Here is a 269,245-nt window from a genome sequence, read left to right on the forward strand (position 1 = left end):
GTAAAACATTGAAAAAATATACTACTAAGTTGATTCCATGGTTTGCACTGTAGCTTCAACAGGAATGTGGTAGCTATGAGATATCATTACATTTAGTTGTTTATAGAAAACACATGTATGTATTCAAGGGGTAATACTTGAGATGAGAGTTACAAGGGGGCATGTTATACCACCCTCCATGGTCGGTATTTTGTTTCTTGTGTGTATCCTCATTGACATAGTCCCGATTTATGTATACGCTGATGTCTACGAGTTGAAAAGTATTATAGCCTAACACCTTAACGCAACATAGACTAACGTTAGGCCCTAGCTTAGGCTACTCTTTGTGCATGTAGAGTATGTAACTTAGGATAGGGATACCCAGTGCTTTATTGCCTATCTCTCTTTGGACAATCTAAGTGTCACTGACAGACAGCCAATTGCAGATTATCTTTTTTCAACTGCTAGCTTAACGTTAGTAACATCTCAGCCTAGTGTTTATAGTAATAACATAATAGTGGCCATCATCGTAGCCTATAATTATCAGCTTTTTAAGTAGTAATAGTAAATTTACTTTTGTGAAGGACACATCTCCTTTTTATACTCAAGGAAACAAATGTACACAATTGGATAGCACTAGTACAACATCTATTTCAGGTGAGAACGATCATTACAAGTTATATTGGCTGGTGAAGTGTTTACATATGAAAAAAAAAAATCTACGATTCTTAATATTAAAAGTATACAATGTAAATATATAGTGGATACCATTGAAAGATAAAGGTGTTCCCAGGACATATAAACCATATTGGCCCTTCCCAACATCCCCAACACCTCTCCTTGCAGCCTTGTAATTCTCAACAGCTTTTACATGACCTTTCGGTATTGTGATTCAGAGCATTTATAAATTCCCATCCCTATTTTCAACTTGCATCATCCAGTGTAGCAACATTCCAAATAACAAAAATTGGGAATCTTACACCAAAAGTCAAATATGGCACCTTAGAAATCTTCTGTTTGATTACTTGTGATACTCAAAGCCAAATCAAATGCTGAGTCAGGCTTAAAATGCCTTCTCACTGACCCCCTCCCCCTCCTTTCACTCACTCCACCAATCCCATTTGCAACCTTCAACTGCCATAATCCAAGCAACATTCCAAATTACAATTGGGAGATCTTTACACCAAAAGTCAAATATGGCGTCTCTGAAAATTCTTCTGCACCATAGGTACTAAGAATGCATTCTCCACATTTGATTACTTGTGATACTCAAAGCCAAATCAAATGCTGAGTCCTGCTTAAAATGCCTTCTCACTGACCCCCCTCCCCCCTCCTTTCACTCACTCTACCAATCCCATTTTTAACCTTCAACTCCCATAATCCAGGCAACATTCCAAATTACAATCGGGAAATCTTACACCAAAAGTCAAATATGGCACCTTAGAAAATCTTGTGAGCCATAGGTACTAAGAAAACAAAGTTTGTAATAAAAATGAATTTTTCTATCCCATAAACTCTACAAAAGTGTACAAATACTTGAAAGACAATAAACACTTATTTCCAAAAGTTACAGATTAGAAGTAGAAAATGTAACCAAATTGCACCATGTTATAAACAATCATTTATGACTTGATAAGAAATAACAGTTTTTATATCATTCCACACAAAATTTCATGTATTAGTCCATTTCATCAGTCCTGGAAAAAGGGAGTTACTGCCTTTAGAGCTGCCATAGGAAAAAGACACTGTAAGTGGATTGAGACTTAAAAATGAAACACATTTTACACTTGGCCTATGTGTACTATACATGCCATGCAGTTAAACGATGACACCAAGGGGGACGAATTCTAGTCCATACTCATTGTGATAAACCAACCACCCAAATAGTAAACAAAGGTACAAAACATAATGTTAAGAAAATACTCCCTGCCCCTTGTTATTAGTACTTGGGACGACAAAAGGTCTATAATAGCATGTACTAAGTAGTGATTTGGTAGATCCAGCACCTCCCTATCTCACCTGAGTCCCCTGTTTCCAAGCTCCTTATACAAAAAAAAAACACAATGGTAAAATGACACAATGGCTTGTAGTGTTTTATTGTCCTGCTAGGTCCCACTACCTGAAAATAATTAGAAACCTATCTGAGAATTAATATCTGTGTACTTATTAAATGGAGTTCCCCACCCCCATATCCATTACTCTGACAGCACCTGTAGTAGTCAATAAAAAATACTCTAGAAAACTGATCCAAATTCAATGACGAAGTAGGCACAGGTCAGAATTTCATTACACAAAAAAAAAGAAGGTCACATGTATTATGAATGACTTTGTGCATTAAGAACACTCTACATTATCTCATAGTGATACTTTAGGATAACCTCAGATCTGAATAAAAATCAATTTGTTTTTCCATTGGCTACTAACTATAAAGCATTTTGTAAATCTTCACTACAAATACCCACATACCAAATATTAAACAAAAAAAGCCATCATCATCATGGTGAAATAATGCAGTAAGATCAACATCTAGCCGTTTATGGTTAGTACTCTTTACAGTTATATTTGAACAGAAAAAAAATCTACTTTATTTTTGCTTTTGAAGCCTCTCGATTATATATAGTTGAATTCTGTCTTTCTTTAGACAACGCATGCTAGTAACTAGTTTGAATATTAAATTCATGACCAACTGGGTCTTACAATTCAAAACTGCAAACCTTTTCATTGTAAACTTAAACATCACATTGTCCAATGTTAGTAGTTGCTCACAAGAGCACTCGCATAGAAACAGGCTGTTATAAGTACAATTATCTCTGGCTAATCAAAAGTTTTGACCAGGGGAGCTACTCTGCCATGATGATAATGTTACAATATTAGAAAAAAAACATGATTCTTTCAGTAACCAATACGAAAATTCTGACACATTGCACACAGTTTCTTCCAACTGTTGACGAGTTGACAGAATTAAATGTTTTCAATATTTCAATGCTCCTCCCCCCCCCCCAAACAAATAATAATAAAAGTCCAAAAAAATGATATAAAAACTGAGAGGAAAAAAAAACAGTTGTAGGTAGGGTTCTAATGTTATATGTTAAACCTGTAAAATTGCAACAAACATTACTGGCGAAAAAGTACTTTACGGTAGATTCCTTTTGTTAGAGAAAAGTTTGATGTACAGCTTTTATACAACACGAATACACTTTATATTACGTTCTACCTTCAGGCAAGTATGCTGAGAAGGTTATACATTTCAGTTCAAGAATGGCATGGTATCTGACAAAGTTTCATACATTTTCTGGTAAAAATTTAATGGTTTTCTCATAAAGAATATTTCTAATAAGAGTTGAGTTCATGTTTCAAGAGCATCAGTATTGTCAGGAATATCTCGAGTTAAAAACATTGGCCAATTTTTTTCAAAATTTGTTCTGTTGGGATTTTGTCCATCTTTCCATAAACACTGAGGAGTACTACAAAAAATATATATATATTTTATGTCACACTGTAAATATGTATTCATTTCAATTATATTTAATGATTTGTGACAAAAAACTTCACAAGTTGAATAATTTGAACAGTTTGCACTAAACAGAGAGCACTAAAAAAAGAAAAACCACTTTTGGAAACTAAAATTATCAAGAAATTTGGAAACAGATTTTTTTACTGTTTTAGAAACCTTGATAAGTATTTCTCAAAAGGGCTGTGTCCATATCACAAGAAAGACCATTTTGAAAGATGAACAGTTGATATGAAACAAGAATAAGACACATTTGAAAGTTGCTAATGTATGAAGCATCTTAATTCATGAGACACATATACCTTGACAAGGCCAATCAATTACACAAACATTTGGAAATGCTAATACAGTAAACATAGTATCTCAGAAAGACGTAATTTCATCAGAGCCTCTTGGTCTTTATGCGTGTACTCGCTGCTTGGTGACATTTAAAGACAATAACTGAAGTGCATGACAGTCACAGTTCATCGATACAACGCTAAACCGACAGCAAATTAAAGATGATAATGTGATCATTATCTCACAGCGACATGCTAAGCAAACTTGGTGAATTGATAGTCAACAGCTAAAAGACGTACTGTATAGCAGTTCGCGTGCATAGAGGCATACCATTTATCTAGCATTATACAAGGAATTAAAATTCATAAACCTCAAAATTACTACTGTACACAACACTGTTCCCTGTACAAGTGTGCACTAGAATATACCTAAAGATCAGCACTGACAAAGTACATATCGCCACCAAATCTGGCGGCGATCAGGAAGATTGCCAGATGCCTAATGACATGGCATGCAGTTCCACCATGGAAGCATTAATTTTGGATTAAAATGATTCCCTCCTAAATTGCAAATTTATAGTTGCATTAAACCTTACTGTTTCTGTCACGCAGACTGTATGTCTGTCACAGAATTAGTATAATAGTGTCACATGATTTATATGGATCACTGTCTCTCCCATAATACATGCATTTATTCCTGTCACGTGACTGGTACAATTGTATCTGTAAGACAGTTTACATATATATATGTCACATGATTTAAAACGGATAGTATCCTGTCACATATTAGCTGATGAAATTGCATCATTTATTTTATTATTATTATGATATTTATATTATTATTTTGCAGTAATTTTCAATCTGTAACCTGCATAACTTTGTCTGCCATATGAATGATGGTCTTTGCCCTGTCACATGACCGATATTCTTTGCACGTGTCTCATGATTGATGTGACTGTATCCAATCACACAACAGGTAAGGTTACATTCCCCATTGGAATGGTTTTAATTGTACTGTAACATTGAGAACCTGTACACATAATGCGGCCAGTACCTATGGTGTGAAATATGCTATTTGTTTAAAAATCCACCCTGTATTTATTTAACTGTGCAGTTTATTTGATTTGTGCGAACGCCAAAAAATTTCACATGTTTAGTTAATATAAAACCCCCATGCTACTTACATACTTCTCATTGCATCCCAATTTAGCTAAAAGATGAGTAGATACATTTTTCAAAGTTTTAATATTTTAGAACAAAGAATGGACATTTTATGAAATACCAAGGTGAAAAGAAGAGTTAGTGCAGGGGGTGTGTTGTAAAACATACTCTGATATACAGTCTTAACAAATCACACATACTAAAGGTGTACTCATGCAGTTGCATAAAAGAAAGAAAGCAGAAGAAAAAACCCGCCCTAGGTTGCTTGTAGTCATGGTACATCAATGTAACCATATTTCTAACTGGCAGACCGTACAAATACTTTGCCTAAAGCCTTCTGCATGAGACACACACACACCAAAAAAAAAAACTTTTTTAAAGCTTAAAACAAAGCTTCATTGAATCATCTGCTTCAACTGTCTGCCCCATTGTCATTGTTAATCGTTTCCTTCTTCAACGTCTTCTTCTCTGTGATGCACGGAGCATTTTCACATTTTCTTACCTATGCCCACTGCCAGCACGATCACCATCACTCCCACGAGCACCACTGTGACATACACCCCGTACAGGATTAACTTGATGATTGGTTCCTGTCAGAAGAGAATAAGAATAACAGAGACTTCTAGGAAAAGCAGCAAGAATGTCAAAAAGCAAACAAACAAAACTGCAAAACTAAAGGACCAAATTGAGAAAAATTTAAAACCACTGTAATGGAAGACATTAACACAAGACATTGCTGTGCCCAGTCATCTGTGGACAAGTCTTTTTTACACTCTTGGTTGGGTAAGTCATGGCTGGGTCATCTTGTATGTATGTATGTATGTATTTAAGACCCTCCTGCGAGCAGGAACTCGTGAAGAAGCCTCATTGGCTTATCAAAGCTGCAAGCTGACCAAAGTCAGTCTCTTACATTCATATTTAACGTCCATGATTATGAATTGTTATTTGCCAACAACTCCATAACTAGACGACATACATTAATCTGGGAGTGACTCGAACCTTATGATTGAAAGGCACCGGCGTTAACCACTGTGCTAACACTCCTCTTCACATCCAAGTGAAATGGTGATCTTGTGCAGATGGGTCAATGTCAATCGTCTGTCAAAACGGAAGATCTGTCGATGAATGTCACTTGTCTTAATATTTTGAGCAAGTCACATACAAGTCACATACTGTAGGCTTTCAAATAGTTTAGCCCTTGGTAGGTGCAACTGCAACAGTGTCCTTCAAGTGGAGGACATAACTCAGTGAGGTCTTCAAACATTTAAGCTTTTAATAAGCCTTGTCAACATATCAAAGTCTATTACATGTTAGCCTTCAACATTCTAGGCTGTCAACATTAGCAGGCTTGCAGCTGAAGATGTTTGACATGTCGGCCATGAAAGCTGAAGCATTCATATTTTTAAGCCTTCAAGAATTAGGCTTTCAATGTTTGATACCTTTTTCGACCTGTCAATTTTCAAGGTATAAGTTTTCAAGATAACAACATTTTACGCATATAGGACTTTTACATTTAGATATTCAATAATCAGGTTTTTTTTTTCAACATCTAGACATCAGCATTTAGTCTTCTGTTTGTAGACATTTAACATTTTCAGCTCTCAACATGCTGTATTGTGTACATGGTGACCATGAAGGTGACACAGTTTATATTGTGGACCTTCCACGGTTAGGATCCAATGTGTTTCGCCTTTTCAAAATGTAAAACCTTCCGTATTGCAAAGAAACTGTAGGCAGTCCACATGTTTTCAATATGAAATTGCCTTTAACTTGAATTGCAATGTGTGACCCTTCAACATTGCAGGATTTCAAGTGTATACCTTGAAACATACATGTAGAGTTTCAACAAACAGAAAATCAGGAGAAAACTACATACTTTTCAATTCTAAAGAAAGATATTGTGACATTTGGTTTCAACATACAGAAATCAGAAGGACATGACATCCTATGAAATTCTAAAGGAAGAGAAATTTTGACATTTTTGCTTTTTTTTGTGAAAAAAGTTAATTGAACCATATATACTGACATTTGGAGGTTCTTGTTCAGCTAGGCCAGCAGTCGATGCAGAGGTAGCATTAGGACCAGCTTTATCTTCCATCGGAATTTCGGTGACGGCTAGAAGAGATCAAGATTGTTAGAAATACGATGACACGGGTGCCGTAATGAGTAGCTGATACCACTGGTACCTCAACAAGCACAAATATCACTGATTTGCTAACAGGTACTAAGTACTGCTATCCGATTAAGCAGCTACAACTTTAGTCGTAATGTTGATGAGTGGGTTACAACTGAATATCTATGAAAGTTACCTCAACTGAGTAGCTACAGTGATGTCTTATTGCCCCACAACAGCTAATCTTATTAGGAAATTTACACTAACACTACCATACTCTAAATAAGTGGTTGCATCTTCTACCTTGATATATGTGATTGCAAATGATAAGGTTTGTAATTAGACGAACAACATTTAACCTACACCTGGCACATTATATGATTGGCTACAACTGCTATCTTAAAAAGGCTTTCTGGTGACCAACAATGTCAAACTTTCATCGAAGAGAAAAATATTCCACACTGCTAGTTGAAAACCCCATCTCAGTATCGTTTCCCTCTAACTCGAGATATAGTTTGATTAAATATAACCTATTTTTGAGTGGCTAAACCTTCAACTTGAGGTTACATCTTATATTTTTTATTAGAGGGCCTCGTGGAAAATTAGCTAAATAGCTAAACGAGCTACCCTCTCAAAATAAAGTTTAAATAAAAATAAATAAAATAAAACTACTCCAGGAAGTTGGATCACAGTAAGACATCTGTCATCTGAGCCAATAGTCTTCAAAATTCCTGAATTAGACAATTATAATCTTGAAACTGATACTTTTGGAAAATTTTGTATAAGTAGCTGTCAAATGTTTCTGTATCTAGAAGTTCATCAAAATGACTCTTTTTTCTTTTCTTTTTGGAAATATTCTTTTCCTTACAATTCACAGTTTCAGCTGAATTGCCCTGAAGGCATCATCCATAACAACAACAAAATTTGAGTTGATTCAAATCTTTGCGATACAAAAATGTTATAATGATGTGGTTTTTGCTAAGGTATCAGAACATTTTCAGCAATTTTGGCAAGCAATCGACTTCAGTCACCAGATCCTTTAAATAGCTGCTATATTTGATAACTTAGTAAGTGGCTACAAGTAATATGTGATTAATGAGTCCTTGCAAAAGAGTTCAAGACTCACACACGAGTATAAAGGTACTCACCTTTTTTCTGGAGTAAATCAATTACTGTCAGAAGGACCCAGACAGCTAAATGAAAGAACACCAGGGCTATCGCGATGGGAAAGACGAACTGCGGCACCGACTGTAGCAACACACCTCCTTCCTGGCCAGGACGATTAGAAGTACCCAACAAAATCGTCACACCTGTGAAATAGTTCAAAACATTAAAGGTTTGATGGGTGATAATGAGCATCTATTACATTCGTAGGGATTTGACATAATAATAATAATGTCATGCAACTGAGAAAGAATCGAAATACCAAATACTCATATAGATCTACAGTATCAAATCCAGAAAGCAATCGTATAACTCAACCAACAGACTAATTATCATATATCACGTTAAAGCTTCTATGGAGATTCTACATTAAAGGTTGCCAGTATTGAAGCATGCTTGAAACTGCCAGAACTTTTACAAATTCATTCATCTAAATGATCATCCCATCTGAGTGACCCACCCCAAGATGATCTGGGGGAATGAATTATCAGATGTTTCCCAGGGAGATACAATGATCTAGAAGAGAAAAGTCAAAAGAGTTCAAGCATGACCGAAGGTGACCATTTTTATTACATTGCCAAAGCAGAATCTATGCCATGGTGACGGCGTGTGTTGTGCGTATTTGGTCCGTAAACATGATTATTCACATATTATACAACACCTAAATATATTCCGGCCGTTTGATTGGTCAATTGCTCGTCGGTTGCATGCAAAAATCTGCTCTATTGCACTCTATGAAATAGAACCATGGGTTATACTTTTTTGATAGCACTTTTTTCAATGGTAAGAGAGCAGAGAAACCTGTCTGTTCAAAACAATCTGTTGCATGAGTGCATTTTACATCCAATTATATCCAAATTTGAAGGTGTTGTATAAAACAAATAATGAACGGTTTCCATTCGTGCAATAGTGCAAATATTTCATTCGTTGAAAGATGTAATTTGTTCCATTCAACTCAGCTGCGCCTCGTTGAATGGAACATCCATCTTTCAACTCATGAAATATTTGCACTATTGCACTCATAGCCATTCATTATTTGTATAGTAAATGATGGTTCAACTTCATATTTGTTATGCGAGTCCACTGGTACATGAGTAAAGAAACCTGTCCTTTATTTGTTGACGAGTCAGTGGTCATTTAAGAGAACGGATGTTAACGTCTGAAGAGTTTTGTGTACATGATTATTCCAAAAGTTTAAGTTGGAATTAGTTTCATATTTTTGTAGGTTGATCCACATAGTACAGGAACCTTTCTGTCCATGATGGTCAAAATTTTAATGATCTTGGGTTTGGACTAATCACTTATTTTGTTGGCACTCTGGTTGGTCTTTCTAATATATTTGGGGACAATGCAGCATGGCCGTTACATTCAGTAGTTTTTGAAAGACTGGTAAAACATAATCATACCTCCAAGGAGAAGAGCTGACATACCAACACCCCAGTGACACCAGTTAAACAGATTTCTCCTGAAAAAAAATGGGAAAAAGAAAGAGACAATGTTATGCAACCGTCTTAAAACACTTTGAAAGTGCTGTAGACTTGGAAGCACTGTTCACATTAGTGTCAGGCAATTGGGGGATTCCCGCAACTTATCTAGATAGTCCCGCAAAAATATTTTCTCTTTTGGGAATTTCCCGCAACAATTCCTGGTACTTCCCGCAACTTGCACTTTTGTACAAGTTTACAAAACTAGCCGATAATAAGGTTGAAGAGGTCACAATGGCCAACCTTGAATACAGCCTTATATTTCCCATATTGATCAAAAGGTGTGAGAAAACATACAGTACCCCTGTGGCGACTCACCAAGGTTCTCCTGGGTGTGGCCTAAACAGAGCCATGATGACATTGATTGGTCCAAGTGCCATTACAATGGTTCCGAGTATGGCATGCATGAACCTAATCGTACCTTCCTGTTGAAACATCACAAAAAATTGTATGTGAAACGTGTTCTGTAATTATTCACAAGATCTTAATGATTTACAGACAACAAACCCAAACCCACAAATTTTGCTCTTAACCACATGTGAGCAAACAATTTTCTGCAGTCTGGGAGATTTTTAGAAACCCTTTAGACCTGCAGGCCATGTTAGCAGGGTCAACAACAAAAATATGTATAGACCTTATTTGGGGAGTTTGAATACAGGGGCTAATGGTGACAGGAATTTTTTGTAACTAAATTAACAGATGGACAATAAATACTTATTTCCCATTTAAAGTCATTTAATGTGGCAAGCTACATCCTTAATTTATCGAGGCACTTGGGTTGAGTACAAAGTTCCACTGTGGCCCAACAAGACCAATTTCATGCCCATCTCTGCTCTAGACATTCAGCATTATAGAACGTCGGTAGAATATATATGCAAATGTTGTGAGCACTGAGTAAACATCTCTTACTCAGAAGTACTGTAGACTAATGGTTGCATCACCTGCAAGGCACCAAAATTTTCATGGAGATGAGAAAAATCCAGATTACGAATAAATTAACGACAATACACAAATCCTGGCCATGAAATGTGGATTGAGCTTTATACGCACAAGGTGCACTATTTAGCATCTTCAAATTTGATTTTGAAATAAAAGAACACATAGTGTTATCAATTATTACACTATATTACATTTAGTTTTTATAGCACTCACCTCTGGTTTGATATAACCTCCGACATGAATAATAATGACAATGTAAGCTATCACGGCAAGTGTAACCACAGAAACCATGCAGAACCGGTGGACCTGCCATAAGAGAATGGATAAAATCTGGTCATTATTTTCAGTGTCCATCGTATGAAAGACTAACTATCATCCAAATGAATAAAAGTGAAGAAATCGAAATAACGAGAAGAAAATGAATAAAAGTGAAGAAATCGGAAAAAAAACGTGAAGAAAATGAATAAAGTGAAGGAATCAAACAAAATGAATAAAAGTGAAGAAATAGAAAAAAACGTGATTTTTTTTTTATGGGGGGCTAACCACAATTCTCCACCAATTTTACAGTTGTAGAATTTGGAAGAAAACAATATATACTCTTTATAGCTACGGTGAGAAACAAAAATCATATATTACCCCTTCCAAGACCAGGGATGCATTCAAGCTAAAACCACTTTGTACATAACAAAGGCGGAGCATCGATCCCGGAAGCATCTACCTCCAACTTCTGCGTTAACTACATACATATTGACCTAAATGCATGTTTAATGATTATGACACATAAAGATAATATAAATTAAATTTGCACAGGAACAGCCAGCATTGATTCCAAGCTGACATCACCTAACGAGGAAAGGAAGGACCAAAATTATTGGAATTTCGTAATTTTGATTTCCCCAAAACTTCCAAACAAAGATGCTTGGTAGGTCACAAAATCTGATTATAAGGCAAAAGTCAAACAAATGAACAACACCTATGCAAAATTGAGTTTTTGTTTTTTTGTTTACTTTTAGCTATAGAATTGCAACATTATATTACAGGGCATGTAAATGACAGACCGGCTCATTTTGACAGTTTCAAATTAGGTATCAATATCCTGGTGATTCAGGCCCTCTGATTCATTCTCAGACATCAAGGGAGATAATCAGCTATGGAAAGGTTCTTTTGTCCAAGTGATGATAAAATTATTCTGAAACTATGAGTTATATTTATTAATCTCTAGAATATTTGGGGTGCAATTCTGATCACCTTTGAGGGGTATGTGCACTACATGCTTGAGTAAAATGCCAGTGGATCCTATCAAAGTGAAAGAAGTGTTGTAAGTGAATAACTTCATCCAAAAAGATGGAAGATCAGCCCATAACTTACGGCAAACCAAGACGGCTTCCCACAGAGTTTACCTGGCAACGACTTCTTAAAGAACCTAGCTGTGGTAATGCCAATACTTGCAAAGCCCAGCCAAGCCAAGACCATAAAAATACCTAAACATGCAGAGGAAAAAAATTTAGTAAAAGCAACATATTACAGCAAAAGATACATGAATGTGAAACAAAATGCCTCCCTCCACCCAACCCATTTTACAGCATTTTATCAGGTTGCTACACACTTCCTCCCCCGGCCCACCATCTCTATTTTCACTACCTACGACACCAACGTACCACTACCTTTCTGCAAATTCAATTGCAGTTTATTCGGACCGGTTCTATAGACACCCTTCCTAGCAAATTTGAAGATGCTCTGCACCTTTTTGACATGATCAACTCTTAAGTAGTGAGTGGTTCAATTAGTTAGACAAGTTAGTTCTTACTTTGTGTTTAATTTGATACTAGCAATGTTTACATCCTTGCAAGGGACAAAAAACAATATAGTCTCCCAACTAGACAAGTTTGCATTCAAACTGGTAAAGTTCTGCCAGTGTGTCATGGGATCTAACAAAAAGGATTCTGATTGTTTCATCACCTTGTGCCCAAATGCCAAACCATAAACGTTTAATTTGATCAAGGTGGCAACTTATAATGCTTTTGGCTTGTCGGGGGGTCAATATTGCAACAATAATATCATACCTTGAAAATATAAAAACAAAAAATATTTAACTTTACTGGAACAAACCTATGCCATTTCCATACTGAAACCAAACATTGCTCTCCTGTCCAGTTCTTTATGTCCAATCATAAAATTTACAAAGTTCACTGTCAGTTGGCAGATTGTGTGAGTTTTTCTTTTGCTACTTACCTACCCCAAACTTGATTCGATACTTTTCTCTCATCATCGCACATATTGCAAAATATCAGACTCCCATCTTTCACTTCATGAAGAAAGAAAATCCTCTGTGGATTTTTGACTGACACCCTCCCCCCCCCCCCCCCTGCAACGGCATAGAAACAACGGTCATAAAGTGATCAACACCAACCACAAGCTGAATGGCTCAGTGAGTAGAGCACAGGATTGTAATCCTTATGTCACTGGTTCAACCACCATTGTGGTCAATATCCTCTTTCTTTCTTTCAAATTTGTAATGTTGTCCCTGATTTATTGATAAAAAAGGCCAGGATGTTATTAAAAGAATACTACCATGAAGCTTTTGTAGTGCACTGACAGAGGACCCAACACCTGCAGCAATGTTTTCTGTGAAGTCAGTCGGTCCTGAACCAACTTCACGTTCGGCATGCCTGGTGACATGACCTGTGAAGAAACATCAGGTCTGTCATAGCTTCAGAAACACATCAAATATTGGAACAAAAAGTAAACTATTTTTCTAAGAAAAGGCACCCCAAGATAGATAGCCATGGTCACAAAAGACCAAAGAACTTGAACCCATTCTCAACACCAGTCCCCTCTTCATTGAGCCTGTGATCATGAAACGATGCATTGCGATGTCTTAACTGCACGCTTTTTAGCATAATTAGCAAATTTAGAGCCAGGGGAGTAGTTCTCAGTATCAAAATTAAAATTCAGCGTTTCTGACGGACAGTTGCAGAAAGGTAGGAATTAGCTACCTGAAAGATGTGATGGCACAAGAGCAGTGTGAGTTAAGAGGTCAGGTATTAGAATCTGCAGTTCACCCCTCCCACACCATCATTTGGACATGTATGACATCATTACCAATTCTTCTTATATTTGCAAACAGAATGTTCAGAAATTAAATATCATTTTTCGGGGGAATTACCAAAGTGATTTTGAGAAAATAGATACCAATTTCTCTCACCACTGTATCACTTCCCCCTTGCCCCCCCCCCCAAAAAAAATATATAAACAACATTGATCAAAGCTTCTATAACGTTTTATGGAATTGCATTACCTCAAATTATATTTTCTTACTCTTTTCTTTATCTTTTGGGATTTCCCAAACAGCGTAATTACTTGAGATATACTTATTCATCATGATATTAATCTACTACATATTAAACACACACCTGTAGTTAATTCGACATTGGCCTTGTATCTTGTACAGTTAGTGTATACCTACCATCAGAAGTAAGAGATGCCCCCCAAGCAAGTAATGGTGTGTATTCATTTTCAGTTTGGAGATCGAAAAAGTCTGAATCGCCTGCTACACTCTGCTCTCTTTTAAAAGTGCAAGACAATACGCCATTTTCAAAGGTCACAGATTGGTCGGACACACCTTTCTGTCATGAAAGAGGAACACATAAACGACGGAATCGTCTTTACTTTGCTTCAACCCAACGATTTCAAACAGATTAGTTTTACAGGAAGATAAATGTATCTGGATGTGTTCAATTTGTTCCTCTGAAGTCTATAAAAGTCACACCAGGAAGGATGAAACCTGCTAATAACTAGCCAGATCATAACATGAAAATGAAATGTGTGGGACACAAAATGTTAAAAATGTTCCGTGTTTGTCTTACGTAATAACACATAAGAAGAAGCTATAGATGTGAGAATGAGTAAAGTGGGTACAAACAGTTGGACTGGTTACTAAGAGAGGACGGTGCCAAAATGTTACCAAGTGTTGATTAAGAAGGCACAGAATGGACTGGTCACCATGAAAGAACACAGCTACAGTATAAGGTTACCAAGAGTCAATAAAATGCTTTTGCAATGGAGGTGACATACTCCCTGATGCTGGTATGTGGGTGACCATATCTTGACTCTTCAGCATAAACTAATGGCATTATTGATGACCTCAAAGGCAACTACAATCTCACATTTTTTTTCAAATACTGGAACTACATTATTTTACAGGAGTGCAATAGGGAACCATATGTAAACCCTCAACCCTTGTGTCCCCCCCCCCTCCCCTCCCCAACAAAAAACTAATTTTTTTCAAATGCTACTTTGGTCACTCACCAGTTCTAGAGGAATGTTGGATCTGACATCATTTCTGGATCGGACGACAGCTCTATTTGAGGTGCAAGCATAGACTTCAGAATCATCCTGAAGAAGAAAGCAAAACACACTATTGAGCTGCTTACTATCCTATAAACACACTACTCCAGCAAGCAGTGTTGTAGACAAGACTTCAACAATCCAGATGAAATCCAGATGTACAATGGCGAGGAGCCAAGTAAACACACAGAAGTTGCACATACCCTAACATTGCCCACTAACTAGTTCTAGCATCAGACTTTGTGTTACACCTGTATAGTACAAACTTGTATTCACTCATAGGGTAGTACAATTGTCTAAATTTGTACTACTCATGGACTATTTTGTTAACTGTTCCACTCGTACTCTGCAAACATATACATATCATGTACTCGTACCGGTACCCACTCATGGATGAAGTTGTACTCTTACTTGTGCAATGTCTAGAGCCATTTTTTAGGAAGCCTTCCAGCCTAATTCTGGTTTACTGGCAATTACTGCCCCCCTCCATCATCCTGTCATACAACCATAAGTATCTTGGAAGTACCTGTTTAAATTTAAATATCCTATTCTTTATTCCATCATAGTATTGTGTGTGTGCACTGGCAGTCTTAAGACAGCGTCTAATTATTCCTTGCCTTGTATAGGGGAGGGGGTAGGGGGCTGCTTGTTAAAGCCTTGGTTATTCAGTACTTGTGTACCTCCTTGAAATTATGCACTTTCTGTACTCCAAATGTACTACTTTATATGGTGGCAAGACTGTAAATTAACTACTAAAATGGCTATGCACAATATGTATTAAAAATTGTATAATACTTACCATTCCCCCAGACTTTGAGAGACCAATTGCAATGTAACCATCAGCACCTGCAACGAGGTTGAATAAAATAAGTCCATCCTCTCCCAAACTCCAGGATGAAAATGCGGTACAGCTGTTTGCAGGGTCAGCAGTATCACACCCAGGGGGTATACTGAAGCATCCTTTACTCTCCCCGCACACGCCCTCGTCCTGTGTATAGCAAAAGAAATAAACCATTAATAAACACTAAGCAGAAAATGAACATGTAGCCAGCTAGTAAAGCTAGCCATGTAGGCAATTGTCAGTACTGGCAGTAGAGTAGAATATGGGATGCAGTATTAATTCAAGGAACTCGGTCTCTCCCCCAAAAATTGAAGAGAATTTAAAAAATTGATATGTTAAAGACTACTTGTATGTTGCTGAGTGTACATATAATATTTCATACATTGTAAACAATATTTTATTTTGTAAACAGTTTCTTTTCCCAAGTTCTGTCATGTAGATTATTTGTTCTGTTAGACCTGAGAAGTGTAAAACTGGCTTTCTCAAGGGCTCTGGACACCACTGAAACAAACCTCTCCCGCTTATTTTTTTTTATCCTTTTAATTCTGTTTTCCATTTAGTGCATGATTATCTGCATGATGCCAGGAGACATTACATTGCTCATTGGCACACTCCAACATGTAACTTTGAACACCAACAACTCTACTATGTGTGCCAAAAACACCTTTACATAAAAGGAACAATATGTTTGCAGACCTGAAGGTAATAACCAGAAAGTAAAATGCATTTAGGTTTCGATGACTTCATTACACTAGACTTAGACTGCTTGTTCACCAGAAATAGCTCTTTCTGTATAATATATAAATGTCATGAACCACTAGTTTGATGTATAATTACTACTATATGGTATGATAAAAACAGGTCAGTCTACTGTACGTGGCAATACACACCTCCACCTAAAACAGTAGGGGTCTTGTACTCAATGTGATTCATCCACACACAAAGTATGAGAAGTATCCAACATTCCTACAGTACTTTGAGATATATGTTTAAAGGTTTCCAGATTTTGACCTCTGGTGACCTCATGAATTTTGACCTACACCAACAACAGGATTCTTGTACTCAAAATGGCAAATCCATACACCATTGAGAAGTAGCCATGATTTCTACCATCAGATATCATGTTAAGAAGGTTTTCCAAGTTTGACTGCTGACAACCTTTGACCTCCACAAAACAACTGAGTTCTGTTCAATATAACGCATCCACATGATCAGTATGAGAAGTATCCATGCCTGCTATCTTGAAATATCCTGTTTACAAGGTTTGCAGTGTTTGACCACTGGAGACCTCAGATAACCTTTGTCCTCCACCAAAAACAATAAGGATCTTCTACTCACTATAATGCATCCACTTGCCAATTATGAAAAGTACCCATGCTTCCTAACTTGAGATATCATGTTTACAAGGTTGCACAGTTTGACCTCTGGTGAGCTCATGACTTTTGACCTCCACCAAAAAGAATAGGGTTCTTCTACTTGGTATGGGGCATCTACATGTGAAGTATGCAAAGTATCAATGATTCCTATCTTGAGATATCGTGTTTAAAAACTGGGCCTCACACACACATGCCTGCATGAGTTTCTCTTGTCATCAAAAACACAAGTTCACATTACAATGATCATTTCCATTGCCACTAAAGAGACATCACAACAGTTTCGACACCTGTCAAGATCAATAGCCGCCTACAGTCCTTTTGTATGGGAACTAGATCAAACCATGAAAACATTGGCCTTCAAGAAAAAGTTCCTCTCTACCACATCTACAGTACAGTAACCATCTTTTTATATAAAGTAATGTATGCTTTTCTAAAAGAATTATCAACAAGGCAGTTGACAAATTTGTTTTCAACCAACCAGAGTGGTTTGATGAAAACTTAAAAAATTACTCAGCGATCTTATAAATTTGGATCTTCTCAACATCTGAGGAAATATATACCATAGGTCTACAGTAGTTTGAAAAGACAAACCTTTGAATTTGTTCTTACCTGCACAAATTGAGATTGCACTACCGATGAATAAATTAAGCAGGTTGCCATGGCAACCATGACTGTGTGGCACAACATCTTCAAAGTCTTCCTTCTGTTATTACCTTTGTGGCAGATATGAAACAGCTTCAAATAGGTTTACTGAAAAGTTAATAATTGCGGTTAACTCGCACCAACGTTTCTGGATTGATACAGTATGACTGTAGGGTGGCCGATAGAATTAATGCAAGCCTGTCTGTCTGTCTGTCTGTCCAGCCACCAAACGGAAAAGGAATCTGCCAAAAAAAAAAACGTGGAAATGAAAATTATTCTGAACCACTGTGCAGACATACCATACTACATCACTAGGGCAACACTGGCTTAATCTATGTGCAAATGCCCATACATGTACTGTACGTAGTAAACATTTACACAATATACTGTAGAATTGCTCTCCTTGATAAACTGTACTTGGCGACCGCTTCATACATACTGTACTGTATTCATTTAGTGAAGAATACTTTCAAGTGTACATTTTGTGGTTTTTTTCTCACTTTTGTTAACCTTTAATTCACTAATGATGCCAATTGTAAAAAATGTACTTTTTGTTTTTTTCTCACTTTCACTTTCTCAAGTGATAACAATTATATTTACACTGGAAAATTAGTGGCAACAAAGTGAACAAACTGAAATTAAATTTAAAATTGAACCTTCATGCATATTTTCAATGGAAGCAGGTTAACAAAGGAAACGAGTAAATCAAGTAGCAAGCCACTGGCATATTGTAAACTCATCTTTCTCTATAATTAGTTGTTCATTAGAGAACTTTGTAATGTGGATTGATCTCACCACAAAATGTTTGTGAGAAAAAAAAAAAATATTCCCACATAAACTACCATTGATTGAGAGCTAGGGTTACACCAACAGAGCTGTATTGTATACATACAACAGCGTGTATAATATAACTATATAAATATATATAAAAGAGTCATTTTGTACATTATACACAGCAAACAAGTTTACATAGCACACCCACTTTTGAAACATGCCTGAGTCATTTCTTAGAATTGATCTGAACAAAGAAATTACAACTAGGCATCACAAAATATGAAAAAGTGTAAATAAAATGTTAACAGAACAAAGACAAGGACTGTTCCCATACTTTTCTGTACTATTAGTATTCCTGAAGAAAAGTTACAAGCCCAAAAAATAAACCAGGTAATAACGTAAAGGCTGAGAAAAATAAAGAAAAAACTGTATTACCTCTCACAGCAAGTACTGTACGCCTTGTTCACATTTGAGAATGCGGGGTTAACCTGACATTGGATGGGATCAGGATCAGGCCCCACAATCAGGATAATCCCTTTTGTTAAAGAGGGTATTTAAATAAAAAACAAACTGTTCTGAGTTCCTTTACACACGCTAATATAATACACTCACTATACACTAGTTCACCATAATGTTCCCGTGAAGGTTCACTTGAAAAGTTCACTTGAATGTTCACTTGAATTGGTTCACTTGAATTGGTTCACTTGATTGTTCACTTGAATATTCGCTTGATTAAAAATATATATAGTCCAACACTAACACTCAAAAACCCCACCAGTGATCCTGTAGAAAGAGGTGAAAACAAAGTCAACAAAGTCAACACTAACACCTTTCACTCAGGATCAGACACTACAAACAGGATAATCCCTTTCTGGAAGGATCCTGGTCATGCTAGAGTGATCACAATTGAAGTGTGAATGCTGATTTTTGCCAAGTCACCTCCACATACAGTAAACACAGACTGGCAGCGAGACTGAAGGCTCCCTTTTAAATAACTAACTTGATTTGTCAACAACCGTTGTGACCTTTCAGTGCTTGCATAATTCTCTTTCATGTTAACACTGAACCACACCCCATTCTCAAATGTGGACGCAATCCTGAGTCAGCTTCAAATATATCACCTCTTCAAGGGAAGGCAAGAACCTGATCTCCCTTAGATTCTCAAATGTGAACAATGCCTTGATCATGGAAATCTCCCAAATACTAGAGGACAAGATAACGTTTTTTTTGGCTCAATTTATTAATTAGAACCAAATGCCTACATACTTGATCTGCAGACCTTTACAACACTTCCATCATAGTACTTAGAGTGTAAATCTGTATTTCCCAACCTAACTTAATCTTATGAATTGGCGATGGTGTTTAAGAGGTTATCCATGCAATAATATACCACTTATATTTCTGTTCAATTGAGAATTCTGAAGTCAGAAATAATTCAAAAATGCAAATATACAGGTATGACTAGCTAGTGGCTTAAAGTAATATCTTAATACACAATAACTTAATTTATATCTTTCATGATTACTGTTTTTCTCTTCAAACCTCTTCCCAATTTCCCCCAATTTGATTATTTCATCTGCCTTGACTTGCGCATCTTCTATGTCCTCCTGATGTGATCCATCCTAAATTTCAATTTCGTCCAAGTATGCCTACAGTACTCTACAAATGTATCACAGCACTACAGGTAATGGCCATCCACACATACATGTACTGTACTGTCTATATACAGTACTGTGTATGTACAGTGCAGTATATATACAGCAAATACATACAGTAAATGTCTACTTACAATATTATGAAAAGTTACATCAATTCTGGAAAGCCATACAGTATGTGAGCATTAAATTAAAACAAAACTAGAAGATCAGTCGAGTGAAAACCAAAGCAAAAAGAAAGAACGACAATGAGAATCATCTCCATCTTGTGACGTAAATTAATTTCAAACATTTCTCTTACACACTGTGGTAATACTGTGGTATTAAGATAACCCACAGTATTGTTTGGTAGAGATTTTTTTTCTGTTCATTTGTTCTATATGCTGAGTAAAATCATGCTTAATATGTACATACAGTATGTTAGGGTACAGTAGAACAGCAGAGTTTTAAGTTTCAGTTTGAGCAGGCTGCGGACCATTCTGTCAATTAATCGATAAAGATTGGATATGCAGCCTCCTACATGTTGAAGTTCTGTAACATCCTCATGTGCAGTATATATACATACAGTATATTTTACACTCAATGACTCAGCAAACATAAATAGATTTTGGATTACATGTACTGTATGAATTATGAATAATTATGAATATGAGTTGGCCAGTTGTGTGTCATAATTATATGAGTTGCAATTATTGGGTACAAAACTGCAGCATTGCCAAACATAGGAATATACACAATATCCTGGTTTGAGTGGACATGTACAATTGCATACAACTTCTTATGCTGTTAACACTGCAAACTGTAAGGAAGCCCCCGTACAAGGTAAAGTATGGGGGGCTAATACTGTGACGTAGAGTAATAGTGCAGATGTTGTGAGGAGACAGGGAAGTGAAATTATTACTGGAAAAGTATGTAGTCAGTATCAGATTTCAAGGAAAAATCTTTTCAAACTTTCCAGACTTCATATGTTAAATAAATATATATTATATATATATATATATATATATATATAATTGAAATTGTAGTGAGTTGGAAAATTCAGAAAATGAAAAAACTTCCAGCCTCCACCAGGATTCGAACCCGGGCCTCTCCCTCTATATGGGGACACCCTAACAACTAGGCTATTGACCTGATTGTCCAGAAGTTCAAAACTGGTAAGGAAGGTTGTGATTCCACTGTAGGCGTGTGTCACCTGTATCGAACAATACTAGTTCTGTTTTGGTGACATATTTGCCTTACTCTAGAGATCAAACATGATGCTAACCAACTCGAAATCATTTGTGATTCCTAAAGCCCGGGTCACATCTGCGCGATTCAACACGCGATTCAACTCGCATACAATTGAAGGTTGAATCGCGTAGTTAGACACGAGTATCAACTTGTTGCGCAATAAAAGTTGCGCCGTCGATTTGGGTTGATTTGCAATAGAGCAATGTCCTAATCAGCGCAACTTCTCAGAAGCAACTTTTCTGGTTCGCGTGATTTTAGTTGCGAGTTGAATCGCGTGTTGAATCGCGCAGATTTGACCCGGGCTTAAAGCCGGATCTGGAAATAATACTTTGAACAGACTCTGCTATATCTACTTGTAACACAAGATGAACACTTACTGTACAGTTCATACAGTAACAGAGGCAAAGGACGTTGCACTGTAAATAAAACCAGCACAGTAGGAGTTAACACACTTCAGAGAAGCTACTTTTAATACCATTTTATAACCAGCACTCTGTGCTGTTTTGTGTCCAACAAGAATTTGAGCAATATACTATGGTTTTATTAGAGTGCTTACATGAAAAGCAACACTGATTGTGATTTGTCTGTGTGCAAGTACTGTAGTCAACTGCTAACACAATACCATCGGTTCCTGGCCTTCATATCAGGTGATCCCACCAATGGTATGTATGGTTGCAGCGGTGGGATGGTGATCATGAGTTTAAGGCATTTATGGGGGGGGGGGAATATTGCTGTTGCAGTTACATCAATTAAAGCTGTGTTGAATTCAGTGAAACATGATGCTAATAGTGCTGTACTCCGCTAAAAAAGAAAATGACAAGGTATCATAGCTGAAAACATATGAATCTATGATCTTTACATGTCCAGCAAAATCGCACCAGAAATGATTGAAAATTACAAACAGGTCACAAGAAATTAGTGGGATGCAAGCACGTCTGTATCTAAAGTGTCCCATAATAGTGTTACATACTTGTAACTCAGTTATATTCATGAAGCACTCATGCTGCTGTATATAGCATTATGCACAGTACTGTATGGGATATCCAGCATACTGTACAGTACTACTAGGACTCTGTGTGATTTATGGCACCAAGCTACTCAACAACCCGATGGCATGTATGCAATACCTTCATCACCATCTAATAGATCCAAGGTCTACTTTGCACATAAGAGAGCTCTGATTGTTGCAAATTTTTGTCTACTTTGGAAAAATAATTTGCATATTAATGAGTAATTTCCTGAAGTTTTGAACTATTGCACACTGTATTGTGCATCTTGAAATTTTGAAAACAGACACCTGCGAAACGAATGAAATTTGCTACGGAAGGATTACTACCAAAAGCGTGTAGTTTCTTCCTACTGTTCGTGGTAGATTCAGAAGGAGGTGTGAGTGGTCGGTGCCCAGGGAGCAAGGGCGCAGTGTTTAACATTTTTAATGGGTAGTTAGGTAGATGGGAAAGTTCAGATGTGGAGTGGGAGACAGGTAAGAGAGGAGCGAAGTAAATAACTACTGTACTGCATCCAAAACCTAACTCTGACAAATTTTCTATACATGTGCTCTCATTACCATGAATCTGAAGCTGTGTAACATGATACAGTAAGACCAGTCTGACCTCGACATCAATTAATAACAATGATAAACAGTTCTTATATAGGGCAACTTAAAATAAAGTCTCGTCTGCGCTGTACAAAAGAAAGTGAAAGATATGTACACAATATACAATAAGAGTAAACATAACAATTATAACAATGAATACAGGTGTGTCTTCAAAACAGTTTTGAAAATCTCCACAGACACGACATTCTTTATGTTGAGTGGGAGTTTATTCCAAAGGAGGGTTGAGGTGTACTGGAAAGATCGCTCGCCATAACATTTAGTTGACACAGGTACATAGAGAGCAATGATTGGGTGCTAGAGCGCAGACGGCGAGTTGGGGTATAACTTTGAACAAGTTCACCCAAGTATTGTGGCGCAATACCATGAATACATTTAAAGGTTAACAGGGGTACCTTGTAATAAATACGCAGTTTGACAGGTAGCCAATAAAGGTCATGAAGTATTTTTCACCGCACAAACTTGACAATCATACTACCACACTGTACTGTATGTCTCTGGATTTATTTATATCAATCTCTGTATATTTAATATCGCACAAAAGGACACACGATTCTCTAATAATTCATCTTTGTTTTATTAAATCTAGTAAATATTTATCTTGATAAAAGAAACTAACTGTAGGGCCTAGCTATGTGGTATTATTTACTAATATACAGTAACAATTTTTTTTTTTGTGTCCATAGTGATGAGTTATCCTTCATCAATATGCAGTTAAACATTGACAGCCAGTGACCTGAGACTTCATTTAAAGATGGACACCAAAAATAATTTTAACAATGGATGGCATACAGTATATTTATAGACATAACCCCTGGTCATATGATTGATTCTGAATATTTGCATGGTGCTGTAGAGCACTGCATATATATATTATAGTAAAATACAACATTACAACTGAAATTCACAATCAATGCAATAGTAACAAATTGGTTTACAGTGTAGTTTTAAGGCACTTAAACTGGTACAAAAGACGGTTATTCTTTCATTCACAGAATAGGTACCAGTACGTTATTCATTGTTATAAAGTGTACAGTGCCGGTTTCAAATAGGACATATTCTGGAAGTTATTTTTTTTAATTTTACCTAGAAATTGCTTAATAAATTGCTAACTTGCATTTCAATAGTACGTTCCACTCCAAGAACTTCAGTGGCACTTCCTTTATCCGCAATCAGGAGATTGTAAAACAAATTTGCATAAATATAATACACATGGATATGATAATAATACCATGCACACAGTACAGTGTGCATAAAATTTGTATTGCAACCACCATTTGAGATAAACAAAATTAATCAAACGCTATTCTGAAAAAAATATAGTGAAGGGAAATTTTGCTCATTGTGATCAATACAAGCATACTGTGCATTAAGTTTACGTTGATGGATTTTGGTAAATCCCCTACAGTATGTGCAGACAAGGCATTTTCTACTGTAATTGTAAGGTCGGCATGTTGTCTTGGGGTGCACTGTGGACATATTGAGTATGTAAAACTGTTAACTTAAAGATACTCAAGTATAGACCACGCTATAATTGCTAGAAGTTTTCATAAAGTACTTTCCTGGAGGTCTTTACTCTCAAACTTGTTCTCAGACATTTTTAAGGAACACACAAGATGACTGAATGTCCCAGTGAGGAAAATTTCCTCGAACAGTTTAAGAATTTTGACCAAAGGTGACCATATTTGAATATCTAGCATATTTGAGGCCCATACAGCAAAACTTTAACATGCCTTCAGATTTTATTAAGATGTTGACACTTGACCATGGCTTGACATGCTGACTATAGTTAGCACATGTTGAAATGAACCAAGAGCCATTGCTTACAATACGACTAACAGTACTTAGTTTAATCAGAGTAGGCAAGTTTTGCTTTGATATTCAAAATTTCCAACCGTTGATTCGGTTCAATGGGTTCATAACCGTAGTGGCGAGGAAGCTTGTTTTGAGGTCAGATGAGTCTCCACAGTAGTTTAGTGTGCAGTTCTTCTTCCTATATGAAAGGTGTTTTCTATGAGTTGCATTGAGAATTACATGTCATGCAACAGTGACACCTGCTTTGAAAGACCATATAGTTTATGGTTGGCAAACTATCATCCACTGAATAGATGTTCAAGGATTGTCCATGAGTCAGTTAAATTTCAGATATATGTGTTTTTCTTTAATTCATGGGTATTGTTTGTCACTCTACTGTAAATTATTGGCTATCATATTTGGGTAACTTGGTGTAATATTGGAGTTTTGTGCAGTTTTATAGTGTTAAGTATACAGTTAATACATGTATGCAGGGTGACAAGTGTGAAACTGGTGCATTGTAACTAGGTTGGTCTTAATAAGGGAATCTGAGGCATGGAAAGGGAAGGGAGGCAAGATTTTCACATGCTAATGTCTGTTTTAGTTTTGATTTATGTTGGTGTAATATATATATTATATAAGTCTGAATATTAATGCAGTATTTGTAGCTTGTTCTTAATTGGGGTTATTCATTAATATTACACATCTATTGTACTGTCTAAAGTTGAAAGAAATGATATGCCTGCCATACTGCATATGAGATATGATATACTGTATGCCTGCCATATATATGAGAAACTTCTAGAGAGTCAAATTGCGGTCACCCTTTCTTCATCTTCATTAGTAATCTAACGTATTTCGTTGAATCGAGACATGCATACTTAGTATTTACATTAAAGCCTCCTCAATGTCTGTAAAATGATTTTGGTGCACAAGTTAAAACTTTCCCAAACTGTGACGCTGGTACTGACATATCTACAGTTAAGTGTGCAGTGCAATAGTACTGTGTCATATATGATATCATAATATGTACAGGATCATATATTGTATTGTATATAGTATCATTATATATATATATATATATATATATACTGTATATACAGTATATATATATGTATATGTATATATGTATATGTATATATGTATATGTATATGATGTATATATATATATATGTATATATATATATATATATATATATATATAATTTGTATATACTGTATAATATGTATATATAATTTAATCACTGCATCCCTGACAGCAAACAGAATGAGACAAATTCAAATTATTCAAGATTCCTATTTGTTTGAAAATAATTTAATATATCAAAACCTCACAGAATAGTACTTTTGAAAATTGTTTTTAATATTAGAAACCTTTGCACGCTTACGCTACAAAATACATTGGTTAATACTGACCTTTCATAATATGTGGTTAACTTTTGCTAATTTTTTGGTTTCTTTTTTTTTCTTGTTATATATTTTGTAACAGGAATCATAGTATATACTTGGTAGTAGTCCTCTGTGACTGGTACAGTACTACACGGCTCACTAAACACACCCAAGTTCATTCAAGCAGAAACAAAATCAATACTATCATAAGTACAGTATGTATGTACACAGTTTTGTATTTAATGAATGATGCAAGGCATGATCACAGGGGAGATTTTACCATGACGCAGCCAATTTTCAAGAATATTATCAATATTTCTTCAGCAGATAATGAATAATGGAACAACCCAAAGTATGATTAATTCTTAAGCTGACAAAACGAGTACAAATTTTGAACGAACTCAATTTTCTCCCAGTACAGTTGGTCAGATACTAGTAGTATTGTATATTTCTCTCTCTTCCCCAGGGGGTCAAAGTTCCTGCCAAATTACAGTACAAATTGATTATAAAACTAACTTCATAATATTGCCTGTGAACAGACTGCTGTTTCATTGAAGTGCATATTATGATCCGTGATTAATCTGTTGGATTGTTTCCTGTTAGTGTAATGATCAGAGATGTGCTCACGCCAGGCTGCTGCGTCTGGCAGTTCTGAATGCCGCCCTACAAAAACAGTATTTTAAACATTTCTGCCCCACACTAGTTTTGATGATTAATTTAATTTAACAACTTTTATCATTACCAAAATATGGGAGGATTCTTGGCACAGAAGTTAGCTGCAGAATCTGAAAAAGAATTTGCACCATTTGACCCCTTAGCTTACTTGCAAAAAATTTCCAAAGAGGAGGGGGACACCCCACCCCTTAGAACCCTCCTCCGGGACGTGGATCACGCTACTGCACAAACCTGCCCGGCACTCAGATATTCCTAAGCACATCCCTGCATGCTAACAATGCCATGTGATATTCACGTAGTACTTTAATAGTTTCAATCACCCTCCCACACTTGCAGAGTAACCAGTAGGTTAAAACTGTGATGAGTATGAGAACAAACTAGAACTCGATCCCCTCGAAAGGGAAAAGAGAAGAGGTACAGTAAGAGAAATGTTGTTACAATTTTCATGGTCCCAAGCGTGAGCACGAGTATACATGTGCAGTACTACAGTAGGTTATGACTGTGTCGTACACTGAATCATTTATACTGCAGCACAGATTACAGGCATCTCAAAAGTAATTTCCAATTCCCAAATTGTTCTTTAATTTTGCTGTTAAATTAGACAGTCCAACAGACTCCCTACCAGTTTACTCACACATTTAATTAAAAGGTTCCTAAAGTGGCACTGCATCAGTGCACTTTGCAATATCAGCAATGAACAAATAGTTCCCACTTAGCACAAAACAGCTTAAATTTCCAACCTCACACACCTAAAAAATGAATTTTCTGTCTGCTTTTACTGAGAGCCTGCTACATTACTACAGCATATCAAACTGTAGGAAATTGGGATGAATTATTTATAATCCATTTTTTCAGACTTTTCAGACTTTTACACTGGCAACGTGTGACACTCAGGTTTTATTCAATTCTGATTCAAGTTACTGATTACAGGTCAACTTTAAAAATATTTCAAAAGTTTTCCTCGTATATACAGTATACATATGGTATGTTTACCTATCAAGCACTAAAAAGTAAAAAAAAAACCAAATGGTAATATATACTTATAAAATTAAAAATTGAATCAATTAATCCTATATACTATTTGAATTGCAACTTGACCTGTAGTCAAAAGACTGTAAATTGCATAGCTAACTAGTGCTACAGTGTACAGTGATTACTGTATGGGATTTCAGCATCAATTACTGACAAGAATGCCAAATATTATAATTATATATAATATATAATTATAATATTATAATTATAATTATATAATCCATAAAAGTAGCTGTATTTTACAGAAGTAGCACAGCTGGTGTACATAATCTGTTTAAACAAAGAAAAAATAGACACAGCAAGTGTGCTTTACTGAACAAAATCTGTTATTAAAACATCGGCTGCACATAATTCTTGTATAATTAAATGTTCATGTGTTCATTCCATGAGCATAATAATCTATTATGACTTCAATAGAGCCAAGTCTACTGTATACTTAACCTTCATTAACTACATCATGTACACAGTACATCGATCAGGGAGTTTGAGAGACACCGTGTCAACCAACCTCAAATATCCTCAAGAATACTAACTGTGTCATACCAAGTTACTTATACCAGTACTTCACGATTCTGTCAAGAGCCAGTACCAGCTTAATCAAATCAAGAGTGCAACTTATAAATTATTCAGTTGAAAAATGTTAACTGTAACCTGCTGGTCATATATTTTAAATCAGCTTTTAAAAGGTATATCAAATTCTTAAAATTTTTCTGAAATGCCGTTTGATACCAAAGTGAAATTATATTGTACAGTACAGTAGTTGATAAGCATACTGAAACTTAAAGTAGCCAACTTTTAATTTCATAGAAATTACGCAAAAGCACAGTTAGTCAATTTTTCAATTTCGCTTTCTTATTCGTGACTGCCTATGTAATCATCATAATAACATGTTAAATTAGTAAAAGTGTTAGCAATTGAATCAACTGAAAATTATACATTGCTCACAAGGAACTAGTTACACAACTCAACATTAATGGGACAGCATACATGCATGCCAGATATGCAACATGAACAAACTATATGCAAAGATTTTTAGTACTATACAGTCAACCATGGCAGGGAAAATTATTAAGGATTTTTTTCTGGTTGTCGCTAGGACAACAGGGTCTTACAGTTCATTTTGTTTGTCCAAAGAAGAAAAAACAGTAACCTATATGTACACCATAGGAGAGATGTGCTGATTGGTGGATAGTGCTCACGCAAGTTTTGGGGGTGATACCAATTTTATCAAATTACCTATCTGGGTGTATTTCGTTACAATGCAATCTGAATTTGATGGAATCATTTGGTCAACCGCCCCACAGCCTGATTCTACAGAGCTGATGCTTATTGTCCGAACAGAAAGTTGGTTTTCTCCGATGACCCTCATACTCATTAACAATTTGCAGGAGTTAGGCAGATCCCTAGTTTGCTTTTTACAACTCCTTTCAAAATGCTCTAGTTATTTGATCACTGGTTGGCAGGTTTAGTTTTCATTATTTCAGCAATCTTTTCCCATTTTGTTAGATCATGCAGACCGTATCAATGGCATGGTTAGCTTGGCAAAGTAGGATGGTCTGGTAAACTTGTGATTCAGAAGACAATGACTGCTATTTTAAAGGTCAAAGGAATGATGATCTCTTTGATTTTGCTCTGTCGTTTAATGTTCATCCTTCAACTACTGTATAGTGATTTCCATGATGCATCATCAGATTCCACCAAACTGACAAAGCCCTGGGCCAATGGTATATTTTGGCCTTGGCTAGGCTTACACTTGTTGTTAGGCCTGGCATGAAAAAATTCAAGGCAAGAAAGGACATCGCAAAATTTTGGTATGTGTTAACTTTTTCTTTTAGTAAATGGGTGAATTAATTTTTGAAAGTCATTCAGAATACAAAAAAAATGATGTTTTCTCCTTTCAATGCTACTGTTCAATACGTTCCAGTGCCATTCCGCCATAGGTTTATAGTATATACCGCCATACCATTCCGCCATAGGTTTCGATCCTTTCCGCCATGGCGGAAAGGCTCGAAACCTATGGCGGAAAGGTACATTTAAGGAATAGATTTTACACAGAATAGACTGAATAGACTGAATTGTAGTTTAGACAAGATTTGGGAATAGATACACAGTCAATAATGTACATGTTGATTGAAGAGTGTTAATTGTACGTTTGTAAGAGTCGATACACTGTCTTCAAATATATATATTATAGTTGGTTAAATAAATCAAATTACTTTAGGCTGGTTGTTAATTAAAAAGACTGATTCTGATTGTTGATCTATATAAATGATTTTCTGGATTTTGCTGGCCTAGGTAGTGTAAAGGAAAGCAAAATACAGTGCAAATAGGCCTACAGTGCCCCCACAATAATGTGCTCTTTCTGCCATACAAAAGTGCTTTACCATTATCTGAGTAACATCGCAGAATAGCACTTTTTCTATGGCGGAAAGATCTCATTTTCTATGGTGGAATGACACGGCCCCCATTTCTTAAGTGTTTGTGTCCAATGTAAAGAACTTAAGAAGTATCCCCATATTACTCTTTCTAGATCTTCTTTATCGTATTCAATAATACATTTAAATCAAATGATAGTATTTTAACTCGAAACTCAAAGTTCTCGTACATCACCTTAGTGCGTAACATTTTTGTATTGATTATTAATATTAGTATTACGTATTCCCTAGTATTAGTTTCACAGTAGAATAGGCATATATGCCTTGATTAACGTTAGAGTCACTCTGATGAAACTGTCAGTAGTACCAAAACAGTACAGATCTGTGTGCTGGTAGTGGTACCACTAATAAAACAACAACAAATAGTCTAACGTTTTGGCAAGGCCTTGCGAGAAGTAAAAAGATTTGAACATGCGTGAATCACAATCATGTAATGAACAAAACTATTTATAATATCTTAGTCTTACCATAAATGGGTAATTTGATACGATGTCTCTCAGATCACTGCGGAGAAGTAAGGTCGGAACTGCCTTGCAACTGATCATAACAAATTGAACTAAGTACGACTCGACTTATGTCCAAGTTTGAACCTAGCAGTCATTACAGTGGCAATTTCGAGTCGATCGACTTCCCCAGGATGTTACCGGTAACAATTAATGTTGTCATTTTTGTGTGGAAATACAGCTAAATGAATAAGCTAGATCGGAACTTTTGTGAAAACCATGGAGCTATGTTCTTTAGTTGTTAGCTCATAGATAAATTAATTATTGGTCAAACCATTGAGTTATAGCTCCATGGTCAAACAGGCGGCATAGCTAAATAAACATTAGACAACCGCTATTAATATGACATAGTTCAACATTTGTTATTCCTTGCATAATTTGCATTGGTCGCAAGAAATCTATGCGATCACGTTGGCATGGGTGTTTGACACAAAGTTTTAACCACATTATCGCATCAGTCCCAAGATGCATTAATATCTTACTTGGTACACATGTTACCAATATTAAGTAGATGATCCCTATTGAAAAGAGGTCAAAGGTTATATATGAGGTCAATAGGATTCTCATATAAAAAAAACATTGAATAGGGTAAACCTGGATGAAACTCATAGTTGGTATGTAGGTCACCCATATTGAGTAGATGAACATAAATCAGAGGTCAAAGGTCATCATTTGAAGTCAGGACGACTCAATTTCTGAAACCTTGTAATTGGGCTGACTAAAAAGGGGAACTTTTAGTTTGTATGTAGGTCACTCATATCAATTATTCCATGTAGCTTACTCACAGAATTGAAATATAATCTTGACAGGAAGGACGTTAACTGTTTTTTAAATCATCAGAATTTTAAATTTGAGACAGCAAGGAATTAGTTTCTTGTTATTCAGAGTAGATATATGGTCCAGACCGTAGCAATGTCATTCATGAATGAAAATTAGAAAAGAAACATGCTTGGCTCAGATATATGCCTTATCTTAATCAACATCTCCCCCCCCCCCCCAGGTATGCAAAGGATGGAGTCGTCAAATCAAGTTTCCTTGCAATCCAGCAGTTAGAGAGGGCAACTGCTGAAAATAGCTATGCTGAAATCCTTAATGCACTCCATGAGCAGTTGGGGATCAAAGAGGCAGATGTTTGGACCAAACTAATTGGGTTTGGCAGTGATGGAGCATCAGTCATAACTGGTAGGAAGAGCGGTGTAGGGGCACGCCTGAAGGAACATCAGCCCGTTGTACAGACGGTTCACTGCATAGCACACCGGCTGGAACTAGCCATTAAGAATTCAGCCAAGAAGGTCCCTATGTTCCAGAAATTGGATCAGCTGCTTCTGAGCCTCTTCCTTTTCTACCACAACAGCACTCTCAACTTGGGTCTGCTCAGGAAGACTGCAGAGGCACTGGGAGTAAAAAGGTTTATTCCAACTATAGGACAGGGGGTACGAGATGGATTGGCCACACTCCGACTGCCCTGAATAACTTGTTGTCTGGGTACCCTGCTATCATCCAATACTTGCTAGAGGTAATGTTCAGACTCTATATATTTTTGTTCAAGCAAATTAATAATTTTTCCCAAAATTAATACTTTCTCCCAAATGTTTGTTTTACTGTTATTTTTGATAAAAGTTATGTGATTTTAATAAAGATACTTTTACAGTTCTCCATGGTTATTGCTTCCAGATAAAGGACCTCAACAAAACCAGTGCTGACTCAAAGGGTAAGAGTGCAGGGTTCATAAAGCTCCTGCTGTCTAGGACCTTTCTGGAGTTTATACACTTCGTCGTAGACATCACCAGTATCCTCAGCATCCTGTCCCGCACATTCCAAAAGAGGGACACGAACATGTCATCTATTCCAAAACTGGTGGATGATAACATCCACTCGCTTGAGAAGTTGAAAACTCAGAGAGTATTAGCTTTCCTATTTTATTATTCATTAAAAGTCATTGAAGTAACTACTCATTCTCCTTTGTCTTACCGTGCCCTCATACAGTTCTATATTAAATATGCAAATAATTATATTGGCGGGGCTGGACATTAAAAGTATATTATATTACAAATACAGGGTTGTATAAACCTAATTTTTTTTGCGGTTAGTATGTATGTATTCACTACTCTTCTATCTTTCTGAATACTGTATTTTCAATTTTTAGTGCTTACTTTAAAGAAAAATATACATCCCTGTACAACTATATTATACTATTTTCAATATAGACATGGCCCTGCTCTACGAAAAGTCAGGCAGGCTGTTTCAACAGAAACCTTCCATGTGATGGACATAATCGGGGAACCACTGGAGGACACCATCGGCCAACAACTGATAGTCAGCTTGGTTGATTCTGTGAGAGAAAGGTTTGACACGGGAGACCAGTTGACAGTGAATGTAGCCAAAATTATAAATAATTTCAAGTCTTGGCCTATTGAAGCAGAGGAAGGTTAGTTCCTTAGGCGGATTTGTTTACCCACTCTCGATGTGAATATTATTAAGTACAATCACTCAAACTAAATTATAGTTATAAACTTATTCACTTATTTCTCATTTAATTCACTGAATTCACTTATTCTTCATGTAGATTTTGGAGATGTTGAGCTTGCTCAGCTGGTTGATTTCTATGGCACATTTCTGGAAGGAGCAGATTTAGATGCAAACCTGATTGAAGTGGAGTGGCAGAGCCGAAAGAATATATATACAAAGAGTAAGCTTATTTTCATGAATGATGTTGCCTAACATTACTTCAGCATAACCATATATAATAGAGGGAAAGGCATTTATTCTTCTACCTAATATATTAAATTCATTTCAGATTACATCATTAACTGTCTTTCATTTTCAGTTTCAATCCAGTGTGCAATGCTACATGGCCTCGGATGTGCACAAAGTATAAAGAAGATGCACCCAACTTCCTAATGCTGGTCGACCTTCTCCTCACCCATTCCTGCGCATTCTGTTGAGTGTGATCGTGGCTTCAGCCATATGAAAAGATTAAAGAATGACTGGCGAAACAAACTGAAGAATACAGCCCTGACCAGCATCTTGCGGATCATATTAGAAAGCCCCACCCAAGATGAGTTCAATCCAGACCAGGCCATAAATTACTGGAATAATGCCTCTCTAAAGTCAAGGCGTCCATTCCAGCCACCCTATGGTCCGAGAAGAGCCATTCCTGATGACAATGACCAACATGATGATAACCAAGATGGTGATGAGTCGGATATTGAAATAGAGGAATGAATGTGATTTGAAAACAGTACACGATAATAACATGGATATATGCTAAAACTAATAAAGCTTTGGTTGACCAAAATGTTTTGTTTTGTATTATTTGTGTTCATTTTAAATTTTGGTGGAAAATTTGAAAGGACTACCAAGTTTTTGAAAATCTTTGAAACTGGTAGTCCTTCGGACAACCTTCTCAAATTCCTGAAAATCCAACACTGTATATATATATATATATATATATATATATATATATATATATATATATATATATATATATATATATATATATATATATATATATATATATATATATATATATATATATATATATATATACATATATGAAGCTGTATGAGTAACATAGTCATCTAGTCGTGCATTCAGTTGCATATTAGTGTCTACGTCTCGGAAACTTCACTTTATATTAATACTCTCTAGTTCACTTGCTGTCATGCCGACAAGGTATGTGGGATGTATACCATATATTTCACTCTGTATGAGGTAATCAGGTTGACATTTGCTTAAGCTATTTCGTTATTGCTGTGTCACCCTTACTGATTATCTTTGTTGTGTTTAATCGCATATTTTCATACTTATTTTAGTTACTTATTAATTGTTTGATTACTGTAGGAGATCGTTGACCCTTGCACCTTGTTTAATTCGCGTTTAATTTGTTGGCAATGCATGGTGACCATATATATATACTTCGAGTTGGTTAGAATCACGTTTGACCTCTAGAGCAAGGCAAATATGTCACCAAAAAGCAAAACTGTTATTGTTCGATATTGGTGACAAACGTCTACAGTGGAATTACGACCTTTCTTACCGGTTTCTAACCTCTGGACATACAATCAGCGTCCATAGCCTAGTGGTTAGGGTGTCCGCATATAAAACGAGAGGTCCGGGTTCGAATCCCGGTGGAGGCTGGAAGTTTTTTCACTGTTGTAAATTTTCCAACTCATTACGTTTTCAATTATATATATTCAGTTGCCTTCGTCGTTTAACTCCATTTCATTAACAAAAGTAGGCCTATATATATATATAGCCATACACGAAAATGCGTAGTATGCCTATATATGACGATGACTATATATTTCAATCCAGACGAGAAGTTAATATGTTGATATAAATATATGAAATTACATTGCAAGGATTCCATTTTAGTTTTCAACTGATTAATACTTTGCTATACTTTGTACTTAGGAAAGTAGTGCGAAGGAACACTAGTTTATATACAGGTATCAGGGCGGATGCAGGATTTGTAATAGGAGGGTCTGACTGGTCCAGCTTGCCTGAACGTAAGACTATCTAAGCGGAGCGCCACTATCAGTTGGCGCGGAGCGTACCATAAAATTTTTTGCTTTACAAACCCCCCAGATGGCCGGAAACGGCACTTCCCGAGTATTCTATGCTGCATGTACCTAGCCTGAAAATATGGATCTCATGTCTGCAATTTTTCAATTGATGAGAAAAAAAAAACAATCTATGAAATATGGTAATACTTTTCAGATGAGTTGAGATGATAAAAAATCATAATGCCTTTAGCCCCCAATCCCCCTCCCGTTCCGTCACCACTGTTTGATGCAGGGCCGGATCCAGGACTCTGGAAGGGCAAGGGCGGCGGAACCGGGGGTCACAGGGGGCACGTGCCCCCCACTTTTCCTCAGGTTAAAAATGTGCCCTTTTTCTACATAAAAATTTCAAAATAAAAAAAAGAGTTTACAAAGCGAACCCCACGTCGAATGAAATATTTCGGGAAGTTTTAAATGTTAACTACCACAGGCGTAGAAGCCCAATTTATGGGGGGGGGGGGGGGGGCTGTAACGACTTGCCGGAAAAATATTACCAAAATTTTTCGCGCGCTACGCGCGCGTTCAACAGTTACTGTGCATCATATAGGCATGCGTTGGCTATTACATCGCGTGCCAATAACATACAATCATTTGCCGTGTTATAACCCTTCCAAATTGGTTAGAATTATTGGCAAAGTCGTTACAATAATAATGATCATAATAATATCACTTTAACCATTTAAAAAACATAGAAAATTATTTTTCTTTCAGTATTTTCACATATTTCATTTGCTTTCATGCATGTATCGATCGCGTGTGCAGGGACTTGGACTTTATAATGATTTCACCTCATTTTGTCTTTTTCCTTGTTTCCCAATTTGCAAATTAGATATTGCAGTGCTAGTATGCATTGTTTCCTTGAGGGGTGGGGGGTAGCGATGTGTATACGCAAATAAGATAATACAATAAGAGTTATAAAGGGTACTAAATATCAGGCTGCATCAGTCCAATCGAATTTCTGCAAAGTGCCCTTCGACGTTGGTGCCCCCCAGATTAAAAGTGCTTCCGCCGCCCTTGTGGAAGGGTGAGGGGTTTGGCCTCCAGTGATCCTAGGGTCTAAGGGGAGTGGGTTTCCCTCTATTCATTGTGAAATCTTTGGATATTTAAGTACAACAGGGAACCCCCTTCAATTTAGCCATGCATGCAAAGCACCTACAAAAACTCACTCGAAATGTATCTGCATCCGTACGAGTTAGCTTTTCGGTCTGAAAATTGATATTTTTAGGCATTTTTGGCACGTGTAGCACGCGTGCACACTATAGTTCATTTGACGGAAAAGACACACCTGGCTGACTTGTAAGGATAACCGCCTTCTGACGTCCTACATTTTTTTTTCCTACATAATTTTATTTTTTTTTCTTTCTCTCTTTTTTCTCTTTTTTTTCTTTCTCTCTTTTTTCTCTTTTTTTTTCTCTTTTTTTTTGGGCCAAGAGCAGGGGGTCAGGACCCCTGGATCCCCTCCCCTCTGGATCCGCGCCTGCCGTATCCTGTGCTTTCTTTCTTTTTCCATTTCTTTCTTACTTTCTTTCTTCATATGTCACATTCCTACTTTCTCCTTTTACATTCTCATTCTCATTTCTCCTTCTAGTTCTGGGGGTCCTTATACATCGGGACTCTTGAGCCCAAGACGACTGATCCGTTGGTTAATCGATTCCTGCTGTCAAGGAACTACGATATAACAATTTCTCAAGGTAATCATGGAATCCATGTGTTGGAAACAGAAAAGACGAGAGTAAGTATGTGTCAAGTATATGTTTTAGTCATAACAGGAACTTCTGGATAATAACGGATACACGCAAAATGCGTGCTAACATAATAAACGCATATAAGCTCATGGGGGCCTAACACGAGAGCGTGAGCGTATCATATATATGGCGTACATTAAACCTTAAATATATATATATATATATATATATACATATCCCGAGTGTTGTACGTGACATGTCATAGTTTATTCCATTTGTGCGCATGTGCAGCTATAGCCTTGTTATTTCTGATATATACCTACAGGTGTCCAGAATATATACGTGCATATAGATTATTGTCAGCGTTGATTCTTTCCTCCTTTTGTCGAAACAGTTTTTTTAAAAGCAGATTATTCTCGTTTAAGTTTCCTTGTTAATGCACACAAAAGGCACATTCCCTTTAAGGAATATTTAATTGCTAGATAAAACAAGAATAGAACAATGGTTACACTCAGAAACAGGAAACTAATTACATCGATAAGATAGTATTGAATAAAGGACATGTCATGACCAGGTGTGCGTAAATGTTCTGATCCATACTTCAGGACATGCTCTACCCAGAATGCAGCTGTCTCTCTGGGGGATTGCGGTCGATCTCGAAACATGGTTGACAGACGCTTCATGTTATCTCTGTACCTGTAACAGGAAAACGATGAATAGCAATATGTTTAGTATCTTAGTAAATTCAATCATTTATCAACCTTAATTATATCTTTATAGAAATTGGTGATATAGGGATCATAAATAGTGGTTAAGGGTGTCTGTATATAAAACGGGGGGCCCGGCCCGGGTTCGAATCCCGGTGGGAAGCTTGAAGTTTTCTCACTGTACTGTAGACTATCAGTAGTCCAATTTTGCCTCCGTATACATAAGGGGTAGACAACCCAAACCCCGATGGTTGTTGGCCCCCTCCTCCCTCCACCGTTTCATACCTTCTTTCGCCACATAGTTACAATGCCCCTCCCAACCCCTCCCTCACCCTCCTCCCCACAGCACAACACGATCGAATAAACAACCCAACAATAATCTTACTTGTCCCGCAATTACTAAGTAGCCGTCTTCTGGCGCAAGAATCGCTGTATGGAGTTGCATACTATATATTTGCGAACCCTGATTTAGTTTGATTTTGAAATTGTATGAGCGGGAATATTACGAAGACACCCTATACGGCAACTTGAATCAGTTTGTGGCACGACAGTTGTTGCCGTTGGTGACGGGGCAGGTGGTATGTATGGGCACCGACGGGAATTTTTCTATAGAGTACATACTTGTTATTTGTCAAGATTTCTTCGATTACTTGACTGACTCGTTCACTCGATAATTCTGATATCATTATCTTCAATCCAACTTCCTTTTCAAAGACATTTTGAGCGACGTCGAACTGATCTAGTAGGATCGGCATCACAATGATGGGCACACCGTGATAGATGGCTTCATAGAGACCGTTATTCCCGCCGTGGTATATGAACAGCTTTGTCTTGTTGTGACCTATAATTAAGATGGCAACAATTGTAAAATAACAAGCCATCAAAAAAATCATTTATTTGATTATTTCTAATATGCCATTGTTTTATTTATTCCAAAATATTGAAAGCTTTCTAGTATACTCTCTTTGCTTCTTAATCGAGGGGCGGATAGAGGTTTTAATAAAGGAGGGGTTAATTGTCCTAGTGTCTTCGAAGCCGACTCACCATGTAGGGGGTTCGGGAGCATTCATACCCCAGGTCTACATTCAAGCTTGTGCATATAACGACTCACCTGTGATGTTAAAAAGGGGTATATAAAGTTACGCAATGATAAGAGTATAGTGCACATTCGCCTGAGATGTTAACCATCGTCGAGGAAAGTCCTAACCTGTTGAAATGACCTTTTTGTGGCATTTTCTTTCTACAGTTAACACCGTTCTTTTAATGCTTGGATGTTGAAAAGGATGAAATAACTTACTAATGGTGTAGCAAATGGGTTAGGGGCGGAAGGGGGAGGGGGGGGGGTTATATATACCAAACATTAACCTCTTTTAGCTCAACATATAACATGCCATCATTGTTACATATATAGGTGTCATTTAAAGCTCATTACGGCGGGTATTGATGACGTGTCAGTTGAAAACCTTCCGATCTATGCTCTATAGAGGCTATGAAGTGACGAATTTAGTGTGTAAATCAATGGAGCAACTAATTGTAGCACGCCACCTACTGTACAGCATACAAGATTGATCAAAAGCAACCACATATATGGAACGCTAAAATGGTCACCAGTCATGATACATGCATCTTACATCTCAGTTTAAAGCATGTAAATATATATCTTTAAGAAATTTGTGAGAATTTTGGTCTTGTGTATTCACGCCAAAGGCATCACCGAATGGGTCTAAGTTTATTAATATTTTGAACTGAGACTTAAACTGAAGTGTCATGCATGTACAACTAGCATTTCACATCAGCAACACATGATAATTTTCGCGTTCCATACCGCGCGGAAAGTATACCTAGCAGGTCATTTTGTGGTAACCATGGTAACGTCTTCACGTTAGACGGCAAGTTTTTTGGCGGGGTTTTATTCTTCCACTGCCAGACGACCTTTTGCGGCAATTTGGCAAAAGCAGTTTGGTAGGCCATTATGATATGCTCTGGTAGATGAGTCGTGTAGCTCCCGAGAGAGAACACAATCACACCATGATCACATGACGATTGCATGAACTCTTCAAGATCCTGTGTATATAGAAGACAAAGCACAAAAAAAATAGTACAAATCATGCATTATTAGCCCACCATAACACATTCGATGAAGATTGACTCAGTCCTGTGATCAGGGCACAGGGCTTCTCTCATCACAATCTTGTGTTTTTTTTTGTTATAATATTAATAATTTTTCTTATATAGCTCTTTACATCAAAGAATGATCTCAAAAGCACTTTTCAAAATCGCATAAAATATTACAACTTAAAATATTTACAGCTTAAAAATATTACAGCCAAAAATAATGCATCCTAAAAATTACAAAAATAAATATCCTAACAATAAAAATCAGAAATTGTTCTCAACATACCGTTTACCCCACTGTTCCTTCCTTCCTTTGTAATGAACACTTTTCTTTTTGTTTTAACTGAGCCCATCAGTATATTGGTACAAATTATTTTGCGTGCTTAAATTGCTAAGAAGTTATCACAACGTACCTTTTGGAAGAGGTTATCCCTCCTAATAATAACTAGTATTTACAATAGACATTGAGGAGTTTTTTCATATTGAAGCAAAATGCTTCGTGGGTTCACGGCAGTATAAAATGCGTTTGCATTTGAAGGATGACTGACAATGATTACAATTCATAGCAGATTAAGGTGCAGTAATCGTGACCTTTAATATAATGATTTAAAGGATACCGATCACTACAAAAAAAAACTCAGAACCCCCCTCCCCCCCCCCACCACTATACCACACATACACCTCCTAGAAACAAGTACACATCCAAACTCTCACACAAACACCCAACAAATAAAGTGGCTTCACTGTGTTCAATTTTGTGGTACATCCATATTGTACTATAGTACTACTACTTACTATAGTACTAGTACTACTTAAGGAGTATATTAGCTCAGTGGTTAACACCGGTGCCTTTCAATCATAAGGTCCCGAGTTCGAGGCACTCCAAGATTAATGTATGTCGTCATGTTACAGAGTTGTTGACAATTGACAATTCATAATAATGGACGTTAAATATGAATGTAAGAGACTGACTGCGTTGAGCTTGCGGCTTTGATAAGCCAATGATGGCTTCTTCGTGAGTTGCTGTTTTCAGGAGGATCTAAAATACATACATACATACATACATACCCACATACATACATACATACATACATACACACATACATACATACATACATACATACATACATACATACATACATACATACATACATACATACATACATACATACATACATACATACATACATACATACATACATACATACATACATACATACATACATACATACATACATACATACATACATACATACATACATACATACATACATACATACATACATACATACATACATACATACATACATACATACATACACGCATACATACATACATACACGCATACATACATACATACACGCATACATACATACATACATACTGCAAATTTCAGTCTAATGATATAAAGCATTCACAAACCGGTATACCCAGCCGTGTAACACTGGTCAAGTTTAAAAAGTTTCTACAAAGGGGCTCGTTTAGGTATTTTACGGAAGAGAGGAAGGGGGAGATGGAGGGGAGCGCTTGAATCGGGAAGCGACCCTTCGCTGTTTATTACAGAGACGACGTACTATAGGCATATATTATGTAAGATCATCAGCAGCTAGAATATTATACCTTTACAAGTGGTTTACTTTGTGTAGCTGTTAGACCGGCTGCAAAAGTTTGCCTCGGATAAATCGGTACGACTTTATCGATAAGAGGATCTGCTGCAGTAATCACAAAATCGATTCCACTTAACCACTGTGAAGTGCTGATGCCGTGTGGACTAACAATGTAGTCATACGTCACATCAGAGTAACATTTAGTCCAAACGAAACTTAGTCCAACTAAAAGCAGATTTTGAACTCTCTGGAGAAAAGTCATCCTCGATGGCGTACCAAGCCCTGTTTCGGTTACAATAGCAGGGTTAATAGGGATGTCCATATACCTCAAAAAGTTTGGTATCAGGGTTGTTGGCATTAGGGCAACTCTTTTACTTCCTATATATACACTAAGAGCAGTCGCACAGGGCCAAATGGGGTCAAAGATAACCACCTCAAAATTTTCATTCGAGAGGGCTGCCAACGTTACCGGATGAAAGACTTTTTCACAGTAGGTCATTTCAGCTGCAGCGACGGCATTCAATAGTTTGCCTTCAAACAGAATGTTTCTACCCTCGAGAGCAACATTGAACAAGGTTCCCATGTAACTTTCAAGTTCAGGTCCGTATTCCGGGTACGTTGTAATAGGCATAAATGTAAACAGTTTGGAATGTACCGGGTGTTGTGCACGGTGCATATAATGATCAGCCAGAAGAAACGTGACCGTGTGGCCGCGTGCTACTAACTCTTCACCGAGGGAAGCGGCTGCGAGATAATGGCTACCGTCCCCTTTGCCATTGAAGAATATCACTTTAAACGACAAAGCGCCTTTAGGAAATATTAGAATAGTCGCCACGTATATCAGTACAGCTACATTCAGCCGCAGAGAAGCCGACATTTTTGATAACAAATTGGTCCGCAACAGAGCATGCAGGTTTAAGGAAGTGAAGTCGCACGATCACTTATACTGTGTACATATGCATATACATAATTATCTAAAGGCAACATGATAATTTTGTTGAAGTCGAAAGGTTGCTATCATATAAACAGTCAATATTTGGGTAGCTATATACTTGCACTATATGCATTGACTATGGAACGCCAAAACGGAAGTTATTCAGTAACTTTTTTGTGCAGCTTTTACTCCTTCTACGGTAGTAAATTTTGTGTCACATAATCATAAAAATAATTACAAGTCATTATGTGAGGTTCTTTTTACGCAGCATAATGACCAAGGCTTGAATTTTTATTGGGCAACTTGTCAGCTGTCACAGAAAGGTCGCCATTTTGGACAAAAATCATATTGTCTTTATTATGCGGTTTTTTACTGCCGCATGTATGACTTCACGAAATATCGTAGTCATATACGGCAGTATTTACAGTCACATAGTGACCAAGAAAGAACAACTCATTATGCGGCAAGATCTCAAATGTAAACAAGCTATATATATTGTACCATCGATTTGGTTTCAATGAAGTTTCTTAGTACCGTGACGCGTATATGATGCATTCACACTGACCTGATTAACTATATACGTAATATCCTGACCGTTAAGACAATGGTTATGATCTACGCAAGTTCACGTTAAACAAAAGTTTGGTGCTTGGCTTGCCTACCTATAGGAATGGTGAAAGTAAATGCTGTAGTTTAGAACATAATATACCTACGGTGTGCCTTTGCTAACTTTGTTTACCATGATAAATAAACAATTCACATATATGTATAGCCTACTGACAACATCAACAAAGTGACATTTGACATCAAAATTGGACATGTAAATTGTCACCATTTAGTTTCGAGAGTTCCCTGACTTACCCCCCCCCCCTCCCCCTCACTATAGATCTACCCAATCCCCTTTAGCACATACAAGATATTTTAAGGTCAATGATTAGAGAGTAATTCAAGAATTACTCTCTAATCATCGATCTTCACTGAACTTTACCTCTATAGGATCGATATGCTGTGTCGGGCCACGAAATTAAGTGTGAATGGGAGGGGGCTTCCATACTTGACAACTCTATAGGAGGGAATTCCTCACATTTGAAGCGTTACAGCAAACCACCTGACTGTGTCTATCTATACAGGCAGGAACTTTGATCTGTTGATATGAACTTTAAGCCTAGACGAAACAGCGGTACGATATGGAGATATTACAGGAAATTCTTTACGGCAGGTCTATCATTTGAAGGTCTCTATTAAGGGTACAGTGGCGGATCATGGCTTTCTCGAAAGGGAGGGGGTGGCGTGAGAAAAGTATGGGCATAAACCAAACTAGAAGTTAACAGGAAACCATCGGTAAACAGTTACAAAGCTAGGAATGCCCCATGCCAGAAGCGTGCTCAATTTTCTTCCTTCCACTATGTACCCAATTATTTTGAGCAAACTAATATTTGAAGCTAAAATAATTTGAGTGCAAACAATTCCAAAGAGGGGTCTGGGACCCTTACCAGGACCCCCTCTCTACGTTCATAGCGAGAGTATGTATGTAGACGGGGCCAAGTATAGGCAATATCGTATATCTACGGCTTCGGCTTACGAATTTTGCATCACATTATTTTCGAATAAATGTTACTATACCTTCAAAATTCTCTTCCATGTATTTCTGCGCACAGCTCCCTTATATGAAAGCAAGAACATTATAGGTGTTACACAGCACCGGAGACGATCAACCAATGAGATTGCGTTACTGCGTTGCTTTCATGATAACGGGGAGGGGGGTAGGTGGAAATTACGGTACCTGTGAGAGTGCAATATATACGGTACCTGTGAGAGTACATGCTGTACTGGTTGAATTGATATTCCGCCTACGGCGACATGACTCGGATACATAGGGATGGTTTTATCAATCAGAGAATCAGTGGCTGTAATCACAAAATCAACCTTCGGCAACGATGACGTAGAAGGCTTGATACCATATGGCTCCATCAATGATCGATAAGGCCATTCCAGTGAGGGACCTGTTATTAAGCCTAAAATTACGAAAACAAAATTGGCCGTCCTTTCGACAAAGTTCATTTTTGATGAAAACCCCAGACCCATGTCAGATGTGGTTGCAGGGTTGATAGGAATATTCAACTGTCTCAACATATGAGGCATTAACGATGTAGGAAGGAACACTATTCTCTTGTCACTGAGGTATTCACTGACTCCTGTCGCACATGGCCAGACTGGGTCAAATATCACCAAGTCAAAATGTTCATCTAAGAGAGAGGACAGAAGATCTGTCTGGTTAAATATCATCTCGCAGTAGCGCACATTCAAATCCATGACCTTTTCTAGAATATCATATTCGAATAAAAGGTTTCTACCCTCCAAAGCAGCTTGAAACCCTCTTCCATACACTCGTCACATTCTGTTCCAAATGAATCATACGTTTTGACCAACTTAAAGTTGAACAGCTTAGAGTGAACTGGGTGTTCCGTTCGATGTTTGTACACATCAGCCAGAAGGAAAGTGATGGAATGACCACGTGATGCAAGCTCTTCACCGAGAGCAGTCGCAGTGGTGTAATGGCTGCCTTCACCTTTGCTGTTGAAGAACAAGATTTTGGAAGACAGACTTGAATGAGAGCTAAACAGCACAATTACTAAAAGCTTCAAAAATGAAATGTTTACTACGAAACTTGAACATGGAACTTTGAAATTCGCCGCCATCACCACCGAAAGGCAGCGACTGATTCGACAACACCACTCCATGAAATGCGTCGGCTATACTGTGAACAGACCTCTACACCGCACTACATTGCGTGTGTAAGGCATATATTCACCAACTCGAAACAATGCTTAGCTACCTGTGTAACGAGCCTTGTAACGCAGAGCTATATATCAAATGTAAACAAGCTATAAATATTGTACCATGTATACGTAATATCCTGACCGTTAAGACAATAGTTATGATCTACGCAAGTTCACGCGTTAAAACAAAAGTTTGGTGCTTGGCTTGCCTACCTAGGAATGGTGAAAGTAAATGCTGTAGTTTAGAAACATACCGTTTAGTTGGAATTCTAATGAGCGAAATTAATCAGGAAAGTTACTATACAATTACAATAATGTAAGTCTTACATAGACCTACGTTACTTCGTTAAGTTGTTGTTATTGTAGTAACTTTCCTGAACTTACGCTAACAATTATTATCTTCACTCGCCATTTGGCGAGCGCGACTAAAAATCTACTCGCCAAAAATGCAAAATTCAATCGTCGCCATGATTGCTGTTCAAGTCTCAATACCTTTAGTATATAGTACAAAACTACAACATGAATACTTTATATCACTGGCGGATCCAGGGCCTTTGTTTGGGAGGGGCCAAAGTGGCATGAGAGTGATATGGGGGAGGGGTCTAAGGGGAGGGGAAAATTTTCTATTGCTGAATGCCCTCAGATGCAATTTGGTGCGATAAAAGTGTACAATGGTGATGTTAATTTACTTCTAAAAAAAATGTTTCCCAGGTGTAATTTTCTAAAATATTTATGAAACAAAGTTGGGATCATCTTTCTCAAGAAATTTTATTTCTCATAGGTTATAAATTTCTTACAACCAGCCTGTAACTGCAAAATGGTGTTAAACTGTAAATCCTCATGCTCATACATTTACATAACTCCCAACTCTTGAGAAGGCAAATGCTGGTCCATGCCACGAATCGCCGTCCTGGGGGAGGGGTATAAATGAATGAATTTTTTGGGAATCCTGTGATGCCTACATGTAAAATGGTGGCACTTAGAAAGGCTTTTGTCACCCAAAATTTTCTGAGAAATCTGCATTTTTTTGTGTGTAACATCAATAAATTGAATAGTAGGTGATAATTCATTCTTTCCCGTGGCATGAAAATGTTCGCTGCTCGCCCCAATGAAAAGAATTATAGGCTAATTTGAGGTTCAAATGATGCTGTAAAGGAGGTTTTATACTCTATTATGCTAAATGCTAAAGAAATGATGGTTGCTAAGTCAAAATTTGATGCAATTTTTTTTATGTATACTTGACAATTACAATGCGGTTTTTTCGGACGCTTGTGCGGGTCAGCGGGTTTGGGTGTTAGAATGCGGGTCTAATTCCCGCGAATTGCGGGTCAGTTGGGAGCTCTGCATTTAATTTTAAACCACAAAACGAAAAGGTTTAGACTAGTCTACCACTGCTATTCCTCTCGATTTATTTAATTCCAATCATATGATTTAGCGGATGTTCGGAAACACTTTTGGCTCACCTTTGGGGGGGGGGCCATTGCCCCCCTTGGCCCCCCCCTTGGATCCTCCAGTGCTTTATATACACTAAGGTTAGATAGATACAAGGCGCTACGTAATGCACATTTGGAAAAAATATCTCTGTGCAGGATGAAATGAACATTTTCCACCTAATGAAAGTGATGAACTGTACCTTATGTCGCAGAATCAGCAGGTATATTTAGTCTCAAATAATTCAAAAGTTCGAAATACCTACGAAGGCAGCTTGTCTTATGGAACACAGGTGCGTATCCAGGGGGGGCGTTGGGGGCGCGCGCCCCCCGGGTAAGAAAAAGAGAAGAGAAAAAAAGAGAAGAAAAAAGGAAAAAAGAGGGGAAAAAAGAGGAGGAGGAGAGGAAGGAAGGGAAAAGAAATAGAAGAAAGAGAGAAAAAGGAGAAAAAGAGGGAGTAAAAGAAAAACGCGAAGACACCGGGAAGAGAAAGAAGAACAGTGACATCATTACAGCGCTGAAGGGTAGCCAGTGACGGATCAATAATTTCGTAAAAGTGTGACTCACCCTACCCCTTACACCGACAACTCCATTTGTTGACGTTTCCATTTTCCTCTCTCACTAATGATCTAATATACTATATATGGTCTATCATAACGCGTGTGTAGAATTGTGCTATGAAACCAACTGTGGCTGGTCTCGAACTCGACCGTGTCGTCGGGGAACATGACGCATTTTGGGATGGGGGCGACCGCCCGCCCCCCCCCCCCCCCATTCAGCATTTTTTTAAAGGATATCGCTAAGAAATTTCAAAATAGAAAGTGCTTAGAGGCAACTTACAAGGCCTGGGAAGTGTCATTTCCAGCGATCTGGGAGACATTTTCGGCCAAAATTTGCTTGTACGCTTCGCGCCAACCTATGGTGGCGCTACGCTTAGATAATTTGCCTACAGGCTTCGCCCCTCCCTTGGCAAATTCCTCGCTACGCGCCTGTTCGAATTTGTAACGCAAACAGCAGATATCACATCATATCAGTGAGCATGAAAATGGCGTTCCAGGATGAAAAGCCTCAAAACTGTCCGACTTGCCTGAAAAAATAACCAAAATTTTTCGCGCGCGTTCAACGTGTTAATGTCAATATCATATAAGCAAGCATCGGTTATTACATCGCATGCCATCATGTACCGTACGGTCCGTTAAAATTGCGCAGTATACCGCGGGATGCTAATGTAAACAACGACATGTCTCATGTAGATGTATAAAAAGCATGGAGGTCCAATTATGTCAAAACTCTCTTTTACATTAGTAATGGCGAATTAGGGCCTGCACCCCCGCCGCGCAGTGGCGGAGCGTCCATATGGTCAGGGGGCGGATGCCCCCCTGACGGACTCAAATGGACTGCTGGCGCCTGTTTCAGCTCTTTACCACGTTTTACTTATTCTAGATTATTGACTTTTTTATTGCGCTCTCATCTACTTATTGACATTTGTCACATTTTGTTGGTGTAATTTGGCGATGACACCTTATTCTTCGTTTATCTGCAAATTAGCCAGGCCCGGAAAAGGTCATTTCCGGCGATCTAGGGAGTATCTTTACTCAAAAATTTTCTGTACGCTACGCGCCAACCAGTGGTGGCGCTCCGCTTAGATAGTGTCGAAAGCGCCCCTTCAGACCATTCTCGCCACTCCTGACCAATACCCCTAGCTCCGCCACTGCCGCCGCGTCTCCTACGCCTATGTGTGTAGTGTTCGGTTTCGGAAATATCTGCTATTTTTTCATTTCCTTCAACCAAGTTTTATAATAGCCGTTATAACAGGTTTTAATATTTGTACACCAATAAATTAACTGTGTCTGAATTTTCGAAAATTTCTGACCAACATTCTACATCACACTTCCCTCTACTCGTGCAATTTTGACCGGTCCGTTAGGGGTTGAAGGAAGTTTTTTCTATATTGGTTGTCCATAGATGAAATTTCGTACAACATTATGGGTATGTTTTGAAGTGAGTTTATTCACGAGAAATGTGAATTTTCAAATTCTGAACAAATATGGGGCTTGAAACCTTGAAAAGTGGGGCTGACGGGTATTGTGGGCCGCGACGTAGAATCACCTACAAAAGCAAAGACCCACAGGAGATGCGATCAGGTCGAACATGATGTGTGCCGGGTTGACAATATTCAAAAAGGTTAAGGATGGAAAAAAAAAACTATTAGGAAATACTTGGTTCTCAGGCAAAAAGTGTACATCTGGTTGGTCATTTCAAGCCCGAGAAGTGCCGTTTCCGGTGATCTGGGGGGTTTCAAAACAAGAAATTTTCTTGTACGCTGCGCGCCAACCGATGGTGGCGCTCCGCTTAGATAGTAATTCGCGCCCCCCGGGTTTGAAAATCCTGGATACGCGCCTGGAACATAAGGGCTCATGTAGTAGGCCTATACTATAGGCGGCATATATACTACTAGCTAGGTGCCAGTAAGCCTATATACAGTACCTCACTGCAACTTTGGGCCGCTACTCAATTTGCGACTTCGGAAAATTTGCCTAATTACTTTTTCGTGTCTTTTGGAACTGCAATGGTGCGCGAATATTTTCACTGTTTCTGCATTACTCTGCCTAATCAAAGCAATATTTTAGGCAATGAGAATCTAAGGTTGACAAAGCATCTATCTTCCACTCGTAACTTACGTCACGGGAAAATCTGATAACTCTCTGCATATATATTGTGACATGTTTGCAACGATAGTCTTGGTAATAGGGATTTGGCTGGTCCACCAGTCACTCATCAAGTTGTCTAGCGTAGTGCATTTGCTATTCACCAAAGCTAAAATTATACTCGCCAATGACGAGTTGGCGATCGTTATTGTCGAGTCCTGATTCCCACTATGTTGCTAAACAGTAGTGACTTTCACCTTTCCCATGTCGGCACACTGACCTCTATTCAGTGGGTCGGCAAGCCAAGCACCAAACTTTTTTATATATGAACATGCGTAGATCATAACCATCGTAGGCCACGCCTCTAAAACCTCAGAGCCGTCTATAGACAAACACGTTCTGAATGGCGCCGTTGCTACAAGTCACGCAAAGCCGTATATATATACGGCTCTGAAATGACATTGTTAACGAATTTAGCATGGTTGTTTCTACATATCAGGACGTTGTTAACGAATTTTACATGGTTGTATCTACAAATCGTGACGTTGTTAACGAATTTTACATGGTTTTTGCTACATATCAGGACAGCGGCGTAACGATGAGTCTGGGGACCCCTGGGTCCAGGGAAGGAAGGGCCCCCTGGCTGCTGCGGAGAATCAACCGATGTGCGCGCAGCGCACATCACGAGCGCGGAGCGCGAAGTCCCAAAGGCGTGGGTCCAGGGCCCGCCTTGGGGCCCTTGAAGCTCTGGGGTTCTACAAGCCCTCTGTTGCAATCTGAGCCGTATATGGAACATTTCGTGGTGATTTGATCGACTGAGATTTTGGGGAAAATCTGCGTTCATAGACACATTTTTGGTACGCCTTGTCTGTCATACTGGGAACATGAAAAAATGTGTTGCAAAGCTAGAATACATTAAGAGATTGAAAGGACAATAAGACCAAATGACCAATGTCCAATTCTCCTAACTCCTGTGGACAAATGGTATCCAAGTTCCCGAGAACTTGGAAAGGCTAGAGCTTGAATTTACTGAGCCTGGCCTTCTTGTCAGCAAACATATCGATTAGTCCATCTATATCAAGTGACCATGCCTCCTCGCTCTCGATGGAAAGGATAGCCAGCGAATCCAGCCGATCTTGAGAAATGGTTGAAGGTAGGTAAGTCTTGATTAGCTGGCTGAGATTAGATAGCTGAGGAAAGCATCAGTCAAAGGGGTTCAAAATATGCCAAATTTGTGTCATTTGGCCAGTTATCGGCCAATGTCATGTGGCAACCCTGACCGAGAGCGAATTCATTGAAATTAGAGGTGCTACTTCGCTATAATATGTACCAGCGTAGCCTATCAAGTTCCAGTGTGTACCTCAGGCGCTTGAGTCAGTCGTGCGGAAAGAAGGATACGAGATTTGCAGTTGCAGGGGCATATGATTTATGACGAACGTATTCACGCACAGAAAAATATGTCCATTGTCTCGTTTATAGTTTCTTTTCCAACGAAAACGTGCCGTTTCAAAAAAAAAAAGGAAAAAAGGGGTACCCCTCTTCTAAGTTCTGTACATCAGTGCAGCGGGGGCCCCCTTTGGTCGGGGTCCCCTGGGTTTGCCCCGTCCGAGCCCATAAGCGTTACGCCGCTGTATCAGGACGTTGTTAACGAACTTTACATGGTTGTATCTACAAATCTTGACGTTGTTAACGAATTTTACATGGTTGTTGCTACATATCAGGACGTTGTTAACGAACTTTACATGGTTGTATCTACAAATCTTGACGTTGTTAACGAATTTTACTTGGTTATTGCTAAAAATCTTGACGTTAACGAATTTTACATGGTTGTTGCTACATATCAGGACGTTGTTAACGAACTTTACATGGTTGTTGCTACATATCAGGACGTTGTTAACGAACTTTACATGGTTGTTGCTACAAATCTTGACGTTGTTAACGAATTTTACATGGAGTTGTTGCTACATATCAGGATGTTGTTAACGAATTTTACATGGTTATTGCTAAAAATCTTGACGTTAACGAATTTTACATGGTTGTTGCTACATATCAGGACGTTGTTAACGAACTTTACATGGTTGTTGCTACATATCAGGACGTTGTTAACGAACTTTACATGGTTGTTGCTACAAATCTTGACGTTGTTAACGAATTTTACATGGTTGTTGCTACAAATCTTGACGTTAACGAATTTTACATGGTTGTTGCTACATATCAGGACGTTGTTAACGAATTTTACATGGTTGTTGCTACAAATCTTGACGTTGTTAACGAATTTTACATGGAGTTATTGCTACAAATCTTGACGTTGTTAACGAATTTAGCATGGTTGTTGCTACATATCAGGACGTTGTTAACGAATTTTACATGGTTGTATCTACAAATCTTGACGTTGTTAACAATTTATACATGGCTGTTGCTAAAAATCTGGACGTTAACGAATTTAGCATTGTTCTTGCTACAAATGTGGACGTTTTTATCGAATTATACATGGTTATTGCTACAAATCAGGACTTTGTTAACTAATTTTTTCCTTTTCGCATTGCATAATTTTGGAGTTCCATATATCAAGTCCAGATTTTTAACGATGGCAAACTTCCAGTTGTATATGATCAAGTGAATTGGAAACTAAGTTGGTTGCGTGACGCCTGTCAGCCCCCCCCCCTCCCCCTCCCCAACCCATTAATTCCCCTTCGCTGGAAGGATATATATGTTATGGCTCGTAATAGAATGAATTACAGAAATGGACCGTCAACTATGGGGCGCGACCCAAACGTGGGTCGCGAAATATTTTCAGTGGGTCACAGGATTTTTTTTTATGTAGACGTCGGAAAATGTATCTACCGTTATCGAAGCTTGCCGACAGATTATTTTTCAGCATCTTATCCAAAATCAAAGCTATATATTCCCAGTATCGATTCCGAGCCTGGATGGGGCATGGTTGATAAATTCGGCATGGACAATTCTGGTCCGAGGGCCTAAAAGTTTGGGGCCAATCGATTACAGCAGAGGAGTACGCGGGCGGTTTGAGGGGGGGGGGGGTGGCAAAGGCAAAGCTTTTGACTAATAATTATACTATATTCATATAACCTTGAGAGAAACCATATTCCCAATGTGATAGTGACCGTCTGCGAGTTGATCAACAATAACAGCACAATAAATTTCGGTAACACTTCCAACGATTCTTCCTTATAATTTACCGCACGACCTGGAGACATATAATCCTAAAGTACGTCATTTTAGTTTACAAATATTACTATGGCTGTTTGAAGTTGATTAATTTTGGCAAGGTAAAATCCCTCGTTGATCTAGGGAATGGATTGTAGGTTATCTGTTATGTTGGTACTGTGCACGCATGGTTTCAAAGGGTTCACCTTACTACTATAATATTGTCGTTTATTCGTCCTTGTAATTAAGATTCTATACAACTGGAATCAGTGGCGTAGGAAGGTACTTTTGAGTGGGGGGTGGGGCTGAAGACTGATGGCCGGCCTGGGGAAGGGGTCTAAGGGGAGGGGGACACCCCTTTGGAATTTTTTTGCATTTCCAGGTGGCCTCAGATGCAATTTGGTGCAATATAGCACACTTCAACCCACCCACTCCAGTTTGTATATAATTTTGCATTTTCACCTGGCCTTAGATGCAATTTGGTGCTCCAAATGAGATTTTTTTCTCATTTGGAAATAAAAAAGGGTTTTTTTGACTTGCGAAGCGGGGGGGGGGCGGAATGATACTTCCGCCCCTCCATGTTTTTCACTGGGGGGCTAGCGCCCCCCCCCCCAGCCCCCCCCCCGGTTCCTACGCCCTTGACTGGAATGATTATACGTAACTGCACTTTAGGGTTAAGCGTTTCATTAAAAATGTGTTATTTTATTTGTTCTTCAATAATATTTTCTCGTTTTTTTCATGGGGGGGGGGGGGGTAGTGAGGTGGTAAACGACAAACGATAAAGCGCTTCATTTCAAAATCGATGTTTTTTGGTAGAATGCATGGAACACCGTACAGAAATAATTGTGCAGCAGTCAAAGAAAACATTCTGAAACCGACCAACGTGACGACCCACGCCTCTCTTTAATTATTCATTGATCCCGATGATGTATGTTAATCCTATTTAGGTTTCGGTCTGCAAAACGATATTAAAACTAGAACTATGTACTTAATAATTTTGTACGTTATGTATAAGACCAACAGAAGTATGCTAAGTAGTACGGTATATACATCTAGCATATTAAGTGCAATAAAGTTAAGATCGTGGACGGGTGATCTAAGATGATCCGCTCCAAATTTTAGAAGATGCTCCACAATGAAAGCTACTTTCTTCTGTGACGTCATGGGACGGTCATGGAACATTTCAGACAGCTTGTCAATATTCTTTTGAAATCTGGAAAGAAGAATAAAAAGAAAATCAATTCCAGTCGTGGAATATGAATTGCTTCATGGCAAAGAGGCATGGAACGCGGAAAGGGCAAACTCGGCGTTGTCTAAACTAAGTTTGTTGTTGTCTAAACTAAACTTGTTGCTGCTGTTGCTCAAACTCACGTTGATGTCTAAACTTCCGTTGTCAAAACTTACGTCGTTGTCTAAACTTTAGTCGGTTTCACTTAGCAACGAAATAAGTTTTCCTATTTCGCGTTCCATGAAGAGGCATGCACTGGTCGGTATTGAACGCACATCCCTTTAGTATAGAAGAATGTAATATGAGAATGTAATAAGGGCGTTTGCCAAACGCCACTTTAAAATGGCACCTCGGAAGCAAAACATGTATCTTAGGTCGGGAACAGATTTATTCGAAAAAAATTGTGTGACGTCACTTACATCAGTCATTTTACATTTCGTAGTACTTAGCGTAATACATTTGGTATATTTAACTTAAAATATAATAATATCCAGAACATATGGGAAATGCTGATATGGTCACACTGAATTTCTAACCTTGACCACACATTTTCCAGTATTTTTGAATAAGTACGATGTGAAAACCAGTGTGATGGTATTCTTATGTTTGTGTTTAAAATGAAACCGTGCGTGCTGATATTCAACTACAGGATAAAAGAACATAAAATATTGAATTGCTGTATACTACCAAAAGATGATTCTTATTGTTTCATTTTATAATCGGTTTCAGAAACAGGAAGGAGAGATATTTCTCGACTTACGAGGGTGTATCCAAGACTTCCCTGATGGATTCTAGGAGAGATTCGCTTGTAATAGTTATTGGATTAAGCCTTTTACCAATACCCCTCTCATGTACCCTTTGGGCTACATCTGACTGGTCACCGATTATTGGTAGTACCAACAGAGGGACTGCGTGGTAAATTGCTTCATACAGTCCATTGTTCCCTCCCTGGTAGATGAACAGTCTAGTCTTTTTATGACCTAAAATTAAGAACATATAAAAGATTAACAGAAATAATACCAGTGGACACGATAGATCAAAGATTATTATTACCGATCTGATATATTCTCATTCCCCATTCCCCGGGTAAATTGATATTGACCTGATGAAGGCGAAAGATCATCTAGTAGGCCTATCCTTTTGAAATATTCATCCTTTGTCTAAAATATAATGTATTCGAGATAGTAAGACTTTGAATTGACAGCATTTTTAGGCTAACAAACGTATAACCTTGAAGCAAACAGGCGTGATATCAAAGATACAGATTAAAAACAAACTCAATTGTTCTTAATTGTCTTCAAAATTTAATTCCAGTTTCTACATTTTTTTCCATCTTTTAAATTCACATTCCCTTATAAGGCAAAGCTCTATCCAAGACCCTATATCCAATCCAACGTAAAGCAATAGAGCAGAAATTAAAAAGCAAAACAGTTTAGTGTCAGTGTGCACACCTGTTTGTTTCGAGGGGTGGGGTGGCGAGGGAGGGGGGGGTAATGTCGGAAATGAAAGTTGTTCTCCGTATAGTTTATATTAAGAATGAAAGTTCTCATATATTTTTAGTAATATTTCACGACAATGTCATAAATATCAACCGCCACCCAACATCTACAACGATACCAAAATTCCAATCCTGTAACTTTGATTGAAAAGTGATAGAGGAAAATATCAATCTACCGACGCAAGAATAATTTATGAAGAATTCAATTTAGATATCATTCTCCCGTATTCCATATACAAGTTTAACCTACCCAAACCTGAAGAGAGAGCGGGTGGGGGGGGGGGTTGTCAGGAGAATAAAGCCCGGGGCCCGGGATCAACGAAGAAGCCATGGGAAATATGAGATTAAAAATAATGTATTCTCATTTATCTTATTTATCATAATATACTTAAAGGGGCAAAAGAAGATTTAAAAAGTGGGGCCCAGTGAGATAATCGTCCAAGGGGTCTTCCCTTGGCTCTCAATGCCCCCTCCATGAACCTACCTAACAAATCGTTTTGAGGTATCCATTTCATGGTTCGAATATTTTCCGGCAAGTTTACCGGTGGGTTGTCTCCTTTCCATTGCCAGATGACTTTTTGTTTCAGCTGTCCAAACGATTTGACGAACATAGCCTGCTTCTCCGGGGGTAAGTGAGTGACGTAACTACCTAAGGAGAAAACAATAACCCCGTGATCTCCAGACGACTGTACAAACGCCTCTAAATCCTGCAGTTAACAGAAAACACGTTTGAATGAGTAAGATATATGTGGGTGATCTTATACACATCGGGGTTTAAACAGCATGTTTACCGTAACAACCAAACTTACTGTGGTGGAAGCGAATGGCAATCGAAAACAGTAGGGCCTATACTAAAAAATATAACGTAAACGTAAGTTGCCAGCACACGGAACAATTACATCCGATTTCGAGAAGGATATAGATTGGTTTGCCTGTCACAATGTCAATCACTATTATGTTTGTCATTACCGGTTTCACTATTTTCATAGCCATGTCATTTAAGATGAAGATGCGCAACAAGGTACGTGGTTCTGCGGTGCCTGCTATAGGTCAACAATAAATGAACCCATTTTAGTCTCTACTAACCCTCATGAATGGGGTGGGGAATGTAGGTGACTATATATTTGTTATCCTGCACTAATACCTCGGAAACAGCAGTTACTATAGAGCATCAATAATGTAGTAGCTCAACTCTGATATAATGTGGTAACTCTCACGACAACCCTACATGACCTTTGACCTTCGTTTTGTTGACGATCTTCTCACACACTTAACTACGGTATATGTTCCAGCCTCACCAATTATTTTGGTAAGAAATCGACAAAGGGTATCCTTTTACTCACTTTTTGTCGGACGGACAGACAAACGGACAGACAGGCACATTGTCATGACAATATAGCTCAACAAGCTGAACTAAAAAGTAAAATTTTCATCATACCCGATCTAATGGCTTGGCTGGTTTCGTCGACATTCCCGGTGCTATAACCACGTTGGGCATGAGAGCCACTGGTATATCGATGATAGGGTCTGAATTGATAATCCAAAGACTCGTTTCTTCCATTATTTTCTTCACTCCTTTCTTCCTCTGTGCCTCTGGAACCCCACTCAAATCTTTGTACGGTGCATCGATGAAAAGGCTCACCAAGGCGTCATTCAGTAGGGACCAAGCTGTATTCTTCAACCTCTGTCCGAAAGACATGCGCACGGGCAATCCAGTACCTAACTCTGGAACGAAAGCAGGATTGGTTTCACCGCCAAACAGACGACAATGTGCAGCAAGGAAGGCCGTCGGCGACAGGGCCACGTGAGGAGCACCAATTATATCGGCAAGGATAGCCGAACATGGCCACATAGGGTCGTAGAAGGTGAGATCAAATTTAGCTGCCTGTAGACGGTTCATGATTTCTTCGTTTTCAAGCAGGTCACTACAATCCTGGTTGGTTTCATTGACTAGTCTATTCATGTTTGTCATCTGGTACATGAACAGACGATCATCGAATGCCGCCTGGGTCATTCCAGAAATTCTATTACGGACATTATCCAACGGTAGACTGTGCTTGAATACTTCAAAATTGAACAGCTTCGAGAAGATGGTGTCTTCTTTGTGATGACTATATGCATCGCTAATGAGGAAAGTTACTGAATGACTACTATGAATCAGTTCTCGGGCGATTTCTGCTGCAACCGTGAAATGGCTGCCCTCCCCTAGACCATTGAAAAAGAGTATATTCGCCGCGTCCGTGGTAGACAAAAGGGAAATAACTGCAACAACCAAGTAAAGAGACTTCATATTGAATTAATGTACAGTGGTTGTTCCGCGATTGTCACAGATGACTGGAGTTCTCTCACCTTCCTTCTTTAGAATGATCACCGTATAATAGAATAAAACCAGACGACCATGCATGCACGTGAAAGAAGAAATAAGGGTTGTCGAAGGGTGTTCCGGTACTGTTTATTCGCAGAGTTAATTCACGGCTCGTTCGGGTTCTATAACAACAACACAACAAACCAAAATGACCTACTGAATGGAAGTGTACAGGCAACAACCGATCGCACCGCATAGAGACCCTGGCAATCTTCTGTGTGCTGTCCGTCACCATTGAAAAATCAATATCTATAATATTTATATATAATAGTGTACCATTTAGCATAGCATGACCTCCGCATAGAAGTTGACAGTGTGTTTAAAGTTCATATTTGCGTATATTCGTCACTCCGTAGATAATGGCAGAGCAGAGCAGCACTATATATTAAAGGCAAGTGACCCCCCGTACATAGACCAATACGCGTTACTGTGTTTTGATGGGGGGGGGGCTGGTGTTGGTCAAGTTAATCATTGACCACATTGGACGTTCAAGCTGTATACCTCGATGTGTTAAGAGGTCCTTATTGAATTAACGAGAATCGAGAGTGTATAGTACAGTCAGACCAGTGAAACTGCTGTTAAGGTCTGTGGAGTCGCTATTTCAAAAGGAAAATATACCTCCAAGTGGTTAGAACACTTTGTTGCGTGTTAGTGAGATCTTTGCCATTGTCGTGTTGAAATTGTTGTAAGGCTGTTGTCAGATCAAATAAAAAAAAAATTATTTCACGCAAATCGTAAGTAGACTATAATGCTACTGATTTGTGTGATATTCAATAAACAAGTTTATCTGACAGATTGTTACGAGTTAGAAATTTTGAAGTAAACTTGCAAACTCCCCGAAATATCTGGGTGCCAGTGGCGTGTGCAAGTCAATGATCGGGGGAATATGCTTCAGTTGGGAGGGGGATGGCTGTGTTCAATCACGGGGAAATGGTTCAGTCGGTGGATTTTAAAAATATATATTACATTCAGCCGGAAAAGAATTAGACCTTGTGAATTTGTTCTTGTGAAATAAACATGACTGCTTCAGCTTAAGAAGCTAGATATGTCTTTCATTACTGCAGATAATTAAAATATATTTACTCAATGAAATTACTAAATTAGACATTGTTCGTGATATGAATTATTTAAAGCTTTCGTCTAGCCACTGCAGGTGACGTCAGCTCTCCCGAATTTGGCTTTATAGCAGTTGCTGGAAATAAGTACCCTTATATAATTCCTGGTAATTATATGCAAACTAGTCTTATCCAGACTGACTCGCCGGTTCAGCAAACTTTTTAGGTCCACGACTCTTGCCGTATCCATTAGGACTGAGCCACGTACGACCAACAGACTCCAACCCCTCAGAATCGTAATCAGAATGCATAATTGCTATAGCTTATTGGATTTCAGCCTTGATATTTTAAAAACAAATGTCAATCGATCTCCGACGCGTCGGCAAGCTCCGAAAACTGTACAAAAATGTTTCAAAATTTTAGATATATCTTGCGATCCACGGCAATTTTTTAGTTTGAGGACCTTCGGTCTGTGTTAATCATTACGCCTGGGATGAACTATGTTATTAGGTTGATGTTATTTGCTTCAAGCACAAAAAGCAGCCAGATGTGCAGTGAATCAATATACTCATACTCGATTCTGTACTGTAGTATATACAAATATATATATATATATATATATATATATATATATATATATATATATATATATATATATATATATATATATATATATATATATATATATATATATATATATATATATATATATATATATATATATATATATATATATATATATATATATATATATATATATATATATATATATATATATATATATATATATATATATATATATATATATATATATATATGTTTATTCCATCTCCCACAACTCAAATCTTCAATGCAGCTAAGTTATTTACATCTGAGTGTTCTTGATAGGTGAACGTGGTTTCACGTGGGTAATAACATCTGTTAATGTTTTTGAAAGCTGAATGGTTGCATATATATGCTTATATCTCTTGGTGGCGGTGATGGCCGAAATTAAGGTAGGTAAGTACATGCCACGGTGGATACAACAACTATTTGAAATGGTTTGCAAATAGTCAGGGTCTCGGATTATTTAAGAAATACTGTTTCTGCTTTCAAGATCTTAAGGTGTGTGTCATTCTTATTCATAAACCGGCCTGTTGTTGATTGAATCTTTCTGATCCTTTAACTGGACTGGAATCCATCATTCATTGTACGTGTCAGTACAATCCATATTTAATTCACTGTATATAGGCTACATAAGTACTCTTTATCTCCAGTTCTATTGTAAGGGTAATATTGTTTTTTGCTAAATCTTAGGTCATTTCCCCCTATAAATGCTTCCTCAAGAACACTTTTTTATCAAGACATTTAATATGGGTCTAGGTTTGTTTACTTTTTTCATAAGGTGACTTTTTTTTCTTGGTGTGTCTGTGTATGGAAAGTTTATGCTACAGTTAGGCTACTTAAGTTTGGGCTATCTAAGTTAATCTAGGGATTTTTGTTTCTAATAAGGGTATCTTCAATCATTATATGTATTTATCACCATTAAGCCAATAGGAATGAGTTGGTAAGTATAATCACGTACAAAACCAATTCTCGCACGATGCATAGAAAAACGAATCGAAAGCATTACTAAGGATTAACAGATTAAGAACAACATCCAACCTTAAAATTACTACCAAACGACCCTTATTTTGGCCCAATTTCCACCACGACACACGGTCACCATCACACCGTTACGGCCACCATGATAGCCTCACCGCCTTTAAATGTTCAAACACGCATATAGCTCCTCCCTGTAGATATATTAACGTTGATTGAGTATAAACATCACAGAGTATATACTGGTTTAATTGAACACTCCATATACGAGCTAGAAATAAAGTCATGCAAGGTTTGAATCAAAATCATTTTGTGAAAAAAAATGCTCTTGAAAACACTTGATTGGTATTCTCATGAAATCAGTTGGGTAGGATTATCCCCCCCCCCTGGCTCTTCCCCTCCGTCACCTTGCATATACCATCGGGTAGGAAAGTCAAGCCAGTTTATTTACACACAAAGCACATATAAACACAATTTAGGGAAATATATGTTATTAATGAGGATGGGTTTGTTTTTGTGGATTGGATTTTGGAGAGCATGAATGGAAGTACACGTGGTGCAAAACAAATATATAAATTGAGACAATTTGGCCACTTTAGGCCTCCGGGAGCAGCGAACGAAAATTGTTTACTACTGAGTGAAGAGGTTTGTTTACAAGTGACGAAAACAAGTACTTTAGGCTCTCATAGCACCAAATCTACACGGTCATGATTTGGAAATTGATGGTGCCATGAATTACAGATTTATACGTGCAATCAGAGAAATTGCAGGCTTGAGACCCATATTTTAGGGCTAGGTATTCGCAGCATAAAACAGCCGGGAACTGCCGTTTCCGGCCATCTGGGGGTTTTAAAAACCCCAAATTTTCTTGTACGCTCCGCGCAAACCGATGGTGGCGCTCCGCTAAAATAGTCTCCACACATTAGCCCTCCCCCCCCCCCAATAATTTTCCCGTCCCGCCGCACCTGTGTGGGTCAATAATAAAACTTGTTTTTGTTTATTTTAAATATAAATGTATTATACACCTTTGAACGTTCATAGGGTATATCTATTGCCCAAATATTAGCACAACCAAAGCCTATATCCACAGACGTACATTGCGTGACAAACTAGTTTATGAATACGAAACGTACCATAGAACGAAGGAACCAACAGCGGGTTTACATGTGTTTAATTCCTCGAACATCTGGGAAAAGTACATTAGTAATTTGCCACTTTCTGACACTATATATCTATTCACTCATTTAATAGACTATATATCCAGTTATACGTTGAGGAAAAACGGCATCAGCTGATCAGGAGATTATAAAGAAGGTTGGTGTTTTTAGAGATCACGTGGAAAAGAACATCATAATTGGTAAGATTAGTTGTTGAATCAGCCGTTCTATATATTATCTATTTAGAGCTGCTGAGGTAGACTGCCCAAGTATCAAAGTCATATTGCTCAAAATCATGTTATGCTTTTTGTGTCATGTAGTTATGATAGGGGAGAGGTTTTAATAAATAGAAATCATATAGGGCCATTTAGATTGGACATTTTGCACAGTTGTCATCCTTTAAATGACATTACCGTATTATGCGAAGAGTGATGGATTAGTTTTGATCTTAATGCTCACATTAGTTGCATTAATTGGATTACTTATGTAACATCGAACATCCAGAGGACTATACACAGTTACGCAACGAGGATAGCACAATGAGTTGGTTTATTTCTGATGCGATGTATATGTATGTATATATAATTCGACACTACTAGTTAAGATAGTTACGTTTTATTGTATAGTTAATTGTTACTCTGAAAACTCAGTGTATGTTGCAAAAAGCCTGAAAACGTATGCATTTCTTTTATTCAATAATCTACTGATTGATTTGTTGTCATTAATTTGTTCATTCCTTGCCGCGAAGGCGAAAGGAATTATCTTTGTGAAGATGATGGTGTGTGTGTGTGGCAACTTGGCTTGCAAATACGAAAACACAAAAACTGTATGGTGGGTGAACTTTAATTAGGTACGTGGATGCACCTCTTCAGTAGAAAAGTCCTATTGCTTTTTTGCTTTTTTGTGGAAAGTCTTAAAACCATTGAAAGACAACAACCTTCAAAAGCACTCGGATGAACTGCATTCTTTGCATGTGGGTGTAACTATAAGCAATAGTACAGTCTTATTTGCGATTACCAGAGGTCAACTTTTGACTGTCTGATACGGATTTAATCGCAACTCCTTCCGTCCTCAACAATACATCGGGAAAATTTTCAGATTATGATTATGATTACTTCCATCTTGTCACCAATACAGTTTACGTGTATTGCTTGTCATCTACTATTTGATAGCAACAAAGCAATATTCAATATTCTCCAAAACACATCTACTAGTAGAGATATTAATTAACATGCTTCAATGAAGGTATATTTGTGTGTCATCCGTATCAATAGAAATGGTAATTCAAGTTGTGACTACTCATATTTTATAGAATACAGGGATAAATAATAATTCGTTAAACCCTTCCTCTCTTTTCCTGCACTCTTTCACAGATTGTGACGTAACTGAGTACAGTTTTTCCAAGTGAGGGTTAACGATCATTATCAACATGGCAACCTGGAACCCTTTCATAGAAGACCTAACAGAAAACTTCTTCAAGTGTTCTGTTTGTTTGGATCAATTTAATGAGCCGAAACTGTTACCATGTCTTCATCGATACTGTAACGATTGCTTGAGGAAAGTTGTTCAAGCCAGCCATGATGGGACAATTGAATGTCCACTTTGTAAACAGCGATGTTGTATACCAAAGGATGGATTGGACGGCTTTAAGACTGATTTTCATATGAAGAGTGTGCTCGAGTTCATAGAATTGCGTAAATCATTCGAAAAGAAAGATTTGAAGCAGTGTGTGAGCTGTTCAAAGGATGTGGTATGTTCCGCCTACTGTTTTAAATGTAGAGCTTTTTTATGCGACGAATGTTACAAGGTTCATATCAGTAATAGAATGTTTACTGATCACCAACCAAGCACTCTGAAATTGGAAAATATGGCAGCTAAGAACCTAACAATGGAGGAAATAGCTGCAATGACGGAAGATCCCAGGTGCCATTTTCATATAAAAGAACAAGCCAAATTGTGCTGTGGTACATGCCAAAATGAACCAGTTTGCTTAGTTTGCACTCACAGTAAGCACAAAGGTCACGATCTCATAGATGTGAAGGACCTAGCCCAGAAAGAGAGGACATTACTGAATCGGAACCTCGCTGAACTAAGCAAGCACAAAACTAAACTATACGCGTTACCCGAGAAGGTTCAAATGGCGTTAGTAAAATTGAATGAAAATGTTGCAAGAAAGACAAAGTTGTTGACAATTCAACACGAGGAACATGCAATAAAAATCAGGGATAAACTTGCCGAATGTTACGTTGAACGTGAAAAAGGAGCTGCTGACATAGAAAATAGAAGAGGATGTGAAAAACGTGAAATGACAGTTAAACATGAAGAGGAAATGAGCCGATTGATCATGAAACATCAAGAAAATATGAAAAGTACCGATGTAAAATATGACCAGGAATTGGAAGAGTTTAAGGACAATTGTAAGGAAACGGAGGGTGAATTCTTTAAAAAACTCGGGGAGTTAGATAGTAATTTCAAGACCTTGACAACAGCTAAAAATCTTCTTACAAGTCAAAACAAAAACGAATGTGAAGAAATACTAAATAAATGTAAGCAACTTATTAAACGGTTCGAAAACTTATCAGCAACGTCTTCTACCATTCTTGCATGTAATGACGATTGGACAGACGCACAGTGTGTCCCCGACATAAGAGCAGCCAGTGAACCTATGCTCGAAGAAATGAAACAAGAATATCCAGAGTTAGAATCTTTATCTGATTTTGTCATCAGTGATATAACAAAAGTTATATATGATAAAGTTGTCATTACAGAAAGCGCAGAGTCTGCTGTTGATATTGCAGGAATCAAAGCTAAAGGTTATAGGATCAACGGTATGACAAGTAGTATCGGTGGTAATATCGTTATGACTGGTAGTGTATCAGAAGAGGTATCACACATCACTGTCATTAACATGAAAGGAGAAATATTAAATCAGAATGTTTTAACTACAAATAAGGCATTTTGGCCTGGGACATTTCGTTACTGTTGTAATTTGCCGGGGTTCAATGTCATTACAGTTTGCAAACCTGATGAAATCGGTATTTATAATATTTCTAACTCTTCTTACCAAAAGAAGAACATCGGTGATATGGTTAAGACGTGGTCAGTTGATAGGCATGTGTGTTCTGTTACCACGAATATCGCCAAGAATGAAATCATTGTTGGTACTCACGGTAGAGAAGTGTATGTATTTGATTATCAGCTGAATTACAGTCACACCATAGTACTACCTGATGAAATCAAGGCTTCATATGATATCACTGTCCATGACGGTTATCTTCTGATCTGTGACAATTGGGGTAGGACCTCATATGCAGTTACCATGGTGACATCAGGGAGTAAGGTGCTGTATAAGTTCACCAAACCAAATCAAAGTGGAGCTGGCTTAAGACCTGTCAGTGTGTGCATAGGCACGGGAGGGTTCATCTACATCTTATGGCGAGGTAATAGTAGGCAGAATACTGTGCTAACACAATACAGTCGAGATGGTCGGCAATTACTAACTACAATGTCAGTTGATGACGACGCGCGGTGCATTACCACATCCGTAGTAGATGGTGAGGAGAAGCTCGTGATTGCTACCTTAATGTCGGGGAAGATGTATATATACGGACTAGTACCTGCATAGCGTTTTATAGAAGTTACATATTGAAACGACGTGGTTTCGCGAGTTACGAAATGGGCGCAGATCAGTCTTAGACAATGATGGGGACGCGTGTCTGCTCTCTGATACTATCTAAGCGGAGCGCGACCATAATTTTTTTGGGGGCAAATATACCTCCCAGATCGCTGGAAATAAAACTTCCCAGATCCAAATGATGCCCCCCCCCCCCAACCTCTTTAAATTTTAGATCTCATGGCTTAGAAATTTAGTTTGGGCGTCTCTAGAAAAAAAATCAGGCGAAAATAATCCAAGTAGACTTTTGTATATACGATGGGTTTGGGGGTCCTCTCACAGCAAACAATTATAGACTGCCACAAATGCGATTTCCGTCCAATATTTAACAACTGTGGATAAGTATAATAAAATGAGAACTGCTGCATGTCATTTGCCTAATGCTTGATCAAACTGCGCCAAAGTTCAATACAGGTGAATTTGAAATGCATCGTTTGGTCTAGACAAATTGGTAGGGACACGGTATATGTCCCCACCACTGAAAAAGTTGGTGGGGACGCGTCCCGCTGTCCCCACCAGGATCTGCACCCATGAGTTACGATACACAGATTCGGTTGTTATCGTTGTATATTGTTTGACTGGAGTTTTACACATATAGGAAAATATTACAATCCTAATTTCTAAGAGTTATTGTTAGCTGCATATATAATTGGCAAATAACTAGTTCCTAAGGACTTTATCTCCGTATCTTAATATATCCATTACAAAGACTGGCTTCCTATATAGGATTAAGTTACGTTAATATATCAGTATGTTCATTCGTTTTAAATAAATACTTTTACTACAGCCTAACACATTTTCTAGACATTTTCTTTGCCATTGTCGAGTTGAGATTATTGTAAGGCTGTTGTCAGGTCAAATAATAAATATAACACGCGAATCGTAAGTAAACTATAATGTTACTGATTTGTTTGGTATCCAAAAAACAAGTTTATCTGACGGATTGTTACGAGTAAGAAATTTTGAAGTAAACTTGCAAACTCCCCGAAATATTTGGGTGCCAGTGGCGAATGCAAGTCAATCGGAGGAATTTGATTCAGTGGGGGAGGGGGTGGATGTGCTCAATCACGGGGAAATGGTTCAGTTGGTGGATTTTAAAAAATATATTACATTCAGTCGGAAAAGAATTAGACCTTGTGAATTAGTTCTTGTTGAATAAACATGACTGCTTCAAATAAAAAAGCTAGATATGTCTTTCATTACTGCAGATAATTAAAATATATTTACTCAATGAATCAGGTATTGTTCGTGATATCAATAATTTGAAGCTCAGTTTGTCTAGCCACTGCAAGTGACGTCAGCTCTCCCGGAGTTGGCTTCATAGCAGATGCTGGATATAAGAACCCTGACAAAAGTCCTGGTAATTATGTGCAAAATAGTCTTATCCAGACCGACTCGCCGGAAGTTCAGCAAACTTTTTAGGTCGACGACTCGTGCCGTATCCATTAGGACTGAGCCACGTACGACCAACAGACTCCAACCCTTCAGAATCGATACTCAGAATACATAAAAGCACATATATAGCTTATTGAAGTTCAGCCTTGATATTTAAAAACAAATGTCAATCGATCTCCGTCGGCAAGCTCCGAAAACTGTAGAAAAATGTTTCGACATTTTAGATAGATCTTGCGACCCACGGCAATTTTTTAGTTTGGGACCTTCGGTCTGTGTTAATCATTACGCCTGGGATGAACTATGTTATTAGGTTGATGTTATTTGCTTCAAGCATAAAGCAGCCAGATGTGCAGTGAATCAATATACTCATACTCGATTCTGTAGTGTAGTATATATATATATATATATATATATATATATATATATATATATATATATATATATAATTCACATCATTTCACATACAACATCTAACTAAACATACATTTATTTATTTATACATACGCACTTTTCACACTTTCACAAACACACACAGATAGGTTGTAAGGACCTCCCACTGATGAACAGGCACGATACCTTTCGAACCGAGTCTTCCTGTGGCCGCTCATGCAGTTACTATAAGCTTCATCTGATGTGTTGTCCCTTTGTTAATTTTGTTCAATTTGGTAATTGGCTTGATTTGATGTTTATTCCATCTCCCACAACTCAATCTTCAATGCAGCTAATTTATTTACATATAACTTAATTGAGTGTTCTTGATAGGTGAACGTGGTTTCACGTGGGTTATAACATCTGTTAATGTTTGTGAAAGCTGAATGGTTGCATATATATGCTTATATCTATTGTTGGCGGTGATGGCCGAAATTAAGGTAGGTAAGTACATGCCACGGTGGATACAACAACTATTTTAAATGGTTGTCAAATAGTCAGGGTCTCGTGATTATTTCAGAAATTCTGTTTCTGCTTTCAAGATCTTAAGGTGTGTGTCATTCTTATTCCTAAACCTGTTGTTGATTGAATCTTCTGATTCTTTAACTGGACTGGAATCCATCATTCATTGTACGTGTCAGTACAATCCATATTTAATTCACTGTATATAGGCTACATAAGTACTCTTTATCTCCAGTTCTATTGTAAGGGTAATATTGTTTTTTGCTAAACCTTAGGTCATTTCCCCCTATAAATGCTTCCTCAAGAACACTTTTTTATCAAGACATTTAATATGGGTCTAGGTTTCTTTCCTATTTTTTATCAGGTGATTTTTTTTTCTTGGTGTGTCTGTGTATGGAAAGTCTATGCTACAGTTATAGGCTACTTAAGTTTGGGCTATCTAAGTTAATCTAGGGATTTTTGTTTCTAATAAGGGTATCTTCAATCATTATATGTATTTATCACCATTAAGCCAATAGGAATGAGTTGCTAAGTATAATCACGTACGAAACCAATGCTCGCACGATGCATAGAGAAACGAATCGAAAGCATTACTAAGGATTAACAGATTAAGAGCAACATCCAACCTTAAAATTACTACCAAACGACCCTTATTTTGGCCCAATTTCCACCACGACACACGGTCACCATCACACCGTTACGGCCACCATGATAGCCTCACCGCCTTTAAATGTTCAAACACGCATATAGCTCCTCCCTGTAGATATATTAACGTTGATTGAGTATAAACATTATATACTGGTTTAATTAACCACTCCATAAATGTCATGCAAGGTTTGAATCAAAATCATTTTGTGAAAAAAATGCTCTTGAAAACACTTGATTGGTATTCTCATGAAATCAGTTGGGTAGGATTATCCCCCCCCCGGCTCTTCCCCTCCGTCACCTTGCATATACCATCGGGTAGGAAAGTCAAGCCATTTTAGTTACACACAAAGCACATATAAACACAATTTAGGGAAATATATGTTATTAATGAGGATGGGTTTGTTTTTGTGGATTGGATTTTGGAGAGCATGAATGGAAGTACACGTGGTGCAAAACAAATATATAAATTGAGACAATTTGGCCACTTTAGGCCTCCGGGAGCAGCGAACGAAAATTGTTTACTACTGAGTGAAGAGGTTTGTTTACAAGTGACGAAAACAAGTACTTTAGGCTCTCATAGCACCAAATCTACACGGTCATGATTTGGAAATTGATGGTGCCATGAATTACAGATTTATACGTGCAATCTGAGAAATTGCAGGCTTGAGACCCATATTTTAGGGCTAGGTATTCGCAGCATAAAACAGTCGGGAAGTGCCGTTTCCGGCCATCTGGGGGTTTTAAAAACCCAAAATTTTCTTGTACGCTCCGCGCAAACCGATGGTGGCGCTCCGCTAAGATAGTCTCCACACATTAGCCCCCCTCCCCAATAATTTTCCCGTCCCGCCGCACCTGTGTGGGTCAATAATAAAACTTGTTTTTGTTTATTTTAAATATAAATGTATTGTACACCTTTGAACGTTCATAGGGTATATCTATTGCCCAAATATTAGCACAACCAAAGCCTATATCCACAGACGTACATTGCGTGACAAACTAGTTTATGAATACGAAACGTACCATAGAACGAAGGAACCAACAGCGGGTTTACATGTGTTTAATTTCTCCAACATCTGGGAAAATTACATTAGTAATTTGCCACATTCTGACACTATATATCTATTCACTCATTTAATAGACTATATATCCAGTTATACGTTGAGGAAAAACGTCATCAGCTGATCAGGAGATTATAAAGAAGGTTGGTGTTTTTAGAGATCACGAGGAAAAGAATTCATAATTGGTAAGATTAGTTGTTGAATCAGCCGTTCTATATATTATCTATTTAGAGCTGCTGAGGTAGACTGCCCAAGTATCAAAGTCATATTGCTCAAAATCATGTTATGCTTTTTGTGTCATGTAGTTATGATAGGGGAGAGGTTTTAATAAATAGAAATCATATAAGGCCATTTAGATTGGACATTTTGCACAGTTGTCATCCTTTAAATGACATTACCGAATTATGCGAAGAGTGATGGATTAGTTTTGATCTTAATGCTCACATTAGTTGCATTAATTGGATTACTTATGTAACATCGAACATCCAGAGGACTATATAGTTACGCAACGAGGATAGCACAATGAGTTGGTTTATTTCTGATGCATGTATGTATATATAATTCGACACTACTAGTTAAGATAGTTACGTTTTATTGTATAGTTAATTGTTACTCTGAAAACTCTGTGTATATAGCAAAAAGAAAACGTATGCATTTCTTTTATTCAATAATCTACTGATTGATTTGTTGTCATTCATATTTACCTTCCTTATCGAAGGCAAAAGGAATGATCTTTGCGATGATGATGGTGAGTATGTGTGTGGCAACTTGGCTTGCAAAACGATAATTCAATAACTGTATGGTGGGTGAACTTTAATTAGGTACGTGGATGCACCTCTTCAGTAGAAGAGTCCTATTGTTTTCTGTGGAGTTCAAGAACATTTGGGGTCAAAGGGGTGAAAGTCTTAAAACCATCGAAACACAATAACCTTCAAAAGCACTCGGATGAACTGCATTCTTAGCATGTGGGTGTAACTATAAGCTATACAGTCTTATTTGCGATTACCAGAGTTCAACTTTTGACTGTCTGATACGGATTTAATCGCAACTCCTCAACAATATACATCGGGAAATTTTTTCAGATTATGATTATGATTACTTCAATCTTGTCACCAATACAGTTTACGTGTATTGCTTGTCATCTACTATTTGATAGCAACAATGAAGGTATATTTGTGTCATCCGTATCAGTAGAAATGGTAATTCAAGTTGTGACTATGTACGATTGTGTACATAGTGAATAACTTGAGCCAAAGCACGGATCCATGTGGAACGCCAAACTCTAGGGGCATGGGGCGGCGATGCGTACTTCCGAGTGGTGGGGGGGGGGGATATGACCATGTTGACTATCTAAGCGTAGCGCCACCATGAGTTGGCGCGAAGTGTACAAGAAAATTTTGGGATTTACAAACCCTCTAGATTGCCGGAAACGGCACTTCCCGAGGTTTCCAAGCGGCATATACCCAACTGTAAATTAGGGATATCATGTCCGAAATATCTCATAATGAGGATCCAAAATACTTTTCTTTTTTTTTAATTTCGGGTGTTATTTTGGGGAAATTGCCCCTGTCAATCTTGTTTCAGGAGCTACGTTAGAATGTTCGAGAGCTCTTTTATATATTTCGATGAAGAAAATGGCCTCATGTAGGCTATTATAGGCCTATACCAGGGGCGTATCCAGGATTTTCTAACCCGGGGGGCGCGAATTACTACCTAAGCGGAGCGCCACCATCGGTTGGCGCGCAGCGTACAAGAAAATTTCTGGTTTGATACCCCCCAGATCACCGGAAATGGCACTTTTCGGGCTTGAAAATGACCAACCAAATGTACACTTTTTGCCTGAGAACCAAGTATTTCCCAATAGGTTTTTTTTCCACCCATCACCTTTTTGAAGATTGTCACCAGTCACAAATCATGTTCGACCTCATCGCATGTCCTGTGGATCATTGCTTTTGTAGGTGATTCTACGTCGCGGCCCACAATAACCGTCAGCCCCACTTTTCAAGGTTTTAAGCCCATTATTTGTTCAGAATTTGTAAATTCACGTTTCTCGTGAATAAACTCACTTCAAAACATACCCATAATGTTGTAAAAAATTTCATCTATGGACAACCGATATAGAAAAACCTCCTTGAACCCCTAACAGACCGGTCAAAATTGCACGAGTAGAGGAAAGTATGATGAAGAATGTTGGTGAAGAAATTTTCGATAATTCAGATACAGTTAATTTATTGGTGTAGAAATATTAAAACTTCTTATAACGGCTATTATAAAACTTCGTTGAAGGAAATAGTAGATATTTCCAAAACCGAACACTACACACATAGGCGTAGGAGACGGGGGGGGGGGGCTGCAGCCCTAATTCGCCATGTCTAATGTAAAAGAGAGTTTTGACATAATTAGACCTCCATGCTTTTTCTCCATCTGCATAAGACATTTTGTTGTTTACATTAGCATCCCGCGGTATATGCGCAACTTTCACGAACCGTGCGGCAGTGGCGGCGGAACCGGGGGGGGGGGCTTGGGGGGCTCAGCCCCCCCAATAAAAAAGTTGAGGGGGCAAATGCATGATAAGCCCCCCCAATATTTACCAAGGCTCCGAAACGTGCATCTGCCCATTTTTCAATGCATACTTGTCGATCTGTCCGATGCACACGTATACTCTATAGGTGTAATAGTTTTAGTAATTGCTGGGGGACCCTCGGCCCGTCCCCTGGCTATAGACCACATTGTCACCCCAACCGCGTCTTCACGCCTCGTGAAAAGTGGAAGCAGTGAGTGTGAGTACCGGTAAGCGTAGCACAACTTTGTGTTAGGCCAATGACTTGCCTCATTTCAGCCAGTTCTCCAACATCCCCTAAGTGGCGGAGCGTCCATATATACAGTCAGGGGGCGGATGCCCCCCCCCCCCGACGGACTCAAATGGACTGCTGGCGCCCTTTTCAGCTTTTCACTACTTTTTACTCATTATGGCTTTTGACTATTTTATTGCGCTCTCATATACCTATTGACATTTGTCATATTCTGTTGGTGTAATTTTCCGACAAAATGGCGACGACACCTATTTATTCTCCGTTTATCTGCAAATTAGCAAGGCCCCGGAAAGGGTCATTTCCTGCAGTCTAGGGAGTATATTTACTCAAAAATTTTCTGTACGCTCCGCGCCAACCTGTGGTGGCGCTCCGCTTAGATAGTGTCGAAAGTGCCCCTACAGACCATTCTTGCCCTCCCCCCTGACCAATACCCCTGGTTCCGCCACTGCCCTTACTACACCCAAAAACGTCTATGCGAGTACACTACGAGTAATAGCTACTCTCTTAAAACACCATGGAATATACAAATTACAATGTTTTTACAGATTTTTACGTGCAATCTGAGAAATTGCAGACTTGAGACCTATATTTTAGGGCTAGGTATTCGCAGCATAAAACACTCGGGAAGTGCCGTTTCCGGCCATCTGGGGATTTGAAAAACCCCCAAATTTTCTTGTACGCTCCGCGCCAACCGATGGTGGCGCGCAGCATAAAACACTCGGGAAGTGCCGTTTCCGGCCATCTGGGGGTTTGAAGAAACCCCCAATTTTATTGTACGCTCCACGCCAACCGATGGTGGCGCTCCGCTTAGTCTCCACACATTAGCCCCCCCCCCCAATAATTTTTCCGTTCCGCCGCGCCTGCCGTGCGGTACACGATGGAATGCGCTGTAATAACCGATGCTTACTTATATGACATTGACACGTTGAACGCGCAAATTTTTGGTTATTTTTTTCGGGCAAGTCGGGCAGGTTTGAGGCTGTTCATCCTGGAACGCCATTTTCATGCTCACTGATATGATGTGATATCTGCTGTTTGCTTTAGAAATTCGAGCAGGCGCGTAGCGAGGAATTTGTCAAGGGAGGAGCGAAGCCTGTAGGCAAAACACCATGAGTTGGCGCGAAGCGTACAAGAAAATTTTGGTCGAAAATGCCTCCAAGATCGCTGGAAATGACACTTCCCAGGCCTTGTAAGTTGCATCTAAGCATTTTCTATTTTGAAATTACTAGCGGTATCATAACGAAACATGCTGAAGGAGGGGGGGGAGACGGTCGCCCCCTTCCCGAAATTCGTCATGTTCCCCGACGACACGGTCGAGTTCGAGACCAGCCACTGTTGGTTTCATAGCACAATACTCCATTGTTTAAGGCGTATATACACATACACGCGGTATGATAGACCATACATAGTATATACATAGATCATTAGTGAGAGAGGGAAAATGGAAACGTCAAAAATGGAGGGGTAGGGTGAGGCACACGCTCCTTCCGAAATCCTTGATCCGTCACTGGCTACCCTGTGTATATTGGGATCAGCGCTGTAATGATGTCACTGTTCCTCTTTCTCTTCCCGGTGTCTTGGCGTTTTCTTCTTCTCCCTCCTTTTCTCCTTTTTCTCTCTTTCTTCTTTTTCTTTTCCCTTCCTTCCTCTCCTCCTCCTCTTTTCCCCCCTCTTTTTTTCCTTTTTCTTCTCTTTATTCTCTCCTCTTTTTCTTACCCGGGGTGCGCGCGCCCCCAACGCCCCCCCCCCCCCTGGATACGCGCCTGTATACACATGCAATACACAATTTCACATAGTTACATTCCTAGGTACCGATTGCTATAGGGCATCCAGGTGAAACGTGTATTAAGCATTACCTTCGTAACATGAGATTCTCAGCTGTTCGAGGGAACATATACGTGTGTAGGCCTACTATATGGCCTATATGAATACTATGAGGGTGCATATATGTACTATATCAAATTCAATACCATGGGCGCAATAACACATTTTGTTGTTTTAGGTCCAATGAAGCCTACAGTCAACTATTCTTGCTTTATAAAGACGGTTTGTTTGAAAAGATCGCACTGCGTTTGTGGTAGGCGAGAAATGAAACTAAAAAAGAGCCGTACATTCACGATGATGCATAAAATGATAAATGTAGGCATGAATATATTCTTATCCCTGGCATTTGGTGGGGGGAGGGAAAGGGTGTATTACATCCCCTCCACCCATTTTCATGGGGGGATATATCCCCCCCCCTTCCCCCAGGAACGCCGCCCATGTCTAGGGGTACTGGTTCCGAAAGCTCGATATTACTGCAAACTGTTTGAGATCGGTTGGACAGATATTGACTCAAACTACTTCAACGCAACATCCTGAAGTCCAAACTGTTCGTGAAGGACGTTGGTATGCTAGTGTCGCTCAAGTCGTGCATTACAAATCTTCTCCAAAAGTTTGGAGCTGAAGGACGAGTTAAACACTGGCCAGAAATGTTTTAGCACTTCTGTGTTCAAACCATTTTGAACGGGTTATGCATGTATGTTCGTATTTCCACTCATTTTTTATGGAATACAGGGATAAATAATAATTCGTTAAACCCTTCCTTTCTTTTCCTGCACTCTTTCACAGATTGTGACGTAACTGAGTACAGTTTTTTTCGAGTGAGAGTTAACGATCATTATCAACATGGCAACCTGGAACCCTTTCATAGAAGACCTGACAGAAAACTTCTTCATGTGCTCTGTTTGTTTGGATCAATTTAATGAGCCGAAACTGTTACCATGTCTTCATCGATACTGTAACGATTGCTTGAGAAAAGTTATTCAAGACAGCCATGATGGGACAATTGAATGTCCACTTTGTAAACAGCGATGTTGTATACCAGAGAATGGATTGGACGGCTTTAAGACTGATTTTCATATGAAGAGTGTGCTCGAGTTCATAGAATTGCGTAAATCATTTGAAAAGAAAGATTTGAAGCAGTGTGTGAGCTGTTCAAAGGATGTGATATGTTCCGCTTACTGTTTTAAGTGTAGAGATTTTTTATGCGACGAATGTTACAAGGTTCATATCAGTAATAAAATGTTTACTGATCACCAACCAAGCACTCTGAAATTGGAAAATATGGCAGCTAAGAACCTAACCATGGAGGAAATAGCTGCAATGACGGAAGATCCCAGGTGCCATTTTCATATAAAAGAACAAGCCAAATTGTGCTGCGGTACATGCCAAAATGAACCGGTTTGTTTAGTTTGCACTCACAGTAAGCACAAAGGTCACGATCTCATAGATGTGACTGACCTAGCCCAGCAAGAAAGGACATTACTGAAGCAGAACCTCGCTGAACTAAGCAAGCACAAAAATAAACTATATGCGTTACCCGAGAAGGTTCAAATGGCGCTAGTAAATTTGAATGAAAATGTTACAAAAAAGACAAAGTTGTTGACAAGTCAACACGAGAAACAGGTAAAGAAAATAAAGGAAAAACTTGCTGAATGTAACGATGAACGTGAAAAAGGAGCTGCTGACATAGAAAATAGAAGAGGATGTGAAAAACGTGAAATGACAGTTAAACATGAAGAGGAAATGAACCGATTGATCATGAAACATCAACAAAATATGAAAATTACCGATGTAAAATATGACCAGGAATTGGAAGAATTTAAGGACAATTGTAAGGAAACGGAGGGTGAATTCTTTAAAAAACTCGGAGAGTTAGATAGTAATTTCAAGACCTTGACAACAGCTAAAGATCTTCTTACAAGTCAAAACAAAAACGAATGTGAAGAAATACTAAATAAATGTAAGCAACTTATTAAACGGTTCGACAACTTATCAGCAACGTCTTCTTCCATTCTTGCATGTAATGACGATTGGACAGACGCACAGTGTGTCCCCGACATAAGAGCAGCCAGTGAACCTATGCTCGAAGAAATGAAACAAGAATATCCAGAGTTAGAATCTTTATCTGATTTTGTCGTCAGTGATATAACAAAAGTTATATATGATAACGTTGTCATTACAGAAAGCGCAGAGTCCGTTGTTGATGTTGCGGGAATCAAAGCTAAAGGTTACAGGATCACCGGTATGACAAGTAGTAGCGATGGTAATATCGTTATGACTGGTAGTGTATCAGAAGATGAATCACACATCACTGTCATTAACACGAAAGGAAAAATATTAAATCAGAAGGTTTCAAATAGAAATGAGAGATTTAGGGTTCAGGCAAATCGTTACTGTTGTAATTTGTCGGGGTTCAATGTCATTACAGTTGGCATACCAGATGAAATCGGTATTTATAATATTTCTGACTCTTCTTACCAAAAGAAGAACATCAGTGATATGGTTAAGACTTGGCCAGAGAAAAGGCATGTGTGTTCTGTTACCACGAATCCCGCCAAGAATGAAATCATTGTTGGTACTAACAGCAGAGAAGTGTATGTATTTGATTATCAGCTGAATTACAGTCACACCATAGTACTACCTCGTGTAATCAGGGATTCAAATGATATCACTGTCCACGAGGGTAATCTTCTGATCTGTGACTATTGGGGTGGGACCTCATATGCAGTTACCATGGTGACATCAGGGAGTAAAGTGGTGTATAAATTAAACAAACCAAATCTAAGTGGAGATGACTTAAGACCTGTCAGTGTGTGCATAGGTATGGGAGGGTTCATCTACATGTTATGGGGTGGTAGTAATCCACTGAACACTGTGCTAACACAATACAGTCGAGATGGTCAGCAATTACTAACATCAACGCCAGTTGAAGACGTCGCTCGGTGCATTACCACATCCGTAGTTGATGGTGAGGAGAAGCTCGTGATAGCTACCTTTATGTCGGGGAAGATGTATATATATACGGACTAGTACCTGTATAGCGCTTTATAGAAATTACATATTGAAACAAAGCGGTTTCGCGAGTTACGACATGGGCGCAGATCAGTCTTGAATAATGGTGGGGATGCGTGTCTGTTCTCTGATACTATCTAAGCGGTGCGCGACCATGGGTTCGCGCGTATAGGGTAGAAGTTTCTTTGAGGCAAATATACCTCCCAGATCGCTGGAAATAACACTTCCCAGACCCAAATGATGCTCCCAAACCTCTTTAAATTTTAAATCTCATGGCTTAGAAATTTAGTTTGGGAAAAAACATTGGCGTCTGCAGAAAAAACAATTCAGGGGACAAATAATCCAAGTAGACTGTTGTAGGCTATATGCATTGGGTTTGGGGTCCTCTCACAGAAATTATTTATAGACTGCCGCAAATGCGATTTCCGTCCAATATGTAACAACTGTGGATAAGTATAATAAAATGAGGAACTGCTGCATGTCATTTGCTCAATGCTTGATCAAACTGCGCCAAAGTTTAATACAGGTGAATTTGAAATGCAGCGTTTGGTCAAGACAAATTGGAAGGGACACGGTATATAATGTCCCACCACTGAAAAAGTTGATGGGGACTCGTCCCGCTGTCCCCACTGCAGAATCTGCGCCCATGAGTTACGATACACAGATTCGGTTGTTATCGTTGTATTTGCTTGACTGGAGTTTTACACACATAGGAAAATATAACAATCCTAATTTCTAAGAGTGATTGTTAGCTGCATATATAATTGGCAAATAACTAGTCCCTAAGGAGTTTATCTCCGTATCTTAATATATCCATTACAAAGACTGTCTTCCTATATATAGGGATTAATTTACGTTCATTCATACTTAGTAAAGATTCCTAAATCCTATTGGTCCATTCAGGTCAGCTGACCGTTGTTAATCCTGTGAGTAACGCACGGTAAAATTACGGGGCATCACTTTAATAAATCTTTGGTTATATGTAACCAAAAATGTTTTGTTTTATGATTTTTCCCCCACACAAATGGTAGTGTATGAATGAACGGGGTTAATCAACGGTCTAGCGTGCGTTACTCACATGATTAATGCACTCCGGGTGTTACTGGCTATCGCTGGATGCACTCGGGCTTCGCCCTCGTGCATCGCTTGCATTATCTCCCGATCGTGCATTAATCCTGTGAGTAACGCAACCTAGACCGTTGATTAACCCCTTATTAATAATCAGTATGTCCATGTTATGAATGTTATGAATAAATAATTTTACTACAGCCTAACACATTTTCTAGACAAGGTTGGCGTATTATTCCTTGGGTATAAACAATATTGGCTTCGTGATACAATGTGGTATATATCATTACAGATAATTTCTGGATTTCAACTCTTTCTTTATAATGTTCCTCTATTTAAAAGAACCTCTTATGACATATGATACGTATAAGTGCTCTATTTTCTTGTATCTTCTTAATAATATCTGCACCCAACGAAGAAGGACGTACAATATATATACATGCATTTCCGAAGGGAGGTCTTTTTTACGTTTAGCTGTAAACACAATACCGCGACAACATAATGCTTATAGGCTACTTCGTTTCTTAATACCGTATATTGCGCATAGTTTAATACTATATTGCGAACATGGTGGTCAAAGCTAAAACAGTTCTATAGCAGAGACCGAGTCTTTGGGATCCAATTCCAAGTCCGTCTTGTTCAAATACCAAGTTACCAGTTTACACTTCTAAGTTTAAATTTAAGACTGAAAATGTAACCTATGTTTATAGACGTTGGATCACATCAAAGATCATTTGGACCTATCGATATCCGTCCTTTTGACGTTCAGAATAGCCGTGTGAAGGATCCGGTTCGTTAACGGCCTTCCTTGAAGGCAATAGTGAGCCTTACATTAGTTTGCACTTGATAAAAGAATATGAACATAGTAAAGAAAGGGTTAGATAGCGTAATAAAATCGTAAATACAACGTTATTTATTGATCTTAAAATAACGTAAATATAACGTCCCCTGGAGTCTAAAAACCTTAAAACCTTACAGTGTGTGCATAGGCATGGGAGGGTTCATCTACATATTATGGCATGATGATAGTTGGCAGAACACTGTGCTAACACAATACAGTCGAGATGGTCGGCAATTACTAACATCAATGCCAGTTGAAGACTACGCACGGTGCATTACCACATCAGTAGTAGATGGTGAGGAGAAGCTCGTGATAGCTACCTTTATGTCGGGGAAGATGTATATACACGGACTAGTACCTGCATAGCGCTTTATAGAAGCTACATATTGAAACAAATAATGGTGGGGACGCGTGTCTGTTCTCTGATACTATCTAAGCGGTGCGCAACCATGGGTTCGCGCGTAGGGTAGAAGATTTGTTTTTGGCAAATATACCTCCCAGATCGCTGGAAATAACACTACCCAGACCCAAATGATGCTCCCAAACCTCTTTCAATATTAGATCACATGGCTTAGAAATTTAGTTTGGGGAAAAACATTGACGTCTGCAGAAAAAAAATCAGGGGACAAATAATCCAAGTAGACTGTTGTATATGCGATCGGTTTGGGGTCCTTTCACTGAAAACAATTATAGACTGCCGCAAATGCGATTTTCGTCCAATATTTAACAACTGTGGATAAGTATAATAAAATGAGAACTGTTGCATGTCATTTGCGCAATGCTTGATCAAACTGCCCCAAAGTTCCATACAGGTGAATTTGAACTGCAGCGTTTGGTCTAGAAAAATTGGTAGGGACAGGGCATATAACGTCCCCACCACTGAAAAGGTTGGTGGGGACGCGTCCCGCTGTCCCCACCAGGATCTGCGCCCATGAGTTACGATACACAGATTCGGTTGTTATCGTTGTATTTTGTTTGACTGGAGTTTTACAAACATAGGAAAATATTACAATCCTAATTTCCAAGAGTGATTGTTAGCTGCATATATAATTGGCAAATAACTAGTTCCTAATGAGTGTATCTCCATATCTTAATATATCCATTACAAAAACTGTCTTCCTACATATAGGGATGAATTTACGTTAATATATCGGTATGTTCATTCGTTACGAATAAATACTTTTACTACAGCCTAACACATTTTCTAGACATTTTCTTTGCCATTGTCGATTGGAGATTGTTGTAAGGCTGTTGTCAGGTCAAATAATAAATATAAATATAACACGCGAATCGTAAGTAGACTATAATGCTACTGATTTGTTTGATATCCAAAAAGCAAGTTTATCTGACGGATTGTTACGAGTAAGAAATTTTGAAGTAAACTTGCAAACTCCCCGAAATATCTGGGTGCCAGTGGCGAATGCAAGTCAATCGGGGGAATATGATTCAGTGGGGAGGGGGATGGCTGTGTTCAATCACGGGGAAATGGTTCAGTCGGTGGATTTAAAAAAATATATTACATTCAGCCGGAAAAGAATTAGACCTTGTGAATTTGTTCTTGTGGAATAAACATGACTGCTTCAGATTAAGAAGATAGATATGTCTTTAATTACTGCAGATAATTAAAATATATTTACTCAATGAATCAGGTATTGTTCGTGATATCAATAATTTGAAGCTCAGTTCGTCTAGCCACTGCAAGTGACGTCAGCTCTCCCGGAGTTGGCTTCATAGCAGTTGCTGGAAATAAGAACCCTCACAAAATTCCTGGTAATTATATGCAAAATAGTCTTATCCAGACTGACTCGCCGGTTCAGCAAACTTTTAAGGTCGACGACTCGTGCCGTATCAGGACTGAGCCACGTACGACCAACAGACTCCAAACCCTCAGAATCGATACTCAGAATGCATAAAAGCATATATAGCTTATTGATGTTCAGCCTTGATATTTTAAAAACAAATGTCAATCGATTTCCGTCGGCAAGCTCCGAAAACTGTAGAAAAATGCTTTGAAAGTTAAGATAGATCTTGCGACCCACGGCAATTTTTTAGTTTGCGGACCTTCGGTTTGTGTTAATCATTACGCCTGGGATGAACAATGTTATTAGGTTGATATGTTATTTGCTTCAAGCACAAAGCAGCCAGATGTATAGTGAATCAATATACCCATACTCGATTCTGTACTGTAGTATATATATATATATATATATATATATATATATATATATATATATATATATATATATATATATAAATCACATCATTTCACATACAACATCTAACTAAACATACATTTATTTATTTATACATACGCACTTTTCACACTTTCACAAACACACACAGATAGGTTGTAAGGACCTCCCACTGATGAACAGGCACGATACCTTTCGAACAGAGTCTTCCTGTGGCCGCTCATGCAGTTACTATATGCTTCATCTGATGTGTTGTCCCTCTGTTAATTTTGTTCAATTTGGTAATTGGCTTGATTTGATGTTTATTCCATCTCCCACAACTCAAATCTTCAATGCAGCTAATTTATTTTCATCTAACTTAATTGAGTGTTCTTGATAGGTGAACGTGGTTTCACGTGGGTTATAACATCTGTTAATGTTTGTGAAAGCTGAATGGTTGCCTATATATGCTTATATCTCTTGGTGGCGGTGATGGCCGAAATTAAGGTAGGTAAGTACATGCCACGGTGAATACAACAACTATTTGAAATGGTTGTCAAATAGTCAGGGTCTCGTGATTATTTCAGAAATTCTGTTTCTGCTTTCAAGATCTTAAGGTGTGTGTCATTCTTATTCTTAAACCTGTTGTTGATTGAATCTTCTGATTCTTTAACTGGACTGGAATCCATCATTCATTGTACGTGTCAGTAAATTCCATATTCAATTCACTGTATATAGGCTACATAAGTACTCTTTATCTCCAGTTCTATTGTAAGGGTAATATTGTTTTTTGCTAAACCTTTGGTCATTTCCGCCTATACATGCTTCCTGAAGAGCACTTTTTTTATCAAGACATTCAATATGAGTCTAGGTTTTTTTACTGTTTTTACTTTTTTTATTTTTTCATAAGGTTACTTTTTTTTCTTGGGGTGTGTCTGTGTATGGAAAGTCTATGCTACAGTTATAGGCTACTTAAGTTTGGGTTATCTAAGTTAATCTAGGGATTTTTGTTTCTAGTAAGGGTATCTTCAATCATTATATGTATTTATCACCATTAAGCCAATAGGAATGAGTTGGTAAGTATAATCACGTACAAAACCAATTCTCGCACGATGCATAGAAAAACGAATCGAAAGCATTACTAAGGATTAATAGATTAAGAACAACATCCAGCCTCAAAATTTCTACCAAACGACCGTTATTTTGGCCCAATCTCTACCACGACACACGGTCACCAATCACCATCACATAGTTACGGCCACCATGATAGCCTCACCGCCTCCATGTTCAAACACGCATATAGCTCCTCCCTGTAATTCTATTAACGTTGATTGAGTATATAAACATCACAGAGTATATACTGGTTTAATTGAACACTCTATACGAGCTAGAGATAAAGTCATGCAAGGTTTGAATCAAAATCACTTTGTAAAACAAATGGTCTTGAAAACACTTGTTGGTATTCACATGAAATAAGTTGGGTAGGATTATACCCCCCCCCCTACCCTGGCCCCTCCCCTCCGTCATCTTTCACATTCCTGCGGGTAGGAAAGCCAAGCCAATTTAGTTACACACAAAGCACGTATAAAAACAATTAATGGAAATATATGTTATCAATGAGATGGGTCTGTTGTTGTGGATTGGATGTTGGAAGTGCAAAACAAATGGGTAAATTGAGACAGTTTGGCCACTTTAGGCCTACGATTTGTTTTACTACTGAGTAAAGAGGTTTGTTTACAAGTGACGAAAAACAAGTACTTTAGGCTCTCATAGCAAAAAACTCTACACAGTCATTATTCGGAAAATTGATGGTTCCATGAATGCACACAATTTTTGAGTTTTCGGTAAAATTTGCAAAGATGACAGTTTAATCAACACAAATATTTAAATTTGTTCAGGGCAGTTCTATTCTGTATGGAAACATTATATCTTCTGCTGTATTGTCATGAGGTGATATTAAACCTCTTTAAATTCCTATAAAACTCCTCCAAGGTCTTTAACCCTTTGCACTTTTAACCTTCACGTTTACCCCTTGTTAAATTCCCACGATTCCCGAATAAAGAAATGCATTTGAAATTGATCGGTCCATTTTCAGACGTCTAGTTTAGGAGCCCCAAAATGATAGGCTCAGGAAAGGTGCCAAAAAGCAGCAGGAGCCTCATCTTTTTGATATGTTATCAATCGGGATCTAGTTGTTGTGGCTTACATGTTAAAGAGTATGAATGGAAATATATCTGGTGTAAAAATTGGGTCAATTGAGGCAACTTTAGACCACTTTAGGCCTCCCAGGAGCAGTGTGCGAAAATTGTATTCTATGCTGAGTATAAAGAGGTTTGTTCACAAGTGAAGAAAACTACAGGCTCTCATAGCAAAAAAAATATGCACTGTCATGGTACGGCAAATTGATGGTGCCATTAATTGGCAACTTGTCAGTTATCCTGTAATGGGTAGCGTTTGGCTAGTGAGAACTTCTATCCAAACTATGGCCATATTTGGGCAATAGATATACCCTATGAACGTTCAAAGGTATACCATATGTCTATATTAAAAATAAGCAAACACAAGTTTATTTTTTTGTTGACTTACACACTAAATCATGAAAGTAATGTGGTCTACAATTTCATCTTTTAGTGTGTAAGTCCTTTGGCGGCGGAACCGGGGGGGGGGGCTTGGGGGGCTCATCCCCCCAATGAAAAAGTTGAGGGGGGAAATGCATGATAAGCCCACCCCCCCCCCACCCCCAATATTTACCAAGGCTCCGAAACGTGCATCTGCCCATTTTTCAATGCATACATGTCGATCTGTCCGATGCACACGTATACTATATAGGTGTAATAATTTTAGTAAATGCTGGGGGACCCTCGGCCCGTCCCCTGGTTATAGACCACATTGTCACCCCAACCGCGTCTTCACGCCCCGTGAAAAGTGGAGGCAGTAAGTGTGAGTACCGGTAAGCACAACACAACTTCGTCTTAGGCCAATGACTTGCCTCATTTCAGCCAGTTCTCCAACATCCCCTGAAGGATATAACCTTCTAATGGTAACACATTTCCCATGGATATATCCTTCAGTAATACTTTACACTCAAAAACGTCTTTGCGAGTACACTACGAGTAACAGCTACTCTCTTACAACACCATCGAATTTACAAATTACAATGTTTTTACAGATTTTTACGTGCAATCTGAGAAATTGCAGGCTTGAGACCCATATTTTAGGGCAAGGTATTCTCAGCAAAAAAACAGTCGGGAAGTGCCGTTTCCGGCCATCTGGGGGTTTTAAAAACCCAAAATTTTCTTGTTCGCTCCGCGCCAACCGATGGTGGCGCTCCGCTTAGATAGTCTCCACACATTAGCCCCCAATAATTTTCCCATTCCGCCGCGCCTGTGTAAGTCAGTAATAAAACTTGTTTTTGTTTATTTTAAATATAAATGTATTGTACACCTTTGAACGTTCATAGTATATATATTGCCCAAATATTAGCACAACCAAAGCCTATATCCACAGACGTACATTGCGTGACAAACTAGTTTTATGAATACGAAACGTACTATAGAACGAAGGAACCAACAGCGGGTTTACATGTGTTTAATTTCTCGAACATCTGGGAAAATTACATTAGTAATTTGCCACTTTCTGACACTATATATCTATTCACTCATATATAATGGATTATATATCCAGTTATACGTTGAGGACAAACGGCATCAGCTGATCAGAAGATTATAAAGAAGGTTGGTGTTTTTAGAGATCACGAGGAAAAGAACATCATACAGGCCCGGTCACACTATACCGATTTTTTATCGGAATACTATCCGATTTTCCCGGAGGAATCGAAACTGCCAGTTTTTCGTTCGGGTCTTCTAGCCACAGTGATAAAGGACCTGATTTGCTATCTGTTGAGCCATTCCGATGTGGTATAGCCCTCTCCTAACTTTTGATATTGACTCCGTTTCCTTTTATCGGATAGCTATCCGATTTCTCTTACGATTTTTATCGTTTTTCGATGTGACGTCACTTCAGAATGTAGTCCGTTCCAGAACACCTCAGATTTGGAGTAGGTATTCGAATATTCCACTGCGTTCATTACATTCACTACCACAAACCTCACTCTTCGGCCTAAAATCGGAAAAATCGGACCGTATTCCGATAAAATATCGCTGTAGTGTGACCGGGCCTAATTGGTAAGATTAGTTGTTGAATCAGCCGTTCTATATATTATCTATTTAGAGCTGCTGAGGTAGACTGCCCAAGTATCAAAGTCATATTGCTCAAAATAATGTTATGCCTTTTGTGTCATGTAGTTATGATAGGGGAGAGGTTTTAAATTATGGAAATCATGTAGGGCCATTTAGATTGGACATTTTGCACAGTTGTCATCCTTTAAATGACATTCAAGTATTATGCGAAGAATGATGGATTAGTTTTGATCTTATTGCTCACATTAGTTGCATTAATTGGATTACTCATGTAACATCGAACACGCAGAGGACTATACACATTTACGCAACGAGGATATCACAATGAGTTGGTTTATTTCAGATGCATGTATATGTATGTATATATAATTCGACAGTACTAGTTAAGATAGTTACGTTTTATTGTATAGTTCAGTGGCGTAGGAAGGTACTTTTGAGTGGGGGGGGGGGCTGAAGACTGATGGCCGACCTGGGGGAGGGGTCTAAGGGGTTTTTGGAATTTTTTGCATTTCCAGGTGGCCTCAGATGCGATTTGGTGCAATATAGCACACTTCAACACCCACTCCATTTTGTAAACTTAATTTTGTATTTTCACCTAGCCTATAGATGCAATTTGGTGCTCCAAATGAGGTTTTTTTCTCATTTGGAAATGAAAAAGGGGTTTTCTGACTTGCGAAGCGGGGGGGGGCGGAATGATACTTCCGCCCCTCTACATTTTTCACTGGGGGGCTGGCGCCCCCCCCCCCAGCCCCCCCCCCCCCGGTTCCTACGCCCTTGGTATAGTTAATTGTTACTCTGAAAACTCAGTGTATATAGCAAAAAGAAAACGTATGCATTTCTTTTATTCAATAATCTACTGATTGATTTGTTGTCATTCACATTTACATTCCTTATCGAAGGCGAAAGGAATGATCTTTGCGATGATGATGGTTGTGTATGTGTGTAGCAACTTGGCTTTCAAAACGATAACTCAATAACTGTATGGTGGGTGAACTTTAATTAGAAACTACTTCAACGCAACATCCTGAAGTCAAAACTGTTCGTGAAGGACGTTGGTATGCTAGTGTCGCTCAAGTCATGCATTAACAACCTTCTCCAAAAGTTTGGAGCTGAAGGACGAGTTAAACACTGGCCAGAAATGTTTTAGCACTTCTGTGTTCAGACCATTTTGAACGGGTTATGCATGTATGTTCGTATTTCCACTCATATTTTATGGAATACAGGGATAAATAATCATTCGTTAAACCCTTCCTTTCTTTTCCTGCACTCTTTCCCAGATTGTGACGTAACTGAGTACAGTTTTTTTTTTCAAGTGAGGGTTAACGATCATTATCAACATGGCAACCTGGAACCCTTTCATAGAAGACCTGACAGAAAACTTCTTCAAGTGCTCTGTTTGTTTGGATCAATTTAATGAGCCGAAACTGTTACCATGTCTTCATCGATACTGTAACGATTGCTTGAGAAAAGTTTTTCAAGCCAGCCATGATGGGACAATTGAATGTCCACTTTGTAAACAGCGATGTTGTATACCAGAGGATGGATTGGACGGCTTTAAGACTGATTTTCATATGAAGAGTGTGCTCGAGTTCATAGAATTGCGTAAATCATTCGAAAAGAAAGATTTCAAGCAGTGTGTGAGCTGTTCAAAGGATGTGGTATGTTCCGCTTACTGTTTTAAGTGTAGAGATTTTCTATGCGACGAATGTTACAAGGTTCATATCAGTAATAAAATGTTTACTGATCACCAACCAAGCACTCTGAAATTGGAAAATATGGCAGCTCAGAACCTAACAATGGAGGAAATAGCTGCAATGACGGAAGATCCCAGGTGCCATTTTCATATAAAAGAACAAGCCAAATTGTGCTGTGGTACATGCCAAAATGAACCGGTTTGTTTAGTCTGCACTCACGGTCAGCACAAAGGTCACGATCTCATAGATGTGACTCATCTAGCCCAGAAGGAAAGGACATTGCTGAATCGGAACCTCGCTGAACTAAGCAAGCACAAGACTAAACTATACGCGTTACCCGAGAAGGTTCAAATGGCGTTAGTAAAATTGAATGAAAATGTTACAAAGAAGACAAAGTTGTTGACAATTCAATACGAGGAACAGGCAAAGAAAATAAAGGAAAAACTTGCCGTATGTAACGATGAACGTGAAAAAGGAGCTGCTGACATAGAAAATAGAAGAGGATGTGAAAAACGTGAAATAACTGTTAAACATGAAGAGGAAATGAACCGATTGATCATGAAACATCAAGAAAATATGAAAAGTACCGATGTAAAATATGACCAGGAATTGGAAGAATTTAAGGACAATTGTAAAGAAACGGAGGGTGAATTCTTTAAAAAACTCGGGGAGTTAGATAGTAATTTCAAGACCTTGACAAAAGCTAAAGATCTTCTTACAAGTCAAAACAAAAACGAATGTGAAGAAATACTAAATAAATGTAAGCAACTTATTAAACGGTTCGAAAACTTATCAGCAACGTCTTCTACCATTCTTGCATGTAATGACGATTGGACAGACGCACAGTGTGTCCCCGACATAATAGCAGCCAGTGAACCTATGCTCGAAGAAATGAAACAAGAATATCCAGAGTTAGAATCTTTATCTGATTTTGTCATCAGTGATATAACAAAAGTTATATATGATAACGTTATCATTACAGAAAGCGCAGAGTCTGTTGTTGATATTGCGGGATTTAAAGCTAAAAGTTACTATATCAACGGTATGACAAGTAGTAGCAATGGTAATATCGTTATGACTGGTGTGGTATCAACAGAGGAATCACACATCACTGTCATTAACATGAAAGGAGAAATATTAAATCAGAATGTTTTAAAAAGAAATAAGAGATTTGGGGTTATGGCATTTCGTTACTGTTGTAATTTGCCGGGATTCAATGTCATTACAGTTTGCATACCGAATGAAATCGGAATTTATAATATTTCTGACTCTTCTTACCAAAAGAAGAACATCAGTGATATGGTTAAGACGTGGCCAGAGGGTAGGCATGTGTTTTCTGTTACCACGAATCCTGCCAAGAATGAAATCATTGTTGGTACTAACAGAAGAGAAGTGTATGTATTTGATGATCAGCTGAATTACAGTCACACCATAGTACTATCTGATGTAATCAGGGGATCATATGATATCACTGTCCACGACGGTAATCTTCTGATCTGTGACTATGAGGGCAGGACCTCATATGCAGTTACCATGGTGACATCAGGGAGTAAGGTGCTGTATAAGTTCACCAAACCAAATCTAAGTGGACATGACGTAAAACCTGTCAGTTTGTGCATAGGCATGGGAGGGTTCATCTACATCTTATGGCATGATAGTAGGCAGAACACTGTGCTAACACAATACAGTCGAGATGGTCGGCAATTACTAACTACAATGTCAGTTGATGACGACGCACGGTGCATTACCACATCCGTAGTAGATGGTGAGGAGAAGCTCGTGATAGCTACCTTTATGTCGGGGAAGATGTATATACACGGACTAGTACCTGCATAGCGCTTTATAGAAATTACATATTGAAACAAAGTGGTTTCGCGAGTTACGACATGGGCGCAGATCAGTCTTGGATAATGGTGGGGACGCGTGTCTGTTCTCTCATACTATCTAAGCGGAGCGCAACCATGGGTTCGCGCGTAGGGTAGAAGATTTGTTTTTGGCAAATATACCTCCCAGATCGCTGGAAATAACACTTCCCAGACCCAAATGATGCTCCAAGACCTCCTTAAATCTGAGATCTCATGGCTTAGAAATTTAGTTTGGGGAAATACATTGGCGTCTGCAGAAAAATATCAGGGGACAAGTAATCCAAGTATAGACTGTTGTATATGCGATCGGTTTGGGGTCTTCTCACAGAAAACAATTCTAGACTACCGCAAATGCGATTTCCGTCCAATATTTAACAACTGTGGATAAGTATAATAAAATGAGAACTGCTGCATGTCATTTGCACAATGCTGGATCAAACTGTGCCAAAGTTCCATACAGGTGAATTTGAAATGCAGCGTTTGGTCAAGAAAATTGGTAGGGACACGGTATATAATGTCCCCACCACTGAAAAAGTTGGTGGGGACGCGTCCCGCTGTCTCCACCAGGATCTGCGCCCATGAGTTAGGATACACAGATTCGGTTGTAATCGTTGTATTTGTTTGACTGGAGTTTTACAGACATGAAAATATTACAATCCTAATTTCTAAGAGTGATTGTTAGCTGCATTTATAATTGGCAAATAACTAGTTCCTAAGGAGTTTATCTCCATATCTTAATATATCCATTACAAAGACTGGCTTTCTATATATATGGGATTAATTTACGTTAACAGGTGCGTATCCAGGGGGGCGTTGGGGGCGCGCGCCCCCCGGGTAAGGAAAAGAGGAGAGAAAAAAAAGAGAAGAAAAAAGGGAAAAGGAGGGGGAAAAAAGAAAAGGAGGAGAGGAAGGAAGGGAAAAGAAAAAGAAGAAAGAGAGAAAAAGGAGAAAAGGAGGGAGTAAAAGATAGCCAAGACCTCGGGAAGAGAAACGGAGGAACAGTCATAGTTAAAGCGCTGATCCCTATTATATACACAGGGTAGCCAGTGACAGATCAAGGATTACGGAGGGGGTGTGCGCCTCATGCACCCTACCCCTTACACCGACAACTCCATTTTTGACGTTTTCCATTTTTCCTCTCTCACTAATGTATCTATATAAATACTATATATGGTCTATCATAATGCGTGTGTGTTTATGGACGTCTTAAACAATTGTACAATTGTGCTATATGGAACCAACTGTGGCTGGTCTTGAACTCGACCGAGTCATCGGGGAACATGACGCATTTCGGGAAGGGGGCGACCGCCCCCCCCCAGCAAATTTTCTTTATGACATTGCTAGTAAATTCAAAATAGACAATGCTTAGATGCAACTTACAAGGCCTGGGACGTGTCATTTTCAGCGATCTGGGAGGCATTTTCGGCCAAAAATTTTCTTGTACGTTTCGCGCCAACCCATGGTGGCGCTTCGCTTAGATAGTTTGCCTACAGGCTTCGCCCCTCTCTTGGCAATAACTCGCTACACGCCTGTTCGAATTTGTAAAGCAAATAACAGATATAACATCATATCAGTGAGCATTGAAATGCATGTTCCACGATGAACAGCCTCAAAAACTGTCTATGTGTGTGTAGTCAAAGGCGTAGGAGCCCAATTGGATTTGGGGCTGTAACGACTTGCCCGAAAAAAAGCCAAAATTTTTCCAACATATCGATGCCAATATCATATAAGCAAGCATCGGCCATTACATTGCATGGCATCGTCTACCGCACGGTCCGTCAAAGTTGCACAGTATACCGCCGGATGTTAATGTAAACAACCAAATGTCTTATGTAGATGGAGAAAAAGCATACAGATCCATTTATGTCAAAACACTCTTTTACAGTAGTAATGTCGGCCAAGCTTACAACTTTATTTTAATTACAAAGGAGATCATTTTTAAGCTATTCATTGCTATTTATTTTTCTTTCAGTAGGTGCCCGAAATAATGGGAAAATATTTGGTTGCGGGGGGGGGGGGGGGGCTGCAGCCCCCGCCTCCTACGGGACCTACGCCTATGTGTGTAGTGTTCGGTTTCGATATACCTGATATCGGAAATATTTGCTAGTTTTCATTTCCTTCAACCAAGTTTTATAATAGCCATTATAAGAGGTTGCAATATTTCTACACCAATAAATTAACTGTGTCGGAATTTTCCAAAATTTCCTCACCAACATTCTTCATCATACTTTCCTCTACTCGTGCAATTTTGACCTGTCTATTAGGGGTTGAAGTGTTTTTTTATATATTAGTTGTCCATATATTGAATTTTCTGCAACATTATGGGTATGTTTTCAAGTGATTTTTATTCACGAGAAATGTGAATTTTAAATTCTCAACAAATAATGGGCTTAAAACCTTCAAAAGTGGGTTTTCGGATATTGTGGATATCGTAGAATCACCTACAAAAGCAATGATCCATAGGACATGCAATGAGGTCGAACATGATGTGTGACTGGTGACAATCTCCAAAAAGGTTATGGATGGAAAAAAAAAAACTTTTTTTGAAATACTTGGTTCTCAGGCAAAAGTGTTCATCTGGTTGGTCAGTTTCAAGCCCGAGAAGTGCCATTTCCGGTGATCTGGGGGGTATCAAAACCAGAAATTTTCTTGTACGCTCCGCGCCAACCGATGGTGGCGCTCCGCTTAGATAGTAATTCGCGCCCCCCGGGTTAGAAAATCCTGGATACGCGCCTGGTTAATATATCAGTATGTTCATTCGTTATGAAAAAAAAATACTTTTACTACAGCCTAACAAGACAAGACACCTTTCTAGACAAGGTTGGCGTAATTATTCCTTGGGTATAAGCAATATTTGCTTCGTGATACAATGTGGTATATATCATTACAGATAATTTCTGGATTTCAACTCTTTCTTTATAATGTTCCTCTATTTAAAATAACCTCTTATGACATATAATATACGTATAAGTGCTCTTTTTTCTTGTATCTTCTTAATAATATCTGCACCCAACGAAGTTGGACGCACAATATGTATACATGCATTTCCGAAGGGAGGTCTTTTTTTAAGTTTAGCTGTAAACACAATACCGCGACAACAAAATGCTTATAGGCTATACTTCGTTTCTTAATACCGTATATTGCGCATAGTTTAGTAATATATTGCGAACATGGTGGTAAAAGATAATTGGAAACAGTTCTATAGCAGAGACCGAGTCTTTGGGATCCAATTCCAAGTCCGTCTTGTTCAAATACCAAGTAACCAGTTTACAAACTTCTAAGTTTAAATTTAAGACACAAAATGTAACCTATGTTTATAGACGTTGGATCACATCAAAGATTATTGGGACCTATAGATATCCGTCCTTTTGACTTTCAGAATAGCCGTGTGAAGGATCCGGTTCGTAAACGGCCTTCCTTGAAGGCTATAGTCGGCGGGGACATATGGCAAAGATATTGAAGTGAGCCTTACATTAGTTTGCACTTAATAAAAGAATATGAACATATTAAAGAGAGGGTTAGATAGCGTAATAAAATCGTAAATACAACGTTATTTATTGGTCTTAAAATAACGTAAATATAACGTCCCCTGGAGTCTACAAAATTTCGCAACTACAACGTAACTTTCTAACGTAAATACAACGTAAACGGTACGTAAATATAACGTTATAAAAACTTAATTTTGTTAGATGGGTACACACAGAGACACACTCGGATATACTACTTCACAACTGCACAACCGACAAAAGCAATACAAAACATAAACAGACATACAAACAAACGGAATGTGTGAAACAACATAGAACGTTATAAGAAACAGAAAAACATATAACAAGACAGACCGAAAGACACAATTTATGCTGACACAAACACACATACGCAAATAAATCCATGCAAACATATACAAGGGCGGCGGAAGCACTTTTAATCTGGGGGGCACCGACATCAAAGGGCACTTTGCAGAAATTCGATGCGACTGATGCAGCCTCATATCTAGTACCCTTTAACTCTAATTGTATTATCTTATTTGCGTATACACATCACTCCATCAACGCCTCCCTCCCCCTCCTTAAGGAAAATATGCATCTGAGCGGAGCGCCACCATCGGTTGGCGCGGAGCGTACAAGAAAATTTTGGTTTTACAAACCCCTCAGATGGCCGGAAACGTCCCTTCCCGAGTGTTCATTCTGGTTCCCTGGCCTCTAATTGCTAACCTGAGAGACCTCAATTTTTATGTAGAAAAAGGGCACATTTTTAACCTGAGGAAAAGTGGGGGGCACGTGCCCCCTGTGCCCCCCCCCCCCGGTTCCGCCGCCCTTGAACATACACTGACACACATAATCAGTGCAGAAAGAACAAAAATATAAAAAATACAGAGAAATAACCACGTTTAAATCTGTGAGTAAACAGGTTGATGTTTCTAGGCTATATTGTATTATCTATATGCACTGGTGACGTAAAGATCAATACTTGTTGTGCATTAACAAAAGACTCTCCCCGACTGAACAATATCATCGGGAAGTGAGCCATCGGGAAGTGAGCCATGAAGTATAACACTGTATATACACAGTACGTTAAAATTAGACTTTTAAGGTCTTATTCATATTTTTCTCGTAATTATTTAATATGGTTAGATTATACGCCGTACGATTACATATTTAAAAGTTAAACTTTGATCAAACATGATATTTTTTTAACTTGAGAGATGAATTTTAGTACTTTCAAAGCATGATTGTGGCACAAAACATAGGCTTCAACGTTCCTGGACTATAGTTACTTTTAGCTTTGAAAGAAATATTCCGTTGAGTATTTACCTAGTTTTTCATGTTTTCTTGTGGTACTAGATTATATATGCTATGTAAAAGTGAGAGGGCCTGACGTTTCGCTGATCCTAGCAGGATCTGCTAGGAGGATCCTGCCAGGATCGAAACGGTCAGGCCCTCTTCAAAATTTATATTCGACATCGCAGCAACACCATGCACTACACCATTTGTTTGAGAAATACTACTATGGTCGGTGGTATGACCCAATTATCGCAAACAAGTAGACCAGCTGCCTTGGGGAATTGAAGAGAGAGACAGAAAACACAACTTTGACTTTATCCTTATACTCTAGTAAATACATCATGCACACATGCAGTTGTACCATTGAATACACAGACATCTTGTACAACTATGGAACTTGTACAATCATCGTATATACAAGTAAGAGGATTGATAATACAATAATATAAGTACGGAAATACCTACATTAATCAGCTGAAATATATCACCCACCGCCGCCGCCCACCCCCCCCCCCCCTTTCCTTTCCCCGGCCTCCCGGACTGCACAGACATTTCCTTGCCTTGAGTTGATCTACATGAGCCCACCCGCTTAGCAATTACAACATGTGTACATTGTTATACATGGGAGGTGATAAACGCTTCATGAATGGGGGGGGGGCGGGGAGCAGTCACTTGCATAATGATTTCATTGGCGGGTGAGGGGTTTCATAAAAGAGGGAAGTGGTCCTTGGGTCTTTGCATGTATGTCCCATGTTAGGGTGGTGGGGGGGGGACTTACACTTCAAATGCCGGGGTACATCCTGAGGCATATTTTAGATTATAAATCAGGTCGATATCATAATTAGCTGTATAAACCATACGTCTATATAAAACAAAAGTCACTAATAAAACTTGTTTTTGTTTATTTTAAATATAGATGTATTGTACAGCTTTGAACGTTCATAGGGTATATCTATTGCCCAAATATTAGCACAACCAAAGTCTATATCCACAGACGTACATTGCGTGACTAACTAGTTTATGAATACGAAACGTACCATACTGACGAAGGAACCAACAGCGGGTTTACATGTGTTTAATTTCTCCAACATCTGGGAAAATTACATTGGTGATTTGCCACTTTCTGACACTGTATATCCATTCACTCATATATAATAGATTATATATCCAGTTATACGTTGAGGAAAAACGGCATCAGCTGATCAGAAGATTATAAAGAAGGTTGGTGTTTTTAGAGATCACGAGGACGTAAATAGTGAATAACTTGAGCCAAAGCACGGATGCATGTGGAACGTCAAACTCTAGGGGTACTGGTTCCGAAAGCTCGATATTACTGCAAACTGTTTGAAATCGGTTGGACAGATATTGACTCAAACTACTTCAACGCAACATCCTGAAGTCCAAATTGTTCGTGAACGACGTTGGTATGCTAGTGTCGCTCAAGTCGTGCATTAACAACCTTCTCCAAAAGTTCGGAGCTGAAGGACGAGTTAAACACTGGCCAGAAATGTTTTAGCACTTCTACATGTGTTCAGACCATTTTGAACGGGTTATGCATGTATGTTCGTATTTCCACTCATATTTTATGGAATACAGGGATAAATAATAATTCGTTAAACCCTTCCTTTCTTTTCCTGCACTCTTTCACAGATTGTGACGTAACTGAGTACAGTTTTATCGAGTGAGAGTTAACCAACCTTCATCAACATGGCTACCTGGAACCCTTTCATAGAAGACCTGACAGAAAACTTCTTCAAGTGTTCTGTTTGTTTGGATCAATTTAATGAGCCGAAACTGTTACCATGTCTTCATCGATACTGTAACGATTGCTTGAGGAAAGTTGTTCAAGCCAGCCATGATGGGACAATTGAATGTCCACTTTGTAAACAGCGATGTTGTATACCAAAGGGTGGATTGGACGGCTTTAAGACTGATTTTCATATGAAGAGTGTGCTCGAGTTCATAGAATTGCGTAAATCATTCGAAAAGAAAGATTTGAAGCAGTGTGTGAGCTGTTCAAAGGATGTAGTATGTTCCGCTTACTGTTTAAATGTAGAGATTTTTTATGCGACGAATGTTACAAGGTTCATATCAGTAATAGAATGTTTACTGATCACCAACCAAGCACTCTAAAATTGGATAATATGGCAGCTAAGAACCTAACCATGGAGGAAATAGCTGCAATGACGGAAGATCCCAGGTGCCATTTTCATATCAAAGAACCAGCCAAATTGTGCTGTGGTACATGCCAAAATGAACCGGTTTGTTTAGTTTGCACTCACAGTAAGCACAAAGGTCACGATCTTATAGATGTGACTGACCTAGCCCAGAAAGCAAGGACATTACTGAATCAGAACCTGGCTGAATTAAGCAAGCACAAGACTAAACTATACGCTTTACCCGAGAAGGTTCAAATGGCGTTAGTAAAATTGAATGAAAATGTTGCAAAAAAGACAAAGTTGTTGACAATTCAATACGAGGAACAGGCAAAGAAAATAAAGGATAAACTTGCCGAATGTAACGTTGAACGTGAAAAAGGAGCTGCTGACATAGAAAATAGAAGAGGATGTGAAAAAAGTGAAATGACAGTTAAACATGAAGAGGAAATGAACCGATTGATCATGAAACATCAAGAAAATATGAAAAGCACCGATGAAAAATATGACCAGGAATTGGAAGAATTTAAGGACAATTGTAAGGAAACGGAGGGTGAATTCTTTCAAAAACTCGGGGAGTTAGATAGTAATTTCAAGACCTTGACAACAGCTAAAGATCTTCTTACAAGTCAAAACAAAAACGAATGTGAAGAAATACTAAATAAATGTAAGCAACTTATTAAACGGTTCGAAAACTTATCAGCAACGTCTTCTTCCATTCTTGCATGTAATGACGATTGGACGGACGCACAGTGTGTCCCCGACATAAGAGCAGCCAGTGAACCTATGCTCGAAGAAATGAAACAAGAATATCCAGAGTTAGAATCTTTATCTGATTTTGTCATTAGTGATATAACAAAAGTTATATATGATAACGTTGTCATTACAGAAAGCGCAGAGTCCGTTGTTGATATTGCGGGAATCAAAGCTAAAGGTTACAGGATCGATGATATGACAAGTAGTAGCGATGGTAATATCGTTATGACTGGTATGGTATCAACAGAGGAATCACACATCACTGTTACTAACATGAAAGGAGAAATATTAAATCAGAAGGTTTTAAAAAGAAATAAGACCTTTCGGATTTGGGCATATCGTTACTGTTGTAATTTGCCCGGGTGCAATGTCATTACAGTTTGCATACCAGATGAAATCGGTATTTATAATATTTCTGACTCTTCTTACCAAAAGACGAACATCAGTGATATGGTTAAGACGTGGCCAGATGGTAGGCATGTGTGTTCTGTTACCACGAATCTCGCCAAGAATGAAATCATTGTTGGTACTAACAGCAGAGAAGTGTATGTATTTGATTATCAGCTGAATTACAGTCACACCATAGTACTACCTGATGTAATCAGGGTATCATCTGGTATCACTGTCCACGACGGTAGTCTTCTGATCTGTGACTATGAGGGTAGGTCCTTATATGCAGTTACCAATGTGACATCAGGGAGTAAGGTGCTGTATAAGTTCACCAAACCAAATCTAAGTGGAGCTAACCTTAAACCTGTTAGTGTGTGCATAGGCTTGGGAGGGTTCATCTACATCTTATGGCATGATGATAGTAGGCAGAACACTGTGCTAACACAATACAGTCGAGATGGTAGGCACCTACTAACAACAATGCCAGTTGATGACGACGCACGGTGCATTACCACATCCGTAGTAGATGGTGAGGAGAAGCTCTTGATAGCTACCTTTACGTCGGGGAAGATGTATATACACGGACTAGTACCTGCATAGCGCTTTATAGAAATTACATATTGAAACAACGTGGTTTCGCGAGTTACGACATGGGCGCAGATCAGTCTTGGATAATGGTGGGAACGCGTGTCTGTTAACTCTGATACTATCTAAGCGGAGCGCGACCATAGGTTCGTGCGTAGCGAAGGAGATTTTTTTGGCAAATATAACTCCCAGATCGCTGGAAATAACACTTCCCAGACCCAAATGATGCTCCCAAACCTCTTTAAATTTTAGATCTCATGGCTTAGAAATTTAGTTTGGGTGTCTGCAGAAAAAAAATCAGGGGACAAATAATCCAAGTAGACTTTTGTATATACGATGGGTTTGGGGTCCTCTCACAGAAAACAATTCTAGACTACCGCAAATGCGTTTTCCGTCCAATATTTAACAACTGTGGATAAGTATAATAAAATGAGAACTGTTGCATGTCATTTGCCCAATGCTTGATCAAACTGCGCCAAAGTTCCATACAGGTGAGTTTGAAATGCAGCGTTTGGTCAAGAAAAATTGGTAGGGACACGGTATATAATGTCCCCACCACTGAAAAAGTTGGTGGGGACGCGACCCGCTGTCCCCACCAGGATCTGCGCCCATGAGTTGGGATACACAGATTCGGTTGTTATCGTTGTATTTTGTTTGACTGGAGTTTTACACACATAGGAAAATATTACAATCCTAATTTCTAAGAGTTATTGTTAGCTGCATATATAATTGGCAAATAACTAGTTCCATAAGGACTTTATCTCCGTATCTTAATATATCCATTACAAAGACTGTCTTCCTATATATATGGATTAAGTTACGTTAATATATCAGTATGTTCATTCGTTTTAAATAAATACTTTTACTACAGCCTAACACATTTTCTAGACATTTTCTTTGCCATTGTCGAGTGGAGATTGTTGTAAGGCTGTTGTCAGGTCAAATAATAAATATAAATATAACACGCGAATCGTAAGTAGACTATAATGCTACTGATTTGTTTGATATCCAAAAAACAAGTTTATCTGACGGATTGTTACGAGTTAGAAATTTTGAAGTAAACTTGCAAACTCCCCGAAATATCTGGGTGCCAGTGGCGTGTGCAAGTCAATGATCGGGGGAATATGCTTCAGTTGGGAGGGGGATGGATGTGTTCAATCACGGGGAAATGGTTCAGTTTAAAAAATATATTACATTCAGCCGGAAAAGAATTAGACCTTGTGAATTTGTTCTTGTGGAATAAACATGACTGCTTCAGCTTAAGAAGCTCAGAGATATGTGATTCATTACTGCAGATAAAAAAATATATTTACTCAATGAATCAGGTATTGTTCGTGATATCAATAATTTGAAGCTCAGTTTGTCTAGCCACTGCAAGTGACGTCAGCTCTCCCGGAGTTGGCTTCATAGCAGTTGCTGGAAATAAGAACCCTCACAAAATTCCTGGTAATATGCGAAATAGTCTTATCCATACTGGCTCGCCGGTTCAGCAAACTTTTAAGGTCCACGACTCGTGCCGTATCCATTATGATGTGGGCCACGTACGACCAACAGACTCCAACCCCTCAGAATCGATAATCAGAATGCATAAAAGCATATATAGCTTATTGAAGTTCAGCCTTGATATTATAAAAACATATGTCAATCGATCTCCGTCGGCAAGCTCCGAAAAACTGTAGAAAAATGTTTCGAAATTTTAGATCTATCTTGCGACCCACGGCAATTTTTTAGTTTGAGGACCTTCGGTTTGTGTTAATCATTACGCCTGGGATGAACTTATTTGCTTCAAGCACAAAGCAGCCAGATGTGCAGTGAATCAATAAACTCATACTCGATTCTGTACTGTAGTATATATATATATATATATATATATATATATATATATGTTACGTTGGAATGCGAGAGGTCTCGATAATTAATTTTTTAACGAGACACAAGCCTGGGTTCGTTTCCGTAAGGAACACAGACAAATTGACAAGTCTAGAGATTTTAAATGAGAACGTAAACTATATTGAACAATGGATTTCGAACCAACAACAACAAGTGGTAATTACAAATATATAGAAAATTACTCACAAACTTAACAATATAGGATACACTTTAAAACACGCTGGTCTCTTCCAACGGCGATATCCCTCAGCGGCCACGACCTTGATGACGACGATTCTCGGTCCGTTGTACCGCGAAATTCACTGGTCCTCGACGAAGTTTCTCGCGATCCCAGAAACAGCAGTCACCTTCTTTCCGGCGATGCTCCAAAATAGAAGACGGACTTCCAGCCACAATCGAGTGAAGCACAAGTCGAACTTCTCGCCGACTAAATATTACCAGAGTCAGTCCAAAATCAGCTTTATAGCCACCAACTCCTGGCGTAACGAACTTCCTCAACGGAGACAGAAATTCTTCACCTTCTCCGAAATAAAGACTGGAAAACTGTACTTTCACAGCAAAGTCCTCTTCAAACTTCTGAATGGAAGTGTAGAATCAATCTTGGTATCGATATCTCAATCCTTCAGAAAATACTGGTAGTTGAGCACTGACGATATATAGTAGAATGGTATAATAAGTGTCGTCGCTTGTATTCGTTCAGAAACTGAGAAACTCTCCGATCTGGGCGGGCTTTTATATACGATTCGCCATGTCAAGAATCCTCCAGATCTTTCTCGATACACCTGACCCAGTTTCTCTATTCTTGGAAGTCCTTTGCATATCTAGCGAACGTTCCAGAGAATCCACGAAGATTGCACAGCTTACACGCGATTTCACGTAAAGCGACGTTAACCCGAGACCAGCGTGTCATCATAAGGAATATACCAGAACAATCGTGTATTATAACATTCTGACACGGTAACCCGACCTAATTTCTCAAATACTGATTTATCACGTAGGCAATTTTAAATACTTTCTATCATATAACATTAGGTTCCTCACTAGCAGTAACTAGCGTTAGGCTACAATGGGCCCTCGTAACATATATATATATATATATATATATATATATATATATATATATACATATATATATATATATATTAAACGCCATGAAGCTCGAGTACACAAGTCATATCTATGCACTTCATGATGTGAAGCAACCAACCATAGTCTTTATTCTTGGCTGAAGAAATATGAGCTGCTGATGCAAGATTCGATCGATACAAGCTGCGTAAATAACTTCCTGATAGAGGGAATGTTTTTAGTTTTGCAAAAGTGAGTGTGAAAGGTACGTATGCTTTTAGACAAGCACCTGAGCAAATAAACATACACACCCATACATACACATGTTTGTATTACATTCAGACCGAGGACCCCATTGTATTTTCCATTGTTCAAATCCACGTACCCTAACCTTTACAATACCAATACCATAGAATTCTTCCGAGGACGTGGTGATTCTTTAGAAATCACAACCGAGGACCTGAAATTCTTTTGTTCATGTCCTCGGTTAGATAGCAAAACAAACACACAGTCACGCATATATATATATATATATATATATATATATATATATATATATATATATATATATATATATATATATATATATATATATATATATATATATATATATATATATATATATATATATATATATATTCATCTAATTAAACATACATTTATTTAAATGTATGCTATGCTAATGTTGATTGAGTATAAACATCACGAGGTATTTACTGGTTTAATTGAACACTCTATATACGAGCCAGATATAACGTCATGCAAGGTTTAAATCAAACTCATTTGTAAAACAATTGGTCTTGAAAACACTTGTTGGTATTCACATGAAATAAGTTGGGTAGGATTATACCCCCCCCGGCCCCTCCCCTCCGTCATCTTTCACATTCCTGCGGGTAGGAAGGCCAAGCCAATTTAGTTACACACAAAGCACATATAAAAACAATTTAGGGAAATATATGTTATCAATGAGATGGGTCTGTTGTTGTGGACTGGATGTAGGCAGTGCAAAACAAATGGGTAAATTGAGACAGTTTGGCCACTTTAGGCCTACGATTTTTTTTACTACTGAGTAAAGAGGTTTGTTTACAAGTGACGAAAACAAGTACTTTAGGCTCTCATAGCAAAACAAATCTACACAGTCATTATTCGGAAAATTGATGGTTCCATGAATGCACACAAGTTTTGAGTTTTCGGTAAAATTTGCAAAGATGACAGTTTAATCAACACAAATATTTAAATTTGTATAGGGCAGTTCTATTCTGTATGGAAACATTATATCTTCTGCTGTATTGTCATGAGGTGATATTAAACCTCTTTAAATTCCTATAAAACTCCTCCAAGGTCTTTAACCAATTTGCACTTTTATCCTTCACGTTTACCCCTTGTTAAATTCCCACGATTCCCGAATAAATAAATGCATTTGAAATTGATCGGTCCATTTTCAGACGTCTAGTTTAGGAGCACCAAAATGATAGGCTCAGGAAAGGTGCCAAAAAGCAGCAGGAGCATCATCTTTTTGATATGTTATCAATCGGGATCTAGTTGTTGTGGCTTACATGTTAAAGAGTATGAATGGAAATATATCTGGTGTAAAAATTGGGTCAATTGAGGAAACATTAGACCACTTTAGGCCTCCCAGGAGCAGTGTGCGAAAATTGTATTCTTTACTGAGTAAAGAGGTTTGTTCACAAGTGAAGAAAACTACAGGCTCTCATAGCCAAAAATATGCACTGTCATGATACGGCAAATTGATGGTGCCATGAATGGCAACTTGTCAGTTATCCTGTAATGGGTAGCGTTTGGCTAGTGAGAACTTCTATCCAAACTATAGCCATATTTGGGCAATAGATATACCCTTTGAACGTTGAAAGGTATTCCATAAGTCTATATTAAAAATAAGCAAACACAAGTTTTTTTATTGACTTACACACTAAATCATGAAAGTAACGTGGTCTATAACTTCATGTTTTAGTGTGTAAGTCAATAAAAAACTTATTTTTGTTTATTTTTAATATAGATGTACGGTACACCTTTGAACGTTCATAGGGTATATCTATTGCCCAAATATTAGCACAACCAAAGTCTATATCCACAGACGAACACTGCGTGACATGTGTTTAATTTCTCGAACATCTGGGAAAATTCATTAGTAATTTGCCACTTTCTGACACTATATATCTATTCACTCATTTAATAGACTATATATCCAGTTATACGTTGAGGAAAAACGGCATCAGCTGATCAGAAGATTATAAAGAAGGTTGGCGGTTTTAGAGATCACGAGGAAAAGAACATCATAATTGGTAAGATTAGTTGTTGAATCAGCCGTTCTATATATTATCTATATAGAGCTGCTGAGGTAGACTGCCCAAGTATCAAAGTCATATTGCTCAAAATCATGTTAGGCCTTTGATGTCATGTAGTTATGATAGGGGAGAGGTTTTAATAAATAGAAATCATATAGGGCCATTTAGATTGGACATTTTGCACAGTTTTCATCCTTTAAATGACATGACTTATGCGAAGAATGATGGATTAGTTTTGATCTTATAGTTGCTCACATTAGTTGCATTAATTCGATTACTCGTGTAACGTCGAACATGCAGAGGACTATACACAGTTACGCAACGAGGATAGCACTATGGGTTGGTTTATTTCTGATGCATGTATGTGTATATAATTCGACACTACTTGCTAAAGATAGTTACGTTTTATTGTATAGTTGATTGTTACTCTGAAAACTCTGTGTATATAGCAAAAAGAAAACGTATGCATTTCTTTTATTCAATAATCTACTGATTGATTTGTTGTCATTCATATTTACCTTCCTTATCAAAGGCGAAAGGAATGATCTTTGCGATGATGATGGTGAGTATGTGTGTGGCAACTTGGCTTTCAAAACGATAACTCAATAACTGTATGGTGGGTGAACTTTAATTAGGTACGTGGATGCACCTCTTCAGTAGAAAAGTCCTAATGTTTTCTGTGGAGGTCAAGAACATTTGGGTCAATGGGGTGAAAGTCTTAAAACCATTGAAACACAATAACCTTCAAAAGCACTCGGATGAACTGCATTCTTTGCATGTGGGTGTAAGCAAGTAGAACAGTCTTATTTGCGATTACCAGAGGTCACATTTTGACTGTCTGATACGGATTTAATCGCAACTCCTTCTGCCCTCAACAATACATCGGGAAAAAAATGTCAGATTATGATTACTTCAATCTTGTCACCAATACAGTTTAAGTGTATTGCTTGTCATCTACTATTTGATAGCAACAAAGCAATATTCAATATTCTCCAAAACACATCTACTAGACTAAGTAGAGATATTAATTAACAGGCTTCAATGAAGGTATATTTGTGTGTCATCCGTATCAGTAGAAATGGTAATTCAAGTTGTGACTATGTACGATTGTGTACATAGTGAATAACTTGAGCCAAAGCACGGATCCATGTGGAACGCCAAACTCTAGGGATACTGGTTCCGAAAGCTCCATATTACTGCAAACTGTTTGAAATCGGTTGGGCAGATATTGACTCAAACTACTTCAACGCAACATCCTGAAGTCCAAACTGTTCGTGAAGGACGTTGGTATGCTAATGTCGCTCAAGTCGTGCATTAACAACCTTCTCCAAAAGTTTGGAGCTGAAGGACGAGTTAAACACTGGCCAGAAATGTTTTAGCACTTCTACATGTGTTCAGACCATTTTGAACGGGTTATGCATGTTTGTTCGTATTTCCACTCATATTTTATGGAATACAGGGATAAATAATAATTCGTTAAACCCCTCCTTTCTTTTCCTGCACTCTTTCCCAGATTGTGACGTAACTGAGTACAGTTTTTTTCAAGTGAGGGTTAACGATCATTATCAACATGGCAACCTGGAACCCTTTCATAGAAGACCTGACAGAAAACTTCTTCAAGTGTTCTGTTTGTTTGGATCAATTTAATGAGCCGAAACTGTTACCATGTCTTCATCGATACTGTAACGATTGCTTGAGGAAAGTTGTTCAAGCCAGCCATGATGGGACAATTGAATGTCCACTTTGTAAACAGCGATGTTGTATACCAAAGGATGGATTGGACGGCTTTAAGACTGATTTTCATATGAAGAGTGTGCTCGAGTTCATAGAATTGCGTAAATCATTCGAAAAGAAAGATTTCAAGCAGTGTGTGAGCTGTTCAAAGGATGTAGTATGTTCCGCTTACTGTTTTAAATGTAGAGATTTTCTATGCGACGAATGTTACAAGGTTCATATCAGTAATAAAATGTTTACTGATCACCAACCAAGCACTCTGAAATTGGAAAATATGGCAGCTAAGAACCTAACAATGGAGGAAATAGCTGCAATGACGGAAGATCCCAGGTGCCATTTTCATATCAAAGAACCAGCCAAATTGTGCTGTGGTACATGCCAAAATTAACCGGTTTGCTTAGTTTGCACTCACGGTAAGCACAAAGGTCACGACCTCATAGATGTGAATGACCTAGCCCAGAAAGAAAGGACATTATTGAATCGGAACCTTGCTGAACTAAGCAAGCACAAGACTAAACTATACGCGTTACCCGAGAAAGTTCAAATGGCGCTAGTAAAATTGAATGAAAATGTTACAAAAAAGACAAAGTTGTTGACAAGTCAACACGAGAAACAGGCAAAGACAATAAAGGAAAAACTTGCCGAATGTAACGATGAACGTGAAAAAGGAGCTGCAGACATAGAAAATAGAAGAGGATGTGAAAAACGTGAAATAACTGTTAAACATGAAGAGGAAATGAACCGCTTGATCATGAAACATGAAGAAAATATGAAAAGTACCGATGTAAAATATGACCAGGAATTGGAAGAATTTAAGGACAATAGTAAGGAAACGGAGGGTGAATTCTTTCAAAAACTCGGGGAGTTAGATAGTAATTTCAAGACCTTGACAACAGCCAAATATCTTCTTACAAGTCAAAACAAAAACGAATGTGAAGAAATACTAAATAAATGTAAGCAACTTATTAAACGGTTCGAAAACTTATCAGCAACGTCTTCTTCCATTCTTGCATGTAATGACGATTGGACGGACGCACAGTGTTTCCCCGACATAAGAGCAGCCAGTGAAACTTTGATCGAAGAAATGAAACAAGAATATCCAGAGTTGGAATCTTTATCTGATTTTGTCATCAGTGATATAACAAAAGTTATATATGATAACGTTGTCATTACAGAAAGTGCAGAGTCTGTTGTTGATGTTGCGGGAATCAAAGCTAAAGGCTACGCGATCACCGGTATGACAAGTAGTAGCGATGGTAATATCGTTATGACTGGTTTTGTATCAGAAGAGGTATCACACATCACTGTCACTAACATGAAAGGAGAAATATTAAATCAGAATGTTTTAAATAGAAATAAGAGATTTCGGATTCAGGCATTTCGTTACTGTTGTAATTTGCCGGGGTTCAATGTCATTACAGTTTGCATACCGGATGAAATCGGTATTTATAATATTTCTGACTCTAATTCTTACCAAAAGAAGAACATCAGTGGTATGGTTAAGACGTGGCCAGATGGTAGATTTGTGTGCTCTGTTACCACGAATCTCGCCAAGAATGAAATCATTGTTGGTACTAACAGCAGAGAAGTGTATGTATTTGATTATCAGCTGAATTACAGTCACATCATAGTACTACCTGATGAAATCAAGGGAATATATGGTATCACTGTCCACGACGGTAATCTTCTGATCTGTGACTATTGGGGTGGGACCTCATATGCAGTTACCATGGTGGCATCAGGGAGTAAGGTGGTGTATAAGTTCACCAAACCAAATCTAAGTGGAGCTGCCTTAAGACCTGTCAGTGTGTGCATAGGCATGGGAGGGTTCATCTTTATCTTATGGCGTGATGATAGTAGGCAGAACCCTGTGCTAACACAATACAGTCGAGATGGTCGGCAATTACTAACATCAATGCCAGTTGATAACGACGCATGGTACATTACCACATCCGTAGTAGATGGTGAGGAGAAGCTCGTGATAGCCACCTTGTCTGGGAAGATGTATATATACGGACTAGTACCTGCATAGCGCTTTATAGAAATTACATATTGAAACAAAGTGGTCTCGCGAGTTACGACACAGATCAGTCTTGAATAATGGTGGGGTCGTGTGTCCGTTCTCTGATACTATCTAAGTGGAGCGCGACCATGGGTTCGCGCGTATAGGGTAGAAATTTTTTGGGGGCAAATATACCTCCCAGATCGCTGGAAATAACACTTCCCAGACCCAAATGATGCTCCCAAACCTCTTTAAATATTAGATCTCATGGCTTAGAAATTTAGTTTGGGGAAAAACATTGGCGTCTGCAGAAAAAAAAATCAGGGGACAAATAATCCAAGTAGACTGTTGTATATGCGATGGGGTTGGGTCCTCTCACAGAAAACAATTATAGACTACCGCAAATGCGATTTCCATCCAATATTTAACAACTGTGGATAAGTATAATAAAATGAGAACTGCTGTATGTCATTTGCACAATGCTTGATTAAACTGCGCCAAAGTTCCATACAGGTGAATTTAAAATGCAGCGTTTGGTCTAGAAAAATTGGTAGGGACACGGTATATAATGTCCCCACCACTGAAAAAGTTGGTGGGGACGCGTCCCGCTGTCCCCACCAGGATCTGCGCCCATGAGTTGGGATACACAGATTCGGTTGTTATCGTTGTATTTTGTTTGGCTGGAGTTTTACACACATAGGAAAATATTACAATCCTAATTTCTAAGAGTTATTGTTATCTGCATTTATAATTGGCAAATAACTAGTTCCTAAGGAGTTTATCTCCGTATCTTAATATATCCATTACAAAGACTGTCTTCCTATATATAGGGATTAAGTTACGTTAATATATCAGTATGTTCATTCGTTTTAAATAAATACTTTTACTACAGCCTAACACATTTTCTAGACATTTTCTTTGCCATTGTCGAGTTGAGATTGTTGTAAGGCTGTTGTCAGGTCAAATAATAAATATAACACGCGAATCGTGAGTAGACTATAATGCTACTGATTTGTTTGATATTCCAAAAACAAGTTTATCTGACGGATTGTTACCAGTTAGAAATTTTGAAGTAAACTTGCAAACTTCCCGAAATATCTGGGTGCCAGTGGCGAATGCAGGTCAATCGGGGGAATATGATTCAGTGGGGAGGGGATGGCTGTGTTCAATCACGGGGAAATGGTTCAGTCGGTGGATTTAAAAAAAATATATTACATTCAGCCGGAAAAGAATTAGACCTTGTGAATTTGTTCTTGTGGAATAAACATGACTGCTTCAGATTAAGAAGATAGATATGTCTTTCATTACTGCAGATAATTAAAATATATTTACTCAATGAATCAGGTATTGTTCGTGATATCAATAATTTGAAGCTCAGTTCGTCTAGCCACTGCAAGTGACGTCAGCTCCCCCCGGAGTTGGCTTCATAGCAGTTGCTGGAAATAAGAACCCTCACAAAATTCCTGGTAATTATATGCAAAATAGTCTTATCCAGACTGACTCGCCGGTTCAGCAAACTTTTTAGGTCGACGACTCGTGCCGTATCAGGACTGAGCCACGTACGACCAACAGACTCCAAACCCTCAGAATCGATACTCAGAATGCATAAAAGCATATATAGCTTATTGAAGTTCAGCCTTGATATTTTAAAAACAAATGTCAATCGATTTCCGTCGGCAAGCTCCGAAAACTGTAGAAAAATGCTTTGAAAGTTAAGATAGATCTTGCGACCCACGGCAATTTTTTAGTTTGCGGACCTTCGGTTTGTGTTAATCATTACGCCTGGGATGAACAATGTTATTAGGTTGATGTTATTTGCTTCAAGCACAAAGCAGCCAGATGTATAGTGAATCAATATACCCATACTCGATTCTGTACTGTAGTATATATATATATATATATATATATATATATATATATAAATCACATCATTTCACATACAACATCTAACTAAACATACATTTATTTCTTTATACATACGCACTTTTCACACTTTCACAAACACACACAGATAGGTTGTAAGGACCTCCCACTGATGAACAGGCACGATACCTTTCGAAAATTGAGAACCGAGTCTTCCTGTGGCCGCTCATGCAGTAACTATGAGGCTTCATCTGATGTGTTGTCCCTCTGTTAATTTTGTTCAATTTGGTAATTGTCTTGATTTGATGTTTATTCCATCTCCCACAACTCAAATCTTCAATGCAGCTAATTTATTTACATCTAACTTAATTGAGTGTTCTTGATAGGTGAACGTGGTTTCACGTGGGTTATAACATCTGTTAATGTTTGTGAAAGCTGAATGGTTGCATATATATGCTTATATGTCTTGGTGGCGGTAATGGCCGAAATTAAGGTAGGTAAGTACATGCCACGGTGAATACAACAACTATTTGAAATGGTTGTCAAATAGTCAGGGTCTCGTGATTATTTCAGAAATTCTGTTTCTGCTTTCAAGATCTTAAGGTGTGTGTCATTCTTATTCCTAAACCTGTTGTTGATTGAATCTTCTGATTCTTTAACTGGACTGGAATCCATCATTCATTGTACGTGTCAGTAAATTCCATATTTAATTCACTGTATATAGGCTACATAAGTACTCTTTATCTCCAGTTCTATTGTAAGGGTAATATTGTTTTTTGCTAAACCTTTGGTCATTTCCCCCTATAAATGCTTCCTGAAGAGCACTTTTTTATCAAGACATTCAATATGAGTCTAGGTTTTTTTACTGTTTTTACTTTTTTTATTTTTTCATAAGGTTACTTTTTTTTTTCTTGGGGTGTGTCTGTGTATGGAAAGTCTATGCTACAGTTATAGGCTACTTAAGTTTGGGTTATCTAAGTTAATCTAGGGATTTTTGTTTCTAGTAAGGGTATCTTCAATCATTATATGTATTTATCACCATTAAGCCAATAGGAATGAGTTGGTAAGTATAATCACGTACAAAACCAATTCTCGCACGATGCATAGAAAAACGAATCGAAAGCATTACTAAGGATTAATAGATTAAGAACAACATCCAGCCTCAAAATTTCTACCAAACGACCGTTATTTTGGCTCAATCTCTACCACGACACACGGTCACCAATCACCATCACATAGTTACGGCCACCATGATAGCCTCACCGCCTCCATGTTCAAACACGCATATAGCTCCTCCCTGTAATTCTATTAACGTTGATTGAGTATATAAACATCACAGAGTATATACTGGTTTAATTGAACACTCTATACGAGCTAGAGATAAAGTCATGCAAGGTTTGAATCAAAATCACTTTGTAAAACAAATGGTCTTGAAAACACTTGTTGGTATTCACATGAAATAAGTTGGGTAGGATTATACCCCCCCCCCCTACCATGGCCCCTCCCCTCCGTCATCTTTCACATTCCTGCGGGTAGGAAAGCCAAGCCAATTTAGTTACACACAAAGCACGTATAAAAACAATTAATGGAAATATATGTTATCAATGAGATGGGTCTGTTGTTGTGGATTGGATGTTGGAAGTGCAAAACAAATGGGTAAATTGAGACAGTTTGGCCACTTTAGGCCTACGATTTGTTTTACTACTGAGTAAAGAGGTTTGTTTACAAGTGACGAAAAACAAGTACTTTAGGCTCTCATAGCAAAAAACTCTACACAGTCATTATTCGGAAAATTGATGGTTCCATGAATGCACACAATTTTTGAGTTTTCGGTAAAATTTGCAAAGATGACAGTTTAATCAACACAAATATTTAAATTTGTTCAGGGCAGTTCTATTCTGTATGGAAACATTATATCTTCTGCTGTATTGTCATGAGGTGATATTAAACCTCTTTAAATTCCTATAAAACTCCTCCAAGGTCTTTAACCCTTTGCACTTTTAACCTTCACGTTTACCCCTTGTTAAATTCCCACGATTCCCGAATAAAGAAATGCATTTGAAATTGATCGGTCCATTTTCAGACGTCTAGTTTAGGAGCACCAAAATGATAGGCTCAGGAAAGGTGCCAAAAAGCAGCAGGAGCCTCATCTTTTTGATATGTTATCAATCGGGATCTAGTTGTTGTGGCTTACATGTTAAAGAGTATGAATGGAAATATATCTGGTGTAAAAATTGGGTCAATTGAGGCAACTTTAGACCACTTTAGGCCTCCCAGGAGCAGTGTGCGAAAATTGTATTCTATGCTGAGTATAAAGAGGTTTGTTCACAAGTGAAGAAAACTACAGGCTCTCATAGCAAAAAAAATATGCACTGTCATGGTACGGCAAATTGATGGTGCCATTAATTGGCAACTTGTCAGTTATCCTGTAATGGGTAGCGTTTGGCTAGTGAGAACTTCTATCCAAACTATGGCCATATTTGGGCAATAGATATACCCTATGAACGTTCAAAGGTATACCATATGTCTATATTAAAAATAAGCAAACACAAGTTTATTTTTTTGTTGACTTACACACTAAATCATGAAAGTAATGTGGTCTACAATTTCATCTTTTAGTGTGTAAGTCCTTTGGCGGCGGAACCGGGGGGGGGGGGCTTGGGGGGCTCATCCCCCAATGAAAAAGTTGAGGGGGGAAATGCATGATAAGCCCACCCCCCCCCCACCCCCAATATTTACCAAGGCTCCGAAACGTGCATCTGCCCATTTTTCAATGCATACATGTCGATCTGTCCGATGCACACGTATACTATATAGGTGTAATAATTTTAGTAAATGCTGGGGGACCCTCGGCCCGTCCCCTGGTTATAGACCACATTGTCACCCCAACCGCGTCTTCACGCCCCGTGAAAAGTGGAGGCAGTAAGTGTGAGTACCGGTAAGCACAACACAACTTCGTCTTAGGCCAATGACTTGCCTCATTTCAGCCAGTTCTCCAACATCCCCTGAAGGATATAACCTTCTAATGGTAACACATTTCCCATGGATATATCCTTCAGTAATACTTTACACTCAAAAACGTCTTTGCGAGTACACTACGAGTAACAGCTACTCTCTTACAACACCATCGAATTTACAAATTACAATGTTTTTACAGATTTTTACGTGCAATCTGAGAAATTGCAGGCTTGAGACCCATATTTTAGGGCAAGGTATTCTCAGCAAAAAAACAGTCGGGAAGTGCCGTTTCCGGCCATCTGGGGGTTTTAAAAACCCAAAATTTTCTTGTTCGCTCCGCGCCAACCGATGGTGGCGCTCCGCTTAGATAGTCTCCACACATTAGCCCCCAATAATTTTCCCATTCCGCCGCGCCTGTGTAAGTCAGTAATAAAACTTGTTTTTGTTTATTTTAAATATAAATGTATTGTACACCTTTGAACGTTCATAGTATATATATTGCCCAAATATTAGCACAACCAAAGCCTATATCCACAGACGTACATTGCGTGACAAACTAGTTTTATGAATACGAAACGTACTATAGAACGAAGGAACCAACAGCGGGTTTACATGTGTTTAATTTCTCGAACATCTGGGAAAATTACATTAGTAATTTGCCACTTTCTGACACTATATATCTATTCACTCATATATAATGGATTATATATCCAGTTATACGTTGAGGACAAACGGCATCAGCTGATCAGAAGATTATAAAGAAGGTTGGTGTTTTTAGAGATCACGAGGAAAAGAACATCATACAGGCCCGGTCACACTATACCGATTTTTTATCGGAATACTATCCGATTTTCCCGGAGGAATCGAAACTGCCAGTTTTTCGTTCGGGTCTTCTAGCCACAGTGATAAAGGACCTGATTTGCTATCTGTTGAGCCATTCCGATGTGGAATAGCCCTCTCCTAACTTTTGATATTGACTCCGTTTCCTTTTATCGGATAGCTATCCGATTTCTCTTACGATTTTTATCGTTTTTCGATGTGACGTCACTTCAGAATGTAGTCCGTTCCAGAACCCCTCAGATTTGGAGTAGGTATTCGAATATTCCACTGCGTTCATTACATTCACTACCACAAACCTCACTCTTCGGCCTAAAATCGGAAAAATCGGACCGTATTCCGATAAAATATCGCTGTAGTGTGACCGGGCCTAATTGGTAAGATTAGTTGTTGAATCAGCCGTTCTATATATTATCTATTTAGAGCTGCTGAGGTAGACTGCCCAAGTATCAAAGTCATATTGCTCAAAATAATGTTATGCCTTTTGTGTCATGTAGTTATGATAGGGGAGAGGTTTTAAATTATGGAAATCATGTAGGGCCATTTAGATTGGACATTTTGCACAGTTGTCATCCTTTAAATGACATTCAAGTATTATGCGAAGAATGATGGATTAGTTTTGATCTTATTGCTCACATTAGTTGCATTAATTGGATTACTCATGTAACATCGAACACGCAGAGGACTATACACATTTACGCAACGAGGATATCACAATGAGTTGGTTTATTTCAGATGCATGTATATGTATGTATATATAATTCGACAGTACTAGTTAAGATAGTTACGTTTTATTGTATAGTTCAGTGGCGTAGGAAGGTACTTTTGAGTGGGGGGGGGGCTGAAGACTGATGGCCGACCTGGGGGAGGGGTCTAAGGGGTTTTTGGAATTTTTTGCATTTCCAGGTGGCCTCAGATGCGATTTGGTGCAATATAGCACACTTCAACACCCACTCCATTTTGTAAACTTAATTTTGTATTTTCACCTAGCCTATAGATGCAATTTGGTGCTCCAAATGAGGTTTTTTTCTCATTTGGAAATGAAAAAGGGGTTTTCTGACTTGCGAAGCGGGGGGGCGGAATGATACTTCCGCCCCTCTACATTTTTCACTGGGGGGCTGGCGCCCCCCCAGCCCCCCCCCCGGTTCCTACGCCCTTGGTATAGTTAATTGTTACTCTGAAAACTCAGTGTATATAGCAAAAAGAAAACGTATGCATTTCTTTTATTCAATAATCTACTGATTGATTTGTTGTCATTCACATTTACATTCCTTATCGAAGGCGAAAGGAATGATCTTTGCGATGATGATGGTTGTGTATGTGTGTAGCAACTTGGCTTTCAAAACGATAACTCAATAACTGTATGGTGGGTGAACTTTAATTAGAAACTACTTCAACGCAACATCCTGAAGTCAAAACTGTTCGTGAAGGACGTTGGTATGCTAGTGTCGCTCAAGTCATGCATTAACAACCTTCTCCAAAAGTTTGGAGCTGAAGGACGAGTTAAACACTGGCCAGAAATGTTTTAGCACTTCTGTGTTCAGACCATTTTGAACGGGTTATGCATGTATGTTCGTATTTCCACTCATATTTTATGGAATACAGGGATAAATAATCATTCGTTAAACCCTTCCTTTCTTTTCCTGCACTCTTTCCCAGATTGTGACGTAACTGAGTACAGTTTTTTTTTTCAAGTGAGGGTTAACGATCATTATCAACATGGCAACCTGGAACCCTTTCATAGAAGACCTGACAGAAAACTTCTTCAAGTGCTCTGTTTGTTTGGATCAATTTAATGAGCCGAAACTGTTACCATGTCTTCATCGATACTGTAACGATTGCTTGAGAAAAGTTTTTCAAGCCAGCCATGATGGGACAATTGAATGTCCACTTTGTAAACAGCGATGTTGTATACCAGAGGATGGATTGGACGGCTTTAAGACTGATTTTCATATGAAGAGTGTGCTCGAGTTCATAGAATTGCGTAAATCATTCGAAAAGAAAGATTTCAAGCAGTGTGTGAGCTGTTCAAAGGATGTGGTATGTTCCGCTTACTGTTTTAAGTGTAGAGATTTTCTATGCGACGAATGTTACAAGGTTCATATCAGTAATAAAATGTTTACTGATCACCAACCAAGCACTCTGAAATTGGAAAATATGGCAGCTCAGAACCTAACAATGGAGGAAATAGCTGCAATGACGGAAGATCCCAGGTGCCATTTTCATATAAAAGAACAAGCCAAATTGTGCTGTGGTACATGCCAAAATGAACCGGTTTGTTTAGTCTGCACTCACGGTCAGCACAAAGGTCATGATCTCATAGATGTGACTCATCTAGCCAAGAAGGAAAGGACATTGCTGAATCGGAACCTCGCTGAACTAAGCAAGCACAAGACTAAACTATACGCGTTACCCGAGAAGGTTCAAATGGCGTTAGTAAAATTGAATGAAAATGTTACAAAGAAGACAAAGTTGTCGACAATTCAATACGAGGAACAGGCAAAGAAAATAAAGGAAAAACTTGCCGTATGTAACGATGAACGTGAAAAAGGAGCTGCTGACATAGAAAATAGAAGAGGATGTGAAAAACGTGAAATAACTGTTAAACATGAAAAGGAAATGAACCGATTGATCATGAAACATCAAGAAAATATGAAAAGTACCGATGTAAAATATGACCAGGAATTGGAAGAATTTAAGGACAATTGTAAAGAAACGGAGGGTGAATTCTTTAAAAAACTCGGGGAGTTAGATAGTAATTTCAAGACCTTGACAAAAGCTAAAGATCTTCTTACAAGTCAAAACAAAAACGAATGTGAAGAAATACTAAATAAATGTAAGCAACTTATTAAACGGTTCGAAAACTTATCAGCAACGTCTTCTACCATTCTTGCATGTAATGACGATTGGACAGACGCACAGTGTGTCCCCGACATAATAGCAGCCAGTGAACCTATGCTCGAAGAAATGAAACAAGAATATCCAGAGTTAGAATCTTTATCTGATTTTGTCATCAGTGATATAACAAAAGTTATATATGATAACGTTATCATTACAGAAAGCGCAGAGTCTGTTGTTGATATTGCGGGATTTAAAGCTAAAAGTTACTATATCAACGGTATGACAAGTAGTAGCAATGGTAATATCGTTATGACTGGTGTGGTATCAACAGAGGAATCACACATCACTGTCATTAACATGAAAGGAGAAATATTAAATCAGAATGTTTTAAAAAGAAATAAGAGATTTGGGGTTATGGCATTTCGTTACTGTTGTAATTTGCCGGGATTCAATGTCATTACAGTTTGCATACCGAATGAAATCGGAATTTATAATATTTCTGACTCTTCTTACCAAAAGAAGAACATCAGTGATATGGTTAAGACGTGGCCAGAGGGTAGGCATGTGTTTTCTGTTACCACGAATCCTGCCAAGAATGAAATCATTGTTGGTACTAACAGAAGAGAAGTGTATGTATTTGATGATCAGCTGAATTACAGTCACACCATAGTACTATCTGATGTAATCAGGGGATCATATGATATCACTGTCCACGACGGTAATCTTCTGATCTGTGACTATGAGGGCAGGACCTCATATGCAGTTACCATGGTGACATCAGGGAGTAAGGTGCTGTATAAGTTCACCAAACCAAATCTAAGTGGACATGACGTAAAACCTGTCAGTTTGTGCATAGGCATGGGAGGGTTCATCTACATCTTATGGCATGATAGTAGGCAGAACACTGTGCTAACACAATACAGTCGAGATGGTCGGCAATTACTAACTACAATGTCAGTTGATGACGACGCACGGTGCATTACCACATCCGTAGTAGATGGTGAGGAGAAGCTCGTGATAGCTACCTTTATGTCGGGGAAGATGTATATACACGGACTAGTACCTGCATAGCGCTTTATAGAAATTACATATTGAAACAAAGTGGTTTCGCGAGTTACGACATGGGCGCAGATCAGTCTTGGATAATGGTGGGGACGCGTGTCTGTTCTCTGATACTATCTAAGCGGAGCGCAACCATGGGTTCGCGCGTAGGGTAGAAGATTTGTTTTTGGCAAATATACCTCCCAGATCGCTGGAAATAACACTTCCCAGACCCAAATGATGCTCCAAGACCTCCTTAAATCTGAGATCTCATGGCTTAGAAATTTAGTTTGGGGAAATACATTGGCGTCTGCAGAAAAATATCAGGGGACAAGTAATCCAAGTATAGACTGTTGTATATGCGATCGGTTTGGGGTCTTCTCACAGAAAACAATTCTAGACTACCGCAAATGCGATTTCCGTCCAATATTTAACAACTGTGGATAAGTATAATAAAATGAGAACTGCTGCATGTCATTTGCACAATGCTGGATCAAACTGCGCCAAAGTTCCATACAGGTGAATTTGAAATGCAGCGTTTGGTCAAGAAAATTGGTAGGGACACGGTATATAATGTCCCCACCACTGAAAAAGTTGGTGGGGACGCGTCCCGCTGTCTCCACCAGGATCTGCGCCCATGAGTTAGGATACACAGATTCGGTTGTAATCGTTGTATTTGTTTGACTGGAGTTTTACAGACATGAAAATATTACAATCCTAATTTCTAAGAGTGATTGTTAGCTGCATTTATAATTGGCAAATAACTAGTTCCTAAGGAGTTTATCTCCATATCTTAATATATCCATTACAAAGACTGGCTTTCTATATATATGGGATTAATTTACGTTAACAGGTGCGTATCCAGGGGGGGCGTTGGGGGCGCGCGCCCCCCGGGTAAGGAAAAGAGGAGAGAAAAAAAAGAGAAGAAAAAAGGGAAAAGGAGGGGGAAAAAAGAAAAGGAGGAGAGGAAGGAAGGGAAAAGAAAAAGAAGAAAGAGAGAAAAAGGAGAAAAGGAGGGAGTAAAAGATAGCCAAGACCTCGGGAAGAGAAACGGAGGAACAGTCATAGTTAAAGCGCTGATCCCTATTATATACACAGGGTAGCCAGTGACAGATCAAGGATTACGGAGGGGGTGTGCGCCTCATGCACCCTACCCCTTACACCGACAACTCCATTTTTGACGTTTTCCATTTTTCCTCTCTCACTAATGTATCTATATAAATACTATATATGGTCTATCATAATGCGTGTGTGTTTATGGACGCCTTAAACAATTGTACAATTGTGCTATATGGAACCAACTGTGGCTGGTCTTGAACTCGACCGAGTCATCGGGGAACATGACGCATTTCGGGAAGGGGGCGACCGCCCCCCCCCCCCCCAGCAAATTTTCTTTATGACATTGCTAGTAAATTCAAAATAGACAATGCTTAGATGCAACTTACAAGGCCTGGGACGTGTCATTTTCAGCGATCTGGGAGGCATTTTCGGCCAAAAATTTTCTTGTACGTTTCGCGCCAACCCATGGTGGCGCTTCGCTTAGATAGTTTGCCTACAGGCTTCGCCCCTCTCTTGGCAATAACTCGCTACACGCCTGTTCGAATTTGTAAAGCAAATAACAGATATAACATCATATCAGTGAGCATTGAAATGCATGTTCCACGATGAACAGCCTCAAAAACTGTCTATGTGTGTGTAGTCAAAGGCGTAGGAGCCCAATTGGATTTGGGGCTGTAACGACTTGCCCGAAAAAAAGCCAAAATTTTTCCAACATATCGATGCCAATATCATATAAGCAAGCATCGGCCATTACATTGCATGGCATCGTCTACCGCACGGTCCGTCAAAGTTGCACAGTATACCGCCGGATGTTAATGTAAACAACCAAATGTCTTATGTAGATGGAGAAAAAGCATACAGATCCATTTATGTCAAAACACTCTTTTACAGTAGTAATGTCGGCCAAGCTTACAACTTTATTTTAATTACAAAGGAGATCATTTTTAAGCTATTCATTGCTATTTATTTTTCTTTCAGTAGGTGCCCGAAATAATGGGAAAATATTTGGTTGCGGGGGGGGGGGGCTGCAGCCCCCGCCTCCTACGGGACCTACGCCTATGTGTGTAGTGTTCGGTTTCGATATACCTGATATCGGAAATATTTGCTAGTTTTCATTTCCTTCAACCAAGTTTTATAATAGCCATTATAAGAGGTTGCAATATTTCTACACCAATAAATTAACTGTGTCGGAATTTTCCAAAATTTCCTCACCAACATTCTTCATCATACTTTCCTCTACTCGTGCAATTTTGACCTGTCTATTAGGGGTTGAAGTGTTTTTTTATATATTAGTTGTCCATATATTGAATTTTCTGCAACATTATGGGTATGTTTTCAAGTGATTTTTATTCACGAGAAATGTGAATTTTAAATTCTCAACAAATAATGGGCTTAAAACCTTCAAAAGTGGGTTTTCGGATATTGTGGATATCGTAGAATCACCTACAAAAGCAATGATCCATAGGACATGCAATGAGGTCGAACATGATGTGTGACTGGTGACAATCTCCAAAAAGGTTATGGATGGAAAAAAAAACTTTTTTTGAAATACTTGGTTCTCAGGCAAAAGTGTTCATCTGGTTGGTCAGTTTCAAGCCCGAGAAGTGCCATTTCCGGTGATCTGGGGGGTATCAAAACCAGAAATTTTCTTGTACGCTCCGCGCCAACCGATGGTGGCGCTCCGCTTAGATAGTAATTCGCGCCCCCCGGGTTAGAAAATCCTGGATACGCGCCTGGTTAATATATCAGTATGTTCATTCGTTATGAAAAAAAAATACTTTTACTACAGCCTAACACATTTTCTAGACAAGGTTGGCGTAATTATTCCTTGGGTATAAGCAATATTTGCTTCGTGATACAATGTGGTATATATCATTACAGATAATTTCTGGATTTCAACTCTTTCTTTATAATGTTCCTCTATTTAAAATAACCTCTTATGACATATAATATACGTATAAGTGCTCTTTTTTCTTGTATCTTCTTAATAATATCTGCACCCAACGAAGTTGGACGCACAATATGTATACATGCATTTCCGAAGGGAGGTCTTTTTTTAAGTTTAGCTGTAAACACAATACCGCGACAACAAAATGCTTATAGGCTATACTTCGTTTCTTAATACCGTATATTGCGCATAGTTTAGTAATATATTGCGAACATGGTGGTAAAAGATAATTGGAAACAGTTCTATAGCAGAGACCGAGTCTTTGGGATCCAATTCCAAGTCCGTCTTGTTCAAATACCAAGTAACCAGTTTACAAACTTCTAAGTTTAAATTTAAGACACAAAATGTAACCTATGTTTATAGACGTTGGATCACATCAAAGATTATTGGGACCTATAGATATCCGTCCTTTTGACTTTCAGAATAGCCGTGTGAAGGATCCGGTTCGTAAACGGCCTTCCTTGAAGGCTATAGTCGGCGGGGACATATGGCAAAGATATTGAAGTGAGCCTTACATTAGTTTGCACTTAATAAAAGAATATGAACATATTAAAGAGAGGGTTAGATAGCGTAATAAAATCGTAAATACAACGTTATTTATTGGTCTTAAAATAACGTAAATATAACGTCCCCTGGAGTCTACAAAATTTCGCAACTACAACGTAACTTTCTAACGTAAATACAACGTAAACGGTACGTAAATATAACGTTATAAAAACTTAATTTTGTTAGATGGGTACACACAGAGACACACTCGGATATACTACTTCACAACTGCACAACCGACAAAAGCAATACAAAACATAAACAGACATACAAACAAACGGAATGTGTGAAACAACATAGAACGTTATAAGAAACAGAAAAACATATAACAAGACAGACCGAAAGACACAATTTATGCTGACACAAACACACATACGCAAATAAATCCATGCAAACATATACAAGGGCGGCGGAAGCACTTTTAATCTGGGGGGCACCGACATCAAAGGGCACTTTGCAGAAATTCGATTCGACTGATGCAGCCTCATATCTAGTACCCTTTAACTCTAATTGTATTATCTTATTTGCGTATACACATCACTCCATCAACGCCTCCCTCCCCCTCCTTAAGGAAAATATGCATCTGAGCGGAGCGCCACCATCGGTTGGCGCGGAGCGTACAAGAAAATTTTGGTTTTACAAACCCCTCAGATGGCCGGAAACGTCCCTTCCCGAGTGTTCATTCTGGTTCCCTGGCCTCTAATTGCTAACCTGAGAGACCTCAATTTTTATGTAGAAAAAGGGCACATTTTTAACCTGAGGAAAAGTGGGGGGCACGTGCCCCCTGTGCCCCCCCCCCCCGGTTCCGCCGCCCTTGAACATACACTGACACACATAATCAGTGCAGAAAGAACAAAAATATAAAAAATACAGAGAAATAACCACGTTTAAATCTGTGAGTAAACAGGTTGATGTTTCTAGGCTATATTGTATTATCTATATGCACTGGTGACGTAAAGATCAATACTTGTTGTGCATTAACAAAAGACTCTCCCCGACTGAACAATATCATCGGGAAGTGAGCCATCGGGAAGTGAGCCATGAAGTATAACACTGTATATACACAGTACGTTAAAATTAGACTTTTAAGGTCTTATTCATATTTTTCTCGTAATTATTTAATATGGTTAGATTATACGCCGTACGATTACATATTTAAAAGTTAAACTTTGATCAAACATGATATTTTTTTAACTTGAGAGATGAATTTTAGTACTTTCAAAGCATGATTGTGGCACAAAACATAGGCTTCAACGTTCCTGGACTATAGTTACTTTTAGCTTTGAAAGAAATATTCCGTTGAGTATTTACCTAGTTTTTCATGTTTTCTTGTGGTACTAGATTATATATGCTATGTAAAAGTGAGAGGGCCTGACGTTTCGCTGATCCTAGCAGGATCTGCTAGGAGGATCCTGCCAGGATCGAAACGGTCAGGCCCTCTTCAAAATTTATATTCGACATCGCAGCAACACCATGCACTACACCATTTGTTTGAGAAATACTACTATGGTCGGTGGTATGACCCAATTATCGCAAACAAGTAGACCAGCTGCCTTGGGGAATTGAAGAGAGAGACAGAAAACACAACTTTGACTTTATCCTTATACTCTAGTAAATACATCATGCACACATGCAGTTGTACCATTGAATACACAGACATCTTGTACAACTATGGAACTTGTACAATCATCGTATATACAAGTAAGAGGATTGATAATACAATAATATAAGTACGGAAATACCTACATTAATCAGCTGAAATATATCACCCACCGCCGCCGCCCACCCCCCCCCTTTCCTTTCCCCGGCCTCCCGGACTGCACAGACATTTCCTTGCCTTGAGTTGATCTACATGAGCCCACCCGCTTAGCAATTACAACATGTGTACATTGTTATACATGGGAGGTGATAAACGCTTCATGAATGGGGGGGGGGGGGGGGCGGGGAGCAGTCACTTGCATAATGATTTCATTGGCGGGTGAGGGGTTTCATAAAAGAGGGAAGTGGTCCTTGGGTCTTTGCATGTATGTCCCATGTTAGGGTGGTGGGGGGGGGACTTACACTTCAAATGCCGGGGTACATCCTGAGGCATATTTTAGATTATAAATCAGGTCGATATCATAATTAGCTGTATAAACCATACGTCTATATAAAACAAAAGTCACTAATAAAACTTGTTTTTGTTTATTTTAAATATAGATGTATTGTACAGCTTTGAACGTTCATAGGGTATATCTATTGCCCAAATATTAGCACAACCAAAGTCTATATCCACAGACGTACATTGCGTGACTAACTAGTTTATGAATACGAAACGTACCATACTGACGAAGGAACCAACAGCGGGTTTACATGTGTTTAATTTCTCCAACATCTGGGAAAATTACATTGGTGATTTGCCACTTTCTGACACTGTATATCCATTCACTCATATATAATAGATTATATATCCAGTTATACGTTGAGGAAAAACGGCATCAGCTGATCAGAAGATTATAAAGAAGGTTGGTGTTTTTAGAGATCACGAGGACGTAAATAGTGAATAACTTGAGCCAAAGCACGGATGCATGTGGAACGTCAAACTCTAGGGGTACTGGTTCCGAAAGCTCGATATTACTGCAAACTGTTTGAAATCGGTTGGACAGATATTGACTCAAACTACTTCAACGCAACATCCTGAAGTCCAAATTGTTCGTGAACGACGTTGGTATGCTAGTGTCGCTCAAGTCGTGCATTAACAACCTTCTCCAAAAGTTCGGAGCTGAAGGACGAGTTAAACACTGGCCAGAAATGTTTTAGCAATTCTACATGTGTTCAGACCATTTTGAACGGGTTATGCATGTATGTTCGTATTTCCACTCATATTTTATGGAATACAGGGATAAATAATAATTCGTTAAACCCTTCCTTTCTTTTCCTGCACTCTTTCACAGATTGTGACGTAACTGAGTACAGTTTTATCGAGTGAGAGTTAACCAACCTTCATCAACATGGCTACCTGGAACCCTTTCATAGAAGACCTGACAGAAAACTTCTTCAAGTGTTCTGTTTGTTTGGATCAATTTAATGAGCCGAAACTGTTACCATGTCTTCATCGATACTGTAACGATTGCTTGAGGAAAGTTGTTCAAGCCAGCCATGATGGGACAATTGAATGTCCACTTTGTAAACAGCGATGTTGTATACCAAAGGGTGGATTGGACGGCTTTAAGACTGATTTTCATATGAAGAGTGTGCTCGAGTTCATAGAATTGCGTAAATCATTCGAAAAGAAAGATTTGAAGCAGTGTGTGAGCTGTTCAAAGGATGTAGTATGTTCCGCTTACTGTTTTAAATGTAGAGATTTTTTATGCGACGAATGTTACAAGGTTCATATCAGTAATAGAATGTTTACTGATCACCAACCAAGCACTCTAAAATTGGATAATATGGCAGCTAAGAACCTAACCATGGAGGAAATAGCTGCAATGACGGAAGATCCCAGGTGCCATTTTCATATCAAAGAACCAGCCAAATTGTGCTGTGGTACATGCCAAAATGAACCGGTTTGTTTAGTTTGCACTCACAGTAAGCACAAAGGTCACGATCTTATAGATGTGACTGACCTAGCCCAGAAAGCAAGGACATTACTGAATCAGAACCTGGCTGAATTAAGCAAGCACAAGACTAAACTATACGCTTTACCCGAGAAGGTTCAAATGGCGTTAGTAAAATTGAATGAAAATGTTGCAAAAAAGACAAAGTTGTTGACAATTCAATACGAGGAACAGGCAAAGAAAATAAAGGATAAACTTGCCGAATGTAACGTTGAACGTGAAAAAGGAGCTGCTGACATAGAAAATAGAAGAGGATGTGAAAAAAGTGAAATGACAGTTAAACATGAAGAGGAAATGAACCGATTGATCATGAAACATCAAGAAAATATGAAAAGCACCGATGAAAAATATGACCAGGAATTGGAAGAATTTAAGGACAATTGTAAGGAAACGGAGGGTGAATTCTTTCAAAAACTCGGGGAGTTAGATAGTAATTTCAAGACCTTGACAACAGCTAAAGATCTTCTTACAAGTCAAAACAAAAACGAATGTGAAGAAATACTAAATAAATGTAAGCAACTTATTAAACGGTTCGAAAACTTATCAGCAACGTCTTCTTCCATTCTTGCATGTAATGACGATTGGACGGACGCACAGTGTGTCCCCGACATAAGAGCAGCCAGTGAACCTATGCTCGAAGAAATGAAACAAGAATATCCAGAGTTAGAATCTTTATCTGATTTTGTCATTAGTGATATAACAAAAGTTATATATGATAACGTTGTCATTACAGAAAGCGCAGAGTCCGTTGTTGATATTGCGGGAATCAAAGCTAAAGGTTACAGGATCGATGATATGACAAGTAGTAGCGATGGTAATATCGTTATGACTGGTATGGTATCAACAGAGGAATCACACATCACTGTTACTAACATGAAAGGAGAAATATTAAATCAGAAGGTTTTAAAAAGAAATAAGACCTTTCGGATTTGGGCATATCGTTACTGTTGTAATTTGCCCGGGTGCAATGTCATTACAGTTTGCATACCAGATGAAATCGGTATTTATAATATTTCTGACTCTTCTTACCAAAAGACGAACATCAGTGATATGGTTAAGACGTGGCCAGATGGTAGGCATGTGTGTTCTGTTACCACGAATCTCGCCAAGAATGAAATCATTGTTGGTACTAACAGCAGAGAAGTGTATGTATTTGATTATCAGCTGAATTACAGTCACACCATAGTACTACCTGATGTAATCAGGGTATCATCTGGTATCACTGTCCACGACGGTAGTCTTCTGATCTGTGACTATGAGGGTAGGTCCTTATATGCAGTTACCAATGTGACATCAGGGAGTAAGGTGCTGTATAAGTTCACCAAACCAAATCTAAGTGGAGCTAACCTTAAACCTGTTAGTGTGTGCATAGGCTTGGGAGGGTTCATCTACATCTTATGGCATGATGATAGTAGGCAGAACACTGTGCTAACACAATACAGTCGAGATGGTAGGCACCTACTAACAACAATGCCAGTTGATGACGACGCACGGTGCATTACCACATCCGTAGTAGATGGTGAGGAGAAGCTCTTGATAGCTACCTTTACGTCGGGGAAGATGTATATACACGGACTAGTACCTGCATAGCGCTTTATAGAAATTACATATTGAAACAAAGTGGTTTCGCGAGTTACGACATGGGCGCAGATCAGTCTTGGATAATGGTGGGAACGCGTGTCTGTTAACTCTGATACTATCTAAGCGGAGCGCGACCATAGGTTCGTGCGTAGCGAAGGAGATTTTTTTGGCAAATATAACTCCCAGATCGCTGGAAATAACACTTCCCAGACCCAAATGATGCTCCCAAACCTCTTTAAATTTTAGATCTCATGGCTTAGAAATTTAGTTTGGGTGTCTGCAGAAAAAAAATCAGGGGACAAATAATCCAAGTAGACTTTTGTATATACGATGGGTTTGGGGTCCTCTCACAGAAAACAATTCTAGACTACCGCAAATGCGTTTTCCGTCCAATATTTAACAACTGTGGATAAGTATAATAAAATGAGAACTGTTGCATGTCATTTGCCCAATGCTTGATCAAACTGCGCCAAAGTTCCATACAGGTGAGTTTGAAATGCAGCGTTTGGTCAAGAAAAATTGGTAGGGACACGGTATATAATGTCCCCACCACTGAAAAAGTTGGTGGGGACGCGACCCGCTGTCCCCACCAGGATCTGCGCCCATGAGTTGGGATACACAGATTCGGTTGTTATCGTTGTATTTTGTTTGACTGGAGTTTTACACACATAGGAAAATATTACAATCCTAATTTCTAAGAGTTATTGTTAGCTGCATATATAATTGGCAAATAACTAGTTCCATAAGGACTTTATCTCCGTATCTTAATATATCCATTACAAAGACTGTCTTCCTATATATATGGATTAAGTTACGTTAATATATCAGTATGTTCATTCGTTTTAAATAAATACTTTTACTACAGCCTAACACATTTTCTAGACATTTTCTTTGCCATTGTCGAGTGGAGATTGTTGTAAGGCTGTTGTCAGGTCAAATAATAAATATAAATATAACACGCGAATCGTAAGTAGACTATAATGCTACTGATTTGTTTGATATCCAAAAAACAAGTTTATCTGACGGATTGTTACGAGTTAGAAATTTTGAAGTAAACTTGCAAACTCCCCGAAATATCTGGGTGCCAGTGGCGTGTGCAAGTCAATGATCGGGGGAATATGCTTCAGTTGGGAGGGGGATGGATGTGTTCAATCACGGGGAAATGGTTCAGTTTAAAAAATATATTACATTCAGCCGGAAAAGAATTAGACCTTGTGAATTTGTTCTTGTGGAATAAACATGACTGCTTCAGCTTAAGAAGCTCAGAGATATGTGATTCATTACTGCAGATAAAAAAATATATTTACTCAATGAATCAGGTATTGTTCGTGATATCAATAATTTGAAGCTCAGTTTGTCTAGCCACTGCAAGTGACGTCAGCTCTCCCGGAGTTGGCTTCATAGCAGTTGCTGGAAATAAGAACCCTCACAAAATTCCTGGTAATATGCGAAATAGTCTTATCCATACTGGCTCGCCGGTTCAGCAAACTTTTAAGGTCCACGACTCGTGCCGTATCCATTATGATGTGGGCCACGTACGACCAACAGACTCCAACCCCTCAGAATCGATAATCAGAATGCATAAAAGCATATATAGCTTATTGAAGTTCAGCCTTGATATTATAAAAACATATGTCAATCGATCTCCGTCGGCAAGCTCCGAAAAACTGTAGAAAAATGTTTCGAAATTTTAGATCTATCTTGCGACCCACGGCAATTTTTTAGTTTGAGGACCTTCGGTTTGTGTTAATCATTACGCCTGGGATGAACTTATTTGCTTCAAGCACAAAGCAGCCAGATGTGCAGTGAATCAATAAACTCATACTCGATTCTGTACTGTAGTATATATATATATATATATATATATATATATATATATATATATATATGTTACGTTGGAATGCGAGAGGTCTCGATAATTAATTTTTTAACGAGACACAAGCCTGGGTTCGTTTCCGTAAGGAACACAGACAAATTGACAAGTCTAGAGATTTTAAATGAGAACGTAAACTATATTGAACAATGGATTTCGAACCAACAACAACAAGTGGTAATTACAAATATATAGAAAATTACTCACAAACTTAACAATATAGGATACACTTTAAAACACGCTGGTCTCTTCCAACGGCGATATCCCTCAGCGGCCACGACCTTGATGACGACGATTCTCGGTCCGTTGTACCGCGAAATTCACTGGTCCTCGACGAAGTTTCTCGCGATCCCAGAAACAGCAGTCACCTTCTTTCCGGCGATGCTCCAAAATAGAAGACGGACTTCCAGCCACAATCGAGTGAAGCACAAGTCGAACTTCTCGCCGACTAAATATTACCAGAGTCAGTCCAAAATCAGCTTTATAGCCACCAACTCCTGGCGTAACGAACTTCCTCAACGGAGACAGAAATTCTTCACCTTCTCCGAAATAAAGACTGGAAAACTGTACTTTCACAGCAAAGTCCTCTTCAAACTTCTGAATGGAAGTGTAGAATCAATCTTGGTATCGATATCTCAATCCTTCAGAAAATACTGGTAGTTGAGCACTGACGATATATAGTAGAATGGTATAATAAGTGTCGTCGCTTGTATTCGTTCAGAAACTGAGAAACTCTCCGATCTGGGCGGGCTTTTATATACGATTCGCCATGTCAAGAATCCTCCAGATCTTTCTCGATACACCTGACCCAGTTTCTCTATTCTTGGAAGTCCTTTGCATATCTAGCGAACGTTCCAGAGAATCCACGAAGATTGCACAGCTTACACGCGATTTCACGTAAAGCGACGTTAACCCGAGACCAGCGTGTCATCATAAGGAATATACCAGAACAATCGTGTATTATAACATTCTGACACGGTAACCCGACCTAATTTCTCAAATACTGATTTATCACGTAGGCAATTTTAAATACTTTCTATCATATAACATTAGGTTCCTCACTAGCAGTAACTAGCGTTAGGCTACAATGGGCCCTCGTAACATATATATATATATATATATATATATATATATATATACATATATATATATATATTAAACGCCATGAAGCTCGAGTACACAAGTCATATCTATGCACTTCATGATGTGAAGCAACCAACCATAGTCTTTATTCTTGGCTGAAGAAATATGAGCTGCTGATGCAAGATTCGATCGATACAAGCTGCGTAAATAACTTCCTGATAGAGGGAATGTTTTTAGTTTTGCAAAAGTGAGTGTGAAAGGTACGTATGCTTTTAGACAAGCACCTGAGCAAATAAACATACACACCCATACATACACATGTTTGTATTACATTCAGACCGAGGACCCCATTGTATTTTCCATTGTTCAAATCCACGTACCCTAACCTTTACAATACCAATACCATAGAATTCTTCCGAGGACGTGGTGATTCTTTAGAAATCACAACCGAGGACCTGAAATTCTTTTGTTCATGTCCTCGGTTAGATAGCAAAACAAACACACAGTCACGCATATATATATATATATATATATATATATATATATATATATATATATATATATATATATATATATATATATATATATATTCATCTAATTAAACATACATTTATTTAAATGTATGCTATGCTAATGTTGATTGAGTATAAACATCACGAGGTATTTACTGGTTTAATTGAACACTCTATATACGAGCCAGATATAACGTCATGCAAGGTTTAAATCAAACTCATTTGTAAAACAATTGGTCTTGAAAACACTTGTTGGTATTCACATGAAATAAGTTGGGTAGGATTATACCCCCCCCCGGCCCCTCCCCTCCGTCATCTTTCACATTCCTGCGGGTAGGAAGGCCAAGCCAATTTAGTTACACACAAAGCACATATAAAAACAATTTAGGGAAATATATGTTATCAATGAGATGGGTCTGTTGTTGTGGACTGGATGTAGGCAGTGCAAAACAAATGGGTAAATTGAGACAGTTTGGCCACTTTAGGCCTACGATTTTTTTTACTACTGAGTAAAGAGGTTTGTTTACAAGTGACGAAAACAAGTACTTTAGGCTCTCATAGCAAAACAAATCTACACAGTCATTATTCGGAAAATTGATGGTTCCATGAATGCACACAAGTTTTGAGTTTTCGGTAAAATTTGCAAAGATGACAGTTTAATCAACACAAATATTTAAATTTGTATAGGGCAGTTCTATTCTGTATGGAAACATTATATCTTCTGCTGTATTGTCATGAGGTGATATTAAACCTCTTTAAATTCCTATAAAACTCCTCCAAGGTCTTTAACCAATTTGCACTTTTATCCTTCACGTTTACCCCTTGTTAAATTCCCACGATTCCCGAATAAATAAATGCATTTGAAATTGATCGGTCCATTTTCAGACGTCTAGTTTAGGAGCACCAAAATGATAGGCTCAGGAAAGGTGCCAAAAAGCAGCAGGAGCATCATCTTTTTGATATGTTATCAATCGGGATCTAGTTGTTGTGGCTTACATGTTAAAGAGTATGAATGGAAATATATCTGGTGTAAAAATTGGGTCAATTGAGGAAACATTAGACCACTTTAGGCCTCCCAGGAGCAGTGTGCGAAAATTGTATTCTTTACTGAGTAAAGAGGTTTGTTCACAAGTGAAGAAAACTACAGGCTCTCATAGCCAAAAATATGCACTGTCATGATACGGCAAATTGATGGTGCCATGAATGGCAACTTGTCAGTTATCCTGTAATGGGTAGCGTTTGGCTAGTGAGAACTTCTATCCAAACTATAGCCATATTTGGGCAATAGATATACCCTTTGAACGTTGAAAGGTATTCCATAAGTCTATATTAAAAATAAGCAAACACAAGTTTTTTTATTGACTTACACACTAAATCATGAAAGTAACGTGGTCTATAACTTCATGTTTTAGTGTGTAAGTCAATAAAAAACTTATTTTTGTTTATTTTTAATATAGATGTACGGTACACCTTTGAACGTTCATAGGGTATATCTATTGCCCAAATATTAGCACAACCAAAGTCTATATCCACAGACGAACACTGCGTGACATGTGTTTAATTTCTCGAACATCTGGGAAAATTCATTAGTAATTTGCCACTTTCTGACACTATATATCTATTCACTCATTTAATAGACTATATATCCAGTTATACGTTGAGGAAAAACGGCATCAGCTGATCAGAAGATTATAAAGAAGGTTGGCGGTTTTAGAGATCACGAGGAAAAGAACATCATAATTGGTAAGATTAGTTGTTGAATCAGCCGTTCTATATATTATCTATATAGAGCTGCTGAGGTAGACTGCCCAAGTATCAAAGTCATATTGCTCAAAATCATGTTAGGCCTTTGATGTCATGTAGTTATGATAGGGGAGAGGTTTTAATAAATAGAAATCATATAGGGCCATTTAGATTGGACATTTTGCACAGTTTTCATCCTTTAAATGACATGACTTATGCGAAGAATGATGGATTAGTTTTGATCTTATAGTTGCTCACATTAGTTGCATTAATTCGATTACTCGTGTAACGTCGAACATGCAGAGGACTATACACAGTTACGCAACGAGGATAGCACTATGGGTTGGTTTATTTCTGATGCATGTATGTGTATATAATTCGACACTACTTGCTAAAGATAGTTACGTTTTATTGTATAGTTGATTGTTACTCTGAAAACTCTGTGTATATAGCAAAAAGAAAACGTATGCATTTCTTTTATTCAATAATCTACTGATTGATTTGTTGTCATTCATATTTACCTTCCTTATCAAAGGCGAAAGGAATGATCTTTGCGATGATGATGGTGAGTATGTGTGTGGCAACTTGGCTTTCAAAACGATAACTCAATAACTGTATGGTGGGTGAACTTTAATTAGGTACGTGGATGCACCTCTTCAGTAGAAAAGTCCTAATGTTTTCTGTGGAGGTCAAGAACATTTGGGTCAATGGGGTGAAAGTCTTAAAACCATTGAAACACAATAACCTTCAAAAGCACTCGGATGAACTGCATTCTTTGCATGTGGGTGTAAGCAAGTAGAACAGTCTTATTTGCGATTACCAGAGGTCACATTTTGACTGTCTGATACGGATTTAATCGCAACTCCTTCTGCCCTCAACAATACATCGGGAAAAAAATGTCAGATTATGATTACTTCAATCTTGTCACCAATACAGTTTAAGTGTATTGCTTGTCATCTACTATTTGATAGCAACAAAGCAATATTCAATATTCTCCAAAACACATCTACTAGACTAAGTAGAGATATTAATTAACAGGCTTCAATGAAGGTATATTTGTGTGTCATCCGTATCAGTAGAAATGGTAATTCAAGTTGTGACTATGTACGATTGTGTACATAGTGAATAACTTGAGCCAAAGCACGGATCCATGTGGAACGCCAAACTCTAGGGATACTGGTTCCGAAAGCTCCATATTACTGCAAACTGTTTGAAATCGGTTGGGCAGATATTGACTCAAACTACTTCAACGCAACATCCTGAAGTCCAAACTGTTCGTGAAGGACGTTGGTATGCTAATGTCGCTCAAGTCGTGCATTAACAACCTTCTCCAAAAGTTTGGAGCTGAAGGACGAGTTAAACACTGGCCAGAAATGTTTTAGCACTTCTACATGTGTTCAGACCATTTTGAACGGGTTATGCATGTTTGTTCGTATTTCCACTCATATTTTATGGAATACAGGGATAAATAATAATTCGTTAAACCCCTCCTTTCTTTTCCTGCACTCTTTCCCAGATTGTGACGTAACTGAGTACAGTTTTTTTCAAGTGAGGGTTAACGATCATTATCAACATGGCAACCTGGAACCCTTTCATAGAAGACCTGACAGAAAACTTCTTCAAGTGTTCTGTTTGTTTGGATCAATTTAATGAGCCGAAACTGTTACCATGTCTTCATCGATACTGTAACGATTGCTTGAGGAAAGTTGTTCAAGCCAGCCATGATGGGACAATTGAATGTCCACTTTGTAAACAGCGATGTTGTATACCAAAGGATGGATTGGACGGCTTTAAGACTGATTTTCATATGAAGAGTGTGCTCGAGTTCATAGAATTGCGTAAATCATTCGAAAAGAAAGATTTCAAGCAGTGTGTGAGCTGTTCAAAGGATGTAGTATGTTCCGCTTACTGTTTTAAATGTAGAGATTTTCTATGCGACGAATGTTACAAGGTTCATATCAGTAATAAAATGTTTACTGATCACCAACCAAGCACTCTGAAATTGGAAAATATGGCAGCTAAGAACCTAACAATGGAGGAAATAGCTGCAATGACGGAAGATCCCAGGTGCCATTTTCATATCAAAGAACCAGCCAAATTGTGCTGTGGTACATGCCAAAATTAACCGGTTTGCTTAGTTTGCACTCACGGTAAGCACAAAGGTCACGACCTCATAGATGTGAATGACCTAGCCCAGAAAGAAAGGACATTATTGAATCGGAACCTTGCTGAACTAAGCAAGCACAAGACTAAACTATACGCGTTACCCGAGAAAGTTCAAATGGCGCTAGTAAAATTGAATGAAAATGTTACAAAAAAGACAAAGTTGTTGACAAGTCAACACGAGAAACAGGCAAAGACAATAAAGGAAAAACTTGCCGAATGTAACGATGAACGTGAAAAAGGAGCTGCAGACATAGAAAATAGAAGAGGATGTGAAAAACGTGAAATAACTGTTAAACATGAAGAGGAAATGAACCGCTTGATCATGAAACATGAAGAAAATATGAAAAGTACCGATGTAAAATATGACCAGGAATTGGAAGAATTTAAGGACAATAGTAAGGAAACGGAGGGTGAATTCTTTCAAAAACTCGGGGAGTTAGATAGTAATTTCAAGACCTTGACAACAGCCAAATATCTTCTTACAAGTCAAAACAAAAACGAATGTGAAGAAATACTAAATAAATGTAAGCAACTTATTAAACGGTTCGAAAACTTATCAGCAACGTCTTCTTCCATTCTTGCATGTAATGACGATTGGACGGACGCACAGTGTTTCCCCGACATAAGAGCAGCCAGTGAAACTTTGATCGAAGAAATGAAACAAGAATATCCAGAGTTGGAATCTTTATCTGATTTTGTCATCAGTGATATAACAAAAGTTATATATGATAACGTTGTCATTACAGAAAGTGCAGAGTCTGTTGTTGATGTTGCGGGAATCAAAGCTAAAGGCTACGCGATCACCGGTATGACAAGTAGTAGCGATGGTAATATCGTTATGACTGGTTTTGTATCAGAAGAGGTATCACACATCACTGTCACTAACATGAAAGGAGAAATATTAAATCAGAATGTTTTAAATAGAAATAAGAGATTTCGGATTCAGGCATTTCGTTACTGTTGTAATTTGCCGGGGTTCAATGTCATTACAGTTTGCATACCGGATGAAATCGGTATTTATAATATTTCTGACTCTAATTCTTACCAAAAGAAGAACATCAGTGGTATGGTTAAGACGTGGCCAGATGGTAGATTTGTGTGCTCTGTTACCACGAATCTCGCCAAGAATGAAATCATTGTTGGTACTAACAGCAGAGAAGTGTATGTATTTGATTATCAGCTGAATTACAGTCACATCATAGTACTACCTGATGAAATCAAGGGAATATATGGTATCACTGTCCACGACGGTAATCTTCTGATCTGTGACTATTGGGGTGGGACCTCATATGCAGTTACCATGGTGGCATCAGGGAGTAAGGTGGTGTATAAGTTCACCAAACCAAATCTAAGTGGAGCTGCCTTAAGACCTGTCAGTGTGTGCATAGGCATGGGAGGGTTCATCTTTATCTTATGGCGTGATGATAGTAGGCAGAACCCTGTGCTAACACAATACAGTCGAGATGGTCGGCAATTACTAACATCAATGCCAGTTGATAACGACGCATGGTACATTACCACATCCGTAGTAGATGGTGAGGAGAAGCTCGTGATAGCCACCTTGTCTGGGAAGATGTATATATACGGACTAGTACCTGCATAGCGCTTTATAGAAATTACATATTGAAACAAAGTGGTCTCGCGAGTTACGACATAGGCGCAGATCAGTCTTGAATAATGGTGGGGTCGTGTGTCCGTTCTCTGATACTATCTAAGTGGAGCGCGACCATGGGTTCGCGCGTATAGGGTAGAAATTTTTGGGGGGCAAATATACCTCCCAGATCGCTGGAAATAACACTTCCCAGACCCAAATGATGCTCCCAAACCTCTTTAAATATTAGATCTCATGGCTTAGAAATTTAGTTTGGGGAAAAACATTGGCGTCTGCAGAAAAAAAAATCAGGGGACAAATAATCCAAGTAGACTGTTGTATATGCGATGGGGTTGGGTCCTCTCACAGAAAACAATTATAGACTACCGCAAATGCGATTTCCATCCAATATTTAACAACTGTGGATAAGTATAATAAAATGAGAACTGCTGTATGTCATTTGCACAATGCTTGATTAAACTGCGCCAAAGTTCCATACAGGTGAATTTAAAATGCAGCGTTTGGTCTAGAAAAATTGGTAGGGACACGGTATATAATGTCCCCACCACTGAAAAAGTTGGTGGGGACGCGTCCCGCTGTCCCCACCAGGATCTGCGCCCATGAGTTGGGATACACAGATTCGGTTGTTATCGTTGTATTTTGTTTGGCTGGAGTTTTACACACATAGGAAAATATTACAATCCTAATTTCTAAGAGTTATTGTTATCTGCATTTATAATTGGCAAATAACTAGTTCCTAATGAGTGTATCTCCATATCTTAATATATCCATTACAAAAACTGTCTTCCTACATATAGGGATTAAGTTACGTTAATATATCAGTATGTTCATTCGTTTTAAATAAATACTTTTACTACAGCCTAACACATTTTCTAGACATTTTCTTTGCCATTGTCGAGTGGAGATTGTTGTAAGGCTGTTGTCAGGTCAAATAATAAATATAAATATATCACGCGAATCGTAAGTAGACTATAATGCTACTGATTTGTTTGATATCCAAAAAAACAAGTTTATCTGACGGATTGTTACGAGTTAGAAATTTTGAAGTAAACTTGCAAACTTCCCGAAATATCTGGGTGCCAGTGGCGAATGCAAGTCAATCGGGGGAATATGATTCAGTGGGGGAGGGGGATGGATGTGTTCAATCACGGGGAAATTTTTCAGTCGGTGGATTTTAAATAATATATTACATTCAGCCGGAAAAGAATTAGACCTTGTGAATTTGTTCTTGTGGAATAAACATGACTGCTTCAGATTAAGAAGATAGATATGTCTTTCATTACTGCAGATAATTAAAATATATTTACTCAATGAATCAGGTATTGTTCGTGATATCAATAATTTGAAGCTCAGTTCGTCTAGCCACTGCAAGTGACGTCAGCTCTCCCGGAGTTGGCTTCATAGCAGTTGCTGGAAATAAGAACCCTCACAAAATTCCTGGTAATTATATGCAAAATAGTCTTATCCAGACTGTCTCGCCGGTTCAGCAAACTTTTTAGGTCGACGACTCGTGCCGTATCAGGACTGAGCCACGTACGACCAACAGACTCCAAACCCTCAGAATCGATACTCAGAATGCATAAAAGCATATATAGCTTATTGAAGTTCAGCCTTGATATTTTAAAAACAAATGTCAATCGATTTCCGTCGGCAAGCTCCGAAAACTGTAGAAAAATGCTTTGAAAGTTAAGATAGATCTTGCGACCCACGGCAATTTTTTAGTTTGCGGACCTTCGGTTTGTGTTAATCATTACGCCTGGGATGAACAATGTTATTAGGTTGATATGTTATTTGCTTCAAGCACAAAGCAGCCAGATGTATAGTGAATCAATATACCCATACTCGATTCTGTACTGTAGTATATATATATATATATATATATAAATCACATCATTTCACATACAACATCTAACTAAACATACATTTATTTATTTATACATACGCACTTTTCACACTTTCACAAACACACACAGATAGGTTGTAAGGACCTCCCACTGATGAACAGGCACGATACCTTTCGAAAATTGAGAACCGAGTCTTCCTGTGGCCGCTCATGCAGTAACTATAAGCTTCATCTGATGTGTTGTCCCTCTGTTAATTTTGTTCAATTTGGTAATTGGCTTGATTTGATGTTTATTCCATCTCCCACAACTCAAATCTTCAATGCAGCCAATTTATTTACATCTAACTTAATTGAGTGTTCTCGATAGGTGAACGTGGTTTCACGTGGGTTATAACATCTGTTAATGTTTGTGAAAGCTGAATGGTTGCCTATGCTTATATCTCTTGGTGGCGGTGATGGCCGAAATTAAGGTAGGTAAGTACATGCCACGGTGAATACAACAACTATTTGAAATGGTTGTCAAATAGTCAGGGTCTCGTGATTATTTCAGAAATTCTGTTTCTGCTTTCAAGATCTTAAGGTGTGTGTCATTCTTATTCCTAAACCTGTTGTTGATTGAATCTTCTGATTCTTTAACTGGACTGGAATCCATCATTCATTGTACGTGTCAGTAAATTCCATATTTAATTCACTGTATATAGGCTACATAAGTACTCTTTATCTCCAGTTCTATTGTAAGGGTAATATTGTTTTTTGCTAAACCTTTGGTCATTTCCGCCTATACATGCTTCCTGAAGAGCACTTTTTTATCAAGACATTCAATATGAGTCTAGGTTTTTTTACTGTTTTTACTTTTTTTATTTTTTCATAAGGTTACTTTTTTTTCTTGGGGTGTGTCTGTGTATGGAAAGTCTATGCTACAGTTATAGGCTACTTAAGTTTGGGCTATCTAAGTTAATCTAGGGATTTTTGTTTCTAGTAAGGGTATCTTCAATCATTATATGTATTTATCACCATTAAGCCAATAGGAATGAGTTGGTAAGTATAATCACGTACAAAACCAATTCTCGCACGATGCATAGAAAAACGAATCGAAAGCATTACTAAGGATTAATAGATTAAGAACAACATCCAGCCTCAAAATTTCTACCAAACGACCGTTATTTTGGCTCAATCTCTACCACGACACACGGTCACCAATCACCATCACATAGTTACGGCCACCATGATAGCCTCACCGCCTCCATGTTCAAACACGCATATAGCTCCTCCCTGTAATTCTATTAACGTTGATTGAGTATAAACTTTACAGAGTATATACTGGCTTAATTGAACACTCTATATACGAGCTTGAGATAAAGTCATGCAAGGTTTGAATCAAAATCATTTTGTAAAAATAATTGGTCTTAAAAACACTTGATCGGTATTCTCATGAAATCAGTTGGGTAGGATTATACTCCTCCTCCCTCCCGCCCTGGCCCTACCTCTCCGTCATCTCACTCATTCCTTCGGGTAGGAAAGCCAAGCCAGTTTAGTTACACACAAAGCACATATAAACACAGTTTAGGGAAGTATATGTTATCAATGGGATGGGTTTGTTTTTGTGGATTGGATGTTGGAGAGCATGAATGGAAGTACACGTGGTGCAAAACAAATGGGTAAATTGAGACAGTTTGGCCACATTAGGCCTCCGGGAGCAGCGTACGAATTTGTTTTACTACTGAGTAAAGAGGTTTGTTTACAAGTGACGAAAACAAGTACTTTAGGCTATCTACACTGTCATTATTCTGAAAATTGATGGTTTCATGAATGCACATAATTTTTAATTTTTCGGTAAAATTTGCAAAGAAGACAGTTTAATCAACACAAATATTTAAATTTGTATAGGGCAGTTCTATTCTGTATGGAAACATTATATCTTCTGCTGTATTGTCATGAGGTGATATTATTCCTCTTTAAGTTCCTTTAAAACTCCTCCAAGGTCTTTAACCAATTTGCACTTTTATCCTTCACGTTTACCCCTTGTTAAATTCCCACGATTCCCGAATAAAGAACAACATTAGAAATTGATCGGTCAATTTTCATACGTCTAGTTTAGGAGCACCAAAATGATAGGCTCAGGAAAGGTGCCAAAAAGCAGCAGGAGCCTCATCTTTTTGATATGTTATCAATCAGGATCTAGTTGTTGTGGCTTACATGTTAAAGAGTATGAATCGAAATATATCTGGTGTAAAAATTGGGTCAATTTAGGCAACTTTAGACTACTTTAGGCCTGCAGGAGCAGTGTGTGAACATTTTATTATTTACTGAGTAAAGAGGTTTGTTCACAAGTGAAGAAAACTACAGGCTCTCATTGCAAAAAATATGCACAATACGGCAAATTGATGGTGCCATTAATTGGCAACTTGTCAGTTATCCTGTAATGGGTAGCGTTTGGCTAGTGAGAACTTCTATCCAAACTATAGCCATATTTGGGCAATAGATATACCCTTTGAACGTTCAAAGGTATTCCATACGTCTATATTAAAACTAAGCAAACACAAATTTCTTATTGACTGACACACTAAATCATGAAAGTAACGTGGTCTATAACTTCATGTGGTAGTGTGTAAGTCAATTATAAAACTTGCTTTTGTTTATTTTAAATATAGATGTATGGTACACCTTTTGAACGTTCATATGGTATATCTATTGCCCAAATATTAGCACAACCAAAGTCTATATCCACAGACGTACATTGCGTGACAAACGTACCATAGAACGAAGGAACCAACAGCGGGTTTACATGTGCTTAATTTCTCCAACATCTGGGGAAATTACATTAGTGATTTGCCACTTTCTGTCACTATATATCTATTCACACATACAATAGACTATATATGCAGTTATACGTTGAGGAAAAACGGCATCAGCTGATCAGAAGATTATAAAGAAGGTTGGTGTTTTTAGAGATCACGAGGAAAAGAACATCATAATTGGTAAGATTAGTTGTTGAATCAGCCGTTCTATATATTATCTATATAGAGCTGCTGAGGTAGACTGCCCCAGTATCAAAGTCATATTGCTCAAAATCATGTTAGGCCTCATGGTGTCACGTAGTTATGATAGGGGAGAGGTTTTAATAAATAGAAATCATGTAGGGCCATTTAGATTGGACATTTTGCACAGTTGTCATCCTTTAAATGACATTACCGTAATTATGCGAAGAATGATGGATTAGTTTTTTATCTTATTGCTCACATTAGTTGCATTAATTGGATTACTCATGTAACATCGAACATGCAGAGGACTATACACAGTTACGCAACGAGGATAGCACAATGAGTTGGTTTATTTCTGATGCATGTATGTATATATAATAAGACACTACTAGTTAAGATAGTTACGTTTTATTGTATAGTTACTTGTTACTCTGAAAACTCAGTGTATATAGCAACAAGAAAACGTATGCATTTCTATAATCTACTGCAAGGTCGGCGGAACCGGGGGCACAGGGGGCACGTGCCCCCCCCCCACTTTTCCTCAGGTTAAAAATGTGCCCTTTTTCTACATAAAAATTGAGGTGCCTCAAGTTAGCAAGAGGCCAGGGAACCAGAATGAACACTTGGGAAGGGCCGTTTCCGGCCATCTGAGGGTGTTTGTAAATCCAAACATTTTCTTGTACGCTCAGCGCCAACCGATGGTGGCGCTCCGCTCAGATAGTCGTGCATACAACCTTGCAAAACCTGGCTACGCCCCTGACTTTTAATGAATTTCTGTGGGTCAAACTCAAAGCTATTTCGAATGGAAAAGTTTGTTAAGATATTATCAAGACAAAAATAATTCGGAAGATTCCTACATTAGTAACTATCATGATTTCACCTCATTTTGTCTCAAACGAAAACTTGTTCCTTGTTTCCCAATTTGCACATTGGATACTGCAGTTCTAGTATGCATATTTTCCTTGAGGGGTGGGGGGTGTTCATGGAGTGATGTGTATACGCAAATAAGATAATACAATAAGAATTATAAAGGGTACTATACATAGGGCTGTATCATTCCAATAGAATTTCTGCAAAGTGCCCTTTGTTGTCTGTGCCCCCCCCCCCCAGATTAAAAGCCCTTGATCTACTGATTGATTTGTTGTCATTCATATTTACATTCCTTATCTAAGGCGAAAGGAATGATCTTTGCGATGATGATGGTGTGGATGTGTGTAGCAATTTGGCTTGCAAAACGATAGTTCAATAACTGTATGGTGGGTGAACTTTAATTAGGTACGTGGATGCACCTCTTGAGTAGAAGAGTCCTATTGTTTTCTGTGGAGTTCAAGAACATTTGGGGTCAAAGGGGTGAAAGTCTTAAAACCATTGAAACACAATAACCTTCAAAAGCGCTAGGATGAACTGCATTCTTAGCATGTGGGTGTAACTATATAAGCAAGTAGTACAGTCTTATTTGCAATTACCAGAGGTCACATTTTGACTGTCTGATGCCGATTTAATCGCAACTCCTCAACAATACATCGGGAAAATTTTTCAGAGTATGATTACATCAATCTTGTCACCAGTACAGTTTACGTGTATTGCTTGTCATCTACTATTTGATAGCAACAAAGCAATATTCAATATTCTCCAAAACACATCTACTAGTATAGAGATATTAACTAACAGGTTTCAATGAAGGTATATTTGTGTGTCATCCGTATTAGTAGAAATGGTAATTCAAGTTGTGACTATGTACGATTGTGTACATAGTGAATAACTTGAGCCAAAGCACGGATCCATGTGGCACGCCAAACTCTAGGGGTACTGGTTCCGAAAGCTCGATATTACTGCAAACTGTTTGAAATCGGTTGGACAGATATTGACTCAGACTACTTCAACGCAACATCCTGAAGTCCAAACTGTTCGTGAAGGACATTGGTATGCTAGTGTCGCTCAAGTCGTGCATGAACAACCTTCTCCAAAAGTTCGGAGCTGAAGGACGAGTTAAACACTGGCCAGAAATGTTTTAGCACTTCTGTGTTCAGACCATTTTGAACGGGTTATGCATGTATGTTCGTATTTCCACTCATATTTTATGGAATACAGGGATAAATAATAATTCGTTAAACCCTTCCTTTCTTTTCCTGCACTCTTTCACAGATTGTGACGTAACTGAGTACAGTTTTTTTCAAGTGAGGGTTAACGATCATTATCAACATGGCAACCTTGAACCCTTTCATAGAAGACCTGACAGAAAACTTCTTCAAGTGTTCTGTTTGTTTGGATCAATTTAATGAGCCGAAACTGTTACCATGTCTTCATCGATACTGTAACGATTGCTTGAGGAAAGTTGTTCAAACCAGCCATGATGGGACAATTGAATGTCCACTTTGTAAACAGCGATGTTGTATACCAAAGGATGGATTGGACGGCTTTAAGACTGATTTTCATATGAAGAGTGTGCTCGAGTTCATAGAATTGCGTAAATCATTCGAAAAGAAAGATTTGAAGCAGTGTGTGAGCTGTTCAAATGATGTGGTATGTTCCGCTTACTGTTTTAAATGTAGAGATTTTCTATGCGACGATTGTTACAAGGTTCATATCAGTAATAAAATGTTTACTGATCACCAACCAAGCACTCTGAAATTGGAAAATATGGCAGCTAAGAAACTTACAATGGAGGAAATAGCTGCAATGACGGAAGATCCCAGGTGCCATTTTCATATCAAAGAACAAGCCAAATTGTGCTGTGGTACATGCCAAAATGAACCGGTGTGTTTAGTCTGCACTCACGGTCAGCACAAAGGTCATGATCTCATAGATGTGACTCATCTAGCCAAGAAGGAAAGGACATTGCTGAATCGGAACCTCGCTGAACTAAGCAAGCACAAGACTAAACTATACGCGTTACCCGAGAAGGTTCAAATGACGCTAGTAAAATTGAATGAAAATGTTACAAAAAAGACAAAGTTGTTGACAATTCAATACGAGGAACAGGCAAAGAAAATAAAGGAAAAACTTGCCGAATGTAACGATGAACGTGAAAAAGGAGCTGCTGACATAGAAAATAGAAGAGGATGTGAAAAACGTGAAATGACAGTTAAACATGAAGAGGAAATGAGCCGATTGATCATGAAACATCAAGAAAATATGAAAAGTACCGATGTAAAATATGACCAGGAATTGGAAGAATTTAAGGACAATTGCAAGGAAACGGAGGGTGAATTCTTTAAAAAACTCGGGGAGTTAGATAGTAATTTCAAGACCTTGACAACAGCTAAAGATCTTCTTACAAGTCAAAACAAAAACGAATGTGAAGAAATACTAAATAAATGTAAGCAACTTATTAAACGGTTCGAAAACTTATCAGCAATGTCTTCTTCCATTCTTGCATGTAATGACGATTGGACGGACGCACAGTGTGTCCCCGACATAAGAGCAGCCAGTGAACCTATGCTCGAAGAAATGAAACAAGAATATCCAGAGTTAGAATCTTTATCTGATTTTGTCATCAGTGATATAACAAAAGTTATATATGATAACGTTGTCATTACAGAAAGCGCAGAGTCTGTTGTTGATATTGCAGGAATCAAAGATAAATTGTATTTGATCAACGGTATGACAAGTAGTAGCGATGGTAATATCGTTATGACTGGTAATGTATCAGAAGAGGAATCACACATCACTGTCACAAACAGGAATATTAAATCAGGTTTTCTTAAATAGAAATAAGAGATTTGAGATTCTGGCATTTCGTTACTGTTGTAATTTGCCGGGGTTCAATGTCATTACAGTTTGCAAACCTGATGAAATCGGTATTTATAATATTTCTGACTCTTCTTACCAAAAGAAGAACATCAGTGATATGGTTAAGACGTGGCCAGATGGTAGGCATGTGTGTTCTGTTACCACGAATCTCGCCAAGAATGAAATCATTGTTGGTACTAACAGCAGAGAAGTGTATGTATTTGATTACCAGCTGAATTACAGTCACATCATATTACTACCTGATGTAATCATGGGATCATATGATATCACTGTCCACGACGGTAGTCTTCTGATCTGTGACTATTGGGGTAGGACCTCATATGCAGTTACCATGGTGGCATCAGGGAGTAAGGTGGTGTATAAATTCACCAAACCAAATCTAAGTGAAGCTGACATAAAACCTGTCAGTTTGTGCATAGGCATGGGAGGGTTCATCTACATCTTATGGCATGATGATAGTAGGCAGAACACTGTGCTAACACAATACAGTCGAGATGGCAGGCACTTACTAACAACAATGCCAGTTGATGACGACGCACGGTGCATTACCACATCCGTAGAAGATGGTGAGGAGAAACTCTTGATAGCCACCTTTATGTCGGGGAAGGTGTATATATACGGACTAGTACCTGTATAGCGCTTTATAGAAATTACATATTGAAACAAAGTGGTTTCGCGAGTTACGACATGGGCGCAGATCAGTCTTGGATAATGGCGGGGACGCGTGTCTGTTCTCTGATACTATCTAAGCGGAGCGCGACCATGGGTTCGTGCGTATAGGGTAGAAGTTTTTGGGGCAAATATACCTCCCAGATCGCTGGAAATAACACTTCCCCCCAGACCCAAGTGATGCTCCCAAACCTCTTTAAATTTTAGATCTCATGGCTTAGAAAGTTAGTTTGGGGAAATATATGGGCGTCTGCAGAAAAAAAAATCAGGGGACAAATAATCCAAGTAGACTGTTGTATATGCGATGTGTTTGGGCTCCTCTTACAGAAAACAATAGACTGCCGCAAATGCGATTTCCGTCCAATATTTAACAACTATGGATAAATATAATAAAATGAGAAGTGCTGCATGTCATTTGCGCAATGCTTGATCAAACTGCGCCAAAGTTCCATACAGGTGAATTTAAAATGCAGCGTTTGGTCTAGAAAAACTGGTAGGGACACGGTATATAATGTCCCCACCACTGAAAAAGTTGGTGGGGACGCGTCCCGCTGTCCCCACTGCGCCCATGAGTTAGGATACACAGATTCGGTTGTTATCGTTGTATTTGTTTGACTGGAGTTTTACACACATAGGAAAATATTACAATCCTAATTTCTAAGAGTTATTTTTAGCTGCATTTATAATTGGCAAATAACTAGTTCCTAAGGAGTTTATCTCTGTATCTTAATATATCCATTACAAAGACTGTCTTCCTATATAGGGGTTAATTTATGTTAATATAAGTATGTTCATTCGTTATGAATAAATACTTTTACTACAGCCTCACACATTTTCTAGACAAGGTTGGCGTAATTATTCCTTGGGTATAAGCAATATTTGCTTCGTGATACAATTTGATATATATCATTCCATATAATTTCTGGATTTAAACTCTTTCTTTATAATGTTCCCCTATTTAAAATAAGCTCTTATGACATATGATATACGTATAAGTGCTCTTTTTTCTTGTATCTTCTTAATAATATCTGCACCCAACGAAGATGGACGTACAATATATATACATGCATTTCCGAAGGGAGGTCTTTTTTTACGTATAGCTGTAAACACAATACCGCGAGAACGAAATGCTTATAGGCTACTTCGTTTCTTAATACTGTATATTGCGCATAGTTTAGTACTATATTGCGAATATGGTGGTCAAAGATAATTGGAAACAGTTCTATAGCAGAGACCGAGTCTTTGGGATCCAATTCCAAGTCCGTCTTTCTCAAATACCAAGTAACCAGTTTACAAACTTCTAAGTTTAAAGTTAAGACAGAAAATGTAACCTATGTTTATAGACGTTGGATCACATCAAAGATTATTGGGACCCATAGATATCCGTCCTTTTGACTTTCAGAATAGCCGTGTGATGGATCCGGTTCTTTGGCGGCCTTCCTTGAAGGCTATCGGCCGGGACATATGGCAATGATATTGAAGTGAGCCTTACATTAGTTTGCACTGAATTAATAGAATATGATCATATAAAGGGTCAGATAGCGTAATAAAATCGTAAATACAACGTTATTTTTTTGGTCTAAATATAACGTAAATATAACGTCCCCAGCAGTCTACACAATTTCGCAACTACAACGTAACTTTGTAACGTCAATACAACGTAAACGGTACGTAAATATAACGTTATAAAAACGTAATTTTGTTAGATGGGTAAACACAGAGACACACTCGGATATACTACTTCACAACTGCACAACCGACGTTTTAAAATACAACAAAAACACACATCACATGACATATACATATACAGACAAAAGCAATACAAAACATAAACACAGACAAACGGAATGTGTGAGACAACATAGAACGTTATAAGACACAGATAAACATATAACAAGACAGACCTATAGACACAATTTATGCTGACACAAACATACATACGCAATAAATCCATGCAAACATACACTGACACACATAATCAGTGCAGACAGAACAAAAATATAAAAAATACAGAGAAATAAACACACGTTTAAATCATCGGAAACTCATAAAAATACTCACACAATTCATCAGGATACACACACACACACACAGCCTGACACCCTCACGCACACACGCACACATAAACCCATACGGTACTAATATAGTACAATTGCAACTACGTGTAAGGCTTCATTTGAACTGAGTAAACAGGTTGATGTTTCTAGGCTATATTGTATTATCTATATGCACTGGTGACGTCAAGATCAATACTTGTTGTGCATTAACAAAAGACTCTCCCCGACTGAACAATATATCATCGGGAAGTGAGCCATGAAGTAAAACCGTATACGCACAGTGCGTTAAAATTAGACTTTAGCAAATCTTGGCAAGTTATGTGCTATATTGCAACTGTACAGTACTTGTGATGTCGTATGATCTCCTGGGCACGTCAGGGTTTTGAAAGTTGATATTTACGCCTTATTGTAATGAACTTTGTGTCGACTTTTAAGCAGAGATTCGACGAGTGTTAAAAGTATTACACATCAGGATTCTTGAGTTCAAGCTAACAGCTTTGAAATAGTTTCTCTTCTATGCTGTGCCTGGAGGCTACAGTTTATTCTGTACTGTGGTGAAAGACTTTAAGGTAATATTCATATTTTTTTCTCGTAATAATTTAATATTGTTAGATTATACGCTGTACGATTACATATTTAAAAGTTAAACTGTGATCGACCAATTTATTTTTAATTTGAGAGATCAATTTTAGTACTTTAGCATGACTGTGGTACAAAACATAGGCTTCAACTTTCCTGGACTAGTTACTTTAAACTGTGGCTTTGAAAGAAATATTCCGTTGGGTATTTACATAGTTTCTCATGTTTCCTTGTGGTACTAGATGATATGCTATGTAATAGTAAGAGGGCATGACGTTTCATTGATCCAAGCAGGATCTGCTAGGAGGATCCTGCTAGGATCGAAACGTCAGGCCCTCTCCAAAATTTATATTCGCCATCGCAGTAACACCATGTACTAAGCCTACACCATTTGTTTGAGAAATACGTACTATGGCCGGTGGTATGACCCTATGATCGCAATCAAGTAGACCAGCTGCCTTGGGGAATTGAAGAGAGAGACAGAAAACACTTCATGACTATATTTTTGCTTCTGTGACTTTATCCTTATACTCTAGTAAATACATCACACATGCAATAGTACCATTGGGTACACAGACATCTTGCACAATTATCGATATACAATTAAGAGGATTGAGTACAATAGCATAAGTAAGGAAATACTAGTTTGATTCACCAGCTGCACTATATCACCCCCCCCCCCCCCAATCCCCAACTGCACAGACATTCCCTTTGGAGTTATTCAATTGCCTTGAGTTGATTTACATGAGCCCACCCGCTTAGTAATTACCGAAATTTGTACATTTTTGCTATATGGGAGGGCATAATCGCTTCATGAATGGGGATGGGAGGGCGGGGAGCAGTCACGTGCATAATGATTTCAATGGCGGGTGAGGGGTTTCATAAAAAGGGGAAGTGGTCCTTGGGTCTTTGCAAATATCTCCCATGTTAGGGTGGTGGGGGGGGGGCTTACACCTCAAATGCCGGGGTACATCCTGAGGCATATTTTAGATTATAAAATTAGGTCGATATCATAATTATAGCTGTATATGAACGCGTGAAAAAACGTTGCTGTTTGTGCTCAAATTAAAGTGACAGTTTAAAATTTGTCGCAAATACACAAAGTTGTTATATAGGCCTATACTTAACGTACGTACCGCTTAAATAACTATATCATTTCAAGCTGTAAATATCCTTCAATTAAGGAGCCAAAAATCGAGCAATTACGGTGTCCAATCGCCCGTGAAGGCGAATGTGATATTACCGATTAATGAAAAGTAAGTATAATTGCCGGAAAAAAATTCAACTTTATAAGTGGAGTTGTTATTTAACCGAAACTAACGACGTGAATTCACTGCTTCAATGTATCCGTTAAAAAACGTCGCACCGGTTTTCACAACCACAGTAAAGCAATTATACCGTAAAAACACAGGTTTTACTATAACAGTCTGCTTTATGACTGGATTATAGATAATATGGTACTATATGCACATACCGAATGACGTAGAAACCGGGGGCTGGGGCGCCAGCCCCCCCCCCCCCAGTAAAAAAAGGCAAGTCAGAAAACCCCTTTTTCATTTCCAAATGAGAAAAAAATCTCATTTGGAGCACCAAATTGCATCTAAGGCCAGTTGAAAATGCAAAATTATTTACCAAATGTAGTGGGTGTTGAAGTGTGCTATATTGCACCAAGATGCATCTGAGGCCACCTGGAAATGCAAAATAAATTAGCCCCCTCCCCCAGGCCGGCCATCAGTCTTCAGCCCCCCCCCCCCTCAAAAGTACCTCCCTACGCCACTGCACATACCTGTTGTTATGTAAAGCCCTATACAAAACAATTTACTACCGTAATACGTATATAGTAGCGATTTCAGCTGCATATCTAACTTAGTTAAAACCTTTTCAATTTATATTGCATCACATGAACGGTACTCTTTTTTGCGAAATTGGAATTAAACCCTTCTATTATACTTTCATTTTGGAGCATCACCTCACATATTACCGGGATCATACATGACTTTGGTTAGCAGCATGTTTGACTTCTGTGTATACTGTTATCATAAATAGTTATATACACGGAAGTCGAGAGCCACTTGTAAGCCGGTCTATATGTTATATCTTTTGCATGTATGTTCATGTTTGTTCCTCCTTCCTCGTTACGTATATAGATGCACTGAGTAACTTTTTTATTTCAAAACAGTGAGCTGTATAAGTGTATATAGCTACGGGCCTGTATATAGAAGCACATACGCGGTGTTACACTCCTGTGTAGACGCTTGGTCAATTTCTGATATAAATAATGCTCCACGTTTGCTTTATCCACAGAAAATGAGGATCAACGTAATATTTCTACTCTTGTCGTTGCTTTGTCTGTGTTGGACTGTAAAAGGTAATATGCTGGGGGAAAATCCCGCAGCCTGAAACACGTATTGGGCACCATTGAAAAAGTGTTGGTACTATACCCCTCCCATACTGCTCTATATAATATTATATTCCCTATCCCCTCCCATACTGATCTTTATAATAATACATTCCCCTATTCCCTCCCATATTGATGTATATAATAATACATTCCCCTATCCCCTCCCATAATGCTCAATATAATAATACAATCCCCTATCCTCTCCCATACTGATCTATATGATAATATACATTCCCCTATCCCCTCCCATAATGGTCTTTATAATAGTACATTCTCCTATCCCCTCCCTTACTGATCTATATACATCCTCCTATCCCCTCCCATACTGCTCTATATAATATACATTCCCCTATCCCCTCCCATAATGGTCTTTATAATAGTACATTCTCCTATCCCCTTCCGCACTGATCTATATAATAATACATTCTCATATCCCCTCCCATACTGTTCTGTATAATAATATACATTCCCATATCCCCTCCCATAATGGTCTTTATAATAGTACATTCTCCTATCCCCTCCTTTACTGATCTATATAATAATACATCCTCCTATCCCCTCCCATACTGCTCTATACATTCCCCTATCCCCTCCCATAATGGTCTTTATAATAGTACATTCTCCTATCCCCTCCTTTACTGATCTATATAATAATACATCCTCCTATCCCCTCCCATACTGATCTATATGATAATAAATTCTCGTTAGTTCTCGTTATATCTTTCTCTTCTGTCTCATATAATATACATATGTATGTGAGTATGTGAGAATGTTTTACACGGTACAGTTTACATCAGCATGTATGTGTATATCTTTGCATGTTATAAGTAAGGAACCAGACAGTAAAAGTACTTCATTGTTTCTGTTTCCTCGTACTTCCATCTTTATTTACTCTATTTGTTAATAATTACCAAAATTATTTGCAATTAATTACTTGATAATTAATATTAACCATCGATTGTAGAGAATGTAATTGAAACTTGAAAAATTTCAAGGTTTACACCCTTCATCCTGGAAAGACTGTTGAGAATCAACTTTAAGAATTAAAATTTTACAATTTCGAAAAGAATATCATTGTGACATTTTAATTGTCGACTTTGACCATAAATACCCGGGACGATTTTGTTTGAAACTATTGTTGGCTATATATAGTGCCGGACTCAGAACTTTTTCTATATGTGATTTGCCTGATTATATCTCTTGAGGATGTGGGGTGATGGGGGGGGGGGGTAAGGTAATATTAAGTAACCTTTTACCACATCTTTTCCATTTCCCTGAGCAGCTGGTCGCAAGAAGCGTAACGTGTTGGAACTAGGCGCAGTGATAAGTTGCGTAACAGGTCTTTCTACTTTTGACGTTCTGTGGAAGCTTGACGGCTACGGCTGCTATTGTGGTTTGGGCGGTCAAGGAACTGCCAAGGACGACGTAGACGAGTGAGTATGCCTACCTATACATATCACTGACCTCTAACAGAGTAAGAGGGTTAGAGGTCAGTGATACATATACAGTATACGTCATAATAATGTTAACTATGTAAACAATATGTGATTATGAAATACGAACCAGTGTTATGTGGAACGCCAATCGTGTAAAGCATATTTATTCTCTGACTGAGAAATGTATCTTAGTAGGCCTACTATAAATGCGTACTGATGTTACGCTGACATAACCTATGAGAAGACATATATTCCATCTAAACTGCACGTTCGTGATCTGAAAACTATAATGATGAATATGCGAATTGATGTTTGGCTAGTGTAATTGTAACCCTGTACATATCTAAATACGTAGTTTCTAATAGGGGTATCATATCCAACGTGACACGAAAGAACCATTGAAATTTTAGAGTTTGTTATTGTTTCTGAATTGCTCTAATAACATTACGTATTTAGTATCTTTATATTCAACAACAGGAAAGAACCATTGAAATATTAGAGCTTGTCATAGTTTCCGCGTTGCTCTAATAACATCACATGATACTTTTTAGTGTCATAATATTTCGGTGAACCATTTTGATGTTTAGAGCATGCGCATATCATAACTAACAGGGCAGAAAACATGGTATATTTTCCTTAGCGATATGTATATAACGTTAAACGACACGTATATTGAATGTGACCATACACATGCTATAGGCGGCCTATACAACGGCACTTGGCGCAGTCGCGTGAAGTTTTGCAGTATAGACCCACGATGTAGGTTAATTTGTCTTAGGCCTACATACATAACAACTTTTTGGGCGTTCGATACCAGCCATTGCAGAAATCTATGCATCTAAATTTTCTGGATATGGTTTTTGCAACGCTTACTTTCTTTCTCTCTTGTACCCTAAAACTATTTACCAAAACCTCACATTGTGTACAGCCTGAGTGAAATCTTTATCAAACCGTAAAGTATATTATAAATCACATGACCGCGTTGAAAATGATGATGTTAATGTGTCCTATCTAGTCTGCAAGGATGTCACAAACTCTAACAACCATTTAGGTTCACTGGTCTCTATAGCAGGACATTATATTTTCTCTTATCACCATAATGTCAAAATTCGATCTTTGTCGTTACATAGAAAGCTTCCACAAATGTGCCGGGGGGGGGGGGGGGGGATGTGAGCAAGTAGAAGGGTTAGTGCACGCTAACTTGTTCGTTCACATTTTGACATATATTTGGTGTATGTTCCCTACAGACGATTTCAGCAGACATTAAACAGCCTTATAATGTTTTAGTAGGAATATTTATTGTGTATTATCCAAAAGTATTGTATAAGTATTCTCCTATAGTTCCTTGAAAGGTTATGAGGTAAGGAAAATTAAAACTGTTCATATCATTGTCAAGCACCTTTCCTCTGTTTTGTTTTCGCTTTTATATATTTTTTTTATTGATCTTAAGTACATAAAAGTGAATCTTTTAATAACAACGTAACAAGTGTATCACAACAAATAAATACAAAGGGAAAATCTCTCTACAGTACCGTAACTTATGATTGTCCAATTGCGGACGTCAGTTACTATTTTTTCTTACAGTTTATTATATGTATTTCTCACTTTTTGATCAGCTATTAATATTCTTAGCAAAACTTAAACTGGTGCATTACTTTTCTGTTCTACTATTCTTTTGATTTTCAATATCATGTCGTTTATATTTAGTTTGTTTTAAGGCATTGAAGACTCGCCCAAACCGCGTGCCGCCCTCTGAAAAAAAAGTTAACTTTCCGTTGTTTGCAAGTGAAGTTTTCCTCTTGTCGCTAAAAAATGCAGACAGTAATGAAATGTGATACCTTGTTATATTTAGCTGGACCTGAGATGTCCATCGCTGTATCGTTTGCACACTGTGCTGTGGGACGTATTGACCGCAGCTGTATGTACTGGCTGAACACTATAGTGTCTAATTACCGACGGTAGCAAGCTGTGTGTGTATTTTCTGTGATCGATGGTGGTGTTTAACACTTCTGTTACACCTCATTTGAAAATAGGTCAGATTACCGGCATTAGACGTTTCTTTTTGCGCGAGTCTTCCCACCTTTTAATCCCCTAGCCTACATGACATTATTTGTAACCACCAAAAAAAGAACATGCTTGGAACATTTTTTTTAGTTTCTTCTTTCAATTTTGACTCCGTATAGTTGCTGTCGCCTGCATGACGAGTGTTATGACGTAGTGATGCATAATGGTGATTGCCCTGAGAGTACCGCATACACCACTGTATATCATTATAAAGGAAAGGACTGCAAAACACCACACAGTATGATATCATGTGGTAAGTAAGATTATATCCAGCCGGCGCAGATCCAGGGTGGTGTATAGGGTGGTGGATGGTGGTGGTGTAGGGTGGTGGATGGTGGTGGTTTAGGGTGGTGTGCCCCCTCCCTGTTCCCACCCAGCCTCTTTCAACGTGACACAAAAAGTGAAACATGAAGCCTAGTTATTAAAGCAATTCATTGCTTGTGATCTTATTATAAACCTAACTTTCAGCCTTAAAAATGTGCCTCAGAATGGAACATTTCAAGTCTAAATTTTTTTATTTTTTTTATTCTGTGCCTCGACCCTTCCGAAATCCTGGTTCCGGTCCCTGATCTTCACGAGGAAATACTACACAAACATGAGATATTGAATTCACTCCGTATTTTAATTGCACGGTATCAACAATGGTTTTAAAGGTCATCAGTATATTGCCCCTCCCCCCTTCCCTCCCAAAAGAAGATTGAAAGTGAAGTAATGGTCACTCATATATGCAAATTCGTAAAAACATATCTTCAAATTTTTCCTGCAACTCTTATGGCAGTACCAATCTCTCTACGACGTACAGTTACGGTGATATATCTTATTGAAAAATCATCAATGTGTTAGAATAAATTAATGTAGGCTTATCAGAGACGACCCAATGATCGTACTTTTGAAAACGATTAGCAATTTTAGCTCATTCATATCTAAGGCTATTTCTTATGATCGTTTAAGGGATATTGGTAAATGTAACCTATTTTGTTTGGTTATCGGCCCATCCGCCACCTCACCCTACCCCTTCTCCCAGACCCCCGTACACTCTTACTTTTATAAGATGATCACAGTGAGTGTTCTTTTGTGAATGTGCTGTGAATTTTGCAATCTTGGTGAATAACAGGTACAAAGTTTATGGCCAATATTGACGTAGACAACCACCATATGAAAAAGTCGAACACATCAAATACCTTGGCCAATTGAGTAACACAACACAAAGGGAAGTATTAAATAGAATTAGGGCAGGATGTAGAATTGTCAGTTTATATATATATATATATATATATATATATATATATATATATATATATAGTTATTCTAACTGACAATAAGATTCCTATGTCACTACGAAGCAGGATGTTCAATCAGTGCGTTCTTACCACGATGACATATGGAGCGGAAACGTTGACTATAACTAGAGAGATTGAGCAAAACCTTATAACAACACAAAGTGTAATGGAACGCAACATGCTACAACTAACACTATAAGGGATAGAGTTCAACACACGGAATTCAGATAGCATAGTAAAGTAAAAGATGTCATAGATAAAAATCAAATAACAAAACTGAAGTATATGGGCTAGACATAGTACAGCAACATCCCAAGATACTAGATAGTAAAAAAGGATGACAGAATGGCAGCCAGGGAATGGGAGAAGAAAAAGGCGGGGAGGGGGGGATAAAGAGAAGATGGAGAGATGATATATCCTAGTATGTAAAGAAACCAACATGGGATAAGACGGCACAAGAGAGAGAGAGAGAGACAGATGGAAACTGCTTGAGGAGAGCTACATTCAGCAGTGGATGAACAAAGCCTCCTGATGATGATGATGATGATGACGACGACGACGACGACGACGACGACGACGACGACGACGACGACGACGACGACGACGATGACGATGATGACGATGATGACGATGATGACGATGATGACAATGATGACGATGATGATGAACAAGTTGATCCTCATGCGATTTCTAATATTTCCCACATGTGACAATGCGAATAGTTTTGCGATGCATGTGCCCAACATAGGCGTACTGTGAAATGTACATCCGTTACATTTCTACAGTAACAGCTGTTCCATATAATACTTCTTGTTTTATCACATTTTTTATATATTTCTGTCCAGATCCTGTGAGTTCTTACGACGAGCCAGAATTAGCGAACTGTGCTGTGGATCTCTGTGAGTGTGATTATGCCTTAGCTCAATGTCTGAAAGGAAAACCGCTCAACAATGACTACCGAAAATATGACAAAAAAACTTGTAAACAAGATGACTTACCAACGATTTAAGAAACTTTTTGTACTTTAAAATGAAGTTTAAGTTAGTTTTATTTACATTTAGAAAACCATAGGGAAAGGGGTAGGGCAGTAGGGGTAGGGGTGGGGGTATGTAGCGGAGCGTAAACGGAAGTACACGTTGTGTGAAAACTTTAAATGAGGCTTTTTGAAAGGAAGTTTGGAACAGTTTAGAGTTTTCAAGAGTAGCGTTGGGAATTTGTTGAACAGCCTGCGAAAAAAGAGGTTTGGTTACAAATTACGAATATGAATCCATATCTTTAAATGTTAGATTATCGAGGTTATTCTTCCGATAAAGCAAGAGATCGATGTCGGTTCCCTAATTGTTTGCTGAGTGTTTCTCTGTACTGATATTGTTTTAGATAAATTTTTATAATCATTTCAATTCCAAACTAACTACATCTCTGTAGGCTACTATATGTTGATAAAATGACTGAGGGCAGATAGAACTGGGGAAGGTTAGGGGTGGTAAAGAACTTGGTTAACCGACAATGAGCGATGAAAAGAGGTTTCTAGCAGAAAGATTCGATATGTATTATTTATACTTAATCTGATTACAAAAGACATACTGTTAACTCATTTTGCTTAGTTTATTATGTCCATGTATAATTTTCAACTCGCTCTACATGTTAATGTCTGAATTAGATTATTTTTGTATTGAAAATTATAATGATCATTTGTAAATAGTCAAGTAAAAAGGAGTTTTAGATTCACGTGATGTATATAGCATATTTTAACGCTCCTGATGGTTGCCTGGGTTAACGATGACGTCATTTCCCGAAATAGATTCTCACGAGTCGATGATGCCATCGATCATTCCAGTGACGCATATTTCTCAATGGACAAGCTAGTTCCTACATTTGTATTTTTTTTTACAAATTTTTGAGGAAAAAAACAAAAAAGAGTACCATCTTTTAATTGTAAATAATGATATATTAACTAAGCTGAAATGCAAAGTCTTTCAATATTTTCATATTGTTCTGTAAACAGTTTTAGTTTTATGTTATTGTAACAAACAATCGTTTTGATGGGGTTGCAGTTATACCTAGTTTGTTATGCAAATTATACGAAAGATATGACAACGAGAGTGGAAAGAAGGAAGTGCAAAACTATCTGCCAATGTGGCATCTTCGCACCCAGGACCCCACGCAATCTTAGCGGCACCTTGTACCCCAGTCAATATATTGACTGGGGTACAACGTGCCGCTATATCACTATATATCACTGCAACACCCACCCCGCTTCATGCGGACATAAGCAGCTGGAAAGTCTCCTCACATAATTAGGTATTTACTTAAACAATTAGCACGTGCTTTGTGTTATGTGTCATTTATTAATCAAGCTAGGTAGGCCTGTTTTGCAATGTTCGAAAGTTTTTATACGTAGTCACATATTTCATTCCAAATTACAAAAGCAACGGCATACTATATACACAGATGCATCACTTTTGCACATGATATCAGTTTGACTGTAACTTTCATGATTTTCGATTCCTAAGAATGAGATTTTACAAATAAAATAGAAATAAATTAATAACATGTCATTCTTTTTTAATTTTACTCATACCACCTTTTCTTCAAGCAAAATGAGACCGTTTACTCCCGATTTACCTTTTGTGCATATTTGCGACATTCCAATTACGCTCTATACTGCTCAATTAAGTTGATAAAGAAACCCGTGACGGCGGTTATAATTACATAAGGCACTACCAACTTTACTCAAACCTTTTTCAAAATTTGCTCAAACCACAGGTGATCTGCTTTTTAATCATCGCTCTAATACAAATCACAGTCATATTTTCTTGGCAATCGAATTCTAGCTACAATAAACTGGAGCCACTAAATGGCAAAGAGGTGGGGGTGGGTAGGGTTTTGCCGGCCCAGGGGCGCGGGCAGGTTGAATTATACATCTAGACAGCGAGCGATCATTGAAATGGAACTTGTACTGGCAGACGTCGTATGCACGTACGACATCAAGGCTCAAATGCGTTGTATCTTATATTATGTGTGATACATTCGTATCGATAATCTTATTATCGTAAACTGTCTGAGAGGACTGTAGATTCAATTACAACCATAAGGCTATGTTGAAAGTTTTACAATCATCTAATTACCTTTCCTCTAAATTTTGTTTGCGGCACATCTGAACATTTAAACTCTAACTATATGACCCTCATCAAGTTTCAGAGCATAGAATGTTGAGGATAGAACCAGGGAGAGCACTTTTGGTTACTTCTGAACCTACAAATCCTAATTCTAAAGTATGGGGCAATAATCTAGACCTCCAAAGATGCATGCATGCAGCAACGAAAGTAAACTTAAATAATAGTAACTGCAAGATGTATTTTGTCATTTTTCCCACTCACCTTTCTCAATCATCCCCTGCCATAGATTTTGTTGAAGTAACTCTTGGTCATGATGCCCCCTTCTATGTTTCTATTAGAGTGAGAGCATTACAACCATGGACGTACATATATCATCCGCCCCTTCTTTCCCAGCGAAGATCAAAAGTCGGTCTCAAAATTCAGTGAGCCGAATTCAGCGTAGTCTACACCCATGACTGGGAAAGTAATAAAACAACTGTAAAAATGAAAGAAACCGAATCGTTCGCTCTGTTTCTTCTTTACGTGTCTTTTCCCAAACTAAAATAAACACATTCAGCTAAAGAAATGCTAACATTTTCGGGGACTGTCGTGACAAAGTGACCGAAGTCGGTCTCAAAGAAGCTAGTGAGTATCAATATCGCTCTACATCCCCTTGAAATATGTAAATGCACTCCCCAAGGTTCAAATGACCAATGAAAACCATTCCATTTATTTAGAATTCTGCCCTTGCAAACCAAAAAGATGACCTTAAATTTTGTATTTCGTAGTGTATCACGAAATACGAATAGTTTATATATTTTATGCTTATTCTTGTGGTGGAAAACTCCATATAAATGATATATCAATCATCCACACTGGTGTTCTCCTATCTCTGGAAATGTGCCGAAAAGCAACAGGAGAACACTTTTTTTAAGATTGCTATCAAATTAAATCTGGGTTTTATGGCTTGGATGTCAGAGTAAACAAAAGTAAATTAATGTGGTGCAAAAATTGGGTTAATTGAGGCAATTTTAGGCCACTTTAGGCCTTCAACTGAGGAGCAGCATACGAAAATTGTTTGCTGTGGGTAAAGATGTTTGTTTACTAAGTGACGATAACTTCAGGATCTCATAGAGCAAAATCTTCATGGGCATGATATGGAAAATGGAAGGTGCCATGAATGGCCAGCATGTCAGCTATCCAGTGATGGATAGGGTTTAGCTAATTAAAACTTTTTAATACTTCTCATTAGTTTGACGATTTAGTGTGTAGTGAGGCAATTATATCCAGGATGCTACCTTGTGCAACAATCATATATTTTTGGCCCTGTTGGCGTCCATTAGCTTTGCAGGATTTACAGAAAATGGCTACAAATAATGAGGTAGACGAGTTTGAGGACTTAGAGCCAACTTTGCGAAACATCATTGATCAAGAAACGTTGCGATGGATTTTCGTCGGTGGGAAGGGTGGTGTGGGGAAAACTACTTGCAGGTTTGTAATCTTATAAGCCTAGTGAAATAAATACTATAGGCTAAGGCCAGTACATAGTGTAGACTACGTGACGTAGCATAAGCCCCACAATAACCAATCGTACCAGTTCTGCTACATAATTAAGGACCTAACAAAATTCTTGCACTACAGATAGGGAAGATATTTAGCTAAAGATATTCTAGTTTAGCTAACATTTGTGGTAATATCACATGCTCGCGTACTGTATTGTAGGATACATATCCTTTAAATTGTAGTAAGGCATTGTAGTTGACGATAGGATAGCAGTCATCAAGTCGCCACTGCACACTATTATTACATACAATAGGCATCAGCTTACTGTAGGTCTACACAATATGTACAGGTATGGAGAATATAGGATTCTGATGTTAGCTGCAGTCATTTTCATATTCTTAACGTCGTTACCTCATATAAAACTATATTTTTGTTAGATCATCTAAGAGTAATTATACTGCACAGAAGCAAGAGAAACTTATCAGTTTGAAAACGCTTGCAGAAATATGAATGTGTGCTGAAAGTGTTTTTCTTTCAATGTTTTTGGTGCAAGCAACTAACTGAAAAAAAATGTACCTCATATTTCGCAGCAATTTTGAAGATATTTTGATGCATTGTTGGAGTGGACAAGAAATTGTCAGATAGGAATCTGGGAAGAAATAAATCCTTTTTGTTAATGTAGGAGACGTAATTATGTAGTTGTGGAGATCCAGATTAACTTTCCAATTCTATTAGATGTCAAGAATTATCAGTATACTCCAAGAGTTGATGTATGTATGTATGTGTGTATGTATGTATGTATGTATGTATATGTGATCTTCCCGCAAGCAGGAACTCACGAAAGAAGCCATGGAGGCTTGTAGACTCGCAAGCTGACCGAAGCCAATCTCTCGGCACACATCCATTTAACGTCCATGTCGGGAAGTTGTTATTGAACAACACCCTTGCCAGACGACACACATCGCTGTCGGCGGGGAATCGAACCGGGGATCTCATGACTGGGAGACACCGGCATTAACCACTAGGCTATACACTCCGCCTAGATGTGAAGCTTAAAGAAGCTGATGTGAAGCTTAAAGAAGTGTGCTATGACATTTTCATCATTACTCAGAGGAAGATTTACATTATAAGAAAAAGTAGCAATCAATAGGATTTCAAAAGGAAATCCAAATTTACAAGATTCTTAATCATTTTGTTTTTAATTCACAGTTGCAGTCTAGCTGTTCAGCTCTCAAAGCATAGAGAAACTGTACTCATAATATCCACAGATCCTGCTCATAACATATCAGATGCATTTGATCAAAAGTTCTCCAAAGTTCCTGGATTAGTCACTGGTTTTCAAAATCTGTATGCAATGGAAATAGATCCAAATCTGGGTGTCGGAGATTTGCCGGATGATTATTTTGAAGAAGGTAAGAGAAATGAAAGAAGACGCTAAATGGGATGTACAGCTTTAGTCTTGAAGGGTGTACTCCTTCCTCTCTTCACCAAGAAAGCAAATAATGGATGAAAAAATATAAACAAGATAATGTTGGTTTGTAAGGTATCAAAGGTCATACTTCAAGTTGCTGTGACTTGTTCAGTGTATTGTATTATCCCGCATCCATATTCCATTTTCAACAAGTTTCAGAAAGTTGAATATTTCATTAATATCAAGAATTATGATCATATCATATAATATCAATACTATGTGATGAAATACAAACTTGAAGCCGTAGCCCTAATTCTGTAGTCTTGTGTTGAAACTTGTTGCATTCTGTAAGTGATGAACGGAAAAGTACAATGCTGTTGATTTTCTGTAATTTTTAGGTTCTTATGGTTAATAAATGTGAAATCTGATGTATGAGTTGCTAAGCTAATAGAGACATCTCTTTTGTATGGCGAGCCAGTTTCCGTTTGCAATATGATAGCTTTCACCAGGTAATTAAGTGAAAGCAAGATAGATCATAAGGTGTTGTGTCGCCAGAGTACTGTAGTTCAATACCTTAAGTAGTTACTTTCCAAAGCAAAGATACACTCTCAGCCTAGATCTTTTGTAACACTTTCATAGTAGATCTCTATGCAGTACCAACCGCAAATCTAACATTTGATTTTTTTTTTTCATTTTCTTTTTTTTTTCATTTTCTTGAATTCTTTTTTCTTCTTTGCATGCAGATCCTCTCAACATGGGTAAAAAAGTCTTTCAGGAACTGTTAGGAGCATTTCCAGGGATAGATGAGGCTGTCAGTTTTGCAGAAGTCATGAAGTAGGAAACAAATGCAACATATTTTATAATAATTTTTTTATAATAATAATTTTATAATATATTTTATAAGCTACATAAACAGTGTTGTTGAATAGAAACTTTATTGTCTCTCAAGTACCAAGTCAAATAAGTGGTTTCCAGGAACTTTACCATCTGGTAATGTTGGATGACAACACTTTTGTATTTTAATATTAAAAAAGAATTTGTGACAAATAATACACTCTTAGTGTTGATCAGGAAGTTTCTTGTCTGTAATGTAACATACCAACACTAGTTTTGTCAGCAGCATTCCTTATATGATAAAGTTTAATGACAAAACTTGTGTTTTTCAAACCTTTTTCTGATAGAGAAGGTTGCATATCTATGCTGATGTTGATCAGGAAGTTTCCTGTCTGTAATACAACATGCCAACACTAATGTTATCACAAATATTATCAGGTCCTAACAATACAGTGACATTTTTAATATGCATCTGTTTCAAGTATGAGACTGAAAATCGCGCATCTCATATGTTTCATATTAACATTATAACATTAAAAGTGAAGCAACTGAATTTTCAATTGGCTGAGATGTGAATTGACCAAGTTTCTATTTTCATCAGCATTTTTGGTTCCTTGCTTTAGCAAAAGGAACCTATGCAGTCAGGTTGGCGTGTGTGTGTATGTATGTATGTATGTGTTCAAGTTTGATACCTTATGGGGTACTATACGAGTTTCAGCATTACTTACAGGGTACACATTCCTTACGGGGAACAAATTCAGTACCCCGTAAGGACACTGTACATTTTCAATGCAACTATCAGGCTGAAACATTTCTCTGACAACCCCTCTTTGTTAATGCCTGTTCACACACCTCCATACAATTGACCTTCACGCTTGACTGAACTTGGGCAGGTTCTTAATTACTGCCACCATTTTGCCTTGTGCAGTTCTAATCTGCCCCAAACTATTGCTTTCAATGCAGTGTAGAAATTGTGCTGTTGGAATAATGACAGAGGGAAAAGGATGTATTTACTCTGCATCCTTGCTTACCTGTCTCCCCACAACCTTAGCACCTATGCTCTACCATGCCTAGAGTGATCTGGTAAAATTTCAAGTTACAACGCAAAGTGTTATAACTTCTTTAGCAACTTTATATAAAGTGCTTTCCAAAAGTCATTGTTTGATAGATCCATACAGCAGAGAAAAAATGTTTATCCTGAATCGGTAATTGGTGAGAACTGGCATTGGTGTGCAGTAAAAAGATAGAAGTAATGTCATTACTGTAACAAGTTACATTTGATGTATATCCTAGACACTAGTGTGGTATTTTCAACACTTTTTTGTCCTCGCCATATGTAGGCCTGCATCATGTCTGCACTTGGCTTAGGTTGGTAAACAAATGATACACATTCAACAATGATACAACTGGTCATGATTTATTTGTAACTAGTAACATAGCTTGCAAATATAATCAATTAAATTTCCAGAATGTAGGCTTTAACTAAGGCATTTATAAATACATCGGTTCTTCAATACAAATCGTAACTCGAAAACCCCGGGCACTGGTAATTGAGGAAAAGATTAGTGTAATTTGTACACTAATTGCATGGAACTGCCACGAAAAATATACAAGAAAGTATGGGATCATTTTGAATCTGTGATGGTGAGTGTTCCTCTTATCTTTATTAAGTATGTAATAAGGCCTATTGAACACTTTGGCGAAGTAGGCACTTTGATTAATAGGGAGCTCCAATGATTTGCAGAGATTCATCAATTTATCATTTTAAGTACTTCATATTTTCTTACCCCCAAACGGTTAATTTTGTGGGGCCAAGAATCTCTTCATCAAGTAATTACCAATTCTTTTTCATATGTCTGGCTACTTAACTTGAATATTTTGTTTGAAGAAGTACAGAGCACAATATTGCATAAAACAATAGTTTGCTTTATTAACTCAAGTATGTTTCATTAAGCAGGGAAAACCATTGATCACCAAGCCAGTAACAGCAAACTATTATAGTTTATTTAGTATAATACTTCAGTAATTTGTTACAGTAGGCAAAGGACTTAACATTTAGGGGTCTTGCATTATTACAAAAACTGTATGCATCATTGGAATATAATTTTGTATGTACATCACTGAGAATATAGTTATGGATATTGCATTGAAAAATGTTTGTTTGTATTACACAGCCGTGGCAGAAATTTGTTACAAACTGAGAATTCCATTGGTCATCAATTATGAATGGCTGACTACCCACAATTGGCTATAGATATACTCTGGTAAGTCACCTTTAATTGTTATTGATGCATGCACAAATAATCAAGTAGTATGGACATGAATTCACCTGAAAATGTTTTGCCAAGAGTGGTGGCATTTGAGTGGTGTATAGTCAAACCATTTGAAAGGCTTTTGCGGGAGGTTACAGGGACTTTGTGTGTTCAGATTTTAGGTGCATTTCTCAACCATTTAACACCTTGTAAAATGGGTTTTGAAACAATTGCTCATAAGTAACATTGTGCTGTATTCAGAAAGCTATACATACCATATCTATGGATTTTTCAAGCTTTCAACTTTTGGATGTCTAAGTTTATCTATACATTGACTAATTGAATAAAATTCATAATATGACTGTATTGCCTCCAGTTTGCAAGGTCACACAAAATCTGTGAAGGAAAAAGGCTGCATTTAATACTAGGTTGATTTAGTGTTGATATGAAGGCAAAAGATTTTGGGCAGTGTAAAGAAGTTTATAATACAGAATGTAACATTACCAATGAGAACTACACTGAGGAGTTGACTTCAGCACTTAATTCATTAAAAATGCATTCATGACATTGAGCATAGCTTAAATGAACATACCTAAAAAGGCTAGAAGATTGAGTATTCTGAATTGCACAAAAATGCTCTATTATTGTGACATATCAAAGCAAAACATCAGCTTTAAATTAAAAAGTGTCTTAGTACATTCTGCTGAATAACTGAGTGCTATTTGTCATAAACAACATTTGGGAATGGACCTTTACAATTTATTAATCTACTCACACAATTTCATATGCAACTTGTAGAATTTAATTACACTTTTTCAACATGTCCCAGAGTGGATATGTTGAAATTGATTGACAAAGTACAAATGTTTATGCAATAGAAAATGTGATCAAGATAGATGTTGGTGTTATGGTTTCACATTTCACCAATATGCAGGATTTTAGAATGAACTCACTAGCATGTAGTAAATCTGTACATTATTTTATAGCAACAAAATTGTATGACAAACTGAATTTAAAAATATTGGTAAGGGAAGTAGAAAATGAGGTATCAGTTTAATTCCCAGCTCTGTCAAGCAATGCTTACAATTTTTTCATGTAGTTTTCCTACTGGGGCATACATATTTTTCCAGGTGGGGGGGGGGGATGCTATAGATGATGAGACTGAGTGTTGTGTATGGCCTAGTTAGAAACCAAAATAAATGGGGGAGGTGAGAGCTACAGAAGTCAGGGAGAGGTAAAAGTCATAATATATCCACACATACAGAGAAGTTATATAATCACACCCTACTGTAGAAAAATTATAATTACAGTTGATTTAGTAACTAGAAATGGGATACCTTCATGGTAAATTACATGGAAAGGGTTGAAGAGATGTCTTTGTTGCTTAAGTGGGTCATTTGGGAAGCTGTTGGTAGTAAAATTTGGTGTCTGAGAGTGGGGCCAGGGGGGGGGGGGTAGTGGACAAAGGGTTCCCCCTTTCCCCTTTAAGAAATGTTTGGAATTTTTGTAGCAATTAGATGCAATATTTACTGGTTCTCTCTCAGTACAAGTCATTGCATATTTGAAGTTAATATCTGCAGGTAGGGAAACTTGGGGGAGTGGTCCAAGGGGGGGGGGGTAGGGTGTCCACCTCCCCTTTTGGAATGTTTTGGATTTTATAAGGCCCTTGATGTAAGATGTTGCAATGTTTATTGGTCATTTCCCAGTGCTAATTGAACCATTTGAATTTAGTATTTGCAGAGATGTGGACCTTGGGGGGGGGGGGGGCGCAATATTTTGGATTAAATCAGTTGGAAAGTATACAGGGTCTATGTGTATGAATAGTGTTATCCTTATAGGAGGGAAGAATTACAACTGTATGAATTTTTAACTTTTTTCCTGTAGTTAATAATTTACAAATCATTTGTAAAGCTATCAGTAATCTTCTTCAAAATGGAAAAATAACCTTCAGAACTATGGGTGCAGGATTTGGTAAAGGTAGTATCAACAACAAAATTGATTCATTGATCCAATTCCTTCTTAATTGATAAAGTTTCTTCAAGGATTGGAGTAGTGTTTAATCATTGTTATATTCAGTTGTTTCAAAATACTACATGAGACAGTACATAACATACCTGTACAAACAGGGGATTCTTGGGTTCAGACAACCTGCCCCCCCCCCCCCAAAAAAAAAATAGTAATAAATAAATAACAAATAATTAAATAAATAAATAAAATGATAAATAATAAATAAAAATAGCAATTAAAACAATGAAAAGCAAATAAATGAAAATTAACTGAATAAGTATATAAGAAACTTTCCACGTTTTACATTTTGTTCTTTCAAATCGCTTTAAATGTACTTCAGTATGGTTAAAATATTCCATTCTGTGTTTTGCAATAAAGTGCCTCCCAGCTTAACTTAGTTCTACTTTGAGGTTAGCCATAATTAGTACCCCGATAATTTAGGGAATGCTTTGAGCTATATTTTATATTTGCAAGTACTGTATGCAAGGGTTTCATTAAAAGCTGCTAACTGGTTATTTTTTGCCTTTTATGCAAAAGACAAGACATAGCAAACCTATGTGATATTCTAATCATTAAATGTAAGTTGTTAGGATAACTTGTGGATTTTAGCATTTGAATGTTTGTAACATATATTTTTTGAGTGCTTGAAAATATAAACACTTGAACAATAGGGAAAGCAAGAAATAAATTTGGTAGAGGCCTATAGCATACTGAAGTATATCTTCTGCCACTTTGCTAATGTGTATGTTTACTAAATTCAGTTCCTCACCAAATTATCAGTTGTATAGGATCCTTGACTTGATTTACATGTCTCTGATATATGTCTAATGACAGTTGCATACAGTATAATGCCTGAAATTGTTAAGTTTCCATTTAATGCATAAACATTGTCACTATATCAGGGGCGGATCCAGCTAGGGGGTGAGTGGGTGTGGCGGGATATTAGTTCACACTACAATGGACCACTTTAAACTATATGGTGTAAATCTGCTGTCTAAGACTGAATCAAACAGGAAGTAACTTGAATGGTCCGCCGTTATTGCTTTGTTTACTATGGATTAAGACTTAATTGAGATGAAGGTTAATTATAACTTGTCAATGCTGAGCAGTCCTTTTACTGTTAATCCTCCCAATAAATGTCATGTTAATTCTTGAAATCAAATGAAGTTTTACCAGATATTTTATCATTACAAGAAAATTAAGAATAATAGGCATTTAAGTACATTTGCTTTCCAATTTCTGTTAGGACTTGTACATTGCACTGGTCATCAACTTTTCATTTTCTTACACTGCATAAATATCATGTGAAGGAGCAAAGTCCATCACTGATATATGTTAAAGCAGCTTTTTGAGGTTGATTGTCAAATTACCAAGAATTTTCCAGGCACAATACTTCTGTAATGGTAAAGTGTCCTTCAATCTGCCCTCCTAGAGAGAGTCCCTGCCACATCTGGGTAGGACAAATTATAGGCCTACCCAGAACACCACTTCCCCCAGTACCATTATCTGAATGCATTTTCCTTGATAGTGCAATTCAATCAAATTGAAATTAGGAGGGAATACAAAGCAATATCGCCAAACATCTTATGTACTAAGGACTCTGGCCAGTGTGGCAATATCTTCTTACATTCTACCTATTTAGGCACTGATTTGATTTGATTTATTTTGTGTATGCATGCAAGTACAAATACATAGTTAAGTATAATTAAGCATATATACACAGGGTACTAGAAAGACAAATAATAAATGTTTAACAAAGCTAGCAACCTTAACAAAAATTAGGAAATGAGAAATAACAAAAAAACAACACTTGTGATAATGGTCCTATTGCTGTACCTGCTATGTATGTGTTGAGACACTGGCCGGTGTGACAGCACCTACATACAGGTTATGTTTAGAGACAAAGCTCAGTGTGACAACATACCCAAGGATGGATACATGTTAGATACAATGGCCATTGTGACAGTATTGTAGAGACGCTCATTGAGTTACAGGTCAGTGTTAAAATACCTCCATACATGTTGTATTCAAACACTGGTCAGTGTGACAGTATCAATATGCATGTTAGTGTATAGAGACAATTAAACCATTGTGACAATTTATCTCTGATACATGTGAGTGTATTGAGATAATAGAATGTCATAATTTTAATGTGTTGAGACACATGCCAGTGTTGAGAATTGGCAAATGTGACAATATCTCCATCCATGTATTTAGACAATGACCATTATGATGATATCTCCTCACATGTTATTCTTAAAGACAAAGGCCAGAATGACAACACTGAAGTTAAATGTATTGACACGGGCCAGTGTGACAATATTTTTATTCATGTTTTGAACACAGTTCATTGTCCCGGTATCTTCACACATGTTATGTAGACTGACAGTAAAGAGAGACAAAAGCCAGTGTGATCATTAAATTTGTACAATATCCTCATGCAAGTCATGTATTGAGAACATGGCCAAATTGTGATCATGAATAGTAATTCATTGAGACACATGCCGGTGTGACAATATCACTTTACATTTTATGTATTGAGACACTAGTGTGAGAGTATCTCCAAACATGTTTTGTATTGATCACCCCAACTGTTGATTAACCTTCACTGCTCTCATGTTAAGGCTCTAATGAGCTCCCCTTTAGTAATAATAATAATAATAAATGAGACTTATATAGCGCCAAATCAGTAAACAAAAGTTACTGCTCAAAGCGCTTTACAAAGAAAGTAAATTAATTTACAAAAGAACAAGTGAAAAAATGGGTCTTTCCCCAAGTCTGGATCCTCAACCCTGACTACATTCTAAAGTACCATAAAAAGAGAACACTGCAGTATTCTGTTTTTGTCTGTTGTCACAGAATTAACATAAAGGAATTATGGTCTCATTACCTCATTTTTCCTGTATACTGTCCTTCAGTGACCCTTTATTTTTGTACTCTCCTGAATTGCAAGAGCAACATGTTAAACATTTATAAAAGTTGTCCATGTATTATCCTCCTCCCCCCTCCCCTGCATGTATTATGTTTTTTTTGTCACAGAGCATACCCCCCCCCCCCTCCCCTGCATGTATTATGTTTTTTTTCACAGAACATGTGGCCTCATTGTGACCTAAATTTAGCTTTAAAGGAGGATAGGTAGTTGAGAGATACATTTGGACTTTCTGTACAGTATACCTCCAAATCAGCTATAAATATGCAACATAGATTAAACATATATTTTTTAAGGTATTCCTCCCTCCCTCCCCTTATATTGAACTAGAAGATATAAATTGCACCATACTAATGGTAAACCTTGCATAATGTAATTGTGCTATTGATCTTTAAAATGATTACATAACAACTGGAAATAGCCCTCTCTATTGTACAGTTCATTTACATTTTGAGTTACAAGCCCTATGGAATCCCTGGGGTACCTTGCACTAGTTATTTGTTATTAAAAATTAATTAACACAAATAAGCAACACCATATGACTTTGAGCTGTAATGAAAGAACCCAGAAACTAGAGTCTTGTTACATGTTAATCTATTTAGTGCAACATGCAAAGTTTGAGGACATATTTTAATGAGTTTTGGTTAATCGATCATGATAGTTCGAAGTACTTAGGTTTTGAGCCTTACAGTAAGTGCTAACAATACATGCAATGGATTGGATCGCACAGATTGCAAGAATTTGATATGAAAACTTGATGTGATTTGGGTCAAAGTCAAAGTTCCAAAAATTACGGAGAGCCAAACGTTCCATAAATGTCGAAAAAGAAAGTGAAGTGTCCAAGTTAATATATATATGTCCAATTCGATATCAACATGTTACAATTCTATATCAGCATGTTACAATTCCATATGAACATATCGAAACAAAATACAATATGCCATTGCGTCTATCAACATGTCAAATTCAGCATCAGCATGTCGAAAACTTGTAACAGCATGACACGTACTACACTGGTCATGTCAACATGCTATATTTACGTCGTGCTATAATTTTGGCACTTCGGCGCGCGCCAACGTTTCGTATATGTCGAGATTTATTTCAGTATGTCCAAAACTTGTGTCAGCATGTTGAGGGATTTTGCATTTCCAGGTGGCCTCAGATGCAATTTGGTGCAATATAGCACACTTCAACCCACCCATACCATTTTGTATATAATTTTGCATTTTCACCTGGCCTTAGATGCAATTTGGTCCAAATGAGATTTTTTTCTCATTTTTAAATGAAAAAGGGGTTTTCTGACTTGCGGAGCGGGAGCGGAATGATACTTCTGCCCCTCCATATTTTTCACTGGGGGGGGCTAGCGCCCCCAGCCCCCCGGTTCCTACGCCCTTGTAGTTAACTATACTACAAAACTGCTAATTTCCAGTTCCATCGATGCTAAATACACCGTACACATCCGTTCACTGGTCAGTCTGTTCCCCCTTTCTCAGATTAAAATTTCAGCATAGGCTACATTCAAATTTGCCGATAAACACGCCGCCACATGCCTTGTTGATTCATTCGTGAGTCATTGGACGCGCATAGGCGTAGGAGGCGGGGGGGGCTGGGGGGGCTGCAGCCCCCCCAACCAATTTTTTTGTGAAAATTCGGGCAATATGCTTAGAATTTTTCGGGCACCTACTGGAAGAATAATAATTTGCAATGTGTTTTTCATATTTTTGGTGAAAATTCGGCAATATGCTGAGAATTATTCGGGCATCTTCTGAAAGAATAATAATTTGCAATGTGTTTTTCAATATTTTGGTGAAAATTCGGGCAATATGCTTAGAATTTTTTCGGGCACCCACTGAAAGAATAATAATTTGCATTTTTTTCAATTTTTTTGGGTGAAAATTTGGGCAATATGCTGAGAATTTTGCGTGCACCTACCAGTGGCGGAGCGTCCATACAGTCAAAAGGGGCGGATGCCCCCCTGACGGACTCAAATGGACTGCTGGCGCCCTTTCAGCTTTTTACCACTTTTTACTTATTCGCGATTATTGACTTTTTTATTGCGCTCTCAAATACCTATTGACATTTGTCACATTTTGTTGGTGCAATTTTCTGACAAATGGCGATGACACCCATTTATTCTTCGTTTATCTGCAAATTAGCAAGGCCCGGAAAGGCTCATTTCCGGCAATCTAGGGAGTAACTTTACTCAAAAAATTTCTGCACGCTCCGCGCCAACCTGTGGTGGCGCTCCGCTTAGATAGTGTCAAAAGCGCCCCTACAGACCATTCTCTCCCCCCCCTGACCAATACCCCCTAGCTCCGCCACTGGCACCTAGTGAAAGATGAAGAATTTGCAATGTGTTTTTCAATGGTTAAACTTATATTATTATTATCATTATTGTTGTAACGACTTCCCCAATAATTCTAACCAATATGGAAGGGTAATAACACCGAAAATGATTTTATGTTATTGTCAGGTGATGTAATAACTGATGGATGCCTATATGATATGCACATTAACATGTGGAACGCGCGCGGAGCGCGCGAAAAAATTTTGGTTTTATTTTTCGGGCAAGTCGTTACAGCCCCCCCAAATCAAATGAGGCTCCTACGCCTATGTGGACGCGGACACTAGCAGTAACATGGTAATAATTGAAAGTTTGTAAGAATATTCTTGGGGAAATTTCACTAGGCCCCTTTCTCCCTTTGATCCAGTCCGTGCTCTGTCTTTGGGATTTACTTCAACTAAGTTCTACTTGTATTTAGCCTATGCTAAGTTAGGCAATGCCTAGACTAAGGCTAAAGTTAGGGTATGCATACTCTTATTTCTAACGTTGCCTCTAGACGAGTTCGGAGGCGTGGTGCTATCGAAAGCTGGTTTTCTCTGACGCATTGGTTTATTTCTCCAACCAAACGCGGTATGGAAGAAAAAGTTTCTTGCAAAACATTCATTATGAATGATTATATTAAATGAACTGCTTTGTTTGGACAAAGCTTTGGCGCGACTAATACGAATAAGGGCTTGAAGATATTCTCAATGGTATATTTTTCACCTACTGCAGCAGTTTAAAACGTATATTCAACCATAGTACCGTGGGAACGACACGAACCACGTGCAACGTTGTCATGGCAATACTTCACTACTCTTCGCTCACCATGCTGACACAAGTTTTGGACATACTGAAATAAATCTCGACATATACGAAACGTTGGCGCGCGCCGAAGTGCCAAAATTATAGCACGACGTAAATATAGCATGTTGACATGACCAGTGTAGTACGTGTCATGCTGTTACAAGTTTTCGACATGCTGATGCTGAATTTGACATGTTGATAGACGCAATGGCATATTGTATTTTGTTTCGACATGTTCATATGGAATTGTAACATGCTGATATAGAATTGTAACATGCTGATATCGACTTGTAACATGTTGATATCGAATTGGACATATATATATTAACTTGGACACTTCACTTTCTTTTTCGACATTTATGGAACGTTTGGCTCTCCGTAAAAAATGTAAAATTGACAATGTTTGTTGTAATATTATTGGACGTGAAACAGGACAAGTCAAGCTAATAAGCAACATTGTTATGGGATAAAAGAGGAGTACCAAATATTGAAAACCAACACAAAATGCTCCTTTAAAGACTTTGGAGTCTCTTTTCGCTCATGCACAATACCTTCTGTAATGGTAAAGTGTCCCTCAATATGCCCTACTAGAGAGAGTCCCTGCCACATCTGGGTAGGATTAATTATAGGCCTACCCAGAACACCACTTCCCCCCAGTACCATTATCCAAATGCATTGTCCTCGATAGTGCAATTCAATCAAATTGAAATTAGGAGGGAATACAAAGCAATATCGCCAAACATCTTATGTACTAAGGACTCTGGCCAGTGTGGCAATATCTCCTTATAGTGTTTGCACGGGTATAAACGGGATAACTAAAAAATAATAATTGCAAGTGGTTTTTAACTAAACGTTTATTCCAAATGTGATCATATTGTGGGAATCACGCAATTGTGTGGCTAACTGTGCAAACCCTGGGCTTGCATAATAGATAGTAGTATTTAAAACTGTTTAAGAGCTAAATTGGATATTTATATGGGAGAGCAAGCATAAGTAGTGGCTGCATTGCGATGTTAGTAGTGATGTTAATTTATTAACAAGTTAATGACAGAAACAAAAGCAAATAGAAATTGTTGAGGAAGGTTTCATACCTTATCTTACACCTATTTGGACATGAAAACATTGTCAGAGGAGAATATAATTCATTTAGTATAGCACCCAATATGTAGTTCCTTGTAAATCGCGATACACAAGGGTAATTTTTCCCCGGGTACCCGGATACCCAGATACCCGATGGGTAATAGCTCTCGGGTACTCGGTTCCTGATTTTTGGACCCTTGTAAACACTAATATTAACAATCATGGGCGGCGATCATGGGGGGGGACGGGGGGAACATGTCCCCCCAATATTTTAGGTGGGGGATATAGTATCTAATATCCCCCCCAATATTTGATGGCATAGTTTTTTTTAAGCATATGTTTTGTATTATTTTATGATATCGAAGTAATTTCAAAATAGAAAATGCTTAGATGCAACTTACAAGGCCTTGGAAGTGCCATTTCCAGCGATCTGGGGGGCATTTTCGGCCAAAATTTTCTTTTGCGCTTCGCGCCAACTTATGGTGGCGCTACAATTAGAAAGTTTGGGAACAAGCTTTGCCCCTCCCTTGGCAAATTCGTCGCAAGGCGCCTGTCTAACCATGTCACAATTTGTTACTTTATATGACCGAAAGTAGTTTTTACTTTTTTCTCTCGAAATGAATAGCTAGACGGACTGCATCCGTAATGAAATTTGGTTTGCATCTTGTGTATGAGTTAAGCCAAGAGCCTGTCCCATATGATTTCACCCCATTTAGCCCAGAAGGTTTGACCCCTTAAAGTTACTTAGACCATCTAGGTCATTCACAAAAAAATTGTCAGCTCAACCCCAGTGGTCGGGTTCGGACCCCAGACCCCCTGAAAAAGACCCCCCGGGCGGGTTAATTTCACCCCATCTAGCCCATGGACCAAACTTTGGCAAAAGGAAGTAGCATGGTAGTATGTTACAAAAATGGAAAAACTGACAAACTTGTTGGTCGGGAAGGTGATGTCAGACCCCCACAAAGTTTACCCTGACCCACCCCCCAAAAGGCGGGTTGATTTCACCCCATCTAGCCCATGGACCAAACTTTGTCAGAAGGAAGTAGTATGGCTGTGCATTACAAAAAAGGCAAAACTGACAAAATTCCTGGTCGGGAAGGGGTTGTCAGACCCCCCACTAAGTCACCCCAGTCGGGTTGATTTCACCCCATCTAGCCCATGGATCAAACTTTGTCAGAAGGAAGTAGTATGGCTGTACATTACAAAAAAGGCAAAACTGACACAATTCCTGGTCGGGAAGGGGTTGTCAGACCCCCCACTAAGTCACCCCCAGTCGGGTTGATTTCACCCCATCTAGCCCATGGACCAAACTTTGGCAAAACCAAACTTTGTCAAAAGTTAGTAGTATGGATGTACATTACAAAAAGTAAAACTGACAAAATTCCCAGTCGGGGAGGTGTTGTCAGACCCCAACAAATGTCACCCTCACCCACTCCAAAAGGTGGGTTGATTTCACCCCATCTTAGTCCACAGACTTAACTTTGTCGAAAGGAATAAGTATGTCTGTACATTAAAATAAAGGAAAATCTGACAAAATTGCTGGTCGGGAAGGGGTTTTCAGACCCCCCCAAAAGGTGCCCCCACCCAGCCAATTCAATTCACGCAATCTAATCATAGACCAGAATTTTGTTTAAAGAAAGTATTCAAGACATTGTATTATAAAACATGGAAAAACTTACCAAATGGTCTGAAAGCAAAGATGTACCCATTCTGGTCACATGGGCCACTTTTGTATTTGTGTAACATAATATATACCGTAAAAGCAAGAAATGGATACATGTAGAACCAGGAACAAATGTTAAATATGAAAAGTTTTTACACTTGTAAAGCAGATTCCTTTGCATGAAAAATGTAGAAAATAACAACATGCTTTCAACAGGACCAGTCCCAGTTCATGTTGGTAGAATAAGTTTGCTTGTTCAACATGGTTGTTTGGACTGGCAATTACCATACTTGTGTCTTCAATATGACAAACAGTCATGGAAAACTATAATAATTATTATTTAACAAGATAATTTAATTTAGGAAATACCATCCACAAAAGAGGAAATAGTTACAGCTAGAACCCCACCAAACACTGCATTTGAACAAACATGGCGAATGTGGCCTCACTCAGTTTTAAGGCCCTTCTGTTATTGGGCACAATGCGATTTAAAGGTTTTAAAATACAAATGGTTATTCTTAAAAGTCTATATTGTCTTTTTGATTAGTTCCTATGATACAGTACGTCTCTGTCATTGTTCACCATCAGGTCACTTGCATAATTCTGTTGTGTCCATCTTATCAATCCACCTCTTTTGCAAATATTTTAAGTAAAGTGTGATTTGTAAACAAATTGCTAAGGTAAAGCTTACCAGTTACAGGATTTTCGACAGATAAACCGCAGTTATGAAGCCCCGATCAAGATTGATTTGCCAAATTTGGGTTCAAAATGTGAAAATTATTAGATATAAAAATAAAGGGAAATCCAGATATCTGATTTTTCAGAAATTTGTCAGTTTTGCCTTTTTTGTAATGTACCGCCATACTACTTCCTTATGACAAAGTTTGGTCCATGGGCTAGATAGGGTGAAATTAACCCGACTGGGGGTGACTTAGTGGGGGGTCTGACAACCCTTTCCCAACCAGGAATTTTGTCAGTTTTGCCTTTTTTGTAATATACAGCCATACTACTTCCTTCTGACAAAGTTTGGTCCATGGGCTAGATGGGGTGAAATTAACCCGTCCGGGGGGTATTTTTCAGGGGGTCTGGGGTCCGAACCCGACCACTGGGGTTAAGCTGACAATTTTTTTGTGAATGACCTAGATGGTCTAAGTAACTTTAAGGGGTCAAACCTTCTGGGCTAAATGGGGTGAAATCATATGTGACAGGCTCCCAGACTAAGTACGTACAATCATACATATGATCCACATCGATATGGGTTCACTGGGTTTCCATTTGGCCTGTTTCCTACAAGATTTCTAACTGCAGGTGCGTAGCCAAGGGAAGGGGGGGATGAAGGGTGGAGACCGCCCTCCCCATGGAGCATATTTTTTTATGATATTTTCTAAGATATCGAAGTTTTATAGTAACAGTTATAAGAGGTTTTAATATTTGTACACCAATAATTTAACTGTGTCTGAATTTTCAAAAATTCCTTGACCAACATTCTTCATCATACTTCCCTCTACTCGTGCAATTGACCGGTCTATTAGGGGTTGAGGGGGGGTTTTCTAAATTGGTTGTCCATATAGATGAAATTTTGTGCAACATTATGGGTATGTTTTGAAGTGAATTTATTATTCAAGTTCTGAACAAATAATGGGCTTAAAACCTTGAAAAGTGGGGCGGACGGGTATTGTGAGGCGTTACATAGAATTACCTACAAAGGCAATGATCCACAGGAGATGCGATGAGGTCGAACATGATGTGTGACTGGTGACAATCTTGAAAAAAAGGTTATGAATGAAAAAAAAACCTATTAGGAAAACTTGGTTCTCAGGCAAAAGTGTACATCTGGTTGGTCATTTCCAAGCCCGAGAAGTGCCATTTCCGGTGATTTGGGGGGCTATCAGAAATTTTCTTGTACGCTGCGCGCCAACCAATGGTGGCGCTCCGCTTTGATAGTAATTTGCCTGCATCCAAGCAAATGTCCCCCCCCCAATATTTGAAACAGATCGCCGCCCCTGTTAACAATGATTATTAAACAGTGAAAACCACCAATTCAATTTTGAGTTCTCAAATATTGACTCTGATAAAAACTAACTGAACTTCAATAACATATTTAGTTTTAAGCCATAATTCATTGTGAATGAATTATTGTCCATATCTCAACAACACCGTAGAAAACTTGAAATGACCATGTTCATTCACCACATTTGGTGCTTCAAGTTTGACTTAAGTTATACCTTGGTAGCATAATTGTCTACATTATAAGCATGATTATACTGTATGATAACTCACGTAACATGGTAACTCACGTTACCATTTGCATCACCTACCCTACTTAACATAGTGGGGTGCACATCATTTCTTTACTTGTTTCACATTTCGGGGTGATGAGTAGAAACCCAAATCCAATTATGAGATTTTTAGTAGTGTCATATTTGATGTATGGGGAAAAATATTAATTTTGGTTACTCACTTTACATTAGCTGATAGAGGTTTGAATAAAGCAAATATTGATTATGTTTGATTATATATTCAAAAGGTTGGTAGTGATATCTGAAGTTAGTGCACTATGTAAGCAATAAATAAACAAATCAGTTGAGTATACCATTTAATTTCTTAGGAGAACAAAAAAAAATCTTTTAATAATTTGTGCACAAAATTTGCATTACAGCATCCTTTCACTTCATATGCAAAATTCTACAACAAAAAAAATCAATATTTAGGAAGGTATCATATTGATTCCACAAACTTGGATATGTTTACAACAACATTTAACCAATGACAAGATGTGATTGCAGAATTTATATTTTGAGCCCATGTCCACTTTTTCATGGAAATGCCCTCCTGCTTTAATTCTTTTCTTGAAGAGGGCAAATTTCATCTATTAAGCTCTGGCATCTGGTTCTATCAACATTGCCTTCAAGTAAAGTGTACTGTATACACCTATACTGCGTTTGTTTTCCCTGAGTGTGGTTTTCACTGCGCTGTGGAGATTGCAACGATCACAGATTTTACCCTTCTGTGTTTTATAATGATTCAAGTGCTCAATAGTGTTATGCAATACTTACTTCCTGCTCATTGGCTGATTGAAATTCTAACGAATTACCAACTAGGCTGATGGACATTGTGTGGAAATTTACATATGAAAATGCCACAGAATTAGTAAATATGCATGAGAAACTGGACAAATGAGTATTTGCTGACAGAGTAGTGATCTAATGAATGCCAGGAATTGCCCTGATAGCATTAAACACTGAATCCTACTGTAATATACCGGAGCTTGCAGCAGATAACTGGAATTTTTCCTTATAATAGGGGTAGGAACCGGAAGGGACGAGGTGGCCCTTGCACTGTAGGTCCAAATCTGGGGCTCCACCTTAAGGTTTGGAGGACTACTTTGAAGGATTACTTGTGCCTAAACTTTCACTCGTCAGCTTAAAAAAACAGTTTAACCCCACTTATGGGCCCGATACAGGCAATCCCTGTTTTTTTTATTTTTCAGTTGGTAAAGATTGCCCGATACCCTCCTTCCCCCACCCCTATGTATAATGCTCTGGCAACATCCCTGTGAACCAACTACCAAGTAGTACTGTAAACAAAATAATACTATAGAGATCATTTGTTGGACAATAGCCTACTTATTGACTGGTCAAGCGGTAACGGAGGGACATTTGACTGTATTACTGACACATTTTGTTTCTCTCTGCATTAGCTTGGGTGATTATTTTGCAATTTCTTGTGTGGTTATCTAGACACATAGGCGTAGGAGGCGGGGGGGGGAAGGGGGGCTGTAGCCCCCCAACCAAAATTTTTGGTGAAAATTCAGGCAAAACGCTGAGAATTTTCAGGCACCTACTGAAAAAAGAATAATTTGCAGTGTAATTTCATTATTTGGGGTGAAAATTCGGCAATATGCTGAGGATTTTTCGGGCACCTACTGAAAGAAGCATATTTTGCAATGTGTTTTTCAATGGTTAAACTTATATTCTTATGATCATTGTTGTTGTAACAAATTCCCCAATAATTTTAACAAATATGGAAAGGTAATAAGATGAAAAATGAATGTATGTTATTGGCATGTGATGTTATAACCGATGAATGCCCATATGATATGCACAATAACATGTTGAACGTGCGGAGTGCGCGAACATTTATTTTATTTTTTATTTTATTTTATTTTATTTTTCGGGCAAGTCTTTACAGCCCCCCAAATCGAATTAGGCTACTACGCCTATGTCTAGATAGGTAGTAACTTGCTTCATACCCATATATTTAATTCTTGTGGCTGTTACTGTAGGAAAAATATGGCATGAAAAATATCACGGTAACGGAGGGACACAAAATGAATATGTGTTTCACACTTTCTTTTGAAGATGTCAAATTCACTGTTCTTAAGTTACACTGACAGTGGCAGAGCATCCATACAGTCAGAGGGGGCAAACCCCCCCCCCCCCCCCTTCCACCTGACGGACTCAAATGGACTGCTGGCGCCCTTTTCGGCTTTTTACCACTTTTTACTTATTCGTGATTATTGACTTTATTGCGCTCTCAAATACCAATCACAAGAAAAAAATGACATTTTGTTGGTGGCGATGACACCTATTTATTCTTCGTTTATCTGCAAATTAGCAAGGCCCGCTGGGAAGGGTCAGTTCCGGCGATCTAGGGAGTATCTTTACTCAAAACATTTCTGTACGATCCGCGCCAACCTGTGGTAGCGCTCGCTTAGATAGTGTTGAAAGCACCCCTAAAGACCATTCTCGCACCCTGACCAATACCCCTAGCTTCGCCACTGTGCACTGACCATGTAACTGATATCTTGTGTTGGCTGGTGCATTGCTTCACATATACCAAGGGAAAATTAGATGAACAGGCATCAACTGTCAAATCTACATTTGATCTTCTACAGTAATGGAGGGACAATTCTGATGGTAACGAAGGGTCACAAAATATTCGGTGCTGTTTAGTGTAGTCTTTTGCCTGTTTTGCTGCTATAGATTCAATATTTTCATTGCTATTAGACTAACAGTTATATTACTTAGCGAAACAAGGATAAGAGTATTAAACCAATAGCTTTATTCACCAAACCATTAGCATATGTGGTTACTAAAAGATTTAAGAAAAAAGTAAAAAATAATAAGAAATTGGTTTAAAGGACAAGTTTAAGCAGAGCACTTTTCATCATTTAACACTCTCTAACTGCATTATGAGAAACTGTGAGGGGGGGGGGGGGGCTTGTACAGTTCGAAACAAGTCAATTAATCACGTGTATATACAGTAGACAGTTCACAGGTACTGCACTGTACCATGTGCACAAATTTGTTTCTGTTTCTTGCCAAGATGCCTACTGACTTCACATTCTGAGGAATCATTTTATGCAAGCTATCGTTCTCTTCACATAAACAGGAAGTCAAGGAATCTATTCAAAGAACACAACAATTAAGTAGCAAGTTAACTCCCAGGAATCTGTGCACAAGAGCATGTGGTAAACAACTGTCCCTCTGTTACTGGTACGGAGGGACACTAGTTCACTTGTTCTTTACTCTAGCATAAAAATGAGCTAAATCCATGGTTTAACATTTCTTGACTGGTTAATTCTAAGAAAGTGTTTTATACAAATTATGAAAGTTTCCCAACATTTAATGACTAGGAAATAATATAAAAAAATGTATTTTTGGGTAACGGAGGGACATGTAACGGAGGGTCAAATCAGGTAATTAGCAATTACTGCTAATTGTCAAGTTATAACATTGAAGGGGAATTATTCCTGTGGTACGCATAATAATGACCATGACAGATATTGTATATATAGATTGTGTACTAGGAAAAATCTGGTTTTAAAAATATCCCTATAATTCCATAATGTGGGGCACAACACAAGTGAAATTGGCATGTATTATATATGTCTATAACTTTTTATTAAATTAGTATATTATTACTATATTTTTGTTATGCAAGCACAATGGTAAAATATAATTCATTAACTATCTTAACTATCTTAGCCATACCACATTTGAGCAAGTTCTGTACATTTCAACCCAAATGTTACATTTCCCTTGACCCTGCCTAGCAGGCAATACAGAAAAGGTAAGAAAGAAAACCTAATGTTTAATTTTAATATTATGAGTTTTAATAGGCTGAGGAATGAAAGATAAAGGATAGTGGGGGTTTTAGTAACAGAAGGAGGCTGTATGAGCCTACTACTGGGCGGGATTGCTTGTCTCATAAGCTGGACATGCAGGGGGACTCCCTGCAGCTTGCTACATACAAGGCATTGGTAAACATAGTTCACCTCCTCCTGCACCTCACCAATAACTCATCCCGCCCTCCTATAAATACATTAATTAATACACTCCTTTCCAGTAATTGTAGGATTGCCTCCCCTGCAAATTAGGCAATAATGCCACCCCCTTACAAAACAGGTTTATTAAAAATTTGGTATCTACATGGAAAGAATTCAATTTCCTCATTTAGAGATTAATTTGTTAATGACGCCATTGATATTAACAAACCAATCCAGTTTTTGATTGATATAAACACTTAAATACTAGATCAACACGATCGACTCAACAGTTATTAATGTCCGGTGAGGGTCTTATGACGACGAAAGTCTAACAAAGTCCCAATAAAAATACACCTTATAATTAAGTACAAGAATTAGAGAAAAATATAGGGTGAAACAAGTATAAAATCTAACTTTCTTTTCATTTACTGAAATGACCAAGGAGGTGAAGATCTTTAGGGTGGTTTTGCAATATGCCCCATTCTCAAACAATGGAAACTTTGGTTTGGCATAGTCCCAGGCATCATGAATGGCTGCTGCCAGACATGTTAAGTGATGGGAATGCTCATCAGACTCGACCCCCAAATGCCCCCCATCTCCAAATATTTGGTCGGGCTGGAAATATTTGGTCTGGCTGGAGAACCTACTGGAAAATGTTTGGCATACAGTTTAAAGTATGTTTATTGTCAACAAATTCCCAATTTCTGGTGGACTTTATTAATTCTGACAATAAATTCACTATATTTGGGTCAAATTTTCCTAACTATTTTGGAATAATTATGGCATTTTCTCAACTCCTGATAAGAGATAGGGTGACATATTTGAGTTGATTTCAACTGCAACTTTTTTTGGGGGGGGTCTATTGATACTTTTTCATGGGGGGGGTAAAATGATGGTTTCAACACGATTATATTGTTTTGTGGGTGACCACCCCACTCCCCCTTGACACCTATTGCATTGCTGAGATTGGTTACCCATTCATAGATGCTCTACCACTTCCTTAGATCTGACATGGTAGAGCTCAGTATACCTAACACATGTTAGGTCTCAAGTTGTTGTGTTTTGAAGTGAATCCTTGATCCTAAATGGTTCCATGAAAGACATCAGTTAACTCCGATTATGCATTAACTTCAACCGTAAACTGGCTTTAACATAAATAAGATTAAAATGCATTTTAAATCTGTGTTCCGATGTTGCAGGCTTTTCAAGTGAACCTATGTGAAAAAGTGGGGTACAATTAGGATCCAAAGTCTCAATAAAACAGGACAGAAACTCAGTCCCTCTTCTTTAAATGCCTTTTTATAAGGTAAAAAATAATTTGTCAAAGGTATAAATATGGTCAACATGGATGTGTAGAGGCTTGAACTGGTTGCTTAAATGAACATAAATAAAGGATACCATTTTAGATGCCATACATACAGTCATGTAGCCTATGGAAGAGCGATAACAAGTGTTACCAAAACTGGATATGGTACTTGTGAAAAAAAATATCTTTCTATGCAGTTTCCATCCACATCATATATTATTGCCTCCTCCTTCATTGAAAACTGCCTCAAGTTTTAACATTTTTTTTTAATCTTAGTAACAGAGCAATTAAGGTATGGATATGGGAGTTGGCCATTGTTTTCTAATCTTGATAATTTTAAAACTTGTGCCTGCAGCTCATGGGGGGAATTCCCCGAGACCGAAGGTCCGCGAGACCGAAATTAAAAAAAGGTCCGCGAGACCGAAATTAAAGAAAGGTCTGCGAGACCGAAACTATTACTAATAATAATAATAATACACAGTTCTTATAAAGCACAAATACACACTTAAGTCTCAGTGCGCTGATTATTATTAACCCCTGGTCATTGGTAACTTGTCACACCCACACACCAAAGTGTGCACAATTCAATCAATCTCTCCTGGGGCACCACAGTGCACCACAACCATGTGTCCCCCCGGGGACTTCCCATAGGGTGCAGCCACAAACCGGCGCACGCAACTATATTTACAAGTTACCTCGCAGGTCCCCATTTATACACCTGGGTGAAGAGAGGCAATGGAGATAAAGCGCCTTGCCCAAGGACACAACGCAATGATCTGGCCAGGGCTCGAACCTGTAATCCTTAGATCACAAGTCCACTGCCTTAACCACTTGACCACACGGCCCTACTAGGCCCCACGACATCGCCGTAGCCAGAAATTTAAAGCAGGGCACATTTTGAGATTGATATGGGGGGGGGGGGAGGGTCTCTGTTGAGATTTTTGTGAACAATTGAAGGTCCTTAGATGCGATCTGGTGCAATGTTTTTCCAGTTTCATCATTATCATATGATATCATATTATCAGCAGATTTTTTTCCTGTTTGAATTCTTTTACATGTTCTTTTACATATTATATCAGAAAGACAAACATAGTTCTCTTTATAATTTCTCCAGTAGGATGACTCTTGTTTATTGTCCAATGTCTGGACTTTAAAGCCGCATTTTGCGTCTTTTTTTTCTCTCAACCTCAATGAATCCGCAATGATAACGACATACATAACTAGCTTATCTATTCAAATCTTACTTCAAATGGTGGCATTAAAGTCGAAAAATTTAAAACTTTCAACTGTTTTGTTTTTCTCGAAGATATTTTTTCGTTGGGATCCAAATAAACCTCGCCCATAATATGAATATTTAAAAGCTACAAACGTCATTGGCCAATACGTAATACAACACTATGCTTGATTTGTGTATGATTGTCTATGGCAGTTGTTCCAGGGAGTTGTTAGAGTCCAGCTCGGTTGTACCAAGTTACCAACTCGACGTTCATTGCCAACAGCCTATTGTTGATAGTTGTTAACATTGGCGGCGATATCATCAACATTTTAGGGGGGACGAGCAAACCCGTGTCTGATTAATATTCTCAACATGCGAAAAATGTTGATCGGCGTCCCGGGGAGAGTAGTGGTGTATACAGGGTCTTGAGACATGGTTGGGGTGGGTGGGTAGGAGGGGGACTCATAAGCCTATGGAAGAATTTCACTTTAGGAAGGGGGGCATGACGTTCTTTGCCCAAAATTTCCAAAACCTTGCCCGAAAAATGGAAGCGTCACCATAGGTTGATGCTACGGGTATTTTTTGAAAAAAATACCTGTCACATTACCGAAAACCAGAAACATTTTTGTGCGTTTGTGCTACAAAATGTACAAAAGTTCGGAAGTTAAATTATTTTAAAATTTATTATGAGGAAATTGTGTCAAATGTTACGGGCTGGAGGTTAAAAGTTGACCCCTAATTAACTTCGGTCTCGCGGAACTTCGGTCTAGCGGAACTTCTGTCTCGTGGAACTTCGGTCTCCCGAACTTTTTTTTTAATTTCGGTCTTGCGGACTTTCGGTCTCGCGGACCTTTTTATTTTCGATCTCGCGGACCTTCGGTCTCATGGACTGTAATCAGCTCATGCACCTTAAAGTAGGAGTCATTGGAAGCCTGCTGCTGGTTACACCAATGGGTTTAGGAATATGTTTAGATCATATTTCAAATTACCATGTGTGAGCAATTCCTTACACGATACAATTGCTGAACTGATCAAATTTGACTGGCATTTGAGGAGAGTGAAGGACTCTTATAAATATTACACATCTGTAATTTTCTGGTATCGTAACATCACTTTAGGGTAACGTGAATTCATGTTTTGAGACTGTTCCCTTTTGACTTTGAATAACAACATAACCCCTCTTAAGGGTCAGAGAAAGAACTTGGAGAGGGGCAAAAAAGAAAGAAGGAGAGGAGGAGAGGAGACCACACATATTATTCAAAAATTGATTTGAATCTAAACTATGATTCTCTGTCCCCGCCCCGCCCCACCCCCTTTGTTTCTTTGAAATAAAATACTTAATTTTCCAATGTCAATGCAAATATGGACACTGTAATATCATTCACAATACAACACTCAATAAAGACCCATTGTATCCTACGCAAACACCTGTTTCTTGTGTTCATGAATGACAAAAAGTCTGTTCTCCTTTCCACTAAAAAACAACAGCTCTGGTGTTCTAGTATTTATGAATGGATGAACTAGAGCCTTGTTTCCATGAAACAGTTGCATTTTGTACAGCATTCAAATTTTTTTTATTTTTTATGATATACTTTCAGAAGTTTTCTGCTCAATCTTTCGAGATAGTTGAAACTGCCTTCCGCATTTACACTTATTTGTAATAATACATCCAGCTGGTTGAGTTGCACAAATTTTGGGGTAAAATTTTACGGATTGGGCGTGATTTAAAAGGGTTTAAGTTTATTATTGTCACCTTTTGGATTGGGCTAGTCACTGTCCATCTCTAGGGCCCCTTGTATGTTTTAGGGGCATCAGGCTCATGGGACCTCCTAAATTTATTTATTTTGTTATTTCGATCACTGCCTGTAGGGTAGTGTATAACAGTGAAAGCCAGTAGAAATAAAAAATAAAACAAACTAAATGCAAAATATGCCTTTAATTATTCAGTACACACCCAGTACCTATAAAAGTGATGATATTTACCCGTGTACCATTGCTGAATCTAGGTGTGGGGGTGAGAACCCTCACACGCCCCTCTATGTTTTTAATTTATTTATTATTTTTATTCATTCTTCCTTGGAGCCCCAACATTTCCACCCATGGTCAAATCTTGTAACAACTAGGTTTTTCTAACAGGAAGCTTTATTAAGGTTAAATAAAGTGTATTTGGATTGTTTTGGTCAATTTGGCCAGTTTAATTCTTCAGAAAAGTGTAACCTTTGCAAATAATGTGTATGTGAGCATGGTAAGAAGGGTAAACTTGAAACAAATGTGTTGTATTGAAAGACCATTAATGGCCATGTAATTAACATGGTCCATCAATGAAACTTCAGCTGATTGGATGAAATTAGACCATTTTAAGCCTTAAGGGGCAGCTAATCCATATAGCTTCCAGGGCCTGCAGGGGGTCCCTGGATCCCATAAAGTGTTCAAAGTGAAAGTAATAAAAACCTTAGGGCTTTTAAACATACTCACTAGTGTAAATAATAATAATACTCTGTACAAATGATTTATACCTTAACTTCCCATATGGCTTTTTCCCTAGGCAGTATGCTATGTACCCCCATCCTGCCCTAGTGTGCCTTATATGTCTGGTTATTGATGTAACAATTGTAACCAAAAGTAAATATAAAAGCTTATTAAACTTTTATTTTATGGATGTCTAAATATTTAAAACATGAGATGATGTCAAAATACAGAGGGTTTAGCTGCAACTGACAATGCATGGGAAGTGCTGTTTCTGGCAGTCTGGAAGGCATTTTTGGCAAAATATTTCTTTGTTATATGCTAAAGGCCAACCGATGAAGGTGTTCCACTTAGTTAGTACCACAATGATGGTCAGGGCCTTTTTTGAGAAATTCTAAGTGGGGGGGGTGGCCATTTCACAAAAGGGACCATCTAAGCGAAGGGCCACAATCAGTTGGCGAATATAGTGTACCAAGAAAATCTATGCCAAAATGCCCCCCAGGTGGTGACAGCCCGATATTCATTAGGTTCTATATCCATGAGGTTCATTGTTCATAAGGTTCGCTATTCATAATGAGCCAAAAGGTTCATTGTTCATAAGGTTTGTTATTCATAATGAAAAAAAAAAGGTTCGTTGTTCACAATTGGTAAAAGGGTTCGATATACATAATGATTAAAAAAGGCTCGTTATTCATAATAGGACGAAGGGTTCGATATTCATAATAGAGCAAAGGGTTCGTAATCCATAATAGATATATATAGATTCATAATGGAACAAAGGGTCCGTTATTCATAATAGGCATAGCCAAAAAGGTTCAGTATCATTCACAATGAGGAAAAGGACCCCCTTTAGGAAACGTACAAGTTTATGCCGTTAATATGTCGAAAATGTAGGTTTTGCTGCAGGGGGTATAGGGTGAAGCATGGTCTTGATAGTGTGTGGCTCATATTCTCTGCAAAATTATGCATCCGCCCAGCATCTGGTGGTGCCCCCCATAGGACAGTTGTGCCCCCTGTGTCCCCCCTCTATGAATAAAAAGTATGTTGAGGCCAGTGGTTGAACACTACAGGCGTCTGCGAAAATAGAGGACGTCTTTTGCACTTGTATGATGCACTTCTCTCCTATTATGAATAACGAATCTTTTTTCACATCACGGATTTCGAACCCTTTGTTCAATTATGAATATCGGACCCTTTCTCCTTTTATGAATAACGAACCTTTTTTCCCATTTTGAATAACGGACCCTTCGCTCCATTATGAATATCAGACCTTTCTTCCTATTATGAATAACGAAACCTTTTGTCTATTATGGATTACGAACCCTTTGTCCCATTATGAATAACGAACCTTTTTGCCCATTATGAATATCAAACCTTTGTTTCCATTATGAATACTGGACCTTATGAATTATGATCCCTTTTTATTTTGAATAACGAACTTTATTTCCATTATGAATAGCGAACCTTTTTATAAAAATAATGCTTGTTATGAATAACGAACCTTATGAACAATGAACCTTATGAATAGCGGACCTTATGGATATAGGGCAGACCCCCTCCCCCCCCCCCCCCCCAGGTTGCCTGTAATGGTGTTACATGGTACTTCCCAGGCATTGCAAATTGCATCAAAACTTTTTTTGAGATGACATGTTTTATGAGAATTTTTGGGATTTTAGAAAGCTGCTAGATGAAATGTGGTGCAATATTCATAGGATATTCCTTAGTACTATGGTTGTGTGTGGGGAGGGGTGTCCTCTGAGAAATTTTTTGATTTTAGAAACCTAGATGAAATATGGTGCAATATTTATAGGTAATTTCCCAGTATTTGTTGTGTGGAGAAAAGTTGGGGGAGGGGTGCAAGGGGATTAAGGGGTGTCCCCCTCCCTCTTTGAGAATTTTTGGATTTTAGAAAGCTCCTAGATGAGATATGGTGCAATAAAATAGGTTATAAGACAGTACTGGTTAGGTGTAGGAAACGTGGGGAGGAGTATAAGGGGAGGGATTCCCCTTTAGCACCCCATTTTGAAAATGTTATTTACTAGTACACTATGGTTGTGTGTGGGGAGGGGTGTCTATTGAGAATTTTTGGGATTTTAGAAACCTCCTTGTATTTTGGTGCAATATGTATATGTTATTTCCCAGGCCAGTAGTACTTGTTTATTTGAAAATGCCGACTCAATTGTTAAAAAAAACATCAACTTACAATACTCGCATTTTTATAGTAGTAGTAAAAGCATGCTAGGCGGCCTAGTAATTTTTTTGTTGCGAAACTGAAGGTGGCACTGGAGTGTCATAGTATCATACCGATCTGGAGGTCGATGAGGTTTAGTCATTGTTATGGCAACAACGAAATATTAAAGTTTGCTATGGCATTCTGATGGTAGACATAGCTTATAAATGCCATAAGATGTCATGTGTAAATTAATTCTTAGGTTTGTGTTATCTTTTAACTTTTCTTTTAAATGCCGAAATAGGGACCTTTATTAGGGGTGGGGCCAAATGAGCTGACTGGGGGCCATGTAGGGGACTGGGGGGCCCTGATGATGGTCCCTTTTGTTAATATCTGAGTTTGTGGTGCATGGTAACTGGTTGTTTCCAAACCCCACCAGCTGTCATTAGCACGGGACCTCTTGCAGGAAAGCCCAACTTTAGTATTTTCTTCGTCTGCACTATACCCAGCAAATAATTTATCCAGTATCCCTTCTCATTTTGCTACACAATCTGGTCAAATTCCTACACCAATGGAAAAATTGTGTAGCAGTTTTTTGCATGCATAACCCTAGTGTTTTCAACGATTTTAAGCTAAAGAAATGAAAAACCTCAGAACTGCTACGCAAAATTTGAGCACTAAATTATTCCCTGGTACCCCCATTCTCCATGCTCTAAATATCAAAGCTGTAGTCTGGACCTGAGTCCTGACTCGGGTCCACTTTTGCTGGACTGGGACTCGGGGGGGCCTTGGACTCAGCAGTCCACTAAATGAAATGCAAGTACTCAGATATAATTAATTAATTGTAACAATAATGTTATATCTGCACATCCCACATCAGCACTATAGTAAGCCTATCAGTTCTTCACCAAAGGTATATATAAGGATCTGCATCCATTTATATTAGTACTGTTAATGAGGTTATATCTCTATGTTCTGACATCTCTATGTTCTGACATCTCTATGTTCTGACATCTGTATGTTCTGACGTCTCTATGTTCCGACAATTTTTTTGGACTCAATTTTTTTTACCCAAATTTTTTCGGACTTAACTTTTTTTGGACCCAAATTTTTGACCAACATGTTTTCGGACCAACTTTTTTCGGACCAAAACAAACTCATAACAAAATTTGGGCCCTTCTTTTGCGTGAAAAAAATTGTGGTGCGTCCAAAAAATTGTGTCCCCCAAAAAAAGGTAGGTCAGAAAAAATGTTGGTCCAAAAAAATTGAGTCCCCCAAAATAAATTGGGTCCCCAAAAATTTGGGGCCCAAAAAATTAAGTCCACCCAAAAATTTGGTCCTAAAAATGGGGGACCAAAAAGATTGAGTCTCCCCCAAAAAATTGGGTCAGAAAAAATTTTGGTCAAAAAACATTAAGAGTCCAAACAAATTGTTGGAACATAGAGACATTGGAACATAAGACGTCGGAACATAGGGATGTCACCGTTAATGAGGATAAAATGAACATGCTATGAATTTATCTATGTTTTTCTAGCTCTGCACAGGTTCACTACACTCTTTTAAAAATTAATCACTATATACAATTGCTACCATGCAGTACCAGTTAATCTCTTTAAAAATAGGCCTCTGATTCCACTTAAGTCATATATGTACTGTAGTTAACAGAAAATAATAGCAAGGAACTGAAAAGTCTGTATAGGCCCCAAAGTAAAGCACTCTATAATTGTTAGAAGTTTCCAAAGAGTACATTCCTGGAGGTCTTTACTTGCCAAATTGTTCTCAGATATTTGAAATGAACACATAAGAAGACTGAATGTCCCAGTGAGGTACATTTCCTCCAAGGTGGTAATAAAACAGTTTAAGAATTTTGATCAAATGTGACCATATTTGAATATCTGGCATATTTGGGGCCAATACAGCATAACATTAAGAATTTAGAAGATTGGGTTCTGAGAAGATTCTGTGCATCCCAAATGAACACTATAGTAAGCCTATCATTTCTTTGTAATAGGTATATGGATCTGTTTTCAGTGATATAAGTTGGGAAAAGTAAAACATTTCGACAAATATTTTCAAATTATTACACGTCTTAATTCTTTCAAATATTTTAGGCACCATAATACACGATTGTTTGCTTTGAATTTATCTACAGTAAAATCTAGCACTGTACACTATTTAACAAATTATACACTAAACACTTGCTAACATGCAGTACTAGTTAGTTTATCTCTTTAAATATAGGCTCTCACTTTAGTTTTATTGTTGACAGAAAGTTAGCCAGAACTTAAGAAGCTTAGCAGATTAGTTGTCTGTGAGCCACACTAAATTCAGTAGGGCTAACAGTGGGTTCTTTGTTATGCCTGAATAGTTTAGGACAGGCAATCAATGTACCTATCCATAGGAGCCAGATGAACCTGTAACAATGGAACTTGAACAAGTAAATGGTTGTGATTTACCAGGCTACTTAAAGGTAGTCTGTATAGTCCCCAATTATAGCACTCTACTTACTGTAGGGTGATCAATGTAGTAGTAATGTTGCTTTAAATGTTGCCTTTATTGCATAGGCGTACAGGACCATTTCAGTTTGGGGGGGGGGGGGCAAAAATTGTTTTGCCCGAAAGTTATATATATATATATATATATATATAATATATAACGAAAATCCACGTTTACTCCAAAAGAAAATATTATTAGAGAAAACCAGAGAAATAAGATGTGACTCATAATTGACAAATAAGGAGTAAGTTTTAGAAAATATATTGGAATTTTCGGTCCCCCTGGGACCTTCGTCAGCAATACTTGGCAGTCGAATGAGAAGTACAAAATGTGACACAATGAAAGTATGACGCTAGATAAGTGTAAGTTGCAATGATGGAATTAAAACCAAATAAACCATGACTTTACAGGAAGCGGAGAATTTTTGTTAGATTCTCTTTAAGAGAATCCTACTCCACACACTTGAACATTAGAACCGAAACAGTACCTCTTACTCATCAATTTTTTGAGCAAACTTTAGGTAAATTGTTTTTTTTACTCCTCTTGACTATATATGAAAAATGCATCAGTAGGGTCCACGGCCCGCTGAGCCCCTAGCATCATCTATATAGACTTAACCTTTTATGAGAGCTTCTGCCGGGTCTCTTGACCCTTATTTGTATACATGCCTTTTCATTTATTTGAAAAGATATAATTAAAATTAGGCTTAATTGGTATTCCGCCTGGAACAAGGCAGACATTTTGGGATTATGACAATTACACATTTTATGCTCACCTAGTTCTAACAATATAGTTTGTAGAAGACACTTTCAAGGTCTGTATTCCTTTAGAATAATCTCTTTCATGTTTAAGAAGCATAGATGCAACATGGTGCTATTTTTGGCATCAAGGGCTGATTTTTCCCACTTATTGCTAATCATTTGAATATTGGTAAATGCATTTTGGGAAATGCATCTTGGGAATTCCCCCTCCCCCTCCCCCTCCCCCTCCCCCTTCCCCCTTCCCCCACAAAATCAAACAAAAGGTACCACAAATGTTGTGATCTGATATTTAACTTTAATCAAAGGTATATTGTTTACTTAAAAATATCCTGGAACACAAAGATTTTGGCATTGGAAATTGCCACAGAAGCAATCTAATTTATAAAATCAAGGGCTTTGCGCCTTTGACACTCAATGTGATAATGACATTATGTCGCCAGCATAAGTCAAAACATTTTTTATTTAACCTTGGAAATGTGTTTGCCCCTGCCATGCAAGCTTTCTGCGGATGCCCATGGATATACCACCCTTTTAGTGAAAGGTTTTGCCTTGTGACAATCAAACATTCTGTTTCCCCCTCCCTTCCCCCTCCCCCCCCCCCTTGACAGCACAGAGAAGCACAGTACAGTACATGCCCACATAGCTGGAATCCATCTTTCAATGAGGTAGACACTCAGCTTGTATACACAGAGAAACATGCTTGGATTGTTTTACTCTGGGAGCCTGTCCCATATGATTTCACCCCATTTAGCCCAGAAGGTTTGACCCCTTAAAGTTACTTAGACCATCTAGGTCATTCACAAAAAAATTGTCAGCTCAACCCCAGTGGTCGGGTTCGGACCCCAGACCCCCTGAAAAATAACCCCCCGGACGGGTTAATTTCACCCCATCTAGCCCATGGACCAAACTTTGTCAGAAGGAAGTAGTATGGCTGTACATTACAAAAAAGGCAAAACTGACAAATTTCCTGGTTTGGAAGGGGTTGTCAGACCCCCCACTAAGTCACCCCCAGTCGGGTTGATTTCACCCCATCTAGCCCATGGACCAAACTTTGTCAGAAGGAAGTAGTATGGCTGTACATTACAAAAGAGGCAAAACTGACAAAATTCCTGGTCGGGAAAGGGTTGTCAGACCCCCCACTAGGTCACCCCAGTCGGGTTGATTTCACCCCATCTAGCCCATGGACCAAACTTTTGCAATACCAAACTTTGTCAAAAGGTAGTAGTATGGATGTACATTACAAAAAAGGCAAAACTGACAAATTTCCTGGTTGGGAAGGGGTTGTCAGACCCCCCACTAAGTCACCCCCAGTCGGGTTGATTTCACCCCATCTAGCGACCAAACTTTGTCAGAAGGAAGTAGTATGGCTGTACATTACAAAAGAGGCAAAACTGACAAAATTCCTGGTCGGGAAAGGGTTGTCAGACCCCCCACTAGGTCACCCCAGTCGGGTTGATTTCACCCCATCTAGCCCATGGACCAAACTTTTGCAATACCAAACTTTGTCAAAAGGTAGTAGTATGGATGTACATTACAAAAAGTGTAAAACTGACAAAATTCCTGGTCAGAAAGGGGTTGTCAGACCCCCCACTAAGTCACCCCCAGTAGGGTTGATTTCATCCCATCTAGCCCATGGACCAAACTTTGTCAAAAGGAAGTAGTATTGATGTACATTACAAAAAGTGTAAAACTGGCAAAATTCCTAGTCGGGAAGGTGTTGTCAGACCCCCACAAAGGTCACCCTCACCCAACCCCAAAAGGCGAGTTCATTTCACCCCTTCTAGCCCATAGACCAAATTTTGTCAAAAGAAGGTAGTATGTCTGTACGTTAAAAAAAAGGAATATCTGACAAAATTGCTGTTCAGAAGGGGTTGTCAGACCCCTACAAAGAGCCCCTACCCAGTGTCTTTTACCCATGAACTGAGATGATAAACATATAAACATAATTATTACAAAAATAAATAATTAATGATTATATTTATGAGAGGAGATATTCTATGTAATTCAAAAGAGCCTTCAATGTCCATTATGGCTTGCCTTTCTTAATTGCTTCATCTTTTTTGGTGACAAGCAGTCCAAAGTTGCTAGGCAAGGAAGTGACTGAAACACAATGATGCTCCTGTTTTTGGTCAGTTTAAAACATTTTGATTTTTTTTTACTATAGCACCTAAGTAAAAATTATGGGTAGGCATCCCTGGCCTAATAAACATACTGATATAGATGAGAATCTTGTGGGAGGAGTTTCTCCTGCCTTTTGCTGGAAATGTTTTAATTCATAAGACAATACATTGACCCTCTTTGTCTTATGTCTGTATTACTGTACAACCTTGCCCACATCCTGTTATGTGACCATAGTTGGTCCTCCACTTTCACCAAATTGCTCTATTCCCATGTTTTATTCATGTAAAAAATAAGACCTGCTATAGTTAATGGCCTGCAACCCAGTTATCTGCTTGGTCCCATAATATATGGTGTTACAGCAGAGGTGGAACAAAAAAATATTGGGGACCCTTTGGCATATTAGATATCATTATTGGAACATTCTTCTAATTTCTGAAGCCTTTTCAAATAGTTATAGATATGACAGGTATATAATTGGTTAATCAAAGAAGTTTATTTGGGGGGGGGGAGGCTTGACCACTCAATTATATTATTGAAGCTGCCCCCCCCCCTCCCCTGCTTCAGCTGTTTTTGTGTAACGAATGCATACTTTCCTTGTGCAATTGTTTTCATTTCATTTTTGGCATTTCCTTAAATATATATCCTATGGGTTAGATTTCTATAGTAGCTCACATTGTACTATTGCAACCAATAATTAAGTACTCATATTGTTTCTTTTTAAACCTACAATTGGTAACATATGCCAGTATAAAGATTATTTGGTTGAAATCAAGGAATATTTACAAAATCTGGAAGTTTAATTTGATTTACATCATAGGTGAAAAGGCAGTATTCGCCCCCCCCCCCACAAAAAAAAAAAAAAAAAAAAACCAAGAGCATATTTCAACTATTTGATCTGTATTTAGTGTCTGATTTAGGGGGTGTTGTGGCGGGTGTACCCTTCCCCTTTCAGACCACCCCAAAAAAGTTGTGTTCCAGACGAGAATGCTGGAAAATAAGTGCATTATTCAAATCGTGCAGACACTACTTGTCTGAAAAATCAGATATCTGGATTTCCCTTTATTTTTATATCTAATAATTTTCACATTTTGAACCCAAATTTGGCAAATCAATCTTGATCGGGGCTTCATAACTGCGGTTTATCTGTCGAAAATCCTGTAACTGGTAAGCTTTACCTTCCGAAAACCCCTTCCCGACCAGCAATTTTGTCAGATTTTCCTTTATTTTAATGTACAGACATACTAATTCCTTTCGACAAAGTTAAGTCTGTGGGCTAAGATGGGGTGAAATCAACCTGCCTTTTGGAGTGGGTGAGGGTGACATTTGTTGGGGTCTGACAACACCTCCCCGACAGGGAATTTTGTCAGTTTTACTTTTTGTAATGTACATCCATACTACTAACTTTTGACAAAGTTTGGTTTTGCCAAAGTTTGGTCCATGGGCTAGATGGGGTGAAATCAACCCGACTGGGGGTAACCTAGTGGGGGGTCTGACAACCCCTTCCTGACCAGGAATTTTGTCAGTTTTGCCTTTTTTGTAATGTACAGCCATACTACTTCCTTCTGACAAAGTTTGATCCATGGGCTAGATGGGGTGAAATCAACCCGACTGGGGTGACTTAGTGGGGGGTCTGACAACCCCTTCCCGACCAGGAATTTTGTCAGTTTTGCCTTTTTTGTAATGTACAGCCATACTACTTCCTTCTGACAAAGTTTGGTCCATGGGCTAGATGGGGTGAAATCAACCCGCCTTTTGGGGGGTGGGTCAGGGTTAACTTTGTGGGGGTCTGACATCACCTTCCCGACCAACAAGTTTGTCAGTTTTTCCATTTTTGTAACATACTACCATGCTACTTCCTTTTGCCAAAGTTTGGTCCATGGGCTAGATGGGGTGAAATCAACCCGACTGGGGGTGACTTAGTGGGGTGTCTGACAACCCCTTCCCGACCAGGAATTTTGTCAGTTTTGCCTTTTTTGTAATGTACAACCATACTACTTCCTTCTGACAAAGTTTGGTCCATGGGCTAGATGGGGTGAAATTAACCTGCCCGGGGGGTCTTTTTCAGGGGGTCTGGGGTCCGAACCCGACCACTGGGGTTGAGCTGACAATTTTTTTGTGAATGACCTAGATGGTCTAAGTAACTTTAAGGGGTCAAACCTTCTGGGCTAAATGGGGTGAAATCATATGGGACAGGCTTTTGGCCTATTTGGGTTTAATTGTTATTTCAAAATTTCATCAATGTGAAGGTGTGACATTGCAAAGAAATAAAAGACAATTTGGTTTCCTTGTGAGGTTATTTTACAATAAAATGCATAATTGGACTTAACTTACAGAAAATATTTATCATTACAGGCCTTACAAGTAGTTTGTGTCAGTGAAGTTACTTGGTGCATTCAAACTATCCATGGGAAAGGCAATTCTAGTATGAACAGGAAATTTTCCCATTTGGTAGTTATAATGTAGACAACAGTATACTCCCATCTTATAAGGAAGAAACCATGGAAATAGTGCACTTGTTTTCTTTGGAACTTCGAAAGGAATGTATCAGATTTCATTTATAAACATGCCTTACAGCCAGATTGAACTCTCATGAATTCACTGTGTATAGTCATTACAAGAAGACCATAGGCCTATGTGAGAGCTGGATGGGATCATATGTCTTGCTACTGGGAACAGTCACTAGAGAGGAGGAATGCATATGGTATCACTACAAGCATGTACTGTAACCCATTTGCACAGTGATAAAGCTTATGCATTTGGAAAGAGTCTGCATAGAGAAAATTCATGCTCTGTCCAGGGAGTTGTTATGGACAACTCCCTGGTTAGACCAGTAGTCTCATTTTATTCACAACAAATGGGCACTTTATGAATAAACCATTTACTTTTTTGGGGGGTCATGTTGGGGGGAGGGTTTCTTTTAGTTTTGACTTCAAAGGTTTGTTAACTGCCAGGTACATTGTATTACTGTAGCGCTTCCATGGTATTAGCACATACAGTCTGCTTTATAGATAGTCAAGTTATCTGATTAAAATGTGAAACTCTCAGTACAGTCTAAAGAAGAGAAGTTTATTTCACTGGTAGCATTGTATCAGACCTTAAATGTTTTGGTTCCTTGTATATCATATTTATTAACGGGGTCACAGCCTCACAGGGTCAAATGTGTGAATATGCAAATTGTAGAACTGCAAATTTAAGTTAGATTTTAACAGGTACATTACATGATGGTTATATTAAACTTGGTATCATGCATATTACTATTACAGAACTTGAGAAACCACAGTGGTTATTAACCTTTAACACACGGCTAAGTACCGTTGTCTTTGAGATATTGCTGCTCTTGTTGTTTTATCTTATTTGTTTTTTGAGTTAGTCATAAACTAACATTTTTTGTCAAGTTTTGCATTTCCACGGTAACTCACATTAATTTTTGATGTTTTTCGTCTTCTCTTTGTACCATATATTGTACTAACACAACATTACTTCTTCTATAGTAGTTACCACAATGCTGACGGCATACCTAAGTAAAAAAAAAAAAAAAAAAATCAAAAATTTGCTTCATGTAGATTGTATAGGGAAAATTGAGTCGGTAACTCACGTACATATCTAAAAGTGCCAAAACTGGTAAACAAATTTTACTTAAAAAGTGTCCTCATACTAAGTGAACTCTAAGACAAGTGAAATTTGGTAGTTATACCTTACGTACTATAGTAAACATATAGGTTGCCAAAAAATTCCTATATCATTGTCCAGTTGCATAAAAATGATGCAAGACACGGTAACTCACGTTACAATTTGTCCACGCATAACAGTTAATAAAAAATAAGTTGCTGACACAATTCAATCTTACTAACTTTTATGTAACAGTTTCAAGCTTTAATAAAATTACTTCTTGTGTTCACTTTGTAACACAGTGTAACTGTTATTAACTTATTTGCAGTTTCATATTATGTAGGAATCACTGCAGTGCTCCATATCATTCAACAGTAGAGCCAATGAACAGTGGAGGAAATGGCCAAAACAATTGACATCAATGATAAAGTTTGTTAAATTGCAAGTGGCGAGGTTAAATAGGCCCTGTGATAGTATTGAGGAATATTTCATGTTGGATGTATCTATATGGTTATGGGTTACTATGTCTAACACTGTCTAACAGCATTAGCAGCCCCCGTTTCTTATATCTGGCCTAGCTTAATGTACCAAAATCAAAATTCCTTTTAGCATACGAAAGGGTTAAATTGTAAGACATTTACACGCACATTAACTAGTGTTTGCAAGGGGTATCCGGGTACCCACCCGTCGTGATACTACCTGGTTCCTAACTTATTACCCGAATCCTATGCAAAGTGTGACATTTTTTTTTGCATACCGATGGTTATGCAAGATTTTCCCATTGACTTAGTGTGGTGTTAGGCTACCATGTGGTCAAAGATAATAGCAATAATATAAGTATTCCATAGATATCTCATAACTGTGTCACAATTTCAGCAAATAAACAGATGGTTAGGCTAGATTACCCGATTGACTTAATGAGGTGTTAGGCTACCATGTGGAAGAAATTGAAAGAATTTTTACAATTATTATTTTTTCATTCATTTATTTCATAAATGGAAAGACTGACATTTACCAGATGTTATTAATGGATTATAGACGGGATAACTAAAAAATAGTAATAATCGCAAGTGGTTTTTAACTAATTGTTATTCCAAATACGATCAAACTGCGGGAATCACGCAATCGCGCGGCTAATGCGAACCCTGGGCCTGCATATTAGATAGTAGTGGTAAAAACTGTTTAAGAGCTCAATTGGATATTTATATGGGACAGCAAACATAAGCAGCGACGGCAGTGCGATGTTAGTAGTGATGTTAATTTATTAAAAAGTTAATGAAAGAAACAAGCAAATAGAAATTGCTGAGGAAGGTTTTATATAGGTCTAATCTTACAATCTTACACCTATTTGAACATGAAAACATTGTCAGTGGAGAATATAATTCATTTAGTATAGCATCCAATATGTAGTTTCTTGAAAATCGCGATACACAAGGGTAATTTTTTTGCCAGAGACTCGATGGGTAATGGCTCTCGGGTACCTGGTTCCTGATTTTTGGACCCTTGTGAACACTAATATTAACAATGATTATTAAACAGTGAAAACCACCAATTCAAATTTGAGTTCTCAAATCTTGACTCTGATAAAAACTAACTGAACTTCAACAACATATTTACAGTTTTAAGCCATAATTCATTGGGAATGAATTATTGTCCATTTCTCAACAACTCCGTAGAAAACTTGAAATGATCACGGTTGTTCACTACTTTTGGTTTTTAAGTTTTACTTTTGAGTTATACCTTGGTAGCATAATTGTCTACTACACTGACATTATAAGCATGATAATACTGTATGGTAACTCATGTAACATGGTAACTCACGTTACCATTTGCATCACCTACCCTACTTAACATAGTGGGGTGCACAACATTTCTTTACTTGTTTCACATTTCGGGGTGATGAGTAGAAACCAAAATCCAATTATGAGATTTTTAATAGTGTCATATTTGATGTATGGGGAAAAAATAATAATTTCAATAACTCATGTTACATCAGCTACAGTACATAGAGGTTTGAATAAAGCAAAAAATATATTATTTTTGATTATATATTCAAAAGGTTGGTAGTGATATCTGAAGTTAGTGCACTATGTAAGCAATAAATGTACAAATCAGTTGAGTAATACCATTTAATTTCTTAGGAGAACAAAAACAAATCTGTTAATAATTTGTGCACAAAATTTGCATTACAGCATCCTTTCACTTCATATGCAAATTTCTAAAATTCAATCAATATTTAGGAAGGTATCATATTGATTCCACAAACTTGGATATGTTTGCAACAACATTTAACCAATGACAAAATGTGATTGCAGATTTTATATTTTGAGCCCATGTCCACTTTTTCATGGAAATGCCCATTGGACATTTCTGTAATTTTAGTTGAAGTGGCATTTCTTACATTATTTCAGTACTTCTCACTTAAAAGATGAGCTAGCTACTTGGAACTACATGGAGCCAGTATCGGGTGACGTATGTATAGGTTTATTTCAGGTTAGGATGTCTAAAACATCATTTTGCTTCTGCTTTTAACTGCTTTCAAAGTCACTGCATGTGTTTTCATGATGTTATATGTTTTGTGATGTTATCTCTTTTTGTGTAGTTTCATAAAAGGATCACCCCACAACAGGACTGCTTCCATCATGTTGGACTAAAGTGCGATAAGGAAGGCTTTGAAGTGAGGTACAAGTGTTTGCCCTGGGGGAGCACCAAGCTCAATGGCTTGCTGAGCACTTGGGCCATTCTATGGCTGTTCACCATCAACATTATAGGCTTCCAAGCAGCACCCTAGAAAAGGCAAAAGTAGCAAAACTACTCATGGCAGTCGACTCGGGCAAGTCTTCAAATTTTGTTGGGAGGACCTTAGACGAGATCTCGTTGGACGAAATAGGTATGTTTACAGAAGTTAAAACTGCAATGAGATGGCTGGGCTGTATAAATAAATCAACGCACGTAGGAGAGCAGAACTACTGCACAACTATCGTATATGTGTAGATTTTGACTCGCAGATGAAATGCACCAAAACAAAAAATGAAATAAAAGTGACATCATGCAAAGTCTGCTGACAATGCTGGGGCATTTTGTACTACAGATCTTTGAAGATGACACCACCTATTTAAGAATGTATTTCTGATACTAGTCTGTACCTTGGGTCATTAGTTTTTAAAGACATATCCTTCATTCTCTAGATTCAAGTCACTAAACTGCAATATAGATGGTAGCTGCGGGTTGAATTTGTTGTTTGTGTGGAAAATGTATATATAAAAAAAAAAGCATGTTCATAAGTGCATCTTAAGTTTGCCTAACATTTATGTTTGGATCAATTACTGTTGATGTACTACTGGATTCAAAGTTTGCTAATATGATAGCTGGGTAAATTTTAAAGAATGAGGGCAGTGAACCAATTAGTCTACTAAGTATGACATACTTAACAACTCTTATAACATTAGTTAGGGTCTTCCAAATCTTGTATAAAACAATCCTTACATTTTATGAGAAATCATGTTACTTTCTGAGTGTTATGTAGGTTGCTGAGCTAATTTCATAGAAAAAACTTTTTCCTCTACAGAACTTACTCAGGTCTTGGAGGAGGAAGGTGAAACAATTGAGCAGAATGAAAAGATGGATAAAATGACTTCAGGTGAGAAATGTCACTTGTTGTGGCTTTGATCTAAAGACCTACTTCATTGAATGAATCAAAGTTTTGATGTGTATTAGTTTTATGTGTGCTGCTGTAAATGTAATGCATAATTTTATTTCTGTTTTACAGAAATTCCTGAACATTCTGAACAGATGTGTTATAGAGCTAAGGATGCTCAGCCAAGTACCTCAAAAACAGAAAGGAAACCAAAAAACACTTCCGGTAAGAAATGTTAGTTGTGGCTTTGATGTATATTGAGTGATGAAGGCTACTGAGTAGACAGATGGACTGTCTGCGTACTTTGTATGTTTATGGATTTCTTTCTCACCTGGTGATGGAGAAAAAATGAGAATAACTAACTAACTTTCCAAATGCTCATCTTGGAAACACAAATTGAGAAGCACTAGCAAAGCCTAGTTTCATAACAAAATACTTAAACTTGAGGCATAAAATTTGCTATGGTTGGTGATAGTCGATTGAAACAAACTTATTTTAAGTACATTTATTTTTCTATATATGTCCTGCTTTTTGAAGAGTGGTTAGCTCCTTTGTAGCAAACTTTAAGCAGCTTTTTGCATTTTGTCGCCATTTTCCACCCTTGTGACATGTCCATCAAGTTTTCTACATGTATCAATCACAAAAAAGCAAACTAAGATATTCAGCAATTCTTTTTCAGAAAATTTCTTTGAGACAATGTTGAAAGTTCTAACTTTTTTCCTTTAATTTCACCATTTGAAGTTAGATTTCTTCTTTTGTATGACGTTATGGCATTGTGAGGTCAATGAGGTTGTGAAAATCATACAAAAGGATGCAGAAAGTTGCAAACTTCTATTATCTAAATATTGATATATTTCTTGTCTTCAAGTATTATATAGATACTGCATACTTACTAAGACATGTCCTTGTTAAGTTTAAATTGTTATCTTGTCCTTTGATAAGAGAATAGTCTATCATATGCGTCCTAGCCACTTCATGTGTTGTTTCTGACAGGAATGTGTCATAAACTATGAATTCCACCTTCTGAAATTGATGAGTATACAGTATGAAAATATTAATATCTCAAAGAGTCAAGGAATTTATTTTGGTATGTTGCATGACTGATAGAAGTTATCCATTTATGTTTTTTGCAATGCCACAAAAATTTTCGACCTTGAGTCACTGTCTAATTTTGAAAATAACAATTATATTGATAAATGAAGTGACTTAGTTTTCCTGTATTTTTGCATTTCTCTCTTTAAAAGGCATTCCAAGAAAGTGGCCAGAAGAAGACAAGGATATTTTAACTAAACACTTCAAGAAATACATCAAGAGAGGGACCCTTCCTGGAAAGGATAAGATTTTAGTATGCATGGAAAATTATCCAGCCAATTTTTCAGGAAGGACCTGGAAAAACATTAAGGATTGCATTAGAAACATTTCATCATCATTAAAACTGCCAAGCATTTAGACGCCACATTTTTTAATTTTTTGGCTTTGTGTAGATGCCAAAGTATAAGTACTTTCCTAGAGTGGCAATGGTTTATTAGAGAATACTGAGTACACTTTTTGAGTACAATATCTGCTATCTTTCTGCTACATTTTTTCTGTTGAGAAAATAGTCCAGAATTGTGTCTGAGAGTTTGTGGAGGGGGGGGGGGGCGGGGACATTGGGGACAAGTATTATACAAAATTGGGGACAAGCATTATTACAAAATGACAAAAGTCCAGCGTATTTTCATAAAGTGGCAATGCCAGCTGCACTGGCATTATTAGAGAATACTGAGTACAGAGAATATACAGTTATGCATTAAGCATATACACATTCCACCATATTTGTACAAAATGACAAAGTCCAGAGTAATTTCCTAGATTGGCAATGCCAGCTTCTCTGGCATTATTATAGAATACACAGTAAGGTTTTTTACTGAGTACACTTTCTGTTCCATTTTTTGCTACAGAAAAAAGTCCAAAAGTGTGTCTAATCTGAAGTATACATACCTAGACTGGCTATGCCAGCTTCACTTATAGAAAACACAAGCATTATAGGAGAATATACAGTTTAATGCATTAGGCATATACACATTCCACCATCTTTTTACAAAATGACAAAAGTCCAGCATATTTTCATAAAGTGGCAATGCCAGCTGCACTGGCATTATTAGAGAATAGTGCATATTCTGAGTACACTTTCTGCTACAATTTTTTGTTCAGAAAAAAAGTCCAGAAGTGTGTCTGATAGATTGATAAATTATTAGAGAATACACAGTTAGGTATTCACTGAGTACACTTTCTGCTGCACTTTTGTTTTTGCAGGGAAAAAATGGCCAGAATTGTATCTGATAGCAGGTTGTGGGGAGTGGGGGTATATAGAACAATACACAGTTGTGCATTTGGTTTTGAAACAACTTTGTTTGTCATGGCAGCACTGCATTGATGTCAAATAGGGTGCCTTTGCCTACCTCAGTATTTGAGACAGTGGTCAGATGCTGGGGTATACACTGTAGTCCGTAGGACGGGGACATTAAATGGCGGTCCCGGTAGCAGGAATGGGAGCAAAATCACACACCTGCCTCGTTATCCTTTGAACACTTATCGTAAAGAGAAGGCTTGAAATAAGCCGGTGTTCGTCCACGATCTAACACGTATACATGGCCTCAAATAAGCTAATGTCAGGCTTCTTCATCTTTGGGTCTCTAAACTAAACTATTTAACATAAACAAGAGCATATACACTTTCCATTATTTTTGTACAAATGACAAAGTCTAAAGTATTTTCCTGGAGTTTCAATGCTAGCTGCATTGGCATTATTGGAGAATATAATTTTTTCAGAAACAAAGTCCAAAAGTGTATCTGATTGTGTGTGGGTGGGGGCACGATCATTATAGGAGAATATCCAGTAATACATTCCATATGCATTCCATCATCATTGTGCATTGGCATTATTGGAGATTATAATTTTTTTTTTCTCAGAAATAAAGTCCAAAAGTGTATCTGATTGTGTGTAGGTGGGGGCACTAACGTTATGATAGGAGAATAAACAGTTATGCATTGAGCATATTCCACCATCTTTGTACAAAATGACAAAATTCCAAAGTATTTTCCTAGAGTGGCAATGCCAGCTGCATGGCATTATTGGAGAATATAATTTTTTGTTTTCAGAATAAAAGTCCAAAAGTGTATCTAATTGTGTGTAGGTGGGGGCACGAGCATTATAGGAGAATATACAGTTATGCATTGAGCATATTCCACCATCTTTGTACAAATGATAAAGTCCAGAGTATTTTCCTAGAGTGGCAATGCCAACTGCATTGGCATTATTGGAGAATATAGTTTTTTTCAGAAACAAAGTCCAAAAGTGTATGTGATTGTGTGTGGGTGGGGGCTCGAGCATTATATGAGAATAAACAGTTATGCATTGAGCATATTCCACCATCTTTGTACAAAATGACAAAATTCCAAAGTATTTTCCTAGAGTGGCAATGCCAGCTGCATGGCATTATTGGAGAATATAATTTTTTGTTTTCAGAATAAAAGTCCAAAAGTGTATCTAATTGTGTGTAGGTGGGGGCACGAGCATTATAGAAGAATATACAGTTATGCATTGAGCATATTCCACCATCTTTGTACAAATGATAAAGTCCAGAGTATTTTCCTAGAGTGGCAATGCCAACTGCATTGGCATTATTGGAGAATATAGTTTTTTTCAGAAACAAAGTCCAAAAGTGTATGTGATTGTGTGTGGGTGGGGGCTCGAGCATTATATGAGAATAAACAGTTATGCATTGAGCATATTTCACCATCTTTGTACAAAATGACAAAGTCCCAGAGTATTTTCCTAGAGTGGCAATACCAGCTGCACTGGCAATAATGGAGAATATAATTTTAATTCAGAAAAAAAGTCCAAAAGTGTATCTAATTGTGCGTAGGTGGGGCACGAGCATTATAGGAGAATAAACAGTTATGCATTGAGCATATTCCACCATCTTTGTACAAATGACAAAATTCCAAAGTATTTTCCTAGAGTGACAATGCCAGCTGCACTACCATTATTGGAGAATATAATTTTTTGGAAAAAAAGTCCAAAAGTGTATCTAATTGTGCGTAGGTGGGGGCACGATCATTATAGGAGAATATACAGTAATGCATTAAGCTTATTTGCATTCCATCATCATTGTGCATTGGCAATATTGGATATTATAATTTTTTTTTCTTCAGAAATAAAGTCCAAAAGTGTATCTGATTGTGTGTAGGTGGGGGCATTATAGGAGAATAAACAGTTATGCATTGAGCATATTCCACCATCTTTGTACAAAATGACAAAGTCCAGAGTATTTTCCTAGAGTGGCAGTACCAGCTGCACTGGCAATAATGGAGAATATAATTTTAATTCAGAAAAAAAGTCCAAAAGTGTATCTAATTGTGCGTAGGTAGGGGCACGAGCATTATAGGAGAATAAACAGTAATGCATTGAGCATATTCCACCATCTTTGTACAAAATGGCAAAATTCCAAAGTATTTTCCTAGAGTGACAATGCCAGCTGCACTACCATTATTGGAGAATATAATTTTTTTTGGAAAAAAAGTCCAAAAGTGTATCTAATTGTGCGTAGGTGGGGGCACGATCATTATAGGAGAATAAACAGTTATGCATTGAGCATATTCCACCATCTTTGTACAAAATGACAAAGTCCAGAGTATTTTCCTAGAGTGGCAATTCCAGCTGCACTGGCAATAATGGAGAATATAATTTTAATTCAGAAAAAAAGTCCAAAAGTGTATCTAATTGTGCGTAGGTGGGGGCACGAGCATTATAGGAGAATAAACAGTTATGCATTGAGCAAACTCCACCATCTTTGTACAAATGACAAAGTCTAAAGTATTTTCCTGGAGTTTCAATGCTAGCTGCATTGGCATTATTGGAGAATATAATTTTTTCAGAAACAAAGTCCAAAAGTGTATCTAATTGTGCGTAGGTAGGGGCAAGATCATTATAGGAGAATATACAGTAATGCATTAAGCTTATATGCATTCCATCATCATTGTGCATTGGCATTATTGGAGATTATAATTTTGCATTGAGCATATTCCACTATCTTTGGGGAGGAGGGTGGGGGACACGAGCATTTTAGAAAATACACAGTTCTGTATTGAACATAAGCATATATGCTTTCCATTATTTTTGTACAAAATAACAAAGTCCAAAGTAGTTTCCTAGAGTGACAATGCCAGCTTATCATTATCATTATCCGAGAATACACAGTTAGGTATTCACTGAGTACACTTTCTGCTACAATTTTTTGGCAGAAAAGATCAAAATCGTGTCTGATAATGGGTGATGTGGGAGTGGGGGGTGGGGGAAACGAGCATTATAGGAGAATACACAGTTCGGCATTGAACATAAGCATATGCTTTCCATTATTTTTGTACAAAATAACAAAGTCCAGAGTATTTTCCTACATTGGCAATGCCAGCTTCACTTATAGAAAACACAGGTATTGCTGTATTTTGCTTCATTTTCCCCTGTAACACAAAGAGTACAATGTTTTCACATTTGTTATTATGGTTATTATTAGTTATCACTTGTTTGTATTTGCTATTATCAGTTATTTTGGTTTTTATTGAACATAATTGAATATATAATTGAAATATATTTAACATGTGTGCAAAGTAGTTACCACTTCTTTAATGCTTTGTTGTCATCTTTCTATCTCTCAAATGTGTTGAGCTGCTAAGCTATTAATGTTAATTCAAGATTCACTTTGCAACACTGTGTTTGCAACACTGTAAAAGTGTTTAATGTAACAAAGTTAACTGTTATTATTTCTATGTGGTTTTCTGAGTCTAAAACAATTTTGCAGCCGCTCCATTTCTGAACCTTTTATTCTGAAACTAGTACTATGTATTTATGATGAAGCAAAAAGAAGTTACTATTTGGAGTTGATAAATCTGTTCTTTTCTATGACTCTTACACGGTTTTAGGGATCAAATGGCCCAAATCGGGCTCAAACACAGTCTTCATGAACAATATGTGTAACTTCATTTCTATGGTTACTCAAACACATGTTTACCTGCTCGACTTCAGTTGCCCAATCAGATCACATGAACAACTGAAACAAATGTCTACAGGTCATCTGTACACATGGATTATCTGTGAATTCCTCAAATTGCTTTCTGGGATAGCTGACGCATTTGTATCATGCAACCGGTGTCAATGCTCAACCTCGTAATATTTCAACCAAGTTAGTGTACAAAATGTTAAAACGAAGTGTACTGACAGTATAAATTGAAACATTTCATCATATGGGCTATTTTTAAAAAGTGTGCTTATATTTTTTGCCCCTAACTCCTAAATAATTCATCAGGGCAATGCAGTGTTTGCAATTCCCATATCTGGCTGTGCAATCCCACAAAGAACATTTGTCTGCTGAGGAAATGCCCGAACTCTTTTCTTGCATATATGCAATTACTTAATGAGCAACTGATCCACTTGTTCATTAGCCTATATACACATAAAATTTTTTGAAAATTGATCAGTCACACAGAAATACGTCTTAGAAGAAAAGAAGCTTGTTTACATATCTTCTAGTATGGTTAGAAAATTAGACCTCGTTTCTTTAAAATTGGCAACACAATACTTAAGTTCAAGACATAATTAGGTGTAATAACTTTCCCATTCTGAAATACTGTCCAAACTAGTAATGGAGAAACATTTGCAGGAATTTAATGTCTCATAAATGATAACAAGACTGAAGTGAACAAAGCTTTTCAAGAAGACAATTACATTTACAGCACAACATGAGACTGATGATAAATAACGTTCAGTGATTTTGTATTATAGAATATTGAGAATCTGCAGCAATTGCTACTATGTTTCCATAAATTGTTTAACAGTCCCATTCAGGGTTTGCCAAATTTAAACTTTGACCATCCCAGTTTATTGCACTGAAATGTCAGTGAAAATAACACATTTCTGTGCATTTTTCATATCAATAGTCATTAGCTTTATTGAGTTATCTGTCGTTAAAAATGCTGAACTGAATAAATGCTGCCATAATTTTTAAGGAGGGTGTAGATTCTACAAACTTCGATCAATATATGCAAGTCCCGCCAAACAGATCACCGGCCAATCAAATCTCTCTGTGTTGTTTATGACCGTTATAAACCTAGGCCTTTACTATCACTTTCATGTTTAAGCTGTTCCTTTTCTTGAAAGGTATCTTTCTATCGGTTTTACCGATGTAGCTTGCAAATTGTGTAATTTGCTTCCATTGCAATGAATACGCAGGTGATTTCAGACGTTTCCTCCGTGGAATTTAAAATAGTGTTCGATACGAATGGGACTGCATTGAAGACTATTTTGTTTACATTTGTGTAATGAACCTTACTAAAATAGGCAGTCGCAGTGATATTAGGGTAAATCGATACCGCCATAAGGGCAACAGAAATATTTCTTTCGATTGTGACAGCTTTTCTCCATATACCCACCTGGTCAGAGTGAATTTAGGTTAACAAACATTGAATCTACTTCGGAAGTTTGTTTTCAGAAATTCATAAGCAAACTGTGAATTGGACTTTTATTTGATATTACCAATTGTAAGCCTGAATTGAAATACGATAGGCATGCAGATAGATAATACTGTTCAGTAAAATTAATTCCCAGAGAAAAGTTGTTTGACACAAGCAGGGAGCTGCTAGTAGCAGCTCCCTGACACAAGTACTGTCCACTGCCACACAGTAATACCTAATAAAGTAAAACATGATACCCTCCCACCAGGGAGCTGCTACTCTAACAGCAGCTCCCTGCTCCCACCCTCACCCTTCTGCCAATCAAGGTAGGCCATGTGTAGTTAATTGAATCCCCTTGCCTACTGAAATAAAGGACTGAAGTCTTTGTGTTTCAGCTAATAAAAGACCTTGGCAGAAAGCTAATCCACCATGAAAGGGTCAATTACTTCCCCTAAGGCAGCTTTAATTGCTGTGTGTCCTTATGTGAGGACATTGCTACCTTCTATATGTGCAATATCAACAAACTGAGTTAAGCCACAAATTTGATTGTAACTTTGTGACTCTTTCAGCTCAAACTTTTGAATGCCATAAGTTCTATAGGATCTCTGATTGGTCCTTCCTTGGTAGGCATGTACAGGGCAAACAAATGAGAACAGGGGATTCATGAAATAAGAAGAATGCAGTATCGTTGTGAAGAACTCATCACCCCCAGTACCACTGTGGATACTGTTGATAGGCTTGTTTTACATGCAATTTTTAAGCACATTTCTAGTTATTAACTCTCACTATTTATTCCCATAGCTACTTTCAGATGAAATTGTTAATACTGGTGGATCGTGGGGGCCACGAGGGGGCTTAGCATACTAAAAAACTACCAAATTTATAGAAAATTCAAAACTCTCTTAAATGCAGCAACTTTCCAAGGGGGAAGGATTGTCCCCTTCTCTGAGACCCCTCTTCAGGACCACGGGTAGATACCCCCCACCCCCGCCCTCCCGAGGGCAATCAAAATAACTTAAAAAGAATTTTGATTTTGGACTTAACATATTACCAGTTTGCATGTAGGAACCCTGAAAATTATTTCTTAAACAGTTCGGGGGGGGGGGGGGGGGTTCCTGCCCCTATGCCCCTCTACCAGTACCTGATCACTATCACTTCATTTTGGTCTTTTCCAAACGTGAATTCTGGAACCACTGATACCAGGAGCCCTATTAGAAGTGGCCCAATAAATGGGGATTGTGATTATAAAGGAGGCAGTGAGGCCTTGGCCCCAACACTGGTCGGTTGAGGGAAAATCACTTTCAACAGTTGGATAAAAAATATTCACCGGTGGAGGAGGGGGGAGCATGGGCTGAGGTAATTATTTTCTGGATATTCGATTTCATATTCCGCATTACAAACACAACCATTCCCAACGATCTAATTTGCCAAATTTAATGGGTGGAAATTATGCCCCGCCAAAATGTCATATTTAAGGCGCATTTTGTGGTCCATAGCATGGGACTCTCATGCAGAGACTGTTGCATTATTGCCACTAGTCTCCGGTTGGCTACATGAAGTTTTCCTTGTTCTCTCTTACCTAGGTAAGATTGTCCTCAATTTCTACCTTTTGGTCAAATTAGGTAATAATAAGCGAACCATAAATGTCTTGAGATCTTAAATGTGCTGGTTTTCTGCTGGTGTATATACTAAATGGTTAGCGAGGCCACAGCTGTGGGGTAATTTTGAGTGATGTCACAATTGACGTCACTTCAGGATTCCCCCAAATTGTTTCGTCCAGCTGCTACAGTTTGGCATACTTTGTATGTATGTCTTGGCCACATTTTACCATACTTCGTTTCTATGATCCAATACTGAAACAAACTGTCGCATTATTGCCAATAGTCACTGTTATTTGAAGATTTCCTTGTTCTCTCTCCCGTAGTGTCCTGACGTAGGAATACGCATCTGGCTGTTTGATGCAGGGTTTGTTGCAATTAATACGCAATTCATTCTGTTATGTGTAATTATCACTATCTCGATATTCAACAATTTCAGTTGATACTATGGTCTTGTACATTTATCAGAAGCCTTCCTTTGATTATATGGCAGATTTGCTGCGGAAAAGTGAAGAAGCCAATCAGGTTTGTCAAATGGGCTCATTTCCCCCAATATGGTATCCAAGCCCTCCATCCTCCAGTGAACTATCACTTGGTCTTAGATTGTTTTCTACAATGCAAGACGCATGACGTAGTATCATTGCCAAAACCTATGTATATAACATATTTCAATCAGAGTTGACCTTGAATTTATTCCTCCACATGTCCTTTTTCCATAACACTCCACAGGATTTCTTGGTTTCTTCAAAGAAGTAGAATTTTGTTCTTTTCTCTGCGCAACTTACGTGATGCGTACTTAAGCATGCTATCTCATACAACATGAGAGTAGCTAAACCAAATGTCATGACACAACTGCAGATTGCCAAGGCATAAAGTAAATATTTTTCTGACTTAAGCTACATGTCCGAGTGAGGAGGAGATCGATTTTTTTTGGTCAAATTTGGCTCTAACGTGGAATGGCCCATGAAGTCATCTCCAGTTAATACTTTATTTATCAAAGTAATATTTGCATTGTTTGCAAGGTTGAAGGTTAAGGTCATGAGAAACAAATGGAATCTCACTGTCTGTATCCCACAAGGTAAATGAAGGTTTCTACTTTAGGGTGCTATTAGATACATTAAGGTATACTAATATCACATTATAGTTCTGTACCCCACAAGCCATACACTGGTTCTCAAATTATATTTAGGTCCTATAATTATGCAAATAATAAGTATTTTCCTGTACAGATTATCGCTATCAATTAGATGAATTCATATCAAGGAATTTCCATTGTTTGCTGGGTCGAAAATTTAAGTTCTTTAGAGAAAAATTGTAATTTAATTTCACTCTCTGTACCCCACAAGGTATCCTGGCACTCATACAACATGACCAGAATACAGCATCAATAGGTGAATTTTCATATTCCAGTATAAAACCTGGGTCAAAGTTATTGTTTGGCATCTTATAGCAACGAAGGCATCTACTTTAGGCTGCAACTTAGATGCATTAAGGTATACTTATATCACATTTGAATTTTGTACCTCACAAGCTACATTTGTACTCGTATAATATTTAGGTCCTACAATGAAAATAATAAATTTACTGTACAGATTACCACTGTCAATTAGATGAATTCATATCAAGAAATTTCCATTGTTTGCTAGGTAGAAGGATTAAGTTCTTTTGAGCCAAATTGAAGTTTTATTTCACTTTCTGTACACCACAAGGTATCCTGGCACTCATACAACATGGCCAGAATACAGCATCAATAGGTGAATTTTCATTATCCAGTATAAAGCCAGGGTCAAAGTTACTGTTGGCTTCTAATAGCAATGAAGGCATCTACTTTAGGCTGCAACAAGGATGCATTAAGGTATATTTATATTACATTAAAGTTCTGTACCCCACAAGCTACACTTGAACTCAAATAATCTTAGGTCCTACAATGGGAGTAAAAAAGTATTTTCTTGAACAGATTACAGCTGTCAATTAGATGAATTCACATCAAGGAACTGCCATTGTCTGCTAGGTCGAAAGTTTAACTTCTTGTTAAGTTCTTGAGAGACAAATTGTAATTTAATTTCACAGTCTGTACCCCACAAGGTATCCCGACACTCATACCACATGACCAGAGTACAGTATCAACAAGATAAATTTCATTATCCTGTATATAAAGCACTGTAAAAAATATTGTTGGCTACTCGTAGCAATGAAGGCATCTACTCTAGGCTGCCATTTAGATGCATTAAGGTATGTTTATATCACATTAAAGTTCTGTACCCCACAAGCTACACTGGTACTCATATAATCTTAAGTCCTACAATTAGAATAATAAGTATGTTTTGTATAGAGTATCGCTGTCAATAAGATTAATTTATATTGAAGAATTTTCATTGGTAGATGGATTTAGTTCTTATTAAGTTCTTGAGAGACAAATTGTATTTTAACTGTCTGTACCCCACAAGGTATCCTGGCACTCATACCACATGACCAGAGTACAGCATCAATAGGTGAATTTTCATTATCCAGTATATAAAGCACTGTCAAAGTTATTGGTGGCTATACTCATAGCAATGAAGGCATCAACTTTAGGCTGCCACTTAGATGCATTAAGGTATATGTTTGGCTAGGTAGAAGGATTTAGCTCTTGTTAAGTTCTTGAGAGACAAATTTTAATTTAATTTAACTGTCTGTACCCCACAAGGTATCCTGGCACTCATACCACATGACCAGCGTACAGTACGACAAATTGTTATTTAACTGTCTGTACCCAACAAGGTATCCTGGCACTCATACAACATGACCAGAATACAGTATCAATAGGTGAATTTTCATTATCCAGTATAAAGCCAGGGTCAAAGTTATCGTTGGCTTCTAATAGCAATGAAGGCATCTACTTAAGGCTGCAACAAGGATGCATTAAGGTATATTTATATTACATTAAAGTTCTGTACCCCACAAGCTACACTGGTACTCATATAATATTAGGTCCTACAATGCGAATGATAAGTTTTATTCTGTATAGATTATCGCTGTCAATTAGATGAATTTATTTCGAAGAATTTTCATTGTTTGCTAGGTAGATGGATTTAGTTCTTATTAAGTTCTTGAGAGACAAATTGTAATTTAACTGACTGTACCCCACAAGGTATCCTGGCACTCATACCGCATGACCAGAGTACAGTACGACAAATTGTGATTTAACTGTCTGTACCCCACAAGGTATCCTGGCACTCATACAACATGACCAGTGTACACTATCAACAAGTTTATATTTATTATCGGGCATATAAAGCACTGTAAAAAATATTGTTGGCTACTCATAGCACGGAAGGCATCTACTTTAGACTGCCGCATAGATGCATTAAGGTATATTTTTGGCAAGGTAGAAGGATTTAGCTCTTGTTAAGTTCTTGAGAGACAAATTTTAATTTAATATAACTGTCTGTACCCCACAAGGTGTCCTGGCACTCATACAACATGACCAGAATACAGCATCAATAGGTGAATTTTCATATTCCAGTATAAAACCAGGGTCAAAGTTATTGTTTGACTTCTAATAGCAATGGAGGCATCTACTCTAGCTGCCACTTAGATGCATTAAGGTGTATTTTTATCACATTTAAGTTTTGTACCCCACAAGCTACACTGGTACTCATATAATATTAGGTCCTACAATGCGAATGATAAGTATTTTTCTGTATGGACTATCGCTGTCAATGAGATGAATTTATATTGAAGAATTTTCATTGTTTGCTAGGTAGATGGATTTAGTTCTTTTTAGGTTCTTGAGAGACAAATTGTAATTGAACTGTCTGTACCCCACAAGGTTTCCTGGCACTCATACCACATGACCAGAGTACAGTACAACAAATTGTAATTTAACTGTCTGTACCTCACAAGGTATCCTGGCACTCATACAACATGACCAGAGTACAGTATCAACAAGTTAATATTTATTATCCAGCATATAAAGCACTGTAAAAAATATTGTTGGCTACTCATAGCAATGAAGGCATCTACTTTAGGCTGCCATTTAGATGCATTAAGGTATGTTTATATGACATTAAAGTTCTGTACCCCACAAGCTACACTTGTACTCATATAATCTTAAGTCCTACAATGCGAATAAAAATGTTACTGTACAGAATACCACGGTCAATCAATGAATTCATATCAAGGAATATCCATTGTTTGCTAGGTAGAAGGATTTAGTTCTTGTTAAGTTCTTGAGAGACAAATTTTAATTTAAATGTCTGTACCCCACAAGGTATCCTGGTACTCATACCACATTACCAGAATACAGTATCAATAGGTGAATTTTCATATTCCAGTATAAAACCAAGGTCAAAGTTATTGTTGGCTTCTAATAGCAATGAAGGCACTTACTTTAGGCTGCCACTTAGATGCATTAAGGTATATTTATATCACATCAAAGTTCTGTACCCACAAGCTACACTGGTACTCATATAATCTTAAGTCCTATGATGCAAATTATCAATTTACTATACAGATATCCATGGTAAATTCTTTGAATTCATATTGAAGGATTTCCATTGTTTGTTAGGTAGAAGGATTTAGTTCTTGTTAAGTTCTTGAGAGACAAATTGTAATTTAACTGTCTGTACCCCACAAGGTATCCTGGCACTCATACCACATGACCAGAGTACAGTATCAACAAGTTAATATTTATCATCCATTATATAAAGCACTGTCAAAGTTATTGTTGGCTATTCATAGCACTGAAGGCATCTACTCAAGGCTGCCTGCATAGATGCATTAAGGTATATTTTTTGCTAGGTAGAAGCATTTAGCTCTTGTTAAGTTCTTGAGAGACAAATTTTAATTTAAATGTCTGTACCCCACAACGTATCCTGGTACTCATACCACATTACCAGAATACAGTATCGATAGGTGAATTTTCATATTCCAGTATAAAACCAAGGTCAAAGTTATTGTTGGCTTCTAATAGCAATGAAGGCATCACTTTAGGCTGCCACTTAGATGCATTAAGGTGTATTTATATCACATTTAAGTTCTGTACCCCTCAAGCTACACTGGTACTCATATAATATTAGGTCCTACAATGCGAATGATAAGTTTTATTCTGTATAGATTATCGCTGTCAATTAGATGAATTTATATTGAAGAATTTTCATTGTTTGCTAGGTAGATGGATTTTGTTCTTATTAAGTTCTTGAGAGACAAATTGTAATTTAACTGTCTGTACCCCACAAGGTATCCTGGCACTCATACCACATGACCAGAGTACAGTACAACAAATTGTAATTTAACTGTCTGTACCCCACAAGGTATCCTGGCACTCATACCACATGACCAGAGTACAGTATCAACAAGTTAATATTTATTATCCAGTATATTAAGCACTGTAAAAAATATTGTTGGCTACTCATAGCAATGAAGGCATCTACTTAAGGCTTCCACTTAGATGCATTAAGGTATATTTATATCACATTAAAGTTCTGTACCCCACAAGCTGCACTTGTACTCATATAATCTTAAGTCCTACAATGCGAATACAAATTTTACTGTACAGATAACCGCGGTCAATCGGTGAATTCATATCAAGGAATATCCATTGTTTGCTAGGTAGAAGGATTTAGTTCTTGTTAAGTTCTTGAGAGACAAATTTTAATTTAAATGTCTGTACCCCACAAGGTATCCTGGTACTCATACCACATTACCAGAATACAGTATCAATAGGTGAATTTTCATATTCCAGTATAAAACCAAGGTCAAAGTTATTGTTGGCTTCTAATAGCAATGAAGGCATCTACTTTAGGCTGCCACTTACATGCATTAAGGTGTATTTATATCACATTTAAGTTCTGTACCCCACAAGCTACACTGGTACTCATATAATATTAGGTCCTACAATGCGAAGGACAAGTTTTATTCTGTACAGATTATCGCTGTCAATTAGATGAATTTATATTGAAGAGTTTTCATTGTTTGCTAGGTAGATGGATTTAGTTCTAATTAAGTTCTTGAGAGACATATTGTAATTGTAATTTAACTGTCTGTACCCCACAAGGTATCCTGGCACTCATACCACATGACCAGAATACAGCATCAATAGGTGAATTTTCATTATCCTGTATATAAAGCACTGCCAAAAATATTGTTGGCTACTCATAGCAATAAATGCATCTACTTAAGGCTGCCATTTAGATGCATTATTTTTAAGGTATATTTATATGACATTTAAGTTTTGTACCCCACAAGCTACACTGGTACTCATATAATATAAGGTCCTACAATGCGAATGATAAGTTTTATTCTGTATAGATTATCGCTGTCAATGAGATGAATTTATATTGAAGAATTTTCATTGTTTGCTAGGTAGATGGATTTTGTTCTTATTAAGTTCTTGAGAGACAAATTGTAATTTAACTGTCTGTACCCCACAAGGTATCCTGGCACTCATACCACATGACCAGAGTACAGTACGACAAATTGTAATTTAACTGTCTGTACCCCACAAGGTATCCTGGCACTCATACCACATGACCAGAGTACAGTACAACAAATTGTAATTTAACTGTCTGTACCCCACAAGGTATCCTGGCACTCATACCACATGACCAGAGTACAGTATCAACAAGTTAATATTTATTATCCAGTATATTAAGCACTGTAAAAAATATTGTTGGCTACTCATAGCAATGAAGGCATCTACTTAAGGCTTCCACTTAGATGCATTAAGGTATATTTATATCACATTAAAGTTCTGTACCCCACAAGCTACACTTGTACTCATATAATCTTAATTCCTACAATGCGAATACAAATTTTACTGTACAGATAACCGCGGTCAATCGGTGAATTCATATCAAGGAATATCCATTGTTTGCTAGGTAGAAGGATTTAGTTCTTGTTAAGTTCTTGAGAGACAAATTTTAATTTAAATGTCTGTACCCCACAAGGTATCCTGGTACTCATACCACATTACCAGAATACAGTATCAATAGGTGAATTTTCATATTCCAGTATAAAACCAAGGTCAAAGTTATTGTTGGCTTCTAATAGCAATGAAGGCATCTACTTTAGGCTGCCACTTACATGCATTAAGGTGTATTTATATCACATTTAAGTTCTGTACCCCACAAGCTACACTGGTACTCATATAATATTAGGTCCAACAATGCGAAGGATAAGTTTTATTCTGTACAGATTATCGCTGTCAATTAGATGAATTTATATTGAAGAGTTTTCATTGTTTGCTAGGTAGATGGATTTAGTTCTAATTAAGTTCTTGAGAGACATATTGTAATTGTAATTTAACTGTCTGTACCCCACAAGGTATCCTGGCACTCATACCACATGACCAGAATACAGCATCAATAGGTGAATTTTCATTATCCTGTATATAAAGCACTGCCAAAAATATTGTTGGCTACTCATAGCAATAAATGCATCTACTTAAGGCTGCCATTTAGATGCATTATTTTTAAGGTATATTTATATGACATTTAAGTTTTGTACCCCACAAGCTACACTGGTACTCATATAATATAAGGTCCTACAATGCGAATGATAAGTTTTATTCTGTATAGATTATCGCTGTCAATGAGATGAATTTATATTGAAGAATTTTCATTGTTTGCTAGGTAGATGGATTTTGTTCTTATTAAGTTCTTGAGAGACAAATTGTAATTTAACTGTCTGTACCCCACAAGGTATCCTGGCACTCATACCACATGACCAGAGTACAGTACGACAAATTGTGATTTAACTGTCTGTACCCCACAAGGTATCCTGGCACTCATACAACATGACCAGTGTACACTATCAACAAGTTTATATTTATTATCGGGCATATAAAGCACTGTAAAAAATATTGTTGGCTACTCATAGCACGGAAGGCATCTACTTTAGACTGCCGCATAGATGCATTAAGGTATATTTTTGGCAAGGTAGAAGGATTTAGCTCTTGTTAAGTTCTTGAGAGACAAATTTTAATTTAATATAACTGTCTGTACCCCACAAGGTGTCCTGGCACTCATACAACATGACCAGAATACAGCATCAATAGGTGAATTTTCATATTCCAGTATAAAACCAGGGTCAAAGTTATTGTTTGGCTTCTAATAGCAATGGAGGCATCTACTCTAGCTGCCACTTAGATGCATTAAGGTGTATTTTTATCACATTTAAGTTCTGTACCCCACAAGCTACACTGGTACTCATATAATATTAGGTCCTACAATGCGAATGATAAGTATTTTTCTGTATGGACTATCGCTGTCAATGAGATGAATTTATATTGAAGAATTTTCATTGTTTGCTAGGTAGATGGATTTAGTTCTTTTTAGGTTCTTGAGAGACAAATTGTAATTGAACTGTCTGTACCCCACAAGGTTTCCTGGCACTCATACCACATGACCAGAGTACAGTACAACAAATTGTAATTTAACTGTCTGTACCTCACAAGGTATCCTGGCACTCATACAACATGACCAGATTACAGTATCAACAAGTTAATATTTATTATCCAGCATATAAAGCACTGTAAAAAATATTGTTGGCTACTCATAGCAATGAAGGCATCTACTTTAGGCTGCCATTTAGATGCATTAAGGTATGTTTATATGACATTAAAGTTCTGTACCCCACAAGCTACACTTGTACTCATATAATCTTAAGTCCTACAATGCGAATAAAAATGTTACTGTACAGAATACCACGGTCAATCAATGAATTCATATTAAGGAATATCCATTGTTTGCTAGGTAGAAGGATTTAGTTCTTGTTAAGTTCTTGAGAGACAAATTTTAATTTAAATGTCTGTACCCCACAAGGTATCCTGGTACTCATACCACATTACCAGAATACAGTATCAATAGGTGAATTTTCATATTCCAGTATAAAACCAAGGTCAAAGTTATTGTTGGCTTCTAATAGCAATGAAGGCACTTACTTTAGGCTGCCACTTAGATGCATTAAGGTATATTTATATCACATCAAAGTTCTGTACCCACAAGCTACACTGGTACTCATATAATCTTAAGTCCTATGATGCAAATTATCAATTTACTATACAGATATCCATGGTAAATTCTTTGAATTCATATTGAAGGATTTCCATTGTTTGTTAGGTAGAAGGATTTAGTTCTTGTTAAGTTCTTGAGAGACAAATTGTAATTTAACTGTCTGTACCCCACAAGGTATCCTGGCACTCATACCACATGACCAGAGTACAGTATCAACAAGTTAATATTTATCATCCATTATATAAAGCACTGTCAAAGTTATTGTTGGCTATTCATAGCACTGAAGGCATCTACTCAAGGCTGCCTGCATAGATGCATTAAGGTATATTTTTTGCTAGGTAGAAGCATTTAGCTCTTGTTAAGTTCTTGAGAGACAAATTTTAATTTAAATGTCTGTACCCCACAACGTATCCTGGTACTCATACCACATTACCAGAATACAGTATCGATAGGTGAATTTTCATATTCCAGTATAAAACCAAGGTCAAAGTTATTGTTGGCTTCTAATAGCAATGAAGGCATCACTTTAGGCTGCCACTTAGATGCATTAAGGTGTATTTATATCACATTTAAGTTCTGTACCCCTCAAGCTACACTGGTACTCATATAATATAAGGTCCTACAATGCGAATGATAAGTTTTATTCTGTATAGATTATCGCTGTCAATGAGATGAATTTATATTGAAGAATTTTCATTGTTTGCTAGGTAGATGGATTTTGTTCTTATTAAGTTCTTGAGAGACAAATTGTAATTTAACTGTCTGTACCCCACAAGGTATCCTGGCACTCATACCACATGACCAGAGTACAGTACAACAAATTGTAATTTAACTGTCTGTACCCCACAAGGTATCCTGGCACTCATACCACATGACCAGAGTACAGTATCAACAAGTTAATATTTATTATCCAGTATATTAAGCACTGTAAAAAATATTGTTGGCTACTCATAGCAATGAAGGCATCTACTTAAGGCTTCCACTTAGATGCATTAAGGTATATTTATATCACATTAAAGTTCTGTACCCCACAAGCTGCACTTGTACTCATATAATCTTAAGTCCTACAATGCGAATACAAATTTTACTGTACAGATAACCGCGGTCAATCGGTGAATTCATATCAAGGAATATCCATTGTTTGCTAGGTAGAAGGATTTAGTTCTTGTTAAGTTCTTGAGAGACAAATTTTAATTTAAATGTCTGTACCCCACAAGGTATCCTGGTACTCATACCACATTACCAGAATACAGTATCAATAGGTGAATTTTCATATTCCAGTATAAAACCAAGGTCAAAGTTATTGTTGGCTTCTAATAGCAATGAAGGCATCTACTTTAGGCTGCCACTTACATGCATTAAGGTGTATTTATATCACATTTAAGTTCTGTACCCCACAAGCTACACTGGTACTCATATAATATTAGGTCCTACAATGCGAAGGATAAGTTTTATTCTGTACAGATTATCGCTGTCAATTAGATGAATTTATATTGAAGAGTTTTCATTGTTTGCTAGGTAGATGGATTTAGTTCTAATTAAGTTCTTGAGAGACATATTGTAATTGTAATTTAACTGTCTGTACCCCACAAGGTATCCTGGCACTCATACCACATGACCAGAATACAGCATCAATAGGTGAATTTTCATTATCCTGTATATAAAGCACTGCCAAAAATATTGTTGGCTACTCATAGCAATAAAGGCATCTACTTAAGGCTGCCATTTAGATGCATTATTTTTAAGGTATATTTATATGACATTTAAGTTTTGTACCCCACAAGCTACACTGGTACTCATATAATATAAGGTCCTACAATGCGAATGATAAGTTTTATTCTGTATAGATTATCGCTGTCAATGAGATGAATTTATATTGAAGAATTTTCATTGTTTGCTAGGTAGATGGATTTTGTTCTTGTTAAGTTCTTGAGAGACAAATTGTAATTTAACTGTCTGTACCCCACAAGGTATCCTGGTACTCATACCACATGACCAGAATACAGTATCAATAGGTGAATTTTCATATTCCAGTATAAAACCAAGGTCAAAGTTATTGTTGGCTTCTAATAGCAATGAAGGCATCTACTTTAGGCTGCCACTTACATGCATTAAGGTGTATTTATATCACATTTAAGTTCTGTACCCCACAAGCTACACTGGTACTCATATAATATTAGGTCCTACAATGCGAAGGATGAGTTTTATTCTGTATAGATTATCGCTGTCAATTAGATGAATTTATATTGAAGAGTTTTCATTGTTTGCTAGGTAGATGGATTTAGTTCTAATTAAGTTCTTGAGAGACATATTGTAATTGTAATTTAACTGTCTGTACCCCACAAGGTATCCTGGCACTCATACCACATGACCAGAATACAGCATCAATAGGTGAATTTTCATTATCCTGTATATAAAGCACTGCCAAAAATATTGTTGGCTACTCATAGCAATGAAGGCATCTACTTAAGGCTGCCATTTAGATGCATTATTTTTAAGGTATATTTATATGACATTTAAGTTTTGTACCCCACAAGCTACACTGGTACTCATATAATATTAGGTCCTACAATGCGAAGGATGAGTTTTATTCTGTATAGATTATCGCTGTCAATTAGATGAATTTATATTGAAGAGTTTTCATTGTTTGCTAGGTAGATGGATTTTGTTCTAATTAAGTTCTTGAGAGACATATTGTAATTGTAATTTAACTGTCTGTACCCCACAAGGTATCCTGGCACTCATACCACATGACCAGAATACAGCATCAATAGGTGAATTTTCATATTCCAGTATAAAACCAGGGTCAAAGTTATTGTTTGGCTTCTAATAGCAATGGAGGCATCTACTCTAGCTGCCACTTAGATGCATTAAGGTGTATTTATATCACATTTAAGTTCTGTACCCCACAAGCTACACTGGTACTCATATAATATTAGGTCTTACAATGCGAATGATAAGTTTTATTCTGTATAGATTATCGCTGTCAATTAGATGAATTTATATTGAAGAGTTTTCATTGTTTGCTAGGTAGATGGATTTAGTTCTAATTAAGTTCTTGAGAGACATATTGTAATTGTAATTTAACTGTCTGTACCCCACAAGGTATCCTGGCACTCATACCACATGACCAGAATACAGCATCAATAGGTGAATTTTCATTATCCTGTATATAAAGCACTGCCAAAAATATTGTTGGCTACTCATAGCAATAAAGGCATCTACTTAAGGCTGCCATTTAGATGCATTATTTTTAAGGTATATTTATATGACATTTAAGTTTTGTACCCCACAAGCTACACTGGTACTCATATAATATAAGGTCCTACAATGCGAATGATAAGTTTTATTCTGTATAGATTATCGCTGTCAATGAGATGAATTTATATTGAAGAATTTTCATTGTTTGCTAGGTAGATGGATTTTGTTCTTGTTAAGTTCTTGAGAGACAAATTGTAATTTAACTGTCTGTACCCCACAAGGTATCCTGGTACTCATACCACATGACCAGAATACAGTATCAATAGGTGAATTTTCATATTCCAGTATAAAACCAAGGTCAAAGTTATTGTTGGCTTCTAATAGCAATGAAGGCATCTACTTTAGGCTGCCACTTACATGCATTAAGGTGTATTTATATCACATTTAAGTTCTGTACCCCACAAGCTACACTGGTACTCATATAATATTAGGTCCTACAATGCGAAGGATGAGTTTTATTCTGTATAGATTATCGCTGTCAATTAGATGAATTTATATTGAAGAGTTTTCATTGTTTGCTAGGTAGATGGATTTAGTTCTAATTAAGTTCTTGAGAGACATATTGTAATTGTAATTTAACTGTCTGTACCCCACAAGGTATCCTGGCACTCATACCACATGACCAGAATACAGCATCAATAGGTGAATTTTCATTATCCTGTATATAAAGCACTGCCAAAAATATTGTTGGCTACTCATAGCAATGAAGGCATCTACTTAAGGCTGCCATTTAGATGCATTATTTTTAAGGTATATTTATATGACATTTAAGTTTTGTACCCCACAAGCTACACTGGTACTCATATAATATTAGGTCCTACAATGCGAAGGATGAGTTTTATTCTGTATAGATTATCGCTGTCAATTAGATGAATTTATATTGAAGAGTTTTCATTGTTTGCTAGGTAGATGGATTTTGTTCTAATTAAGTTCTTGAGAGACATATTGTAATTGTAATTTAACTGTCTGTACCCCACAAGGTATCCTGGCACTCATACCACATGACCAGAATACAGCATCAATAGGTGAATTTTCATATTCCAGTATAAAACCAGGGTCAAAGTTATTGTTTGGCTTCTAATAGCAATGGAGGCATCTACTCTAGCTGCCACTTAGATGCATTAAGGTGTATTTATATCACATTTAAGTTCTGTACCCCACAAGCTACACTGGTACTCATATAATATTAGGTCTTACAATGCGAATGATAAGTTTTATTCTGTATAGATTATCGCTGTCAATTAGATGAATTTATATTGAAGAGTTTTCATTGTTTGCTAGGTAGATGGATTTAGTTCTAATTAAGTTCTTGAGAGACATATTGTAATTGTAATTTAACTGTCTGTACCCCACAAGGTATCCTGGCACTCATACCACATGACCAGAATACAGCATCAATAGGTGAATTTTCATATTCCAGTATAAAACCAGGGTCAAAGTTATTGTTTGGCTTCTAATAGCAATGGAGGCATCTACTCTAGCTGCCACTTAGATGCATTAAGGTGTATTTTTATCACATTTAAGTTTTGTACCCCACAAGCTACACTGGTACTCATATAATATAAGGTCCTACAATGCGAATGATAAGTTTTATTCTGTATAGATTATCGCTGTCAATTAGATGAATTTATATTGAAGAGTTTTCATTGTTTGCTAGGTAGATGGATTTAGTTCTAATTAAGTTCTTGAGAGACATATTGTAATTGTAATTTAACTGTCTGTACCCCACAAGGTATCCTGGCACTCATACCACATGACCAGAATACAGCATCAATAGGTGAATTTTCATTATCCTGTATATAAAGCACTGCCAAAAATATTGTTGGCTACTCATAGCAATGAAGGCATCTACTTAAGGCTGCCATTTAGATGCATTATTTTTAAGGTATATTTATATGACATTTAAGTTTTGTACCCCACAAGCTACACTGGTACTCATATAATATAAGGTCCTACAATGCGAATGATAAGTTTTATTCTGTATAGATTATCGCTGTCAATGAGATGAATTTATATTGAAGAATTTTCATTGTTTGCTAGGTAGATGGATTTTGTTCTTATTAAGTTCTTGAGAGACAAATTGTAATTTAACTGTCTGTACCCCACAAGGTATCCTGGCACTCATACCACATGACCAGAGTACAGTACGACAAATTGTAATTTAACTGTCTGTACCCCACAAGGTATCCTGGCACTCATACCACATGACCAGAGTACAGTACGACAAATTGTAATTTAACTGTCTGTACCCCACAAGGTATCCTGGCACTCATACCACATGACCAGAGTACAGTATCAACAAGTTAATATTTCTTATCCAGTATATTAAGCACTGTAAAAAATATTGTTGGCTACTCATAGCAATGAAGGCATCTACTTAAGGCTTCCACTTAGATGCATTAAGGTATATTTATATCACATTAAAGTTCTGTACCCCACAAGCTACACTTGTACTCATATAATCTTAATTCCTACAATGCGAATACAAATTTTACTGTACAGATAACCGCGGTCAATCGGTGAATTCATATCAAGGAATATCCATTGTTTGCTAGGTAGAAGGATTTAGTTCTTGTTAAGTTCTTGAGAGACAAATTTTAATTTAAATGTCTGTACCCCACAAGGTATCCTGGTACTCATACCACATTACCAGAATACAGTATCAATAGGTGAATTTTCATATTCCAGTATAAAACCAAGGTCAAAGTTATTGTTGGCTTCTTATAGCAATGAAGGCATCACTTTAGGCTGCCACTTAGATGCATTAAGGTGTATTTATATCACATTTAAGTTCTGTACCCCACAAGCTACACTGGTACTCATATAATATTAGGTCCTACAATGCGAATGATAAGTTTTATTCTGTATAGATTATCGCTGTCAATTAGATGAATTTATATTGAAGAGTTTTCATTGTTTGCTAGGTAGATGGATTTAGTTCTAATTAAGTTCTTGAGAGACATATTGTAATTGTAATTTAACTGTCTGTACCCCACAAGGTATCCTGGCACTCATACCACATGACCAGAATACAGCATCAACAGGTGAATTTTCATTATCCTGTATATAAAGCACTGCCAAAAATATTGTTGGCTACTCATAGCAATGAAGGCATCTACTTAATTGCTGCCATTTAGATGCATTATTTTTAAGGTATATTTATATGACATTTAAGTTTTGTACCCCACAAGCTACACTGGTACTCATATAATATAAGGTCCTACAATGCAGATGATAAGTTTTATTCTGTATAGATTATCGCTGTCAATTAGATGAATTTATATTGTAGAATTTTCATTGTTTGCTAGGTAGATGGATTTTGTTCTTGTTAAGTTCTTGAGAGACAAATTGTAATTTAACTGTCTGTACCCCACAAGGTATCCTGGTACTCATACCACATGACCAGAATACAGTATCAATAGGTGAATTTTCATATTCCAGTATAAAACCAAGGTCAAAGTTATTGTTGGCTTCTAATAGCAATGAAGGCATCTACTTTAGGCTGCCACTTAGATGCATTAAGGTGTATTTATATCACATTTAAGTTCTGTACCCCACAAGCTACACTGGTACTCATATAATATTAGGTCCTACAATGCGAATGATAAGTTTTATTCTGTATAGATTATCGCTGTCAATTAGATGAATTTATATTGAAGAGTTTTCATTGTTTGCTAGGTAGATGGATTTAGTTCTAATTAAGTTCTTGAGAGACATATTGTAATTGTAATTTAACTGTCTGTACCCCACAAGGTATCCTGGCACTCATACCATATGACCAGAATACAGCATCAATAGGTGAATTTTCATTATCCTGTATATAAAGCACTGCCAAAAATATTGTTGGCTACTCATAGCAATAAAGGCATCTACTTAAGGCTGCCATTTAGATGCATTATTTTTAAGGTATATTTATATGCCATTTAAGTTTTGTACCCCACAAGCTACACTGGTACTCATATAATATAAGGTCCTACAATGCGAATGATAAGTCTTATTCTGTATAGATTATCGCTGTCAATGAGATGAATTTATATTGAAGAATTTTCATTGTTTGCTAGGTAGATGGATTTGTTCTTATTAAGTTCTTGAGAGACAAATTGTAATTTAACTGTCTGTACCCCACAAGGTATCCTGGCACTCATACCACATGACCAGAGTACAGTACGACAAATTGTAATTTAACTGTCTGTACCCCACAAGGTATCCTGGCACTCATACCACATGACCAGAGTACAGTACAACAAATTGTAATTTAACTGTCTGTAACCCACAAGGTATCCTGGCACTCATACCACATGACCAGAGTACAGTATCAACAAGTTAATATTTATTATCCAGTATATTAAGCACTGTTAAAAATATTGTTGGCTACTCATAGCAATGAAGGCATCTACTTAAGGCTGCCACTTAGATGCATTAAGGTATATTTATATCACATTAAAGTTCTGTACCCCACAAGCGACACTTGTACTCATAATCTTAAGTCCTACAATGCGAATACAAATTTTACTGTACAGATAACCGCGGTAAATCATTGAATTCATATCAAGGAATATCCATTGTTTGCTAGGTAGAAGGATTTAGTTCTTGTTAAGTTCTTGAGAGACAAATTTTAATTTAAATGTCTGTACCCCACAAGGTATCCTGGTACTCATACCACATTACCAGAATACAGTATCAATAGGTGAATTTTCATATTCCAGTATAAAACCAAGGTCAAAGTTATTGTTGGCTTCTAATAGCAATGAAGGCATCTACTTTAGGCTGCCACTTAGATGCATTAAGGTGTATTTATATCACATTTAAGTTCTGTACCCCACAAGCTACACTGGTACTCATATAATATTAGGTCTTACAATGCGAATGATAAGTTTTATTCTGTATAGATTATCGCTGTCAATTAGATGAATTTATATTGAAGAGTTTTCATTGTTTGCTAGGTAGATGGATTTAGTTCTAATTAAGTTCTTGAGAGACATATTGTAATTGTAATTTAACTGTCTGTACCCCACAAGGTATCCTGGCACTCATACCACATGACCAGAATACAGCATCAATAGGTGAATTTTCATATTCCAGTATAAAACCAGGGTCAAAGTTATTGTTTGGCTTCTAATAGCTATGGAGGCATCTTCTCTAGCTGCCACTTAGATGCATTAAGGTGTATTTATATGACATTTAAGTTTTGTACCCCACAAGCTACACTGGTACTCATATAATATTAGGTCTTACAATGCGAATGATAAGTTTTATTCTGTATAGATTATCGCTGTCAATTAGATGAATTTATATTGAAGAGTTTTCATTGTTTGCTAGGTAGATGGATTTAGTTCTAATTAAGTTCTTGAGAGACATATTGTAATTGTAATTTAACTGTCTGTACCCCACAAGGTATCCTGGCACTCATACCACATGACCAGAATACAGCATCAATAGGTGAATTTTCATATTCCAGTATAAAACCAGGGTCAAAGTTATTGTTTGGCTTCTAATAGCAATGGAGGCATCTACTCTAGCTGCCACTTAGATGCATTAAGGTGTATTTTTATCACATTTAAGTTTTGTACCCCACAAGCTACACTGGTACTCATATAATATAAGGTCCTACAATGCGAATGATAAGTTTTATTCTGTATAGATTATCGCTGTCAATTAGATGAATTTATATTGAAGAGTTTTCATTGTTTGCTAGGTAGATGGATTTAGTTCTAATTAAGTTCTTGAGAGACATATTGTAATTGTAATTTAACTGTCTGTACCCCACAAGGTATCCTGGCACTCATACCACATGACCAGAATACAGCATCAATAGGTGAATTTTCATTATCCTGTATATAAAGCACTGCCAAAAATATTGTTGGCTACTCATAGCAATGAAGGCATCTACTTAAGGCTGCCATTTAGATGCATTATTTTTAAGGTATATTTATATGACATTTAAGTTTTGTACCCCACAAGCTACACTGGTACTCATATAATATAAGGTCCTACAATGCGAATGATAAGTTTTATTCTGTATAGATTATCGCTGTCAATGAGATGAATTTATATTGAAGAATTTTCATTGTTTGCTAGGTAGATGGATTTTGTTCTTATTAAGTTCTTGAGAGACAAATTGTAATTTAACTGTCTGTACCCCACAAGGTATCCTGGCACTCATACCACATGACCAGAGTACAGTACGACAAATTGTAATTTAACTGTCTGTACCCCACAAGGTATCCTGGCACTCATACCACATGACCAGAGTACAGTACGACAAATTGTAATTTAACTGTCTGTACCCCACAAGGTATCCTGGCACTCATACCACATGACCAGAGTACAGTATCAACAAGTTAATATTTATTATCCAGTATATTAAGCACTGTAAAAAATATTGTTGGCTACTCATAGCAATGAAGGCATCTACTTAAGGCTTCCACTTAGATGCATTAAGGTATATTTATATCACATTAAAGTTCTGTACCCCACAAGCTACACTTGTACTCATATAATCTTAATTCCTACAATGCGAATACAAATTTTACTGTACAGATAACCGCGGTCAATCGGTGAATTCATATCAAGGAATATCCATTGTTTGCTAGGTAGAAGGATTTAGTTCTTGTTAAGTTCTTGAGAGACAAATTTTAATTTAAATGTCTGTACCCCACAAGGTATCCTGGTACTCATACCACATTACCAGAATACAGTATCAATAGGTGAATTTTCATATTCCAGTATAAAACCAAGGTCAAAGTTATTGTTGGCTTCTTATAGCAATGAAGGCATCACTTTAGGCTGCCACTTAGATGCATTAAGGTGTATTTATATCACATTTAAGTTCTGTACCCCACAAGCTACACTGGTACTCATATAATATTAGGTCCTACAATGCGAATGATAAGTTTTATTCTGTATAGATTATCGCTGTCAATTAGATGAATTTATATTGAAGAGTTTTCATTGTTTGCTAGGTAGATGGATTTAGTTCTAATTAAGTTCTTGAGAGACATATTGTAATTGTAATTTAACTGTCTGTACCCCACAAGGTATCCTGGCACTCATACCACATGACCAGAATACAGCATCAACAGGTGAATTTTCATTATCCTGTATATAAAGCACTGCCAAAAATATTGTTGGCTACTCATAGCAATGAAGGCATCTACTTAATTGCTGCCATTTAGATGCATTATTTTTAAGGTATATTTATATGACATTTAAGTTTTGTACCCCACAAGCTACACTGGTACTCATATAATATAAGGTCCTACAATGCAGATGATAAGTTTTATTCTGTATAGATTATCGCTGTCAATGAGATGAATTTATATTGAAGAATTTTCATTGTTTGCTAGGTAGATGGATTTTGTTCTTGTTAAGTTCTTGAGAGACAAATTGTAATTTAACTGTCTGTACCCCACAAGGTATCCTGGTACTCATACCACATGACCAGAATACAGTATCAATAGGTGAATTTTCATATTCCAGTATAAAACCAAGGTCAAAGTTATTGTTGGCTTCTAATAGCAATGAAGGCATCTACTTTAGGCTGCCACTTACATGCATTAAGGTGTATTTATATCACATTTAAGTTCTGTACCCCACAAGCTACACTGGTACTCATATAATATTAGGTCCTACAATGCGAAGGATGAGTTTTATTCTGTATAGATTATCGCTGTCAATTAGATGAATTTATATTGAAGAGTTTTCATTGTTTGCTAGGTAGATGGATTTAGTTCTAATTAAGTTCTTGAGAGACATATTGTAATTGTAATTTAACTGTCTGTACCCCACAAGGTATCCTGGCACTCATACTACATGACCAGAATACAGCATCAATAGGTGAAGTTTCATTATCCTGTATATAAAGCACTCCAAAAATATTGTTGGCTACTCATAGCAATAAAGGCATCTACTTAAGGCTGCCATTTAGATGCATTATTTTTAAGGTATATTTATATGACATTTAAGTTTTGTACCCCACAAGCTACACTGGTACTCATATAATATAAGGTCCTACAATGCGAATGATAAGTCTTATTCTGTATAGATTATCGCTGTCAATGAGATGAATTTATATTGAAGAATTTTCATTGTTTGCTAGGTAGATGGATTTGTTCTTATTAAGTTCTTGAGAGACAAATTGTAATTTAACTGTCTGTACCCCACAAGGTATCCTGGCACTCATACCACATGACCAGAGTACAGTACGACAAATTGTAATTTAACTGTCTGTACCCCACCAAGGTATCCTGGCACTCATACCACATGACCAGAGTACAGTACAACAAATTGTCATTTGACTGTCTGTACCCCACAAGGTATCCTGGCACTCATACCACATGACCAGAATACAGCATCAATAGGTGAATTTTCATTATCCTGTATATAAAGGACTGCCAAAAATATTGTTGGCTACTCATAGCAATGAAGGCATCTACTTAAGGCTGCCATTTAGATGCATTATTTTTAAGGTATATTGATATGACATTTAAGTTTTGTACCCCACAAGCTACACTGGTACTCATATAATATAAGGTCCTACAATGCGCTGTCAATGAGATGAATTTATATTGAAGAATTTTCATTGTTTGCTAGGTAGATGGATTTTGTTCTGATAAAGTTCTTGAGAGACAAATTGTAATTTAACTGTCTGTACCCCACAAGGTATCCTGGCACTCATACCACATGACCAGAGTACAGTACAACAAATTGTAATTTAACTGTCTGTAACCCACAAGGTATCCTGGCACTCATACCACATGACCAGAGTACAGTATCAACAAGTTAATATTTATTATCCAGTATATTAAGCACTGTTAAAAATATTGTTGGCTACTCATAGCAATGAAGGCATTTATTTAAGGCTGCCACTTAGATGCATTAAGGTATATTTATATCACATTAAAGTTCTGTACCCCACAAGCTACACTTGTACTCATAATCTTAAGTCCTACAATGCGAATACAAATTTTACTGTACAGATAACCGCGGTAAATCATTGAATTCATATCAAGGAATATCCATTGTTTGCTAGGTAGAAGGATTAAGTTCTTGTTAAGTTCTTGAGAGACAAATTTTAATTTAAATGTCTGTACCCCACAAGGTATCCTGGTACTCATACCACATTACCAGAATACAGTATCAATAGGTGAATTTTCATATTCCAGTATAAAACCAAGGTCAAAGTTATTGTTGGCTTCTAATAGCAATGAAGGCATCTACTTTAGGCTGCCACTTAGATGCATTAAGGTGTATTTATATCACATTTAAGTTCTGTACCCCACAAGCTACACTGGTACTCATATAATATTAGGTCCTACAATGCGAATGATAAGTTTTATTCTGTATAGATTATCGCTGTCAATTAGATGAATTTATATTGAAGAGTTTTCATTGTTTGCTAGGTAGATGGATTTAGTTCTAATTAAGTTCTTGAGAGACATATTGTAATTGTAATTTAACTGTCTGTACCCCACAAGGTATCCTGGCACTCATACCATATGACCAGAATACAGCATCAATAGGTGAATTTTCATTATCCTGTATATAAAGCACTGCCAAAAATATTGTTGGCTACTCATAGCAATAAAGGCATCTACTTAAGGCTGCCATTTAGATGCATTATTTTTAAGGTATATTTATATGACATTTAAGTTTTGTACCCCACAAGCTACACTGGTACTCATATAATATAAGGTCCTACAATGCAGATGATAAGTTTTATTCTGTATAGATTATCGCTGTCAATTAGATGAATTTATATTGTAGAATTTTCATTGTTTGCTAGGTAGATGGATTTTGTTCTTGTTAAGTTCTTGAGAGACAAATTGTAATTTAAATGTCTGTACCCCACAAGGTATCCTGGTACTCATACCACATTACCAGAATACAGTATCAATAGGTGAATTTTCATATTCCAGTATAAAACCAAGGTCAAAGTTATTGTTGGCTTCTAATAGCAATGAAGGCATCTACTTTAGGCTGCCACTTAGATGCATTAAGGTGTATTTATATCACATTTAAGTTCTGTACCCCACAAGCTACACTGGTACTCATATAATATTAGGTCCTACAATGCGAATGATAAGTTTTATTCTGTATAGATTATCGCTGTCAATTAGATGAATTTATATTGATGAGTTTTCATTGTTTGCTAGGTAGATGGATTTAGTTCTAATTAAGTTCTTGAGAGACATATTGTAATTGTAATTTAACTGTCTGTACCCCACAAGGTATCCTGGCACTCATACCATATGACCAGAATACAGCATCAATAGGTGAATTTTCATTATCCTGTATATAAAGCACTGCCAAAAATATTGTTGGCTACTCATAGCAATAAAGGCATCTACTTAAGGCTGCCATTTAGATGCATTATTTTTAAGGTATATTTATATGACATTTAAGTTTTGTACCCCACAAGCTACACTGGTACTCATATAATATATAGTCCTACAATGCAGATGATAAGTTTTATTCTGTATAGATTATCGCTGTCAATTAGATGAATTTATATTGTAGAATTTTCATTGTTTGCTAGGTAGATGGATTTTGTTCTTGTTAAGTTCTTGAGAGACAAATTGTAATTTAAATGTCTGTACCCCACAAGGTATCCTGGTACTCATACCACATTACCAGAATACAGTATCAATAGGTGAATTTTCATATTCCAGTATAAAACCAAGGTCAAAGTTATTGTTGGCTTCTAATAGCAATGAAGGCATCTACTTTAGGCTGCCACTTAGATGCATTAAGGTGTATTTATATCACATTTAAGTTCTGTACCCCACAAGCTACACTGGTACTCATATAATATTAGGTCCTACAATGCAAATGATAAGTTTTATTCTGTATAGATTATCGCTGTCAATTAGATGAATTTATATTGAAGAGTTTTCATTGTTTGCTAGGTAGATGGATTTAGTTCTAATTAAGTTCTTGAGAGACATATTGTAAGTGTAATTTAACTGTCTGTACCCCACAAGGTATCCTGGCACTCATACCATATGACCAGAATACAGCATCAATAGGTGAATTTTCATTATCCTGTATATAAAGCACTGCCAAAAATATTGTTGGCTACTCATAGCAATAAAGGCATCTACTTAAGGCTGCCATTTAGATGCATTATTTTTAAGGTATATTTATATGGCATTTAAGTTTTGTACCCCACAAGCTACACTGGTACTCATATAATATAAGGTCCTACAATGCAGATGATAAGTTTTATTCTGTATAGATTATCGCTGTCAATTAGATGAATTTATATTGAAGAATTTTCATTGTTTGCTAGGTAGATGGATTTTGTTCTTGTTAAGTTCTTGAGAGACAAATTGTAATTTAACTGTCTGTACCCCACAAGGTATCCTGGTACTCATACCACATGACCAGAATACAGTATCAATAGGTGAATTTTCATATTCCAGTATAAAACCAAGGTCAAAGTTATTGTTGGCTTCTAATAGCAATGAAGGCATCTACTTTAGGCTGCCACTTAGATGCATTAAGGTGTATTTATATCACATTTAAGTTCTGTACCCCACAAGCTACACTGGTACTCATATAATATTAGGTCCTACAATGCGAATGATAAGTTTTATTCTGTATAGATTATCGCTGTCAATTAGATGAATTTATATTGAAGAGTTTTCATTGTTTGCTAGGTAGATGGATTTAGTTCTAATTAAGTTCTTGAGAGACATATTGTAATTGTAATTTAACTGTCTGTACCCCACAAGGTATCCTGGCACTCATACCATATGACCAGAATACAGCATCAATAGGTGAATTTTCATTATCCTGTATATAAAGCACTGCCAAAAATATTGTTGGCTACTCATAGCAATGAAGGCATCTACTTAAGGCTGCCATTTAGATGCATTATTTTTAAGGTATATTTATATGACATTTAAGTTTTGTACCCCACAAGCTACACTGGTACTCATATAATATAAGGTCCTACAATGCGAATGATCAGTCTTATTCTGTATAGATTATCGCTGTCAATTAGATGAATTTATATTGAAGAATTTTCATTGTTTGCTAGGTAGATGGATTTGTTCTTATTAAGTTCTTGAGAGACAAATTGTAATTTAACTGTCTGTACCCCACAAGGTATCCTGGTACTCATTCCACATGACCAGAATACAGTATCAATAGGTGAATTTTCATATTCCAGTATAAAACCAAGGTCAAAGTTATTGTTGGCTTCTAATAGCAATGAAGGCATCTACTTTAGGCTGCCACTTAGATGCATTAAGGTGTATTTATATCACATTTAAGTTCTGTACCCCACAAGCTACACTGGTACTCATATAATATTAGGTCCTACAATGCGAATGATAAGTTTTATTCTGTATAGATTATCGCTGTCAATTAGATGAATTTATATTGAAGAGTTTTCATTGTTTGCTAGGTAGATGGATTTAGTTCTAATTAAGTTCTTGAGAGACATATTGTAATTGTAATTTAACTGTCTGTACCCCACAAGGTATCCTGGCACTCATACCATATGACCAGAATACAGCATCAATAGGTGAATTTTCATTATCCTGTATATAAAGCACTGCCAAAAATATTGTTGGCTACTCATAGCAATGAAGGCATCTACTTAAGGCTGCCATTTAGATGCATTATTTTTAAGGTATATTTATATGACATTTAAGTTTTGTACCCCACAAGCTACACTGGTACTCATATAATATAAGGTCCTACAATGCGAATGATCAGTCTTATTCTGTATAGATTATCGCTGTCAATTAGATGAATTTATATTGAAGAATTTTCATTGTTTGCTAGGTAGATGGATTTGTTCTTATTAAGTTCTTGAGAGACAAATTGTAATTTAACTGTCTGTACCCCACAAGGTATCCTGGCACTCATACCACATGACCAGAGTACAGTACGACAAATTGTAATTTAACTGTCTGTACCCCACAAGGTATCCTGGCACTCATACCACATGACCAGAGTACAGTACAACAAATTGTCATTTGACTGTCTGTACCCCACAAGGTATCCTGGTACTCATACCACATGACCAGAATACAGTATCAATAGGTGAATTTTCATATTCCAGTATAAAACCAAGGTCAAAGTTATTGTTGGCTTCTAATAGCAATGAAGGCATCTACTTTAGGCTGCCACTTAGATGCATTAAGGTGTATTTATATCACATTTAAGTTCTGTACCCCACAAGCTACACTGGTACTCATATAATATTAGGTCCTACAATGCGAATGATAAGTTTTATTCTGTATAGATTATCGCTGTCAATTAGATGAATTTATATTGAAGAGTTTTCATTGTTTGCTAGGTAGATGGATTTAGTTCTAATTAAGTTCTTGAGAGACATATTGTAATTGTAATTTAACTGTCTGTACCCCACAAGGTATCCTGGCACTCATACCATATGACCAGAATACAGCATCAATAGGTGAATTTTCATTATCCTGTATATAAAGCACTGCCAAAAATATTGTTGGCTACTCATAGCAATGAAGGCATCTACTTAAGGCTGCCATTTAGATGCATTATTTTTAAGGTATATTTATATGACATTTAAGTTTTGTACCCCACAAGCTACACTGGTACTCATATAATATAAGGTCCTACAATGCGAATGATCAGTCTTATTCTGTATAGATTATCGCTGTCAATTAGATGAATTTATATTGAAGAATTTTCATTGTTTGCTAGGTAGATGGATTTGTTCTTATTAAGTTCTTGAGAGACAAATTGTAATTTAACTGTCTGTACCCCACAAGGTATCCTGGCACTCATACCACATGACCAGAGTACAGTACGACAAATTGTAATTTAACTGTCTGTACCCCACAAGGTATCCTGGCACTCATACCACATGACCAGAGTACAGTACAACAAATTGTCATTTGACTGTCTGTACCCCACAAGGTATCCTGGCACTCATACCACATGACCAGAATACAGCATCAATAGGTGAATTTTCATTATCCTGTATATAAAGCACTGCCAAAAATATTGTTGGCTACTCATAGCAATAAAGGCATCTACTTAAGGCTGCCATTTAGATGCATTATTTTTAAGGTATATTTATATGACATTTAAGTTTTGTACCCCACAAGCTACACTGGTACTCATATAATATAAGGTCCTACAATGCGAATGATAAGTTTTATTCTGTATAGATTATCGCTGTCAATGAGATGAATTTATATTGAAGAATTTTCATTGTTTGCTAGGTAGATGGATTTTGTTCTTGTTAAGTTCTTGAGAGACAAATTGTAATTTAACTGTCTGTACCCCACAAGGTATCCTGGTACTCATATCACATGACCAGAATACAGTATCAATAGGTGAATTTTCATATTCCAGTATAAAACCAAGGTCAAAGTTATTGTTGGCTTCTAATAGCAATGAAGGCATCTACTTTAGGCTGCCACTTAGATGCATTAAGGTGTATTTATATCACATTTAAGTTCTGTACCCCACAAGCTACACTGGTACTCATATAATATTAGGTCCTACAATGCGAATGATAAGTTTTATTCTGTATAGATTATCGCTGTCAATTAGATGAATTTATATTGAAGAGTTTTCATTGTTTGCTAGGTAGATGGATTTAGTTCTAATTAAGTTCTTGAGAGACATATTGTAATTGTAATTTAACTGTCTGTACCCCACAAGGTATCCTGGCACTCATACCATATGACCAGAATACAGCATCAATAGGTGAATTTTCATTATCCTGTATATAAAGCACTGCCAAAAATATTGTTGGCTACTCATAGCAATGAAGGCATCTACTTAAGGCTGCCATTTAGATGCATTATTTTTAAGGTATATTTATATGACATTTAAGTTTTGTACCCCACAAGCTACACTGGTACTCATATAATATAAGGTCCTACAATGCGAATGATCAGTCTTATTCTGTATAGATTATCGCTGTCAATTAGATGAATTTATATTGAAGAATTTTCATTGTTTGCTAGGTAGATGGATTTGTTCTTATTAAGTTCTTGAGAGACAAATTGTAATTTAACTGTCTGTACCCCACAAGGTATCCTGGCACTCATACCACATGACCAGAGTACAGTACGACAAATTGTAATTTAACTGTCTGTACCCCACAAGGTATCCTGGCACTCATACCACATGACCAGAGTACAGTACAACAAATTGTCATTTGACTGTCTGTACCCCACAAGGTATCCTGGCACTCATACCACATGACCAGAATACAGCATCAATAGGTGAATTTTCATTATCCTGTATATAAAGCACTGCCAAAAATATTGTTGGCTACTCATAGCAATAAAGGCATCTACTTAAGGCTGCCATTTAGATGCAATATTTTTAAGGTATATTTATATGACATTTAAGTTTTGTACCCCACAAGCTACACTGGTACTCATATAATATAAGGTCCTACAATGCGAATGATAAGTTTTATTCTGTATAGATTATCGCTGTCAATGAGATGAATTTATATTGAAGAATTTTCATTGTTTGCTAGGTAGATGGATTTTGTTCTTGTTAAGTTCTTGAGAGACAAATTGTAATTTAACTGTCTGTACCCCACAAGGTATCCTGGTACTCATATCACATGACCAGAATACAGTATCAATAGGTGAATTTTCATATTCCAGTATAAAACCAAGGTCAAAGTTATTGTTGGCTTCTAATAGCAATGAAGGCATCTACTTTAGGCTGCCACTTAGATGCATTAAGGTGTATTTATATCACATTTAAGTTCTGTACCCCACAAGCTACACTGGTACTCATATAATATTAGGTCCTACAATGCGAAGGATAAGTTTTATTCTGTATAGATTATCGCTGTCAATTAGATGAATTTATATTGAAGAGTTTTCATTGTTTGCTAGGTAGATGGATTTAGTTCTAATTAAGTTCTTGAGAGACATATTGTAATTGTAATTTAACTGTCTGTACCCCACAAGGTATCCTGGAACTCATACCACATGACCAGAATACAGCATCAATAGGTGAATTTTCATTATCCTGTATATAAAGCACTGCCAAAAATATTGTTGGCTACTCATAGCAATGAAGGCATCTACTTAAGGCTGCCATTTAGATGCATTATTTTTAAGGTATATTTATATGACATTTAAGTTTTGTACCCCACAAGCTACACTGGTACTCATATAATATTAGGTCCTACAATGCGCTGTCAATGAGATGAATTTATATTGAAGAATTTTCATTGTTTGCTAGGTAGATGGATTTTGTTCTGATAAAGTTCTTGAGAGACAAATTGTAATTTAACTGTCTGTACCCCACAAGGTGTCCTGGCAGTCATACCACATGACCAGAGTACAGTACAACAGATTGTATTTTAACTGTCTGTAACCCACAAGGTATCCTGGCACTCATACCACATGACCAGAGTACAGTATCAACAAGTTAATATTTATTATCCAGTATATTAAGCACTGTTAAAAATATTGTTGGCTACTCATAGCAATGAAGGCATCTACTTAAGGCTGCCACTTAGATGCATTAAGGTATATTTATATCACATTAAAGTTCTGTACCCCACAAGCTACACTTGTACTCATAATCTTAAGTCCTACAATGCGAATACAAATTTTACTGTACAGATAACTGCGGTAAATCATTGAATTCATATCAAGGAATATGCATTGTTTGCTAGGTAGAAGGATTTAGTTCTTGTTAAGTTCTTGAGAGACAAATTTTAATTTAAATGTCTGTACCCCACAAGGTATCCTGGTACTCATACCACATTACCAGAATACAGTATCAATAGGTGAATTTTCATATTCCAGTATAAAACCAAGGTCAAAGTTATTGTTGGCTTCTAATAGCAATGAAGGCATCTACTTTAGGCTGCCACTTAGATGCATTAAGGTGTATTTATATCACATTTAGTTCTGTACCCCACAAGCTACACTGGTACTCATATAATATTAGGTCTTACAATGCGAATGATAAGTTTTATTCTGTATAGATTATCGCTGTCAATTAGATGAATTTATATTGAAGAGTTTTCATTGTTTGCTAGGTAGATGGATTTAGTTCTAATTAAGTTCTTGAGAGACATATTGTAATTGTAATTTAACTGTCTGTACCCCACAAGGTATCCTGGCACTCATACCACATGACCAGAATACAGCATCAATAGGTGAAGTTTCATATTCCAGTATAAAACCAAGGTCAAAGTTATTGTTTGGCTTCTAATAGCAATGGAGGCATCTACTCTAGCTGCCACTTAGATGCATTAAGGTGTATTTTTATCACATTTAAGTTTTGTACCCCACAAGCTACACTGGTACTCATATAATATAAGGTCCTACAATGCGAATGATCAGTCTTATTCTGTATAGATTATCGCTGTCAATTAGATGAATTTATATTGAAGAATTTTCATTGTTTGCTAGGTAGATGGATTTGTTCTTATTAAGTTCTTGAGAGACAAATTGTAATTTAACTGTCTGTACCCCACAAGGTATCCTGGCACTCATACCACATGACCAGAGTACAGTACGACAAATTGTAATTTAACTGTCTGTACCCCACAAGGTATCCTGGCACTCATACCACATGACCAGAGTACAGTACAACAAATTGTCATTTGACTGTCTGTACCCCACAAGGTATCCTGGCACTCATACCACATGACCAGAATACAGCATCAATAGGTGAATTTTCATTATCCTGTATATAAAGCACGGCCAAAAATATTGTTGGCTACTCATAGCAATAAAGGCATCTACTTAAGGCTGCCATTTAGATGCATTATTTTTAAGGTATATTTATATGACATTTAAGTTTTGTACCCCACAAGCTACACTGGTACTCATATAATATAAGGTCCTACAATGCGAATGATAAGTTTTATTCTGTATAGATTATCGCTGTCAATGAGATGAATTTATATTGAAGAATTTTCATTGTTTGCTAGGTAGATGGATTTTGTTCTTGTTAAGTTCTTGAGAGACAAATTGTAATTTAACTGTCTGTACCCCACAAGGTATCCTGGTACTCATATCACATGACCAGAATACAGTATCAATAGGTGAATTTTCATATTCCAGTATAAAACCAAGGTCAAAGTTATTGTTGGCTTCTAATAGCAATGAAGGCATCTACTTTAGGCTGCCACTTAGATGCATTAAGGTGTATTTATATCACATTTAAGTTCTGTACCCCACAAGCTACACTGGTACTCATATAATATTAGGTCCTACAATGCGAATGATAAGTTTTATTCTGTATAGATTATCGCTGTCAATTAGATGAATTTATATTGAAGAGTTTTCATTGTTTGCTAGGTAGATGGATTTAGTTCTAATTAAGTTCTTGAGAGACATATTGTAATTGTAATTTAACTGTCTGTACCCCACAAGGTATCCTGGCACTCATACCATATGACCAGAATACAGCATCAATAGGTGAATTTTCATTATCCTGTATATAAAGCACTGCCAAAAATATTGTTGGCTACTCATAGCAATAAAGGCATCTACTTAAGGCTGCCATTTAGATGCATTATTTTTAAGGTATATTTATATGACATTTAAGTTTTGTACCCCACAAGCTACACTGGTACTCATATAATATAAGGTCCTACAATGCAGATGATAAGTTTTATTCTGTATAGATTATCGCTGTCAATTAGATGAATTTAAATTGTAGAATTTTCATTGTTTGCTAGGTAGATGGATTTTGTTCTTGTTAAGTTCTTGAGAGACAAATTGTAATTTAACTGTCTGTACCCCACAAGGTATCCTGGTACTCATACCACATTACCAGAATACAGTATCAATAGGTGAATTTTCATATTCCAGTATAAAACCAAGGTCAAAGTTATTGTTGGCTTCTAATAGCAATGAAGGCATCTACTTTAGGCTGCCACTTAGATGCATTAAGGTGTATTTATATCACATTTAAGTTCTGTACCCCACAAGCTACACTGGTACTCATATAATATTAGGTCCTACAATGCGAATGATAAGTTTTATTCTGTATAGATTATCGCTGTCAATTAGATGAATTTATATTGAAGAGTTTTCATTGTTTGCTAGGTAGATGGATTTAGTTCTAATTAAGTTCTTGAGAGACATATTGTAATTGTAATTTAACTGTCTGTACCCCACAAGGTATCCTGGCACTCATACCATATGACCAGAATACAGCATCAATAGGTGAATTTTCATTATCCTGTATATAAAGCACTGCCAAAAATATTGTTGGCTACTCATAGCAATGAAGGCATCTACTTAAGGCTGCCATTTAGATGCATTATTTTTAAGGTATATTTATATGACATTTAAGTTTTGTACCCCACAAGCTACACTGGTACTCATATAATATAAGGTCCTACAATGCGAATGATGAGTCTTATTCTGTATAGATTATCGCTGTCAATTAGATCAATTTATATTGAAGAATTTTCATTGTTTGCTAGGTAGATGGATTTGTTCTTATTAAGTTCTTGAGAGACAAATTGTAATTTAACTGTCTGTACCCCACAAGGTATCCTGGCACTCATACCACATGACCAGAGTACAGTACGACAAATTGTAATTTAACTGTCTGTACCCCACAAGGTATCCTGGCACTCATACCACATGACCAGAGTACAGTACAACAAATTGTCATTTGACTGTCTGTACCCCACAAGGTATCCTGGCACTCATACCACATGACCAGAATACAGCATCAATAGGTGAATTTTCATTATCCTGTATATAAAGCACTGCCAAAAATATTGTTGGCTACTCATAGCAATAAAGGCATCTACTTAAGGCTGCCATTTAGATGCATTATTTTTAAGGTATATTTATATGACATTTAAGTTTTGTACCCCACAAGCTACACTGGTACTCATATAATATAAGGTCCTACAATGCGAATGATAAGTTTTATTCTGTATAGATTATCGCTGTCAATGAGATGAATTTATATTGAAGAATTTTCATTGTTTGCTAGGTAGATGGATTTTGTTCTTGTTAAGTTCTTGAGAGACAAATTGTAATTTAACTGTCTGTACCCCACAAGGTATCCTGGTACTCATATCACATGACCAGAATACAGTATCAATAGGTGAATTTTCATATTCCAGTATAAAACCAAGGTCAAAGTTATTGTTGGCTTCTAATAGCAATGAAGGCATCTACTTTAGGCTGCCACTTACATGCATTAAGGTGTATTTTTATCACATTTAAGTTTTGTACCCCACAAGCTACACTGGTACTCATATAATATAAGGTCCTACAATGCGAATGATAAGTTTTATTCTGTATAGATTATCGCTGTCAATTAGATGAATTTATATTGAAGAGTTTTCATTGTTTGCTAGGTAGATGGATTTAGTTCTAATTAAGTTCTTGAGAGACATATTGTAATTGTAATTTAACTGTCTGTACCCCACAAGGTATCCTGGCACTCATACCACATGACCAGAATACAGCATCAATATTTGAATTTTCATTATCCTGTATATAAAGCACTGTAAAAAATATTGTTGGCTACTCATAGCAATGAAGGCATCTACTTAAGGCTGCCATTTAGATGCATTATTTTTAAGGTATATTGATATGACATTTAAGTTTTGTACCCCACAAGCTACACTGGTACTAATATAATCTTAAGTCCTATGATGCAAATTATCAATTTACTATACAGATATCCATGGTAAATTCTTTGAATTCATATTGAAGGATTTCCATTGTTTGTTAGGTAGAAGGATTTAGTTCTTGTTAAGTTCTTGAGAGACAAATTGTAATTTTACTGTCTGTACCCCACAAGGTATCCTGGCACTCATACCACATGACCAGAGTACAGTACGACAAATTGTAATTTAACTGTCTGTACCCCACAAGGTATCCTGGCACTCATACCACATGACCAGAGTACAGTATCAACAAGTTAATATTTATTATCCAGTATATTAAGCACTGTAAAAAATATTGTTGGCTACTCATAGCAATGAAGGCATCTACTTAAGGCTTCCACTTAGATGCATTAAGGTATATTTATATCACATTAAAGTTCTGTACCCCACAAGCTACACTTGTACTCATATAATCTTAATACCTACAATGCGAATACAAATTTTACTGTACAGATAACCGCGGTCAATCGGTGAATTCATATCAAGGAATATCCATTGTTTGCTAGGTAGAAGGATTTTGTTCTTGTTAAGTTCTTGAGAGACAAATTTTAATTTAACTGTCTGTACCCCACAAGGTATCCTGGTACTCATACCACATGACCAGAATACAGTATCAATAGGTGAATTTTCATATTCCAGTATAAAACCAAGGTCAAAGTTATTGTTGGCTTCTAATAGCAATGAAGGCATCTACTTTAGGCTGCCACTTACATGCATTAAGGTGTATTTATATCACATTTAAGTTCTGTACACCACAAGCTACACTGGTACTCATATAATATTAGGTCTTACAATGCGAATGATAAGTTTTATTCTGTATAGATTATCGCTGTCAATTAGATGAATTTATATTGAAGAGTTTTCATTGTTTGCTAGGTAGATGGATTTAGTTCTAATTAAGTTCTTGAGAGACATAATTTAATTTATTTAACTGTCTGTACCCCACAAGGTATCCTGGCACTCATACCACATGACCAGAATACAGCATCAATAGGTGAATTTTCATTATCCTGTATATAAAGCACTGCCAAAAATATTGTTGGCTACTCATAGCAATGAAGGCATCTACTTAAGGCTGCCATTTAGATGCATTATTTTTAAGGTATATTTATATGACATTTAAGTTTTGTACCCCACAAGCTACACTGGTACTCATATAATATAAGGTCCTACAATGCGAATGATAAGTTTTATTCTGTATAGATTATCGCTGTCAATGAGATGAATTTATATTGAAGAATTTTCATTGTTTGCTAGGTAGATGGATTTTGTTCTTATTAAGTTCTTGAGAGACAAATTGTAATTTAACTGTCTGTACCCCACAAGGTATCCTGGCACTCATACCACATGACCAGAGTACAGTACGACAAATTGTAATTTAACTGTCTGTACCCCACAAGGTATCCTGGCACTCATACCACATGACCAGAGTACAGTATCAACAAGTTAATATTTATTATCCAGTATATTAAGCACTGTTAAAAATATTGTTGGCTACTCATAGCAATGAAGGCATCTACTTAAGGCTGCCACTTAGATGCATTAAGGTATATTTATATCACATTAAAGTTCTGTACCCCACAAGCTACACTTGTACTCATAATCTTAAGTCCTACAATGCGAATACAAATTTTACTGTACAGATAACCGCGGTAAATCATTGAATTCATATCAAGGAATATCCATTGTTTGCTAGGTAGAAGGATTTAGTTCTTGTTAAGTTCTTGAGAGACAAATTTTAATTTAAATGTCTGTACCCCACAAGGTATCCTGGTACTCATACCACATTACCAGAATACAGTATCAATAGGTGAATTTTCATATTCCAGTATAAAACCAAGGTCAAAGTTATTGTTGGCTTCTAATAGCAATGAAGGCATCTACTTTAGGCTGCCACTTAGATGCATTAAGGTGTATTTATATCACATTTAAGTTCTGTACCCCACAAGCTACACTGGTACTCATATAATATTAGGTCCTACAATGCGAAGGACAAGTTTTATTCTGTATAGATTATCGCTGTCAATTAGATGAATTTATATTGAAGAGTTTTCATTGTTTGCTAGGTAGATGGATTTAGTTCTAATTAAGTTCTTGAGAGACATATTGTAATTGTAATTTAACTGTCTGTACCCCACAAGGTATCCTGGCACTCATACCATATGACCAGAATACAGCATCAATAGGTGAATTTTCATTATCCTGTATATAAAGCACTGCCAAAAATATTGTTGGCTACTCATAGCAATAAAGGCATCTACTTAAGGCTGCCATTTAGATGCATTATTTTTAAGGTATATTTATATGACATTTAAGTTTTGTACCCCACAAGCTACACTGGTACTCATATAATATAAGGTCCTACAATGCGAATGATAAGTCTTATTCTGTATAGATTATCGCTGTCAATTAGATGAATTTATATTGAAGAATTTTCATTGTTTGCTAGGTAGATGGATTTGTTCTTATTAAGTTCTTGAGAGACAAATTGTAATTTAACTGTCTGTACCCCACAAGGTATCCTGGCACTCATACCACATGACCAGAGTACAGTACGACAAATTGTAATTTAACTGTCTGTACCCCACCAAGGTATCCTGGCACTCATACCACATGACCAGAGTACAGTACAACAAATTGTCATTTGACTGTCTGTACCCCACAAGGTATCCTGGCACTCATACCACATGACCAGAATACAGCATCAATTGGTGAATTTTCATGATCCTGTATATAAAGCACTGCCAAAAATATTGTTGGCTACTCATAGCAATAAATGCATCTACTTAAGGCTGCCATTTAGATGCATTATTTTTAAGGTATATTTATATGACATTTAAGTTTTGTACCCCACAAGCTATACTGGTACTCATATAATATAAGGTCCTACAATGCGAATGATAAGTTTTATTCTGTATAGATTATCGCTGTCAATGAGATGAATTTATATTGAAGAATTTTCATTGTTTGCTAGGTAGATGGATTTTGTTCTTGTTAAGTTCTTGAGAGACATATTGTAATTTAACTGTCTGTACCCCACAAGGTATCCTGGTACTCATACCACATGACCAGAATACAGTATCAATAGGTGAATTTTCATATTCCAGTATAAAACCAAGATCAAAGTTATTGTTGGCTTCTAATAGCAATGAAGGCATCTACTTTAGGCTGCCACTTACATGCATTAAGGTGTATTTATAGCACATTTAAGTTCTGTACCCCACAAGCTACACTGGTACTCATATAATATTAGGTCCTACAATGCGAAGGATAAGTTTTATTCTGTATAGATTATCGCTGTCAATTAGATGAATTTATATTGAAGAGTTTTCATTGTTTGCTAGGTAGATGGATTTAGTTCTAATTAAGTTCTTGAGAGACATATTGTAATTGTAATTTAACTGTCTGTACCCCACAAGGTATCCTGGCACTCATACCACATGACCAGAATACAGCATCAATAGGTGAATTTTCATTATCCTGTATATAAAGCACTGCCAAAAATATTGTTGGCTACTCATAGCAATGAAGGCATCTACTTAAGGCTGCCATTTAGATGCATTATTTTTAAGGTATATTTATATGACATTTAAGTTTTGTACCCCACAAGCTACACTGGAACTCATATAATATAAGGTCCTACAATGCGAATGATAAGTTTTATTCTGTATAGATTATCGCTGTCAATGAGATGAATTTATATTGAAGAATTTTCATTGTTTGCTAGGTAGATGGATTTTGTTCTTATTAAGTTCTTGAGAGACAAATTGTAATTTAACTGTCTGTACCCCACAAGGTATCCTGGCACTCATACCACATGACCAGAGTACAGTACGACAAATTGTAATTTAACTGTCTGTACCCCACAAGGTATCCTGGCACTCATACCACATGACCAGACTACAGTACAACAAATTGTAATTTAACTGTCTGTACCCCACAAGGTATCCTGGCACTCATACCACATGACCAGAGTACAGTATCAACAAGTTAATATTTCTTATCCAGTATATTAAGCACTGTAAAAAATATTGTTGGCTACTCATAGCAATGAAGGCATCTACTTCAGGCTTCCACTTAGATGCATTTAGGTATATTTATATCACATTTAAGTTCTGTACCCCACAAGCTACACTTGTACTCATATAATCTTAAGTCCTACAATGCGAATACAAATTTTACTGTACAGATAACCGCGGTCAATCGGTGAATTCATATCAAGGAATATCCATTGTTTGCTAGGTAGAAGGATTTAGTTCTTGTTAAGTTCTTGAGAGACATATTGTAATTTAACTGTCTGTACCCCACAAGGTATCCTGGTACTCATACCACATGACCAGAATACAGTATCAATAGGTGAATTTTCATATTCCAGTATAAAACCAAGGTCAAAGTTATTGTTGGCTTCTAATAGCAATGAAGGCATCTACTTTAGGCTGCCACTTACATGCATTAAGGTGTATTTATAGCACATTTAAGTTCTGTACCCCACAAGCTACACTGGTACTCATATAATATTAGGTCCTACAATGCGAAGGACAAGTTTTATTCTGTATAGATTATCGCTGTCAATTAGATGAATTTATATTGAAGAGTTTTCATTGTTTGCTAGGTAGATGGATTTAGTTCTAATTAAGTTCTTGAGAGACATATTGTAATTGTAATTTAACTGTCTGTACCCCACAAGGTATCCTGGCACTCATACCACATGACCAGAATACAGCATCAATAGGTGAATTTTCATTATCCTGTATATAAAGCACTGCCAAAAATATTGTTGGCTACTCATAGCAATGAAGGCATCTACTTAAGGCTGCCATTTAGATGCATTATTTTTAAGGTATATTTATATGACATTTAAGTTTTGTACCCCACAAGCTACACTGGTACTCATATAATATAAGGTCCTACAATGCGAATGATAAGTTTTATTCTGTATAGATTATCGCTGTCAATGAGATGAATTTATATTGAAGAATTTTCATTGTTTGCTAGGTAGATGGATTTTGTTCTTATTAAGTTCTTGAGAGACAAATTGTAATTTAACTGTCTGTACCCCACAAGGTATCCTGGCACTCATACCACATGACCAGAGTACAGTACGACAAATTGTAATTTAACTGTCTGCACCCCACAAGGTATCCTGGCACTCATACCACATGACCAGAGTACAGTACAACAAATTGTAATTTAACTGTCTGTACCCCACAAGGTATCCTGGCACTCATACCACATGACCAGAGTACAGTACAACAAATTGTAATTTAACTGTCTGTACCCCACAAGGTATCCTGGCACTCATACCACATGACCAGAGTACAGTATCAACAAGTTAATATTTATTATCCAGTATATTAAGCACTGTAAAAAATATTGTTGGCTACTCATAGCAATGAAGGCATCTACTTAAGGCTGCCACTTAGATGCATTAAGGTATATTTATATCACATTAAAGTTCTGTACCCCACAAGCTACACTTGTACTCATATAATCTTAAGTCCTACAATGCAAATACAAATTTTACTGTACAGATAACCGCGGTCAATCGGTGAATTCATATCAAGGAATATCCATTGTTTGCTAGGTAGAAGGATTTAGTTCTTGTTAAGTTCTTGAGAGACATATTGTAATTTAACTGTCTGTACCCCACAAGGTATCCTGGTACTCATACCACATGACCAGAATACAGTATCAATAGGTGAATTTTCATATTCCAGTATAAAACCAAGGTCAAAGTTATTGTTGGCTTCTAATAGCAATGAAGGCATCTACTTTAGGCTGCCACTTACATGCATTAAGGTGTATTTATAGCACATTTAAGTTCTGTACCCCACAAGCTACACTGGTACTCATATAATATTAGGTCCTACAATGCGAAGGACAAGTTTTATTCTGTATAGATTATCGCTGTCAATTAGATGAATTTATATTGAAGAGTTTTCATTGTTTGCTAGGTAGATGGATTTAGTTCTAATTAAGTTCTTGAGAGACATATTGTAATTGTAATTTAACTGTCTGTACCCCACAAGGTATCCTGGCACTCATACCACATGACCAGAATACAGCATCAATAGGTGAATTTTCATTATCCTGTATATAAAGCACTGCCAAAAATATTGTTGGCTACTCATAGCAATGAAGGCATCTACTTAAGGCTGCCATTTAGATGCATTATTTTTAAGGTATATTTATATGACATTTAAGTTTTGTACCCCACAAGCTACACTGGTACTCATATAATATAAGGTCCTACAATGCGAATGATAAGTTTTATTCTGTATAGATTATCGCTGTCAATGAGATGAATTTATATTGAAGAATTTTCATTGTTTGCTAGGTAGATGGATTTTGTTCTTATTAAGTTCTTGAGAGACAAATTGTAATTTAACTGTCTGTACCCCACAAGGTATCCTGGCACTCATACCACATGACCAGAGTACAGTACGACAAATTGTAATTTAACTGTCTGCACCCCACAAGGTATCCTGGCACTCATACCACATGACCAGAGTACAGTACAACAAATTGTAATTTAACTGTCTGTACCCCACAAGGTATCCTGGCACTCATACCACATGACCAGAGTACAGTACAACAAATTGTAATTTAACTGTCTGTACCCCACAAGGTATCCTGGCACTCATACCACATGACCAGAGTACAGTATCAACAAGTTAATATTTATTATCCAGTATATTAAGCACTGTAAAAAATATTGTTGGCTACTCATAGCAATGAAGGCATCTACTTAAGGCTGCCACTTAGATGCATTAAGGTATATTTATATCACATTAAAGTTCTGTACCCCACAAGCTACACTTGTACTCATATAATCTTAAGTCCTACAATGCAAATACAAATTTTACTGTACAGATAACCGCGGTCAATCGGTGAATTCATATCAAGGAATATCCATTGTATGCTAGGTAGAAGGATTTAGTTCTTGTTAAGTTCTTGAGAGACAAATTTTAATTGAAATGTCTGTACCCCACAAGGTATCCTGGTACTCATACCACATTACCAGAGTACAGTACGACAAATTGTAATTTAACTGTCTGTACCCCACAAGGTATCCTGGCACTCATACCACATGACCAGAGTACAGTACAACAAATTGTAATTTAACTGTCTGTACCCCACAAGGTATCCTGGCACTCATACCACATGACCAGAATACAGCATCAATAGGTGAATTTTCATTATCCTGTATATAAAGCACTGCCAAAAAATTGTTGGCTACTCATAGCAATGAAGGCATCTACTTAAGGCTGCCATTTAGATGCATTATTTTTAAGGTATATTTATATGACATTTAAGTTTTGTACCCCACAAGCTACACTGGTACTCATATAATATAAGGTCCTACAATGCGAATGATCAGTTTTATTCTGTATAGATTATCGCTGTCAATTAGATGAATTTATATTGAAGAATTTTCATTGTTTGCTAGGTAGATGGATTTAGTTCTAATTAAGTTCTTGAGAGACATATTGTAATTGTAATTTAACTGTCTGTACCCCACAAGGTATCCTGGCACTCATACCATATGACCAGAATACAGCATCAATAGGTGAATTTTCATTATCCTGTATATAAAGCACTGCCAAAAATATTGTTGGCTACTCATAGCAATAAAGGCATCTACTTAAGGCTGCCATTTAGATGCATTATTTTTAAGGTATATTTATATGACATTTAAGTTTTGTACCCCACAAGCTACACTGGTACTCATATAATATAAGGTCCTACAATGCGAATGATAAGTCTTATTCTGTATAGATTATCGCTGTCAATTAGATGAATTTATATTGAAGAATTTTCATTGTTTGCTAGGTAGATGGATTTGTTCTTATTAAGTTCTTGAGAGACAAATTGTAATTTAACTGTCTGTACCCCACAAGGTATCCTGGCACTCATACCACATGACCAGAGTACAGTACGACAAATTGTAATTTAACTGTCTGTACCCCACCAAGGTATCCTGGCACTCATACCACATGACCAGAGTACAGTACAACAAATTGTCATTTGACTGTCTGTACCCCACAAGGTATCCTGGCACTCATACCACATGACCAGAATACAGCATCAATTGGTGAATTTTCATGATCCTGTATATAAAGCACTGCCAAAAATATTGTTGGCTACTCATAGCAATAAATGCATCTACTTAAGGCTGCCATTTAGATGCATTATTTTTAAGGTATATTTATATGACATTTAAGTTTTGTACCCCACAAGCTATACTGGTACTCATATAATATAAGGTCCTACAATGCGAATGATAAGTTTTATTCTGTATAGATTATCGCTGTCAATGAGATGAATTTATATTGAAGAATTTTCATTGTTTGCTAGGTAGATGGATTTTGTTCTTGTTAAGTTCTTGAGAGACATATTGTAATTTAACTGTCTGTACCCCACAAGGTATCCTGGTACTCATACCACATGACCAGAATACAGTATCAATAGGTGAATTTTCATATTCCAGTATAAAACCAAGATCAAAGTTATTGTTGGCTTCTAATAGCAATGAAGGCATCTACTTTAGGCTGCCACTTACATGCATTAAGGTGTATTTATAGCACATTTAAGTTCTGTACCCCACAAGCTACACTGGTACTCATATAATATTAGGTCCTACAATGCGAAGGATAAGTTTTATTCTGTATAGATTATCGCTGTCAATTAGATGAATTTATATTGAAGAGTTTTCATTGTTTGCTAGGTAGATGGATTTAGTTCTAATTAAGTTCTTGAGAGACAAATTGTAATTGTAATTTAACTGTCTGTACCCCACAAGGTATCCTGGCACTCATACCACATGACCAGAATACAGCATCAATAGGTGAATTTTCATTATCCTGTATATAAAGCACTGCCAAAAATATTGTTGGCTACTCATAGCAATGAAGGCATCTACTTAAGGCTGCCATTTAGATGCATTATTTTTAAGGTATATTTATATGACATTTAAGTTTTGTACCCCACAAGCTACACTGGAACTCATATAATATAAGGTCCTACAATGCGAATGATAAGTTTTATTCTGTATAGATTATCGCTGTCAATGAGATGAATTTATATTGAAGAATTTTCATTGTTTGCTAGGTAGATGGATTTTGTTCTTATTAAGTTCTTGAGAGACAAATTGTAATTTAACTGTCTGTACCCCACAAGGTATCCTGGCACTCATACCACATGACCAGAGTACAGTACGACAAATTGTAATTTAACTGTCTGTACCCCACAAGGTATCCTGGCACTCATACCACATGACCAGACTACAGTACAACAAATTGTAATTTAACTGTCTGTACCCCACAAGGTATCCTGGCACTCATACCACATGACCAGAGTACAGTATCAACAAGTTAATATTTCTTATCCAGTATATTAAGCACTGTAAAAAATATTGTTGGCTACTCATAGCAATGAAGGCATCTACTTCAGGCTTCCACTTAGATGCATTTAGGTATATTTATATCACATTTAAGTTCTGTACCCCACAAGCTACACTTGTACTCATATAATCTTAAGTCCTACAATGCGAATACAAATTTTACTGTACAGATAACCGCGGTCAATCGGTGAATTCATATCAAGGAATATCCATTGTTTGCTAGGTAGAAGGATTTAGTTCTTGTTAAGTTCTTGAGAGACATATTGTAATTTAACTGTCTGTACCCCACAAGGTATCCTGGTACTCATACCACATGACCAGAATACAGTATCAATAGGTGAATTTTCATATTCCAGTATAAAACCAAGGTCAAAGTTATTGTTGGCTTCTAATAGCAATGAAGGCATCTACTTTAGGCTGCCACTTACATGCATTAAGGTGTATTTATAGCACATTTAAGTTCTGTACCCCACAAGCTACACTGGTACTCATATAATATTAGGTCCTACAATACGAAGGACAAGTTTTATTCTGTATAGATTATCGCTGTCAATTAGATGAATTTATATTGAAGAGTTTTCATTGTTTGCTAGGTAGATGGATTTAGTTCTAATTAAGTTCTTGAGAGACATATTGTAATTGTAATTTAACTGTCTGTACCCCACAAGGTATCCTGGCACTCATACCACATGACCAGAATACAGCATCAATAGGTGAATTTTCATTATCCTGTATATAAAGCACTGCCAAAAATATTGTTGGCTACTCATAGCAATGAAGGCATCTACTTAAGGCTGCCATTTAGATGCATTATTTTTAAGGTATATTTATGGGACTTTTAAGTTTTGTACCCCACAAGCTACACTGGTACTCATATAATATAAGGTCCTACAATGCGAATGATAAGTTTTATTCTGTATAGATTATCGCTGTCAATGAGATGAATTTATATTGAAGAATTTTCATTGTTTGCTAGGTAGATGGATTTTGTTCTTATTAAGTTCTTGACAGACAAATTGTAATTTAACTGTCTGTACCCCACAAGGTATCCTGGCACTCATACCACATGACCAGAGTACAGTACGACAAATTGTAATTTAACTGTCTGCACCCCACAAGGTATCCTGGCACTCATACCACATGACCAGAGTACAGTACAACAAATTGTAATTTAACTGTCTGTACCCCACAAGGTATCCTGGCACTCATACCACATGACCAGAGTACAGTACAACAAATTGTAATTTAACTGTCTGTACCCCACAAGGTATCCTGGCACTCATACCACATGACCAGAGTACAGTATCAACAAGTTAATATTTATTATCCAGTATATTAAGCACTGTAAAAAATATTGTTGGCTACTCATAGCAATGAAGGCATCTACTTAAGGCTGCCACTTAGATGCATTAAGGTATATTTATATCACATTAAAGTTCTGTACCCCACAAGCTACACTTGTACTCATATAATCTTAAGTCCTACAATGCAAATACAAATTTTACTGTACAGATAACCGCGGTCAATCGGTGAATTCATATCAAGGAATATCCATTGTATGCTAGGTAGAAGGATTTAGTTCTTGTTAAGTTCTTGAGAGACAAATTTTAATTGAAATGTCTGTACCCCACAAGGTATCCTGGTACTCATACCACATTACCAGAGTACAGTACGACAAATTGTAATTTAACTGTCTGTACCCCACAAGGTATCCTGGCACTCATACCACATGACCAGAGTACAGTACAACAAATTGTAATTTAACTGTCTGTACCCCACAAGGTATCCTGGCACTCATACCACATGACCAGAATACAGCATCAATAGGTGAATTTTCATTATCCTGTATATAAAGCACTGCCAAAAAATTGTTGGCTACTCATAGCAATGAAGGCATCTACTTAAGGCTGCCATTTAGATGCATTATTTTTAAGGTATATTTATATGACATTTAAGTTTTGTACCCCACAAGCTACACTGGTACTCATATAATATAAGGTCCTACAATGCGAATGATCAGTTTTATTCTGTATAGATTATCGCTGTCAATTAGATGAATTTATATTGAAGAATTTTCATTGTTTGCTAGGTAGATGGATTTTGTTCTGATAAAGTTCTTGAGAGACAAATTGTAATTTAACTGTCTGTACCCCACAAGGTATCCTGGCACTCATACCACATGACCAGAGTACAGTACGACAAATTGTAATTTAACTGTCTGTACCCCACAAGGTATCCTGGCACTCATACCACATGACCAGAGTACAGTATCAACAAGTTAATATTTATTATCCAGTATATTAAGCACTGCAAAAAATATTGTTGGCTACTCATAGCAATGAAGGCATCTACTTAAGGCTTCCACTTAGATGCATTAAGGTATATTTATATCACATTAAAGTTCTGTACCCCACAAGCTACACTTGTACTCATATAATCTTAATTCCTACAATGCGAATACAAATTTTACTGTACAGATAACCACGGTAAATCGGTGAATTCATATCAAGGAATATCCATTGTTTGCTAGGTAGAAGGATTTAGTTCTTGTTAAGTTCTTGAGAGACAAATTTTAATTGACATGTCTGTACCCCACAAGGTATCCTGGTACTCATACCACATTACCAGAATACAGTATCAATAGGTGAAGTTTCATATTCCAGTATAAAACCAAGGTCAAAGTTATTGTTGGCTTCTAATAGCAATGAAGGCATCACTTTAGGCTGCCACGTAGATGCATTAAGGTGTATTTATATCACATTTAAGTTCTGTACCTCACAAGCTACACTGGTACTCATATAATATTAGGTCCTACAATGCGAATGATAAGTTTTATTCTGTATAGATTATCACTGTCAATGAGATGAATTTATATTGAAGAATTTTCATTGTTTGCTAGGTAGATGGATTTAGTTCTGATAAAGTTCTTGAGAGACAAATTGTAATTTAACTGTCTGTACCCCACAAGGTTTCCTGGCATTCATACCACATGACCAGAGTACAGTACGACAAATTGTAATTTAACTGTCTGTACCCCACAAGGTATCCTGGCACTCATACCACATGACCAGAGTACAGTACAACAAATTGTAATTTAACTGTCTGTACCCCACAAGGTATCCTGGTACTCATACCACATTACCAGAGTACAGTACGACAAATTGTAATTTAACTGTCTGTACCCCACAATGTATCCTGGCACTCATACCACATGACCAGAGTACAGTACAACAAATTGTAATTTAACTGTCTGTACCCCACAAGGTATCCTGGCACTCATACCACATGACCAGAATACAGCATCAATAGGTGAATTTTCATTATCCTGTATATAAAGCACTGCCAAAAAATTGTTGGCTACTCATAGCAATGAAGGCATCTACTTAAGGCTGCCATTTAGATGCATTATTTTTAAGGTATATTTATATGACATTTAAGTTTTGTACCCCACAAGCTACACTGGTACTCATATAATATAAGGTCCTACAATGCGAATGATCAGTTTTATTCTGTATAGATTATCGCTGTCAATTAGATGAATTTATATTGAAGAATTTTTATTGTTTGCTAGGTAGATGGATTTTGTTCTGATAAAGTTCTTGAGAGACAAATTGTAATTTAACTGTCTGTACCCCACAAGGTATCCTGGCACTCATACCACATGACCAGAGTACAGTACGACAAATTGTAATTTAACTGTCTGTACCCCACAAGGTATCCTGGCACTCATACCACATGACCAGAGTACAGTACAACAAATTGTAATTTAACTGTCTGTACCCCACAAGGTATCCTGGCACTCATACCACATGACCAGAGTACAGTACGACAAATTGTAATTTAACTGTCTGTACCCCACAAGGTATCCTGGCACTCATACCACATGACCAGAGTACAGTATCAACAAGTTAATATTTATTATCCAGTATATTAAGCACTGCAAAAAATATTGTTGGCTACTCATAGCAATGAAGGCATCTACTTAAGGCTTCCACTTAGATGCATTAAGGTATATTTATATCACATTAAAGTTCTGTACCCCACAAGCTACACTTGTACTCATATAATCTTAATTCCTACAATGCGAATACAAATTTTACTGTACAGATAACCGCGGTAAATCGGTGAATTCATATCAAGGAATATCCATTGTTTGCTAGGTAGAAGGATTTAGTTCTTGTTAAGTTCTTGAGAGACAAATTTTAATTGACATGTCTGTACCCCACAAGGTTTCCTGGTACTCATACCACATGAATACACACCAGAATACAGTATCAATAGGTGAATTTTCATATTCCAGTATAAAACCAAGGTCAAAGTTATTGTTGGCTTCTAATAGCAATGAAGGCATCACTTTAGGCTGCCACGTAGATGCATTAAGGTGTATTTATATCACATTTAAGTTCTGTACCTCACAAGCTACACTGGTACTCATATAATATTAGGTCCTACAATGCGAATGATAAGTTTTATTCTGTATAGATTATCACTGTCAATGAGATGAATTTATATTGAAGAATTTTCATTGTTTGCTAGGTAGATGGATTTAGTTCTGATAAAGTTCTTGAGAGACAAATTGTAATTTAACTGTCTGTACCCCACAAGGTTTCCTGGCACTCATACCACATGACCAGAGTACAGTACGACAAATTGTAATTTAACTGTCTGTACCCCACAAGGTATCCTGGCACTCATACCACATGACCAGAGTACAGTACAACAAATTGTAATTTAACTGTCTCTACCCCACAAGGTATCCTGGCACTCATACCACATGACCAGAATACAGCATCAATAGGTGAATTTTCATTATCCTGTATATAAAGCACTGCCAAAAAATTGTTGGCTACTCATAGCAATGAAGGCATCTACTTAAGGCTGCCATTTAGATGCATTATTTTTAAGGTATATTTATATGACATTTAAGTTTTGTACCCACAAGCTACACTGGTACTCATATAATATAAGGTCCTACAATGCGAATGATCAGTTTTATTCTGTATAGATTATCGCTGTCAATGAGATGAATTTATATTGAAGAATTTTCATTGTTTGCTAGGTAGATGGATTTTGTTCTTATTAAGTTCTTGAGAGACAAATTGTAATTTAACTGTCTGTACCCCACAAGGTATCCTGGCACTCATACCACATGACCAGAGTACAGTACAACAAATTGTAATTTAACTGTCTGTACCCCACAAGGTATCCTGGCACTCATACCACATGATAAGAGTACAGTATCAACAAGTTAATATTTATTATCCAGTATATTAAGCACTGCCAAAAATATTGTTGGCTACTCATAGCAATGAAGGCATCTACTTAAGGCTTCCACTTAGATGCATTAAGGTATATTTATATCACATTAAAGTTCTGTACCCAACAAGCTACACTTGTACTCATATAATCTTAAGTCCTACAATGCGAATACAAATTTGACTGTACAGATAACCGCGGTCAATCGGTGAATTCATATCAAGGAATATCCATTGTTTGCTAGGTAGAAGGATTTAGTTCTTGTTAAGTTCTTGAGAGACAAATTTTAATTTAAATGTCTGTACCCCACAAGGTATCCTGGTACTCATACCACATTACCAGAATACAGTATCAATAGGTGAATTTTCATATTCCAATATAAAACCAAGGTCAAAGTTATTGTTGGCTTCTAATAGCAATGAAGGCATCACTTTAGGCTGCCACTTAGATGCATTAAGGTGTATTTATATCACATTTAAGTTCTGTACCCCACAAGCTACACTGGTACTCATATAATATTAGGTCCTACAATGCGAATGATAAGTTTTATTCTGTATAGATTATCACTGTCAATGAGATGAATTTATATTGAAGAATTTTCATTGTTTGCTAGGTAGATGGATTTAGTTCTGATAAAGTTCTTGAGAGACAAATTGTAATTTAACTGTCTGTACCCCACAAGGTTTCCTGGCACTCATACCACATGACCAGAGTACAGTACGACAAATTGTAATTTAACTGTCTGTACCCCACAAGGTATCCTGGCACTCATACCACATGACCAGAGTACAGTACAACAAATTGTAATTTAACTGTCTCTACCCCACAAGGTATCCTGGCACTCATACCACATGACCAGAATACAGCATCAATAGGTGAATTTTCATTATCCTGTATATAAAGCACTGCCAAAAAATTGTTGGCTACTCATAGCAATGAAGGCATCTACTTAAGGCTGCCATTTAGATGCATTATTTTTAAGGTATATTTATATGACATTTAAGTTTTGTACCCACAAGCTACACTGGTACTCATATAATATAAGGTCCTACAATGCGAATGATCAGTTTTATTCTGTATAGATTATCGCTGTCAATGAGATGAATTTATATTGAAGAATTTTCATTGTTTGCTAGGTAGATGGATTTTGTTCTTATTAAGTTCTTGAGAGACAAATTGTAATTTAACTGTCTGTACCCCACAAGGTATCCTGGCACTCATACCACATGACCAGAGTACAGTACAACAAATTGTAATTTAACTGTCTGTACCCCACAAGGTATCCTGGCACTCATACCACATGATAAGAGTACAGTATCAACAAGTTAATATTTATTATCCAGTATATTAAGCACTGCCAAAAATATTGTTGGCTACTCATAGCAATGAAGGCATCTACTTAAGGCTTCCACTTAGATGCATTAAGGTATATTTATATCACATTAAAGTTCTGTACCCAACAAGCTACACTTGTACTCATATAATCTTAAGTCCTACAATGCGAATACAAATTTGACTGTACAGATAACCGCGGTCAATCGGTGAATTCATATCAAGGAATATCCATTGTTTGCTAGGTAGAAGGATTTAGTTCTTGTTAAGTTCTTGAGAGACAAATTTTAATTGAAATGTCTGTACCCCACAAGGTATCCTGGTACTCATACCACATTACCAGAATACAGTATCAATAGGTGAATTTTCATATTCCAATATAAAACCAAGGTCAAAGTTATTGTTGGCTTCTAATAGCAATGAAGGCATCACTTTAGGCTGCCACTTAGATGCATTAAGGTGTATTTATATCACATTTAAGTTCTGTACCCCACAAGCTACACTGGTACTCATATAATATTAGGTCCTACAATGCGAATGATAAGTTTTATTCTGTATAGATTATCGCTGTCAATTAGATGAATTTATATTGAAGAGTTTTCATTGTTTGCTAGGTAGATGGATTTAGTTCTAATTAAGTTCTTGAGAGACATATTTTAATTGTAATTTAACTGTCTGTACCCCACAAGGTATCCTGGCACTCATACCACATGACCAGAATACAGCATCAATAGGTGAATTTTCATTATCCTGTATATAAAGCACTGCCAAAAATATTGTTGGCTACTCATAGCAATGAAGGCATCTACTTAAGGCTGCCATTTAGATGCATTATTTTTAAGGTATATTTATATGACATTTAAGTTTTGTACCCCACAAGCTACACTGGTACTCATATAATATAAGGTCCTACAATGCGAATCATAAGTTTTATTCTGTACAGATTATCGCTGTCAATTAGATGAATTTATATTGAAGAGTTTTCATTGTTTGCTAGGTAGATGGATTTAGTTCTAATTAAGTTCTTGAGAGACATATTGTAATTGTATTTTAACTGTCTGTACCCCACAAGGTATCCTGGCACTCATACCACATGACCAGAATACAGCATCAATAGGTGAATTTTCATTATCCTGTATATAAAGTCCTGCCAAAAATATTGTTGGCTACTCATAGCAATGAAGGCATCTACTTAAGGCTGCCATTTTGATGCATTATTTTTAAGGTATATTTATATGACATTTAAGTTTTGTACCCCACAAGCTACACTGGTACTCATATAATATAAGGTCCTACAATGCGAATGATAAGTTTTATTCTGTATAGATTATCGCTGTCAATTAGATGAATTTATATTGAAGAGTTTTCATTGTTTGCTAGGTAGATGGATTTAGTTCTAATTAAGTTCTTGAGAGACAAATTGTAATTGTAATTTAACTGTCTGTACACCACAAGGTATCCTGGCACTCATACCACATAACCAGAATACAGCATCAATAGGTGAATTTTCATTATCCTGTATATAAAGCACTGCCAAAAATATTGTTGGCTACTCATAGCAATGAAGGCATCTACTTAAGGCTGCCATTTAGATGCATTATTTTTAAGGTATATTGATATGACATTTAAGTTTTGTACCCCACAAGCTACACTGGTACTAATATAATATAAGGTCCTACAATGTGAATGATAAGTTTTATTCTGTATAGATTATCGCTGTCAATGAGATGAATTTATATTGAAGAGTTTTCATTGTTTGCTAGGTAGATGGATTTTGTTCTTGTTAAGTTCTTGAGAGACAAATTGTAATTTAACTGTCTGTACCCCACAAGGTATCCTGGTACTCATACCACATGACCAGAATACAGTATCAGTAGGTGAATTTTCATATTCCAGTATAAAACCAAGGTCAAAGTTATTGTTGGCTTCTAATAGCAATGAAGGCATCTACTTTAGGCTGCCATTTTGATGCATTATTTTTAAGGTATATTTATATGACATTTAAGTTTTGTACCCCACAAGCTACACTGGTACTCATATAATATAAGGTCCTACAATGCGAATGATAAGTTTTATTCTGTATAGATTATCGCTGTCAATTAGATGAATTTATATTGAAGAGTTTTCATTGTTTGCTAGGTAGATGGATTTAGTTCTAATTAAGTTCTTGAGAGACAAATTGTAATTGTAATTTAACTGTCTGTACACCACAAGGTATCCTGGCACTCATACCACATAACCAGAATACAGCATCAATAGGTGAATTTTCATTATCCTGTATATAAAGCACTGCCAAAAATATTGTTGGCTACTCATAGCAATGAAGGCATCTACTTAAGGCTGCCATTTAGATGCATTATTTTTAAGGTATATTGATATGACATTTACGTTTTGTACCCCACAAGCTACACTGGTACTAATATAATCTTAAGTCCTATGATGCAAATTATCAATTTACTATACAGATATCCATGGTAAATTCTTTGAATTCATATTGAAGGATTTCCATTGTTTGTTAGGTAGAAGGATTTAGTTCTTGTTAAGTTCTTGAGAGACAAATTGTAATTTTACTGTCTGTACCTCACAAGGTATCCTGGCACTCATACCACATGACCAGAGTACAGTACGACAAATTGTAATTTAACTGTCTGTACCCCACAAGGTATCCTGGCACTCATACCACATGACCAGAGTACAGTACAACAAATTGTAATTTAACTGTCTGTACCCCACAAGGTAACCTGGCACTCATACCACATGACCAGAGTACAGTACGACAAATTGTAATTTAACTGTCTCTACCCCACAAGGTATCCTGGCACTCATACAACATGACCAGAGTACAGTATCAACAAGTTAATATTTATTATCCAGTATATGAAGCACTGTAAAAAATATTGTTGGCTACTCATAGCAATGAAGGCATCTACTTTAGGCTGCCATTTAGATGCATTAAGGTATGTTTATATTACATTTAAGTTCTGTACCCCACAAGCTACACTTGTACTCATATAATCTTAAGTCCTACAATGCGAATAAAAATTTTACTGTACAGATAACCGCTGTCAATTAATGAATTCATATCAAGGAATATCCATTGTTTGCTAGGTAGAAGGATTTAGTTCTTGTTAAGTTCTTGAGAGACAAATTTTAATTTAATTTAAATGTCTGTACCCAACAAGGTATACTGGTACTCATACCATATTACCAGAATACAGTATCAATAGGTGAATTTTCATATTCCAGTAGAAAACCAAGGTCAAAGTTATTGTTTGGCCTCTAATAGCAATGAAGGCATCTACTTTAGGCTGCCACTTAGATGCATTGAAGTACATTTATATCACATTTAAGTTCTGTACCCCACAAGCTACACTGGTACTCATATAATATTAGGTCTTACAATGGGAATGATAAGTATTTTTTGGTATAGATTATCTCTGTCAATTACATGAATTTATATTGAAGAATTTTCATTGTTTGCTAGGTAGATGGATTTAGTTCTAATTAAGTTCTTGAGAGACAAATTTTAATTAAATTTAACTGTCTGTACCCCACAAGGTATCCTGGCACTCATACAACATGACCAGAATACAGCATCAATAGGTGAATTTTCATATTACAGTATAAAACCAGGGTCAAAGTTATTGTTTGGGTTCTCAATGGAGGCATCTATTCTAGCTGCCACTTAGATGCATTAAGGTGTATTTATATCACATTTAAGTTCTGTACCCCACAAGCTACACTGGTACTCATATAATATTAGGTCCTACAATGCGAATGATAAGTATTTTCTGTATAGATTATCGCTGTCAATTTGATGAATACATATCAAGGAATATCCATAGTTTGCTAGGTAGATGGATTTAGTTCTTGTTTAGTTCTTGAAAGACAAATTGTAATTTAACTGTCTGTACCCCACAAGGTATATTGGCACTCATACCACATGACCAGAGTACAGTACGACAAATTGTAATTTAACTGTCTGTACCCCACAAGGTATCCTGGCACTCATACCACATGACCAGAGTACAGTACAACAAATTGTAATTTAACTGTCTGTACCCCACAAGGTATCCTGGCACTCATACCACATAACCAGAGTACAGTATCAACAAGTTAATATTTATTATCCAGTATATAAAGCACTGTAAAAATTATTGTTGGCTACTCATAGCAATGAAGGTATCTACTTTAGGTTGCAATTTAGATGCATTAAGGTATATTTATTTTACATTTAAGTTCTGTACCCCACAAGCTACACTTGTACTCATATAATCATAAGTCCTACAATGCGAATAAAAGTTTTACTGTACAGATAACCATGGTAAATTCTTTGAATTTATATTGAAGAATTTATATTGCTTGCTAGGTAGAAGGATTAAGTTTTTGTTATTAGTTCTTGAGAGACAAATATTAATTAAATTTAACTCTCTGTACCCCACAAGGTATCCTGGCACTCATACCACATAACCAGAGTACAGTATCAACAAGTTAATATTTATTATCCACCATATAAAGCACTGTAAAAAATATTGTTGGCTACTCATAGCAATTGAGAAATCTACTTTAGGCTGCCATTTAGATGCATTAAGGTATATTTATATTACATTAAAGTTCTGTACCCCACAAGCTACACTTGTACTCATATAATCTTAAGTGCTACAATGCGAATAAAAATTTTACTGTACAGATTACCACGGTCAATCGATGAATTCATATCAAGAAATATCCATTGTTTGCTAGGTAGAAGGATTTAGTTCTTGTTAAGTTCTTGAGAGACAAATTTTAATTAAATTTAACTGTCTGTACCCCACAAGGTATCCTGGCACTCATACAACATGACCAGAATACAGCATCAATAGGTGAATTTTCATATTCCAGTATAAAACCAAGGTCAAAGTTATTGATTAACTTCTAACAGAAACGAAGGCATCTACTTTAGGCTCCCACTTAGATGCATTAAGGTATACTTATATCACATTTTAATTTTGTACCTCACAAGCTACACTTGTACTCATATAATCTTCTGTCCTACAATGAAATTAATACATTTACTGTACAGATTACCACTGTCAATTAGGTGAATTCATATCAAGAAATTTCCATTGTTTGCTAGGTAGAAGGATTTAGTTCTTATGAGCCAAATTGAAGTTTTATTTCACTTCCTCTACGCCACAAGGTATCCTGGCACTCATACAACATGGCCAGCATACAGCATCAATTGGTGAATTTTCCTTATCCAGTATACAGCAACTGTCGAAGTTATTGTTGGCTTCTAATAGCAATGAAGGCATCTACTTTAGGCTGCAACAAGGATGCATTAAGGTGCATTTATATCACATTTAAGTTCTGTACCCCACAAGCTACACTGGTACTCGTATAATATTTAGGTCCTAGAATGCGAATGGTAAGAAACATGACTCAACAATATACAGTTGCGTGTGATAGTAATGAGGTAATCTCCTTCCAGGCTACACAGTAAAGGTTAATCTCATTTACTTGAAGGGATCAATATATCCTAGCTTACCTGGTAGCTCCTAACTTTTATACCTTTATTTGTTTAGATTCTTATGGTTTTCATTCCCTGATCCGTAATATAAAGCAAGAGATGTAGTGTAACCTTGAACTTAATTAGTTTTTGTTTACACCACAATCATCATATATGTTTTGTTCATGGTACAGCTTAAAACCCTTTCTTGTATATTCAGTTGAGCTACAGCAAATCAGGATTAAATAACACCACACAATACAACACGATCCTTAAAAGCGTCATTTATTTAATTAACTGTCCAATTAATTAAGGAATAATTAAAACACTAATGTGTATGCTAGCCACCATTGTTCCTCACAAGGTATCTTCATCCTCACTGTTACCCCTAAGGTATCCTCACACTCATTGCTGTTCCTCACAAGGTGTTCCCCATAAGGTATTAAGTGTGGGTATGTATGTGTGCGTGTGTGTGTGTGTGTGTGTGTATGTGACGCTTGGCTTGTGTACACGATATCTCAATAAGGAAATGATGTATCATGATCAAACTTGTTGGGTGGATAGCCCATAGTAAGAGGAAGATCCCTATTGTTTTTGGTGCCCGCAAAGGTCACCAAAGGTCAGTTAGATGCCAAAAACCAATATATTAAAAACAGCAATAACTCCCATTGACAGGGTTCGACATGGTTGATATTTTGGGAGTAGTTGTGAATGGGGTAAGGGATCGTTTGCAAACATAACGGTAATGTGATCGAAGGTCAACAAAGGTCAATTAATGATAAAAAAAACTAGTATTTTTGCGATAACTTGAGAACGAAATATCCGTTAGGGTTGGGAGTTGCTTCAATGTTATCCAATTGTCGACCCGCATCTGGGTGACCCTTGACCTCAATTTGACCTCTGGTGACCTTTACGTGTTTTTGTGGATTTTTACAGTTTTGATGCTATTTTCAGATGTCAAAGGTACCTTCTGATCATAAATGTCAATAGGTTGACCCTGTGTGACCTTTATGTGCGAAGTTATATGGGGTCAAAGTTTTTCGGTCAGAGTTAGGATGGTTGTACAGACTTGTCGTTTTGTTTTTTGGAATCAGGAGATTAAACTACATCTGAAACCAAGGTCAAAAGGTCAAAGGTCAAATTAGAAAAAATGTGCTAATTTTGGGAGGAAACGAGCAAAAAAGAAAATGTTTGGTTTTGATGCTAGATTTGGATATCAAAGGTACCTTCCGATCAAAAATGTCAATTGGTTGACACCCGTGTGACCTTCGTGTGCGAAGTTATACGAGGTCAAAGTTAATTTTCAGACATTTAATGCAACAACTCTCAGTTCCAAGGTGTGACATGGTTGATATTTTTGGACAAGTTGCAAATGGTATAGGGGAATATTTTCAAACTTAACGGTTATGTGATCTGAGGTCACCAAAGGTCAATTAATGTTAAAAAAGTAGTATTTTGGGGGTAGAAAATGGGCAAAGAAAAAAATGTTGAATTTGTATAGTTTGATGCTCTATTTAGGTCTCATCCATCAAAAATGTCAATAAGTTGACCCAAGGTGACCTTTGTATGTTAAGTTATATTAGGTCAAAGTTAATTTTCAGACATTTAGTGTAATAACTCCCAGTGCCAAGGTGTTACACAGTTGATATTTTGAGACAAGTTGCAAATGGTATAGGGGAATATTTTCAAACTTAACGGTCATGTGATCCGAGGTCACCAAAGGTCAATTAATGATAAAAAAACTAGTATTTTTGCGATAACTTGAGAACAAATTGTCCGTTAGGGTTGGGAGTTGCTTCAATGTAATCCAATTGTCGACCCGCATCTGGGTGACCCTTGACCTCAATTTGACCTCTGGTGACCTTTTCGTGTTTTGTGGATTTTTACAGTTTCGATGCTATTTTCAGATGTTAAAGGTACCTTCTGATCATAAATGTCAATAGGTTGACCCCCGTGTGACCTTCGTTTTGCGAAGTTATATGAGGTCAAAGTTAATTTTCAGACATTTGATGCAATAACTCCCAGTTCCAAGGTGTGACAAGGTTGATATTTTTGGAGTAGTTTCAAATGGTATAGGGGAATATTTTCAAACTTAACGGTCATGTGACCCGAGGTCACCAAAGGTCAATTAATGATAAAAAACTAGTATTTTGGGGGGAGAAAATGGGCAAAGAAAAAATGTTTGAATTTTTACAGTCATGCTCTATTTAGGTCTCACCGATGAAAAATGTCAATTGGTTGACCTCCGGGTGACCTTTGTGTGGGAAGTTATGTGTACAAGTTCAAAGTTAATTTTTAGATATTTAATGCAATTAAATCTCAATGCCAAGGTGTGACATGGTTGATATTTTGGGACAAGTTGTGAATGGGGTGGTGGAACATTTTGAAACTTAAAGGTCATGTCATCTGAGGTCACCAATGTTATCATATCTGTTGACACGCTTGTAGGTCCCTTATATTTCTTACATTTTCGACGCCATATTTAGATCTCAAAAGTGCCTATTGATCAAAAATCCGATCACATTTTGTGATCACAAAAGTGTTTGCTATAGTGTTGGTTACTTTATGGGAACATGTAGGACCACAATAACTTGGACTATTTGAGCCCAATCTTGCTTGATAATATTATGTGTATTATCATATACCCCAAGCAAGGAACCACAGTGCCCTTGGGCTCTTGTTTTTATTGTCATCTATGAGGGTAGTCCTGCTCAGTGCAGAAGCACTGCTTTCCAGAAGAGCTCTTAGAGGGCTATTAACAGTCTATGAGCAAAGTACTTCCCAAATATCAACAGTTATCTCATGCTATTGATCTTCTCTGCTCAAGTTACTTTGCACCGCTCTATTACTACATTGGCACAACGAGAGGGAATATTGTTCAGTTTTACTGTGCATATTACTATCAGCCGAAAGCTCTTGAGGTATTGAGTGAAACGCTGCTCATCTCATTTATACATGGAGTGCCAGTGAATTCATACAAGAGGGAGAATAAATCATTTACATTGCAATGCCGATATTGTTCTTATTATAAAAATCATTACAACCAACATCAACAGTTTACATTGTAAACAGTGTCACTTACATGTCTAAGAGTAAAAGGGTTTTACCTTTAATTAGGGTTTCCTTCATCTCACTGTTATAGTTACTCTTGAAATTCACCTTTGACATCTAACCGACGACATTGTTTATAATTCTGCATCAATATCGTCGCTTTAAGAAGAATTACAATCTCTTCAGACAGAAATCCACAGCGATCACTATTTGTGTTGCAATACGTTCCATCATCAAAATATTCAAAGCTAATTTTCTGTGGACTCGTTCTTTGTGCAATTATCCCCCGTTTTCAACCCTAATATCTTTATTTGAATAATTTATAATTCATTGGATTTCTTTATAAGGCTTAAAAAATATGATTGAAATCCAATAGAAGACCTTAATTATTCCGAGTCATTTTTATATGTGAACATTTAATGTGACACTGTCAAAAAGTTAATTCATTTTATTTTGCATCAAAGACAGTAAACCATTCGATAACAATAGTTCTGAAACTCGCAAATGTGAATGTGGACAATACTGAAGTTCACTTCAGCTTTGTTTTTATTGAAAGATTGTCACACTTTGACCCTTCGTGACGTTAAACAAACCCAGACATACTTGACTTCGAAGAAAACTGCAGGTTTCGTGTAATCAGGATTAAGGTGTACTTACATAACACGTATGAATTTATAGAGGTTCTACTTTCCTAGCTATTGGAAGTTACAAACTTGCCAGAGTTCAGTAGGGTGTTACTTAGTAACCAATGTGGATCAATGTGCCAAATATGAGCCCATGCAAACGTCACTTTGGGGTTATAGTCTTTGTAAAGCCGTCGACTTCAACTGACATTCGATTGCTACAGATAGGGTTATCCTGTTCGCTCACGTGGAACCACACACAGAACATTAAGTTAAACCAACGTGTGCATATTTTGAGTTATATTCTTTACAAGCCAAAGTGCCATGACCACACACATCTATGCTTACACATGTACACGGATTTACCAACGCATAGATTCCAAATTGCCCTTGGCAGAGGAATGGTAAGCTGGGGGTCGCGTGTGTGGTTAGGAGTTTGGTTTGGAGTTGAAGAGGGAAAGGGCAGGATGAAGATGAGCAATGAACAATGAGTAACTGTGAAATGATGATACAAATGTAAGATCGTTGGACATTACTTTAAGTGGATCATCACATTATCTGCCAACTTTGGTGGACTGTAAACCGAAGAATAAAGCACAAATAAACACATGCTTATCACATTAATATTTCATGTTCTATATTCCACAGTATTTGACAGTAACGGGATGAAGCTTCGTAAAAATGACTTATCACTACATTAATACCACTGAAACATTAACCATTTACATAAAGAAAAATAGATATTATCTTAAATGTTTAATGTAATAAATATACAACATTGGAAACCATTGAATTGACACAACTACCATACAAATAATATTTACATATTGAAATACAAGAAAAAAAGGCTAAAACGGTTGCATGCTGGCACAAACTTGGAACAATAACCACTTAAATGGTAGTTTCAGGTTTTATGGGTAATGCTGAGTGCATGAGTAGGACCTTACAGTTGGTAAGTGGGTTTGTGGGTGTGTGTGTACAGAATGCAAGCAGAAGCACAACAGCTAATGTGTAAGGTAATGACACAGGGTCACCATCATTTGGTCTTCCATCTTCGATTTATAAACATAAGAAGTAAAGATTATAAATATTAAGAAGTTAACATACAGTAAGTGTTAAAAGTAGATCATTGTACAGATTTAATGGGGAGATCGACCAATAACAGGTTTAAAAATCTGAGGGGGACAAACATGAAATTAACTTTCATGACCATATTCCAAATTTCTTCAGATGCACTCATGATTACTTGAGCAATGATCTTTGTTAGGTTTCTTCATCTTTAGGTCTTTATTTTGATTCATCTCCTGGTGTTTGTGCTTGTACTTTTATTTACCATGAATGCAATTGCTTATATTGGTTTTGTCAACTAATTTAATCATTCTCCTCACATAATGGACTTGATTAGGTTCCTTCTTCTGGTGTTTGGTACCTTCATTCCTATGGAACCTTCTGGTTATTTCTTTTGTTCTTGTCCCTATTGCCCGTTCCGGTTCTTTTTAACTTTTGGTCATACTATGAATCCTTCTCCTCATCTCCTGGACTTTATTTAGTTCCTTCGTCTGTGTTTGCTACCCTCATCCCTTTTGGCTGTTCCGTTTCTTTCTAATGTTTGGTCATATCATGAATCATTCTCCTCATCTCCTGGACTTTATTTAGTTACTTTGTCTGTGTTTTGTTCCCTCATCCCTTTTGGCCATTCCGGTTCTTTCTAATGTTTGGTCATATTATGAATCATTCTCCTCATCTCCTGGACTTTACTTAGTTCCTTCGTCTGTGTTTGCTACCCTCATCCCTTTTGGCCATTCCGGTTTTTTCTAATGTTTAGTCATATTATGAATCATTCTTCTCATCTCCTGGACTTTATTCATTTCCTTCGTCTGTGTTTTGTACCCTCATCCCTTTTGGTCATTCTGGTTCTCTCTAATGTTTAGTCATATTATTAATCATTCTTCTCATCTCCTGGACTTTATTTAGTTCCTTCGTCTGTGTTTGCTACCCTCATCCCTTTTGGTCATTCTGGTTCTCTCTAATGTTTAGTCATATTATTAATCATTCTCCTCATCTCCTGGACTTTATTTAGTTCCTTCGTCTGTGTTTGTTACCCTCATCCCTTTTGGCCATTTCGGTTCTTTCTAATGTTTAGTCATATTATTAATCATTCTCCTCATCTCCTGGACTTTATTTAGTTCATTCGTCTGTGTTTGCTACCCTCATCCCTTTTGGTCATTCTGGTTCTCTCTAATGTTTAGTCATATCATGAATCATTCTTCTCATCTCCTGGACTTTACTTAATTCTTTCTTCTGGTGTTTGATGACTTCATCTTTCTCTTTCCCTGCAGTCTCCATCTGTTTGTATTTACCCTGAACTTCTTTGAGCTGTAAATAGTAAAACAACAGAGTTATTTATTCCCCTACATCTAACACCAAAACTGTGGTAACATTTAAGGACTGATCAAATCTGTTGTCATAAGCTTAATTCCAAACACTTACCTCTGCAGTGGTCATTTACTGCTGGTGATATCAAAACTTGAACACTCACTTGTAACATTGTCTCAAATTTTTTATACATCTTTTCATTAAGCCAGTGGATTTGCTAGACTAGCAGACAGCTGTTCTAGCTCTAGAGCTGGGAGGGGGAAGGGGGGAGTGGATGGTGAGAAGGAGGTATACCTGCTGCTTCAAATCTTCAATATTTTCCTGTGATTTCTCCTGTTTCTTCTCCAGTTGTTCGTTCATCCTCTCAAGACAATCTTTGTCCTTTGCTAACTGTTTCGTCTTCTCCACCGCAGCTTGAAGTTCTAAATCTTGTTCGTTGGCTTTCTTTTCTTTTCTGCGAATCTGTTCCTCAAAGTTAGTGGTTGCTCTGGCAGAAGAAAAGATATTATATATAATTTTGGGGGGTAAAGATACAGGTAATACCATATCTACCACTAGTAAGGATTATATTTGAAATGAAAAGGTGAAAGACAAGGGATGAGGCATTGACATTCGGGCTATTTACTGATTAAAAATGCCTCTGGATTACGTTGTTTGCCAGTAGAAGAAAATAGACAGTGGCATAAACATGTGGTAAAGCTGTTTAAATTAACTATGGTTTACAGGATTGGCAGAATTTCCATACATAAGCATAAACCCTGAATTAATGGTTATTATCATCAAATATTATTGAGCTGAGCTCCGAAGCAGATTCAATGTTTCTTATTCTAAATGCACTCTGAGCAGGTGGGTTTAATTGAAAAAAAAAGCTGTCGCAATCAAAGAAAGAAATTTATTTTCTGTTGCCCTTATGGCGCGAACGATTTATCGTTAAATCACTGCGACCGCCCATATCAGCATGTTCATTACACAAATGTAACCTACATATACTCTTCCACTTTTTTTTTACCCAATTCCACAGGGGAAACATCTGAAAACATCTGTTTATTCATTGCAATGGAAAGAAATGACACAATTGTGCAAGCTACATCAGTAGACCAAAAGAAAGATACTATTCAAGAGAAGAAACCTATCACAGGCTAGCCATGAAAGTGAAAGTAGTCCTCAAGG

The 269,245-nt window shown here is 37.3% G+C and overlaps 14 protein-coding genes and 3 long non-coding RNA genes across 22 annotated transcripts; 14 read left to right on the forward strand and 3 right to left on the reverse strand.

The window, feature by feature from the left end:
* Nucleotides 1-610: 610 nt before the first annotated feature.
* LOC139978858 (ferric-chelate reductase 1-like) lies at nt 611-31,055 on the reverse strand. 2 transcript variants are annotated; one of them, XM_071989392.1, is made up of 13 exons: nt 30,902-31,055; nt 17,803-18,077; nt 15,776-15,964; nt 14,938-15,024; nt 14,096-14,255; nt 13,201-13,311; nt 11,998-12,110; nt 10,843-10,935; nt 10,009-10,115; nt 9,613-9,671; nt 8,191-8,352; nt 6,956-7,044; nt 611-5,519 (listed from the first exon to the last, which is right to left on the reverse strand). In XM_071989392.1, the coding sequence occupies exons 2-13, from the start codon at nt 17,878-17,880 to the stop codon at nt 5,418-5,420; spliced, it is 1,350 nt and encodes a 449-aa protein (XP_071845493.1). In that variant the 5' UTR covers nt 17,881-18,077; nt 30,902-31,055; the 3' UTR covers nt 611-5,417. The 2 variants fall into 2 exon arrangements, with proteins under 2 accessions (XP_071845493.1, XP_071845501.1); XM_071989400.1 differs by lacking the exon at nt 30,902-31,055 and adding an exon at nt 19,045-19,493.
* On the forward strand, nt 26,157-35,632 carry LOC139978873 (uncharacterized). 2 transcript variants are annotated; one of them, XM_071989413.1, is made up of 5 exons: nt 26,157-29,810; nt 31,938-32,453; nt 32,612-33,365; nt 33,504-33,626; nt 33,765-35,632. In XM_071989413.1, exons 3-5 carry the CDS (start codon nt 33,203-33,205, stop codon nt 33,836-33,838), a joined length of 360 nt encoding a protein of 119 aa, XP_071845514.1. In that variant the 5' UTR covers nt 26,157-29,810; nt 31,938-32,453; nt 32,612-33,202; the 3' UTR covers nt 33,839-35,632. The 2 variants fall into 2 exon arrangements, with proteins under 2 accessions (XP_071845514.1, XP_071845523.1); XM_071989422.1 differs by having other exon boundaries at nt 32,292-32,453.
* Nucleotides 34,526-57,893, reverse strand: LOC139978610 (uncharacterized). Its single transcript, XM_071988962.1, has 10 exons — nt 56,741-57,893; nt 55,787-56,009; nt 54,565-54,784; nt 53,520-53,789; nt 44,937-45,124; nt 44,360-44,796; nt 41,630-42,550; nt 39,736-39,958; nt 38,516-38,735; nt 34,526-37,883 (listed from the first exon to the last, which is right to left on the reverse strand). Exons 1-10 carry the CDS (start codon nt 57,590-57,592, stop codon nt 37,598-37,600), a joined length of 3,840 nt encoding a protein of 1,279 aa, XP_071845063.1. The 5' UTR covers nt 57,593-57,893; the 3' UTR covers nt 34,526-37,597.
* A 4,940-nt stretch (nt 57,894-62,833) lies between these two features.
* LOC139978887 (uncharacterized) lies at nt 62,834-65,916 on the forward strand. Its single transcript, XM_071989431.1, has one exon. It carries the CDS (start codon nt 62,890-62,892, stop codon nt 65,083-65,085), a length of 2,196 nt encoding a protein of 731 aa, XP_071845532.1. The 5' UTR covers nt 62,834-62,889; the 3' UTR covers nt 65,086-65,916.
* Nucleotides 65,917-74,413: 8,497 nt separating this feature from the next.
* Nucleotides 74,414-76,792, forward strand: LOC139978629 (uncharacterized). The gene has a single exon (XM_071989002.1). It carries the CDS (start codon nt 74,606-74,608, stop codon nt 76,790-76,792), a length of 2,187 nt encoding a protein of 728 aa, XP_071845103.1. The 5' UTR covers nt 74,414-74,605.
* A 7,549-nt stretch (nt 76,793-84,341) lies between these two features.
* LOC139978890 (uncharacterized) lies at nt 84,342-91,819 on the forward strand. 2 transcript variants are annotated; one of them, XM_071989445.1, is made up of 2 exons: nt 84,342-85,038; nt 86,331-91,819. In XM_071989445.1, the coding sequence occupies exon 2, from the start codon at nt 86,391-86,393 to the stop codon at nt 88,581-88,583; it is 2,193 nt and encodes a 730-aa protein (XP_071845546.1). In that variant the 5' UTR covers nt 84,342-85,038; nt 86,331-86,390; the 3' UTR covers nt 88,584-91,819. The 2 variants fall into 2 exon arrangements, with proteins under 2 accessions (XP_071845546.1, XP_071845555.1); XM_071989454.1 differs by having other exon boundaries at nt 84,342-84,588.
* Nucleotides 91,820-102,323: 10,504 nt separating this feature from the next.
* On the forward strand, nt 102,324-106,358 carry LOC139978901 (uncharacterized). The gene is given in 2 exon segments (XM_071989467.1): nt 102,324-102,541; nt 104,058-106,358. A coding segment is annotated over 1 exon segment (2,196 nt). The 5' UTR covers nt 102,324-102,541; nt 104,058-104,114; the 3' UTR covers nt 106,311-106,358.
* Nucleotides 106,359-111,614: 5,256 nt separating this feature from the next.
* LOC139978919 (uncharacterized) lies at nt 111,615-119,077 on the forward strand. The gene is made up of 2 exons (XM_071989488.1): nt 111,615-111,865; nt 113,598-119,077. The coding sequence occupies exon 2, from the start codon at nt 113,658-113,660 to the stop codon at nt 115,848-115,850; it is 2,193 nt and encodes a 730-aa protein (XP_071845589.1). The 5' UTR covers nt 111,615-111,865; nt 113,598-113,657; the 3' UTR covers nt 115,851-119,077.
* Nucleotides 119,078-122,306: 3,229 nt separating this feature from the next.
* Nucleotides 122,307-124,783, forward strand: LOC139978909 (uncharacterized). Its single transcript, XM_071989477.1, has one exon. It carries the CDS (start codon nt 122,364-122,366, stop codon nt 124,557-124,559), a length of 2,196 nt encoding a protein of 731 aa, XP_071845578.1. The 5' UTR covers nt 122,307-122,363; the 3' UTR covers nt 124,560-124,783.
* Nucleotides 124,784-129,543: 4,760 nt separating this feature from the next.
* LOC139978922 (uncharacterized) lies at nt 129,544-134,563 on the forward strand. The gene is made up of 2 exons (XM_071989502.1): nt 129,544-129,761; nt 131,278-134,563. Exon 2 carries the CDS (start codon nt 132,043-132,045, stop codon nt 133,528-133,530), a length of 1,488 nt encoding a protein of 495 aa, XP_071845603.1. The 5' UTR covers nt 129,544-129,761; nt 131,278-132,042; the 3' UTR covers nt 133,531-134,563.
* Nucleotides 134,564-138,056: 3,493 nt separating this feature from the next.
* On the forward strand, nt 138,057-144,829 carry LOC139978928 (uncharacterized). Its single transcript, XM_071989514.1, has 2 exons — nt 138,057-138,360; nt 140,509-144,829. The coding sequence occupies exon 2, from the start codon at nt 140,566-140,568 to the stop codon at nt 142,072-142,074; it is 1,509 nt and encodes a 502-aa protein (XP_071845615.1). The 5' UTR covers nt 138,057-138,360; nt 140,509-140,565; the 3' UTR covers nt 142,075-144,829.
* A 380-nt stretch (nt 144,830-145,209) lies between these two features.
* LOC139978938 (phospholipase A2-like) lies at nt 145,210-154,471 on the forward strand. The gene is made up of 5 exons (XM_071989524.1): nt 145,210-145,411; nt 147,726-147,789; nt 149,105-149,255; nt 151,442-151,575; nt 153,448-154,471. The coding sequence occupies exons 2-5, from the start codon at nt 147,729-147,731 to the stop codon at nt 153,609-153,611; spliced, it is 510 nt and encodes a 169-aa protein (XP_071845625.1). The 5' UTR covers nt 145,210-145,411; nt 147,726-147,728; the 3' UTR covers nt 153,612-154,471.
* Nucleotides 154,472-157,039: 2,568 nt separating this feature from the next.
* Nucleotides 157,040-159,959, forward strand: LOC139978959 (ATPase ASNA1 homolog). Its single transcript, XM_071989558.1, has 3 exons — nt 157,040-157,191; nt 158,413-158,615; nt 159,358-159,959. The coding sequence occupies exons 1-3, from the start codon at nt 157,064-157,066 to the stop codon at nt 159,450-159,452; spliced, it is 426 nt and encodes a 141-aa protein (XP_071845659.1). The 5' UTR covers nt 157,040-157,063; the 3' UTR covers nt 159,453-159,959.
* Nucleotides 159,960-160,102: 143 nt separating this feature from the next.
* LOC139978947 (uncharacterized) lies at nt 160,103-203,869 on the forward strand. 2 transcript variants are annotated; one of them, XM_071989536.1, is made up of 6 exons: nt 160,103-161,092; nt 161,623-161,712; nt 197,528-197,815; nt 198,494-198,565; nt 198,695-198,787; nt 199,807-203,869. In XM_071989536.1, exons 3-6 carry the CDS (start codon nt 197,671-197,673, stop codon nt 200,010-200,012), a joined length of 516 nt encoding a protein of 171 aa, XP_071845637.1. In that variant the 5' UTR covers nt 160,103-161,092; nt 161,623-161,712; nt 197,528-197,670; the 3' UTR covers nt 200,013-203,869. The 2 variants fall into 2 exon arrangements, with proteins under 2 accessions (XP_071845637.1, XP_071845646.1); XM_071989545.1 differs by lacking the exons at nt 160,103-161,092; nt 161,623-161,712 and having other exon boundaries at nt 197,080-197,815.
* An 8,019-nt stretch (nt 203,870-211,888) lies between these two features.
* Nucleotides 211,889-215,353, forward strand: LOC139972911 (uncharacterized). 2 transcript variants are annotated; one of them, XR_011795096.1, is made up of 3 exons: nt 211,889-211,945; nt 212,545-212,942; nt 213,686-214,123. It is a non-coding gene; the product is annotated as an uncharacterized lncRNA (long non-coding RNA). The 2 variants fall into 2 exon arrangements; XR_011795097.1 differs by lacking the exon at nt 211,889-211,945 and adding an exon at nt 214,954-215,353 and having other exon boundaries at nt 212,527-212,942; nt 213,686-214,210.
* Nucleotides 215,354-216,428: 1,075 nt separating this feature from the next.
* Nucleotides 216,429-218,498, forward strand: LOC139978970 (uncharacterized). Its single transcript, XR_011797061.1, has 3 exons — nt 216,429-216,497; nt 217,097-217,196; nt 218,008-218,498. It is a non-coding gene; the product is annotated as an uncharacterized lncRNA (long non-coding RNA).
* Nucleotides 218,499-266,311: 47,813 nt separating this feature from the next.
* LOC139972920 (uncharacterized) lies at nt 266,312-268,571 on the reverse strand. Its single transcript, XR_011795099.1, has 2 exons — nt 268,370-268,571; nt 266,312-268,075 (listed from the first exon to the last, which is right to left on the reverse strand). It is a non-coding gene; the product is annotated as an uncharacterized lncRNA (long non-coding RNA).
* Nucleotides 268,572-269,245: the final 674 nt, after the last annotated feature.

This window comes from Apostichopus japonicus, chromosome 2, assembly GCF_037975245.1.
Source record: "Apostichopus japonicus isolate 1M-3 chromosome 2, ASM3797524v1, whole genome shotgun sequence".
Classification (NCBI taxonomy): domain Eukaryota; kingdom Metazoa; phylum Echinodermata; class Holothuroidea; order Aspidochirotida; family Stichopodidae; genus Apostichopus; species Apostichopus japonicus.

Bases quoted from the DNA above. Each gene is read 5' to 3' on its own strand.
- LOC139978858 (XM_071989392.1), bottom strand. From the start codon at position 17,880: ATGTTGTGCCACACAGTCATGGTTGCCATGGCAACCTGCTTAATTTAT. The intron at 10,936-11,997 runs GTAAGTTATGGG...CTCTTATGGCAG, and splicing joins GGAAGCCGTCTTGGTTTGCC to GTCCACCGGTTCTGCATGGT. The intron at 7,045-8,190 runs GTGAGTACCTTT...GATCTCTTCTAG, and splicing joins TGATTTACTCCAGAAAAAAG to CCGTCACCGAAATTCCGATG.
- LOC139978873 (XM_071989413.1), top strand. From the start codon at position 33,203: ATGGACATAATCGGGGAACCACTGGAGGACACCATCGGCCAACAACTG. The intron at 33,366-33,503 runs GTTAGTTCCTTA...TTCTTCATGTAG, and splicing joins GCCTATTGAAGCAGAGGAAG to ATTTTGGAGATGTTGAGCTT. The intron at 33,627-33,764 runs GTAAGCTTATTT...TTTCATTTTCAG, and splicing joins AAAGAATATATATACAAAGA to TTTCAATCCAGTGTGCAATG.
- LOC139978610 (XM_071988962.1), bottom strand. From the start codon at position 57,592: ATGAAGTCTCTTTACTTGGTTGTTGCAGTTATTTCCCTTTTGTCTACC. The intron at 53,790-54,564 runs GTAAGTCGAGAA...TCTTCTTTCCAG, and splicing joins GAAGTCTTGGATACACCCTC to ATTTCAAAAGAATATTGACA. The intron at 38,736-39,735 runs GTATACTTTCCG...TCTTAATTATAG, and splicing joins ACCACAAAATGACCTGCTAG to GTCACAACAAGACAAAGCTG.
- LOC139978887 (XM_071989431.1), top strand. From the start codon at position 62,890: ATGGCAACCTGGAACCCTTTCATAGAAGACCTAACAGAAAACTTCTTC.
- LOC139978629 (XM_071989002.1), top strand. From the start codon at position 74,606: ATGGCAACCTGGAACCCTTTCATAGAAGACCTGACAGAAAACTTCTTC.
- LOC139978890 (XM_071989445.1), top strand. From the start codon at position 86,391: ATGGCAACCTGGAACCCTTTCATAGAAGACCTGACAGAAAACTTCTTC.
- LOC139978919 (XM_071989488.1), top strand. From the start codon at position 113,658: ATGGCAACCTGGAACCCTTTCATAGAAGACCTGACAGAAAACTTCTTC.
- LOC139978909 (XM_071989477.1), top strand. From the start codon at position 122,364: ATGGCTACCTGGAACCCTTTCATAGAAGACCTGACAGAAAACTTCTTC.
- LOC139978922 (XM_071989502.1), top strand. From the start codon at position 132,043: ATGGCGCTAGTAAAATTGAATGAAAATGTTACAAAAAAGACAAAGTTG.
- LOC139978928 (XM_071989514.1), top strand. From the start codon at position 140,566: ATGGCAACCTTGAACCCTTTCATAGAAGACCTGACAGAAAACTTCTTC.
- LOC139978938 (XM_071989524.1), top strand. From the start codon at position 147,729: ATGAGGATCAACGTAATATTTCTACTCTTGTCGTTGCTTTGTCTGTGT. The intron at 147,790-149,104 runs GTAATATGCTGG...TTCCCTGAGCAG, and splicing joins TCTGTGTTGGACTGTAAAAG to CTGGTCGCAAGAAGCGTAAC. The intron at 151,576-153,447 runs GTAAGTAAGATT...ATTTCTGTCCAG, and splicing joins ACACAGTATGATATCATGTG to ATCCTGTGAGTTCTTACGAC.
- LOC139978959 (XM_071989558.1), top strand. From the start codon at position 157,064: ATGGCTACAAATAATGAGGTAGACGAGTTTGAGGACTTAGAGCCAACT. The intron at 157,192-158,412 runs GTTTGTAATCTT...TTTAATTCACAG, and splicing joins GTGGGGAAAACTACTTGCAG to TTGCAGTCTAGCTGTTCAGC. The intron at 158,616-159,357 runs GTAAGAGAAATG...CTTTGCATGCAG, and splicing joins GGATGATTATTTTGAAGAAG to ATCCTCTCAACATGGGTAAA.
- LOC139978947 (XM_071989536.1), top strand. From the start codon at position 197,671: ATGGCTGTTCACCATCAACATTATAGGCTTCCAAGCAGCACCCTAGAA. The intron at 197,816-198,493 runs GTATGTTTACAG...TTTCCTCTACAG, and splicing joins GATCTCGTTGGACGAAATAG to AACTTACTCAGGTCTTGGAG. The intron at 198,566-198,694 runs GTGAGAAATGTC...TCTGTTTTACAG, and splicing joins GATGGATAAAATGACTTCAG to AAATTCCTGAACATTCTGAA.